This window comes from Drosophila arizonae, chromosome 3, assembly GCF_054131065.1.
Source record: "Drosophila arizonae isolate 15081-1271.41 chromosome 3, UAZ_ARI_1.0, whole genome shotgun sequence".
Taxonomy (NCBI): domain Eukaryota; kingdom Metazoa; phylum Arthropoda; class Insecta; order Diptera; family Drosophilidae; genus Drosophila; species Drosophila arizonae.
This window is the reverse complement of record NC_142923.1, coordinates 16,632,849-16,860,414: the sequence shown is the minus strand read 5'-3', so window position 1 is coordinate 16,860,414 and position 227,566 is coordinate 16,632,849. Positions and strand designations below refer to the sequence as shown.

The 227,566-nt window shown below is 39.3% G+C and overlaps 51 protein-coding genes, 1 long non-coding RNA gene and 7 pseudogenes across 60 annotated transcripts; 26 read left to right on the top strand and 33 right to left on the bottom strand.

Moving 5' to 3' along the window:
* Nucleotides 1-10,132: 10,132 nt before the first annotated feature.
* Nucleotides 10,133-11,240, bottom strand: jhamt (juvenile hormone acid methyltransferase). The gene is made up of 2 exons (XM_018003449.2): nt 10,549-11,240; nt 10,133-10,485 (listed from the first exon to the last, which is right to left on the bottom strand). The coding sequence occupies exons 1-2, from the start codon at nt 11,225-11,227 to the stop codon at nt 10,232-10,234; spliced, it is 933 nt and encodes a 310-aa protein (XP_017858938.2). The 5' UTR covers nt 11,228-11,240; the 3' UTR covers nt 10,133-10,231.
* An 8,286-nt stretch (nt 11,241-19,526) lies between these two features.
* Nucleotides 19,527-21,275, top strand: CaBP1 (Protein disulfide-isomerase A6 homolog CaBP1). Its single transcript, XM_018003446.2, has 2 exons — nt 19,527-19,694; nt 19,790-21,275. The coding sequence occupies exons 1-2, from the start codon at nt 19,676-19,678 to the stop codon at nt 21,076-21,078; spliced, it is 1,308 nt and encodes a 435-aa protein (XP_017858935.1). The 5' UTR covers nt 19,527-19,675; the 3' UTR covers nt 21,079-21,275.
* Nucleotides 21,276-21,277: 2 nt separating this feature from the next.
* On the bottom strand, nt 21,278-22,266 carry LOC108611022 (uncharacterized). The gene is made up of 2 exons (XM_018003455.2): nt 22,096-22,266; nt 21,278-22,001 (listed from the first exon to the last, which is right to left on the bottom strand). The coding sequence occupies exons 1-2, from the start codon at nt 22,139-22,141 to the stop codon at nt 21,655-21,657; spliced, it is 393 nt and encodes a 130-aa protein (XP_017858944.1). The 5' UTR covers nt 22,142-22,266; the 3' UTR covers nt 21,278-21,654.
* Nucleotides 22,267-22,344: 78 nt separating this feature from the next.
* On the top strand, nt 22,345-31,808 carry chif (DBF4-CDC7 kinase regulatory subunit chiffon). Of its 2 annotated transcripts, XM_018003444.2 has the most exons (4): nt 22,345-22,868; nt 22,989-23,107; nt 25,295-30,773; nt 31,577-31,808. In XM_018003444.2, exons 3-4 carry the CDS (start codon nt 25,314-25,316, stop codon nt 31,664-31,666), a joined length of 5,550 nt encoding a protein of 1,849 aa, XP_017858933.1. In that variant the 5' UTR covers nt 22,345-22,868; nt 22,989-23,107; nt 25,295-25,313; the 3' UTR covers nt 31,667-31,808. The 2 variants fall into 2 exon arrangements, with proteins under 2 accessions (XP_017858933.1, XP_089319511.1); XM_089463385.1 differs by lacking the exon at nt 31,577-31,808 and having other exon boundaries at nt 25,295-31,481.
* A 945-nt stretch (nt 31,809-32,753) lies between these two features.
* Nucleotides 32,754-33,302, bottom strand: LOC149269789 (histone H3). The gene has a single exon (XM_089463399.1). It carries the CDS (start codon nt 33,233-33,235, stop codon nt 32,825-32,827), a length of 411 nt encoding a protein of 136 aa, XP_089319525.1. The 5' UTR covers nt 33,236-33,302; the 3' UTR covers nt 32,754-32,824.
* Nucleotides 33,303-33,505: 203 nt separating this feature from the next.
* Nucleotides 33,506-33,938, top strand: LOC149269788 (histone H4). The gene has a single exon (XM_089463419.1). It carries the CDS (start codon nt 33,572-33,574, stop codon nt 33,881-33,883), a length of 312 nt encoding a protein of 103 aa, XP_089319545.1. The 5' UTR covers nt 33,506-33,571; the 3' UTR covers nt 33,884-33,938.
* A 652-nt stretch (nt 33,939-34,590) lies between these two features.
* Nucleotides 34,591-35,089, bottom strand: LOC149269787 (histone H2A). Its single transcript, XM_089463406.1, has one exon. It carries the CDS (start codon nt 35,020-35,022, stop codon nt 34,648-34,650), a length of 375 nt encoding a protein of 124 aa, XP_089319532.1. The 5' UTR covers nt 35,023-35,089; the 3' UTR covers nt 34,591-34,647.
* Nucleotides 35,090-35,203: 114 nt separating this feature from the next.
* Nucleotides 35,204-35,702, top strand: LOC149269786 (histone H2B). The gene has a single exon (XM_089463416.1). It carries the CDS (start codon nt 35,272-35,274, stop codon nt 35,641-35,643), a length of 372 nt encoding a protein of 123 aa, XP_089319542.1. The 5' UTR covers nt 35,204-35,271; the 3' UTR covers nt 35,644-35,702.
* A 645-nt stretch (nt 35,703-36,347) lies between these two features.
* On the bottom strand, nt 36,348-37,263 carry LOC149269785 (histone H1 pseudogene; annotated as a pseudogene).
* Nucleotides 37,264-38,884: 1,621 nt separating this feature from the next.
* LOC149269784 (histone H3) lies at nt 38,885-39,429 on the bottom strand. Its single transcript, XM_089463392.1, has one exon. It carries the CDS (start codon nt 39,364-39,366, stop codon nt 38,956-38,958), a length of 411 nt encoding a protein of 136 aa, XP_089319518.1. The 5' UTR covers nt 39,367-39,429; the 3' UTR covers nt 38,885-38,955.
* Nucleotides 39,430-39,635: 206 nt separating this feature from the next.
* LOC149269783 (histone H4) lies at nt 39,636-40,076 on the top strand. The gene has a single exon (XM_089463425.1). It carries the CDS (start codon nt 39,703-39,705, stop codon nt 40,012-40,014), a length of 312 nt encoding a protein of 103 aa, XP_089319551.1. The 5' UTR covers nt 39,636-39,702; the 3' UTR covers nt 40,015-40,076.
* Nucleotides 40,077-40,722: 646 nt separating this feature from the next.
* LOC149269782 (histone H2A) lies at nt 40,723-41,221 on the bottom strand. Its single transcript, XM_089463402.1, has one exon. The coding sequence runs from the start codon at nt 41,152-41,154 to the stop codon at nt 40,780-40,782; it is 375 nt and encodes a 124-aa protein (XP_089319528.1). The 5' UTR covers nt 41,155-41,221; the 3' UTR covers nt 40,723-40,779.
* Nucleotides 41,222-41,335: 114 nt separating this feature from the next.
* On the top strand, nt 41,336-41,834 carry LOC149269781 (histone H2B). Its single transcript, XM_089463413.1, has one exon. The coding sequence runs from the start codon at nt 41,404-41,406 to the stop codon at nt 41,773-41,775; it is 372 nt and encodes a 123-aa protein (XP_089319539.1). The 5' UTR covers nt 41,336-41,403; the 3' UTR covers nt 41,776-41,834.
* A 646-nt stretch (nt 41,835-42,480) lies between these two features.
* LOC149269780 (histone H1 pseudogene) lies at nt 42,481-43,395 on the bottom strand (annotated as a pseudogene).
* Nucleotides 43,396-44,470: 1,075 nt separating this feature from the next.
* LOC149269779 (histone H3) lies at nt 44,471-45,015 on the bottom strand. Its single transcript, XM_089463393.1, has one exon. It carries the CDS (start codon nt 44,950-44,952, stop codon nt 44,542-44,544), a length of 411 nt encoding a protein of 136 aa, XP_089319519.1. The 5' UTR covers nt 44,953-45,015; the 3' UTR covers nt 44,471-44,541.
* Nucleotides 45,016-45,221: 206 nt separating this feature from the next.
* LOC149269778 (histone H4) lies at nt 45,222-45,662 on the top strand. Its single transcript, XM_089463424.1, has one exon. It carries the CDS (start codon nt 45,289-45,291, stop codon nt 45,598-45,600), a length of 312 nt encoding a protein of 103 aa, XP_089319550.1. The 5' UTR covers nt 45,222-45,288; the 3' UTR covers nt 45,601-45,662.
* Nucleotides 45,663-46,308: 646 nt separating this feature from the next.
* LOC149269777 (histone H2A) lies at nt 46,309-46,807 on the bottom strand. Its single transcript, XM_089463401.1, has one exon. It carries the CDS (start codon nt 46,738-46,740, stop codon nt 46,366-46,368), a length of 375 nt encoding a protein of 124 aa, XP_089319527.1. The 5' UTR covers nt 46,741-46,807; the 3' UTR covers nt 46,309-46,365.
* Nucleotides 46,808-46,921: 114 nt separating this feature from the next.
* Nucleotides 46,922-47,420, top strand: LOC149269776 (histone H2B). Its single transcript, XM_089463412.1, has one exon. The coding sequence runs from the start codon at nt 46,990-46,992 to the stop codon at nt 47,359-47,361; it is 372 nt and encodes a 123-aa protein (XP_089319538.1). The 5' UTR covers nt 46,922-46,989; the 3' UTR covers nt 47,362-47,420.
* Nucleotides 47,421-48,066: 646 nt separating this feature from the next.
* LOC149269775 (histone H1 pseudogene) lies at nt 48,067-48,981 on the bottom strand (annotated as a pseudogene).
* A 1,622-nt stretch (nt 48,982-50,603) lies between these two features.
* On the bottom strand, nt 50,604-51,148 carry LOC149269774 (histone H3). The gene has a single exon (XM_089463391.1). It carries the CDS (start codon nt 51,083-51,085, stop codon nt 50,675-50,677), a length of 411 nt encoding a protein of 136 aa, XP_089319517.1. The 5' UTR covers nt 51,086-51,148; the 3' UTR covers nt 50,604-50,674.
* Nucleotides 51,149-51,354: 206 nt separating this feature from the next.
* On the top strand, nt 51,355-51,795 carry LOC149269773 (histone H4). The gene has a single exon (XM_089463427.1). It carries the CDS (start codon nt 51,422-51,424, stop codon nt 51,731-51,733), a length of 312 nt encoding a protein of 103 aa, XP_089319553.1. The 5' UTR covers nt 51,355-51,421; the 3' UTR covers nt 51,734-51,795.
* A 646-nt stretch (nt 51,796-52,441) lies between these two features.
* LOC149269772 (histone H2A) lies at nt 52,442-52,942 on the bottom strand. Its single transcript, XM_089463400.1, has one exon. The coding sequence runs from the start codon at nt 52,871-52,873 to the stop codon at nt 52,499-52,501; it is 375 nt and encodes a 124-aa protein (XP_089319526.1). The 5' UTR covers nt 52,874-52,942; the 3' UTR covers nt 52,442-52,498.
* A 112-nt stretch (nt 52,943-53,054) lies between these two features.
* LOC149269771 (histone H2B) lies at nt 53,055-53,553 on the top strand. The gene has a single exon (XM_089463411.1). It carries the CDS (start codon nt 53,123-53,125, stop codon nt 53,492-53,494), a length of 372 nt encoding a protein of 123 aa, XP_089319537.1. The 5' UTR covers nt 53,055-53,122; the 3' UTR covers nt 53,495-53,553.
* A 641-nt stretch (nt 53,554-54,194) lies between these two features.
* LOC149269770 (histone H1 pseudogene) lies at nt 54,195-55,102 on the bottom strand (annotated as a pseudogene).
* A 1,634-nt stretch (nt 55,103-56,736) lies between these two features.
* LOC149269769 (histone H3) lies at nt 56,737-57,289 on the bottom strand. Its single transcript, XM_089463397.1, has one exon. It carries the CDS (start codon nt 57,216-57,218, stop codon nt 56,808-56,810), a length of 411 nt encoding a protein of 136 aa, XP_089319523.1. The 5' UTR covers nt 57,219-57,289; the 3' UTR covers nt 56,737-56,807.
* Nucleotides 57,290-57,488: 199 nt separating this feature from the next.
* On the top strand, nt 57,489-57,928 carry LOC149269768 (histone H4). The gene has a single exon (XM_089463421.1). The coding sequence runs from the start codon at nt 57,555-57,557 to the stop codon at nt 57,864-57,866; it is 312 nt and encodes a 103-aa protein (XP_089319547.1). The 5' UTR covers nt 57,489-57,554; the 3' UTR covers nt 57,867-57,928.
* A 629-nt stretch (nt 57,929-58,557) lies between these two features.
* Nucleotides 58,558-59,055, bottom strand: LOC149269767 (histone H2A). The gene has a single exon (XM_089463404.1). The coding sequence runs from the start codon at nt 58,987-58,989 to the stop codon at nt 58,615-58,617; it is 375 nt and encodes a 124-aa protein (XP_089319530.1). The 5' UTR covers nt 58,990-59,055; the 3' UTR covers nt 58,558-58,614.
* A 111-nt stretch (nt 59,056-59,166) lies between these two features.
* LOC149269766 (histone H2B) lies at nt 59,167-59,669 on the top strand. The gene has a single exon (XM_089463409.1). It carries the CDS (start codon nt 59,239-59,241, stop codon nt 59,608-59,610), a length of 372 nt encoding a protein of 123 aa, XP_089319535.1. The 5' UTR covers nt 59,167-59,238; the 3' UTR covers nt 59,611-59,669.
* Nucleotides 59,670-60,310: 641 nt separating this feature from the next.
* On the bottom strand, nt 60,311-61,218 carry LOC149269765 (histone H1 pseudogene; annotated as a pseudogene).
* A 1,634-nt stretch (nt 61,219-62,852) lies between these two features.
* On the bottom strand, nt 62,853-63,405 carry LOC149269764 (histone H3). The gene has a single exon (XM_089463395.1). It carries the CDS (start codon nt 63,332-63,334, stop codon nt 62,924-62,926), a length of 411 nt encoding a protein of 136 aa, XP_089319521.1. The 5' UTR covers nt 63,335-63,405; the 3' UTR covers nt 62,853-62,923.
* A 199-nt stretch (nt 63,406-63,604) lies between these two features.
* Nucleotides 63,605-64,044, top strand: LOC149269763 (histone H4). Its single transcript, XM_089463420.1, has one exon. The coding sequence runs from the start codon at nt 63,671-63,673 to the stop codon at nt 63,980-63,982; it is 312 nt and encodes a 103-aa protein (XP_089319546.1). The 5' UTR covers nt 63,605-63,670; the 3' UTR covers nt 63,983-64,044.
* A 629-nt stretch (nt 64,045-64,673) lies between these two features.
* LOC149269762 (histone H2A) lies at nt 64,674-65,171 on the bottom strand. The gene has a single exon (XM_089463405.1). The coding sequence runs from the start codon at nt 65,103-65,105 to the stop codon at nt 64,731-64,733; it is 375 nt and encodes a 124-aa protein (XP_089319531.1). The 5' UTR covers nt 65,106-65,171; the 3' UTR covers nt 64,674-64,730.
* Nucleotides 65,172-65,282: 111 nt separating this feature from the next.
* On the top strand, nt 65,283-65,785 carry LOC149269761 (histone H2B). The gene has a single exon (XM_089463414.1). It carries the CDS (start codon nt 65,355-65,357, stop codon nt 65,724-65,726), a length of 372 nt encoding a protein of 123 aa, XP_089319540.1. The 5' UTR covers nt 65,283-65,354; the 3' UTR covers nt 65,727-65,785.
* Nucleotides 65,786-66,426: 641 nt separating this feature from the next.
* On the bottom strand, nt 66,427-67,335 carry LOC149269760 (histone H1 pseudogene; annotated as a pseudogene).
* Nucleotides 67,336-68,967: 1,632 nt separating this feature from the next.
* Nucleotides 68,968-69,520, bottom strand: LOC149269759 (histone H3). Its single transcript, XM_089463394.1, has one exon. It carries the CDS (start codon nt 69,447-69,449, stop codon nt 69,039-69,041), a length of 411 nt encoding a protein of 136 aa, XP_089319520.1. The 5' UTR covers nt 69,450-69,520; the 3' UTR covers nt 68,968-69,038.
* A 199-nt stretch (nt 69,521-69,719) lies between these two features.
* On the top strand, nt 69,720-70,159 carry LOC149269758 (histone H4). Its single transcript, XM_089463423.1, has one exon. It carries the CDS (start codon nt 69,786-69,788, stop codon nt 70,095-70,097), a length of 312 nt encoding a protein of 103 aa, XP_089319549.1. The 5' UTR covers nt 69,720-69,785; the 3' UTR covers nt 70,098-70,159.
* A 629-nt stretch (nt 70,160-70,788) lies between these two features.
* On the bottom strand, nt 70,789-71,286 carry LOC149269757 (histone H2A). Its single transcript, XM_089463408.1, has one exon. It carries the CDS (start codon nt 71,218-71,220, stop codon nt 70,846-70,848), a length of 375 nt encoding a protein of 124 aa, XP_089319534.1. The 5' UTR covers nt 71,221-71,286; the 3' UTR covers nt 70,789-70,845.
* A 115-nt stretch (nt 71,287-71,401) lies between these two features.
* On the top strand, nt 71,402-72,463 carry LOC149269756 (histone H2B). The gene has a single exon (XM_089463415.1). The coding sequence runs from the start codon at nt 71,470-71,472 to the stop codon at nt 71,839-71,841; it is 372 nt and encodes a 123-aa protein (XP_089319541.1). The 5' UTR covers nt 71,402-71,469; the 3' UTR covers nt 71,842-72,463.
* Nucleotides 72,464-72,541: 78 nt separating this feature from the next.
* On the bottom strand, nt 72,542-73,451 carry LOC149269755 (histone H1 pseudogene; annotated as a pseudogene).
* Nucleotides 73,452-75,088: 1,637 nt separating this feature from the next.
* LOC149269754 (histone H3) lies at nt 75,089-75,641 on the bottom strand. Its single transcript, XM_089463398.1, has one exon. The coding sequence runs from the start codon at nt 75,568-75,570 to the stop codon at nt 75,160-75,162; it is 411 nt and encodes a 136-aa protein (XP_089319524.1). The 5' UTR covers nt 75,571-75,641; the 3' UTR covers nt 75,089-75,159.
* Nucleotides 75,642-75,840: 199 nt separating this feature from the next.
* Nucleotides 75,841-76,280, top strand: LOC149269753 (histone H4). Its single transcript, XM_089463422.1, has one exon. It carries the CDS (start codon nt 75,907-75,909, stop codon nt 76,216-76,218), a length of 312 nt encoding a protein of 103 aa, XP_089319548.1. The 5' UTR covers nt 75,841-75,906; the 3' UTR covers nt 76,219-76,280.
* A 658-nt stretch (nt 76,281-76,938) lies between these two features.
* LOC149269752 (histone H2A) lies at nt 76,939-77,439 on the bottom strand. Its single transcript, XM_089463407.1, has one exon. It carries the CDS (start codon nt 77,368-77,370, stop codon nt 76,996-76,998), a length of 375 nt encoding a protein of 124 aa, XP_089319533.1. The 5' UTR covers nt 77,371-77,439; the 3' UTR covers nt 76,939-76,995.
* Nucleotides 77,440-77,551: 112 nt separating this feature from the next.
* LOC149269751 (histone H2B) lies at nt 77,552-78,050 on the top strand. The gene has a single exon (XM_089463417.1). The coding sequence runs from the start codon at nt 77,620-77,622 to the stop codon at nt 77,989-77,991; it is 372 nt and encodes a 123-aa protein (XP_089319543.1). The 5' UTR covers nt 77,552-77,619; the 3' UTR covers nt 77,992-78,050.
* Nucleotides 78,051-79,649: 1,599 nt separating this feature from the next.
* On the top strand, nt 79,650-82,359 carry alpha4GT1 (alpha1,4-galactosyltransferase 1). 2 transcript variants are annotated; one of them, XM_089463387.1, is made up of 4 exons: nt 79,650-79,833; nt 80,002-80,133; nt 80,268-80,892; nt 80,952-82,359. In XM_089463387.1, exons 3-4 carry the CDS (start codon nt 80,288-80,290, stop codon nt 81,532-81,534), a joined length of 1,188 nt encoding a protein of 395 aa, XP_089319513.1. In that variant the 5' UTR covers nt 79,650-79,833; nt 80,002-80,133; nt 80,268-80,287; the 3' UTR covers nt 81,535-82,359. The 2 variants fall into 2 exon arrangements, with proteins under 2 accessions (XP_089319513.1, XP_017860413.1); XM_018004924.2 differs by having other exon boundaries at nt 79,978-80,133.
* An 894-nt stretch (nt 82,360-83,253) lies between these two features.
* LOC108609585 (uncharacterized) lies at nt 83,254-86,684 on the bottom strand. Its single transcript, XM_018001304.2, has 3 exons — nt 85,584-86,684; nt 84,714-85,133; nt 83,254-84,660 (listed from the first exon to the last, which is right to left on the bottom strand). The coding sequence occupies exons 1-3, from the start codon at nt 86,095-86,097 to the stop codon at nt 83,381-83,383; spliced, it is 2,214 nt and encodes a 737-aa protein (XP_017856793.2). The 5' UTR covers nt 86,098-86,684; the 3' UTR covers nt 83,254-83,380.
* A 987-nt stretch (nt 86,685-87,671) lies between these two features.
* Nucleotides 87,672-103,786, bottom strand: Ccdc85 (coiled-coil domain-containing protein 85). Of its 2 annotated transcripts, XM_089463386.1 has the most exons (6): nt 102,879-103,786; nt 99,300-99,532; nt 89,109-90,191; nt 88,850-89,038; nt 88,538-88,780; nt 87,672-88,456 (listed from the first exon to the last, which is right to left on the bottom strand). In XM_089463386.1, exons 3-6 carry the CDS (start codon nt 90,096-90,098, stop codon nt 87,980-87,982), a joined length of 1,899 nt encoding a protein of 632 aa, XP_089319512.1. In that variant the 5' UTR covers nt 90,099-90,191; nt 99,300-99,532; nt 102,879-103,786; the 3' UTR covers nt 87,672-87,979. The 2 variants fall into 2 exon arrangements, with proteins under 2 accessions (XP_089319512.1, XP_017856794.2); XM_018001305.2 differs by lacking the exon at nt 99,300-99,532 and having other exon boundaries at nt 102,879-103,785.
* Nucleotides 103,787-103,834: 48 nt separating this feature from the next.
* LOC108611813 (uncharacterized) lies at nt 103,835-105,235 on the top strand. Its single transcript, XM_018004621.2, has 2 exons — nt 103,835-104,042; nt 104,098-105,235. The coding sequence occupies exons 1-2, from the start codon at nt 103,966-103,968 to the stop codon at nt 105,188-105,190; spliced, it is 1,170 nt and encodes a 389-aa protein (XP_017860110.1). The 5' UTR covers nt 103,835-103,965; the 3' UTR covers nt 105,191-105,235.
* Nucleotides 105,221-106,269, bottom strand: LOC108611814 (transcriptional adapter 1-2-like). Its single transcript, XM_018004622.2, has 2 exons — nt 105,434-106,269; nt 105,221-105,368 (listed from the first exon to the last, which is right to left on the bottom strand). The coding sequence occupies exons 1-2, from the start codon at nt 106,267-106,269 to the stop codon at nt 105,242-105,244; spliced, it is 963 nt and encodes a 320-aa protein (XP_017860111.1). The 3' UTR covers nt 105,221-105,241.
* A 70-nt stretch (nt 106,270-106,339) lies between these two features.
* On the top strand, nt 106,340-106,863 carry LOC108611816 (uncharacterized). The gene is made up of 2 exons (XM_018004625.2): nt 106,340-106,480; nt 106,541-106,863. Exons 1-2 carry the CDS (start codon nt 106,475-106,477, stop codon nt 106,781-106,783), a joined length of 249 nt encoding a protein of 82 aa, XP_017860114.1. The 5' UTR covers nt 106,340-106,474; the 3' UTR covers nt 106,784-106,863.
* Nucleotides 106,781-107,804, bottom strand: zuc (Mitochondrial cardiolipin hydrolase zuc). 3 transcript variants are annotated; one of them, XM_018004624.2, is made up of 3 exons: nt 107,740-107,804; nt 107,610-107,683; nt 106,781-107,556 (listed from the first exon to the last, which is right to left on the bottom strand). In XM_018004624.2, coding segments are annotated over exons 2-3 (714 nt in total). In that variant the 5' UTR covers nt 107,611-107,683; nt 107,740-107,804; the 3' UTR covers nt 106,781-106,843. The 3 variants fall into 3 exon arrangements, with proteins under 3 accessions (XP_017860113.1, XP_089319516.1, XP_089319515.1); XM_089463390.1 differs by having other exon boundaries at nt 106,781-107,534; nt 107,740-107,798; XM_089463389.1 differs by having other exon boundaries at nt 106,781-107,562; nt 107,740-107,789.
* Nucleotides 107,805-107,925: 121 nt separating this feature from the next.
* dgt2 (dim gamma-tubulin 2) lies at nt 107,926-108,942 on the top strand. Its single transcript, XM_018001529.2, has 2 exons — nt 107,926-108,151; nt 108,230-108,942. Exons 1-2 carry the CDS (start codon nt 107,926-107,928, stop codon nt 108,709-108,711), a joined length of 708 nt encoding a protein of 235 aa, XP_017857018.1. The 3' UTR covers nt 108,712-108,942.
* A 103-nt stretch (nt 108,943-109,045) lies between these two features.
* On the top strand, nt 109,046-110,651 carry escl (embryonic ectoderm development protein escl). The gene is made up of 3 exons (XM_018004960.2): nt 109,046-109,326; nt 109,391-109,586; nt 109,646-110,651. The coding sequence occupies exons 1-3, from the start codon at nt 109,046-109,048 to the stop codon at nt 110,540-110,542; spliced, it is 1,374 nt and encodes a 457-aa protein (XP_017860449.1). The 3' UTR covers nt 110,543-110,651.
* Nucleotides 110,652-110,821: 170 nt separating this feature from the next.
* Nucleotides 110,822-114,793, top strand: LOC108611619 (U4/U6.U5 tri-snRNP-associated protein 1). The gene is made up of 6 exons (XM_018004355.2): nt 110,822-111,180; nt 111,518-112,482; nt 112,546-113,093; nt 113,152-113,919; nt 113,977-114,202; nt 114,261-114,793. Exons 1-6 carry the CDS (start codon nt 110,934-110,936, stop codon nt 114,414-114,416), a joined length of 2,910 nt encoding a protein of 969 aa, XP_017859844.1. The 5' UTR covers nt 110,822-110,933; the 3' UTR covers nt 114,417-114,793.
* LOC108611620 (protein-glucosylgalactosylhydroxylysine glucosidase) lies at nt 114,790-117,798 on the bottom strand. Its single transcript, XM_018004356.2, has 6 exons — nt 117,640-117,798; nt 117,047-117,414; nt 116,270-116,957; nt 115,674-116,183; nt 115,124-115,614; nt 114,790-115,064 (listed from the first exon to the last, which is right to left on the bottom strand). Exons 1-6 carry the CDS (start codon nt 117,726-117,728, stop codon nt 115,015-115,017), a joined length of 2,196 nt encoding a protein of 731 aa, XP_017859845.1. The 5' UTR covers nt 117,729-117,798; the 3' UTR covers nt 114,790-115,014.
* Nucleotides 117,799-128,465: 10,667 nt separating this feature from the next.
* LOC149269750 (uncharacterized) lies at nt 128,466-147,904 on the top strand. Of its 3 annotated transcripts, none has more exons than XR_016268910.1 (4): nt 128,466-129,432; nt 136,929-136,993; nt 140,407-144,578; nt 145,705-147,904. It is a non-coding gene; the product is annotated as an uncharacterized LOC149269750 (long non-coding RNA). The 3 variants fall into 3 exon arrangements; XR_016268908.1 differs by having other exon boundaries at nt 140,407-147,260; nt 147,330-147,904; XR_016268909.1 differs by lacking the exon at nt 145,705-147,904 and having other exon boundaries at nt 140,407-144,262; nt 144,331-145,358.
* A 2,032-nt stretch (nt 147,905-149,936) lies between these two features.
* LOC108611621 (uncharacterized) lies at nt 149,937-151,218 on the bottom strand. Its single transcript, XM_018004358.2, has 2 exons — nt 151,071-151,218; nt 149,937-150,938 (listed from the first exon to the last, which is right to left on the bottom strand). The coding sequence occupies exon 2, from the start codon at nt 150,911-150,913 to the stop codon at nt 150,194-150,196; it is 720 nt and encodes a 239-aa protein (XP_017859847.2). The 5' UTR covers nt 150,914-150,938; nt 151,071-151,218; the 3' UTR covers nt 149,937-150,193.
* A 1,689-nt stretch (nt 151,219-152,907) lies between these two features.
* Nucleotides 152,908-155,626, bottom strand: Crys (Crystallin). Its single transcript, XM_018005076.2, has 2 exons — nt 155,249-155,626; nt 152,908-154,753 (listed from the first exon to the last, which is right to left on the bottom strand). Exons 1-2 carry the CDS (start codon nt 155,255-155,257, stop codon nt 153,278-153,280), a joined length of 1,485 nt encoding a protein of 494 aa, XP_017860565.1. The 5' UTR covers nt 155,258-155,626; the 3' UTR covers nt 152,908-153,277.
* Nucleotides 155,627-161,977: 6,351 nt separating this feature from the next.
* On the bottom strand, nt 161,978-165,723 carry Or33c (Odorant receptor 33c). Its single transcript, XM_018001306.2, has 2 exons — nt 163,187-165,723; nt 161,978-162,950 (listed from the first exon to the last, which is right to left on the bottom strand). The coding sequence occupies exons 1-2, from the start codon at nt 163,915-163,917 to the stop codon at nt 162,527-162,529; spliced, it is 1,155 nt and encodes a 384-aa protein (XP_017856795.1). The 5' UTR covers nt 163,918-165,723; the 3' UTR covers nt 161,978-162,526.
* A 5,210-nt stretch (nt 165,724-170,933) lies between these two features.
* On the top strand, nt 170,934-223,831 carry LOC108610191 (uncharacterized). Of its 2 annotated transcripts, XR_016269449.1 has the most exons (3): nt 170,934-173,774; nt 186,795-186,834; nt 211,308-223,831. XR_016269449.1 is itself a non-coding variant. In XM_089465495.1 (2 exons), the coding sequence occupies exons 1-2, from the start codon at nt 201,045-201,047 to the stop codon at nt 211,328-211,330; spliced, it is 414 nt and encodes a 137-aa protein (XP_089321621.1). In that variant the 5' UTR covers nt 186,841-201,044; the 3' UTR covers nt 211,331-223,829. The 2 variants fall into 2 exon arrangements, 1 of the variants encoding a protein (XP_089321621.1); XM_089465495.1 differs by lacking the exons at nt 170,934-173,774; nt 186,795-186,834 and adding an exon at nt 186,841-201,435 and having other exon boundaries at nt 211,308-223,829.
* Nucleotides 223,832-227,566: the final 3,735 nt, after the last annotated feature.

The following is a 227,566-nucleotide window of genomic DNA, read 5'->3' as shown; positions in this document are numbered from 1 at the left end:
CGCTATTCTATGCCATGAGTATTTTCTTGTATGGCAAACCTAATTTGCTGTTTCCCTTTGAAATTGGATTATAATTAAAATATAATTGAACTATTAATATGCCACAAAAAGACGCTTTGATATTCAAATGTCGCTAAAAAGTTTGATTTGGCTTATTTTCAAATTTGATGCATAATTCAAAAAGTAGCCACTAGGCACTTCGGTCCATCAAGGGTTAAGCAGCGCGAGCTTTACAGCATATTTCATATTTCATGGTTTCATGCCCAAATAAATGCAATGAATTTCATCAATTGACTTGATGCGCACATTGACGACGCGTCGTAAGAGCTGTCATTACCGGCATCGCAGTTCGCTCTAGACTCCTCCATTTGCATATAAATTGGTTTTGGTTTCGTGTTTGGTATATTTTATACTCTGTCCATTAAGTAAGTACATTGATTTCGCTCTCAAGCCTGTCAACAAATATTTTGAGCATGGTAAAAAACATTTTTTTTTTTTTTTTTTTTTTTTTGAGTAAAAAAATAAAAGTTGCACAATTGTTGTTGCTACAATTTATCTCTATTATAATTATTATTATTAGTATATGCTATACTATATACTACATAAAACTTATCTACGGCTACCTTCACTTACTTTTCAAAAATAAAGTTGCAACAAATGTAAAAGGCAAGTAAAACATGTTCTATACAAACGAACAGAGTATTCCACAGTCAGTTATATCCAACTGCAAAATTCTCTCTTGTTTTAGTATATTTTTTGTCAACTGCTTATCGGGTTGTTGACATCTGTTTGTTGTTGGCATTTGCTGGACGGGAGTATTGTCAATGGACTCATTTTTAATTGACGCAATTTGCGCTTAAACGATTTGACAATTCAACATGGCCCGAAGCCAGCATTGCCGACACCCGTGGTGACAATTATATTCGTACGGATCAATGCAGAAGTGCCCATGTTTTCACAGTCCTTCCCTAAGGCATAAGCATTTATTTTTAATTTTTGGGGGAGAAAACAAATATTTACTTACACATAATGGTAAAAAATAAATTTAGAAATATATTTAAAGATATATTTAAACATCAAAAACAGAACAAATAATCATATAATCTATTATTAATCTAATTTGGAAAATATAAATCTACACATTATTAATGCGTATTTTTAAATCTTTAACGGATATTATTCAAGATATTAAAATTTCTAATTGTGCAACTTTTTCAGTTATTAAAATATATTATTTGTAAATTTAAGAACTTCATTAGTGGGAACAACGAGAGCGAAATAAAAAAAAAAACAAAATTCGGATGCTAGCCGATCGCGAACAAGCTCGTTAAAGAAATAAGCAATCTTTAAGCAGGCGTTGCGAGGCTGTAAAAAATTATTTGTGAGCTATAGTTGAAGTGAATGAGTGAAAAAGATATATAATGTATATACATATATACATATATATAATTTTTCTTATTATTATTATTTTAATACAGTTTTCCGATATTGTACGTTGCTTGCAACTTATTTTAATCCATGATTAAATTATGCAGAACTTAATTAAACAGCTTTGCTTTCAACAATCCCAAAATTCATATTCAACCATTTGTTATAGGTATCGTACTTCTTAGCAAGTACAGCACAGAATTTAGTCCACGACATAACGATTTTCCTTTAAGAAAAAAAAAAAAAAAAAACATAAGGCACGTTTTTTAAAAGCACAAAGTTGCGGTACGTAGATGACAAAAGACTGGGGGACATTATTTTTCATGTCGATGCCTAAAAAGGCCAAAAGTCTGTCAAGCTTTTAGCGGTTCGCAACGTTTTGTTTGCCCTGCTGATTCTTTTGCATATCTGATGGCACATGGCCTACCGAGCACCCCCAAGGGCAGGTAGATGCTGTTGCGCTTTGTTTCTATTGTCATCAGCTGAAATTGGCTTTTAATGTTGCCGCAGAGATATCTTAAGAATAATTGTTTTGCGTGTTTTTCTTGATTTTTTCCGTCCCAGCTGACCCCGCAGGTGTATTTTATTTGTAGCTGTCGCGATGTTGGGAAACTTTTATGTTTCTTAAGGGTAATAGTACTTCCCAACGTTCAGCAAAAGACTGGGACCGTTTAATTGTACAAAGGTGCGAAAGTTCTTAGTAATTGCTTTTGTAAATCCTCAGTTTTGTTAGCGAACTCTAATTAAATTTTATATTAAACACTAAAAATGCATTCTAAATACTAAAACTTCAGCACAGTTGATGCAGTTAAGTCGATGGCTGCACTGACCAAGTCCAACAATAGATATTACATGGCAAACACATTCATATATGCATGCTAATAATAAAATGAAAAGAAGTATCATCTCTACCAATTCGACATTGTTCCACCCCATAACCATGAAATTGCTTTCCGCTTGACGCCCCATTCTTAGCCTGTGCTACAAGAATTGTTATCAAGCGACCCATATAACTGGGCTGGCCTCGAGGAGAGGGAAGCTTCTACTGTTGCGCCGTCGGCAAGAACAAAAAATCGTCGAGGAACAGACGCAAAAAAAATAAATGTTTTTTTTTTTAAAGCCAATGCGCAAAGTGGGAAATAAAAGGTTTTTGGGGTGAGTTTGCATTTTGGGTAGGCAGGGTGGGTTCGGTCTTGTGCCAGGTTTTGCAGTGCCTGCAGATAGGCACAATAATTGTATCAAAAGCATATTTTCCATTCTAGTAGAACGAATTTTATGCCTTTTCAATAAACATTAACCGATTTTGGTATTTTTTCATAAAAGACCAACAACAAGAACAACAACAACAGCAGCAGCAGCAAAAGCACATACCTCCCAAACCAAACAGAAATCATATACGACTGATCTACGCAATAGCACTCGACTCTAAGGTATCCCTTGTGCAGATACAATAATTGACATATTAGCTAAGACATTACCAGACTACGCTTTGAAGACAAAGACAATGATTTGCTGGACTTTCAACCAAAAACTATGGTAGATATATGATATTGCAATAACAACGTTATATAAAATAATATCTGATATATATTTGAAACCCTCAGCTTTTGACGTGTATGACATGAGCTGCCATTTACACATCCACATACGCTCATTGATACAGGGTATATAAATAGCCATGTATGCGGCGCACCAACGTAAGCAGCCAAAAAGTATGCAGTGCTTTTGTGCGGCAATCATTCATGCGTTCATTATTTCATAGACTACGAGTTGAGTGCGTCGCATGCCCAAGCTCATCCCCATACATACATACATACATACCGTTCGAAAATATTTTTGTTGCCTACTTTTTTGGACTGGAATATGTAAAGTTAGTAACCCGAAAACAAAAATGGCAATCAATGAGTTGGAAATATTTGTTCAGATTTTTTTTCAATTTTTATTTTCCTTCGCTTGAAAAAATATTAGCTTCACTTCTTTCATAGACTGCGCCTTTTTAAATTAAAAAATAAACAAGCAAAATTAAGAATTCCCGTTTTAGATTATCGAATTATATGTATTTTTATTTATATGAGAGCAACAATGTAAAATTTGTAAATCAAAAAATATTTTCTTTTATGTATCTTATAGACAAGGGATAATATATTTGTTACTAGCTATTTATAATATAATATAAAATATGTCATTTAATAATTAAAAAAAAAAAAAAAAAAAAAAAAAAAAAAAAAAAAACAATTAACCAAAACCATCAATATAGTCTATAGTTGGCCAAAAGAGCTCTGAGCTCAGCATGTACATAATTTTCATATCATTATTTTAGCTTGACCATTTGCCGGTGTCTTTGTCTAGAGCTGAACGAACTCGCATCGATCTTAGAAACTTTTTGTTCTTTCCAATTTAAAGATGTAATAGCAACACCCTACATAATTATGCTTCTTCTCCCATTCACAGTTAGCAGACGTCGCATCGATTTTGTTCTCAAGTTACGCCAGCTTTTGTTTACACAAGAATTATGTTTAATGAGAGAGACCCCGCCGTTGTCGAAGGCTTTCGCATTGCTATTGCTTTTGGCATTGCTGGCATTATTACCCTCATGCTAGGGTTGAATCGCGCGGCTGGGCTACAAAAACTGACAATTATAATTACAAGGTCTTAAGGTTTTTCGTAAAAATTATTATTTTAATTATGGTTTGGCGGCGAAATATTCTGAAATGGGGTTGTAATAAAATCTTGTATATTTATGCGCAACATCAAGTAACACAGATCATAAATCGCTCAACAATAAACATAAATATATATCGACATTATACGATTGTCTCGCACATAAAAACCAAAAAATCATGTACACAAAATAATCTAATCAACTGGCATAATCAGTTTTTATGGACCAACACGCTGACCAGTTCGAAGCAATCATAATATTTTTTTATTTATATATTTACGTACATATATGCAGGGAGTTTTATTCGCTGGACAAACACGTTGATAATTTTTATTTGCTCTTTGGCAACATGCTAGCTCGTCTGTCGCTGGCAAATAAAATAAATTTTAGCTGTACTTTTATTTTCCGTGTTGCCGAAAGAGTCCGAGTAATAATCATTTACTTAATGTGCCACACATTTCTTATTTCTGCTGACCTTTTTCTGGAACGAAGACGAACCTGACGTTGTGGACGTTGTGGACGATGCGGACGATGTGGACGACTCGGCTTAGACAGGACAGCACACAGATGGCCAAAGTTAGATTGGACACTTGCGCAATTTGCGCGTAATGAATATAATTGAGCTTATCAAGTGGCTACATTATCTCTCCGAAGTCCTACTGCTTACTTGGGCAGGGACATTTAATAGAGCTCGCACGTGCGATATACAAATGTATATATGAAGGAAAAATTCCTAAAAAAAAATTTCTTGCATTATTGACTAGCTTTATTGTATTATAAATCGTTTAATATCCTTATTTTTACTTGTGTACATTATTTCAAAATTAATATTGAAGCTAAGAGTTGCTTTAAGCCGGAGCAGACACGCTATGATTCGCTCTGTTTGACTACAACTTTAAAAAAATAGTCAAGTTGCAGAATTAGTCTACAAACATTTGCATCGAAAATAGTTCTGCCAAGCCACAAATAAAATATATATAAAATGTACAAATAAAAAAACTGTATATATCATAATTTGATCTCATATAACTACATAAACCGAGCACTACCTCTTTACGGCAATACGGCTCAATTAACAACTTTTGAAGGCTGTCAACAGGTAATTACATTTCATATGACACGCTAACCAATAGGACTTCACAACAGAGACATATACATCATCCGGCTGAAAGATAAACGCTAAAAGAAACATCTTGTTAATGTAACAACTCAATGCTGTATGGCTAACAACTGTTCGCAAGTATATAACCGCAAATGGCTCTCCCTTACTCCCTTAGAAGTTTAACTTAAGCAATAAGAAACTCATTTCAAAAGTATCAGAAAACCAAACCGGCAATTACATACATGATTACCATTCATACGCTCAAAAACAATTGGAAAACCTAGTCGATAATTATAATGTGTGTAAGAACAAGCCGCAACCGCATCTAGGCACATAAAAAAGGCAATCGCCCTCTCTTCTATTTTTTTCTCTCTCTTTCTCTCTCTTTTAATAAAATGGAAAATGAACATGGACCTCATCCTAGTAATGCAAGCAGTTGTCCAGCTGTCCGGTTGACCGCAAAATATGCCAAGTCAATTTAATGCCAACGGCAATGCATTGAAATCGAAAAGTGAAGCGTATTGAATGCCAAATTGAAATTAAATTGAAATTTGATTGGACTTGGGCCCGCAAAGCGAAGCAGTCGACCCGAAGGTTGGCCTACGGGGCTGTTCGCAAAATTGTTGCAATTAAATAAACATAAAATGTCAGCGACTTGGAAAATAATGCCGATAACTTAAACACGGTTTGCGAATCCGGATGGCCGGGCCACTGAACCGTATGCCGAGCCGGGTCCGCTACGCGCTACAGTTTGGCAGTTTGGGAATGCTTGCGGTCTTTTTAAACAAACCGCAGGTGTTGCATACATCGGCCAGCTTTGCATTAATTATGATGTTTTGTGCAGTGCGGAACTGGCAGAGCTTGCAGGAGTCGCCGGAGTCGCAGGTCGTGCAAACTATTTGCAATATAAGCCAGCATTTTGTCGTAGCACGGTTAAAGTGTCCCATACTTACTGACTGAAGCAATTTTATTGCCATGCACAGGAAGCTGCATAGACGACAGCATCGTCGTCACTCTGCTATGTCCTGGAGCTCATGGGAGCATGCATCTTGTGTGACCCGTAACTTTACAGTTTCTTTGTTTATACTTCAGCCAACGATGGCTTATGGTTATTGTTTCCAATGTTGTTGCTCCAGCAAATTTGTTGCTGTTATTATTTTAGTTGACTGCTCAACTAGTTTTCCTACTCAAAAAGGTATCAGGGGGACGAACGAGAAATGGCCACATAAAATCTTATTGTATATAAAAAAAAAACTATTACATTTCTCTAGGGATGAAAATATGATTAAAATCGATTTATTAAAAGCCATCGTTGCTGTCGCTGCTGCAGCAAAAAGGTTCTACATCAATATACACAACATATGTTACCAAAAACTTTATGCCACATATATGCAAAAGGTTCCTCCAAACTACTCATTAAACAGCTAAGATGTAACTGCTGGCGAGGTGGGCACAGTGGTAACTAAATATTTAATATGCCGCAAATACCGAATTGAGGCTTTAGGCTTAAATATTGCTGTCTAAAGGATAATATGTGAATATTTTAAAACTGAAAAATAAATACAATACCATATTAAAAGCTAAACTGTGTTTAGGTTGTGAATTGATGAGAGTTGGTGAATGCCTGAGGACAGTACATAAAACGTTGGCAGCAACGTTGATCAGCATTTAAAAATGCTGACGATAGCATGAGTATAAATAATGGGTGCTTCATTTGTCTAGCGATCTCTTAGGAATCTACTAAATTGATTTCATGCTTCCAACTGATACTCAACAGCTTGAATATACCATAAACCTAAATAAAGGCTTACATCTTTAATATACTAAATCTCATGTACTTATTTTTTGTATATTGAAAGGAGGTTACTAGACCGATAACCAAGAGCAAAAAACAAAAAAATAGATAAGTAGAAAATTAAAACCTAATTGGAAACCTTACTCACTTTCTACGATCTAATATGACATTCTTTAAGTTCACATATTCATAAAATATAATATTTTAGCCACATATGTATGTAAAAAGTAATGTATATAAGCAATTAGTCGCCACTGTGCACAGTTGTTGTTCATCTACCTTTGCCTTCTACTTACCCACTGTTGGAATAACTTGAAAAACAAATTTACTATGTACACTTAATGTCTAGACAAAGCCTCCAATTACCTTATCCGATTACACGAAGATTTTCGCAGGCAACCCAATGTAACCCGTTGACCCGGCATGCCTCGTATTACTCTCTGGTCCCTTTGGGCCCATCTCACACTGTCGTCGTTGACGTCATCAAAAATGTTTCAAATTATTTTCTGCAGAAGTAATAGTCGCCAACCGGGGACATACCAAATATACAAAAGGAGTAAAAAGCACTTAAGTGCCTCGGTCAGGACTTGGATTTTCAAATGAAGTGCTCCACCGATCGCGTTCTCTCTTTGCTATTTCCGGTATTGTTTTCATTGTCCCATTCCACCCGCCCTCGCCCCTCTCCCACGTTGTTTCAGCAAACAGGTGTAAAGTTAAATCATAAAATGAAATTAAAATAAACCAAAACTGCGTAAGGCAAACGTAATGAAGTGGCCAACATGAAAAAGGATTTTCCTGTTCTCATTTTTGTTTTTTTTTTTTTTTGCTATTCCCTGCGTTTTGAGCTAAAAACGTTGTGCATAATTAGCTTAGTATATGCTGCTTTTCTCTTTTGAAGAAAAAATTAGTTGAAATATTCATAAGCAGAGGGCAGACCCTTCAAAAATTTTTATTATCACGCTGTCCCCCACATAAAAGAAAAATAAACAGAGACACGGAGAAACAGCGATGCATATTTAGCCCTATTGCAATATAATTTATTTAAAATCCTATTTACGTAGCAGGAAGCAGGAAACGTAGCACAAGCAAATAGACATTGAGTTAACAGAAGGGATATCAAAGTACATGAAAAAGTCATTTTTATTAATGTGTAAAATTACTTATTTTTACAAAACCTCAATTAAAATGTCTATGTTGAATTTATGTTCAATTATTAATGCTTATATATATTATATATTTCAATATATTCATGATAGAGTAAATATGTATATATAAATGAAAATCAATTTAGCTATTTAGTTCAGCCAGAACATTTATTCGGATAATTAAATATTATTTCAATTTGCCATCTGCCACTGAGGGTTGGCGTGAGGCTTAGAGAAGCGAAAGTGTGCTGACCTGATGTTTGAATTAACCCTCAATGATGGAACCTTCACTGATTGAAAGATTTTAAGCAAGTATAAGCGATAAGCAGCGAAGAAAATATGAAGATATATATATATATATATAATTCGCAGGTCAAAGGCAAGCTTCGATTTAAAATCGTATTAGAGCTTACAGAGATTTCCTTTTGGATATTTATTAATTGGCTGGCTAAAATATAAGTTGATATGGAAAACTTTTGTAAAATTCCAATATATAGTTTCGTTGTCTTGAGCAACTTTCTTATATTTACTATACCCATATTCCGTTAACTTTACCATATAAGAAATCGTTGACATTGGCATATCCCCTAGCTATGGAGTGAAGAATCCGCTTGGGCAGCAAAGCATAACAAGTCTTGCATTCTAATTGATTGGAATTGAAAAAATGTAATCAATCGAAAATTTTTCATTATTCAATGAACTAACATTGTTTCTAGAGGAGAGTTCAATTTTTAAATTAGCTTTTTTGTAATCCAAGGCGCAAATATTTCAGTCGATTCGTCTTCAAGTTCAGTTCAAGAAATTAGCTAAACAAATGATGCAAGAGAAACCAGAATGCCAGGCATATTCTCCACAACTGTCGGGCAATTAAACGGAACCCAACCACGCTCGCGCCCATCTCCCTCAGGCACTGATCCAGTGCACGCAGCGAAGCAAACGGAAAATTCATTACAAACAAATTAACAAATAAATCAAATTTCAATACGAAAATTTGTGTTTGCGAAAACAATTTTGAGTGGGGTTCCGGAAGTTGTATGTATCGAGGGTATCACAAATCGCATGCCACGCCCAAACGCTTCGCCCAGACCAGAAAAATAGCGATGGGGCACCACTGACAGCCGGCAAATCGTCTAAAACTGTAGCTGTAGCTGAAGCTGAAGCTGAAGCTTTCCACTTGAGAAATCATTTGTCTAAATTAATTCCTGTCGTTTACATTTGCCAGAACAGAACAGCAAGAGAAATCAAAGATTAAGACAAACATTTACTACTCCTTCTCTGACCCACCCACCACCGAAATTGGCAGGCAGGCGGGCGGGCAGGCAGCTGCCATGCCTTGGAGCTGTCTAACTCTAAACTGTAAATATTATGCTGCTGCTGCTGCTGCTACTGCTGTTGTTGCCTCACGCCTTTCCTTACCCATGATAAATGACATGATGCGCATTTGTTGGATCAACGTCGCCGCCGTCGTCGTCGTCATTGCCGTCGCCGTCGCCGTCGCCGTCGTAGTCCTCGCGTTAATAACTCATTTGAAAATTCCGCCGACAACGTTGCATACGTACATTTTTGCCCAAAAAACAATTAAAATTGTTTGGCCGGGTTGAGTTTCAGGTAGCGCATAATTATAACTCCTATATCCTATATAGTATGATATCCAAAACGCGTAACAGAGTTTCAACCCTTTTTTACAGCTCCAGCTGACATGAGAGACTCGAACTCGAACTCGCACTCGAACTGGAACAGGAACTCGAGCTCGACCTCGAGCTGTTTCTGTTGCAACTTTATTGGGAATTGAGATTGTCACGTGGAAGTCACGCTGGCAGCACAAGTTGTCGTACCAGCTGAGTGTGAGCGAATGCTTCTCAATAATTATACTGTCACGAGCAGAGATTCGACAGTCAATCTGGAATTTGAGCAACTATTTGACTGCAAAGACTGAATATAAAATATGAACTGAAAAATAGCAATGCGTCTATAAATATATTAAATATATGCTAGCACAATTGATTTTTAAATAAATATTTAATCACTACTATATTTACTAGAATTTTAGTATTTGCTATTTCCCAATAGATGTGTTACGATTTCATTTCAGATGACTTTCACATAACGCCCTTTACATTTTTCACATTGCCCAAGTCGTTAAAAACATTTTGTAGATAATCGGGAGACTTGCGAGCATAAGCAACAATTAGTTTATACGGCGATATGAAGCGCTCTTGCGAATGCTCAGCATTGGCTTTCGTATCCTGTTTGAGGTTCATGGAAACAACGATATCAACGAAATCATTTAGGAACTCTTCGTGCTGAGCCATTGGAATCCGCTCCAGAAAAGGGCAAATCGCCTTAACATTGTCTAATAAAAGATAGAGTTTGTAAATGATTTGAAACGAACGAAACTTTAAATCGTGAAACTCACCTTTCAATGTCTGGACGCCTTCGTATACAAAGACTTCGCTGCGCAATTCCACATTCTTATATACAAAGCCAGCCTCGTTGAGGAGCTCTTCGAACTGCTTGACGGGATCAGTGCTATAATGCAAGGGCGAAATGAACTGATCCACATCTTGCATATAAGATGCCCACTTGGCATCGCTCTGCAGCACCTTGTATACCTCATAGATGGGATTTGTGGCCAGAAACACCAGCAGAGTATCGCCACCTTCGCCACGCAACAGATTGTAGATGTTCCGCAGAGCAGCTCGAAGATTTTGCACCCAATGCAGACAGTAAAATGAAGTCACGTGATCGAATCGACCCTTGAGCTGCTCTGGCAACTCTTCGCAGCCAATATCGAGCACTTGAAACTGCGTTCGGGCATAGCGCTCGTAACACTTGTTGGCATAGCGTACCATTTGCATTGAGACATCGGTGCCCACCAGTTGTTCGAAGCTCTTCGGCAGCAAGGGATGCACGAAGTCCATGAGCACATTTCCTGGACCCGAACCGACATCCAATAAACTGTCCTGTCCATCGGAGCGCCACTGAAGTATCGAAGCGTACTCGCTCAAAATGAGCTTGGCATCGTGACGCTGCACCTCGTTGGCGCGCTGATAGAGAGACGCCAGGTTCATTGTGCTCACTAATATCGGAAGCATGGATCCAGCGCTTATATAGCATTTTTCAGATGCTTAGAGCGAACAGAGAGTATAGAGAGAGAATAGACAGTGTCGCCAGCTTTGCTGACATTGGCCCTCAGTAGCATTTTATTTTTGAAGCTTCGAGTATTGCCTGCCCATAATATTCCTCGTTTTAAAATAGCTCAAAATTTTAGAAAAATGTATCTGTGTGTGGACATATTCTAATATATACTTGTTAAAATATTCACAACTTCAATGACTTTTTTTTAATAAAAAAATGTGTAATAGGTTAATATTAGAAACCTCTTTAAAGGCTAACACTTAGTCTATGTCCTACAAGGTTTTTCAAACATATATCTCCGTTATTACTACTTTCAATTCCTACAGGGTATATAATGTCAACTCACATACATTTGGTAGACATTTTTGCATACTTTGTGCATAATTCTAGACAACGCTCAATAGCATTAGTGACCTCGCTACGACTTGGACAAAGTAGCTCAAGTTCTAGGTCATGCTGGATAAGCAACACTTCCTCACTTAAGCCACGTAACAGCCCATTGAAATGTAAATATATTTTTCAATACTTTTACTGAACAAATGAATAATTAGAATGAATAGAAAAATATACAAAATTTGTGTATTGGTGGTATATTAGATAATATGACATATGCTCGAGAGAGAACAGGCATTCAATATAAAGATATTGAATTATCAGTCCGTTGACCTTCATGAAATAGACACAAATGGGATGAAAGTATATCAAGTACCTATAGCTGGTATAACATACATGAGCCTCCCACGGTTTTCTAAACAAAAATAAGAATAATAATTATGAATTCTTCACACCATCTCCGAAATACCCTTACAAAATGGCATATGATTATTATTTCTTTCGATTTCATTATTTTCAATCATAATATATATGAATATATGGTATTAGTTCCAATAAAAATATTTAAAAAAAAAAAAAAAAAAAAAAAAAAAAAAAAAAAAACAAATTGCTATCGAATAAAATATATTTTTATTTTATTTTTATTATCTACTCACAAAAATTAATTATATAAATTTCTCAAGTTTTAATATTCTTTGAAGCTTCACAATTTGTCTACTTTAGTATTTAATGTTTCGAAACAGTCGACCCTTAATTCTATTTTATAAACAAAAAAAATATTAATATCAAAAAGTTAAACTTTTTTTTTACTGTAAACGATTTTAACATATAAACAATCCGAATATATATCCCCCATATCAAAAGGTATATATAATTTACCGTTTTACAGACTTACTCCCAAAACTAGTTTATTTACAATAAGACTGATCAAATAGCTGAATTGTTAATTCCAATTAAGAAAACACATCTACCCTACATAGCATTCCTGCTGGGGACAAAATTAGAATTATGAAAGTGCATTTGAAGAGCTAATTGTTAGTCTTCTCTATTGTATGCTATGTGTTCTATGACTATTCTTGGTTGGAATAGAAAGAATCAATACAGTTGAAGCGCCTACGTTAAGGTAGGCACTGTGACTCGTTCTATTTTAGGATGTACAGCAAACATGAATATTTCATAGAGAATAACATGATTTCAGTTCGTCTTTTCACCCCACTTCTGGCGCTGAAAATATAAATTCATTAAAAACATTCCATTTGGCCGTAAATGCATTACTATAATTACTGTCGAGCTACGCACATATACTCTGGGATACGCTTATCTGACTTCAAATATGTCACATATGATGACAAGGACTGCGTTTGATGTATATTTCGTGTACAAGAGTTGAGCGAATTCTCTGTTCTCTGGCATTTTTTGGTCTTGCACTGCGACATCAAACAGGCTTTGTTTTCCCAATTATGGCATACCTTGCGCTTCTTAATGTGTGGGTGTCACAGCTAGTTAATTGTATTTACGGCAATCCTGGCCCAAATGGGCTCACATGCAAAAGGGGTTTGATGGAAGTTGTGTTTAGGATATGAAACTGGAATTTCGCTCTAGCTGTTGATTGGAGGGTTGCTTATGGTGAGATATGTTTGACTTTATTACTTTTTAGAAGCTGTGTAATTCAATTTCGAAAGCTGTCGATATCTATCAAGAGTCTTCAAAAGGGATAACGCTTGCATTTATTTTGTAGCAAACGTTTGACTAGCCAAACAAATTAGAATATACTGATCAGGTCCATAGTCAGTCAAATTTCTCTAGTTTCTGATTAATATTTTTAGTACATTTCACTAAACTGAACTTACGTCTCGACTAAATCAATCGAAATACAATAACTACGCCGTACCTCCCCATACCCGTCCAAGTCAATTATTTTTGGGGTCATTCTCCGCGAGGGATGCGTTTTTGGTGTAGGGCTCAAATGATTTTGCTGTATGAATGTTTGCCTAAAACTTTAGAGCAAGGCACAGTATGCTCACTCTATGCGCTATATGTTGTTGTTACACGCCCGTAAGTCTGTAAACAAAGCAAGAAATGTATTTGAAAAAGGGTTGGGTTTTCGTATAAGGTTTATAGTTTGATGTGAATAAACGAGATTTTAATGTTCCATGGGGGAATTCCACTTATGACTGCAGAGAAAGTGAGACAAGCTGAAGAAGAAGAAGAGGACTGAGGGTAGTCATGGATTTCAAATACAAAGCAAATGCTGATTTGTTGATATTGATTAGTGCGAACTTGCCATAAGGGTAACAAACGAAATCTCGAAATCAAGAAGGAAACTTACGGTGTGGGTGTGTCTTGGGAGACGCAGCCACAACTTGATGAGTATTTAAAACTTTTCCATTGTCTGCCTGATGAATATTTAATTAAGCGTAGGAGAGCAACACGTTTGAGTCTCCAATAGCAGGAAGATAAAAGTTGGAACTCACACTTTAGAGCTACAGCGAAATCAACAACTGCATTTATTTCTGGTATATATGATATAACAACTTCTTCTTTGACTTATTGAATATAAGTTTCCTTATACATCTCAAAAGCTGATTCCACAATAAAGAAAAAAAAAAAAACAGAAATTGAAATGTATTTAATTATATTATTTCGATTTGAAAAAGTCTTGTATCTTCAATGTTTTGTAAAAGCAATTCATTTTTCTTTAGCTGTTTATTAAAAATCAATTACAAATTCTATAAATCGAATTGAACGACTACCAGATGCCCTAGACAGGCGGGTATTACTAAATCAACTCAGCTATTGTAGCTAACAAAATTTATGTACTCTATTTTTTCTTCTTCTGCTTTCTCTTCCGCTTCTTGCAGCAACACGTAATCGTTATACCCCTTCAAGGGGTCTTTGCGATATAAAAAGTAAGAGAAACAAAAAGAAGTAAAAGGGATACCTTGCCGCCAAATAGCCGAAAGCGTGTGAATGTTGCTGGCAGTCCATAGCCACAGCCGTACATACATATACATATACATACATATATACACTTTCACAATACTTTGTATATTAATTTGTTTTCTCTTTGTTTCGATTTTGTGGCGCTGAAAATTAATTAAAAATTACATGAATGAACGTTGAAGGATAATGAGCCCCTAAGCTGATTTTGCGCTGAAAATATTTAAAGAAAAAAAATTGTCGACTGCGCGCCACATGAAAACAAAAGGAGGTAAAAAACAATAATTACGCGAGAGTGATCGACTATCAAATACCCTAATCTGCGCTTTTTTGCGACTATGAAGCCTACCAGATTCAAACTTTGATACGTGGAACGGATAATATCTGGAAACTTCCTTATTAAGCGTCTTCCATACATTTTCACGAGCCCTATATACCCTTATCACTCATTATCAATGACGACAGGGTATAAAAAGTGCTTGCCGTGTATTCAGCTACGCAGGTATTCGCAAGCAAAAAATATAAAGTAAATGTATTCTATGTTAAAGTGCTTAACTTGTAGATACCCTATTCCCAGTATTCACCTTCACGGAATTATGTGGAATATGAATTTGAATAAGGACTATGCAAACCCATTCTTAGTTTAATGCATACATAGTTTTATATTTGAAAACTCATTGGTATATAACAAAATCTAAGGGTATTCCATAATCGACTACTCAACGACAAGTGCACTTTATTATTTTTATTTAATATCGACGAAGCACCAAACTGAAAAAGTGGAAAAAAGCTGGAATGGTAAATAGGGAAGGCGAAAATTGGAAAAATGTTCTCAAACGTAACAAAATATTTTTGTAAAATAATTAAGTTTTCTTTTTGTTTGCTGCAAATTATTACTGCGTGTGGGAAAAAGAAGGCATTGATGGAGAAAATAACCGGTTTTCGGTCAGTCCGTAAATGCCGCAGCGAGAAATGTAGAGTAATCAAATGTTATATTTAATATAAATAATCATGAATATTAATTAAATGTTTTAAATAAATCTTGACTACAGTCAAATTGAATGATTAATAACGATGAAACTACAGCAATGCTAAGGCCACAATAAAAATATTTTTAAAATAAAACTTCTTCACTCAACTTGGGTATTCTCTAAGAAAGAGGCAAACGCCTTTTCACTTGCTAAGTCCCGGCAAACTTTAATTGAAAATATCTTATTATATTCGTGTTATAGTCAGCAGAAAACGAATCCAAGTATGTAAGACAGGAAAGCTCGAAGAGAAAATACCCTAAGTTCCTTGTCCTTTGAAGCAAACACAATAATCTAATCTCAGGACTGAGCTATGCTTCTTTAGCTGTTACATTTGCACAAAAACAAGATACCCAATGTCCGTGGGCCTACGGTATCAAAAACCAGTGATACATATAGCTTGCAGAACTTTTTGACTACCAAGAATAATTTGTATCATATACAATCATGCTAGAGATGCGAGAGAACCGGACACGAAATTTAAGATATGCAATTAGTATATCAAATGTTTTGTCTACAAATGTATAAATATGATTTAAATCTTTTAAATAAATATAAATGATTGTCATTATAAATGTGGACAGTTAATCTATGGATAAACAACCAAGTACGACTTGCTAGCTCAGCTCAAAATCGCAGTCGAAATCGAAATCGTAGTCGATGTCGTGTCATCGCAATCACGAGACAAAGCTCATCTACAGTTTGTATATAAACAATTAATTTCCTTTCTTAACGATGTAGTAATGAAATTTAGCCAATTTAAATTGTAATGATTTGGCGTTTTTCGAAATGTTCCATGGCCAAAAGTTGCCCATGGCCGGGCATCTTTGTTGCAAAGTAGCTGAAATGACATTAAAAAGGCAACACGTACAAGTAAAGTAGACAATGTAGGCTTAAGGATAAGCAAGAGTTTCGAGTGGACAGAGAGCGATGAGCCCCCAAACCCTTTTAACACCCTCCATTGTCCTCTCATAGTTTACAATCTTGTTATCTTTTGCCAAGGCATCTCGTGCCCACATACGTAGCAGGACCCCCAAATTTATATATGTCTGTATGTATGTACGTGTGTGTGCGTGTGTGTGTGTGTGTGGGTGGCATATACCGCATCTTTCAAGGCAATTAAAATCCTTGAAGGCAAGTTGATGTCATTTTGCCCTTTTTCGGTTATTTGCTGGCATTGTTATCGCCCTTGGCTTCGGATGATTATATGGTGTTTGAGGATCGTATATTTAACATATTTTGCCTAAAATTCACTTTACTTGCAGTTAATTTTGTAAGAAAATTACTGCCAAGTTTTGCTACCCAGCAAAATTGCGGCACTGTAGGCGGGCTAATAGTTTCACTTATTCTTTACCTTCAACTAGAAATTATGTTCAAACACGTTTTAGTTTTCGACACTGTCTGATATTTGCTTACAAAAGGAATGCTAAATACGTCCGAAACTCAAGTTGGGAGTGTGCCTCTGTTATATCTCCACCTTCGCACAGTTACATAAACAAACCCAAGAACTTTGCCGAGTAATTGGAAAGATTTGCATTCTCCTTCACTATTTGACCCACGCTATGGACTCGTTCAGCTCTCTGTTGAGTCTATAGAATATGAAAGGTATGATTCACAATATTGTTGGAGAGTATTTGCATTCGAAGCTCGAAATACCATCAGCCAATAGAACTCGCTCTAAATCGAGGTAGTCTATTATGCAATGCAGAGCCAAGTTGAAATATATTTTGACACGATAGATCAGTATGGCATGCACATTCGGATTTACCTGATTGATCCATCAATTCAATTTAATCGTTAATCCGCTTTATTCACTGCCTATACCTATCTGTAAGAATTTTGGTCTTCTGCAGCGCATACATATGTTTTTTATCCTCATATTTTGCACATTTGCAGAAGTAAGTCGCATTAGGACGCTGATGATATGAAGTCAATAGCAAATCAACCAGACAACCCCTCGTCTGGCAGAGCCCGGACCATGGTAATCGAATCCGACCAGCAGCCGAGAACACCCAGCAAATCCCATAAACAGCAGTTCAATGATATAGAAAAATAGATAACGTAAAAAATTTGCAAGCAACAGCATGGCAAGGAATCGCAACATGGTGAGAGAGAGGGAAAAAAAGTGGAAATAAAAATAAGAAGCGTGTCAAAAAATCAACTTTAAACTAAGCCGCAAAAACACTCAAACGGAGCGTCGTCAAGTGAATAATGGGCAAATCCGCAAAGTAAATATGACACATCGCAAAATGGCATTCGGCGATAAAAGGAGAACACGCCTTGTGACAGTCGCATATCCACATTTCCGCATATCCACATATCCACATATCCAATAGAAAGGTGTTTCACGCGTCTTTCCAGTAAGGGGTTACAGTGCACTCCACGCTTATTCAATTTCACCCCCCTAACGATGAGTATCAATAAAAAAATTGCTCCGCTGGGCATACGCTTCGCCCAAAGTATGTTGATAAGGTCGAGTGGGGTTCGTATTCGTATAAATATACCCACAAATATTTTGGGTCTTAAGAGTCAAGTCAAAGGAAAGTGAAGCGCAAATGTAGCATATATTATATACATTTCAGACTATGGGAGCTTCGACTCGCTCTCTTTGTTTTGCAATTTATGACGTTTTAACATTAAATCTTTATATGCGAGAGCATTCGATGTGCATTAAAATTCAATAATCATAAAAAAAACAAAGTCGCAATAACTGTCATCAATTAACCCTTTACTTCAATCGAATGGACTTACTGTGTAATCTCAGGCACTCAGCCTCTGTCACAGTCACGAAGAAAATCACAGTCACTGTCACAGTTACATTTACAATCAAAGGTAAAATCAAGGTCTCAGTCACAGCCAAAATTACAGTCGCAGTGTTAGTCACAATCACAACCAAAGTCACATCCTTAGTCAAAGCCTCATCCTCCCAGTCACAACCTAGTCACAATCACAGTCGCACAATCACAGACACAGTCAATAACCACAAAGTTGTCCGCTAGCTTTCTATGCACGCAATATTAACGTCACATAAATCTTGGCAACACTACTACTAAGTCGCTATTAAGTGAAATTGACCACATATTTTATCTTATACGCACACACACGCAGACCGAGTCCAGACTTTCGATGCTGTGCCTATGGGCGGGCAGAGGGTTGGTTAGATGGGTGGGCCAGTAATTGGTGAGACAGGCGCATAAAACAATCTGCGAGTAAAATATATGAGACCTGTAACAGGACACATGAAATTAACTAACTGAAATACCAACAAAAAATTAAATATAAAAAAGCATATATACATACATACATACATATAATAACTCGTACATGCATGTGTTTGGCTTGAAGCAACTAGAGTTAAATTTCGTAGATGTCAGTAAATTGTCGTCCAGCAGCAAATAATTGTGCTACATCATGTGCACATGTGCATAGTATAACAACCGCAAAAACTGTTATAACGCTTAGCACAAAGTACTACGCACATGAGTTTCACAGCAGCCAGCTTATTATCAGCTTGGAGTAAAATATACGAGACTTCTAACTGAAATAGCCAGAAGATATAACTGTAATTGAGTGCATATCGTAAACAAGCCAAACAAATGGGCCGCTTTGCGTTCCATAGCAGCTAGTTAATTTTTGGTAACCAAGTAAAGGCGCTTCCAAATCAATAACAATGCGTTAACATGACACTTTTAAATTTTCTTTCATGATTATTAAAAAGACTAAGAATGTATAAAATGTACCTATACAATCTGAAACTTTAAGCAAAAACTAACTAAATATATAAACATAAACATAAATTAAAGAAAAAAGAGTTCCGTAGACCAATTTTATATATCGATATCAACTATGTTATTTTTTCATTTTAAATTGTAAAATTTACTCGAACTTATCGGTGCTTGGCTCAATTGGCACTTTTGGTATTGGAAAATGTTAACTTTTCTGGGTGGCCACAAATTATTAGTGTTGCTTAGAACATACTTAAAAAGCCGTAAGCAAGTGACGTGTAAGTCGGCGATTACAGCTAGCGAGTCTATTCCATAGTTCTAAGAAATTAGTATTGAAGTAAAGTCAACTAGATATAGTACAACAAGAACCACTCCAATAATGCAGTTAATACATGCATGTAAGTATCTAATTCAGAACTAAAGCAACTTTGAGCGCATACTCTTACTTACGTGTATTAATTTTGTTGTATATAATTTCGTACGCCCCCTTTAGTTGTTAGCATATTTTTGCTATTTTTATGCGAAGCGAATGCATTTTATTCACCCTCCGATAATGTCGTGGAGCTAACGCCATCCAACTTCAATCGCGAGGTGCTGCAAAGCGATGCCATCTGGGTTGTTGAATTCTATGCGCCTTGGTGCGGACACTGCCAGAGTCTGGTGCCGGAATACAAGAAATTGGCTGGTGCAGTCAAGGGCGTGATTAAAGTTGGCTCGGTTAACGCCGACGAGCATTCGGAATTGGGCGGCAAATACAACGTACGTGGCTTTCCCACAATCAAAATCTTTGGCGCCAACAAACAGACACCGACCGATTACAATGGCCAGCGCACAGCCAATGCGATTGCCGAAGCAGCTCTCGCTGAGGCCAAGAAGAAGGTTCAAGCAGCATTCGGGGGCGGTGGCGGAAGCAAGAGTGGCTCATCGAGCTCCGGCGATGACGTCATCGAGCTAACTGAAGATAACTTTGACAAACTGGTTCTCAACTCTGACGATATTTGGCTAGTGGAATTCTTTGCGCCCTGGTGTGGTCATTGCAAGAATCTGGCTCCAGAGTGGGCCAAGGCGGCGAAGGAGCTGAAGGGCAAAGTGAAGCTTGGCGCTCTAGATGCCACGGCGCATCAGAGCAAGGCAGCTGAGTACAATGTGCGTGGCTATCCAACAATCAAGTTCTTCCCAGCCGGCTCGAAGCGCGCCAGTGACGCTGAGGAGTACAATGGCGGACGTACTGCCTCCGACATAATTAGTTGGGCCAATGACAAGCACACTGAAAATGTACCTCCGCCAGAACTCATTGAGATTACGGACGAGACCACGTTTAACACTGCATGCGAGGGCAAGCCCTTATGCGTTGTCTCTGTGCTGCCTCATATTCTGGACTGCGATGCCAACTGCCGCAACAAATTCCTGGACACCTTGCGTACATTGGGCGAGAAGTTCAAGCAGAAGCTATGGGGCTGGGCCTGGGCTGAGGGTGGCCAACAGATGGCACTGGAAGAGGCCTTGGAAGTGGGCGGCTTTGGCTATCCGGCCATGGCAGTTGTGAACTTTAAGAAGATGAAGTTTTCGGTCCTTAAGGGCTCCTTTTCCAAGGACGGCATCAATGAATTCCTACGCGACATATCCTACGGACGTGGCCAAACATCCCCGGTGCGCGGCGCAAAGAAACCAAAGATCGTTAGCGTCGATCCTTGGGATGGCAAAAACGGGGAGCTGCCCACAGAAGAAGACATCGATCTAAGCGATATTAACTTGGATGATGAGGTCAAGGATGAACTGTAATAACTTAACACCAAAAACCAGAAAGAAAAAGCTCAACTTTTCCTCAATTTTTAGTTGAACTAATCTTTACTAATACTAAGTTTGACTGCTTAACTAAATATTAGCATTTTCTACTATTTGTAAAAAACAACAAACAAAAGGAAACAAAAAAAAGTACGCCAAGCAAAAGAATAAACTTTCCATAATTAAAAAGCGTTCGTGTTGGAAGAAATTTTTATTAAACTAGAATATATCAAGTAAAATATGTATATAAGTCAAAAAATATGTGACTAATGATGAAAATGGAGATGGTTATGTATAAAATCTTTAAAGAATTGGCACTATGCTAAAGATGTATAATTAAAGAACGGATTAAGTACACATATTTGTATGTAGGGCATTTTAAGTACAATCTGTATAGAAGATCTACTTTTTTCTTATGGCTATTTGTAAAGAATATCCAAAAATAAGTCTCTGTCACAATCTCTTTAGTTGGTAAAAAGATATCTTGAGCATAATTTCCGAGCTTTAGTAAGTGCAAACATTAATGAGCACTACCTGATATACCTGTATATATATCATATAAAAGTCAATAGCTTAGGCAAGTTGATGATGATGCTTCTGGACAACCGGATAATTCTCTATCGATTGTATTGAACGGGATGTGGCTGCCGTAATTGTGGATGATACGTCCATAAATCGATACTTTTTATCATCGCGACACAAGAACGGATAACACATGATGCCATAGTAAAACACTAAAGATACTACAATGATCGAAAATATAATGGCAATGATGCCGAACGTTGAAAAACTCGACTTGCTATCCAAATATTCCTTAGCCGTTAATGGAGCTGGACTACTTGTCGTTGGCGTTGGTGTTGTTGTTCCACGCTTTAATCCACGACGATAGCTGTCCACGTTGGAAATAAGACAACTGGAGGCTGTAGGATGCGAAAGATAAATTAAAATATTTACAAAATATGCAGGTGAAATATTTTTATTTTGTATATTTTTGTTTAGAACAGACAAACAAACCTATAACAAGCAAACACATGAAATACACGTTTCTTTGATGGAACATATTTAACAAATTTATTTTGAGCAATATTAGTAAATTAAGAATGGACGCAGACGCAGATGCAGATGCAGACAGAACAGCGATAAAGCAACCGTAAACAAGGAAAACTGGTATATTTTTGTAGTATTCGTTAGTATCGATACTTTTTTATTTGCGAGTTGCAACCAGCGATACTTGTGCCATCGTCAGCGATACCAATCGTTATCGACAGTCTCATTGAACCAAGAGTTATTGTGCTAGTTGAGTTTGTGTGTGCACTTAATTTTTAGAAATTGTTATAAAATCATTGGACAAATTAACAATAAAAAATCAGAATCTATCTTCCTTCTTCGGGAAGAAGAGGAACAGACAGTTTTGATTTGAAAATGGACGACACCATTTTTGTCTGAAATAAAAAAGCAAAAAAAAAAGTGACGCGACGACGACGCTAATTTATAGCTGTTTTGCCGTGTAATTCGCATAAGCAACAGCAAGTTTTTCAATTCGCCACAAATAAGCCATTTTTCTAGAACTTTAACGTAATCGGAGAAATAAATACAATGCAAAGTATGCGACAAAAAAAGGTACAGTGAACATTTTCTTGCTTGTCAATTCGATTGTCGGCAGTAAACGGCAGCACAAAGCGGGCTCAAAAAGAAGCACAAACACAAAGTGAACAGCAAAGAAACGAAGCAACAACAAAAGGAAAGAGAAACGCTATTTGGTTGGCAGTAGTGGTGGACGTATGCTTGTGAGTACATGAGTTTGTGTGTGTGTATGTATATATTTACATATATATTTTGTGTGTGTATGTGTATGTGTATGTGTTTAGTTTATGAATATAAACAGTAACATTTTTTTACAAATTTAGATCAGTAAATGCTGGAAAAATGTCACATTTGCCATTGGATGCGAGGGCTATACTTCAGCACCTAAATGAATTGGGCTATAGAAATATATCTGCCGAACAACTACGTGAATTTTTAAAAGGTAAGCCCATTCTCAGAAACAAATAAGACAGCACAGTTCCCGCCATTGCATATAGTGCTTGTGTATATGTATATAGTTACATTTATATATATATATATATATGTATATGTTGTGTGTGTGTTGGTTGGTGTCTGTGTGTGAGTGAATGCAATGAACACTTCAAAATGTTATTTGAATTGTAGCATGTTTTGTTGTTTTCGTTAATTTTTATGAACGATTCGTCACCATTTTTCGTATTTTCTCGTTAAAATATAAGAGAATAAATGACGATGACAAAAGTTCGTAGCTGTGTATCACGAAAAATGAGCGAGTATTACTCGTAATTTGTAAATAACACAAATAACGAAAACAATTTTTGCTAAAGCGCCCTGTCTACCTAAAACGCTTTTAAGCATACACATCCACACGCGTAAATACTCGGCTGTGTTTGTGTACATAAAAATGTATGCATGTATGTATGTATGTATGTATATTCTATTGTATACGTTTAGAGCAAGGCATGTTTCGACTGAGGCGACAGCAAAACCAAAAGTTGTTGGGCTCACCGCTTGCCGCAATGCTGGCGCTGTCGTTGTAGCTGTAGCTGTAGCTGCATGTTTGTGCGTGCTAGGTTTGTGTGCGTATTTTAAATGAGTGTCGAAGTTTCTTTACGGCATACAAAACATGTAAAGCGTGCATACACCTACATAGATATATGTATGTATATGTGTGTATTATATGTGTATACTATGTATTTTATATACATACATACTTGCATGCGTTTTAAAGTGGTTATTAACATTTGTTTAGCACCTTTATTTACTTTACATCAATATGTGCATGCGCCTGTGGACGCGCATTGCAACTGTACATACAGACACACACACACATGCATGTTATTTTTTGTTTGTTTATGAAAAAAATACCATGTTTTCTATTGTTTGTTGTGTTCGTTCTCTTTGCTAAGTTAAAAATTAACATTATATTTTGTGTGTCGATAATCAAATGCACAATTTGTAGTTATTTGATTAAAAACGGACAAAACCGCTATTCATCGATTGCATTCCTTTTTTTTTTTTATGATTTATCAATTACATTGAATATTTGTATATACAACTGTTTCATTTTAAACAGCTGCTAGAATATATACGGATACTAATACTCTCCATGCGGTCGTATTCCGTTCGTGAATCGGTTCGCATTCAACCCTGCACACGTTTCAAAATTGTGCGGCATATGCATACATGTGTATGTGTTCATTAGTACACCAAATAAAAAATAAATCGAGCCCCCTATACTCTACGTCGACAACCGAAAAACTGAATAGCAAATGGAAATAAAAGTTGTCTTGTTTGGTTCAAATGAATTCATTTGAACTGTTCATTGAAATGCTCTGCTGAACTTGCTTGTTTTCTACTTTTCTTTTTTTTTCTGTTTTACATCGATACTGGATGTCATAGCCAATAAATTAATCGGACATTTATATACATGCGTAGACTAGTTCATTACTTAAATCATATTCGTTCGTCTGTCCGTATTAACGTATTTTGAGATCTAAAATATAATTAATATGTGAGCTGCAGCACATTTAAAACAAAACATCGATAAGATTTTCGTTTCGATGGCATCGATATTAAACACACGAAATCCTGCGTTAGATGGTTATATTTTTAAAGTTCCTGGACTTTATTTTTTAATTTATTAAACCTTTTAAATATGCAAATTATATTAAATTACTAAAGTCCTAAAAGTTATTTTAACAATACTCAATAACATATAGTTTTTATTTGTGTATAATTTCGCACATATTTGTAACACTTGCTCCACTGTAACCATTCTGAAGTTGAGCCTCAACGTTGAACCTCAGACTCTAATCCAACTTAGTTAGAATACGTCGCTGGCTCGACGGCTTTTACAAATCTACCATTATTTCCAATACAAATTATAAACAGGCTAATTTTATTAAATTATAAACTTATTTTTATACTATACGAAATTATTTATTTAATTATTACAACACACAATTATTTCAATGTAAATATATAATATACACATATATATATATATTATTTTGAAGATGCTGTTGGATAGTGCTGTGTCAGTTGGTTGGTGGCTGCTGCTCCTATATAGAGCATTTAAAATTAACTAATTCATTTCAATTTATTTGTATCTAATTCTTGGTCCTTCGCATCGCAACAACAAATACAGCATATTTGCGCCTAAAGGTATGCAACCACAGTCGGATAAGCAAAGTGCTACCAAAAGCAAACTCGCAACAGCAAGAGCAAGTCCTCAACAACAACAACAACAGCAGCAGCAGCCCCAGCCAGAGCTTCAGCAGCAGCCTCATCACCGTTCCAAAGTAAAGGTCATTAAGAGCAAGCGGCCACTTTGCCACTTTAAGTTTTACTTGGATATTTGCGATCATCAACTAGCCAAGCGCATTGAGGCGGATATCAAGGCGCTTGGAGGCACACTTGAATTCTTCCTCAACGACAGTATTACCCATTTCATTACCGATAAGGAAAACGGCTCGTCTCTTGGAATATCTGAAGCTCGTAGGAGCACACGTAGCCAGCCGGTTACTCCTTTAACACAGCCTGCATCTAATAGCCCTCATACACCCAATACACCCACAGCAAATATTCATGAAGACAGCAATGGCCTACAGCGCAGGACTCGGCAAACGCGCGCCGATGCTATTCTGAGTCGTGTGCGCGGAGTACAACAAATAACACCAATTGCAACTGAGGCCCATTCCATTCAACGACAGCAACAACAGCAACAACAGCACCAGCAAAGAATTTCTCAAAATTCTGGCAAGCTAACTCTTGCTACGTACACCATCTGGCAGACTGAGCATGCGTTACGTTTTTTTCAGCGTATACAGACCGAATTACGGCAGTATTTAAAGGGAACAGGATCTGGAACATCAAGTGGACCCCAAGCAGCAGGAAGATCTAATATCCACCTGAAGGGCAATTATATCAAGATCGAGTCAATAAAACACAATCACCGACCATACTATCATCTATTGAAGGAACCCGACGAGTGGCCTAAAATTGATTTATGCAGCGAGGACAGTGCCTTTCGTTTGCAGACCAAGGCTTATATGCAAAGTATGACACGTAGGTCGATTGGCTCACGGACCTCGCAACGTCAACAAGATCAACAAGATCAGCGGCATCCACAGTCGGTGCCATTGCAACACGCCGCTGTTCAAGCACTCAAAAAGCAATCAGCTTCTGTACATACTCCAGACAGTCCCAGATCGCATTGCAGAGAGTTAAAGGAATCCAGCGATAAGCAGTGCGGTGTATGCGAAATTTGCAAGATCGAGTACGATACGTTAACAACACATTTGCAAAGCAAGGAGCACGATTTATTTGCTAAAAACGTACAAAACTTTCTGGCACTCGATACGCTTATTCAAGTATCGGCAAGTGTCACCGATTTTCTTAAAAGAGAGCAGCAGAAGCAATATAATCATTCAAGGAAGGAGAAGGAACAAACTGCCGCAGATACAAATAGCGACATGGAAGTTGATGAGCTTCTCAACAGTAGCACCATTGGCCACAACACAAAGTCATCCAATCAATCAGATTCAATCGCAGCTCAGCAAAATAGCAATAATAATAGGCAACGCCCATCTCCAGCGCTACGTGAAAAATCTAAGCGCATTACTAAGGGCAAGCATTCTTCAGAAAAATTCAGAGCCACGGGAAATACATCACCCAGTCCACAAACTTCATCGCCTACTAAAAAACCTACAGCAACCTGTAGCCTTCTCGAGCTGCAGCGTGTCGAGGAAACTGTCAACAATGCAACAATAGCTGCTGCAACTCCATCAAATCCAACAAGGCGTAAAACGCAAAATTCAGTTTTGTCGCCACCAATTCGAGCGATGCTCCCACCATCATCACTCTACAAGGTGGTAGAAGCTAACGATGCAGTAGCCTCGTCTCCGCGAATCAGGCGTGGTAATACCAATGTCTCTGGCAATGCGGTAGACTCTCCATCGCTGATTGTTAAGTTCCAAAAAGTGCGTCAATCCGAACTACAGCGACTTAATGGCGAAGCGGAAAATTTTATGTTTCCACGAACAACAATACGCAGTAGTAGCGAACTTCCCACAGATGTAGATCGTCAAACAACGTCGGATGCGCGCGGTCACCAGAGCAATTCATCGCCTAGCTCGCACAGTACTAGCGAGGTGGAGGTACCCGGTTTAACCACGCCAAAAAAGCTGCATGGTCGAGCCACTGCCGTGGGTAGAAGAAGGAAAAGGCCGCCGCCATCGCAGGTGCAGACTGCATTGACCCAGCTGCAGCGCCAGTTATCAACAGGTAGCAGCAGTAGTAATGGGGGTACTGGTGATCAGCCACAGCAGCAGCACCAGCACCAGCAGCGCTTTCCAAACGCCCCCATCCAGCCAGATTTGCAACCGCAATTGCTAAGCCAAAAACAGTCAACGGCTACACGAAAGAGCAGCCGTATGGCTACTGCTATTGTAACAGCAGCCACAACAAGCAGTCAATTGCAGTTACGCCGACGGACAGAGTCTACGGTCACGGTAAGGCGCGGTGGCAACATGGAGGATCGGGTGGGGGATAACACTAAATTAAAAAAGACCGAAACACCCCAGGAATCGGATGATCTAGAAGACGAAGAATCAAATGATGAGTCAAGCTCCTCGGGCAGCGATGAAGACTATGTGGCAAACGGTAAACTACGTAGAACTATGCCTGTAACAAATCGCTTGGATACGAGAGAAGAGCGCGCGGCGCGACGTCTATCCCGGCTGACAATTAGTATCAATCGGACCACTGGTGAAAAACTTCAACACTTAGTGCCGTCGCCACCAGAGAATAAGGTGACACCAACACGAAAGGGCAGTAGAGGTCGAAGGCCTTCAATAGCAAAATCGAAACAGTCTAAGCAGCAAACTACTCCACCAGCATCGACGAAGAAAACATTGGCAACGGAACTGATCTTTGATTGCAGCAAGAGTGAGCGACTGAAGAAGCTGCGCTACGCATTTGAGAAGACACCTGAAACGGATTTATGGCATCGCGTGTTTCAACGACAGGACGACTGTGAGGAGCACTATTACAGTTACTATGGATCTACGAAATACCGTAAATTACCATACGAGCTAGGTCCAATACCCATGGAGCGCACAAGTGCTCACAGCTGCACGATATGCCGGGGTCAGCCGGAGCCTGAAGAAGATTTTAAAGTGGAGTCACTTAGACCTATTAAGCTAGAGCGTAATCGCGATTTAGAAACCGAACAAGTCGCTGTCCAGTCTGACAGTAATCAGACAGCCGCAACAACAACATCTACAGCAACAACATCTATGTATAGACACAAAAAGATGCATCTCCTGCAACGCTATCAGCAAGAGCAGCAACAACAGACTTTAAGCACTGCCATACCGTTAGCGAAATGTGATAGCAAAGCCAGCACGCCGGAGTTGCTGGAACGTGAGTTTGCTTCACTAAGTGAGAGCGCCCAGGTAGTGGAGAGAGTACGTGCTGCATCCACACAAAGCAATTCAAGCAGTAGCTGCAGTAATAGTCAAAATAGCAACGTCACTTGTCGTAACAAGCAGCTTGCGAGAATTGCTGAGTTGCCGCCACGTAAATCACCAAGGGAGCACGCATCCACGCTGGCCTTGGTAAGTTGCATAATACGGCAGCGGCAAGATTCACTAAGCAAAACCAACTCGGAGGTGGATGAACCAGGACCAGCCGCTCCTGCGAGTGTAGTTGCTCCCATGCTAAAAATGCCACTGAAGCAGGAAACAGCTGTATTGAATTCGAATTCCCATAACACACGTTCACAAGCTGCCACGCCTGTAGAGGAACTGCGTTTTGCCACCGAAATAAGTGAGAACGTAAAACGCATGCGACGTGGACAGAACAAGTATGATACTTTGCCTTCGACGCCAGCATTAGTACCGGCACAAACACCCGCGCTAACCAGATGTCGCCGCCCGACAGCAGCAGCCGCCGCAGCAGCAAATGCTGCTAAATATTCTGGACGCCTCGGGCTTTCAGGCAGAGATGCAACCGCAAAAGTGCTGTTAAGTAAACGTAAACGCCGCCAGATATCAAGCACACCAGCTATGCGTCTGACCCAACAGCAGCCGACGGGGTCTGTATCTCTAGTTGCTGGTGTTCGTAAACTCCCAAGTAAAAAGGGAATACTTGAATATGAGATGGATAACAGTGCACTTAAGGCGCTGGATGCAAGCATTCAATATGCTAATCCAATCCTAGTATCCTGGAAAATTGATAAATATCTGGAACTGACAGGCAAAGAGTATGATTTTAGTTCGGAGGAACAGATGCCACTCTTACAAACAGCTGAGCATTACAATGAAGATGTGGATTTTCAGATGCGTTCAGATGCACGCACACCGCCGCCTACAGATTTTTGTTTTACCAGTGATTTTGATCTTTGCGATTTGTTAGCTGAAAGCTCTGGTAGCGGAGATGACGAAGACATATCTGTCGGGCGTTCTGGCTGCCGTCGAAATAGTAGAATGAATTTATATTGCAGCTATCAGCGTAAACGCAAATGTCTAAAATCAAATCGGACTGGTTGGCCCAGAGCACAAAGACGACGAGCAACGGCAATGTCAAATACAAAACAGCAGCCTGGTGAACGGTCCAGCTTTCGCAAATTAAGTATCGGGCAGTCTCAAGAAGCTCAAAAACTTAGAGATTTAAAGCAGGAACAGCTGGAAACTGAAGAGGAGCAAACGACAACCACGACGACGACCACAACTACCGATAAAGAAATTATCAAAGAACAAAATGATGATAAATATGAGGATGGAGGCGGTGGGGCAGGCAGCAATCGAGGAACTACGGATGGGTCAAAGCCAACTCGCCCGGCTACGGATATGACGCCTCCGGCCACAGATGTGGACGAACAAGTAGAAAGAGGGGATTATTCGGGCGATGAAGCAGCAGCAAGTGTGGACAATGAAAGTCAAGTCGATGATGACGATGACGAAACAATGGCCGACTCTATTGACCGATTGCATGCTGGAAAAATAGAAATCGAGGCCACCGATGCTGATGTTGAAGAAGATGATGGTGAAGACGACGATGATGATGTTTTTGAAGACGCTTTCGGTGGGGAAAACATTCAACATGAAAAACTAGACGTACAGAACTTCTCTCCGTCTTATGACGAAGATTCGGCAAAGAAACGTATTCGAGTAACCCCCGACTCGCCCGCCAATAACTCTGATGAAAATCATTCGCAGAAAAGGTCGTTGGTGACGTTACAAACTTCCAACGGATATCGCTTGAATGCCACATCTACACCAAGCACACAACAAACCCGCCAACAACAACAACGACGCACGCCGCAATTAAACGGAAGTCTGGGTAGCTGCATTTCACCCAGCGATAAATTGGGTGACCACTCGGACGTATTTACGGTGTCATCTGATGGTCTCGATACCGACATGGATTTGAGCAATACTCAAGCCGGTGACTCAATGGAGCATTGTTCGCATCAGAGATTGCAGCAGACAACACCCAAACGCAAGTTTGATCTCTCTAAGTATGCCCCTCCTAACAACGGCATGGCCGCAAGCAGCTGTGCCGCAGAGGCAGCTACTGCAGCGGTCAAATCGCTTGCCATATCGCAATTTCTAAAAAAGGAGGTGCGTGTTACATGCCGGCGACTTCGAGCGCCCTTTCGCCGCTTTCGATATCGTCGCTAATCATCACTATTATCATCATTTTGACATTTAACAAATCATCATTAGCTTAAATGCAAATTTGTAAATTCAGATGTACAGAGAAGAAGATCAAGAACATTGTTTATAAGGCTTATTACACAGTCCCTCCATTCGCAATTACAGTTTCGTTATTTTTTTGTATTTCTCTGTCAAAATCCCTACTACTATCCCTCCATCCTGCTATTGTACATTATTATAATATGGTCCATTCATTGTCATCGTTGCTCGAACTTTTTATAATTGCGCAGGTGCAGTTCCCCTGTCATTGATACCCTAAACACTCACACATTGTGCGTAATGATAATTAGCATAATTTAAACTACAATATCAGATAAATACGTAAAGTAAGATAAGTTTAATTTTAGCTTAGAACAAATTTAGTACTCTTTGAAGCACCTTAGATTGACTACCTAACTAAGGAATGAAATAACGAAAAGAAATGATGGATCAATGCAGACAAATTGCATAAGTAGAGCGTATAGAATTTAAACAAAAATAGAAATCATTTTATTTTGTTTCTACAACAATATCAACTTGATGCTCAAATTATGTATAACAAGAATATAAAACCAAAAGCAATTGTAAAAACTTAAAATCAAAGAGTACATTAAAATATATAATAAAAGCAAACCGACTGCATTTCATTAAAAACAAACAACAAATTTAATAAACTCAAATCACTTAAGTACAATTGTTCTAATTGAAACTTCTTTGATCTTATCCAGACTTGCGCAGGCTTATTAAATATGAAGAATGTATGGCGGCGAACCCCAAGGGGGACTATTTCAGCAGCCTTCATAAACGCGACACCATAAGCTCGCGCGCCAAGCTAGGCGACAAGGAAAAAGAGAATATACCTCCTCAGGTCATTAAAGACAAAGCGAAGCAACCGATAACCGATAAAAATAAAGAAGCCCGTGTCAGTGGGGGTAATGCTACGATTTCCAACTTGAGTTTGGCAGCCATGTTTCGTGAAAAGCTTTTGATAGATGAGCCAAAAGAGCCACCGAAATCTACGAAGCCTGTGAGTCGCAGTCGTAGTCGTAGCAAGACACTTAAGCCAAATTCATCGAAGGAAACCAACTTGAACAGCGGAGGGACGTGTAATATTCAGGACGCACGCGACGCTAAATTGCGTAAAACACGTCCGCGTAGCTCGAGTCGACATTCTATACAGGGTATGCTTTATACCACAATGTGACCAGTTTTATTTGATTTAAATTATTTTTTTTTTTAGGTCATAACCAGGATAAAAACAAGCTGAAGCATCCACGAAATGATCCAGTGGCTCTGTATCATTACTATCAAAATGAATGGTTCCACTTTCGTGACCAAATTCCAGGCGAAAACTCGCATACTGATTTGCGCTGGGAAATACGTCAGAAGCTCGACCATAAATAATGTGTTCATTAAAACTTAAGTCGAGCTGAAGTTTAAATGCAAAATAAAGTTGAAAATATCGTAAATTGCCAGACGTCTGTACGTCTTCTTCTTCTTTTTCTTAGAAGAAGTTATTTAAAAGTGTTTTGTGCATATTCACAAAGCATTTTAAGATTGGTCCGTTGGATTGCCGGATCGACGCTTTGTAAAAAGGTATCGTAAAAGGTATAGTAAAATTTAGAAGATTAGTCAATGTATTTATTTGTTGCAGAGAAGAAAAGACAAGAGGCGGCATGAGAATGTTTAAAAATAATAAAAAAAAATGCTTTATTTTACTTGCGGACATCAAACATACCTTGCGAAAAAAACACTACCTTTACAGTGGCGAACTAAATTATTAGCGCAGCAAGCAAGCTTTTTATTATTTTTTGCACATGATGATTATTATGATATATTCTTGAGATCAACTAAAATCTGAAAATAGTAGTTTAAGCGAAAATAAGATTCTCCTTGTTAGAAATATTGTGGTCCTGAAAAGGACCGATTTGTTGGATGTTGCTTGTAATAAATACAAGATAGAATAGCGAAGCAATTTAAGCGCGCTCGCCACGGATACGTCTAGCCAGTTGAATGTCCTTGGGCATGATGGTGACACGCTTAGCATGAATGGCGCACAAATTTGTATCTTCGAATAGGCCAACCAAGTAGGCTTCGCTAGCTTCCTGTAGAGCCATCACAGCTGAGCTCTGGAAACGAAGGTCAGTCTTGAAGTCTTGAGCGATTTCACGGACTAAACGCTGGAACGGCAACTTGCGAATAAGCAATTCTGTGCTCTTCTGGTAACGACGAATTTCACGCAGAGCAACTGTACCAGGGCGATAGCGATGAGGTTTTTTCACACCGCCAGTAGCTGGCGCACTTTTACGTGCTGCCTTAGTAGCCAACTGCTTACGAGGAGCCTTGCCTCCAGTAGACTTGCGAGCGGTCTGCTTTGTACGAGCCATCTTTCTTCGTTTTTTTTCACAATACTATCTTACACTGTCACAATTTAAAACTGAATGATCGCAACTCGAAACGCCTGGTTATATAGAAAAGTGGTGGTGCGTTAGAAAGAGATCGACATATTCGTGATCGTGTTAAATGCTATGCGCTCTTGCTCTGCTCTGCTCTTTTCTGCTGTTGTAAGTGTCGCAGGGGTAGTGTGTGAGCAGGATGCAAGCATTAGTTGCTCTCTTAAGTTTTCGGATATCTCAGTATAAATAGGAGTGGTTCTGCGTCGCACACATCAGTTTATTGCTGACATTCGTGAAGTGCGTATATATATACATAAAAAGTGAAAAATGACTGGTCGTGGTAAAGGTGGCAAAGGCTTGGGTAAAGGAGGTGCAAAGCGTCATCGCAAAGTGTTGCGTGATAATATCCAGGGTATCACGAAGCCAGCTATCCGTCGTTTAGCTCGTCGTGGTGGCGTGAAGCGAATTTCTGGACTAATCTATGAAGAAACCCGTGGCGTTCTTAAGGTCTTTTTGGAAAATGTTATTCGCGATGCTGTCACATACACCGAACATGCCAAGAGGAAGACAGTCACAGCCATGGATGTTGTCTATGCATTGAAGAGGCAAGGTCGTACACTCTACGGTTTTGGCGGTTAAGAAAAAACGAGTACAACAAGCAACTTATTTTCACAACAATCGGTCCTTTTCAGAACCACCAATATATTTCCTTAAAAGAGCTGAAAAATATGATATTCGATTCTCGTTAATAAAGTTTATACTTATCTTGCGCTACTAGTCTAGTCTAGCTGCAATATATATTGGAACAGACGAACAATGATGTATATATTTTGTATCCGACCAAGAAAGAGTACGATATATTAGCAGAAAATATAATTATTTTATGCACTCAGACCGACCAGCAGAGCTGCCAACTTAGCCTTTTACCGGCCAGATCTGGCCTTTTTAATCTATATACGAACGGACGGACCGGGCTAAATCGACTTAGCTCGTCGCCCTGATCAACAAAATATATCATTTTATACCACAATTTCCCATTTTCAATGGGTTTAGGGTATAAAAACTGAAATGGCTATATTTCTGGCTATTCTTGAATTTGATCTAGCCGTTTCTAGCAGGTTAAAAGGATAATTTAGTATTTTCTTGCCCGGAAAAGTTGGCAGCACTGTCGACCGTCGACCAACAGTATTTCAACGTTTCGACACGTGAATGACTATGAATGAAAAAATGACTGTACCTTTGTACCATCACGCATGATTGTTTTATTTAAAATTTTTTTCTTATATTAAATTATATTTGTATATTTATTTAGACTAATACATGAAAAATCGCATCTCTTTTGCATATTTGGTCGTCCTGAAAAGGACGTTTGGTTTTGGTTTAGATGTGCATTAATTCGTAATTTAAGCCTTCTTTTCGGTCTTCTTAGGCAACAGAACTGCTTGGATGTTAGGCAACACACCGCCCTGGGCAATAGTGACGCCCGAAAGGAGTTTATTCAACTCTTCATCGTTGCGGATGGCCAATTGCAGATGGCGAGGGATAATTCTGGTTTTCTTGTTGTCGCGGGCTGCATTACCAGCCAACTCCAAAACTTCAGCGGCCAAATATTCCATAACAGCCGCCAAGTAAACTGGAGCACCGGCACCAACACGCTCGGCATAGTTGCCCTTGCGAAGAAGCCGATGAATACGACCAACGGGAAACTGCAGGCCAGCGCGGTTTGAGCGCGACTTTGCCTTTCCCTTCACTTTTCCACCTTTACCGCGACCAGACATTATATATTTATTTTTTTCTTTTTACACTTTTCCACTCAACAAACAAGAATCGAATGCTCAACATTCGCATCATGTCTACTTATACTTTTTTACCTAACTACTTTTTCAGCTGAAGAGGGTGAGTTGTGCTGTACACAAACATGAAAAGGTTGTTCGAAAAATCCCACAAATGTTGACCAAGTGAATATTTCTGTCAAACATTTGGGAAGTGAGTAAAAGTGAACTTGAGTGAATAATACAATAATAATAATGCCGCCTAAGACAAGTGGAAAGGCAGCCAAAAAGGCTGGCAAGGCCCAGAAGAATATTACCAAGAATGATAAGAAGAAGAAGCGCAAGAGGAAGGAAAGTTATGCCATCTATATTTACAAAGTGCTAAAGCAGGTCCATCCTGACACTGGAATCTCGTCGAAAGCAATGAGCATCATGAACAGCTTCGTGAACGACATTTTTGAGCGTATTGCTGCTGAGGCCTCTCGTTTGGCACACTACAACAAACGTTCAACGATTACCAGTCGGGAAATCCAAACTGCAGTCCGTCTTCTGTTGCCCGGAGAGTTGGCCAAGCACGCTGTCAGTGAAGGAACCAAAGCAGTAACCAAGTACACTAGCTCCAAGTAAATCTTGGCTTGATGTATGCAGAACATCCGAAAGCAAAAGGCCCTTTTCAGGGCCACAAATCTTTTTTCAAAGAATTTTAAATATTTCAATGAATTATTGTGAGTGATATAATGTACAGAAGCAAGCCGAACAAGAACGAAAAACTATCAAAAATCTTTTGTATGTATGTATACATACATACAAAAAGAACGCAACAATCGCGTGTGATTACCCATACAAACGCAACTGACAGTTTGCTTCATTTAACTCAAGCAAACGATCAGTGTTTGACTTGAGCGAAACGAAAACAGAAATAACTGTCTCGCTCAGAGCGCGAGCGAGCTAAGCCAGACGCGACAAAAACAGTTTCTGTCTCAGTTTTTTTGATTGTGTCAGTGAGACACTTATTTGCAGACAACGAAAAAGTGTTAACAGTCATTTGCGAGCTATGGTTTATGGTAAAGAGCAATATTTTTTAGCGAAAAGAAGCCCAACCAGAACAACTATCCAAGTAAAAATAAAAAGAGAACAAACATTGAAAATTATAATCTTGCCTGAAGGCCTCCGTTGCTCGGGCTTAAAACTTGTTATTTAGAATTCTTTGTAGCATTAAATAAATAATAATCTAGCAATTTTTGGCTAAATTAGCTTTCTCCTTTTATATTGACCTACATATATATGTTTATGAAAGTATTTTTTCTCTTGGAAATATGTAATAGTAGTCCTGAAAAGGACTTTGATTAATTGCAAATTTCATAGTTTTGAAATTCGTTTCCGCCGAGTAATTTCGAAGTGAAATTACTTCTTTGTTGCGGACGCAGCTTTTGCTTTTGGCTTCTTTGCAGCTGCTTTCTTCGGTGATGCTGCCGAGACAACCTTTTTAGGCTTAGCACTTGTAGTTTTAGGTTTCGGAGTCTTTGGCTTTGCTGCGCTTGACTTTGCCGCCTTTGCTGTTGTGGGCTTTGCTTTAATGCTTCCTACTTTCTTTGCATCTTTGGCCTTTGTTTTGTCCGCTTTCTTTTTGTCGGTGCTCTTTTTGGTCAGCACAGCCTTCGATAACTTCTTATCAGCAGCACCCTTTACTTTTTTCGTGGCAGATATACTCTTCTTTTTGGCTGCTGCCGATGCAGTTACCTTCTTAGATTTCTTCTCTATGGAGGATGCCTTTGGCTTGGGCTCCTTTTTGGACGATGCAGACAGCTTAAATGAACCAGATGCACCCTTCCCTTTTGTCTGGATCAACTTTCCACTCGCAACTGAATTCTTCAGGTACTTCTTAATGAAAGGGGCCAGTTTCTGGGCATCGCACTTGTAAGTGGCACTGATATATTTCTTAATAGCCAAAAGTGATGAGCCTCCACGTTCCTTTAGATTTTTGATCGATGCATCCACCATTTGCTGAGTTGGTGGGTGTGTTGGAGGAGCCGCCGCTTTCTTTGCCTTAGATGCGGATGCGGATGCAGATGCAGGCTTTTTAGCAGCCACCTTCTTCTCAGCTGAGGCTGTTTGGGGAGTTACAGGGGACGCGGATACTGCAACTGCGGAATCTGACATTTTGTATTATTCACTTCTTTACTTTTCACTTTATAACAAACAAAACGCAACGTTTTACTTATTGTTTAATTCGAAAATACCATGAAATTTGGTCACCCGTTTGAATGAGAATCGAGGAGGAAGGCCGAACGAGAATGTTTGTGCCATTGAATGTACGATACGCAAAAGTTTACAATTACCATTTTATTGACTTGTCTTTTTGAACAGTTTAAATTTTATATCCACACTAAATATGTTTTAGATTGTATTCTCAAATGTTTGAAAAATTCATAAAATTAGTTTTTACTTACATTTTTATAATTTCATGATTTTTTATTGCCCCTCAAAGTTGAAGTTTGTGTGAATGCAAAATAAGTTATATTGGAAAAACCATGTTTTTAATTAGATAATAATAAAAATGTTAATATATAAATTTAAAAGATAATAATTTATTAATTTATTAATTGAATGCAACCATTAATATGAACAAACGCAATGGATTTATATATTAAAAATGATTTCAACAAAACCATTTGCCGTTAAAAACAGTGGCACTTTTGAGCCAACGCTAAACAAAAATCGTTCAGAAAAATAAAATTTTCTCCTTAACATTATAAATATAGTAATAAATATAAATTTAAAAATTAGAATGCAAATATTATATGAATATTTTCTTTACTTACTTCAAAAATAAAATCATTTCATACCATCATATTTAACATTACATTTCAGATACACTTATCTTGCGCAAAGAAATACATGAGCGTTAGAATATTATTTTTATCTTATGAGACACACAAGGCACATAAGGCAAAAATTATAAAAAATATTTAAAATCCTTTTACGTGTATATCAAAATGTAAAAAAAAAAAAACAAAAAAACACACGATCAGAAATAAGTCAGATCTCGATTGAAGGCTAACTACTGAACATGTTTAATTTACAATAAACGCCTTATAAAAATGCAACTTTTTTGCTAGTTCAATAAAGCTATATATATTGTTCTGTAAAAATAAATAAACAAATAAAATATTTTCTTTATACGTATAATAGAGTTTTCAATTATGATTTCCACAAAACCATTTGCCGTTAAAAACAGTGGCACTTTTGAGCCCACGCTAAACAAAAATCGTTCAGAAAAATAAAATTTTCTCCTTAACATTATAAATATAGTAATAAATATAAATTTAAAAATTAGAATGCAAATATTATATGAATAATTTCCTTACTTACTTCAAACATATAATCATTTCATACCATCATATTCATCATTACATTTCAGATACACTTATCTTGCGCAAAGAAATACATCAGCGTTAAAATATTATTTTGTCTTATGAGACACACAAGGCACATAAGGCAAAAATTATAAAAAATATTTAAAATCCTTTTACGTGTATATCAAAATGTTTTTAAAAAAACACACGATCAGAAATAAGTCAGATCTCAATTGAATCGCAATTGGCTAACTACTGAAAATGTTTAATTTACACCAAACGCCTTATAAAAATGCAACTTTTTTGCTAGTTCAATAAAGCTATATTTATTGTTCTGTAAAAATAAATAAATAAATAAAATAAATTCCTTACACGTATGATAGTTTTCAATCATATTCGAGATATATTTTCAATTTATATATTGTAGGACGATCGATCGATTTATTTTTGAGATCAAATAAAATCTGAAAATAGTAGTTTAAGCGAAAATAAGATTCTCCTTGTTAGAAATATTGTGGTCCTGAAAAGGACCGATTTGTTGGATGTTGCTTGTAATAAATACAAGATAGAATAGCGAAGCAATTTAAGCGCGCTCGCCACGGATACGTCTAGCCAGTTGAATGTCCTTGGGCATGATGGTGACACGCTTAGCATGAATGGCGCACAAATTTGTATCTTCGAATAGGCCAACCAAGTAGGCTTCGCTAGCTTCCTGTAGAGCCATCACAGCTGAGCTCTGGAAACGAAGGTCAGTCTTGAAGTCTTGAGCGATTTCACGGACTAAACGCTGGAACGGCAACTTGCGAATAAGCAATTCTGTGCTCTTCTGGTAACGACGAATTTCACGCAGAGCAACTGTACCAGGGCGATAGCGATGAGGTTTTTTCACACCGCCAGTAGCTGGCGCACTTTTACGTGCTGCCTTAGTAGCCAACTGCTTACGAGGAGCCTTGCCTCCAGTAGACTTGCGAGCGGTCTGCTTTGTACGAGCCATCTTTCTTCGTTTTTTTTCACAATACTATCTTACACGGTCACAATTTAAAACTGAATGATCGCAACTCGAAACGCCTGGTTATATAGAAAAGTGGTGGTGCGTTAGAAAGAGATCGACATATTCGTGATCGTGTTAAATGCTATGCGCTCTTGCTCTGCTCTGCTCTTTTCTGCTGTTGTAAGTGTCGCAGGGGTAGTGTGTGAGCAGGATGCAAGCATTATGTGCTCTCTTAAGTTTTCGGATATCTCAGTATAAATAGGAGTGGTTCTGCGACGCACACATCAGTTTATTGCTGACATTCGTGAAGTGCGTATATATATACATAAAAAGTGAAAAATGACTGGTCGTGGTAAAGGTGGCAAAGGCTTGGGTAAAGGAGGTGCAAAGCGTCATCGCAAAGTGTTGCGTGATAATATCCAGGGTATCACGAAGCCAGCTATCCGTCGTTTAGCTCGTCGTGGTGGCGTGAAGCGAATTTCTGGACTAATCTATGAAGAAACCCGTGGCGTTCTTAAGGTCTTTTTGGAAAATGTTATTCGCGATGCTGTCACATACACCGAACATGCCAAGAGGAAGACAGTCACAGCCATGGATGTTGTCTATGCATTGAAGAGGCAAGGTCGTACACTCTACGGTTTTGGCGGTTAAGAAAAAACGAGTACAACAAGCAACTTATTTTCACAACAATCGGTCCTTTTCAGGACCACCAATATATTTCCTTAAAAGAGCTGAAAAATATGATATTCAATTCTCGTTAATAAAGTTTATACTTATCTTGCGCTACTAGTCTAGTCTAGCTGCAATATATATTGGAACAGACGAACAATGATGTATATATTTTGTATCCGACCAAGAAAGAGTACGATATATTAGCAGAAAATATAATTATTTTATGCACTCAGACCGACCAGCAGAGCTGCCAACTTAGCCTTTTACCGGCCAGATCTGGCCTTTTTAATCTATATACGAACGGACGGACCGGGCTAAATCGACTTAGCTCGTCGCCCTGATCAACAAAATATATCATTTTATACCCCAATTTCGCATTTTCAATGGATTTAGGGTATAAAAACTGAAATGGCTATATTTCTGGCTATTCTTGAATTTGATCTAGCCGTTTCTAGCAGGTTTAAAAGGATAATTTAGTATTTTCTTGCCCGGAAAAGTTGGCAGCACTGTCGACCGTCGACCAGCAGTATTTCAACGTTTCGACACGTGAATGACTATGAATGAAAAAATGACTGTACCTTTGTACCATCACGCATGATTGTTTTATTTGAAATTTTTTTCTTATATTAAATTATATTTGTATATTTATTTAGACTAATACATGAAAAATCGCATCTCTTTTGCATATTTGGTCGTCCTGAAAAGGACGTTTGGTTTTGGTTTAGATGTGCATTAATTCGTAATTTAAGCCTTCTTTTCGGTCTTCTTAGGCAACAGAACTGCTTGGATGTTAGGCAACACACCGCCCTGGGCAATAGTGACGCCCGAAAGGAGTTTATTCAACTCTTCATCGTTGCGGATGGCCAATTGCAGATGGCGAGGGATAATTCTGGTTTTCTTGTTGTCGCGGGCTGCATTACCAGCCAACTCCAAAACTTCAGCGGCCAAATATTCCATAACAGCCGCCAAGTAAACTGGAGCACCGGCACCAACACGCTCGGCATAGTTGCCCTTGCGAAGAAGCCGATGAATACGACCAACGGGAAACTGCAGGCCAGCGCGGTTTGAGCGCGACTTTGCCTTTCCCTTCACTTTTCCACCTTTACCGCGACCAGACATTATATATTTATTTTTTTCTTTTTACACTTTTCCACTCAACAAACAAGAATCGAATGCTCAACATTCGCATCATGTCTACTTATACTTTTTTACCTAACTACTTTTTCAGCTGAAGAGGGTGAGTTGTGCTGTACACAAACATGAAAAGGTTGTTCGAAAAATCCCACAAATGTTGACCAAGTGAATATTTCTGTCAAACATTTGGGAAGTGAGTAAAAGTGAACTTGAGTGAATAATACAATAATAATAATGCCGCCTAAGACAAGTGGAAAGGCAGCCAAAAAGGCTGGCAAGGCCCAGAAGAATATTACCAAGAATGATAAGAAGAAGAAGCGCAAGAGGAAGGAAAGTTATGCCATCTATATTTACAAAGTGCTAAAGCAGGTCCATCCTGACACTGGAATCTCGTCGAAAGCAATGAGCATCATGAACAGCTTCGTGAACGACATTTTTGAGCGTATTGCTGCTGAGGCCTCTCGTTTGGCACACTACAACAAACGTTCAACGATTACCAGTCGGGAAATCCAAACTGCAGTCCGTCTTCTGTTGCCCGGAGAGTTGGCCAAGCACGCTGTCAGTGAAGGAACCAAAGCAGTAACCAAGTACACTAGCTCCAAGTAAATCTTGGCTTGATGTATGCAGAACATCCGAAAGCAAAAGGCCCTTTTCAGGGCCACAAATCTTTTTTCAAAGAATTTTAAATATTTCAATGAATTATTGTGAGTGATATAATGTACAGAAGCAAGCCCAACAAGAACGAAAAACTATCAAAAATCTTTTGTATGTATGTATGTATACATACATACAAAAAGAACGCAACAATCGCGCGTGATTACCCATACAAACGCAACTGACAGTTTGCTTCATTTAACTCAAGCAAACGTTCAGTGTTTGACTTGAGCGAAACGAAAACAGAAATAACTGTCTCGCTCAGAGCGCGAGCGAGCTAAGCCAGACGCGACAAAAACAGTTTCTGTCTCAGTTTTTTTGATTGTGTCAGTGAGACACTTATTTGCAGACAACGAAAAAGTGTTAACAGTCATTTGCGAGCTATGGTTTATGGTAAAGAGCAATATTTTTTAGCGAAAAGAAGCCCAACCAGAACAACTCCAAGTAAAAATAAAAAGAGAACAAACATTGAAAATTATAATCTTGCCTGAAGGCCTCCGTTGCTCGGGCTTAAAAATTGTTATTTAGAATTCTTTGTAGCATTAAATAAATAATAATCTAGCAATTTTGGCTAAATTAGCTTTCTCCTTTTATATTGACCTACATATATATGTTTATGAAAGTATTTTTTCTCTTGGAAATATGTAATAGTAGTCCTGAAAAGGACTTTGATTAATTGCAAATTTCATAGTTTTGAAATTCGTTTCCGCCGAGTAATTTCGAAGTGAAATTACTTCTTTGTTGCGGACGCAGCTTTTGCTTTTGGCTTCTTTGCAGCTGCTTTTTTCGGTGATGCTGCCGAGACAACCTTTTTAGGCTTAGCACTTGTAGTTTTAGGTTTCGGAGTCTTTGGCTTTGCTGCGCTTGACTTTGCCGCCTTTGCTGTTGTGGGCTTTGCTTTAATGCTTCCTACTTTCTTTGCATCTTTGGCCTTTGTTTTGTCCGCTTTCTTTTTGTCGGTGCTCTTTTTGGTCAGCACAGCCTTCGATAACTTCTTATCAGCAGCACCCTTTACTTTTTTCGTGGCAGATATACTCTTCTTTTTGGCTGCTGCCGATGCAGTTACCTTCTTAGATTTCTTCTCTATGGAGGATGCCTTTGGCTTGGGCTCCTTTTTGGACGATGCAGACAGCTTAAATGAACCAGATGCACCCTTCCCTTTTGTCTGGATCAACTTTCCACTCGCAACTGAATTCTTCAGGTACTTCTTAATGAAAGGGGCCAGTTTCTGGGCATCGCACTTGTAAGTGGCACTGATATATTTCTTAATAGCCAAAAGTGATGAGCCTCCACGTTCCTTTAGATTTTTGATCGATGCATCCACCATTTGCTGAGTTGGTGGGTGTGTTGGAGGAGCCGCCGCTTTCTTTGCCTTAGATGCGGATGCGGATGCAGATGCAGGCTTTTTAGCAGCCACCTTCTTCTCAGCTGAGGCTGTTTGGGGAGTTACAGGGGACGCGGATACTGCAACTGCGGAATCTGACATTTTGTATTATTCACTTCTTTACTTTTCACTTTATAACAAACAAAACGCAACGTTTTACTTATTGTTTAATTCGAAAATACCATGAAATTTGGTCACCCGTTTGAATGAGAATCGAGGAGGAAGGCCGAACGAGAATGTTTGTGCCATTGAATGTACGATACGCAAAAGTTTACAATTACCATTTTATTGACTTGTCTTTTTGAACAGTTTAAATTTTATATCCACACTAAATATGTTTTAGATTGTATTCTCAAATGTTTGAAAAATTCATAAAATTAGTTTTTACTTACATTTTTATAATTTCATGATTTTTTATTGCCCCTCAAAGTTGAAGTTTGTGTGAATGCAAAATAAGTTATATTGGAAAAACCATGTTTTTAATTAGATAATAATAAAAATGTTAATATATAAATTTAAAAGATAATAATTTATTAATTTATTAATTGAATGCAACCATTAATATGAACAAACGCAATGGATTTATATATTAAAAATGATTTCAACAAAACCATTTGCCGTTAAAAACAGTGGCACTTTTGAGCCAACGCTAAACAAAAATCGTTCAGAAAAATAAAATTTTCTCCTTAACATTATAAATATAGTAATAAATATAAATTTAAAAATTAGAATGCAAATATTATATGAATATTTTCTTTACTTACTTCAAAAATAAAATCATTTCATACCATCATATTTAACATTACATTTCAGATACACTTATCTTGCGCAAAGAAATACATGAGCGTTAGAATATTATTTTTATCTTATGAGACACACAAGGCACATAAGGCAAAAATTATAAAAAATATTTAAAATCCTTTTACGTGTATATCAAAATGTAAAAAAAAAAAAACAAAAAAACACACGATCAGAAATAAGTCAGATCTCGATTGAAGGCTAACTACTGAACATGTTTAATTTACAATAAACGCCTTATAAAAATGCAACTTTTTTGCTAGTTCAATAAAGCTATATATATTGTTCTGTAAAAATAAATAAATAAATAAAATAAATTCCTTACACGTATGATAGTTTTCAATCATATTCGAGATATATTTTCAATTTATATATTGTAGGACGATCGATCGATTTATTTTTGAGATCAAATAAAATCTGAAAATAGTAGTTTAAGCGAAAATAAGATTCTCCTTGTTAGAAATATTGTGGTCCTGAAAAGGACCGATTTGTTGGATGTTGCTTGTAATAAATACAAGATAGAATAGCGAAGCAATTTAAGCGCGCTCGCCACGGATACGTCTAGCCAGTTGAATGTCCTTGGGCATGATGGTGACACGCTTAGCATGAATGGCGCACAAATTTGTATCTTCGAATAGGCCAACCAAGTAGGCTTCGCTAGCTTCCTGTAGAGCCATCACAGCTGAGCTCTGGAAACGAAGGTCAGTCTTGAAGTCTTGAGCGATTTCACGGACTAAACGCTGGAACGGCAACTTGCGAATAAGCAATTCTGTGCTCTTCTGGTAACGACGAATTTCACGCAGAGCAACTGTACCAGGGCGATAGCGATGAGGTTTTTTCACACCGCCAGTAGCTGGCGCACTTTTACGTGCTGCCTTAGTAGCCAACTGCTTACGAGGAGCCTTGCCTCCAGTAGACTTGCGAGCGGTCTGCTTTGTACGAGCCATCTTTCTTCGTTTTTTTTCACAATACTATCTTACACGGTCACAATTTAAAACTGAATGATCGCAACTCGAAACGCCTGGTTATATAGAAAAGTGGTGGTGCGTTAGAAAGAGATCGACATATTCGTGATCGTGTTAAATGCTATGCGCTCTTGCTCTGCTCTGCTCTTTTCTGCTGTTGTAAGTGTCGCAGGGGTAGTGTGTGAGCAGGATGCAAGCATTATGTGCTCTCTTAAGTTTTCGGATATCTCAGTATAAATAGGAGTGGTTCTGCGACGCACACATCAGTTTATTGCTGACATTCGTGAAGTGCGTATATATATACATAAAAAGTGAAAAATGACTGGTCGTGGTAAAGGTGGCAAAGGCTTGGGTAAAGGAGGTGCAAAGCGTCATCGCAAAGTGTTGCGTGATAATATCCAGGGTATCACGAAGCCAGCTATCCGTCGTTTAGCTCGTCGTGGTGGCGTGAAGCGAATTTCTGGACTAATCTATGAAGAAACCCGTGGCGTTCTTAAGGTCTTTTTGGAAAATGTTATTCGCGATGCTGTCACATACACCGAACATGCCAAGAGGAAGACAGTCACAGCCATGGATGTTGTCTATGCATTGAAGAGGCAAGGTCGTACACTCTACGGTTTTGGCGGTTAAGAAAAAACGAGTACAACAAGCAACTTATTTTCACAACAATCGGTCCTTTTCAGGACCACCAATATATTTCCTTAAAAGAGCTGAAAAATATGATATTCAATTCTCGTTAATAAAGTTTATACTTATCTTGCGCTACTAGTCTAGTCTAGCTGCAATATATATTGGAACAGACGAACAATGATGTATATATTTTGTATCCGACCAAGAAAGAGTACGATATATTAGCAGAAAATATAATTATTTTATGCACTCAGACCGACCAGCAGAGCTGCCAACTTAGCCTTTTACCGGCCAGATCTGGCCTTTTTAATCTATATACGAACGGACGGACCGGGCTAAATCGACTTAGCTCGTCGCCCTGATCAACAAAATATATCATTTTATACCCCAATTTCGCATTTTCAATGGATTTAGGGTATAAAAACTGAAATGGCTATATTTCTGGCTATTCTTGAATTTGATCTAGCCGTTTCTAGCAGGTTTAAAAGGATAATTTAGTATTTTCTTGCCCGGAAAAGTTGGCAGCACTGTCGACCGTCGACCAGCAGTATTTCAACGTTTCGACACGTGAATGACTATGAATGAAAAAATGACTGTACCTTTGTACCATCACGCATGATTGTTTTATTTGAAATTTTTTTCTTATATTAAATTATATTTGTATATTTATTTAGACTAATACATGAAAAATCGCATCTCTTTTGCATATTTGGTCGTCCTGAAAAGGACGTTTGGTTTTGGTTTAGATGTGCATTAATTCGTAATTTAAGCCTTCTTTTCGGTCTTCTTAGGCAACAGAACTGCTTGGATGTTAGGCAACACACCGCCCTGGGCAATAGTGACGCCCGAAAGGAGTTTATTCAACTCTTCATCGTTGCGGATGGCCAATTGCAGATGGCGAGGGATAATTCTGGTTTTCTTGTTGTCGCGGGCTGCATTACCAGCCAACTCCAAAACTTCAGCGGCCAAATATTCCATAACAGCCGCCAAGTAAACTGGAGCACCGGCACCAACACGCTCGGCATAGTTGCCCTTGCGAAGAAGCCGATGAATACGACCAACGGGAAACTGCAGGCCAGCGCGGTTTGAGCGCGACTTTGCCTTTCCCTTCACTTTTCCACCTTTACCGCGACCAGACATTATATATTTATTTTTTTCTTTTTACACTTTTCCACTCAACAAACAAGAATCGAATGCTCAACATTCGCATCATGTCTACTTATACTTTTTTACCTAACTACTTTTTCAGCTGAAGAGGGTGAGTTGTGCTGTACACAAACATGAAAAGGTTGTTCGAAAAATCCCACAAATGTTGACCAAGTGAATATTTCTGTCAAACATTTGGGAAGTGAGTAAAAGTGAACTTGAGTGAATAATACAATAATAATAATGCCGCCTAAGACAAGTGGAAAGGCAGCCAAAAAGGCTGGCAAGGCCCAGAAGAATATTACCAAGAATGATAAGAAGAAGAAGCGCAAGAGGAAGGAAAGTTATGCCATCTATATTTACAAAGTGCTAAAGCAGGTCCATCCTGACACTGGAATCTCGTCGAAAGCAATGAGCATCATGAACAGCTTCGTGAACGACATTTTTGAGCGTATTGCTGCTGAGGCCTCTCGTTTGGCACACTACAACAAACGTTCAACGATTACCAGTCGGGAAATCCAAACTGCAGTCCGTCTTCTGTTGCCCGGAGAGTTGGCCAAGCACGCTGTCAGTGAAGGAACCAAAGCAGTAACCAAGTACACTAGCTCCAAGTAAATCTTGGCTTGATGTATGCAGAACATCCGAAAGCAAAAGGCCCTTTTCAGGGCCACAAATCTTTTTTCAAAGAATTTTAAATATTTCAATGAATTATTGTGAGTGATATAATGTACAGAAGCAAGCCCAACAAGAACGAAAAACTATCAAAAATCTTTTGTATGTATGTATGTATACATACATACAAAAAGAACGCAACAATCGCGCGTGATTACCCATACAAACGCAACTGACAGTTTGCTTCATTTAACTCAAGCAAACGTTCAGTGTTTGACTTGAGCGAAACGAAAACAGAAATAACTGTCTCGCTCAGAGCGCGAGCGAGCTAAGCCAGACGCGACAAAAACAGTTTCTGTCTCAGTTTTTTTGATTGTGTCAGTGAGACACTTATTTGCAGACAACGAAAAAGTGTTAACAGTCATTTGCGAGCTATGGTTTATGGTAAAGAGCAATATTTTTTAGCGAAAAGAAGCCCAACCAGAACAACTCCAAGTAAAAATAAAAAGAGAACAAACATTGAAAATTATAATCTTGCCTGAAGGCCTCCGTTGCTCGGGCTTAAAAATTGTTATTTAGAATTCTTTGTAGCATTAAATAAATAATAATCTAGCAATTTTGGCTAAATTAGCTTTCTCCTTTTATATTGACCTACATATATATGTTTATGAAAGTATTTTTTCTCTTGGAAATATGTAATAGTAGTCCTGAAAAGGACTTTGATTAATTGCAAATTTCATAGTTTTGAAATTCGTTTCCGCCGAGTAATTTCGAAGTGAAATTACTTCTTTGTTGCGGACGCAGCTTTTGCTTTTGGCTTCTTTGCAGCTGCTTTTTTCGGTGATGCTGCCGAGACAACCTTTTTAGGCTTAGCACTTGTAGTTTTAGGTTTCGGAGTCTTTGGCTTTGCTGCGCTTGACTTTGCCGCCTTTGCTGTTGTGGGCTTTGCTTTAATGCTTCCTACTTTCTTTGCATCTTTGGCCTTTGTTTTGTCCGCTTTCTTTTTGTCGGTGCTCTTTTTGGTCAGCACAGCCTTCGATAACTTCTTATCAGCAGCACCCTTTACTTTTTTCGTGGCAGATATACTCTTCTTTTTGGCTGCTGCCGATGCAGTTACCTTCTTAGATTTCTTCTCTATGGAGGATGCCTTTGGCTTGGGCTCCTTTTTGGACGATGCAGACAGCTTAAATGAACCAGATGCACCCTTCCCTTTTGTCTGGATCAACTTTCCACTCGCAACTGAATTCTTCAGGTACTTCTTAATGAAAGGGGCCAGTTTCTGGGCATCGCACTTGTAAGTGGCACTGATATATTTCTTAATAGCCAAAAGTGATGAGCCTCCACGTTCCTTTAGATTTTTGATCGATGCATCCACCATTTGCTGAGTTGGTGGGTGTGTTGGAGGAGCCGCCGCTTTCTTTGCCTTAGATGCGGATGCGGATGCAGATGCAGGCTTTTTAGCAGCCACCTTCTTCTCAGCTGAGGCTGTTTGGGGAGTTACAGGGGACGCGGATACTGCAACTGCGGAATCTGACATTTTGTATTATTCACTTCTTTACTTTTCACTTTATAACAAACAAAACGCAACGTTTTACTTATTGTTTAATTCGAAAATACCATGAAATTTGGTCACCCGTTTGAATGAGAATCGAGGAGGAAGGCCGAACGAGAATGTTTGTGCCATTGAATGTACGATACGCAAAAGTTTACAATTACCATTTTATTGACTTGTCTTTTTGAACAGTTTAAATTTTATATCCACACTAAATATGTTTTAGATTGTATTCTCAAATGTTTGAAAAATTCATAAAATTAGTTTTTACTTACATTTTTATAATTTCATGATTTTTTATTGCCCCTCAAAGTTGAAGTTTGTGTGAATGCAAAATAAGTTATATTGGAAAAACCATGTTTTTAATTAGATAATAATAAAAATGTTAATATATAAATTTAAAAGATAATAATTTATTAATTTGTTAATTGAATGCAACCATTAATATGAACAAACGCAATGGATTTATATATTAAAAATGATTTCAACAAAACCATTTGCCGTTAAAAACAGTGGCACTTTTGAGCCAACGCTAAACAAAAATCGTTCAGAAAAATAAAATTTTCTCCTTAACATTATAAATATAGTAATAAATATAAATTTAAAAATTAGAATGCAAATATTATATGAATATTTTCTTTACTTACTTCAAAAATAAAATCATTTCATACCATCATATTTAACATTACATTTCAGATACACTTATCTTGCGCAAAGAAATACATGAGCGTTAGAATATTATTTTTATCTTATGAGACACACAAGGCACATAAGGCAAAAATTATAAAAAATATTTAAAATCCTTTTACGTGTATATCAAAATGTAAAAAAAAAAAAACAAAAAAACACACGATCAGAAATAAGTCAGATCTCGATTGAAGGCTAACTACTGAACATGTTTAATTTACAATAAACGCCTTATAAAAATGCAACTTTTTTGCTAGTTCAATAAAGCTATATATATTGTTCTGTAAAAATAAATAAACAAATAAAATATTTTCTTTATACGTATAATAGAGTTTTCAATTATGATTTCCACAAAACCATTTGCCGTTAAAAACAGTGGCACTTTTGAGCCCACGCTAAACAAAAATCGTTCAGAAAAATAAAATTTTCTCCTTAACATTATAAATATAGTAATAAATATAAATTTAAAAATTAGAATGCAAATATTATATGAATAATTTCCTTACTTACTTCAAACATATAATCATTTCATACCATCATATTCATCATTACATTTCAGATACACTTATCTTGCGCAAAGAAATACATCAGCGTTAAAATATTATTTTGTCTTATGAGACACACAAGGCACATAAGGCAAAAATTATAAAAAATATTTAAAATCCTTTTACGTGTATATCAAAATGTTTTTAAAAAAACACACGATCAGAAATAAGTCAGATCTCAATTGAATCGCAATTGGCTAACTACTGAAAATGTTTAATTTACACCAAACGCCTTATAAAAATGCAACTTTTTTGCTAGTTCAATAAAGCTATATTTATTGTTCTGTAAAAATAAATAAATAAATAAAATAAATTCCTTACACGTATGATAGTTTTCAATCATATTCGAGATATATTTTCAATTTATATATTGTAGGACGATCGATCGATTTATTTTTGAGATCAACTAAAATCTGAAAATAGTAGTTTAAGCGAAAATAAGATTCTCCTTGTTAGAAATATTGTGGTCCTGAAAAGGACCGATTTGTTGGATGTTGCTTGTAATAAATACAAGATAGAATAGCGAAGCAATTTAAGCGCGCTCGCCACGGATACGTCTAGCCAGTTGAATGTCCTTGGGCATGATGGTGACACGCTTAGCATGAATGGCGCACAAATTTGTATCTTCGAATAGGCCAACCAAGTAGGCTTCGCTAGCTTCCTGTAGAGCCATCACAGCTGAGCTCTGGAAACGAAGGTCAGTCTTGAAGTCTTGAGCGATTTCACGGACTAAACGCTGGAACGGCAACTTGCGAATAAGCAATTCTGTGCTCTTCTGGTAACGACGAATTTCACGCAGAGCAACTGTACCAGGGCGATAGCGATGAGGTTTTTTCACACCGCCAGTAGCTGGCGCACTTTTACGTGCTGCCTTAGTAGCCAACTGCTTACGAGGAGCCTTGCCTCCAGTAGACTTGCGAGCGGTCTGCTTTGTACGAGCCATCTTTCTTCGTTTTTTTTCACAATACTATCTTACACGGTCACAATTTAAAACTGAATGATCGCAACTCGAAACGCCTGGTTATATAGAAAAGTGGTGGTGCGTTAGAAAGAGATCGACATATTCGTGATCGTGTTAAATGCTATGCGCTCTTGCTCTGCTCTGCTCTTTTCTGCTGTTGTAAGTGTCGCAGGGGTAGTGTGTGAGCAGGATGCAAGCATTATGTGCTCTCTTAAGTTTTCGGATATCTCAGTATAAATAGGAGTGGTTCTGCGACGCACACATCAGTTTATTGCTGACATTCGTGAAGTGCGTATATATATACATAAAAAGTGAAAAATGACTGGTCGTGGTAAAGGTGGCAAAGGCTTGGGTAAAGGAGGTGCAAAGCGTCATCGCAAAGTGTTGCGTGATAATATCCAGGGTATCACGAAGCCAGCTATCCGTCGTTTAGCTCGTCGTGGTGGCGTGAAGCGAATTTCTGGACTAATCTATGAAGAAACCCGTGGCGTTCTTAAGGTCTTTTTGGAAAATGTTATTCGCGATGCTGTCACATACACCGAACATGCCAAGAGGAAGACAGTCACAGCCATGGATGTTGTCTATGCATTGAAGAGGCAAGGTCGTACACTCTACGGTTTTGGCGGTTAAGAAAAAACGAGTACAACAAGCAACTTATTTTCACAACAATCGGTCCTTTTCAGGACCACCAATATATTTCCTTAAAAGAGCTGAAAAATATGATATTCAATTCTCGTTAATAAAGTTTATACTTATCTTGCGCTACTAGTCTAGTCTAGCTGCAATATATATTGGAACAGACGAACAATGATGTATATATTTTGTATCCGACCAAGAAAGAGTACGATATATTAGCAGAAAATATAATTATTTTATGCACTCAGACCGACCAGCAGAGCTGCCAACTTAGCCTTTTACCGGCCAGATCTGGCCTTTTTAATCTATATACGAACGGACGGACCGGGCTAAATCGACTTAGCTCGTCGCCCTGATCAACAAAATATATCATTTTATACCCCAATTTCGCATTTTCAATGGATTTAGGGTATAAAAACTGAAATGGCTATATTTCTGGCTATTCTTGAATTTGATCTAGCCGTTTCTAGCAGGTTTAAAAGGATAATTTAGTATTTTCTTGCCCGGAAAAGTTGGCAGCACTGTCGACCGTCGACCAGCAGTATTTCAACGTTTCGACACGTGAATGACTATGAATGAAAAAATGACTGTACCTTTGTACCATCACGCATGATTGTTTTATTTGAAATTTTTTTCTTATATTAAATTATATTTGTATATTTATTTAGACTAATACATGAAAAATCGCATCTCTTTTGCATATTTGGTCGTCCTGAAAAGGACGTTTGGTTTTGGTTTAGATGTGCATTAATTCGTAATTTAAGCCTTCTTTTCGGTCTTCTTAGGCAACAGAACTGCTTGGATGTTAGGCAACACACCGCCCTGGGCAATAGTGACGCCCGAAAGGAGTTTATTCAACTCTTCATCGTTGCGGATGGCCAATTGCAGATGGCGAGGGATAATTCTGGTTTTCTTGTTGTCGCGGGCTGCATTACCAGCCAACTCCAAAACTTCAGCGGCCAAATATTCCATAACAGCCGCCAAGTAAACTGGAGCACCGGCACCAACACGCTCGGCATAGTTGCCCTTGCGAAGAAGCCGATGAATACGACCAACGGGAAACTGCAGGCCAGCGCGGTTTGAGCGCGACTTTGCCTTTCCCTTCACTTTTCCACCTTTACCGCGACCAGACATTATATATTTATTTTTTTCTTTTTACACTTTTCCACTCAACAAACAAGAATCGAATGCTCAACATTCGCATCATGTCTACTTATACTTTTTTACCTAACTACTTTTTCAGCTGAAGAGGGTGAGTTGTGCTGTACACAAACATGAAAAGGTTGTTCGAAAAATCCCACAAATGTTGACCAAGTGAATATTTCTGTCAAACATTTGGGAAGTGAGTAAAAGTGAACTTGAGTGAATAATACAATAATAATAATGCCGCCTAAGACAAGTGGAAAGGCAGCCAAAAAGGCTGGCAAGGCCCAGAAGAATATTACCAAGAATGATAAGAAGAAGAAGCGCAAGAGGAAGGAAAGTTATGCCATCTATATTTACAAAGTGCTAAAGCAGGTCCATCCTGACACTGGAATCTCGTCGAAAGCAATGAGCATCATGAACAGCTTCGTGAACGACATTTTTGAGCGTATTGCTGCTGAGGCCTCTCGTTTGGCACACTACAACAAACGTTCAACGATTACCAGTCGGGAAATCCAAACTGCAGTCCGTCTTCTGTTGCCCGGAGAGTTGGCCAAGCACGCTGTCAGTGAAGGAACCAAAGCAGTAACCAAGTACACTAGCTCCAAGTAAATCTTGGCTTGATGTATGCAGAACATCCGAAAGCAAAAGGCCCTTTTCAGGGCCACAAATCTTTTTTCAAAGAATTTTAAATATTTCAATGAATTATTGTGAGTGATATAATGTACAGAAGCAAGCCCAACAAGAACGAAAAACTATCAAAAATCTTTTGTATGTATGTATACATACATACAAAAAGAACGCAACAATCGCGCGTGATTACCCATACAAACGCAACTGACAGTTTGCTTCATTTAACTCAAGCAAACGATCAGTGTTTGACTTGAGCGAAACGAAAACAGAAATAACTGTCTCGCTCAGAGCGCGAGCGAGCTAAGCCAGACGCGACAAAAACAGTTTCTGTCTCAGTTTTTTTGATTGTGTCAGTGAGACACTTATTTGCAGACAACGAAAAAGTGTTGTCATTTGCGAGCTATGGTTTATGGTAAAGAGCAATATTTTTTAGCGAAAAGAAGCCCAACCAGAACAACTATCCAAGTAAAAATAAAAAGAGAACAAACATTGAAAATTATAATCTTGCCTGAAGGCCTCCGTTGCTCGGGCTTAAAAATTGTTATTTAGAATTCTTTGTAGCATTAAATAAATAATAATCTAGCAATTTTTGGCTAAATTAGCTTTCTCCTTTTATATTGACCTACATATATATGTTTATGAAAGTATTTTTTCTCTTGGAAATATGTAATAGTAGTCCTGAAAAGGACTTTGATTAATTGCAAATTTCATAGTTTTGAAATTCGTTTCCGCCGAGTAATTTCGAAGTGAAATTACTTCTTTGTTGCGGACGCAGCTTTTGCTTTTGGCTTCTTTGCAGCTGCTTTTTTCGGTGATGCTGCCGAGACAACCTTTTTAGGCTTAGCACTTGTAGTTTTAGGTTTCGGAGTCTTTGGCTTTGCTGCGCTTGACTTTGCCGCCTTTGCTGTTGTGGGCTTTGCTTTAATGCTTCCTACTTTCTTTGCATCTTTGGCCTTTGTTTTGTCCGCTTTCTTTTTGTCGGTGCTCTTTTTGGTCAGCACAGCCTTCGATAACTTCTTATCAGCAGCACCCTTTACTTTTTTGGTGGCAGATATACTCTTCTTTTTGGCTGCTGCCGATGCAGTTACCTTCTTAGATTTCTTCTCTATGGAGGATGCCTTTGGCTTGGGCTCCTTTTTGGACGATGCAGACAGCTTAAATGAACCAGATGCACCCTTCCCTTTTGTCTGGATCAACTTTCCACTCGCAACTGAATTCTTCAGGTACTTCTTAATGAAAGGAGCCAGTTTCTGGGCATCGCACTTGTAAGTGGCACTGATATATTTCTTAATAGCCAAAAGTGATGAGCCTCCACGTTCCTTTAGATTTTTTATCGATGCATCCACCATTTGCTGAGTTGGTGGGTGTGTTGGAGGAGCCGCCGCTTTCTTTGCCTTAGATGCGGATGCAGATGCAGGCTTTTTAGCAGCCACCTTCTTCTCAGCTGAGGCTGTTTGGGGAGTTACAGGGGACGCGGATACTGCAACTGCGGAATCTGACATATTGTATTATTCACTTCTTTACTTTTCACTTTATAACAAACAAAACGCAACGTTTTACTTATTGTTTATTTCGAAAATACCATGAAATTTGGTCACCCGTTTGAATGAGAATCGAGGAGGAAGGCCGAACGAGAATGTTTGTGCCATTGAATGTACGATACGCAAAAGTTTACAATTACCATTTTATTGACTTGTCTTTTTGAACAGTTTAAATTTTATATCCACACTAAATATGTTTTAGATTGTATTCTCAAATGTTTGAAAAATTCATAAAATTAGTTTTTACTTACATTTTTATAATTTCATGATTTTTTATTGCCCCTCAAAGTTGAAGTTTGTGTGAATGCAAAATAAGTTATATTGGAAAAACCATGTTTTTAATTAGATAATAATAAAAATGTTAATATATAAATTTAAAAGATAATAATTTATTAATTTGTTAATTGAATGCAACCATTAATATGAACAAACGCAATGGATTTATATATTAAAAATGATTTCAACAAAACCATTTGCCGTTAAAAACAGTGGCACTTTTGAGCCAACGCTAAACAAAAATCGTTCAGAAAAATAAAATTTCCTCCTTAACATTATAAATATAGTAATAAATATAAATTTAAAAATTAGAATGCAAATATTATATTAATATTTTCTTTACTTACTTCAAAAATAAAATCATTTCATACCATCATATTTAACATTACATTTCAGATACACTTATCTTGCGCAAAGAAATACATGAGCGTTAGAATATTATTTTTATCTTATGAGACACACAAGGCACATAAGGCAAAAATTATAAAAAATATTTAAAATCCTTTTACGTGTATATCAAAATGTTAAAAAAAAAAAAAACACACGATCAGAAATAAGTCAGATCTCAATTGGAATGCAATTGGCTAACTACTGAAAATGTTTAATTTACACCATACGCCTTATAAAAATGCAACTTTTTTGCTAGTTCAATAAAGCTATATATATTGTTCTGTAAAAATAAATAAATAAATAAAATATTTTCTTTATACGTATAATAGAGTTTTCAATTATGATTTCCACAAAACCATTTGCCGTTAAAAACAGTGGCACTTTTGAGCCAACGCTAAACAAAAATCGTTCAGAAAAATAAAATTTTCTCCTTAACATTATAAATATAGTAATAAATATAAATTTAAAAATTAGAATGCAAATATTATATGAATAATTTCCTTACTTACTTCAAACATATAATCATTTCATACCATCATATTCATCATTACATTTCAGATACACTAATCTTGCGCAAAGAAATACATCAGCGTTAAAATATTATTTTGTCTTATGAGACACACAAGGCACATAAGGCAAAAATTATAAAAAATATTTAAAATCCTTTTACGTGTATATCAAAATGTTTTTTAAAAAAACACACGATCAGAAATAAGTCAGATCTCAATTGAATCGCAATTGGCTAACTACTGAAAATGTTTAATTTACACCAAACGCCTTATAAAAATGCAACTTTTTTGCTAGTTCAATAAAGCTATATTTATTGTTCTGTAAAAATAAATAAATAAATAAAATATATTCCTTACACGTATGATAGTTTTCAATCATATTCGAGATATATTTTCAATTTATATATTGTAGGACGATCGATCGATCGATCGATTTATTTTTGAGATCAACTAAAATCTGAAAATAGTAGTTTAAGCGAAAATAAGATTCTCCTTGTTAGAAATATTGTGGTCCTGAAAAGGACCGATTTGTTGGATGTTGCTTGTAATAAATACAAGATAGAATAGCGAAGCAATTTAAGCGCGCTCGCCACGGATACGTCTAGCCAGTTGAATGTCCTTGGGCATGATGGTGACACGCTTAGCATGAATGGCGCACAAATTTGTATCTTCGAATAGGCCAACCAAGTAGGCTTCGCTAGCTTCCTGTAGAGCCATCACAGCTGAGCTCTGGAAACGAAGGTCAGTCTTGAAGTCTTGAGCGATTTCACGGACTAAACGCTGGAACGGCAACTTGCGAATAAGCAATTCTGTGCTCTTCTGGTAACGACGAATTTCACGCAGTGCAACTGTACCAGGGCGATAGCGATGAGGTTTTTTCACACCGCCAGTAGCTGGCGCACTTTTACGTGCTGCCTTAGTAGCCAACTGCTTACGAGGAGCCTTGCCTCCAGTAGACTTGCGAGCGGTCTGCTTTGTACGAGCCATCTTTCTTCGTTTTTTTTCACAATACTATCTTACACTGTCACAATTTAAAACTGAATGATCGCAACTCGAAACGCCTGCTTATATAGAAAAGTGGTGGTGCGTTAGAAAGAGATCGACATATTCGTGATCGTGTTAAATGCTATGCGCTCTTGCTCTGCTCTGCTCTTTTCTGCTGTTGTAAGTGTCGCAGGGGTAGTGTGTGAGCAGGATGCAAGCATTAGTTGCTCTCTTAAGTTTTCGGATATCTCAGTATAAATAGGAGTGGTTCTGCGACGCACACATCAGTTTATTGCTGACATTCGTGAAGTGCGTATATATATACATAAAAAGTGAAAAATGACTGGTCGTGGTAAAGGTGGCAAAGGCTTGGGTAAAGGAGGTGCAAAGCGTCATCGCAAAGTGTTGCGTGATAATATCCAGGGTATCACGAAGCCAGCTATCCGTCGTTTAGCTCGTCGTGGTGGCGTGAAGCGAATTTCTGGACTAATCTATGAAGAAACCCGTGGCGTTCTTAAGGTCTTTTTGGAAAATGTTATTCGCGATGCTGTCACATACACCGAACATGCCAAGAGGAAGACAGTCACAGCCATGGATGTTGTCTATGCATTGAAGAGGCAAGGTCGTACACTCTACGGTTTTGGCGGTTAAGAAAAAACGAGTACAACAAGCAACTTATTTTCACAACAATCGGTCCTTTTCAGGACCACCAATATATTTCCTTAAAAGAGCTGAAAAATATGATATTCGATTCTCGTTAAAAAAGTTTATACTTATCTTGCGCTACTAGTCCAGTCTAGCTGCAATATATATTGGAACAGACGAACAATGATGTATATATTTTGTATCCGACCAAGAAAGAGTACGATGTCGTATTAGCAGAAAATATTCTATGCACTCAGATCGACCAGCAGAGCTGCCAACTTAGCCTTTTACCGGCCAGATCTGGCCTTTTTAATCTAGCTGCTGGCACGTTCATATATACGAACGGACGGACCGGGCTAAATCGACTTGGCTCGTCGCCCTGATCAACAAAATATATCATTTTATACCACAATTTCCCATTTTCAATGGGTTTAGGGTATAAAAACTGAAATGACTATATTTCTGGCTATTCTTGATCTAGCCGTTTCTAGCAGGTTTAAAAGGATAATTTAGTATTTTCTTGCCCGGAAAAGTTGGCAGCACTGTCGACCGTCGACCAACAGTATTTCAATGAAAAAATGACTGTACTATTGTACCATCACGCATGATTGTTTTATTTAAAATTTTTTTCTTATATTAAATTATATTTGTATATTTATTTAGACTAATACATGAAAAATCGCATCTCTTTTGCATATTTGGTCGTCCTGAAAAGGACGTTTGGTTTTGGTTTAGATGTGCATTAATTCGTAATTTAAGCCTTCTTTTCGGTCTTCTTAGGCAACAGAACTGCTTGGATGTTAGGCAACACACCGCCCTGGGCAATAGTGACGCCCGAAAGGAGTTTATTCAACTCTTCATCGTTGCGGATGGCCAATTGCAGATGGCGAGGGATAATTCTGGTTTTCTTGTTGTCGCGGGCTGCATTACCAGCCAACTCCAAAACTTCAGCGGCCAAATATTCCATAACAGCCGCCAAGTAAACTGGAGCACCGGCACCAACACGCTCGGCATAGTTGCCCTTGCGAAGAAGCCGATGAATACGACCAACGGGAAACTGCAGGCCAGCGCGGTTTGAGCGCGACTTTGCCTTTCCCTTCACTTTTCCACCTTTACCGCGACCAGACATTATATATTTATTTTTTTCTTTTTACACTTTTCCACTCAACAAACAAGAGTCGAATGCTCAACATTCGCATCATGTCTCTTATACTTTTTTACCTAACTACTTTTTCAGCTGAAGAGGGTGAGTTGTGCTGTACACAAACATGAAAAGGTTGTTCGAAAAATCCCACAAATGTTAACCAAGCTGTGAATTTCTGTCAAACATTTGGGAAGTGAGTAAAAGTGAACTTGAGTGAATAATACAATAATAATAATGCCGCCTAAGACAAGTGGAAAGGCAGCCAAAAAGGCTGGCAAGGCCCAGAAGAATATTACCAAGAATGATAAGAAGAAGAAGCGCAAGAGGAAGGAAAGTTATGCCATCTATATTTACAAAGTGCTAAAGCAGGTCCATCCTGACACTGGAATCTCGTCGAAAGCAATGAGCATCATGAACAGCTTCGTGAACGACATTTTTGAGCGTATTGCTGCTGAGGCCTCTCGTTTGGCACACTACAACAAACGTTCAACGATTACCAGTCGGGAAATCCAAACTGCAGTCCGTCTTCTGTTGCCCGGAGAGTTGGCCAAGCACGCTGTCAGTGAAGGAACCAAAGCAGTAACCAAGTACACTAGCTCCAAGTAAATCTTGGCTTGATGTATGCAGAACATCCGAAAGCAAAAGGCCCTTTTCAGGGCCACAAATCTTTTTTCAAAGAATTTTAAATATTTCAATGAATTATTGTGAGTGATATAATGTACAGAAGCAAGCCCAACAAGAACGAAAAACTATCAAAAATCTTTTGTATGTATGTATACATACATACAAAAAGAACGCAACAATCGCGCGTGATTACCCATACAAACGCAACTGACAGTTTGCTTCATTTAACTCAAGCAAACGATCAGTGTTTGACTTGAGCGAAACGAAAACAGAAATAACTGTCTCGCTCAGAGCGCGAGCGAGCTAAGCCAGACGCGACAAAAACAGTTTCTGTCTCAGTTTTTTTGATTGTGTCAGTGAGACACTTATTTGCAGACAACGAAAAAGTGTTGTCATTTGCGAGCTATGGTTTATGGTAAAGAGCAATATTTTTTAGCGAAAAGAAGCCCAACCAGAACAACTATCCAAGTAAAAATAAAAAGAGAACAAACATTGAAAATTATAATCTTGCCTGAAGGCCTCCGTTGCTCGGGCTTAAAAATTGTTATTTAGAATTCTTTGTAGCATTAAATAAATAATAATCTAGCAATTTTTGGCTAAATTAGCTTTCTCCTTTTATATTGACCTACATATATATGTTTATGAAAGTATTTTTTCTCTTGGAAATATGTAATAGTAGTCCTGAAAAGGACTTTGATTAATTGCAAATTTCATAGTTTTGAAATTCGTTTCCGCCGAGTAATTTCGAAGTGAAATTACTTCTTTGTTGCGGACGCAGCTTTTGCTTTTGGCTTCTTTGCAGCTGCTTTTTTCGGTGATGCTGCCGAGACAACCTTTTTAGGCTTAGCACTTGTAGTTTTAGGTTTCGGAGTCTTTGGCTTTGCTGCGCTTGACTTTGCCGCCTTTGCTGTTGTGGGCTTTGCTTTAATGCTTCCTACTTTCTTTGCATCTTTGGCCTTTGTTTTGTCCGCTTTCTTTTTGTCGGTGCTCTTTTTGGTCAGCACAGCCTTCGATAACTTCTTATCAGCAGCACCCTTTACTTTTTTGGTGGCAGATATACTCTTCTTTTTGGCTGCTGCCGATGCAGTTACCTTCTTAGATTTCTTCTCTATGGAGGATGCCTTTGGCTTGGGCTCCTTTTTGGACGATGCAGACAGCTTAAATGAACCAGATGCACCCTTCCCTTTTGTCTGGATCAACTTTCCACTCGCAACTGAATTCTTCAGGTACTTCTTAATGAAAGGAGCCAGTTTCTGGGCATCGCACTTGTAAGTGGCACTGATATATTTCTTAATAGCCAAAAGTGATGAGCCTCCACGTTCCTTTAGATTTTTTATCGATGCATCCACCATTTGCTGAGTTGGTGGGTGTGTTGGAGGAGCCGCCGCTTTCTTTGCCTTAGATGCGGATGCAGATGCAGGCTTTTTAGCAGCCACCTTCTTCTCAGCTGAGGCTGTTTGGGGAGTTACAGGGGACGCGGATACTGCAACTGCGGAATCTGACATATTGTATTATTCACTTCTTTACTTTTCACTTTATAACAAACAAAACGCAACGTTTTACTTATTGTTTATTTCGAAAATACCATGAAATTTGGTCACCCGTTTGAATGAGAATCGAGGAGGAAGGCCGAACGAGAATGTTTGTGCCATTGAATGTACGATACGCAAAAGTTTACAATTACCATTTTATTGACTTGTCTTTTTGAACAGTTTAAATTTTATATCCACACTAAATATGTTTTAGATTGTATTCTCAAATGTTTGAAAAATTCATAAAATTAGTTTTTACTTACATTTTTATAATTTCATGATTTTTTATTGCCCCTCAAAGTTGAAGTTTGTGTGAATGCAAAATAAGTTATATTGGAAAAACCATGTTTTTAATTAGATAATAATAAAAATGTTAATATATAAATTTAAAAGATAATAATTTATTAATTTGTTAATTGAATGCAACCATTAATATGAACAAACGCAATGGATTTATATATTAAAAATGATTTCAACAAAACCATTTGCCGTTAAAAACAGTGGCACTTTTGAGCCAACGCTAAACAAAAATCGTTCAGAAAAATAAAATTTCCTCCTTAACATTATAAATATAGTAATAAATATAAATTTAAAAATTAGAATGCAAATATTATATTAATATTTTCTTTACTTACTTCAAAAATAAAATCATTTCATACCATCATATTTAACATTACATTTCAGATACACTTATCTTGCGCAAAGAAATACATGAGCGTTAGAATATTATTTTTATCTTATGAGACACACAAGGCACATAAGGCAAAAATTATAAAAAATATTTAAAATCCTTTTACGTGTATATCAAAATGTTAAAAAAAAAAAAAACACACAAACAGAAATAAGTCAGATCTCAATTGGAATGCAATTGGCTAACTACTGAAAATGTTTAATTTACACCATACGCCTTATAAAAATGCAACTTTTTTGCTAGTTCAATAAAGCTATATATATTGTTCTGTAAAAATAAATAAATAAATAAAATATTTTCTTTATACGTATAATAGAGTTTTCAATTATGATTTCCACAAAACCATTTGCCGTTAAAAACAGTGGCACTTTTGAGCCAACGCTAAACAAAAATCGTTCAGAAAAATAAAATTTTCTCCTTAACATTATAAATATAGTAATAAATATAAATTTAAAAATTAGAATGCAAATATTATATGAATAATTTCCTTACTTACTTCAAACATATAATCATTTCATACCATCATATTCATCATTACATTTCAGATACACTAATCTTGCGCAAAGAAATACATCAGCGTTAAAATATTATTTTGTCTTATGAGACACACAAGGCACATAAGGCAAAAATTATAAAAAATATTTAAAATCCTTTTACGTGTATATCAAAATGTTTTTTAAAAAAACACACGATCAGAAATAAGTCAGATCTCAATTGAATCGCAATTGGCTAACTACTGAAAATGTTTAATTTACACCAAACGCCTTATAAAAATGCAACTTTTTTGCTAGTTCAATAAAGCTATATTTATTGTTCTGTAAAAATAAATAAATAAATAAAATATATTCCTTACACGTATGATAGTTTTCAATCATATTCGAGATATATTTTCAATTTATATATTGTAGGACGATCGATCGATCGATCGATTTATTTTTGAGATCAACTAAAATCTGAAAATAGTAGTTTAAGCGAAAATAAGATTCTCCTTGTTAGAAATATTGTGGTCCTGAAAAGGACCGATTTGTTGGATGTTGCTTGTAATAAATACAAGATAGAATAGCGAAGCAATTTAAGCGCGCTCGCCACGGATACGTCTAGCCAGTTGAATGTCCTTGGGCATGATGGTGACACGCTTAGCATGAATGGCGCACAAATTTGTATCTTCGAATAGGCCAACCAAGTAGGCTTCGCTAGCTTCCTGTAGAGCCATCACAGCTGAGCTCTGGAAACGAAGGTCAGTCTTGAAGTCTTGAGCGATTTCACGGACTAAACGCTGGAACGGCAACTTGCGAATAAGCAATTCTGTGCTCTTCTGGTAACGACGAATTTCACGCAGTGCAACTGTACCAGGGCGATAGCGATGAGGTTTTTTCACACCGCCAGTAGCTGGCGCACTTTTACGTGCTGCCTTAGTAGCCAACTGCTTACGAGGAGCCTTGCCTCCAGTAGACTTGCGAGCGGTCTGCTTTGTACGAGCCATCTTTCTTCGTTTTTTTTCACAATACTATCTTACACTGTCACAATTTAAAACTGAATGATCGCAACTCGAAACGCCTGCTTATATAGAAAAGTGGTGGTGCGTTAGAAAGAGATCGACATATTCGTGATCGTGTTAAATGCTATGCGCTCTTGCTCTGCTCTGCTCTTTTCTGCTGTTGTAAGTGTCGCAGGGGTAGTGTGTGAGCAGGATGCAAGCATTAGTTGCTCTCTTAAGTTTTCGGATATCTCAGTATAAATAGGAGTGGTTCTGCGACGCACACATCAGTTTATTGCTGACATTCGTGAAGTGCGTATATATATACATAAAAAGTGAAAAATGACTGGTCGTGGTAAAGGTGGCAAAGGCTTGGGTAAAGGAGGTGCAAAGCGTCATCGCAAAGTGTTGCGTGATAATATCCAGGGTATCACGAAGCCAGCTATCCGTCGTTTAGCTCGTCGTGGTGGCGTGAAGCGAATTTCTGGACTAATCTATGAAGAAACCCGTGGCGTTCTTAAGGTCTTTTTGGAAAATGTTATTCGCGATGCTGTCACATACACCGAACATGCCAAGAGGAAGACAGTCACAGCCATGGATGTTGTCTATGCATTGAAGAGGCAAGGTCGTACACTCTACGGTTTTGGCGGTTAAGAAAAAACGAGTACAACAAGCAACTTATTTTCACAACAATCGGTCCTTTTCAGGACCACCAATATATTTCCTTAAAAGAGCTGAAAAATATGATATTCGATTCTCGTTAAAAAAGTTTATACTTATCTTGCGCTACTAGTCCAGTCTAGCTGCAATATATATTGGAACAGACGAACAATGATGTATATATTTTGTATCCGACCAAGAAAGAGTACGATGTCGTATTAGCAGAAAATATTCTATGCACTCAGATCGACCAGCAGAGCTGCCAACTTAGCCTTTTACCGGCCAGATCTGGCCTTTTTAATCTAGCTGCTGGCACGTTCATATATACGAACGGACGGACCGGGCTAAATCGACTTGGCTCGTCGCCCTGATCAACAAAATATATCATTTTATACCACAATTTCCCATTTTCAATGGGTTTAGGGTATAAAAACTGAAATGACTATATTTCTGGCTATTCTTGATCTAGCCGTTTCTAGCAGGTTTAAAAGGATAATTTAGTATTTTCTTGCCCGGAAAAGTTGGCAGCACTGTCGACCGTCGACCAACAGTATTTCAATGAAAAAATGACTGTACTATTGTACCATCACGCATGATTGTTTTATTTAAAATTTTTTTCTTATATTAAATTATATTTGTATATTTATTTAGACTAATACATGAAAAATCGCATCTCTTTTGCATATTTGGTCGTCCTGAAAAGGACGTTTGGTTTTGGTTTAGATGTGCATTAATTCGTAATTTAAGCCTTCTTTTCGGTCTTCTTAGGCAACAGAACTGCTTGGATGTTAGGCAACACACCGCCCTGGGCAATAGTGACGCCCGAAAGGAGTTTATTCAACTCTTCATCGTTGCGGATGGCCAATTGCAGATGGCGAGGGATAATTCTGGTTTTCTTGTTGTCGCGGGCTGCATTACCAGCCAACTCCAAAACTTCAGCGGCCAAATATTCCATAACAGCCGCCAAGTAAACTGGAGCACCGGCACCAACACGCTCGGCATAGTTGCCCTTGCGAAGAAGCCGATGAATACGACCAACGGGAAACTGCAGGCCAGCGCGGTTTGAGCGCGACTTTGCCTTTCCCTTCACTTTTCCACCTTTACCGCGACCAGACATTATATATTTATTTTTTTCTTTTTACACTTTTCCACTCAACAAACAAGAGTCGAATGCTCAACATTCGCATCATGTCTCTTATACTTTTTTACCTAACTACTTTTTCAGCTGAAGAGGGTGAGTTGTGCTGTACACAAACATGAAAAGGTTGTTCGAAAAATCCCACAAATGTTAACCAAGCTGTGAATTTCTGTCAAACATTTGGGAAGTGAGTAAAAGTGAACTTGAGTGAATAATACAATAATAATAATGCCGCCTAAGACAAGTGGAAAGGCAGCCAAAAAGGCTGGCAAGGCCCAGAAGAATATTACCAAGAATGATAAGAAGAAGAAGCGCAAGAGGAAGGAAAGTTATGCCATCTATATTTACAAAGTGCTAAAGCAGGTCCATCCTGACACTGGAATCTCGTCGAAAGCAATGAGCATCATGAACAGCTTCGTGAACGACATTTTTGAGCGTATTGCTGCTGAGGCCTCTCGTTTGGCACACTACAACAAACGTTCAACGATTACCAGTCGGGAAATCCAAACTGCAGTCCGTCTTCTGTTGCCCGGAGAGTTGGCCAAGCACGCTGTCAGTGAAGGAACCAAAGCAGTAACCAAGTACACTAGCTCCAAGTAAATCTTGGCTTGATGTATGCAGAACATCCGAAAGCAAAAGGCCCTTTTCAGGGCCACAAATCTTTTTTCAAAGAATTTTAAATATTTCAATGAATTATTGTGAGTGATATAATGTACAGAAGCAAGCCCAACAAGAACGAAAAACTATCAAAAATCTTTTGTATGTATGTATACATACATACAAAAAGAACGCAACAATCGCGCGTGATTACCCATACAAACGCAACTGACAGTTTGCTTCATTTAACTCAAGCAAACGATCAGTGTTTGACTTGAGCGAAACGAAAACAGAAATAACTGTCTCGCTCAGAGCGCGAGCGAGCTAAGCCAGACGCGACAAAAACAGTTTCTGTCTCAGTTTTTTTGATTGTGTCAGTGAGACACTTATTTGCAGACAACGAAAAAGTGTTGTCATTTGCGAGCTATGGTTTATGGTAAAGAGCAATATTTTTTAGCGAAAAGAAGCCCAACCAGAACAACTATCCAAGTAAAAATAAAAAGAGAACAAACATTGAAAATTATAATCTTGCCTGAAGGCCTCCGTTGCTCGGGCTTAAAAATTGTTATTTAGAATTCTTTGTAGCATTAAATAAATAATAATCTAGCAATTTTTGGCTAAATTAGCTTTCTCCTTTTATATTGACCTACATATATATGTTTATGAAAGTATTTTTTCTCTTGGAAATATGTAATAGTAGTCCTGAAAAGGACTTTGATTAATTGCAAATTTCATAGTTTTGAAATTCGTTTCCGCCGAGTAATTTCGAAGTGAAATTACTTCTTTGTTGCGGACGCAGCTTTTGCTTTTGGCTTCTTTGCAGCTGCTTTTTTCGGTGATGCTGCCGAGACAACCTTTTTAGGCTTAGCACTTATAGTTTTAGGTTTCGGAGTCTTTGGCTTTGCTGCGCTTGACTTTGCCGCCTTTGCTGTTGTGGGCTTTGCTTTAATGCTTCCTACTTTCTTTGCATCTTTGGCCTTTGTTTTGTCCGCTTTCTTTTTGTCGGTGCTCTTTTTGGTCAGCACAGCCTTCGATAACTTCTTATCAGCAGCACCCTTTACTTTTTTGGTGGCAGATATACTCTTCTTTTTGGCTGCTGCCGATGCAGTTACCTTCTTAGATTTCTTCTCTATGGAGGATGCCTTTGGCTTGGGCTCCTTTTTGGACGATGCAGACAGCTTAAATGAACCAGATGCACCCTTCCCTTTTGTCTGGATCAACTTTCCACTCGCAACTGAATTCTTCAGGTACTTCTTAATGAAAGGAGCCAGTTTCTGGGCATCGCACTTGTAAGTGGCACTGATATATTTCTTAATAGCCAAAAGTGATGAGCCTCCACGTTCCTTTAGATTTTTTATCGATGCATCCACCATTTGCTGAGTTGGTGGGTGTGTTGGAGGAGCCGCCGCTTTCTTTGCCTTAGATGCGGATGCAGATGCAGGCTTTTTAGCAGCCACCTTCTTCTCAGCTGAGGCTGTTTGGGGAGTTACAGGGGACGCGGATACTGCAACTGCGGAATCTGACATATTGTATTATTCACTTCTTTACTTTTCACTTTATAACAAACAAAACGCAACGTTTTACTTATTGTTTATTTCGAAAATACCATGAAATTTGGTCACCCGTTTGAATGAGAATCGAGGAGGAAGGCCGAACGAGAATGTTTGTGCCATTGAATGTACGATACGCAAAAGTTTACAATTACCATTTTATTGACTTGTCTTTTTGAACAGTTTAAATTTTATATCCACACTAAATATGTTTTAGATTGTATTCTCAAATGTTTGAAAAATTCATAAAATTAGTTTTTACTTACATTTTTATAATTTCATGATTTTTTATTGCCCCTCAAAGTTGAAGTTTGTGTGAATGCAAAATAAGTTATATTGGAAAAACCATGTTTTTAATTAGATAATAATAAAAATGTTAATATATAAATTTAAAAGATAATAATTTATTAATTTGTTAATTGAATGCAACCATTAATATGAACAAACGCAATGGATTTATATATTAAAAATGATTTCAACAAAACCATTTGCCGTTAAAAACAGTGGCACTTTTGAGCCAACGCTAAACAAAAATCGTTCAGAAAAATAAAATTTCCTCCTTAACATTATAAATATAGTAATAAATATAAATTTAAAAATTAGAATGCAAATATTATATTAATATTTTCTTTACTTACTTCAAAAATAAAATCATTTCATACCATCATATTTAACATTACATTTCAGATACACTTATCTTGCGCAAAGAAATACATGAGCGTTAGAATATTATTTTTATCTTATGAGACACACAAGGCACATAAGGCAAAAATTATAAAAAATATTTAAAATCCTTTTACGTGTATATCAAAATGTTAAAAAAAAAAAAACACACGATCAGAAATAAGTCAGATCTCAATTGGAATGCAATTGGCTAACTACTGAAAATGTTTAATTTACACCATACGCCTTATAAAAATGCAACTTTTTTGCTAGTTCAATAAAGCTATATATATTGTTCTGTAAAAATAAATAAATAAATAAAATATTTTCTTTATACGTATAATAGAGTTTTCAATTATGATTTCCACAAAACCATTTGCCGTTAAAAACAGTGGCACTTTTGAGCCAACGCTAAACAAAAATCGTTCAGAAAAATAAAATTTTCTCCTTAACATTATAAATATAGTAATAAATATAAATTTAAAAATTAGAATGCAAATATTATATGAATAATTTCCTTACTTACTTCAAACATATAATCATTTCATACCATCATATTCATCATTACATTTCAGATACACTAATCTTGCGCAAAGAAATACATCAGCGTTAAAATATTATTTTGTCTTATGAGACACACAAGGCACATAAGGCAAAAATTATAAAAAATATTTAAAATCCTTTTACGTGTATATCAAAATGTTTTTTAAAAAAACACACGATCAGAAATAAGTCAGATCTCAATTGAATCGCAATTGGCTAACTACTGAAAATGTTTAATTTACACCAAACGCCTTATAAAAATGCAACTTTTTTGCTAGTTCAATAAAGCTATATTTATTGTTCTGTAAAAATAAATAAATAAATAAAATATATTCCTTACACGTATGATAGTTTTCAATCATATTCGAGATATATTTTCAATTTATATATTGTAGGACGATCGATCGATCGATCGATTTATTTTTGAGATCAACTAAAATCTGAAAATAGTAGTTTAAGCGAAAATAAGATTCTCCTTGTTAGAAATATTGTGGTCCTGAAAAGGACCGATTTGTTGGATGTTGCTTGTAATAAATACAAGATAGAATAGCGAAGCAATTTAAGCGCGCTCGCCACGGATACGTCTAGCCAGTTGAATGTCCTTGGGCATGATGGTGACACGCTTAGCATGAATGGCGCACAAATTTGTATCTTCGAATAGGCCAACCAAGTAGGCTTCGCTAGCTTCCTGTAGAGCCATCACAGCTGAGCTCTGGAAACGAAGGTCAGTCTTGAAGTCTTGAGCGATTTCACGGACTAAACGCTGGAACGGCAACTTGCGAATAAGCAATTCTGTGCTCTTCTGGTAACGACGAATTTCACGCAGTGCAACTGTACCAGGGCGATAGCGATGAGGTTTTTTCACACCGCCAGTAGCTGGCGCACTTTTACGTGCTGCCTTAGTAGCCAACTGCTTACGAGGAGCCTTGCCTCCAGTAGACTTGCGAGCGGTCTGCTTTGTACGAGCCATCTTTCTTCGTTTTTTTTCACAATACTATCTTACACTGTCACAATTTAAAACTGAATGATCGCAACTCGAAACGCCTGCTTATATAGAAAAGTGGTGGTGCGTTAGAAAGAGATCGACATATTCGTGATCGTGTTAAATGCTATGCGCTCTTGCTCTGCTCTGCTCTTTTCTGCTGTTGTAAGTGTCGCAGGGGTAGTGTGTGAGCAGGATGCAAGCATTAGTTGCTCTCTTAAGTTTTCGGATATCTCAGTATAAATAGGAGTGGTTCTGCGACGCACACATCAGTTTATTGCTGACATTCGTGAAGTGCGTATATATATACATAAAAAGTGAAAAATGACTGGTCGTGGTAAAGGTGGCAAAGGCTTGGGTAAAGGAGGTGCAAAGCGTCATCGCAAAGTGTTGCGTGATAATATCCAGGGTATCACGAAGCCAGCTATCCGTCGTTTAGCTCGTCGTGGTGGCGTGAAGCGAATTTCTGGACTAATCTATGAAGAAACCCGTGGCGTTCTTAAGGTCTTTTTGGAAAATGTTATTCGCGATGCTGTCACATACACCGAACATGCCAAGAGGAAGACAGTCACAGCCATGGATGTTGTCTATGCATTGAAGAGGCAAGGTCGTACACTCTACGGTTTTGGCGGTTAAGAAAAAACGAGTACAACAAGCAACTTATTTTCACAACAATCGGTCCTTTTCAGGACCACCAATATATTTCCTTAAAAGAGCTGAAAAATATGATATTCGATTCTCGTTAAAAAAGTTTATACTTATCTTGCGCTACTAGTCCAGTCTAGCTGCAATATATATTGGAACAGACGAACAATGATGTATATATTTTGTATCCGACCAAGAAAGAGTACGATGTCGTATTAGCAGAAAATATTCTATGCACTCAGATCGACCAGCAGAGCTGCCAACTTAGCCTTTTACCGGCCAGATCTGGCCTTTTTAATCTAGCTGCTGGCACGTTCATATATACGAACGGACGGACCGGGCTAAATCGACTTGGCTCGTCGCCCTGATCAACAAAATATATCATTTTATACCACAATTTCCCATTTTCAATGGGTTTAGGGTATAAAAACTGAAATGACTATATTTCTGGCTATTCTTGATCTAGCCGTTTCTAGCAGGTTTAAAAGGATAATTTAGTATTTTCTTGCCCGGAAAAGTTGGCAGCACTGTCGACCGTCGACCAACAGTATTTCAATGAAAAAATGACTGTACTATTGTACCATCACGCATGATTGTTTTATTTAAAATTTTTTTCTTATATTAAATTATATTTGTATATTTATTTAGACTAATACATGAAAAATCGCATCTCTTTTGCATATTTGGTCGTCCTGAAAAGGACGTTTGGTTTTGGTTTAGATGTGCATTAATTCGTAATTTAAGCCTTCTTTTCGGTCTTCTTAGGCAACAGAACTGCTTGGATGTTAGGCAACACACCGCCCTGGGCAATAGTGACGCCCGAAAGGAGTTTATTCAACTCTTCATCGTTGCGGATGGCCAATTGCAGATGGCGAGGGATAATTCTGGTTTTCTTGTTGTCGCGGGCTGCATTACCAGCCAACTCCAAAACTTCAGCGGCCAAATATTCCATAACAGCCGCCAAGTAAACTGGAGCACCGGCACCAACACGCTCGGCATAGTTGCCCTTGCGAAGAAGCCGATGAATACGACCAACGGGAAACTGCAGGCCAGCGCGGTTTGAGCGCGACTTTGCCTTTCCCTTCACTTTTCCACCTTTACCGCGACCAGACATTATATATTTATTTTTTTCTTTTTACACTTTTCCACTCAACAAACAAGAGTCGAATGCTCAACATTCGCATCATGTCTCTTATACTTTTTTACCTAACTACTTTTTCAGCTGAAGAGGGTGAGTTGTGCTGTACACAAACATGAAAAGGTTGTTCGAAAAATCCCACAAATGTTAACCAAGCTGTGAATTTCTGTCAAACATTTGGGAAGTGAGTAAAAGTGAACTTGAGTGAATAATACAATAATAATAATGCCGCCTAAGACAAGTGGAAAGGCAGCCAAAAAGGCTGGCAAGGCCCAGAAGAATATTACCAAGAATGATAAGAAGAAGAAGCGCAAGAGGAAGGAAAGTTATGCCATCTATATTTACAAAGTGCTAAAGCAGGTCCATCCTGACACTGGAATCTCGTCGAAAGCAATGAGCATCATGAACAGCTTCGTGAACGACATTTTTGAGCGTATTGCTGCTGAGGCCTCTCGTTTGGCACACTACAACAAACGTTCAACGATTACCAGTCGGGAAATCCAAACTGCAGTCCGTCTTCTGTTGCCCGGAGAGTTGGCCAAGCACGCTGTCAGTGAAGGAACCAAAGCAGTAACCAAGTACACTAGCTCCAAGTAAATCTTGGCTTGATGTATGCAGAACATCCGAAAGCAAAAGACCCTTTTCAGGGCCACAAATCTTTTTTCAAAGAATTTTAAATATTTCAATGAATTATTGTGAGTGATATAATGTACAGAAGCAAGCCCAACAAGAACGAAAAACTATCAAAAATCTTTTGTATGTATGTATACATACATACAAAAAGAACGCAACAATCGCGCGTGATTACCCATACAAACGCAACTGACAGTTTGCTTCATTTAACTCAAGCAAACGATCAGTGTTTGACTTGAGCGAAACGAAAACAGAAATAACTGTCTCGCTCAGAGCGCGAGCGAGCTAAGCCAGACGCGACAAAAACAGTTTCTGTCTCAGTTTTTTTGATTGTGTCAGTGAGACACTTATTTGCAGACAACGAAAAAGTGTTGTCATTTGCGAGCTATGGTTTATGGTAAAGAGCAATATTTTTTAGCGAAAAGAAGCCCAACCAGAACAACTATCCAAGTAAAAATAAAAAGAGAACAAACATTGAAAATTATAATCTTGCCTGAAGGCCTCCGTTGCTCGGGCTTAAAAATTGTTATTTAGAATTCTTTGTAGCATTAAATAAATAATAATCTAGCAATTTTTGGCTAAATTAGCTTTCTCCTTTTATATTGACCTACATATATATGTTTATGAAAGTATTTTTTCTCTTGGAAATATGTAATAGTAGTCCTGAAAAGGACTTTGATTAATTGCAAATTTCATAGTTTTGAAATTCGTTTCCGCCGAGTAATTTCGAAGTGAAATTACTTCTTTGTTGCGGACGCAGCTTTTGCTTTTGGCTTCTTTGCAGCTGCTTTTTTCGGTGATGCTGCCGAGACAACCTTTTTAGGCTTAGCACTTATAGTTTTAGGTTTCGGAGTCTTTGGCTTTGCTGCGCTTGACTTTGCCGCCTTTGCAGTTGTGGGCTTTGCTTTAATGCTTCCTACTTTCTTTGCATCTTTGGCCTTTGTTTTGTCCGCTTTCTTTTTGTCGGTGCTCTTTTTGGTCAGCACAGCCTTCGATAACTTCTTATCAGCAGCACCCTTTACTTTTTTGGTGGCAGATATACTCTTCTTTTTGGCTGCTGCCGATGCAGTTACCTTCTTAGATTTCTTCTCTATGGAGGATGCCTTTGGCTTGGGCTCCTTTTTGGACGATGCAGACAGCTTAAATGAACCAGATGCACCCTTCCCTTTTGTCTGGATCAACTTTCCACTCGCAACTGAATTCTTCAGGTACTTCTTAATGAAAGGAGCCAGTTTCTGGGCATCGCACTTGTAAGTGGCACTGATATATTTCTTAATAGCCAAAAGTGATGAGCCTCCACGTTCCTTTAGATTTTTTATCGATGCATCCACCATTTGCTGAGTTGGTGGGTGTGTTGGAGGAGCCGCCGCTTTCTTTGCCTTAGATGCGGATGCAGATGCAGGCTTTTTAGCAGCCACCTTCTTCTCAGCTGAGGCTGTTTGGGGAGTTACAGGGGACGCGGATACTGCAACTGCGGAATCTGACATATTGTATTATTCACTTCTTTACTTTTCACTTTATAACAAACAAAACGCAACGTTTTACTTATTGTTTATTTCGAAAATACCATGAAATTTGGTCACCCGTTTGAATGAGAATCGAGGAGGAAGGCCGAACGAGAATGTTTGTGCCATTGAATGTACGATACGCAAAAGTTTACAATTACCATTTTATTGACTTGTCTTTTTGAACAGTTTAAATTTTATATCCACACTAAATATGTTTTAGATTGTATTCTCAAATGTTTGAAAAATTCATAAAATTAGTTTTTACTTACATTTTTATAATTTCATGATTTTTTATTGCCCCTCAAAGTTGAAGTTTGTGTGAATGCAAAATAAGTTATATTGGAAAAACCATGTTTTTAATTAGATAATAATAAAAATGTTAATATATAAATTTAAAAGATAATAATTTATTAATTTGTTAATTGAATGCAACCATTAATATGAACAAACGCAATGGATTTATATATTAAAAATGATTTCAACAAAACCATTTGCCGTTAAAAACAGTGGCACTTTTGAGCCAACGCTAAACAAAAATCGTTCAGAAAAATAAAATTTCCTCCTTAACATTATAAATATAGTAATAAATATAAATTTAAAAATTAGAATGCAAATATTATATTAATATTTTCTTTACTTACTTCAAAAATAAAATCATTTCATACCATCATATTTAACATTACATTTCAGATACACTTATCTTGCGCAAAGAAATACATGAGCGTTAGAATATTATTTTTATCTTATGAGACACACAAGGCACATAAGGCAAAAATTATAAAAAATATTTAAAATCCTTTTACGTGTATATCAAAATGTTAAAAAAAAAAAAAAAAACACACGATCAGAAATAAGTCAGATCTCAATTGGAATGCAATTGGCTAACTACTGAAAATGTTTAATTTACACCATACGCCTTATAAAAATGCAACTTTTTTGCTAGTTCAATAAAGCTATATATATTGTTCTGTAAAAATAAATAAATAAATAAAATATTTTCTTTATACGTATAATAGAGTTTTCAATTATGATTTCCACAAAACCATTTGCCGTTAAAAACAGTGGCACTTTTGAGCCAACGCTAAACAAAAATCGTTCAGAAAAATAAAATTTTCTCCTTAACATTATAAATATAGTAATAAATATAAATTTAAAAATTAGAATGCAAATATTATATGAATAATTTCCTTACTTACTTCAAACATATAATCATTTCATACCATCATATTCATCATTACATTTCAGATACACTAATCTTGCGCAAAGAAATACATCAGCGTTAAAATATTATTTTGTCTTATGAGACACACAAGGCACATAAGGCAAAAATTATAAAAAATATTTAAAATCCTTTTACGTGTATATCAAAATGTTAAAAAAAAAAAAACACACGATCAGAAATAAGTCAGATCTCAATTGAATCGCAATTGGCTAACTACTGAAAATGTTTAATTTACACCAAACGCCTTATAAAAATGCAACTTTTTTGCTAGTTCAATAAAGCTATATTTATTGTTCTGTAAAAATAAATAAATAAATAAAATATATTCCTTACACGTATGATAGTTTTCAATCATATTCGAGATATATTTTCAATTTATATATTGTAGGACGATCGATCGATCGATCGATTTATTTTTGAGATCAACTAAAATCTGAAAATAGTAGTTTAAGCGAAAATAAGATTCTCCTTGTTAGAAATATTGTGGTCCTGAAAAGGACCGATTTGTTGGATGTTGCTTGTAATAAATACAAGATAGAATAGCGAAGCAATTTAAGCGCGCTCGCCACGGATACGTCTAGCCAGTTGAATGTCCTTGGGCATGATGGTGACACGCTTAGCATGAATGGCGCACAAATTTGTATCTTCGAATAGGCCAACCAAGTAGGCTTCGCTAGCTTCCTGTAGAGCCATCACAGCTGAGCTCTGGAAACGAAGGTCAGTCTTGAAGTCTTGAGCGATTTCACGGACTAAACGCTGGAACGGCAACTTGCGAATAAGCAATTCTGTGCTCTTCTGGTAACGACGAATTTCACGCAGTGCAACTGTACCAGGGCGATAGCGATGAGGTTTTTTCACACCGCCAGTAGCTGGCGCACTTTTACGTGCTGCCTTAGTAGCCAACTGCTTACGAGGAGCCTTGCCTCCAGTAGACTTGCGAGCGGTCTGCTTTGTACGAGCCATCTTTCTTCGTTTTTTTTCACAATACTATCTTACACTGTCACAATTTAAAACTGAATGATCGCAACTCGAAACGCCTGCTTATATAGAAAAGTGGTGGTGCGTTAGAAAGAGATCGACATATTCGTGATCGTGTTAAATGCTATGCGCTCTTGCTCTGCTCTGCTCTTTTCTGCTGTTGTAAGTGTCGCAGGGGTAGTGTGTGAGCAGGATGCAAGCATTAGTTGCTCTCTTAAGTTTTCGGATATCTCAGTATAAATAGGAGTGGTTCTGCGACGCACACATCAGTTTATTGCTGACATTCGTGAAGTGCGTATATATATACATAAAAAGTGAAAAATGACTGGTCGTGGTAAAGGTGGCAAAGGCTTGGGTAAAGGAGGTGCAAAGCGTCATCGCAAAGTGTTGCGTGATAATATCCAGGGTATCACGAAGCCAGCTATCCGTCGTTTAGCTCGTCGTGGTGGCGTGAAGCGAATTTCTGGACTAATCTATGAAGAAACCCGTGGCGTTCTTAAGGTCTTTTTGGAAAATGTTATTCGCGATGCTGTCACATACACCGAACATGCCAAGAGGAAGACAGTCACAGCCATGGATGTTGTCTATGCATTGAAGAGGCAAGGTCGTACACTCTACGGTTTTGGCGGTTAAGAAAAAACGAGTACAACAAGCAACTTATTTTCACAACAATCGGTCCTTTTCAGGACCACCAATATATTTCCTTAAAAGAGCTGAAAAATATGATATTCGATTCTCGTTAAAAAAGTTTATACTTATCTTGCGCTACTAGTCCAGTCTAGCTGCAATATATATTGGAACAGACGAACAATGATGTATATATTTTGTATCCGACCAAGAAAGAGTACGATGTCGTATTAGCAGAAAATATTATTCTATGCACTCAGATCGACCAGCAGAGCTGCCAACTTAGCCTTTTACCGGCCAGATCTGGCCTTTTTAATCTAGCTGCTGGCACGTTCATATATACGAACGGACGGACCGGGCTAAATCGACTTGGCTCGTCGCCCTGATCAACAAAATATATCATTTTATACCACAATTTCCCATTTTCAATGGGTTTAGGGTATAAAAACTGAAATGACTATATTTCTGGCTATTCTTGATCTAGCCGTTTCTAGCAGGTTTAAAAGGATAATTTAGTATTTTCTTGCCCGGAAAAGTTGGCAGCACTGTCGACCGTCGACCAACAGTATTTCAACGTTTCGACACGTGAATGACTATGAATGAAAAAATGACTGTACTATTGTACCATCACGCAAGATTGTTTTATTTAAAATTTTTTTCTTATATTAAATTATATTTGTATATTTATTTAGACTAATACATGAAAAATCGCATCTCTTTTGCATATTTGGTCGTCCTGAAAAGGACGTTTGGTTTTGGTTTAGATGTGCATTAATTCGTAATTTAAGCCTTCTTTTCGGTCTTCTTAGGCAACAGAACTGCTTGGATGTTAGGCAACACACCGCCCTGGGCAATAGTGACGCCCGAAAGGAGTTTATTCAACTCTTCATCGTTGCGGATGGCCAATTGCAGATGGCGAGGGATAATTCTGGTTTTCTTGTTGTCGCGGGCTGCATTACCAGCCAACTCCAAAACTTCAGCGGCCAAATATTCCATAACAGCCGCCAAGTAAACTGGAGCACCGGCACCAACACGCTCGGCATAGTTGCCCTTGCGAAGAAGCCGATGAATACGACCAACGGGAAACTGCAGGCCAGCGCGGTTTGAGCGCGACTTTGCCTTTCCCTTCACTTTTCCACCTTTACCGCGACCAGACATTATATATTTATTTTTTTCTTTTTACACTTTTCCACTCAACAAACAAGAATCGAATGCTCAACATTCGCATCATGTCTACTTATACTTTTTTACCTAACTACTTTTTCAGCTGAAGAGGGTGAGTTGTGCTGTACACAAACATGAAAAGGTTGTTCGAAAAATCCCACAAATGTTGACCAAGTGAATATTTCTGTCAAACATTTGGGAAGTGAGTAAAAGTGAACTTGAGTGAATAATACAATAATAATAATGCCGCCTAAGACAAGTGGAAAGGCAGCCAAAAAGGCTGGCAAGGCCCAGAAGAATATTACCAAGAATGATAAGAAGAAGAAGCGCAAGAGGAAGGAAAGTTATGCCATCTATATTTACAAAGTGCTAAAGCAGGTCCATCCTGACACTGGAATCTCGTCGAAAGCAATGAGCATCATGAACAGCTTCGTGAACGACATTTTTGAGCGTATTGCTGCTGAGGCCTCTCGTTTGGCACACTACAACAAACGTTCAACGATTACCAGTCGGGAAATCCAAACTGCAGTCCGTCTTCTGTTGCCCGGAGAGTTGGCCAAGCACGCTGTCAGTGAAGGAACCAAAGCAGTAACCAAGTACACTAGCTCCAAGTAAATCTTGGCTTGATGTATGCAGAACATCCGAAAGCAAAAGGCCCTTTTCAGGGCCACAAATCTTTTTTCAAAGAATTTTAAATATTTCAATGAATTATTGTGAGTGATATAATGTACAGAAGCAAGCCCAACAAGAACGAAAAACTATCAAAAATCTTCTTTAAAATCTGTTTCGGTCAGACGCATTGCAATGACTCATTCGTGGGACGCTCTCAAATGAGTGTCGCGTAAAGCAAAAGACAGTTTGACTAAAAAACTCAACAGAAATGATCTTTGCCTTCGTGTGCATGTAAATACATGTATACATAATTACAAAAAGAACGCAACAATCGCGCGTGATTACCCATACAAACGCAACTGACAGTTTGCTTCATTTAACTCAAGCAAACGTTCAGTGTTTGACTTGAGCGAAACGAAAACAGAAATAACTGTCTCGCTCAGAGCGCGAGCGAGCTAAGCCAGACGCGACAAAAACAGTTTCTGTCTCAGTTTTTTTGATTGTGTCAGTGAAAGACACTTATTTGCAGACAAAGAAAAAGTGTTAACAGTCATTTGCGAGCTATGGTTTATGGTAAAGAGCAATATTTTTTAGCGAAAAGAAGCCCAACCAGAACAACTATCCAAGTAAAAATAAAAAGAGAACAAACATTGAAAATTATAATCTTGCCTGAATTTCTTTGTAGCATTAAATAAATAATAATCTAGCAACTTTTGGCTAAATTAGCTTTCTCCTTTTATATTGACCTACATATATATGTTTATGAAAGTATTTTTTCTCTTGGAAATATGTAATAGTAGTCCTGAAAAGGACTTTGATTAATTGCAAATTTCATAGTTTTGAAATTCGTTTCCGCCGAGTAATTTCGAAGTGAAATTACTTCTTTGTTGCGGACGCAGCTTTTGCTTTTGGCTTCTTTGCAGCTGCTTTTTTCGGTGATGCTGCCGAGACAACCTTTTTAGGCTTAGCACTTGTAGTTTTAGGTTTCGGGGTCTTTGGCTTTGCTGCGCTTGACTTTGCCGCCTTTGCTGTTGTGGGCTTTGCTTTAATGCTTCCTACTTTCTTAGCATCTTTGGCCTTTGTTTTGTCCGCTTTCTTTTTGTCGGTGCTCTTTTTGGTCAGCACAGCCTTCGATAATTTCTTATCAGCAGCACCCTTTACTTTTTTGGTGGCAGATTTACTCGTCTATTTGCTGCAGAGATATCAGATCAATATCGTATCAGCATCGATATATCGAAAAAATTGCTACTCTTGGCGTTGGTTTTCTTAAAGTATGCTAAATTTTGTAAAATTTGAATTGGTTTAATTTGGTGGCATAAAGATAAAAATACTTATGTATTCCGGTAACTTCTTCAGAAAGATTTTTTTTTTCACTTAAATGAATTATAATTGTTTTAGATGTTTAGATTTGAGTTAATAAAATTAATCTTAGTTACACTACTTTACAGTTCCTGGTTTGTTTGGTTTAATAAATATGTGTTTGTTAATATTTAAAAGAAGTGTTCTTTATAACACTATTAACGATATTTATCATTTTTTGCTGCACTTTTTATGTTTTGTTCTTTAGGGTGACCACAATACACGATATATGTATTTTATCGATAATCAAAAGGCATGACGTATTCATCTTGAGACTATCGATGTTCCATAATTGTGAAACGATAATTTTATGACTTTACTCATTAGGATCTGTTGGACAAATTCTATTCGTTAAATATATAATTAAATGAGTAATATCATTATTCATTGTGCAGAAACTTTATTATCGTTGCAAAACAACAAATCCACTTAGACGACTGCTTTTTTTCTAGTTCTGTTGTACTAATGAATTGTTAATATAATTTGGTAATTGCTCATATCGAAGAATTTACTCATTCGGTTCTGTTTGAAAAGTTGTTATTGCCTTATTAATAAAAGCTATTAGCTTAGTGTAAAAAAACAAAAACTACATACATTTATGGCTAGAGATTCATCTATGTATATTTACAGAGACTAAACGAAACAATTTCTTAGCTTAATTTAATAGCTTTCCTTGTCAATTTGCGTCTCCATATGGGCCATTTATTCGTTTTATACATATGTACATATTGTTTGCGCAACTGTCAAGCAATGATAACAGAATGAGTTTGTTTAAATAAACATTAAGTAAGTATTGGATCAATCAGATGTTAACATGTTTACAATAACTCAGTGATTTCTTCTTTTTTTCCCCTTATGTATTTTACACTGCGTTCGTCTGCGTCTGTTGTGTGTGTGTGTGTGCATGCATGCGTGTGTAGGTGTTAGGCACCCGTTCATTATGTTACTACGCTTGCCCCTGGTGCTAGCGCGCTTTCTGAACAATGGACGGCTGCGAATGCTGTTCCTGGGGCTAATGCTTTTGCTTTTGATGGGCATACTGCTAACATATAGATGGCAAACAAATGTACAGCTCTGCTTCATTGAGACCGAGCCGGCAGAATCGGCATCCAGTGGTCCAGTAACAGATGGCAATGCGCCAGTGCCAAGAATTTTGGACGATGTGCTAACAACAGAGCCAAAGCCAATACCTGGACGCAGCATTTTTTTTCATGAGACCAGCTGCCATCGGCCGAAACGCAAAAGACAGCGTCCTGATTCACAGTACAATATGTTGCAGTTGACGGCTCGACAGGCCTGCGCCATTGAATCGGCCGCATTGCACAATCCGAATTTTCAAGTTTTTGTCCTATTTGCTAGTCCCACCTATCTACATTATGGCAACAGCAGCACAGGCGGCAGCAGTGGCTATCAGCGCCATCAGTCGATTATCGATGCCATTCTTAGCTATAAAAACGTACATCTACGACAATTAAATCTTTGGCGGTATGCAGCCGGCACGCCCATTGAGGAATGGCTAAAGGATGGACGCCTGTTTCGTTCAAGGTGAGCTTGAATTTATATTCCATTAATGTATAATTAAATGAACTGTTTTCTATATTCAGCTATCTCTTCTCGCATATATCAGACTTTTTGAGATTTCTAACTCTATACCGGTATGGTGGCATCTATTTAGATATGGATGTAGTTATGCTGCGCAGCATGGAGGATGTGCCGCCCAACTATACTGGCGCCGAATCAAATACTCATTTGGCCGCTGGTGTCATGAGCCTGGCACCAACTGGCTTTGGCCATGAGATTGCCGAGGCGTGTCTGCAGGATTTCCAAAGGAATTTCGATGGCAGTGACTGGGGTAACAATGGACCTGGTGTTATAACGCGTGTCGCCCAAAAGATTTGTGCCACCAAGGACATTGCACTAATGCTAGAGGATCGAAAACGCTGTCGTGGTTTCAAGGTATTCGATCGTAATGCATTTTACGCCGTACCCTGGAAGCACTGGCGGCACTTCTTCGAACCGCAACTGCTCGAACAGACGATGGCCCATACGAAAGACTCGTTTCTGGTGCACGTGTGGAACAAGCACTCCAAGCAATTGGCCATCAAGGTTGGTTCGAGTACCGCCTATGGCAAGTATGCAGAGCAACATTGTCCCAGGGCGTATGCAGCGGCTGGCGACTATTTCTAGTGAGCCAATAAAGTTCAACATGACCAAAGAGTTAGGCAGAATTAGGTAAGTTAAGTTCAATTTGTTTTAAACGATTTGTTAGCAGAGTACAGTTTTTAGCACCAAAGTGAAAAGAGAGAGAGAGAGAGAAAAACAAAAAGAAAATTGCGAGCGCAGTATTTATAAACAAACAAAATTAAAAAAAAAAAAAAAAGTATTGAACAAAAATGAAACAATTCTCTATATGTTCTTTCATCGTCGGCTTGCCGTAGATGGAAATTCATTACGAGCATTTATTATTATCCATTTATATCTTTTCTGTCCATAGGGCCAATAACTAACAATAAATTTGAGATATATTTGTTGTTAGGCAAGTGCCTCAGGGTCTTTTTAGTAACTATCTACATATAGATTTTAGAAATCAGCTAATCTCAAATTCAATTTCTTACACTTGATATTAGTGCTATTTCATTAGGCTGGCATTGGTTCTGAGTTTTGGCCCTTGTCTATCGTGAATCTCTCGATTATATATATATTTGTATTTGTATTTATATGTCCTATATCCATACTCTAAGAATATTCAAATGTATCATGTTTGTTGACTGTCCCATCCAATGGAGTATGTGAATAAATTATACAGTAAAATTTCATTCCAACTGTCAGCAGAGAATATTTTATATCTGTACTTATTGTAGTTAAAATATTTTCATAACTGAGATGCAAAGTCGTGTTTAGTTTTTCTATGAATGTATACAAAATCTTTACGTGTAAAATAGTTGAAATATATCAATCTGTGAATTTCTGTGTATACTCTAAAAATACAAAACTAAATTATTTTTATCTGTCCATCATTGTAGTTCTTGTTGGTGCTTATATGAATTATTAACAGGTAAGAATATCAAGATAGAACAACTAAATAATACATTTAATCATGCTCCAAGTTGTCGTTAATTGTAAATGTTTATATATATATATATATATATATATATATATATATTTTTTTTTTTTTAAATTTTATTTTATTTTTGTTTTTTTATTTTTTTGTTATCTGGTTTATCGACAAAAGGGATGTCAAACGAAATATATTTATGACTACGAATATACAGCACGCATCTGGTTGCATAAGCATGACGTTTCTATTGTTTAGCAAATGAATTCTTTTCTTTTAGACATTTGACTAATCACATCTCGGATTTGCTTCTCCTAAGAAGCTTCTATCGCAGATTCTTTTAGCTTTGAGGGGGCCGAGAGTCTGAGATACATACATATATAAGGCAGTATTGGCCAGGGATCCTATTGGCTTTGGACGTAAAATTTGCTGCACAACTTTATCGGAAGTTATTGGAATGGAACTGGCCTGATTAATCGCATAGTAAAAGAAAGCTTGTGGCACATCCAACATTTTAATTATACTGAACGATCCTCAACTTTGTCGTGGGTTCAATTTATTTGATCCAATGTCGTCTAATGCAATTAGCTATGCTGATTTCCCTCACTTTTCTCAACCGAAACCGTTTTTGTAGATGCTGAACTTCACAAAAGAGAATCGATTTTCCACTAGACTAGAGGTTTCTTACTTAATATACATATATGATAGTTATGCAGCCATTTCTAATTGATCTAAATTCTCTTTTATACTATCTGATTTTGGGATGAGGGGGAATGACTTCTCTTAATCAAACGAAACGACATCTCCAAAGATCAGGTATACAAATAATTTAGATGATGACTATTTGTGGAGTGAAGTTCAATTTTAATCATATTTAAGGCATTATATTGATCCACGGCAACATTTAATTATATTTATATAACAAGGGCAAGCAATATATGTACATTTTCTAAATTGAAACATGAGAGGAATCGCAGGTTAGATGCACTGCACCTGGTTGTATCGCAGGCAGGCGCCGATGTTATCCTCTGCACTTCCCTTGCCAGCGGCGCCTCCGTCGCCAAAGTGGACTCCTATGTAGAATGGAGTGACTGTGCTCTCTATGCGACAGGGCCAAATGCCTGAGGAGCAAAACTGCGCGCCGCAGTGAACCGGCTCACAGCCCGGTAATGGACCGAAGCCTGTGCCAATGAAATCCTCAATAATGCAGGGCATTGTTATGCGATCCGTGCAAGTGCTAAAGAATTGACGCGACTGACGATGGCGGCGTTGCTGTAGATGCCTCAGGCGCAAGTCAAGAGCACTACGCAAGAAGCCCAGCAGATCAAAGCCACCCGAGGGACTGGCGCCACCCACTGGCCTTGGACGCCTTGAGACGCCGGGCTGTGATGTAGTCCCGACATTGTTGCCATCGTCCCCTTTGGAGAAAAAGAAGAAATTGTCATCGTCACCCGAGCCCTCGGCATCGTCGTTAGCCGGTGAGGGTGAGGGTGAGGCTGACGATGACGTCGTTTCACTCGCAGCCGTGCTCTCGTCCATAGCTGGCATAATGCTTGAACGTAAAGGCATTGATGTTGTCATTGCTGCCGTGCTGCTATTACCACCGGCAGCAGCACCCGTAGCTGCCGTTGTGCTGCTACCGTTGCTTGACATTGGCGCTGCAGTTGTGGAACAATTGACCAAATTGCTCAGAACTTGCGCCACATTCGGCTTCATGGTAGTCGTAGCCGCGCTGCTTGGTGTTGTGGCGCTGGTAGCTGTCGTTGCTGTCGTCGTTGTCATGGATGCCGTCTCCGTCTGTGCAGAGGCTGATGGGGTGCTAGTCATGCTGGCCGCCATGTTCATTATGGACATAAACGATCCACCGCTACCGCCGCCACCAATGCGAAAGGATTGCTCATCGCAGGGCTGATATATTATCGAGCACATGTCGGACTCTTGGCGCACACAGATCCGATAATGCTGATTGGCCAAATGCCTTCCATTGTCGGCAAAATTGAAGGTCTGCATAATGCCTTCTGCGCCAGTATGATATTGTAAGCATCCAGCCGGAGCACGCTGACTGAAGGGTATTTGCGTTACCCGAATCTCCCACAATCGAATGGGCAGAAAACGTGAGCTCACGTTTATATTGATCTCAATGAGCTGTTCGATGTCGCTGGCATTCACTTCGCTAATGTTGACATTAGCTGGCTGTCGAAGAGTTCCATACAACGTTGATTGACGCGGCAAGGATCGGGCTCCCACATCGTAGTACACTAAGCAAAAAATATTTGGTATTAGATGTAGATAGTGTAACTGCTCTACTCACAGTGTTGTCCATTATTTTGGCCACAAAGCGTTAGGGGTCCACTGGGGCCGCCGCTGATATTGAAGACATCTCCATCGCAGACCCCCGTGCGTCGATTGGGCTGGCCCAGCGAGAAATGATTGAGATCAAGGCGTAGCTGACTAATCTCTGGACTCATAATTTTTACCTTCAGCTGGCAGCCAGTGAAGTTGCTTGGCATGAAGCTGGGAAACTCTGGCGAGACAATATACGTCAGGTTGTTGTTGATAGTTCCATTGCAACTGGCCACAAACACGCAGCAGACGCCAAAGCTCATCGCACATTCGCCCTTGGCCTGTCCACCCTTCTGCCGGCATTCGTACGCATTTAAGCAATTACCCAATCGTCGACCATCACTCGATAGGCACTCCCCATCCACCGGCACGGCAAATAAATGAATAACTGAAAAACAACGAACAAATTGTCTTTTACTAAATTCATTTGAAGAACTTACTATCATAAGTATATCATTCATACACTACTTTGGCAGTGACGTCACATCAAATATGTAAGTTGCTGAATTACAAAATAGAGTTCTGTCTAATTTCACTCTTTTACCTTGGGCTCTATACACATATTTGCATATATACATGAACAGAATAGCCTAGTTAGTGTTAGGAGAGATTTAGCAAACACTATTATACAAATCTATGAGCTAAATTAAATGCACGCAGATCAAGAAAACAAATTTTTTTTTCATATTTTTTAGAATATCATTAAACTAGGTACTTCGAATATTTCATAGGTATTTCTTTAAGATCGTGCTATATAATAATAGTTCCTAGGATATTTTTTGCTCACTCTAATTTTTGTCAAGTTTCCAAGTCTTCCGCTTGACCTTGACCTACTTACCTTTGGGATTGCGATTGCCGTTGCCATTGAGCTCTGGATATGTCCCAGAATCGCTCCAATTGACAGTGGAAGAGAGATTGCTGGCAAGAGTGTATGATTGCTGCAGCAATAATTGTTCGTGCTCTGCGCGCTCCGCAACATCCTGATCGTCGATTAGCTCCAGTTCCATCTGCAGCTGTTGGTCAGCAGTTTGAGCTTGCAAATCGTCGCTCCAGATATCGTAATGTTGCATGGGTGGCCAGGCAGATTCATTCGCTGCCGTTGCGGCCTCCAAAGTGGGGGCTGACTGGCACAGCTGAGTGTTGAGCCAAATTGTGAATATGCCAACAAACAGCAGCCGCAGCGGGTTACAGCAACTAATAGCACCGTCAACAGCAGCAGCAGCTTCACAGCAACCGGCTCGTCCAGCAAGCACAATAACTTTCTTTTTGGTCGAACATCGTAATAAGCTAACAATTTTATTACACTTGCTTAGCCGCAGTTGGGGCAGAGCGGTAATGATTAGCCATGCCATGGCCAATGTTAATGCTAATGCCAATGCCAATGCCAATGCTAATGCTAATGCTATTTGGCTCACAGCTTTAACTGCGTTTCGCTTTTGCGCGTGCGCTCCGTTGCGTTGCTCAACGTTAAGTGTGCAGCCGGCTCCAGCTTCGGCTTCGGTCACCAGCTCCCAGCTGTCCAAGCCAGCTTAGATGCTTTGCTGCATTGGTGGCCCGATCAGCTTTTCTCTCTCTCTCTCTCTCTCTCTCTCTCTCTCTCTCAGTTCTCGTTTTCGGTTGCTGTCGACTTGTGCTAATTTCTGTTTCCTATGCTCGCTCATGTGCTCTATATTTTTTATTGGATTTCCAGATTGGCGCATTCACTGAATGCATTTGATCTTGGACAACTCAGGGTTTGGGCTTCTTGATCTCTTTTCCACAGACAGCCAAAGCTCTGCTTAATGAGCTTGGTTATCCCGTGAATTGGCTGCAATTGGTTTCAGTTTTGCATTTGTGCTGCATCATGGCAATCGCTGTTGTTGTTGTTCTTGTTGTTGTTGTCAGTTTGGTGTTTGGTGAATGAATGCGAAACAGAGGCAACATAATCAGGTTAAACAGCTCTTTGAGTAACTTACACTTGGAGCAGCAACAACAACAACAACATCAACAACCACGACAAAAACAGTGAGCAAGACAAACAAGTCTTCAAGCAGCGAAAAGCTAAACATAGAAAGCTGACGAGTTCAGTGAAGAAAATCTGAATGTAAATGGTTAGCTGACTAATTTAGAACATTATTAATATAATTATCTTCAGTTCTAATTCACTTTTTCCTTCTTATTCTCACAGTTTAATGCATCATTATTATTATTGAGAGTAAGCATAGAAGCTGAGACTTGAGACTCACATTGTAATTCAAATACGAACAGGATATTAAAATACCAACTGATCATTTTTGATTTATTCGCTATTCGTGATCTGATATCATTGTTGTTGCTGTGGACTGTATAGCACTGCTGCCATGCTTACGGCGTGTACGAAATTCTGATTTTCAAATACATGCAAATATATAAATATGTATATATGGTCTTTAATTTAAGAAAATAGAGTAAAATAAAAGTAAGTCAAGAAATGTGAAAACTCAAATATTCTCAGATTTTGAGCAATCAACAGCCAATTCTTTTTTAACAGATTTCCAACTCTCCCAGATTGGGATTGTGAATAGGAATAGAGAATTAGTATCAATTTGTTCTATTATTTTAACTTCTTCTTCAGTCCCCTAAAGCTATCCATTTTTACACATAGAACAATAAATTCATTGGCTCATCTAGGCTTCGAAAATATCTGTTTTGGACAGTGATTTACTTAACAATTTGCTTTCTTTAAATATAATTCTAAAACTACTCTAATAATTTATTAACTATTTTTATTAATTACTGTGTTTGTGCAACTATGTCTTAGAAATTCGAAATGATATCGTATACATGAGGTACTCTCAAGTCAAATATTTGAAAGATTAATTTGAAGATTTTGGGCCAGCTCTATATGATTTCTTCTTCTTAGAAATTGCACATACAATTGAGTTACGTCCAAAAAGGAAAAGACAAATTGTATATGTGGAAATATTGTTTGATTTGTATTTATGCATATGCTCGTGCGGTAGTTTTGTAAGCTACTGCTCGAGGATTTGTTAATTTAAGATAGGATTGATTTGTAACATTAGCAGTGTATGTAAAATATAAAAAAATAACAGTCAAGGATTATAAAAATAGGTATTTTGAGTATTTGTTTTCATTTTCTTTTTGTTTTAAATAAAGCACTTAAACTTATGTCATAGTTTGAACTTTGTACAATGTGTTTTTAGTAAGTGTGTTAGCCAAGTTTTGTTGAATGTATCGTCTGATATTTTCGGATGCCTATAGTGGCTCTAGGGCGGTGGGACCATGTGGACTGCCTTCCAGCTTGCGCCAGACAACGTTGCACATTTCGCGCACTAGCGCCTTTTCGCCATCGTCCATCTGATCGAGGGCACAGCCCGCCAGATTGCCCAAACGATCACGTTCCAGCTGCTCTCTCACTTCCAAGACTTGCAGGGCCCGGACCACAGCTTCCGGCCGCCCCGAAATGGGCTCCGGCAAGGCGGCAGCGGCTGCTGCAGCTGCAGCCACAGCCTGACTGATGTCCTGTTGCGTGTGCGTGCTGTGTGGCGAGGGCGCTGATTTGGCTGGTGCTTGTGCTGCTGCTGCTGCTGCTGGCGTCGGTGCTGCTTGTTGTGGCTGTTGCAAATTGGCCGTGGGCGTTGTGCGTTCCTCCTCCAGCTGCTGTATGCGTCGCTCCAGCGAGCGTACATATTGCAAAGTCTGATCGTTGAGCGTGTGGGCGTTGCGCAAATCCTGCACAGAATTTAGCAGAGCATTAGATAGAAAACACCGAATGAGGTCTATTATCTATCGCATATTTGATTTACCACTTACCGGCAATTGCCTTTGTTCCGCATAGTTGCGCAGCGCTGTGATTGTCTCGTCCGCGTTGGTGCTTGAACTCGATCCGTCTCCATCGTCGCGCAGTGCGTTACGCGTGGCCGCGCCGCAGCTAGCGCAGAGCGCATTGGCAGCAACGTGCGCACGCTCCTCATCCAGATACAAGCAGAGCTCCTTTAGCTCCAGATTGTCGGTGATTAGCTCCTGCTGCTTGTCATCCAGTTGACGCAGCTTGTTCTGTAAGAGAGTAAATCTATTTATTCAAGGAATGCATTTGCATTTTGCATTTAATTCAGCGCAACGCACCTGATAGGCAGCCACCTCTTGACGCATTACACTGGCCGTATATCGACCAAAGCGCTGCCATTCCCGTGCCAGCTTGCGACCCTTTTGACGATCATCGTCCAGAAAGCAACACAAGTCGCGCAATTCCTGATTGTCATCCAGCAGGCGTTGATTTTGCTCTTTCAACGCGCGGAGCTCATTTACCAGGGACTGGAAAATGAAAAGCAAAATACGAGCGTTAAGCAATATTCGTTATTCAAGCAACAATGCCAATGTTTACCTGCAGCTGACGATTCTGTTCGATTGTCAAGCGCCCGCCGTTGGCCGTTGGAATGCCTGTGGTCACGCTGGACGTGACCGAGGCACTGGGCGACGGATGTTCCTGGTCCTGTTTGCGCACAAACTTCAGCATGTCCTGCTGTGCCTTGCTGGGCTGTTGGTGCTGCTGCTGCTGGTGCTGCTGATGCAGACGTGCCTGTTGCTGCTGCTGGCGCTGTTGTTGTTGCTTAACAGAATCTGGTATATAGATACTGGTTAACTGTGGTATGTCCGGCGGATATTTCAGCGGCAAATGAGGCTTCAATATGCCGCCTCCTGTGCCTGGCTGAGGCGGTGGTTGATAGCGTGGGGGTATTGAATGTGCGGGTGCTCTTAAATGAGCAGCTTTAAGAGTTGCCTGCTGTTGCTGCTGTTGTTGTTGTTGCTGTTGCTGCTGCTGCTGTTGCTGTACTTGAAAAAAGCTACGACGCGTCGCTGGTAATTCCTTAGAATTGCTAAGCAGCTGTTGTTGTTGCTGTTGCTGCTGCTGCTGCTGTTGCTGTTGTTGGACAGGCAGACGCGATGCTGTGTGTTGCTGCTGCTGAAGCGTTGAGTGTTGCTGATGTATTGTGGCCACAGTTTGCAGCTGATGCGACTGCGCTGCTGCCGCTGCTGCTGTTACGCTTTGCTGCGCTGCTGCTGCTGGCAACAATGAGCGCCTTTGCTGTAATTGCTGTTGTAGTTGTTGCTGCTTACTAATTGTTGTTGTTGCTGTTGACGTTGCTGCTGTCGTTTTGTGCACAATTTTGTCAGCGCTATTAATTTTTATCAAATTATTGCCTAAATTGTTTGACGTTGCTGTTGTTGTTGTTGCTGCCGTTGCTGCTGCTTCTGCTGCTAATGCCTTTTGCTGCTGTTGTTTTTGTTGTAGTTGTAGCTGCTGCTGTTGTTGTTGTTGTTGTTGCTGTTGTTGCTGCTGTTGTTGTTGCTGCTGCTGTTGATTGCCTGACATTTTAATGTTGGTTCCTTGTTCGTTCACTTATTGTTGTTGTTATTGCTTATGCGATTTCAGTGTCTATGCCCTCGGCGCCATATTGCGTAGTCACTGCAAAAATAAAACGATAAACAAATAAGTAGGAATGTGCGCTAGCTGAGTAATCGACTAGAAGTTACCCTGTATTTTGAGTGTATTGGGAATGTTAAATCTAAAGGTGTCTAGAAAACGAAGCTATATGGAATATGAATTATGATATTTTATATAATAATGAATTTAATCTTGCGGTAATACTTAAAGCAAAAACCTATGAGACGTATCGCTCTCCTAGTTACCCTTTAACATTCAAAGATTCAAGATTACGTGTGTATAATACAATTAGCCTTTGGCATCTAACAGAAGATCTATCTACATAATTATCATACCCATTATTCCAATTTTTCATGGGTATTCAAACCGACGAAGCATTAGGGAAAACACATATGTACATCAATTGGTTGCATGCAAAAGGAAGGAAACAAAGTAAGCTATAAATCAGAGCATTGTAAAATGTAACGCATGCGACATTAAGGGGCACAGCCGCATGTCGTCTCCATATATAGCATGTCTAATAATTAAACTGTCATTAGGTAGCGCCGCTGATAGAAAGTGAAATGCACATTTTCCGCAACAGTGCTGTCTCAACACACACACACACACACACTCGTACATACATTAATATAAAATAGTTTCCTTGGCGTATCTTGTGTCAGTGAGCAACTGAATGCAACGAAGCGTCGTAAATTTCGACGACTCCCAACTGATGGAAATGTCACTGTCACTGTTCTTGTTGTTGTTGTTATTGTTGTTGTTACTGTAGCTAAACGACGCCAAATGCATCAGTCTTGATTGTTGGCTAAATGTTGGTTTCCGTTTCTGGTTTAAAAACCGAAAGCCAGCTGGCACCCATGCCATGCCGTGACTATCTCTCCATCTGCACCTCATTCATCTAGATTTGAAAGTGAAAACATAACGTACCCGCCTCGTATATTGTGCCTCGAGAAGCTATTATTAATGTTCTCTATTTCAATTTCAACTTAGATTAGAATAGAACTGAAAATGGGCTCAGCTTCGGGATACGTTATTGGCAGTGAGGGTCCCCCCTCTCTTATTTAAAATATAAATGCAACAAATTTGATTTTTGAGCAGGAACTAATTATTTGATTTTTTCATTTATTATGCAGATAAGTAAGACAAGTAATATTTCCTTAGCATTTTGCCATTGTTATTTTATTGCTCTATTGTGAAAGATAATTATAATGATCGTACACTCGCAACTAGAATTCCCACAAGTTTGACTCTAGATCCGCCCACCCACTCAGCATGGGAAACCGGTTTGAATAATTTAGCGGCCCAACACCTTCTCTAGCACAAAATAAAATAGGCTTTGGACTTGCATTGTGTGAAGCTGAGAAGATGACTGGCATGTGAGTATAAGCTATACTACTCACACCAATTTATAAGTAGTTAACATACATATCATTCTTGATAAACTGAGGGCAATAAAACATCAAGCTCAATTAATTGTTATTTGTTTATTTTACAATGGACTTATTAATTTGGGTTTCAATTTAAATTTTCAATTGAAAACTGGAAAAGAAAACCCAAACAATATTCACCATAATATTATGTTATTTTGCATAAGATTCGCTCTTTTACTTTTCAGCTTGTTCAGATTTGATATGACTGGGTACGAGTAGAGGCTGGCTGTGAAAGGCTAAAGGGGAGGGCACTCAAGTCGTACCATGTATTGGCATTTCCGACCGTCATTGGCCCCAGTGTCTTCTTCAATGAAATCGACCCCAGGTGCAAAAGTCCAATGCCCAAAGCCCAGAGCCCAGAGCCCAGAGTCAAAGCCCAGGCTGAGGCTCTGGCACTCTGGTTCGGATTCAGAGTCAGGCCACGACAAGGCAATCAAAAGAAACAAATCTACAGCAACAACAATGAGAGTAATATTTGTGCTCATTAAGCGTAACTGACACACGAAGTTGTTGTTGTTGTTTTATATTTTTGTTTTGGGGTTTCATCATTTCGCAAGTGGCCAAAATCTACGGATTCTGTGTCTGTATGTCTCACTCACTCACTCAAGCACGTATGTATGTGTATTGGTATACAAATATCTGTATATATGTATATACATATATTGTACATATGTTTTCAGGCATGTATTTATGCTTCAATCTGGTGCTGGCTCTGCCGCCCCCTGCTTGTGGCTTTGAGAGCAAGAAGAGAAGTTGAAGTTGAAGCTAAAGTTGTTGGCTTCTCGCATTGTTTTTATGTTTTGCTTTTGGCAAATTTCGTTTTCGTCTGCGGCTTCAGCAATAAAACAACAACAACAACAACAGCAACGCCAAAGAGAGCCAAAGAGCGATTGCTATTATTTTAAGGTAATTCGATGATTTACAGCAGTTGCTTTGTCTTTTGTTAGTTGTCTTTCAGAATGCCTCGGCTCTGGCTCCCTCGACTCGATGTGTGGGGCAATTCGAACCAAACAAAACAACAACAACAACAACAAATTTGCAAGCCAATAACAACTAAGAAGATTGCGAGCGGGTCAGCACGACTGCACTGTTTACTGCTCAAATTACAAGTGTAAATATATTATATATGTATATAATTATTAATATTATATTGTGGACATATTGAAAATGGCAATTCGGGTATTCGGGTATTACAATTACTGATTACCACTATTACACTGGTAAGTTGAGCAATGCAGAGAGCGAATATACTCTTGTTCAATTTGCAAAAGATGTGCAACAAAGGGACAGTCAGTCAGACTGGCCGTTCGCAAAGTCCGCCCCTCCGCCCCTCTGCCCGTCTGGTCCGGTCAGGCGCTGGCTCTCTGTCCGTTCGCTGCATTCTTTTGTTATTTCGTAATGGCACCGATGCCGTTTTCTTCTTTACTGTAATTTTTGCATACCCAGCAAGCACAGGGGAAGTGGTTACAAATTTTACCCCACGCCATTTGTTTGGGATCGTAGCGTCTTCAACTCTTTTGTTTCGTTTGGCGTTTCACACCTGCCTTTGTTTTTGCACGGGCGCGATCCTATTTAACGCAGCTGTTGCTCGGCTTCGGGAACTGTGCGTCCATATAAACCTGACAAGTTGATAGCTAAAATGGCTGGTGTAAAGGGCGTAAAGGGAGCCAGCCCTATCTATGATATGGCGCAGCTGTTGTATATTTGTATTATAAAATTTATTGCCCCACAATTTACAGCATGCACAATTTTCCCAGCTGTCAAAGGAACAAGAGACGAGCTTGAGCAGCACTTTCGATGCCATTCTCTCCTGCAACCGGCAACAGCAATATGTGAGGGCAAGCAGCAACCAACTTGCGCTTGCGCTTTCACCTTTCCAGTGGTAACAATCACTTGCACACTTGTTCAGCGCTTGCCACACAAATCGCTTTATTATTAATTGCTTGCCGTTGAGTGAGTGCTATAGCAGGTGCCAAAGGTTAAAGAGAGAAACATTAACGAAAACTTGCTTTTTTTTTCGAAAAAATAAAAAAACAAAGTACAGGCTTATGACTTCTTGTTACATGTCGTATGTTCTCGCTCATACCGAAGTTATTCAGCTTTCCACACATCATTAAGATTATTCACTCTTTACTAGACATTCATAATACCCTCAGATTCTTGACTGATATTGCCAGTAGTGACGGGCCTTCAGAGTATTTCTGCTGGTATCGTGCTCACAAATACATATGTATATGTATATATGATATTATGAATATATAAATGTAAATATTTGCTGCTCAATTCCGTCCCAAAATATAATAGCCACTATTTCAAGTTTTTCGTATCAATAGTGCACGAATTTGAAGCCTATATACTCTCTTCCGTTCGTGGACAAGTGTAAATATAAAAGGAATTATTATCGTTGCGTAATCGCTGTTGATCACAAATATAAAACGAAAATCAGCAAAAAATTGTAGTTTATTTTAGTGTACCTAATGCCATTCAGTTAGGTCTTAAAAATATCCGACAGTCAGCATATTTTGCCGAAGTCTTTTTTCACTGAAGCTTGAAACAACTGTTTAATTAAGGAAATGAGCATAGCCCAAAGAGAAATAAACACACATGCGTAAACCCACACACACACACATGAGCACACACATCAATTTAACAAAAATAAGACAAAAATTCGTTGATAAATAAAATAAGAAAATAAATGCGTATATGAACAAACATAGTATGCTGAAACTGTACTCAAGGTTAAGAAATCTCTTTAAAAAAGCACACGCACCGGCTGCTTTTTTTTTTGTTTTTTGGAAGTGATGACAAGCAACAGCAAAAGCAATGGCAACGAAAAAAATAAAAACAACATGGTCACGGCAACGTCGACGACGACGAGAAAACCACAAGTCATGTGGGTTAAGTACACTTACTTAACAACACAATTCAAAACTGACCGCGCGCACAGACAATGAGATATGTAATGAAAGGTAAAGCTCAGCTCAGCTCAGCTCACGACGGAGATGGCGACGGCCACGGCGACGACAGTGACAGCTAACCAGCCAACAGCCAACAGACAACGGCCAACAGCAGTACTTGAAAAGCCAATTGCAAGCGTGTGCGAATAGGATCATCCAGGGTTGGCAATTTAAATTTAAACCTATCCACATGTCCAATCAAAGCTCGGAAACTGCAATACATTTATTTCTTTTCCAATACTTGAGTATAGCAATAAATCTAAAATTAACCTTAGAGTAATCGAGTCAAGCATGCAAGGCAAATATAGGGTCTCTTGGCCGCGCTGAGCTGTCATAATAAGCTTCAAGGATCTTGCATATGCATAGCTGTAATAGTCTAAGTTGAGCTTAACAATGATATTCGTATTTTATGTATTATTATTTTTAAATGAATACAGGGTATTGTGAGGTGTCAATTTCATTTTCAGCACTCCTAGAAGCTTTAAGCTGTTTGTCGCCAGCCCTGATCTACGCCGACTTTAACAACCTCCCACACCACGCAAGTCAAGCCGGCAGGCAAACGCATGGAAATGTGACAAGAAAGCCCGCACAAAAAAGGCAAGAGCCAAGCCAAGCCAAGCTAGACAGAGACAAACGATACACCCACACAGACGCACAGAACCACACAAACAGGCATACGGAGTCCAATCGATGTTGACTGCTCTCCCAGGCTACACGGTTCATTGCATTTGTGTTGCACGCACCAAATGCGAGAAGTAGACGTACATATATCTACATATATGTACATATGTCTCTGTATTTCTATATCTTTGTATATACATATATATATGTCTGTGTGTACCGAGTTGTATATCGTTTTTTGATATTTTGTTTGAAAAACGCCTTCGTCGCTTGTGTCGAATGACAAATGACAAAATAACGTCGCTTTCGGTGTTCGCTGTCGCCATCGCAGACAATCAGCCAAAATTTTCATGAATGAACTTTGCAACGCTAACAAAAGGAAGCGACCGAGAGAGAGAGAGAGTGAGAGAGGGAGAAGGAGAAGGAGAGCGAGAGAGACTCACAAAGCCATCCAAATCACATCTCGGCGAGTGGCTCATTTATCAATTGATGCTGACTGAAGAAGAAGGAGGAGGAACCATAAGACGATTAAATTGCACGTGACACCGTGACTGGAAAATCAAGCCGCTAAAATTTATCAATCAGTGAGCCGTGAGCATTAAGCGATGGCTCACATAACTCATTCGTAGAAGAATGAAACCAATTGAAAAATGATAGTTTTTGAAATGAATGCCAGCCAGTTTAACCTAAATCAAATATGTGAGCGAGCAATTAATTAGGCATTTTAAACGTGACAATAAAACAGCTTTACATTCCAGACCGCCCACGACGTTCCAAGGGTATTTAATTTTGTACGTTGTTCACGGTTTCTCTCGGCTGCTAGTTTTAGCTCGCTTTATGTTCAACCATAAATGTCAACATAAAAGGCACGTGTGTAGCGCAGTGAGCAAAACAAGCTTATCAAAAATACGAAATTCTTAAATCTTCGAGCTGACCAACGAATTAAAAGCTTCGCAAGAGCGTTTAAAGGGCATCTAAGTTTGAGAAATCATCAAAGGTAAGTTTGAATTTGAAAATTCCTATTTACCTTGGCAATGTACATATTGAAGTATATAAACATGTAAGATTTGGATCAAAACTGTATTAAAATTTTGGCAGCTTATAGCTTTGCTACTAATCCCTTTACAATATTTTTCTGAATGGCATATCACGCCATAAATAGTTGTACCAATGCCCACATCAGAGCTTCAAATTGGAATTCTCTTTAATCCTTAACAATCGAAATTTCAGTCATTTATACAGACACACTCTATATGAAAGTATATTTGAATGTGTATGGCAGCTATGTAGGGTGTTGCTCTCTTTGATCTAGCTATTTATACAAATCATCACAACCGAAAGTAGATAGTAGAAAATAAGCAACGGTAACGGCAACAGATTTAAAAAGTGCCTGGTGGAATAATTGACCAATCTGGTTCATCGCCAGCTTCATAAAACTGGCATAACAATTTTTTGTATTTTTATATTTTTTTATTCAATATATGATCATGACTATTAAAAAATAGAGCATTCCATAAAAAAATATGATATTTCACAAAAATTTTGAGCTTACAAGCGAGAGAGATCATTTCCTGAGTTAATAGAAATGAAGCCTAGTTTGGCAAAGCTCAGCTATGCCTTAGCTACGTTCCTCATATTGTGGTACGACTGTATGCAAAAAGCAAACGAATTAGTATGCGGCTTATGATTAACGACAAACTATAAAAGGCACTTAGTTTTTATAATCAACCAGATAAGCTCTGAATTTCGACGCAGTAAAAATAAATTTATGGACTACTGCTATGTAAAATTGGAGTATATACCCAGAAAGCAGAGCCCACAATTTTTAAAGATTTCAGCATTGATGGTCTTAGAGGTGGATTCACTCATAGGCGAGCTTTTTCCAAAGATTCAAAATTTTATTATATGTAATATTATTTATTGGTTTAGGTACAATACATGACTAAATTTTTTTACTCGATTGTGCTCCGAGCACCACAACTTTTACATGAAGTCATTACACCACAAATAGTGTATTATGCAGTCAGTAAAGCCCGACTGCAGCATTCTTACTGTTTCTATTTTTAAATTTAAATATTTACATAATTTAAATAGCAACATCTTTGGTTTCTCCCCATGTTGAGGGCGTGGTAATGAGTTTTGCCAACAGTTTTTTCTCTTCAGGCTTCAATTCGAAAGTTACAAAAGCATTTAAGCTTGTAGATCCCCTTTTCGGTTAGTATTACGATCTTTAACGAATATGTTAAAGTAAAATGCTGAGTATAGAGGTTTTTATATATACATATATATTTAAAAACGGTTTTGTTTATTGCGCTTTAAAAATATATTTTTAATTATGTACGCAAAGTAAAAAGCCCAAATTATTATTGGTTTAATACTTGATATGGATATTGGTTGAAGTATATATAATATTCGGCATGTCGAATAAAGTGCCATTCCCTTTGATTTTTTTCTTGCATGAATACATAATTTATATCAAGTTTTTTATTCACTTTGTGAATTTGAATCTCTTAAGCTGTTCGTCATGAAATCAAGAAGTTATTGGTTTTGGCCTCACTTTGTCAGTCGTAAAATGAAATGACGCCAAGCACAATAAACAGCGGCTAGGAATGGAAATTTGTGCCATTTGTAATGCGCACATTCTATTGGGGGATTGGTACAGTATAGAAAACTGCGCATTATTGGATCACAAGATGTTGGAAGCAAGGGAGTGTCTCACATGCATGAATGATATATTCTTAGCTATACATATATACATATATGCATACATAGTTATGTATATATTTCATATAAAAATGTTAACTGGACTAGAAACGAATATGATCGTTGAGCAGAAAGTTGAGAAATATAATAAAATAATTGCAAATAATTGAAAATTAGAACAGACCTGAATCCATTATCTAGTAATTTAAAATTATATATAAATTTAATTATGTGCTATTATATTAAATGTACTATATATAAAGTAATAATATAAAAAAGCCATTTTTTAAGCAAGATCAACATTTATAGATTCGCTCCCTAAGAATATACCCATTAGACCCTTTAGTATATGAGCAGGGAAACTTTTACATTAATACCGATCCAGATAAGTGTGTTTAAATTTATGGGGTTAGCAAGCATTTTGTTTATCAATCTCATGCTATTAAATACATCCATTTTCGATGGGACAAAGGTATAAAGATGAAACGCATTACGTAAGCATTAGGTCAGACTCCCTTTTTTTCTTGGCGACCAGATTTTTACAGCTCATAGCGAGCGTGAACAAACTATAAAAAAAAAAAAAACAAGAACAATGCAACATAGGGAACGTAGTCGGGCACGCATGCGCAATAAATGCCACTGGAAATGGGCAATATCAATACAGGCCAATTAATTTTCTTTTAATTTTCTTCGTTTTTTCCTGCTCATCGTGTTCAAGCGAGTATATCGGTGTAATGTTTCTGTAAACATATGCAGGTATATATTTTTTTTCATAGTCACAATTTTAAATTGGTATTTACTAAAATTCATTTAACATAATTTGGTATTACTATCAATCGACACTTTGTTACTGCTATGACATTCTGGGCCGAGTATGATGCGATCGGTTACACCCGACCAATATGAAGATGTAGTAACAATGCCATTAAAGCGGAAATCATTAAAATGGTTATAAAGATTGTGCGCGTGTGTGCGTTCGTCGGGAATTCTATTTCCTTTCCTAAACAAAAGCCGCTTACGCGACGTGTTCAATTCATATTGAAGCATAATGCGGTCGGTCGCCTTTGAGCAACAGAAACTTCCGGATTTGAATGATTTGTAATGCCATTAAAGGACGTTTAAAGAGTTATGTAGATGCCAGCATATGTGAAATCATATATATTCTAACTGTTATATATCAACCTAGATGTAGATGATAGTTATATTATGATATATAAAGCTGATGTGAATCTACAGAAAATATATCTCAATCATATGCTGTACTGTGCTGTAAAGGTACTTTTCCAATCCCCCTAGATCTAGTTAACCCTTTCGATTGAGCTTTATATAAAGTCAACTTTATAAAATTAATAATATACTGTTCAGCGGGCAAAAAATGAAAAGTACAGAGGCTGGGCAAAAGGTAATTTAATACGCACGCAACAATTTATATGAAACCAGTGAACCATGGTTGATTTAAGATGAAAGAGAGGGAATTGTGAATCGTCTTTCAACAGCTGTGCCACGCTCAAAACCTGGTTGAAGTCTTGTCGGATGCTGTGGCTGCTCGATTTTAAATCCAAGTCACACTAAGGGTATTAATGAACGTAGATTGTTGCTCTGCTCTGGTATTGCCACAGAGCTGTAGAGCTGTAGCCGGTTTTCATTATCGCTGCAAATTGAATAAGTCATAAAATAAAACTTAAAACTTAAAAAAAAAATATGGAAGGCAAGCAAAATGCATGTATAGCTTCTTGGCCACCTCACATAACGCATACTCAAAGGGCCGCACGTTATCAACGAGGGCAGCCTAATAGCTGCCACAGATGCAGAATTGTTCGAACGCACGCTTCATTGCTGCATCAAGCCAGCTAACTAACGACAACAAAATGCGGATGGCACACATTATAGCCAAGAGAGACTAAAGCAATCTGCAGCTGAAAGCAGTGGCAATGTGGCAGTGGCAGTGGCAGTGGCAGTGTGGCACTCGCAGTGCCGGTGGAAAGTAAGCAAGAAAGTCTGAAACCGCTCAGCCGAGGCTGTGGCGACTATGTTGAGACCCACAATTTCCGCCATTTATGACAGTCACAAATCGAGTTATACTAACACAGCAACGTTCCACGTACTTTCTAATTTCTAAATGTACTGCTTTGATGCTGTCATTTCGATCAATGAATACCCTGTAGTAATCGGCTATCATCAGATTTATGAGTAAGATGTATTCAAGCGATAATAAAGTACATGAGGTACATACATATATAAAGAGAAATAAAACCTTTTGTTTGTTTGTTTTTTTTTTTTTTTTTTTCGAATAAGCATTTTGAATTGCTTATAATAAAGTATTTCGTATTATCTGTAATATGAATGTATTAGTCTAATAATTCAATTGACATTCTCAAAAACTCTTTCTGTTGACGTTATAGGGCATTTTAAAGTCGTCTATATTGACATAATTCAGATTCTGCTTTCTTGTCTTCTAACACAACTTTTGTGGCACTATTTTTGTTTTTGTTTTTTTCTTTTTGTTTAAGTGTTTTAGCTCAGCACAAAACTAGTTTTTTAACGGCAAGCAAAGTGTTAATGTTAATTTGTGCATGCGATATTAGTTTTGGCCAAACAACTAAGCCAAAGAAATTTCGCAGCCGCTGTTTTATGTGCAGTAACATTTTATGTAAATTTCTGCAATGTTTATCGCAGCTAAAGCGGCAGCAGGAGCAGCAGCAGAAGCAGAAGGCACTGCAGCTGCAGCAGCAGCAGCAATAGCAGCAATAACGTTGACAGCAACTGCAACAAAAATGATGAACATTGCATTGCATTGCATTGGATTGCAACATTCTCTGCACAGAGCACACAGACAATGGCATTAGCGGCGTTGCATCCGCTGCTGACCAAAAGCTTTGGGGCTTGATGCTTAGGAGGCGGGCATTGTTGGTAACTAGTTGATGTTGGCTCAAATGCGGCGCGGCTATGCAATATAACTGTAACTAAAGCATGCCGACGCTTCAGTACAGGAAGCTTGAGCTTGTTATTTCATTAGAAGAAGTAGAAGTATATAATAGAAGAGGTTGCTATCTTGGTAAGTGCCTATCACATCCATTACTTACTGGCTTACAAGCCATTGTTTATAAAATAGTTGGCTAAAATGTTTTAGAAATCTCTAGCACCTTATATGAGACATCTCCGGCATTCCTTACACAGAACAATGACAGTTTATATTTTACCTCTGTAAAATATGTAAGCTAAATTTGATATCCATGAGATGCTTTATGCTCTATTAATTAAATCTTCGACTAAGCCAACTTAAAATTGGCATTAGATTTCAGTGAAATTTGCATTCTAACTCTCACCCATTTCAAGGAATAATTTGTAAAGCATGTTTTTAAAGAATTCTCTTATTCTCTAGAGCCAGCATTCCCGATGGCTACCTCTCTCTTCTGATGTGCCGTTGTCATTTTAGAGGCGCGCCAATGCAAAAGTTGGCAACAGCACTCGTTCTACTGTGCGCTTGCATGTATGTGGGAAAATGTTGCCAACGTTAATGGGGGAAGGCGAGGCAATAGCAGCGTAAGAAAACTATCTAAAAGCCTAGAGGAAAGTTAAACTATAACTTGTTCTAGTTGCTTCTGTTGTGGCCATAAACTGGGACACTTGTTGCGGCCAGTTGAGCGTTCAATGGGAGGAAATCAAAGATGGACCCAAAGATGACAACAACATACACACACACATACACTGGCAGACACACCAATACTACATTCCAAACTTCCCACGCAGCGCTAACACTGGGAGTGGTAAAAGGGGCAACCTATATATTGCATTAATGAACCATGAAGCTGATATGCTGCAGCCGCGTAAAACTAAAAAGCCGCCCAATTATACAAAAAGAAGAAAAAACGAAAGAAAGAGAGACACACAGAACGTCACGAAAAGAGAGCAGCGATTGGAGCAGCAGCGGCAGCAGCAGCCGTCGGTGTACGCATTCACCGATGCTGCGTGATAAGCTCACAAGGAAAAGAAAGTTTTTATTTATTTATTTATTTTTTTGCCAGCCAACAACTTCATTGACAAAAAGCTCGTACAACGAACTTTGCATAACTGTTGTAGGGCTGTTGTTGTTGTTAGCTGCATGCTGTTTTAGCATTAGTTACAGTTTATCGATACACAAAATTGACTTAACATATTTCTAACAGCAGCAGCAGCCGACGCAACAGGTTGCCAGAGCCTCAACTCCGCATGGCGCTCCTCTTTCCATCTCTTTCTTTCTCTTTCACTGCAGATTGTCTTGCATGCATTTTCGTATTGATTTGCTGCACATTACATTTCGAAATGCTGCACTGTTTGTTGTTGGCCGCTGCTCAATCAGTTTTACCTGTTGCAGCACATAAAAACATCACCAACAACAACAACAACAACAACAATAACAAATCCGAAAGCAGCGTCGGCAGCGACTGCAGTTTTTTGTTTGATCTCTCTTATTGTTGAGTCGTTGCCGTGCATCTTTTTCTGCTCTTTTGTTGTTGTTGTAGTCTCTTGTTTCACTGTGAAATTTATTGGCGCATATAAATGCCTCAAAATTGATGTTATTGTCGTTTTAAGTTTGACCCTTTTCAGCCTGTAAAATTCTTCCTCTTATTCTTTGTGCTGGTGGCCTGTTTGTCTTGAAAATTAATTTTGCTCTTTTTTCTTTCGGAAAATCTGTTCAATATCTTGGACTGTTTATTTATTAAAGTCTTGCCAAGTGGGCAACAATGGAAACCGGAGAGAAAAACAAAAGTTGTGGGCGCGCCCAATGTGCAGTCAAGTAGGCGTCACAGTGCGCCAGAATAGAGCAATTTGAGCGGCTTCATGGAGAGGGGAGATGGGAACGAGAGACAAGGAGGGAACGTTCCTATCCAAACCTATGAGTTAATTTTGTTTGCCTTATAAATCGTCTGGCAAGTGGGCGGGCAGTTAGAGATGGTTAGAGGTAGAGTTTCAGAATGGCAGGGCATAGACAGTGGGTGGAAGGAGTGTGTACTTACCTACATATGTATGTATGTATGTAATACATATGCACAAGTATGTGTGCCCCGTGATGCTTGCTTGACAGTTGCCTTACGCTTCTCTTTCTATGCTATTTACACAGTTTTGGGGAATCCAGGCAAGAAGAAGCAGCAAACTAAAGCAGTTGACGCACCGAGTGCGTTAAGCTGCACAGTTCCGCGATCGTGACAATTGCGAAGATATGTATTTGAAAACGCATGCGCGTCGCTGATGTTGCCGCATTCCGATGCAAACGCAGAGCGTAGCCGCGATTAATTGTTTGAATAACAGCAGATGGTGGCACAATTTTAAAGGCAATAATATAGTATCACTGGCTTAGTAGCTTCTTGCAAACAATATACAAGACACGCACACACTTATATGCACACGCAAAAACAAGCAGACACAATTTTCGCGCACTTCGGCTTTTAGTATGTATCTTTTATTGGCTTGAATTTTCCTGTCTGCCCTTTTCGAGAGACAGAAACGCAGACGCAAAACGATCACCGAGACTAGTTGCTCTTTTTTTTGTTTCAGCGTTTTACACAGCGAAGTTTCTTAGTGTATATGAAACTAGTTGAAGGAGCGATCGCTCAAGGCGTGTGTTTTATCTTTGCAATAATTTACAAGCGTCAACATTTTATCCGTGACAAGCCGACGCGACGACCAACCCGCTCAAATTCCAACAACAAATTAAAATATTTATGTTATTTAACAGCTGTTAACAGCAACAAGTTTGATGACACCGTAGACAGTCGGAAGCTGTAAAATAATCTATCGATGACTATTTACTTCGATTATATCGAGAATAGTTTATAAATGGATAGTTTAATATGGATAAATTGAAGGTTCCTTTTGATTTGTAAGTACTATAATTTACTATACTACTATTAAAACATTTTAGTTTATGCTCAATTTTCATATGAGTATGAAAGCGGCGCACACAAAATGTTTCAGACAAGTTGGCAGCATTGTGTCGTAAGCGCAGTCAGCTGTTTGGCAATTCTCGAAAAGATGCTCTGATTTGCGCGAAAAGATGAAGTTGGATTTTACAATTTGCAAGTTATATATGAAATAAACGATACAATGGGAGTATGCCGTTTTTTTCAACAGGGCTCTTGCCGTTTCGGTGCAAAATGCCATAATGAACATTTTGATGTTAAGTAAGTGCACATAGCAATATTAAAAGATTCAGTTTGATCATAAATGTAATTTTAGGCAATATCTGAAGACAGACGTTGAAGCTTGCATCAATGGCAAAATGTGGCCCTTATCCGTGTATGGGCCGTTTAAAGATAAACCCAATATACCCAACTTCATAGAAGATCAATCCTTCGAAGAGGTTCGATTTCAAGCATATGAAAGTCAGCGGCAAAACTGTTTCGATCAATTCCATCAGCAGTTCACCAAGGCAGTGCAGGAAGCGACAATGAAAATGAAGCTTATGCTGCAATTCCCCCCACAAGTACTCGATGTAATGATCAAGTTATATGAAACACCAGAGGGAATCCAACCAGCTGCTAATAACAATAATCCTTTCGCTGCGCAATCCAGCTCAATTTTTAGCAAACCCGCCTTGGGCTCCGGCAGTTCGAATATTTTTGGTAGTGGTTTGACTGCGACTCCAAGCTTCGGGTCAGCGGGAAGCTCAATCTTTGGCGGTTCTAGTAATGGCGGCAACAACCTCTTCGCATCTGCACAAAATACAAATGTTTTTGCGCAACAGCCGCAAACGCAAACATTTGCAGGACAACAGCAGCAACAGCCCAGTCTCTTTGGACAACAACAGCTTGGACAGGCTCAGACATCCATATTTGGACAATCACAACAGCAACAGCCACAGCCGAATCCCTTCGGGCAGGCTCAAGCACCAGTTTCTAACAACAACAATGTCTTTGGACAGGCACAGCCAACAAATGCAACACCATTTGGCCAACCTGTTGCCTTTGCTCCACAACAACAACAACAACAGCAGCAACAGCAACAGCAGCAACCTTTTATGGGCGGAATGTTCACCAAGCCTCAGCCCGCCGCAGCCAACACAGGCAACATATTTGCACAAGCAGCCGCTCAATCCTCAAGTGGATTTTTTACTCAACCAGCGGGCGGATTCCAGCAGCAGCAACAAATGCAATCAGACTCAACTCAACAAATGCAACAACAGCAACAGCAGCTGCAACAGCCGGCTACTACTTCCTCAATATACAGTCGCATGGAAGATCTTACAGCTGAGGAGATAGAGGCCTTCAAAGCGGAACAATTCGCTCCCGGAAAGGTGCCCTTTAAGCCACCGCCTCGTGAACTTTGTTAGAAACTATTGTTATTGAATATCATAAATAGATACTGCTGGAGTACATTTTTTTTAATGCATCATCATATTTAAGCGTTCCATATTGAGAGAGTAAACAGTGTGAGATCCAATTAGATTGCGGTCCCTAAAAGCACGCTGGCAATCCTTCAACGTGATCACAGTACGCTCGCAAGGGAAACTAATTGAAAATGAGAAAGTAGAGTTAGTTCTTCAACAGAACTTTGCGAGCCTTCCAGTACTTACACTTGCTCGCAAGCCGAGAGAAAGACAATGTCATCGTTTTGTCTTCTCATAAAGTTAGCTGTGTTCAGCTCTTTGTCGTGCTCTAGTGGCGTGTCGTCCACCTTCTGTCGTGTGACTGTATTGCGCAGCGAGGGATCACGCAGCTGGGCGCCCACATCGTAGAAAAAGTTGCCTTCGCCGGTAGTTTTATAATGTTTGCGTTTCTTAATAATCGATGCTATCAAATCTTTGAGCAGCACCTGGACGGCCATGGCCACATACTCGGCTACACTGTCCTCCACAGAGATCAAACCAATCTCCCAGGCACCAATCAAGAAGCGTCCCATTATAAATCCTGCGTCGGGCAGGAATAGTTCTTGGGCGCAATAACGTTGTGTGGGCAGTTGTTGTTGTTGCTGCATTCCCTGGTCACCGGCTAAAGTGGGCGGGCGTATCAACTGCATATTGTCCTCTTTAACAAACTCCAGCATATCGCATAGCTCGAAATTGATGCGATCCGCAAATGTGCGAGAGCTGCGCTTGCGTTTCCGACTGCTGCTGCTGCCAGCTGTGCCGCTGCCACTTCGGCTGCTCGATGTGCATGTGGGCTGTAGGGTAGCAATTGTTTCAGGAGCAGCAAATGCATCAATTTTATTGAGCAGCGCTAGTAAGAACTGATTGTGCAAATGGAGTTTGTCGGGCGTCATTATTTTTCGACACTCGCAATCGAATTCCTCCTTCGTCCAACGATTGCGGAACCAATTTTTCATATTTGTTCTATACCTCTCCCAATTGTCACCCAGGGCCACAGCCAGAGCCTCCTTGGTCACGAGTACCTTATCCGTAAGAGCATTCATTTAATAAAAGAAAACACGGAATCTACAATTCCCAACAAATACAATTGCTCTTGTATATTTCTTGTAGGCTCGAGTTTACGCGTTTATCGGCTGCGTACATTTGACTTATCGATTATTTCAGTAATCAAAAAATATGGCCCCCTTAACTAAACACATTTGCAGATGATTCCAAACTGCCCAGCGTCAACAATAAAACAAAACAAGGATGGAAGTAAGTCGAAAATAAAAATATCAACATTGATTTAAATTAAACTATTTACGTTTTTCGTAGAAATCTAAGAAATCAAAGACGGTAAAGAAAACGAAAGACAATTCAATCACAGTGAAGCTAACTAAGACTAAACAGAAGCAAAAGGAAGTCAACCGCGTGCTAAAACTTAAGCATGAAATATTGCTCAAATCGGAAGTTTCGTATTTGGAATATATAGAAATGCGTTCAGAACTGGAAAGACTGAATGCATTAAAGGAGACATTTACGCGCCGACTGGAAAAATTAAAACAACAGGCCAAGTAGTTGAAAAATATTTTATAACTGTAGTCTTGACTCTAAGAATAATTAGATTAAGTAAATAAACTATGTACATTGATTACTAAGCCCGTTTGTTTTGTTTGGTGGCGAATAACTTTTAAAGGATTCCCACATTCTGTCAAATTCTGATTGAAATTGATTCAGTAACAGTTTATCGGAGGTAATGATGCCGTTCTCCCAGTTGCCATTAAAGCCTTGAGATGTCCAGTTGGCGGAGCCATAGAACATAATACCAAAATAAGGTTGTGGCTTAGTTTGTCTGTCCTTCAATTGCAGAAGGTGCTTTACACGTGACTCTTCATCCACCACCAGGAACTTGTGGTGCATCATAGCCGTTGTCTCCGGCATACGAACCTCAGCACCGGACCTGAACAGGCTCAAGATTTTGGAGCCAGAAGTGCAAACCATTTCGGGATCTGTAACAACGCGTATTACGACACCACGACTCAACGCTCGATAGAATGCAGCCAATAATTCAACGTTGGTAAATGTGTAGATGGCAATGTCTATACAATATACGGCCCGATCGATTTGTTGAATGATCTGTTGTATGTGACGCCTGCTGCAATATTTGTTGCAGCCATCCGAAGGCTTGTTCTTAAAATGTCTGTTGGGACACTTAATGCTCAGCTCGTTGAACATCAAAATTTCGAGAACTTCCTGATTTGAGTTCCCTTTGTATGTAAAATACTTGAAGATTGTTCCACCCACTAATCCAAGCGTCGTCCATAAAACACTGTTTTTTAATGAAGCAAGCACTGAAACTTGATTGCATTTATTGAGTTCTCGCTATCCCATTTAAAATACTCACTTTTTCCTTATTGTTCGCGTAATGAAGCATTAATTCAATATTCAAGTCGTCTTTCAGTGATATTAAAATTAAAGCTGCAAATTTCAAAGTTTATTAAATGTATATAGAAATACTTTATTTTTTAAATTACGGAAAATGTGACCCTGCGACGGAATTAATATTTAATTATGCTTTCGATCGGTATCGATAATTTATAGTGTCTCAAGAGTCCAAGAGTCTCAAGAAAAGCCGATGCCGCAAATTCGTTTTTCAACACTAATCGTCACAGCCTAGTTTTGCGCTGCATTGTTTGAAAGAAAGAGTAAAAGAATCTGCAATGGAAATTGATGATAAATCTAACACGATGATGGGCACTGGGACCCAAGAGTTATTAGAGGAACGTGACTTAGAGCTAAAAAAAGTCTTAAAGCTGAAGTTAATATTGAATGAAATTCGTAATTTAAATCTTGGACCTGAGGAGACACCAGAAATTAAACGAGCTGTCAAATTGGTTTCGGTAGCCGATTATATACGTCTGGGTGATGATCAGGAGCATTTGCTAGGTAAGAGAAAAGTGCTTGTTTATACATATGTATGTAAGATATGTTTGTTTTCTACACCTTAAACACACAATTTTATAGACTTGCAGGAATGTAGTAGATGTCCCCCTCTCAGTTATATTGACAGTAAAGCAGTTCGCACCAAATTGGCAGATAACTTGCGTACGGTCCTAACGCCAATCGCAGAGTTGGGCGATAAAATACGTGCTGAACTGCCGGGTGCATTGGTAAAGGAAGAGGAGGCGCAGTTAACGCAAGGACAGCAAGAAATAATTAGATTGCAAAAGGAGCAACGTGATTGCTTGGAGAAGTTGGTGCATATGGCCCGGCACAAGTGTGCGCTTATGATGAAGGCTGCCGAGTTAAAAATGGGTCCACATCTGGGACATGAGCTCAAATTGCAGCAAGCGCAGGCGCAACTACTGCAAACAAAGGCCGACTTGCTGCGTATGTGTTTCATAAATGAGATATTCTCGCGCACAGATCACAGCTTAAAGGCTCACGAGGAAGTGGACAAGTATATTGACGAGCTGCTGAGGGCCAATCAGATTGAGCGTCGTTAGAAACCCATATCATATCAAACATTTAAGTAAATAAAATAAAATAATGCAGTATTTTATTTAAATTGGCAAATTTGCCAGATGAGTGTTAGCAAGGTGGCATCTCTTGTGCAAACAAACAAACAATCGGTTTAGTGAAAGTTCAAATCATTTATTTGTGAATAGAGATACTAATGCTAATCCGTCTTTTTATATTCTCTGGCCCCAAATACATATATATGTTGTGCTGCTGAATGCCAATTGGTATTTTATTTGGACCTTGTTTAGGACTTTTCTCCTAGCAAGGTGGCAACGCTGCGGCAGTGCGAAAAAAGTAAACAATTTGGCGAGTGGCGCAATGACGGAAAATAGTTCTAGCGAAGGTAAAGAGGAACATTTAGTAATTGGAGGAGATGTCATAGCATCCGAAGTATCACCTCAAATAACTGACACGTCCCCGGTGGCTATACCCATTGTCGATATCGAGGACACGCACTCCCTGGACTCGGCCAGCGTCTTTAGCTCGACAACAACAACAACAACACGCAGTAAAAGCAAATCCCCTAATACACGAAAACTAAGAAGATTGTGTCGACGGGCGAAGGTGCCAAAAATGGTGCAGCCTTCATACAAATATAGGTGATTTCAGTACCAGCGTCGGCATTGAACTTGTTTTATCTACTTGAATATCTTCCTCTTGCAGCCATCATGTGCGCGAGGATCACAATCATCAAATATTTGGCGTTCAGTTCAATCCCCATCTGGATAGAAGCCAAGCCGTGTTCGCCACTGTGGGTAAAGATCGTGTCTCTATTTATGAATGCGTTAAAAATAATATTGAAGCCGAGTCTGGCGATGCAGACACCATACGTTTGCTGCAGGTTTATGCAGATCCGGATGTATGTTCGTTATAAATATGCATAAATACTTTTTGATTACATATCCAACTTGTTTGCAGACAGATGAAAGTTTCTACACTTGTGCTTGGTCTTATGATGCTGCAACCGGTGATCCGGTTCTGGCAGCAGCTGGTTATCGTGGCGTAATACGTATTTTCAATATCATCAAGCATCAGTGCGCGAAGAATTATATTGGCCATGGGCATGCGATAAATGAATTGAAATTTCATCCAATTTTACCGCAATTGTTGCTCTCGGGCAGCAAGGATCACTCTTTGCGCTTGTGGAATATACAAACGGATGTTTGTGTCGCTGTTTTCGGCGGCGTCGAGGGCCATCGGGACGAAGTGCTATCAATCGATTTCGATTTGAGAGGCGATCGCATTATGTCCAGCGGCATGGATCATTCGCTTAAGCTTTGGCGCCTCAATAAGCCCGAAATTAAGGAGGCCATTGAGCTAAGCTCGAGCTTTAATTCCAGCAAAAATACGGCACCATTTCCTACTATAAAGGAGCATTTTCCAGACTTCTCCACTCGAGACATTCATCGCAATTATGTGGACTGCGTTCAGTGGTTTGGTGATTTTATATTTTCCAAGTCGTGTGAGAACTCGATTGTGTGCTGGAAGCCGGGTAAGTTGTTTGCACAGCGCCATGAGATCAAGCCACAGGATTCGACAACTGTTCTCCATCATTTCGATTATAAAATGTGCGAGATTTGGTTTGTGCGGTTCGCGTTTAATGCGTGGCAAAAAGTCCTCGCTTTGGGCAATCAGCTGGGCACAACATTTGTCTGGGAGCTGGACTCAAATGATCCGAACTTGACCAAATGCAGCCAACTTGTACATCCCAAATGCACGTCAACCATTAGACAAACTTCATTCTCCAAGGATGGATCTATTTTGATTTGTGTATGTGATGATAGCACAGTTTGGCGCTGGGATCGCGTTAATTAAGATACATATATCAGAACTAAAATTTATGCATTTCTCAGAAATTAGGTTACATACATATATATATGTAAAAAATTATATATTAAATATATACACATTTAATTAAAATAAAGATATTGATGTAGACCATTTTTTCAAATTTGAAAATACCGCTAATAATATAATACTGTGCTGCCAGACAGCTGTAGATTTTCATCAGTTCTGGTGCTTAAATAATCAAAAAACACTCGATACCTAATCGATAAGTTACATCGTCGATACATTTGTTTGCAATATTGCGCACACTCCGTGATATAGTGTTGAAAAACTCCCGAAGCATAATAAAGAAAAAAGAATACAGCGAAAACGTTTATAAAATTTCTAAAGTTGACAAAAGTAGCAACAAATCGTTAAAATGGGTTCCTCGTCTGGGAAAAAACATAAGAAGGAGAAGAAACACAGCCATCGCTCACGCTCACGCGAACGACAACAACGTGGAACGGATGATGATGTTACTCTGGATCTCACAGACGACTCGACGTCGACGCGCCACAGACACCACAAGCACAAGAAACACAAGGAGCACCGACACAAGCACCACAAGCAAAAGGAGCGTGAGCGACCTAGCGAGGTTATATCCCTGGAGGAGTCGGATTCTGATAGTAAGTAGCGTAGCATTTAGTTGACTGTGCAGCCCCATGGAAGGAGTAACTGCGTGACCGGCATGCAATATCTAAACACGAAAAGCGATATTATTGGGTTTATTCTATGTGCTATGTGCCACACATTTGCTCTGGGGCTGCACTCTCTGCGATCAGAACTCACTAAAGTTTCGTTGTTCTTTTCTTCTCTTTATTTGTTGCTTTCAGGTATACAGACTGTGAGTGTGAGAAGAGAGGGCAACAAATGCAACGAAGAATTGAAATTTTATTAACAAGCCATTGAGCAGATAAAGATGACTTTGAAGCTGTATTTAAGCTTGTTCACTTTATTTTACAGGTTCCGACTGTGTGGAGGTGCCAATCGAACAAGTTGCAAAGGCAAGGGTACGTGAATCGTCAGCTAAGGAACGAGATGTGCCAACTCGAGAAAGGGAAATAGAATTGGTACGAGAACGTGATACATCAGCTCGCGAGGCACCTATTCGCAAGCGGGAACCATCTGCTCGAGAGCGCGAACAAGCCACTCGAGAACGGGACACACATGTCCGAGATCGCGAACCGCCAGCTCGGGAGCGTGAGCTATCGACACGAGATCGAGATCATGAAATAACAGCTCCACCACCGCCACAAATATCCAAGCATTTGGACTATGAGCGCGAGCGTCGACGAGAGCGTGAAATAGAACGTGAGCGCGAATCACGTAAGAGAGCAGTAAAAGAGCGCGAGCGGGGGCGTGGAAACTCTCGATCACAATCACCAATAGCCCCACATCAAGCGCATCGGCAACGTTCACATTCGCCCAAAGGAGAGACGAGCGCTGGTCGTAAACGTGGCAACAGGGAACGAGAATCCGGACGTGAACGAGAACGTGTGCGCTCACGTAGTCATTCGCCTATTCCAGAAAATGGAGCCGGGGATGTTCTTTCGATTGCAGAGACAAACAAGTTGCGTGCTAAGCTCGGCTTGAAGCCACTTGAAGTGGATACGGGGTCTACCAAGCCAGCGTCTGCTAGCGGTGATAGTCAACAGGATAGCAAAAGAACTGGCGCCGATAAGGATCTCTCTTCATACAAGGACGAATGGGGCGAATTCCTGCACAAGCCTGCCGATAATATCAAAGAGAAAAAGGAGGCCGAAAAGCTGCGAGAAAAACTTAAGCAACGGAAGGAGAAACGTTTCCTTGAAGAGCGATTGGCACGAATTCGTACACTTGGCGAATCAGATGAGGAAACGGACAATGTTGCCAAATGGGTGGACCGCAACAAACGTGTCGTTAATGAACGCGAGGAGGCATTGCGTAAGGTAAGTAAACCATAAATTCAATTACATGGGAACCCAAATGATGTAAATATTTTACTGACACAGGCCAAAGAGCTGGAGGAACTTGATGAGGCGTTCGGTGTTGCCGAGATTATGGAAGAAGAGAAGAAAAAAGCTCGTCAATTGGCCTATAACGATCGCAATTTGAAGGGTTTGCGTGTTGAGCATGATATGGATGACTTTGGTGAAGGCCGAACCGTAATATTAACTCTCAAGGATCAGGACGTTCTCAATGAGGAGGAAGGTGACACTTTGGTCAATGTCAACATGCTTGACGATGAACGATACAAAAAGAATGTATCCAACAAAAAGCTTAACCCCCTTAGTTACGGCTATAATGTATATGAAGAGCAATATGATGAGCTAGGTAATCCAATTGAACGAGCAATCCTCGAGAAATACGATGAGGACATCGAGGGGAAGCCCCAGAAGAGGAAGAACTTCGTGATTGGAGAGAACGTTGAGGAGGAACGTGAGCACAGACGCAAGCTATTGGAGATCAAGACAAAATTAGCTGGCAAGCGCTTGGAAACGTTAGAGGACACGCATTTGAAATTAGCATCTGATACTTTTAGTGTTCAGGAGCTGGCAACGTAAGCTAAATTGATTAAATAGATTAAATAAATTTTATAAGCTTTGTTTTTCTTGCAGATTTAAGAAGCCAAAGAAGAAAGTTAAGAAATTGCGGCAAAAACTAAAAGCAGAGGATTTGGAACCAATTGAGGAACCAGGCTCTTCAAATTTGGGCAGTCGTAATAGAAGTCATCGTCATCCCGATGAAGATGTTCCCATGAAAGATGAGACCAAACCAGAAATTAAGCTGGAACATGACGATGATGATTTGGAGCGTGTTCTGTCGAAGGCTCGCAAGCTTAAGCAAAAGGAAAACATTATAAAAAAACCTCTGCCCCTCGACGTAGCGTCCCTTACGCACAACGTTAAGCCTGAGCCTGTGGATGAGACTAGTGGCTCCGGTGAAATTGTGCTTGGCTCTGCCGACAGTAATATTGTGCTCAACGCCACCGCGGAGTTTTGCCGAACGTTGGGTGACATTCCCACCTATGGCATGGCTGGTAATCGTAACGAGGATTCCAATGATATGATGGACTTCGACAGGGACGAGGCTTTGGATGAGCACATGGATACGAATATGGATGAGCCCACGTTAAATCATGGCACCTGGAATTCGGTGAATCCCGATGAAGTTATGCAGCCGGCTGATTTGGATAATTTGGGCGACGATGTCGAAGAGAGGGCCATATTAGATGAAGAGCCTGATGTGGGTGCTGGTGTGGCAAATGCGCTGCGCTTGGCACTATCTAAGGGCTATTTGGAAAAGGAGGAAAAGAACCGACCAAGTAATACAAAAATGGCGCATCTTCAGGCAAAGAACTACTCCATTGAAGATAAAGCAGCTGGGTAAGTGAATTCAATTGGCATTAATTTAGATATTTGAATGAATGTTCTTTTTACCAGCGAGGATGACAAAATCGGACGTCGGGATCGTTTTCATGCGGGTCCTATTATGGAATTCAAGGATAAAGAAACTTTCAAACCCAATGTCAAACTTGATTATATTGATGACAATGGTCGAATCCTGAACCTCAAAGAGGCTTTCCGCTATTTGTCCCACAAATTCCATGGCAAGGGGCCAGGGAAAAATAAGATTGAGAAGCGTCTCAAAAAAATGGAACAAGATGGCGTAAGTTTTTACTCTGATGATATTAAAGAAAGACATTTGAAATATTTTTCCATTACAGCTAATGAAGACAATGAGCTCCACAGACACCCCCTTGTGCACATTAACTATGCTGCAGCAGAAGCAAAAGGAAACTAAGACCCCATATGTGGTGCTTAGTGGTAGCAACAAAACCACCGCTGGCGTTAGCGGCGCCTCAATATCTAAGTTTAAGTAAACTGTTGGTCTATTCATTTTCCAACAATGATTACAACCAAATGCAATAGTAACTTCCAAATCACAACCTAAATGCTTATTGTAGTTGATACACACATAAGTTAGAATTCAGAACCATGCAACAAAGTCTCTTAAAATCCCAACTTGCTCCACATTCAATAACTTAAAATTATATTCTTAAACGTAACAAAAAAGCCATAAATATCCAATTTTATTCGAATTCAAATCGAAATGTTCCAAATTTGATTTTAAAAGGAATATATTGTTTAAGAAATTCAAATTTGTTAATATTGTTTAAAAATGTGAGTTCTTATGTTAACCAAACCAAGATTATATGAATGTTTGGAAACTAACAATTAAAAAAATATCTAATATTTATGGGCAAACACATTTAATTCTTCTAATATCTGTAGAGGTAATATGAGACATTAAGAAATTTCATTTATTCTGAAAATAATAGTAATAATAACCCATATTCGAAAGTTGAAAAAGATATCAACGTAAATATCTTTGAATATTGTATAGATGAAATCAAAATTGTAATTATATTCATATTGCTGTTTCTTAAGATGGAAAATATTGTCTAATTGTCGTAGTGATTAGTTGATCACATTGATGTGCATAGTCGGATCACCTCTATTCAAGGTCACTAAAAGAATATGCAACATTTTAGATAGACTTAAGCTAAAGCAGTGCAAATGAACTTACCATTAAAACTGTGGCCCAATGGCGTACGCTGATTCCCCTGAAGAAGTTCAAAGCTCTGATTAGCTTGGCCCGTGCAGATCATATTGGAGCTGCTGTACTGAAAAGTCCAAACACATTTGCTGTGGGCGAATTTGATGTATTTAATCAGGACTTGATGGACATCGGGCGGCACGTTCGGTGTTGAGAGCTGCAGCTGCGATGTGTCGCCCGCTCGTGCGAAGTTAAGGCCGCCATAGCCAAAGATTAGGGATTGCAGAAAGCCACCAATGCCAGTTAGGAAATTGGCGGAGCCATTGTATCCGATTGGCACCTCGCTCCACACCTTGAACTCCTTGTGTACATAGTTCTGGTAGCCACGGGCAAAGTACTCATGGGCACGCCAATCCTGCTTCGTCGAGAGATAATTGGCCGCAAACATGGACCAGGTCATAGCTGGGCCAGTGGCGCGTGTAAAATTCGCATAATATTGCAAATCATTTAGGTGCGTGGAGCTGCGCAGATTGTGAGAGGCTCTATGAGTTAATGGTAGGCGGACTATGTGATCTTTCACCTGGTATCGAATTGCAGTGGATATCCGAGCAGTATTGTGTCCGCCTGCTTCACAGTTTCGCCGAGTGTGTAGCCCGAGTGCTGCGGATGATAATCCAGTTGAGCATCGTGTAATATAATCAGCTTATCACTGAGCTGACGCCACTGCTCGAATGTCTCTGGGCTGCTATTGCTGCACTTACTCCCCGCCCAAACAGCAAAGTCCAGTGCAATTTTGGAGACTGCATTGGTGTAGACGTTGTCATTCACATTGCTGTGATCCTCGTCGGGGCCCATGACGTTCAAGAAGTGGCAGGTATCTTCGCAGGCTGAGCGACTGACCAGAAACTCGGCCACATCAGCAGCTATGGGCCAGGCCCGCTGGCATAGCCAGGCGTAATCATTTGTCTGTGCAAAGAACTTCTGCAGGCCAAAGGATATATCTGGCGAGATGTGAATTTCCTGTTGAGCGATCTCCAGGCAGCAGGGATTGATGACCTCAGTGCCAGTGAAGGCGCTCTCCCAGGGAAATCTACAAAAAACGAGGATTACCGAGTAAAGTAGGTAACAGACTGAATCTGAGTATGGAATCCCTACTCTCCCATTCAGATACCTCACCTTGCGCCCCTGTTGCCCATTGTTCGAGCATTAAATCTGGCGCCTTCCAGATGATTGTAGCGATAGTCGAGCAGCTGTTTGCTAAACTCATAGTTGAACTGCGTAACGACGGGCAACATCCAAATTTCCGTATCCCAAAAGCTGTGTCCCTCGTAGTCGGCGTCCAAATTGCCACGTGCCAAGCCTGTAGGGCTTAATCCATCGTAGGGCTCATTCGCTTGATGGCTGCTCAGCGCTGGCAAGGAGCTGGCCATGTAGAAGATGCCCGCATTGACAATGCGCGATAGCTCTAATGCATTGCCAATGATTTCGATGGAGAACTGTTTATCCCAAAAGTCAGTCCATGCGTTAACATGTGATTGCAGCATTGCAGCTGGACTCAGCTGGAGCAAATCCTGCAGCTCTTTCTGGGCAACGGTTTGCTGACGATCCATGCAAATGATGATTCGATGGCGCAGTTCCGTCTGCCCCGTGGGCCAATCCAGTATACGTGGCTGCTCCAATGGCTCACTGAAGATCACATAAATTTCATGAGGACTTGGCTGGAATTGCTTCAGCTCCAAAACTTTGGTAACTCCGCGCAGAGTGCGGTAATCTTCGAGAGCAAAGCTCCCATTGTTGAGCACTTCGAAGTTGAAGGCGTCACTAACTTTGCCTGGATATTGGCTAAGCTTTACATACTGAGTGTCTGCGTGGGGCAGATATGCACCAGCAAGAGATCCAATATAGATTATTGAACATATATAGAGTTGTAGGAATTCCTATGCGCATACTCACTTCGATTTAATGGAATACTCGTATGTCTGTGGGCTAATAGTTCATAAACCAGCGCTCTATTATAATACCTATGCGGATAAGTGCGTTGCTCCAGAGTCAAGCCCAGAGATGAGTACTCCTTTCTGTATTTGAAGTAGCCGCCACGTAAATCCATCTCAAAGCTGATATCGGTATGTTCGTTGTTAACTTGACAGCCAGCTGGATCACATAATTCTGCAGTTATATTAATCCAATTGGGTATACGAGCACGCCTACTATTCCCGCCAGCCCCATTGTATACGCCATTCATGAATATGGCATTGCCAAATACCGTATAGCCTAGATGGCCATTCGACAGGCTAGGCATAACATTAAGATCTGGGGGCAGACTGTGTGGATATACATACATAGATATATAAAGCTCTTGTTTGGTTAATGGGGGGAATTTGAACGTTAACTCGATTTTCTGTTTGAAAATAACTTCCAGTGTACCCAGAGATCCGGATATAATTATAAATTCTGTGTATATTATATTCAGACTGGTCAGTAGCTTATTAACTTCATTGAAAGTGTTTGAGTTTATATTGATTTATTTAACTAATAAATTTATTTACCTTCGTGTTCTTAGAATGTAAGCATCTGGAGTACTTGCAGCGACGCTCTCGATCAAGCAGATAAGGAGGACAAAAGACAAGCTCAACATATTCCGCTCACTCTCATCTAATGTCTGTGGCAGCTCAAGCAATACTGAAATCTATTTAACGAATTCGTATTGATAAGAGTCAAACTCAAAGAGAGTACAATTCGATTTATTTTTGCATCTCATTTTTGGGTTCTCTTATCAGCTGAGATGAGTTTAGTTCTATTTCAATTATTTATTATTGGTGTATTATACAATATTAGTATATGATAGGTACAATAATGAATCAAGTGTTTTCGTATTTTGTTGTAAATGAAGAGCGAATAAAAGGGAGAAAGGAAAACCCTCTCCCAGTCGGGGAGCTGGGAAAATTGCAGTTAATTAGACCAAAGATTAGGCGCGATGCACAGCGAAAGATGTGATCTTGAATGGAGACAATTATGGGAAATCTTCCAATGGCATCAGAAGACTCTCAAAAGAAAAGTCATTAAACGGTTAACTAACTATCACAGCTGGTTCATCTCAAAAACGTCTTCAGCAACAGTTGCTGGGCTCTGGGGTGGCCTAGGCACCCAGCGAGCACCTGCGTATTTTATATTCTATAACAATAATATGATGTTGCTGTTGTTTTTGTAGTATGCATAATTCTTAGTAAGTATTCTTTGCAGCTGGGCTAATTATATGGCATTGTTGTTGTTGGCGCTAATTACGTGAGAATCCACACATGCAACGAAGCTTCGAGACGTGTAGAGGCAGAAACCATATAGCCATAGATGCTTTCATGTAGTACACTACCATCCAAAATCAAATACTACAACGCCTATGCAATCTTTGCCCCGACAGCGAAGCGTAACCAATAGAACAACATATATGTAGCTGTGGCACGAGCAACAGGTACAACTCAGACTTTATACGCGATATGGCCTCATGATTTGGTAGCTGAGCAGGGGGTCTGGTAGCAATCGGGAACCCTTACATCTTAACTTATGCTGCTATCGTAGCCCAATTTTAATGACGTTACGCCGTGATAGGTTTTCTGCTCAAGATCCATAAAGAAATGCTCAGGTGTTCGGGCTATATACCAGTAGTTGGCAGGTACAGTCATCGTTGTTGTTGTTGTTGTTGCTGTTGCTTGTCTTTCGCCGCTTTGTGGTGGCTTGGCACGAGATTCGAATCTGGCGCAGATCTATGGGGTCTGTGATCTACCCTTTGTTTTGCGGCTTTGCCTCCCCCCACACACACATACAGTTTGTCTCTTTTCCTGATCCAACTAGCTGTCTCGCTCTGGCAATTCAAAATGCTCATGTTGTTGGTTATATTTGAAGATGCCTATGCAGAGCCTGCCTATCACGATGTCGTAGCTCACCGAAGCGTAACTGAAATATTAAAATATTTGTTTCTCTTTTTATTTGTGTGTGTTTTTTTTTCTTCTTTTATTTTTGCATTAGTTGTCTAGTCGCCGGCCACCATTTTGTTGGTGGTTTTGCCGACAGATTTTGGATTTTTTTTGCAGCGTGTTTTTTTTGTGCTTTTTTTTTTTTTTTTTTTTTGTAACCTGTTGCCCGAAAAGTCGCGTTGAGAAATTTACGCAACGAAGCGTTGCCAATGAGTTTCCGCTTTTGAGGCATTGGGCATGGGCTTAGTCGTCGTCGCCGCACCACGCAACAACACTAACACCAACAACAACAACAATAACCCTGCTACAATCATTTTAACAATGCTTACAATAATAATTGTAGATGCGAGGGCCGCTTTGCACACTTACGATAGGCAAAGCGGAAGTTCGCAAATTTTTAGAAATAAATAGACTTATAAAAAAATAGATGCTATTTGAATCACAAAATATTTGGTGAGTTTGCAATTGCAGATAATTATTTGGGAAGGCATAGAGATTATTATTGTCCATAGTTGAGATAATGCATTTTACGCACAATTGCTGATACTTTTTTGGAATTCTATACTACGCTATTTATTATTAACTGCATAAGCAGCCCTCGCATACAGCAAATTTAGCTCAGGCCTTTGCTTTTTTCGGCGCTGGGTCTCTTAGAGTTTTTCTGCCTAATTTGTGTGTGTGCACCCGAAAATTAAACGCGTGTGAAAATTATGCTTCTTGTATTTTAGATAGTAAATTGTACAATGTAACGATTTTAAACTCTATATACCCAAAGTTGGCAGCAATCACATACATATATACTACTTTTTTTTTTGGGAGACCGGGGGCTCTTGCCCAAGTGTGCTGGGAGCGCGTAACTTTGCCTAATTGTTGTAATTTGCTTAGATATATTTATATTTGTATTTTATTTATTGTTGCACGATAATTATGATGATTATCTGTAAAAGGGCGTATTTGAATGTTGTTTTTTTTTTTAGCTTTCTGTTTCTTTTCATTCTTTTTTTTTTCAAATTGCAGTAGCCTGGGAACGTAGCTCAAGACCACAGCGCGACCACCAGATAGAGCAAAGCCATCGAAGACGCCGCCTAACAGCAGCGCCGGCCGATGCATTTGCAACTCAATTATGAGCGCAGCGGCGGCAGTATCTCCATTTACACATCTGCATGCACTTGACCATTCGTGCAATTCCAGACGATAATTTGCATTATTTTGTGTGCAGTCTGCGCCCAGGTGGCTCTGCCCGCGTCGACGTCGACTCCGCTAAGCTCACGCGTCGCCTGATCGCGCGAATAACACTATGCAACAGGTCCATTAAATTGGACTGTAAACATCGTAAATATCTATTGTTACTTCTAGAAATAGTGTTAAAATATATTGAAAGCAGATATCAAATAAACCATTATTTCTTGAATTTGTATTCCTTACATATATATTTACTCTGAAGTATGCGAGTGCCTCATCTCTTCTTATTTAGGCCTTTGAGCGACAACTTTGTTGCTTGGTGTTGGAAGCGCAGTCTTTGATAATTCAGCTGCATATGTGCAGCGTCTGTGACCTCTGGCCGGCTGCTCTTCAATTCAATTATAAGCGACAGAATACCCAGAGGTGCTCATGTGGCTGCTCGTACTCACAGGGCTGCAGATAATTATCAGCATGAGGCGCAGCTTTTCGGGCGATTGATATGTAAATTTGGTTGGACTATTTGAAATGCGTAAGTCATTTGGGAAGCAACCACCGAAATGTGGCAGCCGCGACGCACAGGTGTGACAACGGGCAACGGTTGGACGGCCGCTAATTAAGGCAGGTCTCGGGCCTGTAGCAGGAGCGTGGGAAATCGCCCAGCCAGGATATACAGGCAAAGTTCAACATTTCAACATTTCGTAGTGCGTGTGCTAATCGGCGTATGAGTTATATTATTGCTATTATTGGGGCAAGAACATTAAGGTAGCGGGCATTGCTGTAATTTTACAGCTTCTGCTTGAGTTAATGCCGAAGCTGAGTGCGCCGTCTGAGCGGAACCGCAAACAGTAACCATGGAACAGAACTAAATGCAGCAGATGATGGGTAGCTTCGAGCCGCGCCTGGCTCATAATTTGCTTGACAGTCGCGAGCAGTTGGAGCAGCCGGAGCAGTCAGAGCGTGATTAGCGTTTTCCATGCGGCGGTTTCAATTATTACACCTGTTGCTTGGCTAAGCAGCAGAAACAGCAGCGGCAACGGCAACGGCAACGGCAACGGCAACGGCAACGGCAACGGCAACAGCAACGACTGCAATGGTAGCTATCTAGCTACCTAGCGACCCCTTGATAGATTGTAGTTGTTTTTATGAATTTTCATAAGATTCTTTTGTAGCTACAAAGCGTGCTTCCTGCGACGCAAGCAACCATCAGAAGCATTTGTGGCAAGATGGCGTGGCCTATGCCTTGGAAAATATCAATACCCAGTGGCCAGTGGCCATAGCGGGCTGAGATAAGATCACTATTGGTACCATTCATATCGGCCGCAGAAGCAGTATCCTCATCAATGATTGCTACCAGCCATCAGTACATAAATATTTCTCGCTTCTTCGCACAGATAATCACAGGCTCTTGAGTTACTCGAGCTTGTCAGCAGCAGCAGCAGCCGCAGCAGCAGAAGCATTTGGTCTTGCCACCATTTAAGGTGTGAGCCTGCACAGGCAACCATCCAACAACAATCGATAGCAACAGCAATATTTTCAACCTCAACACGTTTACGCATCAGCAGCAACCAGCAGCAGCAGCCGTTGCCTTTTCAGAATGGAAAATTGATTTGTTTTTTTCTTTTTTTTTTTTTTTTCGTTCAGCTTTTTATTGTTTTTAGAGCGTTTCATATCTCACGTCATCTTCGGTTGCAGCTCTTTGCACAGCTGGACAGTCGATGACGTTAATTGATATTGGCTTATTGGACAATAATAGAGTTGTTACGGCAACTTCATTGAACTGGCTGAAGTGGCGCCATCTAGCGTCAAGTAGACAATTTACTCCACAATGAATTAAGTTGACTAAGAAAATATTTTGTACACAATTTGAAATCATGAAACATGAATGGAATCTTCTCATACACTGAATGGCATAACGATTGGTCAAAATATTAATAATTTGATAAACATTACTATTTTTATAAAGCTAATTGGGAAAGAAGTTTACTCAGCATCAGACTCAATTATTAGTTCGCAGTGCTATTGATGGATTAAAAAGTTTATGCTTAATACAACTTATACAAAAAAATCCTCTCCACATGAATTCTGCAAATTTATATTTACCTCATTTGATAAGTACATATACGTTATTTTTTTCTTCACCTGGATTTCGGATTCGGATTCGGATTAGTTGGAGTTTTATATAAAAAATAAACAAGAGATATCTCGGATTCTTTTGACTATTTTTAGCAATTTTTGTTTCTTATTCTAGATCGAGGTAGTTCCTAAATTTATATATGTATATATTATATACTTATATATTAAATAAAGCGTATGTCTCTATTCACAAAGAGGCTTTCATACTATGGTATCTCTGGCGCTTGTCTGCACCAGTTTCAGCTGGTGATTTTCTGAGCTCGTAAGAATTTTATAGTTAGTGTTTCCAACCAGCCAAATACACTCTCTTCTTCACTTCATTCAATGCTGCAAACAATGTGAGCCTAGAACGTGGCTCGAGACTTTTTGCAGTAACTGTACCCAGCTGTTGCATGCTTCGTGTTTAGCACATAGCTTTTCACAATTTTCCATTTGCAGGCAACGGAAAATGTTTTCAAGTGCCGTCGACTGTGTTGAGGCAGCCAGCCGTTCAGCCATATTGCATGTTTGAGAGATAAGCGTCTGAATTATTATCATACTCGTAGGGCCCTAGGTAAGTAGCGGACCTCTGTATAAATCGTATGTGGACCTGTTGCTATTTTCGCCTTTGCATTTTCTGCTTCGTTGACTTTTTCGTGTTTCATGCAGGCTTTGACCCGACCAAAGACTTCTTCAAGTGGCAATCGTACATCAGCTTAAAAGCTGGAAAATTATCATTACAATTGTAGCAAACTTAACGCTTTGACAAACCATTTTCAGGTGACACTTTTGGGATATTTGCAAATAAATAATAAGAAAATTATATTCTGCCTTTGTAGACTATTAGAGCAGCCAGCCGTAACGTTGGTCACTAAACTAAAATTTGACAGAAGAGTAAATAAAAATATCCAAAAATGGAATACAAATACGAAATACTAGTTGACTTCAGCATACCCTAACAGGCATAAGGTTTAACTATAATTTGGTGTATAATGCAGTCGAAGTTTACTTAAACGGAAGACGAATATGTGACTGATTCCATATTATTAGTAAAATCAATCAAATTGTCTTATCGATTTGGCTCCACCTCAGCACTATAGAGATTTTAATCAAAGATCTGTTTCCATTAAACTGAATAATATCTTTTATCTGTAAACACTAGACTCAACCATTTTATTTCAATTGAAGGAGATTTCTTTTTAAAAATCTGATTAAGATATCGTAAAATAGCTCTTAAGTTTTAAGTACCATTTGGACCTACGAAATTCATATAAGCCCAAGGAAGCAAATAGATGACTACTGTTTTATTAGCTCCTGTCTTGTTGCACTTATCTTGATAAACATGTCTCCTTTTTATGTGTTACATATTTCGTGGCAATATTATAATACCCCATGTGCAAGTGCATCTGAAAAAAGAAATGGCTGGAACCCATTTAGAGGTCATTGAAAATATTGTTGTTGGTCGTAAAATAATTGTCGGCTCATAGCAGGAACAGAGGAATAGTCGGACAGTTGGACAGTTGGACAGTTAGTGAGTTGGCAATAGAGCGCGACATATCACATTGGCCCCTTCTGGCTTATGGAGGCAAGAACTGCCCTGTAATTATGATGAGGCCAATAGTACAAACAAGAAACTGACCCTAAACGCAGCGCTTTTGCGGCCCCTAGTAATTAAGAAATCCCCCCTCTTTGTGTTTTTTTGTTTTCTTTTATATTTATTTTATATTTTGGGTTTTATGTCGGGCAGCGGCAAAAGTTTCACAGAATTCTGTTTTTGATGACTTCACTTAAAAGTCAAAATGGTCATACATGTGGATTATTATTATTATTATTGTTTCTAGTATTTCGTTTTTTTTTTTTGCTTTTTTCTTTTTGAGTACAAAATGCCAGCCGACTTTGTTGGTACTTCTTTCTTTAGCTTGTTCTTGGCCCTTTATTATTTTTTTCTTTCGGAGATTGTAGCAGCTACTGCCGTGCTAACTCTACATTAAGAGTAGGCCTGTTTTTTTTTTTTTTTTTTACTTTTGGGGCGGTCAATTACTTCTGACCTGAGCCGTTGAGCCCCCGTCGCAGCCCAGTTCTTAGGTCTTCTACATCCGTTAGTTTAGCGAGTTTCGGGAAGTGCTGGCAATGATTTTCCTGTTATGGTGAAAGCTCGTTAGTTGTGCATTTGCTGGTAAACAGAACACAGGATTGGGGCACCATCTGCTGTTGTTGCTGTTGCTCCATATGTTGCAACTTTCACCCGAAATAAATACTTTGAAATAGCTGCAGCTTTTCCAAAATGCAATTTGCAATTGGTTTTATTTTTTTCTTTTGCCAATAATTGCAACTAATGCAACAAAACAATAACAAAAGCGACCAACAACAAAAAACTAAAATTGCACAACTCAGTCGAAAGAAAGAAATCGTCGCGTCGCTTGGGGCTACACTCTGAGTCATGCTATAAGCAGAAACGTATCGTGTTTGTATATATACATATATATCATGTATCTGTATACAAAATTGGATCAAAAACTGCTGAGATAATAGAAAATGCTTCCGCAGTTGTATATAAACTGGAAATAGATCTTATAAGCAGTATTTAGAAATTTTCCCTATAGATCGGTTCTTTGTAGTTTTGCTGCAGCGTCATTTCCTTATCAAGCCAAGCTGCCAAATGTCACCAGCACCAGCACCAGCACCCACGGCATAATTAATTATCCCTTAGTTTCCTTTGCCACCGCACGGATCGGACTACTGTGCGTCGACTTTTTCAAGGTGGGTTTGCAGTATTTACAATTTCTTTTATATGTTCTATTTTTTTGTAGGGTCTGCCATGCAGGCGCTGATAGCACACGGCTGTGCACCCCTATAAAGCGAAAGGCAGAGCTATAAAGTATTATCGCATGGCCTACAGTTAGATCATCAAGCGGGGGGTTAGACACTGGCGACAGCACCAGGCACAGGTACATAACATATAACACACAAAAACAACTCATCGTCACGGTTCGATGACAATGGAAAAAAAAAAAAATAATAGTAAAATTAAAAAAAAAAAAAACATATGAGCTCCGAATACAAAATGTGTAGAACTTGGCTACCATGACATTATTAGTACATGTATATAGTATATATATAAATATATATATATTCATGATGAGCAGCAATTGCCTGCTGTCTAACTAAAATGCTGGTTTTACTTCAAATTGTGCACTTTGTCCTAAACTAGCTATTAATACGGCTTACTTAGATTTCCAGCTTGAGTAGAGACTATGAATACATGTCTGAGACGTACGTTTTTCTTCGAAGTCAATCGATATCTTACAAAAGAAATGATTATTTTGAAGGTATAATATTGCTCAAGGAGTTCTTGCGGGTTCTAGAACATACAGTGAAATAATATTAGAATTTAATATGTAATAATTCATAAATAATTATTTAATTTGGTTAAAGTTGGCTTAAATAAAAAATAATAATATTGTACAATATATTTTTATGATATTTTTATACCCTGAACCCATTTTCAATGGGAAATCAGGGTATAATGGTTTTGTTGAAATGTATGTAACAGGCAGAAGGAGGCGTGGCAGACCCCACAAAGTATATATATTCTTGATCAGGGCGACGAGCTGAGTTGATTTGGCCCTGTCCGTCTGTCTGTCCGTCTGTCCGTCTGTCCGTCTGTCCGTCCGTCCGTCTGTCCGTCTGTCCGTCTGTCCGTATGTATGAACGCGTCGATTTCAGAAGATATAAGAGCTAGAGACTTCAATTTTTTTTTAAAATGTCCGTAATTACAGCGCGCATATCAAGTTTATCATTAAAAATCGATAACTCATCCCAATCTTTTTTTATCGATAAAAAACCTTATCGAAAACCAGTTATAAAATTATATCTTCTACACCTTTATTGCTAGAGTTTCCAAATTTTTAATGTATGCTTATATGCAATTTATACAATTTCGGTTTTTGTTAAAATTTACCCCCCACCCTTAAATTCACCCCCTCACCCTCACTTTTGTAAAAAGCGTATTTCAAATACTAGAGACTTGTGCTTTGGCAATTACATGAATATACATGTTATAATCATAATCTAAAAGTTTCATGAAGATCGTACGTCCACAAAAAAAGTTATTAAGCAATTTAGTTCTCATAGTAAGCGCTCACTGCCGCCCATGCGTGTTTATGCTTGTGTGTGTATATGAATGTAATTGTTTGTGTATGTGTGTGTGTGTATGCGTTTGTGTGTGTATGCATGTGTGTGTGTGTATGTGTGTCGCAGTTCGCAGTTCGTGTCGTGTTTCTTATGTAAGCTGAAAGACGCGAAAAATTATTGAAATATCTATTGATCCAAGGGTTCAGGGGATCTCGTAGTCGAGCAGTCTCGACTAGAGCTTTCTTACTTGTTTTTATTTACTTATATTCATACATTTTTGATATTTTTTATTTATTTAAATATTTATTTTGAAATGGCAATATTGCTTAATGACTTCTTTCAGTTTCTAGAATTTACAGTAAAATGATAATATAATTTAATATATAATGATTAATTATTAAAAACTTTGCATACCTATAAAATTAAAAGATTGTTAATGTTGTTTGAAATAATAAATAGTAATTCTCTTACAATATATTTTCATTATATTAAATTATTTAATAATATTGATTATTTAAATATTTATTTATTTATTTTTTTTTAATATTTATTTATTAGACAAAAGGTTTCTTTTATCAATTTTTTGTTAGAGGTACGAAGTTCTAGAAAATGGTTTGCTCTATATGAAATGTAGTCCATTAATTTACTTTCATAAACAATTTATTGGCATTCATTATTTATTTATTAATTATTTGCACATTTTAAATCCGTTTAAGAGTAAAGGAAAGTAAATGGATCTGACCAGATATTGGCGTGTTGGCGCTATTAATAAGAACTCAACGATTGCCAGTAGCACAACGTTAAGAGATTTAAAAAAGTATTTTATTTCGTGAGTTTGGCGAATGCATTACAGCACAAGTATATAAATTTCTTTCTTGATCATTTATGGCCGCTGATGTTTAGCCGAATGGAAAGCTAGGCATTGGAAAGAGCCACAGAATCAAAAGTTTGTTGGCCGCAGCGGCAACAGCTGCAATTTGTTGCTGCAACTAATTGCATTTGGCCAACGGTCACCGGTAGCACAGATCGTCTAACGGTTACTTCCGTTAAACAGACATAGCCAAGCGATGAAAAATAGCGAATGATTCTCTAACCAAATCAAAGCATAGAGCACCCAACAACGATCAATGTAACAGTAGCGAAAAGTTTCCACATGAATGCAGCTGCCAGCACGAGCTCAGGCTGAGGCTGGAGCTGAGGCTGAGGCTGAGCTGGCCAGGGCGGAAGTAGCGGTCATTGGAAGGTTCAATCGATGGCTAGGACGATGCTGAACGATCATCAGCGTAATGAACAATTAGAGCCTGAGGTGGCCGTCGCGTGGCTCCCAACAAGTGCCAACTTCCGATTGCAATTGCTAGATGTGTAGTAGGTAGGTATGATATGATGATATGCGTATAAATCTATTGGTAGTCAGTTCCTCTGGGCCTTTAATAAGGGAGTTGTTAAAGAGATTGCCGTTGCATTAAGAATTACAGCTGGGAGCAGTGGCTTATAGCGGAAGTGATGTGCTTGCCTCGAAAGGTTCACATGGCATCGGGTCAAGTCGAGGCGACATACAAGCGACAACTTGAAATTCTAGCGAAAATTCGGAAACGCAGGTCTTAAGCAATATCTGGCCCAAGTTGCGGTCGATGGGCCAAAGGGAGGTGGCGGCAATTCAGCTAACGAAACTGGAGTCAGAAGCAGAGCGCCCGAGCTAATGATCATTGCAATGAACCTGAGCGGCAGACGGAGAAAGATAGAGACAGAGCGAGAATGAGAATGAGTGAGCGAAATAGGTACAGAATGAGATGGGCTCAGCGTGATCGAGAGAGCGATCGAGAGTAAGCAAGACGGCTAGCTGTGCACAGCGAAGCAAGTAATTACACCTGTGCTAATACGCTTCACTGAGCGCGCCATGCGCAAGTGAGATAAGCATAACAGCTGTTGGAGAGTAGCGTAGCCAGCACCGCGGCGAGGTTACAAAAACCCCGTGCCATGAGCGCAGACAGCCAAGTCGCAAATTGGAACGCAAGCGAACAACGTCGCGTTCTGCCTCAATATCGTCAAACAGTGTGACCAGAGTTAAGCTCTACAAGAGCCTCAGACAGAGAGAGAGAGAGAGCGAGCGAGAGAGAGGAGAGTTGGCTAGTGTCTCAGGGCAGTTGCTCAGTCTTACCTTGTATACGGTTTGTGTTGTTGTTGTTGTTGCTGCGGTTGTTGCTGCTGCTGCTGCTATTGTTGGTGGCGCGTTTTTTGTGTACGTTGCTTTTGGTTACCTGTCGTGTTGGCCACGTTTGTGACGATCCGATCAGTGCACCGTCAGCGAGCGGCGCGCGCAGTTTGGGGCTTCAGCAAACAGTCGCACAGTCACCGTCAACAACAACCACAACATCAGCAATCGCAGGGGAAGAGAGAGAGAGAGCAACAGATAGCACGGCAAAGTGTTAGATAAACTGATAATACAATAGAAAATTAGAAAAAGTCACAGAAACGTGGCGTACAAAACTTACAAAAAAAGAACTGAACAAAAAGGAAAAATAAAAAACCTAAAAAACAAAAACAATAATAAATAACTGCAAAGCAACAACAATTAAGAAAAAAAATGCGCAACGTCAACGGCGAAACGGCGCAGTGTCAATAAAACTCTCGAATTCATTAACACGACACAAAACGTTCTATTAGTAAGCACTTGCAAATTTGACGAAATGAAATGGAGACGGCGACTCGAGCAAGCCGAGACAAGCTACAAATTAGCGTGGAGAGACCCTATCGAATCGGCAAAGAGGAGCAACACAACAATCGAACTGCGGTTGAAAGGTCTAAGCTATCAAATAGTGAAGAGCTATGCAAACAGACACACAGACAGATATCATAAAAGTCAGACCCGGACGCAAAACACAGAATGCTCAAGTTTCGAGTCATAAAAACGCTGCGATCATATCCTTGGCCTCTAAGGTTCAGGTGAGTCTTAAAATAATACATTTATATTTCCTTAAAGCAGGTTATATATAAATATATAAATGTTTTTATTTTATTTTTTTATATGTGAAATATATACAAGTTTTCAAATAATTATACCGAGCTCTGAATTTCGAGCGAAAAGCGAGATTTATGGCTATAAACTATGAACTCTGGGGAGACTTTTTTGTATATTATATAATATAATATATGTATATATTGAAACACACACACACGAAACTCTGAGTTAATATTTATATAATATTTATATATATATATATCTATATATATATTTTGTCGTCACAAATATACAATCACCTATAGAGACAGTTTCAAGCTTACATTTTTTTTATTTACTTAAAGTATTCGATTTGTTTAGAGCTCAGGTCTTTATGTCTGAATTTGTGTCAGTTTACGGCTCGAAATAGAGTAACTCTCATATGATATATCAATATCACAATTATAAGAGCTAAGCTCTGTTTATTTTTTTTTAAATCTATGTACGATTAAATTGTGATTTTATACAATTTAATAATAATTTAATTTAAAATTGAGCTGCAGTCTATTTTTATTTTGCTAATATTCAAATTTGATAATTTATTATTGTCTTACAAATTGAAAAGTTCGATAGAATTATAAAAATATGTATTTTACGAATATTAAAAATGTCTTAGGCATTTTTAAGGCTCCAGCTTAATACCTAGTATACAATCAAGAGCTGAAATTCTGTTTAAAATAAAAAACGACCACGTTTTTTTTAGCAGGCTTACAATTATTAGTTGGCTTCCAAAATAGACGCATAGTTACAAGCCAAAAATCTGGCAAAAAAACATAAAAATATATGTCTTTCTTTGTGCTTAATCATTTCACATAATTTGTAGCATAAACATTTAGCGGCGCCTTAAACAAGTCAATAGACGATTAAAAAAATGATTTTTCAAAAAATGATTTTTGTAGCCCACACAAAAGGTAAACGGGCCAAAAAAAAAAAAAAAATATTAATAAATAAAAGGAAAAAATGAAAAAAATTACGGACAATGCTAAAGCAACAATAAAAGAGTTAAAGCAGGGGGAAAATGTATAATAAAAGGCAACTTTGGAGCCGTTCGACACATCGGCGAATTCTCGGCACTGAGCGGGTTTGTAGCTTTAATTGCGAGCCAAGACGGCAAGTGACATCATTTTAGGCAACTTTTTGGATTTGGCAAACAAGTTGTACTCGCAGTGTGTTGTTGTTGTTGTTGTCATTGCTGGCGTGTAGTCACAGGTTCTTTGGGCTTAATTGCTATGACTTTATTAGGTTATCAGTGCTGTGTGTATTTGTGCGGATTTTGATGTTCAATGCTGATGTGGAGTTATGTCTCATTAGCAACACGTGTGTGCTTGAAACTTGTACTTGGCTCAACAGAGGCACACACACTCACACCCATACACACACACACACTGTTGCAATATCAATTACAGCATGCCCCAGGAGCAGTCACTGGAGTCAGTAACTGGTTTTGTGAAGTCAGTACAACGAGAATGAATAAAAATACCAAAAAAAAAAAAAAAAAAAAAAAAAAAATACAAAAAAACTCATTGCTGTTTGGGACACCTCCTGCACATTGCACACAAATACACACACACACACATACGCAGAAATACAGGCAAGAGCTCCTGCAGGTTTCAAGTTGCATTTGCCTTGACTCGAACGCTCCTAAAATGACCCAGAGCTATCGCCACAGTTGTTGCTGCTGCTGCTGCTGCTGCTGTGGCAGCTACAGCTACGGCTTGCCACAACCATAAAGTTGAAGCAGGAAACCCGAACGGCAACAACAACAACAACAGCAACAATTTGCAAACTCATGCCACGCAGCCTTAAAAGGCCGCCTCATCCGCTCCACTCCGGCACGGTCCGACCTGACTCTGGCAAATAAAAGTGCGTGATTTGTGTCTTGAGCCAAGTGATGTGCCCACCACCGGCACCACCAGCACCACCAGCACCACCAAAGAGCGACAGGCGAGAGACACGGAGAGCGTCTTCAGGTCTTAAGCCTCCGACAATCCATCAGGCAAACACATTGCTAACACTGTCTCTCTTAGGAGGGGTCAACAGACCTCTCCTACGAGCCCAAGAGCCCAAGAGACCCAGCTCAGTCGCAGTTGCGCTCGCGAGCTCGTTGCCTCCGTTGGTGGCAGCAGCTGCGCATGTCTAATTGTAGTCAAAGTCACTACACTTAGCCAGGCAGCGAGTCGTGTGAATCTGCCACCAGTTCAGTTCAACTCAGCAGAGCTGTGATAATTGCCAGCGGGTCAAGCATCAAGCAGCAGCAGCACCACCACCACCAGCCGCATCACCTGAAAGTCTACGAGGCATTTAAGCTTCATCTTCAACTCCAGCTCCAACTCCAACTCCAACTCCAATTCCAGCTACAGTTCCAACTCCAACTTTAAGTTCAACTCAAAGGTTTCTTTTATCAGGCACTTGCACACGTCAACCATTTCGAGAGCGCTTTGCTTCGTACACGATCGCTACTTAAGAATGTTAACTTGCCACCGACAATGAGCTGGCTTACAAGCAAGCCACCAAGGATAAGCAGCGCAGTTTGTAAATTAAATAAATTACAGATAATAATGAGCTACAAAATGGTTAAGTGGGATAGCAAAAAAAAAAAAGTGTTTTTTTTTTCTAAAAGTAGACTGGAGAATCCTCTTCAGATTGGATAGGATAGTACTTAAATTGAATAAAACAGAATTCAATTGAACATTTTCGTACAGTGTTCTCTCCTTTAGTTGATTCTTATTCGACTGTTAGAAAAGAAATACTTCTTTGACAGATTTTTATATTATATTTTATATAAATCTTAATTTATACTTGATTCAACTAAGCAAAGTTAAGCTGTTTGAAGTTGGTTTCATTAGGATTTGTATTTAACTTTTTTGTTTAGTTATGAGTTCGTTTGAGTCTTTATTGGCTCCGTTCAGATTTTGGGAATTGTTGGCCAGTTTAGCGTCTCTCTTTTTATAATTTTCGTTTTTATCGGGTTGAATGGCAGCGACTCGGGTATAGTTGGCCACCAATTGGCTTGTTCGCTGGATTGTGTTTTGACATGTCGGGCACTTCTGGAAATGTAGCGCTTCCTGGAACGGCACCGGGCAGGGCAGGGCATGGCATATACAGTGCCCTCGCTCTCTCACTCTCATTCGCTTTATGTTTTATTTATTTAATTTTTTTTTTATTTTTATGTTTGTTTGCTTTTAGATTTTTGTTGTTTTATGCTGACGGTAGCTGACCTTTTTGGGTTTTCGTATCTTGTTTGTGTTGTTGTCACTTTTTCTACAGAAGTTGTAAAATGCTGTTCAAAGCGCCGCCAACCCTTAGCGTTAATGATCGCCGTTGGCCACAAACTGCGTCGTTCTGGCCAATTTCTAATAGCCAAGCAATTGGATAGAAGGGTTTTCTGGCTACTGGTTGCATTCTGGCAAGCAACAAATGGCATCATTTAAAAACACATTTCGCCTGCTCATCATCATGCTGGCAGTCAGCTAACAGTTGCCAAGTTTGAAGTCGAAGTCTCCATTCGCTGCTGCTGTTGCTGTTGCTTTTGCCGTGGCTGTTGCATTCGCAGTTTGTGGCTCAGTCACAGGTGCACAGCGGGCAGTAGTCACAACATAACGCTGCTCATATATCTTGGGCGGGCAGGAGGCGGCAGCGGCAGCGGCAGCGGCAGCGGCAGCGATGGTGGCGGCGGCGGCGGTGGCTTGCCGGCTGCTTCAATTGATGCTGACAGCGAATGAAAGGCGCTGCCTGGTAACTCCAGAGGTCGGGGCACAACAGCCGCTGCCTAGTCACGCTGCTTCTTGCTCGTACTTCCTCTCCAGATGTGTAAACCAGTTTCAAGCCACATACACACGACGACGACGATGACGACGACGACGACGACTCCCCAGATCAATTCTAGCAGATTTCACTTTTTCCTGATCGCCAAGTCGACTCTCGGCTCGGCACTGTCAGTTTTTTTTTATATACATTTTGTTGTTGCTGTGAGTTTTTAAGGTGCAGCTCGAACGGTTGCAACTGTTGCCTGTTGGGTGCTTGTCGTCGTTTTGTTTCTGCTACATTCACCAGCTTCCAGCTCTCTCAACGTCTGCATTGCAGTTTTTTCTTCCTTTTATCAGAATGAGTCGCACAAACATGTTGTTGTCGTTGTTGTTGCTGCTCGCTGCCCGCTGCCCGCTGCCTGCTGCCTGCTGCTATTGCTGTTGCATGCCACAAATGTGCGATTGGCATGTCAAAATAATTATGTATTGATTTTTGATCTGAGCAAATGCGGAAATTTTTGGCGACGATCTTTGAACCCACAAAACTAGAAACTTTGGGCAGTCAAAGCCTACCCAATGAATTCAAACCAAATACGTACAGCTTGCTCTAAGGATAAACGGAAAAGAAGCGAAAAAAGGAGAGGAGAGAAAAAGGAAAACAAGTTCTCCAGTTGCAAGTGGGCGCCGCCTGGTCGCAAAATGAATGACACTAAACGCTGCTGACAGCGAACATTTGTCGGTGCCGATCGCAGCGGGGCAGTTAATTACTTTTGCACGAAATTATGTTAGTTAATTGATTAAGCGTCGAATATTTTGAGCACTTGCCGATTAAACGTAAACGGGCTGCAGCCACCCGAGTGGGCAGTTCCTTTCAGCTCGCATCGTTGCCTTGCCTTGCCTTGCCTTGCCTTAAAACCTAACGTAACACAAATTTATATGTTGCTGTTTGTTGTTACCTTTGGGATGTTAAACCTGGCTGCACCCACCCACGTGATTCAGGTGGAGCCAGCGATGGCCGACTGCAGAAATTACGGCTCTGAGGCGGTATCTGTCTAAATATGTACATGGGCGTAGTTTACTTTTCTCTTTGGGGGAGAAACGGAAACTTCAAAAAAGCCGAATCGTAGCCAGATTCAAAAGTCCAGACAATTTCGTTAATCAATGTATTGATTAGTTTTTCGTTGAAGTGAAAACAATTGCAGTTCGCCTTCAAAGCACATGGAATATAAGTTTAGATACCGTTTGTTATACTCAACAATATTTCATACATGGAATTTTCTCTATCAACTAATTTTCCTATTATTGATTATAGCTTTCTGTAGCTACAACTGTTAAAAGTATACTCAACGGGCTTTAGCGTATAGAGTTACTTTTCACTTGGAATATAAACGCATTGATTGCTATACTCAGTTTACAGAGTAACCTTAGACGTATAGGTGGAAATGCTGCGCTTACTCTAGCGTCTAGACTCTGTTCAGTAGCATCAGAGAAAGCTCTCTGCAATTATTTAATAAAAAAGAAACCATTTGAGATTATAAACATAAGAATAGATATATTCCAGATTAAAAACTCATAAATGTATATCGTTTTAGGCAAATATTCTTTGGGAGGGTTTAAGAAGCTGTTGACAGCATTAGGCCAAGCAGGTTTTGACGATTTGTAAACGTTGAAGAGCTCAGAATAAAGTCAGTTGTGTTAAGATCTATGAAATATGAATGCTCAGCGGGAACAGGGCCAGACTGGCAATATAAATAAGCTGACAATAAAACAGACATAAATATCAATTATAAGCTTTGGGGGAGAGAGATCATGTTGTTTGAGCTAGTCAGGTGTAGAGGCAAAATATAGATAGACTTGGGCTGTGTTGCTTTAGTTATTAAGCAGGAGTTTCTCAAAATTAACCAGACTCAGACAATAGAAGTCGAGTCGTTCTCATTGTTATTTAAAGTGCTGCCAACGCATTGTCTAAAGTAAATATTTCTCTCTTATTGTTGTTGTTGTTGTTGTTACTGAGCATCCACTGTCAGCTGCTTGACGCATACAGCGAAAATAATATAAAATACACGACTTTTTCATAGCAGTCACGTTTTTATAGTTCGATTCCGTTTTATACCCTCTACTCACGCAGATAGTGTAGAATGGCTCCAGCTGGCGAAGAAACAACTTTGAGCATAACTAAATTCAGTTTAAGATATCTTTGTGAATGAGCGTGAAATGAAAACTTTGTGCCAGCAGAGCTTATTTTCGTTTATCTGTAAAACATTTATTACAGGGTATACTGCAGTGTATGCCATGCTCTTTTGTGCTAGCTAAATGTATATAATTTATATACATACATCAAATATTGAAACGTGTCGTTCACTTTAACGCTTTGTGTAAGCAAACAAACCAAATAAAAACCTCTAAGAGTAGGAAGAAAAAAGTTGAAAATTCTTTTCAAATCAGATTAGAAATGAAAGGCAAATCAAGAGCAACAATAAAAATTATAACAAAAAAAAAGATGAAAAATATCAGCAACAGCAGCAACATCATCAGCTTTGCTTACACAGCATAAAAGAGAAAAGAGAAGAAATACTCTGAAATGGTAGTAACAGCAAAAGGCAGATATAATATCTGTGTAAGCTGCTGCTAGCGGAGATTATGATGTTGGCCCGTTTGAGCAGGCATTGCATTGGCACTCAGACGTCGCCGGGCTGCCAAGTTAATGACAGCTTCAAGTAACGCTACGCTCCCATTCCCATTCCCATTCCCATTCCCGATTCCAGCTTCGGCTTTGACTTTGACTCTCGTGGCAATTAGTTAAGGCAGCGGCTGTACGCGGCGTATACGTAATATGGCTATATATCATCACCTGTGCCTCTGATGGCGTGTGTCTGTGTGTGTGTGTAGCTGATGAGTGCTGAGTGGCGGTCTGGCAAATAATTGCTACTGTTCATCAGCGTCGTGAGTTGCCAACATACATGTAATTAAGATCCAGCCAGCATTGGCTGGAGCTAGCACCTCGTAAAGGTCACTCTCTTGCGCTCTCTGTTACTTCCGCTCCGCTTCGCTCTCGATCTCAGTTTAAGTTTCTTCCGCTCAACATATACGCATTTAAAATGCAATAATTTAATAAGACAGAGGAACAACAAAACAGAAAATATACACACACAAAAATAACAAAAAAATTGTGCATTTGTGCATAACTTGGCACAATTATGAAATACTTGAGAGGTTTCACGCATAACCGGTTTCGCGAAACTCTACAGAAACTTCATAAATAATAATGAAGGATAATGATGATGATGTTGCAAGCAGTCAGCCAGGGGCCAGGGACCGCTATAGCATGCCACGCCACGCCACGGCACGCCACTCCACGCCAAGCTGGCTAGCCGACGAGTCAGAACAGTCAGTCGAGTCCAGTCCTCTGCTACCCTCTTCAACAGCCCCCCACCCCACCCTTATGAACTTGGGCCTGAAAGTGCCGCCAAGATTTATGCATGTAAAAACTCTGTATGAAGATAAATACAAAGTCTTGGTACAGCGCTAAAACTGAAATCCTGCGAAACGACGCAAACGTAATGGGGAATGGGCATGGTCATGGGCTAGCACATTGAGGGTGTTTACGTGGAAAAATGGCATTACAGTGGGCTTTATTTGTCAAGATTAATTACGAAACTTGCGCTAAATCATAATTTTTTCTTATTTATTTACAGGTTTAACCGATGCAGCAGGCTTCGCCGCTCAACAATGCGTTGGTGTAGCTGTACAGGTTGATAAGGTAAGTTCTTCAACATAACGATATGCTTAGATTAATATACTACATAGTAGTTTATAGTTTTCTAGTCATTTCCTTTCAAGTTCATTGCCATTTGCTCTTAATTCCAATATATACATTTGTATATATGTATATGTATATTTCCTTATAGTGAAAATCGCTGCATTTATGTATTTTCCCTAGGGTTCCTTTTTATACTCATTCATTTTTTTTTTTGTTCTGCAGCCGACAATTGAACACAGAGAAGGAAAGAGATTTCAGCCAAGTTGGGTTACAGGAGAGTTCTGTTTATGGCTTTAATTAAGAGAGACTAATCGAGGGAGTGCAGCAGTGGCTCATTAGCAGCAATTTGTTGGAGTGTGCGCCAAAGCATTTTCAGGTCCATAGCTGGGTTTAGATCATTGAGGCGTGCGTGTTTTATCCGCTAAACTAGCTATGCTTGGCAGACGGGTGTTATCTATCAAAGCGGCGAACCGAATAGCAACTACATAAATCGTAAGGCTCAAATTGACACATGTGCGCACAATCAGTGAAAGCGTGTGAACTGAACTTGAGAAATTGCCACACACAACAGACAGCAGACAACAGACGACAGACAACAGACGACGACAAGAGAAATAAATAAATAACCGCAGGTAAACAAGAGCAAAGCCTAGACTCTGGCCCGCCGTTACTTATGCATATGCAAAGAAGACCCGGTGTGTGCGAAGCGGGGGGAGGTAAACAGCAGGGCTGGCGACACACATAAATCTATATAAATGCTCACACATGAGAATGTTGTATGTTGCATGGGCAGTTGCCGCTGTTGCCGTCTGTCTGCCAACTGCTGCCGGGCTACACAGCATTTCCCATATCAGTTGACAATTTGTCAACTGCTGGCGACTTGAATGACATTCTCTATAGCTACACTGTAAACAATGGATACAAATAACACAAAATTCGTCTTGGCTCGCCAAGAACAATGAGCGCTGAAAAATGCCAACTGCAACAGCTGTAATCACGCGACTCGGTAGACTCAATTACTTTACGAATTTCGATCAAGTTGTTCGACTGCTGCCAAAGGCTTCCTTATCAAGCGCCACAACTGCTCCAAGTCTCTATCTATGTGTATATAGCAGATATTGAAGGTCTATGAGTCAGCGATGAGTATTTATTATTATATTATATTGTTACTAATAAGTCATCAATTTAAGTGAGATTAAAGGTTTTGGTTTAGATCGTTAGCCTTAGAGACCCTGAGTCAATCATAGACACATTTATTTTGAATTTGAATTTCCTCTTTTATATGGCAACCAAATTTCAATTTATTTAAAGTTTTATTGAAATTATTATGTGCTGCAGCTACAGCTATACGTTGTGACTGTCGCATAAAATAAATCTTAGAAAGGCAAGAAGTTCTCAGACTTACAACCTTGACCAATCAGTTGAGCTGTTAGTTTGCCTGAAACCTGCTTTGGGAGCTTTTATGGGGCTTTATCAATCAAACGGCCAAATGATAAGCTCTGGAGTGAACGTAAACCAAACGTATTTTATGGCCCCAGCAGGAGCAGCTATAAGGCCGAACATTCAGTAGTTAGATTCTGTTGCTCGCTTGTACTAGCTGTCTAAGACTTGGCCTATAAATCCGTAACTATTACCTATCAGCTGTTGGCATCAGCAGCAGCTCCTGTGCCCTGTGTGCGGAGATAAATGTGCCCGCGAAAACTTTGACAAGCGATTAACTTTACAATTTATCGCTTAGTCTCCAAAAAAGAAAAAATAAGAAGCATCAATTGAAGGCAGCGCCAGAGTCGAGCTGCCAATTGTCGTAAATCTTTTGCATCCCGATTCCAGTTTGGTGTGGCTGAGCCTATGCCAGCTGCTGGCTGCTGGCCGGGATCTGGCTTTATGTTGCATCATTAATTTAACTAGTTGTGGAACATGCGCCTGGGTCAGCGCCTTTAAAATACACGCCCTGATTAAAACATCAGCCCGGCTAACTAAGTTGTCGGCAACGGGGCAAACCTGCTCCAGCTGCCTGCTGTATTTATTTATGCTTGTTTAAACATATTTAATGTCATTACGGGTGCAACCAGGACCAACACGCATTTAATTATGCGCCCAGCGCATTAAATTAATGAACACTTTTATCAGCGTGCCACGGCCAGACTGCAGATGGAGAGAGAGAGTGAGAGGGAGGCAGAGGGAGAGCGAGAGAGAGAAAGATACAAGTTTTCGTTTGTTGGCACCACGCAGAATCAAGAAGCTGTTCCAATATATTTATTGCAGCGTCTCCTTGTTCTCCTGTTGCTGTTGTTGCTTTTGTTGCTGTCTTCGTCGCCTTTTGCCGCGTTTTAATCGCATTTAATATATCATTTTATTAAGCCAATCGGCTGGCTGGCTGGCTGGATGACTGGGTGACTGGCTCTTGGCTGGCTGGCTGGCTGGAGTCATCTTCGCTACGGCGGCTCGATGTCTTCTTTGGCTGCTTAGCGTCTGGGTTGTCAATTTGCGTAATGCTGTCATAAGGCTGTCAGTTTATCATACGCTCGCTGGGCAGCTCGCTTTATATTCATTCATTTAAGCAATGACTTTAAGCGGCGCCTGTGGCGACATCTGACGACACCTAGGCAAATGCAATTCTCTGCGCCTCTGACAGCTAGTTGAAACTGAGCTATGTCTGGCATTTAATTGTGGCATGTGTGGCAAGTTCCGAGTAACTGCAGTTATGCTGCTACACCAACTGTGTCTGCAGCTGCAAAACTGCAAAGCTGCAAACAACATTCCATTCGCTCAAACCGATCCAGCTAACCAGCTAGATTGTCAAATGCAATCCAACTAGCCACCCTACGAACCAACTCTTTTGCCTTTTGCCAATTGCCAATTGCCTGCTGCCTGCTGCCTGTTGCCTGTTGCCTGTAAATGTGCCTCGGGCTGCAGCAGGCTCTGCCTAGCTCTCTCAGGCTGACCACATAGCTCACAAACAGGCCCAGCTAGAGTTAGTCAGCCTTCGACTTATTGTGGCAGTTATTTCTTTTTTGTTTTCGTTTGTCTGTTTCCTGCCCATAATGTAAGCCAGAGCATTAGCTCTATTTAATGACGGCAAAGTGGTTTCGTATAGCATAAATCAGTACTCAAAAAAAGCAACTTACAAATAAATAACAATCAATTGAAATTGATGGCTTTCCTTTGACAATTGGCAATTGGCAGTAAATAGACATGTTGAGGAAATGATTTATAGATTTGTATATATGTATAATTTAAATCAAGTAAATTAAGAGAAGAAGAATAAATATGACGTATATAAATATATGTTATGTATTATATATATAGCTTCTCGTTAAGTAACCCTCGTGCATAGCAACGGCAATAGTTGACATTAACATGAATCCCATTGATACTTATGTCGCATGTATTATGTTCTCCTCTGTTTGCAGAATGAAATGTGCCTGAATCGAAGCTGACTGCATCCTGAACTTGTCAATCATGGAACTGATCTGCATATTGGCTGGAAGGCTAGCGCACGCTTCCTGTTGGGTAAGTTGATACTAGAGACAGCTAAGGCTGACAGATCAGATTGATGTTTAGTCAGAGAGAGAGAGAGAGAGAGAGAGGGAGAGAGTGAGCGAAACAATGCCAACTCTTTGACAGAGATAGACACATCCATAAACTCATCTAGTCGACCCCGTCAGTGTATAGACCTGACCTCTGCTAGCTGCCAAGACTAATTTATCAAATGGTTCAAGGGTGGCCCATCAAAGCCACACGAGCTGTGTGGAAACTGAAACTGAAAAAAAAAAAAAAAAAAAAAAATACAAATGCGTTTTTAAACCATTGAGCAACGCCTCTTTCTAACAGTTTTCTGTTATTAGTTTGGGTTTCCATTCGCTTTTTCCTTTCAGAAATTTGTGTTTGATTTTTGTTAATTGCCGCTTATTATTCTTGGAGCCATTTGGCCATGTTGGCGAGTGGGTTTAATGGTCTTATACAAAACTAAAATTCTAATTAACAAAATATTTAAGAAAACGAATAAAACAAAAACAGTTTGTGAAAACCAAAAAACCAGAAAAAAAGAAACTATTTTGGGCATTGTAAGAACGTCAAAGCAATTAATCATAAAAAGAAACAGAAACAGACTCTGTGAGGAATCTCTACTTTGTTGAGCTGCTAACAAAGCCTATGCTTTGTGTTTCTCTTTTAGGAATGCTCACAGTGCCAAGTCGTAGAATATCAGCCAAGTTAACGTTAACGTTAACATTAACGGTAACGTTTACGTTTACCTGCAGTTGAATAAGCAGTTGGATCACTTTTCGACAGATAAATTAAGTCATAAATCATTTTGTTTGCAGAGCTATCAAAGGAACCGCTCAAAATCATTCGAAATTAATTAATACTCATAAAAAAACTATAATTAAACCAAAGACAGGCGACAAAACTAAAAAAGAATAGTTAGGAGTCTTCTAGATCTAGAAGGAGAGAGTTAGAGAAGGAAGTGAGAGAGGGACGTATAAAGAGAGCGAGAGAGAGAGAGCGAGAGAGAGAGAGACAGAGGCTGTACGAGGTATATTTATCTTTTTCAACTGAAATGCTAACAAGTCTAGAGTCGAAAGTGGCGTCGTGGCCGGGGCAAGCTATCGCATGTGATTGAAATGAAATATAAAATTACATTAAATTACCGGATGTAATTGCGGTGGTCGTGCCAGTCGCTCACAGTCCGCTCAGTAGCTGGCTCAGAGCTAGCCTCTTACGCTGCCCAATGAATCATGGTCAAAACAAAATGCGTCGCAATTGTTGCCAGAGTCAGGGCTCGAGCCAGAGCCAGAGCCAGAGCCAGCCAGTGAGCCAGTCAGCCAGTCAGGCAAATAGACTCAAGCAACGAACTTGAAGCACTTGGTGTGGGCGCACGCTCTCATGACCAAAAACAAGAAGTAAACAACAACAACATTAACAACAACAGTCGAAACAAAAAGGCAGGCTGCCCACGCTACATTCAAGACGAACAATTGTAAATGAGGATCGGGTCCAAGTCAATGACTCGTTTCGAGTATCTTATCAGAGGCAAACGATTTTGTCAAATGACAACTGCGGCACATTAAATGCGTCTTTTTCACGCCACACGACATTTTCAATGTGCATTTAGTTGTCAATTATTTTTGATAGGCTGCCGAGTGCGCATGCCATGATAAGAGCTCATGCGAGCCCGGCTTACGGCCCAGCTCGTGCACTCGCTGCGATCTGGCTCTGTGCTGAGTGCAGGCCATTTGCATATTGAGCGCTTGTTCGCCGCGGTCTTCAGCCTCAGATATGGCAAAAGTGGTTTTATTTAGCTGTGCGTTCTCGCATTCGGACGTTTCGGTTTTGTTAGCAACTTTCCATATAGCAAACAGGCAGCTGGCATAACTGTTCCTCGACAATGTCACAAATCATAGATATATTGTTGTTGTTTTCGGCTAACGTACGCGTAATTTATGGTTTTGAATGAGCTCAACGTGTTTGTGGCAGAAGATTTTGGCTAAAAGATTCGTCACGAATTCGCAATTGTTTAGCTTTCCCATGATAAAAATTAATTTAATTGAAGAATTCAACAAAATAAACAAAATTAAAGTTCTCTTAATGAGTTTTTGTAGCGGATAGACTGGCGAACTGATAGCAATGAGAAGGATCCATATGAATATCTCTGATTTATATTGATAAATGAGAGATATTGCATAGATTCGCGTACCTTAATATATGGAGTAACAGATTTCTGATGGTTCTTCAGTTTCTAAATCTATCAATCTACTTCGGGGCTTTAGCTTCAGATCTAAAGCCCACTATCGTTAGCTTATAATAACTGCTGAAAGCTAATTATATCCGTTTTAATTACTCCACTTAACTGAAAGCTACTCCAAATAAATTCAGATCATAGCTGAAAATCATTTTTGAAACTACTTTATATATCTCATGCCTAGCAGCTGACCTATATGAAATACTGAGTACTGAGTATTTCTCGTGTCCATATTGTTATGCGATTTCGTTAAAAATAATTTGCGCAAAAAAAAAAAAAAAAAAAAAGGAGAATTGGGAAAAAATGAAGTTTGCAGTGCATATGCCACGCACGTAGCAACAACATCAACGACTGTGCAACAACAATCAGACAATCATGCACATAATCATGCCATCAATATATATGTATATATATATATATGGCAATTATCAATGAAATTTATAACAATCCACGAAATGTAACGAAAACATAACCGACCAATAAAAATTTCATTTTCATAAGCTTGCAGCAGCAACAACAACAACAGCAACAACAACAACAGCAGCAGCGAGGAATGAAAAAGGAATCGGGCCGGGCATGGATAGGAGGCATGCTGCCATTGCAGCTGCATTTAATGTGAATGCCGCGTGCTGTGTCCAGTTCGTCATACTCAACATTTTGATGTTGTTGCTGTTTCTGATTTTGCTGCCTGTGATCTGCATCATAAAAACGTGCCAGATTGATGCGTGATTGAAATGCCAATTGGCTTTGAGTCCAGAGCTGTGGCCAAACCTGAAGTTGCCTCGTTAATGTGGTTGTTGCTTGTGGATATACGTTTGTATATGTATGTATGTACATTTGAGGCACGTTATATACTTGGACTCGAACAGCGTGTATTCTTACCGTTAAGACTGCGTAAGGGGCTTCTTTAATCGTGTCTTCAATCTCATCTCATTTTTCTTTTCTACCTGCCCCTGTTTGCATTGTCATTGCAGACAATTAGAACTGGTCTCTGATTCCGTGCGGCATTTGACTGCAATTTGCTTAAAAAGGCCGCTAGATAAACGATAAACAGTTGTTACTGTTACCTTTGGCCATATACGACGACGTATCTATGTATATGTATATACAACGAATTTCCGACGCTTACCGTTCAATTCCTCTGCCATGACATGGTCAAGACCATGACTAGTTTTTCTCTACGTTTTTCACTTCTGGTTTTATCTTCTACTTCTACTCTTTGCCAACGGGTAATTTCAGATTGCTACAGAGCTTGCCAAGCATTCAGCTAATAGAAATTATTTCTAATTTGTTCTTGCCATCAGTAACACCCAGATAGATATAATATATATATTAATATTTTATTTCAATTCGCCCAACATTTATTTGGTTTGGACTTAATTTACTAATTTCAAAATTTGACATCAATTAAAATTCAAAAAGTTTCCCAAAATGCTTTAAAATTTATTTCGAGACTTTTTTATGAGGGATCTCAATTTTAAAATATAAATTCAAAATATAGAATGCATATTTGCAGTGTATATTAGGTTCGTTAACGTATACGAGCTTTTTCGTTGAAGCATTTCTATTAATATTTATGGGTTTGTCGTTGAAGCCTTTGCTTTGGCCGTGATGAATGAGTGTGCTGAGGCAGCTGCAGATCTTCGCAACAGCAACTGGCGCCAGTGAACGGCGACAGGCAGTAAAGTGCTGGCCATGTAGGGCATAGACAACTCAACGGACCGATCAAGCAGAGCAAGAGAAAGAGAGAGAGAGAGAGAGAGAGAGAGAGAGAGAGAGAGAGAGAGAGAGAGGCACACACAGAGAGAGAGAAGTAGAATAGTGGGCAAGTTGGACAACCTAGTAAGTATCAATGAGAGGCTGCGGTCTACAAATGACTCTTATCTCTTGCTGGCAACAAATTGACCATTTCAATTAATGAAAAACGCACTTAAACATTAAAGAGATGCTCGGACAGTCGGACTGTCGGACTGTCGGACAGCCGGACAGCCGGACAGTCGGACATCGGCATCAAGTGTTGGCGCTAATGATGCGATGAGATGCGCGCGCGGATGCGAAAATCGTACGACGTGCGTTGGCCAGAGAACCAGAGTGAGCGAGAAGGAGAGAGAGAGAGATGTAAAAACAGACACCGCTCACATTTGCATATTTTCTTGTCGGTTTGGCTGACGATGATTATTGCTGGGGCCAGAGATTAAGCGCGTAAATTTGTCGTTAAAAATCATGTTGAGATCGTGAGCCGAGCCGGCGTAGACAGAGACACGCGATTTCGCTGCAAACCCGCCAAAACAGCAGCTGTTGATTTTTAACTGTTTTTTTCTCTCTCTTTCGTTGTTGTTGTTTTTGGTATTTATTTGCTTGGCTGTTGATTTGATTGCAGCGCTTTTTGATTGATGGCTGTCGCCTCGCGCTGCATGCCCGGCATGTCAATGAGCCTGGCTAGCTACCTAACTGACTGACTGACACACTGATTTACCGTTGCATGATAAGCAGCGTGCGCAAAACAAAATAAACAGAGAGAAAGAAGCAGAGAAGTGGCAATTACATGAAGTGGAGCAGCATTCGGCATTTCGACATTTGCATAAATTGGTCGCAGCGAAATGAAAGACTTAGGCAACAAACTTGATTACAATTTGCCATCTCGTCGCGTCGCGTCGCGTCGCGTCGCATCGCTTTCTTCGTGACTAATTTGAGTCTACGTTTTTCCCAAGAGTTAAAGTTGAAGTTTGCAGTCAGGGGCCAAAGGTTATTTGTAATTCGTTTTCGATGTTACAATTTGGTTGCATTAACTCAATTAGCCTGTCCGAGACGTCGCGTCGCTCGGCTCCATTTTGCCCAAGAATCATTTGAAATGCAACAGTTAATTAGTTCGCCAAGCACGATAATCTTTTTAATTGGATTTTCTGCATTTCTTTTGTTGTGATTTCATTCCATACGTATTGTTTTTTCTTCCCAAATTGAATCGCAGTTGTATGCAGCACGCAGCGGCAAAGCCACAAAACGATTTTCACAGCGAATTATGAGGCCAACCGCAGCGCCCAAAGATGCCTCAACTCCAACTTCAGCCACAGCTACAGCAAAGGCTACTAACATGCAATGGCTAGGTGGGAACGTGTATTTCCCACGCATGTTTGGCCTCTTTCCTACGAACGACTTCCGCGAGCTTCGCGCGGCTAAAATAAAATAATTTGCGTTTTTGATTAAATCGTGGGATAGATCAAAGCAGCGATGCCTTATCAGGCAGCCGCACAGGTGAACAGTTAGCGGCCTCAACGTGGGATAGATATGTAAATCGAACAACGCTTCTGTAGGCTGCTCCTGTTTCCAAACGGGTGAGTTCCCAGGTTTCATATCTGGGAGAGACTGCGCTTGGATCTTTCAATTGAGCATAGCCAGAGTACCAGCAGGTGAGTAAGTTAGTTTTCGTTGTTTCGCATCTCGGCACAGTTAATGGCACTGGAAGAATTCACGGGGTTTTTCTAACACGCCCGTGATCTCTTAGTGGCATCTATGGTGCGGGATATTACGTTCAACAACTGAAAGCTTTTCGCCTTATTCCTAATTGTGTTAATTGAGCCGTAAAAAAGAAGCAAAATACCACGACAAAAACTTGTAAACGGGTTTATTCGTGTGTGTGTGTGTGTGTGTGTGTTTTTTTTTTGTATTCTACGTGCGTGATATGAAACAAACAGTGGCCAGTTTTTTGTCAGTTGGTAACAGGCTCAAGCTGCAATAAATTGGTTAGCTGCTTTGTCGTGATAAGCTCAGCGTTCATTGTGGGAAATGAATTATTGTTTTTGTTGCCTACGCTCATTAACACCTGGGCTCAGCAATCTAATTCTTAAATACCGATTGTAAATTTAAGAGAGAGCAAAACTGAAAAAAATGGAAAACGAAATAATTTGAAAGAACTCTAAACCTTCATGAAGTTTACAGCGTTTGTTTGGGGTCTTGGGAACCTTTTGGAGCGCCGGACGTGTCAGCCTTGAAAAATCACATTTCACACTGCCCGCTGATGGACAGAGGCATTGCTACAATTAATAGTTCAATGAACTTCAACTAAAGCGAGCGGATGGAACGGTGGCAGCACCAGCAGCAGCAGCAGCAGCAGCAGCGAAGACTGGATAAAAAAAGCAGCCGCAAGAGCTGGGAGTGAGAGAAGAACAGAAAGTTCCATAGCTAGGCCCGAACCATGGATAATAGCCCAGCGCAGCAGCTACAAAAAAGAAAGAAAAAGTCAAGAGAGAGAGGGAGAGAGGGAGAGAGAGAGAGAGAGACCAGAAGAAAAAAAGATAATTAACTTTTTTCCTTTTTGTACTAAGTATGCCAACTGAATGAGCCGCAGTTCGTCAACAAGTTGCCAAGAGACGAACAAATTACAGCGCATTACTAAAATACCCGCATCTGTGTGAGAGCGCAGTATCATGGGAGCTGCAGTTGCTGCAGGGTTGCTGGCGTTGTAAGCCACAAGACAGAAGACGGTGCCCGACTCGAGGGTGTCTAGGGCGACTATCTGGGTCTCAGGTTTGTCCACTGGACGCATCAATGAATCCATGCATATATTTTCTTTCTTATTGCAAATTCTTATGGCAGAGGTCACACACGGCTTACAAGCGAATTCCTGCACGAGCTCTTTGATGACGAGAGCTCTGCACTTGTCCTCCAACAACACTAGCTCCAGAGACATTCGCGTTCCGCTCGGATGATCTCGGAAGTGCAGGTAGCAGCGTTTCCTGTTTGCCAGCCAATCGCAATAATACATGAGACACCTTTAACAATGAATTAACTAACATCTCAATTGTGAGCGAAGGCACAGAGTACTTGACTTACATCAATTTTAGCTAGAGCTAAAAATACCCCATTGCCCTTTCATTATTATTGTTTTATTGCTATACTTTAATTTTGCATATTTGAGAACTAAATTTGAAAAAAGTATATCACTTCTAAACATGGAATAGCAAATAAAGTCGATAATCAATTCTGCAGTTTATTGAACTAGGGGGAAATATATATTGATATTGATTATATAAGATTGATAGAATCTATGTTGAATTGGTTAACTAAACTAGAATAGATTGCCCATATAAGATTTGAGTCTTTTGCTTTCTTTGATTTCGAAAAGATGCGGACATATCAAGCGAATCAATTTAACAACTGATCAATTTTCCCCCCCAGCTGGGCGAAGACTGCGAACTGGAATTGGAAATGCACGGAGTTTACTTGTTGCTGCTCGGAGTAAGGCCATTAAATGACGACAGCCCGAATTGCGAGCCAAATGTTGGCTGCCTGTTGTTAGTGTCACAATATGCCATGGAAATTTAGAAAATTGCCTTTAATCAGTTGCGAAAATGAGCTGCACAATTTGAATGGCCCATGGGCCGAGATACAGCAAAAGAAAACTTGTAATCAAACCAAAAACAGAAAGAAGGAAAAAACCGAGCTTAAGACTGTGGGAAATGAGGCAATTGCTGAGCTGTTGGCCATTTGGAAACGCGCTCCAGATTTGTCCATAACACGGCCTGACCGCTGGGGTTCTTGCGTGGGTGGCACTTCTGGCGGGGACGCAGCTGTGCGTTGAGAGATTTTCCTCTTTGCTGGAATGCGGCGCCATTTGCCATGAGAATTGCGGCAGTTCACACAGTCAACGGCGGGTCGCACTTTGATTGACGTCTTGGCTAAATTATGTAAATTATAGCAAGATATCCAGAGAGCGAATCAGAGAGAGAGAGAGAGCGAGAGAGAGAGAGAGAGAGAGACAGAGAGACAGGGAATAGCACGCTTCGTTTTGTTGATCTATGAGCCTCGATTACGAGGCGGCAAATAAAAACAAAAAGAAATTCCTCAACGTAGCTAAAAGCTGCACAAATAAAGCGCAGCTAAACTGTTGCAGTTGCTGATGCAGTTGCAGTTGCAGTTGCTGTAGATGCCAAGTGCGGCAGCTGCTGCTGGCAAACCTGCCGCCAGCAGTCTAGCTCCTTTGCAAATGATGATGAGGCACACAGTCTTAGCAGCAGCAACAAGAATTACAAAGCCAAGACATCCATGGGCCATGACAAAAGACAAGTTGTCGTTCTTCCCAAAATTAGAGGCATTTACATGCCGGCTAGCGAGAGACAGAGACAAAGACAAAGAGAGAGAGAGAGGGAGAGAGAGAGAAGCACATAATCTGAGCAAGAGTGGGACAACATTTATGGACTCTGTGTAAACATTTTGAGCGAACGTTTTAGACGCATCAATGCAGCTGGCTAAGATCTGTATTGGCAGACTTAAGACTCCAACTGCGACTGCGTCTGTGGACGGAACTATGCAAATATTTTTGAAGCAATTTTCAGCTTAAATACCTTCAAAACGAGGCGTGTCATATTAGCCAACTGCTCGCTTCTATTTGGTTTGGTGCACACTTGTTAACTCTTTTGCCCATAAGCCAATAATAAGACAATACGAGGAGGAAGCCTCAGGCTCAGGCTAAGGCTGGTTGAATTATGCAAAACAGGCATTCAAAGTTTAACTTCAAAGCTAACCTTTCATTCGAAGGCTTTTATTCCAGTGATTAAGCAGTGATTAAAGATTAATGATAATTATATTGTTATTTTAAGCGAATTGATCGGATGTGTGATTTTTAGTTTTGGAAGAAATAGTTTCATCTGTTTTACTATAAACTCAATGGAGCTAAATAGCAACTGGAGGCAAATATGTAAAACTTTTAACTATAGGCTTGAGATAGATATTACAGTAAACTCTAACTTGTTGCTGCCATGAAACGCATAAAATATTATTTATATAAAATAAAAGAATGTCCAAACAAATCAAACTAAACATTTAGCTCATATCATTCTCCTATCAGAAAACAGCACACCACCTTTGTAATTTTCACTTCAAAGTTCGTTCTCTCTCTTTCCCATCTCCTCTCTCTCTGTTTTTGATTTTCCACTTTGGGGGATTTCCATCTAATTAGCAAGCTAAAAAAAAAAAAAAACACGTGATGACTCTCGCTGTCGGTTCATCGAGATCAATTCAGCAACTCATTGCATGCGAAATGAATGACCGAGCAGATGACGAGCTCAGAGTGCTCATTTCTACATATGTATGTATGTACACATACATACGTACACACATACGCAGGTCGAGCGAGAGTTTCGCTTGTCCCTGAAATTGTGCAGCAACCCCGTTGGCTTGTTTCCGTTATGGCATATCAATTGATTGAATGTAAAAATTCTACTATTTATTAACAAGTCAAATTTTGAAGAGCAGAAGAAGGCATAAAGTCAAGGGCCAAATAATCACATTTTATTTGACTGCCACAGTTTGAGAGCAATTGCTTGCATTTATGTACATGCTAGGGGTTTGTGACATTGCTGTACCAGTACAGCAAAGACTCCCACCTAGTGTGCTACGGCAGCGATGTTTTCTGTGTCCGTGTCTTTGCTATTAGTTGGTTGTGTTCTTGGGTAGATGGTCTATGTTGATGGCTTCTTGTCGCCTTTATCTGTTTCACATTTTGACTTATCGTCAGATTTTTTGTCTGCTTCCTTTGCGTTTTCCTTTTTATCCGAGTCTTTTTTGCTCGCATTCTTCCTGGCCTTCTCCACAGCTGCTTTGACCATTTCTTGGCAGTCGAATGACTTACACGAATTGTTGTCCAGCTTATTTTCACAATCGGATAACACAATACTGATTTCCTTATCAATTGATTTTGCCACTTTCTCCTTCTGGCGCCGCAATTCACACATTTGTTCCAGCTTCTTCTCTTTAGCCTTTTTGCTAGCCACTTTCTTCTCTTTCGCCTGAGTGGCAAGCTGTTCCTCACATTTCTTCTCCTGTTCCTTCATTGACTCTAAATTGTCGTCCCGTTTTTCGTCATCCACATCCTCCTCTGTTGGCACTGGGGCGCCGCCACATGCGCGACGCTCGTCTCGCAAGCCCACCGACTGATTCTGCAGCTCCACAAAGCTGAAGCGATGGTAGCCGAAGTAATGCCCGTTTTTGTACTTCTTATTGAGGCCCGCTCCAGGGCCAAGAGGTTCGTCAGGTCCACAAAATTGCCGGTAGGCCTTCGGCTTTATGAACTCGGGCACTTCAATCCCATCATGTGCAACACATTGCGGCTCGTAGCCCTCATCAGGCGGATCTTTTGGTGGGCGCGGTGTATTTGAGGGTTTGTTGCTTTGTTTGCGCATTTGATTGAGTTCATTCCTCGAAGACCTGCGGCATAGAAAACGTAATGAATGTGGTGCTATCAAAAACCTGAACATCTTCTCGTTTAGAAAACCAAGTATTTCCTTTACGAATTGGAATATATATGAATAAGTATATAGAAATATTGAGCAACGTTACCTTTGATTAGAATTTTCTAATGTCTATACAAAATTTGGTCTCAATTATTTTCTTTCTCACTTCACACCTCTCTCAATAAAAATAAAATAGAATGAGTAAAATGTTTGAATAAAAACAATTTGAAAGCAATATAAACATCATTAGAGTTTGTAAGCATCATTTGCATTTGTTTTTTATTAGTATTCAGACATTTTTTGAACGAAAATGAAGTTTTAAGTATACACGCACTTAACAAGTTTGAATTTTTTTTAAGGGTGAGTGACTTTGCTAACTTTTGCCAGCTCGATCTATGTACAGCAACCATTTTGGTTGAGTGTCTTTGGTAAAGTATTACAGCTGGGTGAGTTTATTGTTGGTTCGGAAAGCAGCTGGCTGTAATATTCCAATAGATGGAGCAATCGAGGATAGACCTACAGTAATATGAATTACTTGTATATTAAAAGGTCACTTAATATAAATTTTTATTTGAGTTAAATTTAAAACCAAAAAGAAGCTGTGAAAGTTAGGCTGCCGTGAGTATATTTTATAAATATTGTACAATTAAATATACGTTTTTGGGCTATAGATTTCCAGATCGGAATTAAACTATTAAAATTATTAATAAATTAATCAAATTTTTGGTGGAGCTTAAGTTCTTAGGTACTTGAATACTTGGGTACTGATGCATTCAGACGTAATTGGAAGATAAACCGCTGACCCGAAACAACGCGAGCAGGTCAACAGTCGCCCACCAAAAGTCGAGGAAAAGACAAAGTCAAGAGTAGTCCTAACAGTTCGCTTTGGCTTTACAATCTGTTGGCCCTTGTGTGCTGTGTGTGTGCGTTGTGCGTGTGTGAGTAATTCACGTGAATGTGACACTGACACTTGCAGCTAACTGAAAAAAATCGTTTCGTACAGTTTTCCATGAGCTGCCAGCCAATTGTAAGCATGCAACGCAGGGGGAGCTTCCCACACGCGGCTGCAGTTCGTTCCCTGATGAACTTTTAAGTGATTCTTATCAAGCGGACTTCTGGCCGACAGCTGGCAGCCCAACAGCCCAACAGCCCGACAGTCCAGCTGCCTCTAGCAATGTTAGCCAAAGATCGGCTGCCTTTAAGCGACTATACGGATAGTTAAGCTAAAGTTTTAAAAATATCTCCTTACCTTGCAACCTTTATGTGGCTTACCAAGCACGTATCAAGCTAACGCAATCTCTCAACTTTTGTGTTCTGCTGAAACTTTAAACTATTTGACTACAGTAAAAACGAAAAAAAAAAAAAACTAAAATAATAATAAATAAAAATAAATAAATAAATAAATATTTTAAAAATTCTTTGTGGAAAATATAATTTTAATTTCTCTCTTGACTATTACAAGACAATATTGTGACATTCGTCTCTAGCCACGTTTTACTTTAAAAATAAACTCAGTGATTCAAACAATTCTGAAGCTTTTATATGCTGCACAAAGTTGATTTATTTTTTGATTGTTTTTACAGTGATGCCATTAACAAGTTGTCTCCTTTAAGCACCCCGAACCTTCGTAGCTGAGTTTATTTTTTAAGTGTGTTGCGTAAACTTCATGTTCCCTGCAGGTAGATCAACTTTGCTTGAACACTGTTCGTCGTATAACTAAGCTTACAATGTTGTTATTAAAAAAACTTGTTGGCACTTGCTCAGCTCTAGGAATGTTGTGCTGGGCGTATGGGCAACGAAACACACACGTGAACTGTTGGATAGCTGGGTAAACTTTGGCATGGCAAAGTGTCAAAAGTCCATGAAAGGAGTCAACTGGCCAAGCATAGCATAAGGGGCCTGTTGCTATTGCACTTCGACTCAGTAAAGTCACATTTTACGTCGTTTCTTCGTACGCAGTGCGTTATTTTATTATCTATATTGTTGTTCTTTGCTTTTTTTAGTAAGTTTGATAATGCAGCTAACTAAAAGAGTTATACAAAAAAACAATTAAACTTATAGCTAGAGTTAGGGACAGATATGCAGAAAACTTGAGCTTGATTGGATTAGTTTCTGGCGAAGATGTGTGTTAAGGAAATCAGAGTGAATAGTGAAAGTAACCATATCCCACGTAAGACTATCAGAACACAAGTTATACATAAGATTTACGTTCTACACATAATCGAGTTTCCGTTGCAGTTGATCGTTGAGGTCGTTGAGGCGTTGAGTTCAGCTGAAGTTTGGCTTTGGGTCGGTTCGGGCGGTGTTTTTTTTTTACCACTTTGCCCGACGATTGCTGTTGCGCTCCGCGCTGATGGAACGCAGCTCTTCGCTCTCCAGACGTTGCTCATCGGCACGGCGGAGGTCGTTCTCCTCGAGGCGATCCAGTTGCTGCCACAGCTCATTGTCGAGACGACGTCCCTGTGACCAGCTAATGGCAGCGCCGGCACGAGCTGCATTCCCATTGAGGCGCGTAGTAATCAATCCGTTCAGATTCGCCGAGCTCAGCAGTAAAGGCGAGCCAATCAGTTGAGCCTGCACCGAGGCACTGGACGGCTGGGACAAGATCACGGACTGCGCGTTGCGCTCGATGTTTAGGCGGGAGCTGGGCAGCTGGCGCCAGGCGTCCAAGTCACGCTCCCCAGTCAGCAGCAGGTTGCCTGAGTTGATCGCTGGCAGGCGAGAGATCAAAGTTGGGGGATGCGAGACAACGGTGGCCTGGACACTTTGACCCAGCAGCTGATTTGAGTTGGGCAGCAGCAAAGTCTGCTGCTGGCTGTTCAGACGTTCGAGCAGGCGATTCTGATTTTGGTTTTGACTCTGGCTTAGGCGACGCTCCTGTTGCTGACGACGCTCCTGCTCGCGCTGCTCACGTTCCCTCTGCTCACGATCTCTCAATTCACGCTCCCTCTGCTCGCGTTCCCTCTGCTCGCGTTCCCTCTGCTCACGTTCCTTCTGCTCACGTTCCCTCTGTTCCCGTTCCCTCTGTTCCCGTTCTCTCTGCTCCTGCAGACGCTGCAACTCGCGCAGCTGTTGCTCCTGCTGCAGACGTTGTTGCTCTTGCTGTTGACGCAGCTGTGCGGTTTGCTGCACTTGCTGCTGGAACTGCTCCATGAGCTGCTGAGACTGGAGACGAGCTTGGTTCTCAGACTCGATTCGCGCCTCTGCTTCCAATTGCAATTGCGATTGTTGCTGGGCTTCGGCCAGAGCCTGAGCTTCAGCAATAGTTTGAGCTGTTAGGCGCGACTGCAGCTCTTCAATACTATTGTAGCGAGATGAGGTAGAGGCAGAGGAGGAGGAGGAGGATGAAGACGAGGAAGACGCTTGCGTTGTGCTCAGTCGCCCATCGAGGCGTTGCTTTGACACGATAGCATTGAATCCACTGGCATCATCCGCTGTGTAGTCCACAATGCGCCTCGTGCCATCGGGCTCGACAAGCGAATATTGGCCCTTCACCAAATCGCCGTCACGTTTCTCCTCCTGTCGCTTCTCATCGCCGGTCAGCGTGTCGCGCACATCGTAGGCAAATGTATACTGTGGCCGGCTATCGTAATCCTCACTAGAGTTGGGTAAAATTGTCGTGGGCTCATCCAAACTGGAGTCATCATTGTCCAGGTCACGCAGCTGCTGCTGCTGCTCCTGTTGCTGGAGACTGGCCGATTTGGTCAATTGGCTGAGCTCGATGGGTCGCAGAAAGGATGCATTGGCCACATTGCAGATCAGTAGGCATACGCCAATCAACAGGCCGCTCTATAAGCAAATGCAAAGGATAAAGTTCACTACATGACGAGCTAACAAATACATTTCCTATTCCCTTCTGAAAAGATGCCATGAATAACTATTTAACAGCATTTAATACTCTCAATAAAAGATGATGTTCCTTCAAATTTCATTGACAGATTGTTGCTTGAAACATTTTAATTTGTATGCCTGATTATTTGGCATTTGCGAGCATATTGATTATATATTGGGACAGTAGTAAATTCACAAACTCATCATAATTCTCAATCACGAGTTCAAAAATATTTTGTTTACAAAAATCAAACCTGTTAAGGATGCTTCAATGCTTCGTTGCACAAGGCACAATGTCCATAAAAATTTTCCTAATGTGCTTGGGAGTGTTATCCTTTTGAGTTTTCGTTTATCCTGATTTATTGCCTGTCACTGCTCAAATGCGTTTTACAACGCGCCGCAAGCGATCGACTGGCCGAAAATTTATGGCCCAGCCCCGGCTCTTTAACTTACCCGTCTCATGATGGGTGACGTGATTAGTATAGGACTATTTGTCCGCTTTTTGCTCTTAGTTTGTAGTTTGTGGATTGTAGAAGCTGCTACTCGTTGGCTTGGTGTGGCCCGTTGTGCTACTGATGCCTTACCTGACAGCAATTGGCCATTTTATACACACGGCATACACGCTGCAGAATAAGCTGGCCCGAAGCGCCCTTTGCAAGAACCAGCCCACATTTGATATGCGTAGAGGCTTTCAAATCTGCTTAGTTAAGGTTACAAATGACCTTGCCAGTCGTTGATACGCCTGCCTGAGTTACAAAAGCTGCAGCACGGCATTCACTTTTGGGCTAGTTGGTCAAAAAGTTGTCACCCAATCGGCCCACAAAATGTGGACAGTCGAACGGCTTATCAAAATGGCAACAAGATGCGTGCAGAAATAGCAATTTGGCCAGGAGAGAAGCTGAAATAGGGCAAATGTGTTGCTGCTGGCTGAGCAAATTACAAATTACTAAATGTTGCCAACATCCAGCAGCAGCTTCAGTTCCAAATGGGCTACAACAGACACCGAAAGAGACTATAACAAAAGGCAAACTGTAATTTGATAGGCTTTAAACCAAGAGCTGCAGATGCAACCAACTTGCGCATAGCAGCTTAAAGCTGCTGCAGCGAAGCATAAAACCACTAAGATAATTATCTTAGCTAATTTGCCAAGAGATCCCAAAACAATTTTACAGTTGATGAAATGAAGATATCAAGTATACAATTATTGCTAGAGCTCTTCGTTGAATTGAATAACTTTAATAGAATATAGAGTCTGATTATTTATGCTGCTGTGATATATATAATACGTGTGTGTGTGTGTGTATGATCTTTATAAATATTACAAAATTACAGGATACAAGGTAACAGGTAAAAAGATACAAGATACAAGATACAAGATACAAGATACAAGATACAAGATACAAGATACAAGATACAAGATACAAGATACAAGATACAAGATACAAGATACAAGATACAAGATACAAGATACAAGATACAAGATACAAGATACAAGATACAAGATACAAGATACAAGATACAAGATACAAGATACAAGATACAAGATACAAGATACAAGATACAAGATACAAGATACAAGATACAAGATACAAGATACAAGATACAAGATACAAGATACAAGATACAAGATACAAGATACAAGATACAAGATACAAGATACAAGATACAAGATACAAGATACAAGATACAAGATACAAGATACAAGATACAAGATACAAGATACAAGATACAAGATACAAGATACAAGATACAAGATACAAGATACAAGATACAAGATACAAGATACAAGATACAAGATACAAGATACAAGATACAAGATACAAGATACAAGATACAAGATACAAGATACAAGATACAAGATACAAGATACAAGATACAAGATACAAGATACAAGATACAAGATACAAGATACAAGATACAAGATACAAGATACAAGATACAAGATACAAGATACAAGATACAAGATACTAGATACTAGATACTAGATACTAGATACTAGATACTAGATACTAGATACAAGATACAAGATACTAGATACTAGATACTAGATACTAGATACTAGATACTAGATACTAGATACTAGATACTAGATACTAGATACTAGATACTAGATACTAGATACTAGATACTAGATACTAGATACTAGATACTAGATACTAGATACTAGATACTAGATACTAGATACTAGATACTAGATACTAGATACTAGATACTAGATACTAGATACTAGATACTAGATACTAGATACTAGATACTAGATACTAGATACTAGATACTAGATACTAGATACTAGATACTAGATACTAGATACTAGATACTAGATACTAGATACTAGATACTAGATACTAGATACTAGATACTAGATACTAGATACTAGATACTAGATACTAGATACTAGATACTAGATACTAGATACTAGATACTAGATACTAGATACTAGATACTAGATACTAGATACTAGATACTAGATACTAGATACTAGATACTAGATACTAGATACTAGATACTAGATACTAGATACTAGATACTAGATACTAGATACTAGATACTAGATACTAGATACAAGATACAAGATACTAGATACTAGATACTAGATACTAGATACTAGATACTAGATACTAGATACTAGATACTAGATACTAGATACTAGATACTAGATACTAGATACTAGATACTAGATACTAGATACAGATAGCAATTAGTAGATTGCAGATAGTAGATAGCAGATAAAGACAGAACAGATAGAAAAGAGACAGGCAGAGTTTTAGATTTATAGATTTTTGATACAACTGAAGTCTTAATTGGTATTACATTATGCACATCGCTTCCCTAACCAACATTTTCAATTAACCATCCAATTTTGAGGGACTCGCCTTGGATTATAAAGCCCATTGGTAAGCCTCTCTATGGCTGTGGTCTACAGTTTTTTACATGGGCAGTCCGCAGTCAATATGATTTAGATGCGACACTGAATGCCTGAAAGCGTTAGCAGCTGTAACATCAACAACGACACATACACACACACGCATAGCACAGCAACAACAACAAAAATCATGACAACATCTGTACTAGCACTGCGAACAAGAAACCAAAAAAAAAAAAAAAACCGGAAATTTCCGTCAAATAAGAAAGAAAAACAAGAAACAATGTCTTGCCAAGTGTGACCGACCTGAAAATATCCCGTTATCTTGTCTCAATATAACTTTATAAATAGATATAATTGAGTTTGAAAAGATATATCCAAAAGGTAATATATAAATTTTTTCAAAATTAAAGCTCTTTTGGATCGCAATTTCATCTTATTTAGAGAAGCTAACATGTAACATTTGGTACTAACCGTACGACCCTTTCGAATGGGTATCGAATACAGAAGGAGAATAGAATGAAAGCAACAACAGATGAATACAGCGAAGAGCAACGAGCTAGTGGCCAACTGGCTGGAAAGTAAAAAATTTCATGCATGACCGAAATACAAAAAGAGGTATTGTGTCCGTCCTATGGAGTCGCTCTGTGTGAGCGCTTGTTATTTTAGATGGTGCATACTTTTAGGCCCCAGCGCCATGACCAGGCATGACATAGAGCCAAGAACAGCATATGACACCCGTAGCAATAGCAAAAGCAGGAGCAGCAGCAGCTGGAGCAGCAGAAGCAGGAACAGCATCAGCAGGAGCAGCTGCAGCAGGAGTCGCAGCAGAAGGAGCAGCATGTGTTGCTTCGATGTTACGCAGTCTCTTCGTCTTCCTCAATTTCAGCTTGCTGCGCGTTTTTCTCGCTGTGTCAAATGGAGCGGTCCACCGCGTCGTAATTGAGTTTTGAATGGATTGAACGACATACAATGCATTCCAGAGCAGATAAAATGCGAATCCCTGCAGCCATTTTCCGGCTAGTGCGTAACAATGTTAATTGAAATCGGTTAAGCTAATTTTCTAGCAAATTCGAACAATTGCCGTTAGTCGACTACCAATTAGTCATTCATTATTAATATTCATTAAGTCATCAATTATAATTACCTGATGGGTGAAAAAAGGCTTAATTCATGCCTTTATGGTAATATATTAACATCTACGATATTTCGGTTTAATTAATGTGCTGCTTAAATCATGAATACTTAATCACAATTACATTTGCACTTTTACCGTGGCATGCGAATAATTGCAGTGCGTATTAAATGAAGCCAAGTAAGTCTCACAGGAGTTTTTGATATTGTTTTACAAACTCGTATTTAAATCCATTAATGTTGGCTCAAATTAGCTGAAAATATATTAATGTGATTCTTTTTATTTTATAAAATATATGTATATAATATTATTAAATAGGGTTTATTTATGGAGCTGTAGTCAGCTTAAGATTATCTTTGAGAATTTGGCTTACAATTAATTTATTTATTGATTTAAGTGGCGTTATAAATTTGATGCTCTGAACTCAATATAACTCAGGCTATATTTGTTTTGCATATCGAGTTTGTTTTAAATAAAATAAAAGCTATTTTTATTTTAATGCCATCGATTAAAAAGCTTTTGCAAAATTTTATATTAAATTTATAATCGTTAAGGCTGGAGTTTAATTTATGTACATTTTATGAAACTTTAATTTTGGTTATTTTATACAGTTTTGATTTGCTTTACATTTTGCATAAATCAATAATTTAATATCGTTTTTTAGTGAGGTTTCTAATATTTAAGAATAATAAACTTTTTAGATTTTTTCATATCTACCACCCGATTCTAAGCTTGACAAACTCAAATATACAACTCTAAAATAAATAATAAAAATGTTTCATTTTTAATTAAATAATAATTCACATTTTATACGAGCTTAGAAGTACATTTATTGTTTGCTGTATAATGTCTCTATTTCGTTTTATGTCCACACATGGTCAGGCCCACACTTGAACTAATTTTGCTGGTAATGTGAGTCCAGTTTGGCGTCTATGCCAAATTGTTATAGATATACTCGAAGGCGGCAAAGTTCACAATAGAATTGTGTGGCAAACAAAGGAGTGTTGGCCGGGACGGAAGAGTTTTGACCAGGCCATTGCGTGGTCGACCTGATGGTCCCTTAGGGTCATACACGTTTTACAATTTCGCAAACACTTTGGGAGCAAAGTGAAAGCAATTCAATCTGTGGCTAGCTGGTAAATGTTTGGCTATCGCTGGTGGCTCACTGGTGTCACGAGCTCGTCCTGATTGAGTTGGCCTCCGTTCACTTTTGACAGACACGAACCAAGATTGGGATAGTTGGTATGGACGATTCCGGTTGGCTGTTTCAATTTATTTTTCATATTCTGTGTGCTTTGGCGTTTTTGTTTTAGTTTGCTATTTTGTTATGAAATCTCTACGGCTCGCGTACAAAATGCCAAAAGTTAAAATAAATACACAAACAAACGCACACAAGCACACACACACACACTCACACATACATAGACCGACAGGACATGCGACAGGAAGCACTTGCAAAAGTATGCCAACAATATTTTTGCTTTCTGTGTGCTTTGTGCTATTGAAAAGGAAATAAATGAATGGCAAGCAGAAAAGTTAAATCACCTCGAGCACGACGCCTATGCTGAACGTGGCGGGCATTGTATGTTTTTGCACTTCCCACCCCATCACCCCACCACCCCGCCGCACTGCCGCTCCATTACCCCACCATTTTACCACAGCGCGTATACGCAATATTCGAGCTTAATGCTACCGTAAGCCAGTTGCTGAGCTCTGCTCTTTGGTTAGACTCAAAGCTAGTCACAATTTCCATTTCCATTTCCATTTCTGTTTGCTGCTATTTCACGGTTTCACTCCCTTTTCCATTTACCATCTAATTGGGGCCCCCAATTGCGCCTAAAAATATGACCCTAAAAGATGGAATTTATTTTTTTCAATGTCAACTTGAAATGGATTCTTTAACAGAAAACTAGAAGTTTCAGAAATTCTACAACATTTTCCAGGAGAATTTAGCTTTAAAATCTAAATAGCCGAACACGAATATTTTAAATAAAGTATAAAAAATGGAATAACTAGATAGTAGGTAGGTCACGTACATGGCTGTCAGCGAATACAGTCGAACACGTCTCTCGCAGAGCCAAATCCTTCCCTCATAAATCAGTAAAGCCGAGACCTCTGCTTTACTTTTTGGAACATTCAAATGCAAATTTAAATAGGCGTCTTATTTTAAACAAAAAGTTTAGCTGAATATTAGAATAAAGATAAGGGCATATACGTTTCAAAAATGATCTGACTTTAGCGCTTGAATTTAAATAGAATTAATAGTGTAGAAGTCAAATATTATTCTTATGAAAGAATTATAAAAAGAATCTAAGCATGTTTTTATAATCTATGAATTTGTATTTGGTATGAATGCAGATTTAGATATGGGAGATATATATTTTAATTTATATACACTCACTTACAAAGACACTTAAGGTATTTGGTATTTAACTTAAAAATTCCGCTTTGTAGAACTCCCCTAAGCTGACTTCGGGAACTGAAGCTGAATAGGCTTAACGCACTTTAACTGCAGCAAATTGGTATGCAATGATCTGTAAAGCTATAATGCACTGAAACGATCAAAAATTGTTTGGCCACGCCTTATAATTACCTTGTATTAGCTGCAAGTGAGTAATGAACAGGTGCAAAAAGGCAAGAGTGAGCTGCAAAGTATTGATCGAATAAGAGATGCCTTGTAGACTCGTAACTATATAAAACTGACGATTCTTATTAATTTTTTTTTTTGTATTCACTGTAAAATAGTTCAGGAATAACAGATAAAATTTGTAATTGTGAATGTAATATTAGATTATTATTAAATTAAGAAATAGATTTAAGGAATTATCATCATAATGTTTTTGCTAATGAGTTGATATATATGTCGTGTCAGTGCGATATTACACTGTTGAAATTGCAATTAGATATCTGGATACTGTGTTAATCGATTGATTTAGTATTGTGGTGCAATTAAAGGATGCACTGTCACTAAGAGACAACAATAGCTGTTGCTGAACGTAGTCCCGGGTGTCGCTGGGTGAGAGCGAGACGGCTAGTCATGCCGTTCGCAGCAGGGTCGCTGTGCTTTCGATGAACAAGAATATGCGACCATGATTAGAACTTTCGAGAGTGGAAGAGAGGACACACTTGGAATGACTATTGAACGAGAAAGACCATTAAAAAGAGTTTAGCGACACACCGGGAATTCGTTATTACGCGCAGCTAAGATGGACAACCAGTATGAGAAACGCATCGCCCCGACATATATTTATTAAATTTAAAAATCGATATAAGGATAATTTGATACAGAATTTATATTAGTTTTACCTTATATTCCAGCCACACACATTTCCAAATTCTTATTATACCCGCTATATCTATATTCAAAATAATTCAGAGTATACAAAAATATATTGTATATAAATAAATAAAAAAAAAAAAAAAAACTAACTGAATACAATTAACATTGCTCTTACGTAAACATTCCATTTGCTTTAATGTTCGAGAGTAAATCGTTAAAGCGAAACAGAACAAATTGAAAGAAAACAATTGAAAGCAAAGCAACTGTTTATTTGCGCATCGGGACGAGGCAATTAGTGAATTTCATTTGTTACAATTGTATTTTGTGGTGCGGGAATCGTGTGGTAAATATGAAAACGAAATCGTGAAAACATTCATTCCGGCCAGCTGCAGCCGTAGAGATCAATAACAGGCGCAGAGGCGAAACTGCTTCCCGTAAACAGAATTAACGACTTTAATTCATTTTTACTTGACTGATGACGGCAAACAGCGAATAGGCCATTTTCACTGTAGCAAAGAAGGTATCCAAATTAATTACAATCAATCCCCCAGCCATAAATGGGTGTTCAGCCAGTCGCAATGTTAGTTGGGTGAAGGTGACCACGTTTTGGCGATACCGCCTCGACTGCTGATACCAATTGCCCGAAAATACGGCGTATGGCAGCTGCTCCATTCGCTCCGTCACAACGCTGGCAAAGTAGCAGCTGGGAAATATCTGCAGACAGACAACAGCCAATAAGACGACATTGAAGGCCAAGACGGTGGTGTTCATTTCATAGAATGCCATATGGGAGGCAATGATGCACATACTTATGCCGCAGAAGAGTATCTGTACGAACTGTACGGGGCTGATAATTTTTCGTGTTAGCTTGAGCATTCTGAAAAAAAAAAAAAATATATATATATATATATATATATATATATATATATGAAACAAAAAAAGATTTATTACAAAAGATTGATTGCAAATTTGGTTAAGAACAGACGGGAATTCACAAAATATGTAATACATATAACTTGTATAGGAAACTTCTCCTAATTGATTGACTGATGGCAGATAAACTTATGATAGCTTCATCACTCGATTAGCTTGACGTCTTTGCAAGCATCTCACCTCATCAGTAGCCTGTAGTCCTCGAAATAGAGACGTAGTTGCTGATACGTTTGACTTTCGGGTATCTTCCTATAGCCGAGACGCGACATACGTATGCTGAAGAGATGCATGTGACCGGCGATATTACACAGTGTGAGCGGAGTGTAAACGTCATTTGTCAGGCCCACAAAGGCCTTGACCACTATGCAAATATACTGATAGGCAAAGATGCTGTAGTAGGGCAGGCCACCAGTTCGCCAGTCGAACGGCACATAGGCCTCGTAAAGTAATTTACGAGGATCTGTCAGTAGGATTAAAATCGCGACAAGTACACTCATTCCGTAGACGAACGTATAGCTTGAATAAATGCAGCCGGTTAGTCGATTCATTTGTTTCTGCAGCGTGTTCCTATAATACTGATGCTCCGCCGTGCTCTGCACACATTTATCCAGTTGATTGAGAATTCTCTCAATCTCCAACATGTCTGACAGTCGCCATATTTGCGCATAATGTTTCAAGCTGCACGAGATGCTCATGATAGTGATTGTTAGACACTTGAATAGATCGGCCCGTGTAGTCGTCGGCAGCAGCAGCCCCAGCCCCACATGTATTGGAAATAGAGCTGTAATCAGCAAATGCAGCAACGCCATATAGACATAGACCGCACGTGACCTGGAGCCAAAGAATATCGGTGCCAGCACTCGAAAGAAGCGCCACAATGGACGATAGGCGCGCGTACTGTCGATGACCATGATGAGACACGTTTAACGGAACAGGTAGTCCGCCAGACAGCTTTTATGGGTGTCGCATTAAGCGATTTTTAAATGCTTTCCATACAATTTTCATTAATTCCTCTAATGACAGCCATTAAGCGCCAATTTAGGCAAAATTAATATGCAAATGAGAGATTAATGCATTTGCACTTTTCTCAAGAAGTCACACTCTTTTAATAAGAGAATATATAAATCAAGTTTTTGATAAATATTATATAGATAGATTATATAGGTTACATTGAACAAAAGTTTGTTTTCGCTAAATAATTTATATTATTTTTATTAAATTCCAATTTATGAAAATCTTTATTAAAATTAAATTAAATTCTTTACTTATGGCCACAGGACTTAGGCCTTAAGAGAGTATAATGTCTGGATCTGCAACCAAGAGATTTTGCCAAGTATATTCTCTGTACAACGTGGGTATTACTTAAATGGCGATTACTGTACTATCCTGCCCAGTCTGTTCAGCAGCTGAGGCCACAAACACCTCCAAGTAAAAAGCACTGAATAATACATCGAGTTAGTGCCATAATTACTGTCATACAATGTCATTTGACTGTCATTAACCAAGTCTCTTCTGCGCTTTTCGCAGTTTAGAATACGTTTTTAATTTGTGGCCCATGAAAGCAGCCGAAAGTTTGAAATTAACATTTGGATACTTCGTTGCGCTGATTGGGATAAGTACCTATCGCAGGGCACGTATATATGGTCTTCCCAAGGCGCAACGACACTCACTAATACTTTGTCTTTTCTGCGCTTTTCGTGCTCTAAAGGTCTATGTTTTATGGTCACAGCGGTAACGTTGCATGCAAATATTGTAGACAAAGGCGATGGGAACAACAATGTTTAGGTGACGGAAGGAGCCAGTTCCGGCTTGACGGCAGCCTAGCCAACTGAAGCCCAGATGATGCAAGAGCATTTTATGCTTACTTTGCTTTGGCTGACTGCAGCCAGGCGGCGTTGCCAGCAGCTACATCTCCTTCTTCTCTTCGCTCCTTAAACACTTCCCAGAGACTTTGGCAGTTTCGTTGTTGGCCGTCAGTCAAAACATTACGACAAAAGTTCATAGCCAGCGTCTCACGCTTCGTATACGTAATGCCGAAATGAGCATCCGTGACAAAAGTGAATACAAAACGGAAAACGAATTAAGGAGACAAGCATGCTTAAAGAGAAGCTGTAATCAGATACCCTGTAAAATGTAAAATAATCCTTATGAAAGAATTATAAAAAATATCTAAGCATGTTTTCACAATCTATGAATTTTTATATGGTATGAATGCAGATTTAGATATGGGAGATATATATTTTAATTTATATACACTCACTTACAAAGACACTTAAGGTATTTGGGCAAGCGCGTAGGAGCCGCAGATGAGACAAACTTTTTGGGCTGACTTTTCTTGTTCGAATCGATTTTTGTTTGTGGTTTCCGGCATAAAAGTTGGCACAAAAAGTTATTTGATTTGGAACTTTCTTTTTTGGTACATATAGCCCGGTATATGTGTTATATTTACACTAAATTAATGAAAATCACAACTGTGTGCAGAATGTAATTTAATTCCTGTTGCCGCTTGTCGTGCCAAGGGGCAACTTACGCGTGGCCGACAACATCAACTTGCCAAACAAAACAGCCCCGAACTGTAGCATTTTATCAGACAACTGACAGTTTTTAAATTTATCAAATAGCAGCAGCAGCTGGAGCCAGTGGCAAGCCGGAGTTGAAGCGCATCTGTGAGGTTTCACGGTTAACCAAGCAGTTGCTTTCGCTTCTCCTCCTGCTTCCACAGTCTATTCAAGCGATAAGCAAGTTAGCAATTTCAGCTTGTCGTGTTGTTTGCATTGTAATTTATAAGCATTTCATTCTGTTTGATTTCCTCCAGCGCTGTCTGCCTGCCCGCCTGCCCGCCTGCCCACCCACCCGCCTCTCTGTCTACATACATACGTATATCTGCTCAATATCAAGCTCATGGCAAATGCTTTTTTTTATTACACCTCTTGCATTAAAATCGAACTAATTTCGCTGCTCGACACACATCACAAGCTGTGTGCTAAAGTAAACAATTAAAATTTCCTTCGAATCGGGGGAATATTTACTTTCTGCTCTCCGATCTATCTGTCCCCTGCTCTCGCCTCGCCTGAATTTTTAATGCCCGAATTGAATTCCCATAAAACGCAAAACTTTTATCGTGCTCAGTGCATAAAGTCGTGTGGATAGGTTTAGCTGGTTTATCTGCTGCTCTGCGGTTGCACTAAACCTGAAACAATGCGATTCAACCCAGCCCAAGTCCAAGCCCAAGCCCTAGCCCTAGCCCCAGCCCCAGCCCCAGCCCCAGCCAAATTTAATGCGCAGCTATATTTTGCCCCATAAAACGGACTGAGTTGACAGCTCGCAAGAGAAACAAATGGAGTGAATTTATTGTGAAATTGCACAAATTTTTTATATTTTACTAGCAAGATTTTGCAGATTTATTTAAAAAATAAATTCAACTAGTTTAAAAACAATGTGTTTGCATAAGAAATATTTAATATTATTTGGCAACAATTGTTACATAAATGATTCTATTCTTTAAAATAATATTTTTTAGTTTATTCCATAAACCGACTGAAACAAAAGGAATAGAAAAACCATAAAAATGTCTCATTTCCAGCAAACTTCTGCGGTTGCCCTGCTCTAGATAGTAACTAGATAGTAACTAGATAGTAACTAGAAAAAAAAAAATAGTCTACAACAATTATTCATGCTATATGTAAAAATATATATGTGCTTATCACAGTTTTATTTATCCATACTTATATATTTGAAACTTGTATTTGTAAATGAAATTGAGCAACTATAAAATTAAATTCTTGTAAATCTGTACAAAATATGATAATATATTATTTTTCTTTAGTTTACCTTAAGAAGTAAGAAAAATCCCCTTTTTCGATATTTGTTTATGGCTAGGTTGGTTAGGTAATTATTTTCTTATCACTTTATGCCTTTCGGTTATGTTTTGTTCAACAAATTTCAAACGATTTTTTATTAGCTATTTGCAAGAACAACGCGCCGAGAACAACTCAACAGCGCAATTTTTTATAGATTATTTCGCCAGGCTTGGGGCATGCTTCAACTGTGGGGCATGTGGCAAAGGGGATCCCAACAACAACAACAACAACAACAACAACAACAACAACTTTAATGTCTCGCCAGCTGTGCTGTTTATTTAGTCTGGCCACGGTCTGCTTTTGAGCATATGAGCACATACATATGCGAGAGTGTGTGAGCGTGTGTATATAATAGGTATTGGGGCTATGCGTGTGTGTGTGTGTGTGATGAGTATTTGTGGTCGTGCCAGTGGCTAATCGTCTAATTTTATCATGTGGTTATCCGCGTTTAAGTGCTGCAAAGTGTGGAACGATTTGTATAGTGCGCTGTGGCGCGCCTCGAATCGAATTCGCTTGACTCGACTCGCAACTGCGGTTTACGACTTAAGCTACAGATGTATTAGTGGAAGTAAAACGACGAACTTAAATATCGGCACACCGCATGCATGTACATACTATATGCATGTAATTCTAGTTTGTAAAACTTGTCAGCTGCCATTAGCCTAATGGACGGCCCCACCAAGTCGCGAGTGGCAGCCCCTTTGGCCTTCACACACACTTGAGTCAAAGACGCTCATTAGACGCTTGGCATCTAAAGCGACCCTAAAAACAAAGGCGAAAGGCGTAAACAAAACGACAAAAATGCCACTCGTTTGGAATGCACAAAAATTGCTAGAAAAGGTCACCTAAAATAGCTAGAATTGTGAAAAAAAAAACACGTGCACAGCATCACGAAGCTCGTACATTCTATACAGATAGTCAGTGAGAGTAACGGTTTATATATATGGAGATGTGAAGCAACTACTAAATAATAGTTAATACTAAAAAATCTTAATAATAATAATAAGAGATCAATGATCAACCTATGATGAAAAATATGTCCAAAATAAGTCCAAAACATCTCTAATTTATCCTGTTACATATTTTGATAGATATTCAACATATATCTGCATAGCTAGTGTATATTTCTCTTCGTTCGCATATATTTAGTGTAATAAAAAATAAATACGCGCAAGAGCACAAAATTGTCATCGCTTTGCTGCACCTGAAAGCGAATTGCTGTAAAAGGATGCAAATTAATTGGCTGGCAGTCTGCCCGTAAAGAGGAAATGGCGAACAGAAAGCTGCTTGCCGGAAAGTAACGGCGGTCATGGGTTCAGCATATTTGTTTTGTATCGCGTTACGCATACGCCATGCTTGCTCGAGAAGGACATCATGTATATATAGATATATATATATATATATGTGTGTATCTGGCGCCATGTTAGGCCTCAGGACAATCAATCAAATGCTACAATGACGCAGTTGGCCAGCTCATATAGCCGACTTCACCCTTTGTTGTGATCGCATCGACTTGGCCGGCGCTTGGGCGCTTGGGCGCTGTTTCCGGTTTCAATTTTACATAAAACGCAACGCTTCCCAGACAACATTGTGCACTGTCATACAAAAATATGCCAACTATTGGCAGGGAATATTGAATATGGGAAATGTAGCTAAAAGTTTATTTAATATTGTTATAATTTTTGTTCGCTATCTTTATCAGATTTCAATAATTAAATTGCATTAAATCATAGACTGTTTTTCATTTATGTTCATCCAAATATTATTTTGTAGCTCTATTCATATGACATTATGTATGAAGTAGCACGGACTCAGCTCTCCGAGCTCCATTAGGCTGCTGGATGCATACTGAATAGAAGCTTTGGAATCAGTAAATAAGTTGAATGTGCGTATTTTACTCTAAACCAATCAAGTTGTTCTACTTACCTAAATCAATATATTTAGGCAGCATCAAATTTGAAATTCTCCATCTCTAGCCGCTTTGTTGACAGACTTGTCCGGCTCAGGCGAGTTGTGTGCTTAACAAGCTGCTTATAGCAGCAGCATGATTAAATTATGATGCAGCTCAATAAGTCACAACGATGGGCAGTGCCAGGTCCAGCTTGCTGCTGGTTAACCACAAAATATTATAGGTCAAGTATTTGCGTTGCTTGTATATTAGTCACCGCTACTTCAATTTTGTGGCTGTGTGGCAGCAGCAGCAGGAGCAGCAGCAGCAGGAGCAGCAGCAGCTGCAGGAGCAGGAGCAGCAGCTGCAGGAGCAGCAGCAAGAGCAGCAGCTACTTCCAGTTTAGCGCTTTCTGAACTATAACCTTAACGCTCGACCACAAGTGCGGTCATTAAGCCGCCAGCAACGAGTTTCAGTAGTCGTCCTTGCCTCTCCTCATCCTGTTCCCACTCAGCTTAGCCTATAAAATATGAACCAATTGACGTGAAATTGATTGTTCGCTGCTTGGGAAGCCAGTTGCTGCTGTTGCTGCTGCTGCTCCTGCTGGTGCTCCTGCTGCTGCTCCTGCTGGTGCTGCTGGTGCTGTGACAGTGCCGTGGCGTCTTCCGTTGGCGCTTTATTAACTACTACAGCACGCATAAACTGCAGACGGTGCTGTGCCGCACTTTGTATGTATGGGAACGGGCATGGGCAAGTGGTTTGTCGCTTGCCGCTTGGCTGCCGGGCTGGCTCGCTTATCGCTCATTTTACACACTGCCAGCTATGCCAGCAATGCCGCAAAATTCCCTCCAGCTTGGCATATTTTACGTGTCAGCCAAGAATGCTGCTCGCTGACTTGGCAAGGATAAGGAGCTTGCTGATGTCCTGCTCCAGTTGTCTGCTCACACGCCTTGCTTGCAAAATTCTATTGAGCTGAGCAGCATTTCATGGGGCTGGCTGGCTGCTTTAATTAAGGGTTCGACTGCCGCAAGACAAAAGGCTTGAATACTGACGATTATCGAGAGAAATGCGGGATTAAGACATGGTTATTGGAGAATTCGATGTTATATGAATGCAAAATTACAATAAAAAAATTAGGTATAAAAATAATAATATTAGTATCAACTTAATATTTTTTTATTTTAGATGAAGAAGGGTATACTGATGATAAAAAAAATGATTCAGTTTATTTTTTTCTATGCTATGATTGAACATTCGCTTATGAGAGTCTATCATGAAGAGATAAATCTCTTTTGCATTCTCACGTAAATTCTGAGATGTGTGTGTTTCAGTTACGCTCGTAATTTATTTAATTTAAATTCGTAACAGTTGGACCATGTCATCTCATTTTATTCATCCTGCAGCAGCTCAGCTCAGTCAAATCAAAATGTTCCCATAGCGGATTAGGACTAATCCTTTTATTTGAGTTCCTTTTGATTTCTAGGGCACTGTGGAAAAATAGAAATAATACTTAAATACAAAAGGTAATTTTCGGATTTAAGGAGACTAATTACGTAAAATTATAATCATTGTTCATTGTTTTTAGTTGCGTAATGCGAATGTAAATAAATTCTTGTATATAATTTCCATTGAGGTATTTATATTGTAAGGCCTCCAACCTCAAGAAACTGTGGGGTAAAGACGCACGCTCATTCCATTGGCCAATAGCATACTTAATCTTCGTTAGCAAGCAATTATTTACGTACCATATAAATATCTTAAGTAAAATTGGCTATTTGTATGGGCTGCAGCTTACTAGCGGAAGAAACTGCAGCGTGCTATGACGCCGCATGGCGGACATCGAACCAAAACACAACACAATTATCGCTTGCAACATGTTCGAAGCACATGGCGGGGCCGACAGCGTCGTTAGAACGTTCTGTTTGCAGTTTCAGTTGTATGGAAGCCATCGCAGCTAACGGTACTCAGAGCGCTTGCTCCTCTATTAGATATAAAGAACAACAACTTTGAAACGTGTTGAGAGCAACAACAATATCAAATTGTCTGTGCTCAGTGCGTGTGTGAGTGTGTGTGTGTGTGCGTGTGTGTGTGACACAAGAAAAGAGCTCTCATTCAATGTAGCACGAGAAAGCAAAAACAAAACAAAAAAATGCAACAAAAAAAGAAGGAAAAAAAAAAACTTGGCTTTGATTTGAATTTCTTTAGCCAAATGAATTTTAATTGAGAGCAAAAGCAAAAAAGCAAAAATAAAGCGAAAAACAATTACAAATGACCACAAAAACAAAGAAAAAGCAAATAACACAAATAGGTAAAAAACAAAAATAAACTTTTTGCCTTTTGTTATTATTTCATTGTTTCGTTGGCTACTCGCCTTGCAGCAATGCTAGTCGTTTATACGGCTTCCAAGTTAACCATAACTTGCCCTTGACTACGGCTGCTATTTTTAAAATCAACCGCCGTCAGCCCACCTCGAAAGGTTAGGCCAACACAGACACACACACACAGAACAAAGCCAAACACAAAAGTGAATTGAAATAAAAATAACAGAAAGTATTGAGTGAAATCGAATGAAATTCTAATGAAATCATCATCAAAGTTCATCAATATGAAACACGTTGCTTAATGATTACTTCAGTGCCAAAGTTGGGGAGTCAACTGATTTATTTATTACAAAAAATAGCGGCACACGTGACGTATGCGTAATATAGACTGCTCAATTCGAAAATTGTTTCTTGTATCTGTATACCCAAATGTAAATAGCTTGCTGCTTCGAATCAATTTTCCACCGACTTTTGCTGTTTACATTGCGCTTCATTTCAAATAAATTATATATGTATGTAGAAGAAGAAAATATACCCTAAAATAAAAACTCAAGTTTATTGAATGTAAACTGAGCTGACCCTTGTGTTAATTTCTGTTTAGAGATTGCAAATTGAAATTCCTCGAAATTCGTTTAGGCTGTTCATTAGCGCCATTCAGTTACAGCTTAGGCTATCATCAAATTAGCGCCGCCTTTTCTCATGCGATTGGCAGATTCGAAAATTAAATTTTATGTGCCAGCAATTTGGGAAAAGCCTTAACGGCAGGCTTTCCTCTTCATGCACATGTTATTAATTGCATGTTCTCATATTTTTACATAGACACATGCATGTATATACAAGTATGTATGTATGTATGTGTGCATGCACACCCATCAACTCGTATCAGGTCACATTACGTATACGCGGCGTGTGCTGTCTACGCTGACTGGTGGCACTGGCGCCTCCTTTGCCCTGAGGCACGTGCTCAATTATTTGCCGCCGCCATCGTCGTCGAGGCAAGGATATAGGCTCTACATTCTGCTCAACTGCCTTCCTAGCCAGCTGCCTGGCTGGCTGCCTGCACGTTCTTTGGACTGTACTCGTAATTAATTTATGCAATAATTTTTCATTCCTGACATAACTTGGCAGTATCTGGAGTTGAAAATATGTTTTTATTTTAGAGCAGGCGCCTTTGCCACGTGGCTAATAAAAAAAAAAATACCTCCACTACAAAACTGACGTGTCCTCGCTTCAGAGCATTTCTATTTCGGCAATTGAAACATTATCTCAAGTTAAATTGAATGACAGAAAACGCTGTCCATGCAAAGGACATAAAATGACCAAGTGCTGGACTGAAGTGGCCAAGAAAAACGAAAACGAAAAAAAAAAAAAAAAAAAAAACAGAGAGCGGAGCAAGGCCCAGCAGGCCCATGAATGCCGGTCATTAGGTTAACTGACTGGACAGGAAGTTGGCAAGTGCGTTTTAGCCGCGCCATTGTCGCCATTGTGCTTGGCATTTTGGACACTTCACTTCCATTGATTGGCAATGACACTTGAGCTAAGCACGACGACGAACCCAGCTGCGCTTTTCGCACGATATCACCCACGGACGGAACGTGGGGAAGCATCCTGACGCGCGCACTTGACAATTGCCACCAAGGACAAGAAAATGACATTTTAGGCACGCAACGCCAACACGCACAGCGACACCGGAAGCACCAAGCACCAATGGCGAATGGATATGATGACTGACTGCCAAGCTCGAAATTATTATTCAAAGAATATAGTAGATTATGCCATTTTTTATTCAAATATGTACAACTGTGCATTGCATACGATTATGGGATATCTGAAATGCATAGAATTTCACTGGCGACTTTTGATGTGGAAAATTGAATTTCCTCATAACCTGTGTGATTGTACTTCATGTGGCTATTCCTAGTTTCAGAATTATAATACATCAAGTCACAGCAGGTACCATCATGGGCCTTAATAATAATTAAATCAGAATCGAGAGGAGCATTAATTGCATGCTTTTCTGCTTAAGTTCTGCTCCACTGTGCCATAGTTTCTCTTTTTTTTTTTTTTATATGTTGCCACCTTAAACTGTAGGCAATTTCTATTACGTCACTGATTGCTATCTGTTTTGAATTTGTATACATTTCTCGATGTATTGCAGAAAGTTGTTCTCGTTTTTTGCTTTTATTCTAGATTTTTGTATTGTTTATTGCGCAAGTGGTGTGTGAGAGGGAATGGCGGGGCGAGAGATCTGTCACACTAAATGTCAAGTGCACGTGCTGAGCTCCGCCCACTCTAGTGAGAGTGTGCGTGTGTGTGTGTGTGTGTGTGTGTGTGCGTGTGAGACATCTGTCGACGAGCAAAACAAATTGACAACGTGACGTATGAGTGATACATGGTATCTTTGGAGAACTGTTTATTAAATATTCGGCATACGTCAGATATGCCAGTGAAAATTACATCTGCTTTTTGTACAAGCAAGTGCAATTAAAATGGATCTGGAATTACAAAAACGTTACCTGTTTCAGAGGCTCTAATTATATCACAAGCAATATAAGTCACAATAATTTACAAAACAAAACAAGTGCACAAATTATTATTTAACAATAAAGAGTTCAAGTAACTAAAGCCACAATTAAATTCATACAAAGTGTAATAGAACTAACGAACGCAATTCAAAGGCCGGAAAAAGGAAAATCTGGGTAAGTGCCAAGTGGCGAATACGAGTTGTCCTATATATGTACAGAGTGTTGAGGTTCCAAGTAGGCGGTCCTTTGGTAAAACCAAGTCAAGGCTCTACCCTTCATGGAGAAACCAGTATCTGACATACTTTCTAATTGATGGGTTTTTAATTTAAAAATATTTATTTATAAATCAACATACATATATTTGAATATAAATCAATATACAGATTTTGAGTTTATTGTATACTGTATACTACTATAAATATAATAAAAATATATAAGTGCATATAAGTATTTCTCATAAATATTTATATTAATGTTAGTGCGTAACTTTGCAATACCCAAAGAATATTTAAAGAAAACACTTTGTGTTGTATATGGATTTTTTTATAAACAATTATTTTGAATAATTGTTTAAAATTAGTATGAATGAATGCACATTTCACATAATAAATACAGGCAATAATATATAAGAAATATATAAAAAATAAATAAAAATAACAGAAGAGCAAGAAATTTATTTTATAAAGTTTAATTAAAGATATTTTATTAAATTTCATATATTTTACTTTTACCTATTTAATATTTGACGACTGTAATAAGCTAATAGAACTAAAGAAGATAACAACAAGTGAAATATTTCTCTCAGTGTCGGTTCGTTTCATCGAGTTTTAGCCTTTGCTGCCTTTTTTGTTTGCTGTTTGTTTATTTTTGCGCAATGCTCCAATTAAAACTGTGCGCGTTTTAGTTTTTCACGAGCAAAAGTAATTTTACTCGGCTCATTATTCAACTTGAATGGCTGTTTGGGCATTTGAGCAAACGAAAGGCCGTGAAAACTTTTAGCCGAGGCCAATGATAATTATGAAAAATTAATTAGCTGGGCTCAACCATTTTTCGATATGGCCCGCTTACAGATCTTTGATAATTAATGATAGCTGCCCCAGAACTTGGCATTTGGCATTTATTAGATTTGTGTGTTAATCACCTGCACATTCAGAGAGCCAAACTTTGCATTGCTGCTCCACTTTTTGGCCCATTCTGTGGGCCATTCGCAGCATCTGCTGGCCTTTGAACTTTGCCAGCTCTTGAGTAATAGCTAGCGAAAATTTCGTGTACCAGCCTCACATCACTCCGTTAAGTTTTTTGTCTTTCACAGCCCCTGAGCTGGCCTTGCCATTCAACTGTATTCCCATTGTTGGCTCTCGATTCGCCATGGTTCGGTTGAAGCTACGGAAAAGTTTTGCATTTTTATTGTGATTATTTTATGATAGTTTAAGCAGAGACCTTGACAGCCTCATAAAACTTTTGACACGCTCCAAGCTATGTGCGGAGCCCGCATTGAATATCATTCTTCAAAATATGAAAAGGAAAGCTGAATTGTGTGAGTGGCCGGGAAAATGCATTCAGAGCCTCGCATAGCTGTCAATATCAGGTTTTCCCTCTATTACTGGCAACAACTATATCATAAAAGACATAAAAGATTGAATGGACTGAATTGGACTTCCACAAAAGTTGCTACGTTTGCTTCTTGTCAGATCGATCAGAAATCGCAAATTGAAAGGCCAACTTCTGATTTACTCTGAGCACGCCTTCAATAGTTTCTTCCAACTGATTGATTCACAGCCAAAATTTGTGCCGCTGCCTTGACTGAGCTAAGTGAGAGGACCAGCAAAAAGTGTAAAATTATTTCAGCTGCAACTCTGTTAGAACAACATAAGCTTGGCTAAAACTTCGGTGTTTCACAGTATTAAGATTTGGCGCTGAAACTTTGCTGAAATGGCATAATCTTTTTTGGAAGGTTTTATTGGAATTTGCTTAAGTTTGTATATGCCAGAAAGAGAAGTTAAATTGAATTCATTGAATACGAATCACATTTCATTGCTTTCGAATACCCTAGATTATTGAATGATAATTGGGACTGAATAGCCGTTTGTATCCATATATTTTATATATATGTATGTATATATGGATATATTAAACCAATTGAGTTTACCTTCAGCTTTAGCATATAATATGGAGTAAGACAGAAGAGTGAAGGTGTCTGATTTATATATTTTTAGATAAAACTGCTGAATAAATAAAATATTAAGTATCTGACAAAAGTAAGCCGTATTATTAAAATTATTAAAAATACTAACAAATTGTTTGCAGCTCATGAAATCATAAAATTTAGCTTAAATAACGCGTCCTTTTGCATAACTCATATGTGTTGCAATTTAGTAATTTAAAATTGCGGCTGATGGGAGTACGTGGTGCTCCTGGGCGAGTGGTGGAATGGCACTTTGCAGGCAGCATGTGTCGTGCATATTGAGAGGCTCATTAAACTGACAGAGGCCACGGGGAACTATTTGAGCGTACTTACAGCTGGGGCTCACGTAGCCGTCAAGTTGTAAGCCACAGAATATATTGGAATATGTTGTGAAATAAGTTGCTATTATTTTCGTTATCATATCATTAATTTGTCAACTTTGACTAATTAATCGGCCAATTAGTGGTAATGTTATTGCTGCCGACAAGGCAACAAAAGGCGTCTGCAGTCGCTGCTTGCTTTTCTTATTGTTAGGTGATTAAGTTGCAGCCGTGGGTCATGTTGTCAAGGTCGAGGGGGATGCCTGGGAGGGCGTCTGTGCGAATGTGAAAAACAAAGCATACATTTTGGGGCATATTTCACGGGTTGTTAATTCCGGTGCCGGCAGAAGCGAAGGGCTGTCAAAAACAAAGCCCGCCCATGCAGCACCAGCAAAAATGTGAAATGTGTGAAGAGCCAAGGCGTTTTTAATTGAAAATTCATGTGGGCGCCTGCTCAAAGGGCCGACGGATGCACCAAGAGATGCTCAGCTTAAATATTTTGCCTTCGCTGCTTCCGATGGCGCCGCCCTGGACGCCCTGGACGTGAAAAGCTTTTAAGGAGGCGTTGATTGTCCGTGTAATGCATCGTCATGAAAAGCAGGCTAACAAGTTGCGGCCGCCGTCGCGACGTCTCGCTGGCCCGCCAACATTTCTGTGCGCATAATATGCCTGGAGTGCTACACGTTCGTAGGCTGCATCAAGTAGGTCAAAGTGGGCTTAGCGCCGGCAACGACTCTGCGTCGCTAAGTATTTCGCACATTTGTGCGCGGTAAACATATCTGTAAAGTGAAAAGCAAGCACACGCATATCCCCCATGCACATGCTCATAGATTTTTATTGCCATGTTGTGCTGGCAACTCGACTGCATCAAATTCTCGTTTTTGGCCTTTCGGGCGCCGGCTATTCACGTCAAAGTTGCCACTTATTACGCCACTTGCCGCTTGGCTCTCACAATCCGCTCTGCAGAGTGCACTGCAGTGTGATGAGTATGGAATCGTCATTAACCTTGCCTCAAATTTGAATGTGTGCACCGGAATAAGCAGGCGCTGCAATACCCAAAGGTGTGAAGCTATCAGCTATCATGTGTCTTCTCTCTCTCTCTCTCTCTCTCTGATGGATACTACTCGTGTGAGAGTATTTGCTGCAGCTATAAGAATATATAATAATAACATTATTTTGCCTATATTTATACTATTCCAGATGCATTTGTTTGTCATCTGATTTATTTATGCCATAAATTCTAGTTGTTTGGCTACTCAGCATAATTAATAAAATATAGATATATGTAATTATTGGTAGATGACTAGCTTTATATAACTACTACGGTGTAAAGCAAACAGATATAGTATGCCATTTTTTTCCCTCTCTCTCTCTCTCTCCCTGATGGATTCAATTCTTGTTAGAGTTTTTGCTGCAGTTTTCAGAATATATAATAATATTATTATTTTGTTTATCATCAGAAATATATAAGCCATAATCCCTAGTTGCTTGGCTACTCAGTATAATTAATAAAATATCGCAATATGCAAGCATTTAGTAGACGTCTAACTTCTTTTGCACTCAGGCTAACTACGCGTATAATTCAATATTGACGCTGCAAACTAAACAGAAAAGTCGAAAGTTTGAGCGCCGCAGTCGGGCCAAGTTTTCCGTTCGCTCGGCTTCTCTATTCGTGTTGGCGCCATTAATTGCCTGGCCGCCATTCTGGCTGACATGGTGTGTGTAACCTAAGCCGACATGGTCGGCTATTGTTCGTGGCTCGTCTAGTTAAACAAATCAGCGCATTTCATGGCCTCTAATGCAATCAAGCCGAATAATTTTGAGCTCATCGCAGCAGCGATTTGTCATTTCTGTGCCAGTGCATAGCTCTCTATGGGCGCAGAGACGGAGGGGCTGTGGTGTGGCGAGGGGTGCGGTGTGGCGGCGCAACGGTCGCTTGTCGCACTGCTTTGGCATTTCATTTCCATTTTTATGCGCTTGTCGTTCTGGCCGGGGGACTTAAGTGCTGCCATTTGCAGCGGCCGCCTTAGTTGCCATCTCAAATGAGATACACACTCTCATACACTTGTGTATATGTGTATTCGTGTGTGTGTGTGTGTGTGTGTGTGCGCTCCACAACGAACACATGTTGAGATGCTTTTTAGTTGATGGGATTGCTTTAGTTTCGTGCACGTTCTCTTCTCTCAGCCAGCACTCAAATGGCAAAAAGGCTGCAGACTTACACCTTGCTCTAGAAGGCGACGTCATTTCAGATTGTAAAGACTCGGAAGGAATGAGTTGACGAATGGAAACCCAAGTCAATAGGTCTGTAATTATGCCTGGACAATAGCCAGAGTGGAGCACCCAACTCAATTCCTCAAACTATGTTTAGCCAGGCACAGAAATGTAGTCAATTTAATGTCCTATAGATAATGCCGGATTCACGCACAACAAGGCCACGAACACAAACGCAAACACCACAAGCACACATTCACACACAAGCACACATACTTAACATCCATTAAACACTTCATAAAATGGTCATTTCTTGTGCTGTAGCCTTGCCTGGCCTCGCCTCGCCTTGGGGCGCAGTGAATATTTTTCCGTGACGTCTGTTGACTCATTTTATTGTCGCACACTTTTCGGGCCCAGAGCTGTATGCTGTCCATTCGGCTGGCTGCTCATTTACTTTGGTATTTGGTGTTTGTGTTCTTATTTCAGTACAAACAAAATGTGAATCAGTCAATAAATCGATTGCCTGCATTATTTATAATGCCAGAGACACGAAGTGAAAGTTCGGCCCAGCTTAGTTAGTAACGGCCCCCTTGAGGCTCCATGCCCACTCCGTAAGAATCTCGGCCTTCGCCGCTTTTGGCCCTCAATCCGTTTTATGGCTGCCATTGAATTTTATTAATTGTTTTTCCCTTAACTGATTGCTGTCAATTTCATTTTGATTTTCAGCTGACAGGCCAAAGGCAGCGAACCAATCAAAAGGCGGCGTCCCAATCAGCAGCTGACGTTCATTTGTTACTTCAAATTGTCAGTATCGTATAGATTCATCAAGTCTTTGTTTCGATTTCTGCAGCCAATTAAATTTAGATTCACAAAATGAGCATGGGTTAAATCTCTGGCTTCTTAAGTAACTGAAATCAGTGGATCTATAGATTTATAGTTTGTTTGAAGTAAGCCAAGGAACGGAAATTGAAATATGCCTTAATAGCCGTTAGAGTTGAAATATTTTACTTATAAATTTGTGGAAGTCATTATTCAGTTGGCCACGCCCCTGATTTTCTTTAATATCCGTCATATCTTTTCAATTGTCTAGCACAGCAACAATGGTAGTATGGCTTCTGAGTTACCGGGAAATGCATTCTCATTGCTCTCATTCTCATGCCCATTGTGGACCATAGTGGGAAAATCTCGTCACTCTGTATTTTCAGCATATATGCTCCACATTTCAAGGCTCTAGTTTCAAGAGCATCGAAATAGTTTGATCCTCAACTCAATTCTATTCTCAATATACTTAATTCATTTTCGTGAATGAGTATGAGTATTAAGCGAAGTCGAAATTTCATATTTTTTTTCTAGCAGCCGAAACTCAATTTAATATTAAAGGGTATCATCTTTAATATTTAAAATCATTCAAGTAGAACCCAATTAGAGTTTGTTATTATTTAATTTGCGTGCCACAAAATTTTGTTTTCCTTTTTCCTCTCTCTCCTTCTCTCTCTCTCTCTCTCTCTCTCTCTCTAGTTCTTTCTCTCTCTCTGCCTCCCTCCCTCTCTCTGTAGAAGTATATAAATATATTCCAAGTTCTTGGTTAATGGGAAAAGTTTTTGACTGGCCCCACGAGCAGTTGCCATTTTGTAATTGGCTTGCGATAGCCGGGTCAAACAAAATATATAAATTTGTTGTATGTAATAATAAATGAGAGGCAAGAAATATCAGACACTAACCTGTTGTTAGACAATGCGCTGACAATTTGCTGCCCATTTAGTGCTTACAATCTGGAGATAGCATCCTCTGTCCAGCTCAGCTCCTGCAGCCCCATGTCCATGCCATGCATTATGTATGACATGATTGGCATATTTGTGGCGGCATCAAGTGGGATTACGGCCTTGAACTTTTCCTCGACTGGGCGTAGACAAGAGCAGCCATAGTATGTGTCATTGATTTATTGGCTTTTATTCTAGTCTCTCTCTCTCTCTCTCTCTCTCTCTCTCTCTCTCGCACACATCCCCAGTGCCCGAGCTCTGGTGGGAAGTATAAAATTCATTTAAAGTTATTCCTTAGATTTTTGCATACATTACAAAAAGTCTCACGAGGGCATGCTCTAATGCCGGTAACCGTAACGCTACCCGAGTGGGCGTGGCGCACAAAGTTTGCGCGAGCTCAGCAGAAACCGCTCGCATAGCTTATGAGTAAAGTTTTTGTGGCACTTCCAGGGCCGAGCACGTGCATAATTAAACAGTTGCCACGCGACGCAGGAGACAAAAAAATATAATTGATTTTGGAAATGCCACAGAGCGCAGAGCAAAACATAGAGATATATTTTTGGGCTCTCCCGCCCTATGAGGCCGGGAGTTGGGCAAGTCTCGGCACGCTTCAAGGACATTCACCTGGCAGTTTAGCCGGGCTTAATAATGCCCAACAAATTGGCAACGATTGACATAATTTATGGGAAATTCACATTGGCTTAGGTGTGCGCTCCCTTGGGCGCAATAAACATGTGAGCCCAGCCACATGTGGTTGACTACGGATGTACCCTATATTTCAATACTTCCTTTGCAAAAAATTAATTAGCTGGAAAGAGTAAAAACATAAGTATAAAGTTGATTTTTAATTGGATCTTTATAATGTGCCTTTCATATATATAGAGTTATACTTCCTAAATTGACTTCGTGCAGGGTATACAAAAGGCTCTGGTTAGAAGTAGCAGAGATGCGACGTTAAATAGATCCGCAAAACCACACACATGGCACAAGGTCAAAATCCTTTTTATTAAATATAAACAAAAGTGCCCAATCATTCATGGCTTGTTGCTGTGTGCATTGCAGCTACTCAGTAGATTAGCTGGCCCGTCCTTCGGGATGAATCAAAAATTGATCGATTAGCAAATGGGCAAACGTTTTGGCTTTTCCTCACTAGCTCATACTTTCACTCCTACGCTTTCGCATTACGCATTTCGCACAGCTTCTGTTCAAGATATTTGGAGGCATCAAGTGACTAGAGTTGAGTGAGTAAAATTGTGTTTGATAATGGACTAGAATTTTGAGAGAGAGAGAGAGAGAGAGAGAGAGAGAGAGAGTCAATATTTTGTTTCGCTTGACTGTGAGTAGCTTTCTATTTATTACTTATTATTATTACTCATTATTATTCTTACTTCTATTATTACGCAATCATTAGACATTGCATTGCATTCGGTGCGTGTGTCTCTCAGAGCAGTGGGAGCAAGTGAGACGTGTGGAGAGGGCTGTCTTGGCTCTCGTAATCATGGCATCCTTAGCAGACATCATCAGGCATCATCAATTGCAGCCAAGTGAAGCGCCGCCACGCCCACACGCCCACATGCCCACGCACTTAAAGCGATGAACTTTATGTAATTTGATTTAACTGCCTGACAAGTGACGAACAAAGTACGCCGTTTATATTTTTCCTCTGCCCTTTCATTTTATTCATTTATTTTATTATTGCTCTTTTTTTTTTTTTTTTGTTATCAAAATCAATTGCGTTCGGGTTGAGGGTGTTCGCTTGTCGCCTGTTTTGGCTCTCTATTTTTGAGTTTGCAGCATGTTGTTGTTATTTTTGTTGACATTGCTGGCCCAGCCCGCTGCCCGCTGCCCGCTGCCCGCTGCTCCTGCTGTGCCATATTATTGTGCAATGTTCCGGAACGCTGGTTTGTTTCAGCGAAGTGCGCCATAAACAAAAAGCACATAAAACAGCGTCCGAACACGCTCTCGGTGGCTATCTAGCAAATGCTCTACAATGTTAGTCAGATGATTGCGTTGGCCATCTCCAATTTTAGTAACTTAACCAGCCAGCGCCAGAACTAATCGAATCTCCACATAGTATTAGACAGTTGACCAGCTCGGCTTGGCGTTTATTACAAATAAACGAGTCAACATTGTTGGCATCGAAGGGGGCATCCAAAGAGAATGCCCGGATGGATCATGGACTTTAGAAATATGCCAAGCATATGGATGTTTTTTTGCTGTTTTACATATTTACCATAGCCGTGGTTAATTGTGTTGCATAAGGGTGGGAAATGTCAATGGTTTTGTTGCCAAATGATAGATGTAGAGTGTAACTGGGGTAAGTTCTACAATCCTTAAAAAATTTACACCAGTCGGGGAGGGCGCAAGCACAAATAGATTCACACACACACACACACACACGTAAAGATTCACTGCCCTAAACATTTTTAAAAATTTAAAAAGAAGAACGATATCAGGCGAGCATCTTATTTAGGTCGAGGAGCACTCAGGCATAACCGAGAAGTTTCACCCTCGTGTGTGTGTGTGTGAGTTTGTGTGAATGAGTGTGTTGGCCTGGGTGTATTTGTGTGTCAGCCAGGTGACAACCTAAGCTCCTTAGGCTGCTCGAAAGAGCACATCGATACACACACACACAAATCAAGTAGGACAGCTGCCATATGGGAGGGCTTAGATTCTAGAGACGAGCTACCCAAAATACAAAAAAAGAAAAAAAAAAAAAGAAAAGAAATACAAGCTGTCCATACGTTTGCTCGTATGTCTTCTTATACCTATTAGATTCGATTTTTCTCATCGCAGCTTTAGCTCGCTTAAAGCCAAGGCATTTGGCTTAACTGAATTTAGTTTGTGCTTAATTAAGCCATATGGAAGCAGAGTCGTGCATGTTCTATTTGTTAGTCCATTGCCACAGCTAGATTGTGCAGCAAATTGTGTAACTGTCCACGGACGAAGCAAAACAACAACAACAACAGCAACAGCAACAGCAGCAACCATGTACAGCTACACCAGATACACCAGCTGCAACAACAGTCACATCCCATTCGCATTTGTGTCGACTGTGAAACAATTTAGCCAGGCACAGCTCCCCACTCGGAGCAGCAACTGTAGCCGCTAGCTGCTAGGCGTCATCACCACAAATTGTTTACAAAATGTGCCCGTGTCCCTGCACGGCTGTGCTGACGCTGCATTTCACTGTGGAGCAGCATGTAAAATGGCAAGAAGCGAGCGACGAGAAATGTTCAAAATAGCTTAATAATAAAGGAGCCTTTCGTTTCGTTTCGTTTCGTTTCTTTTTGGCTCTCCTGCCGGCCCTCCTTTGCCTCATCAAAATTTCATGCGTTGAAAAATAATTTGTATACCCTGTGCCCCTGTAAAATGGGCAATCGGAGGCATATTGATTTTAGGTAGCTCACTTTGAGTTTTTGAAATGCCTAATTGAGATGTCAAAAAAAATAAAGTTTGAGTAGCGGTGGCTCAATCTGATAGATTGACTAGATAAGATAAAATAATGGAATAAATAATGTAATAATGTAATAATGTTCATGTCATTCCAATGGCAAATTGATGAGCTCAACTGTTGAAATATAGTTCTGTTAAAGAGTTTAGCTCCAGTTTATAATATAATATTATTTTAGGAATTGAGCTCATTTTAAATTCATATACTTCAGGTTTACTTTCCAAGCTTATATAATTATATAAAATAGTTTCACTTTTGGACGTAATATAATATTAAATAAATATATATATCTCATTTTAAATTGACTCCAAGTTTACCTTATTTAAAATAGTTTAACTATCATATTATGAACTTAGCTGAGTTGATTCCAAGTTTACCCTCACTCAGCCCTATAAGAGATAAGAGGAATTGAAGCTCATGCAGAATCTTAATGAATTTATCAACATATTAAATTATATTATATGCATACATGAAGGAATTTGCCGCACGTGTTTCAGACGTGCTACAGGGTGTCTCTGAGTCGCACGATAGCAGAGCTGGCGAGTCGTGTTATCATCGTTGTAATGTTTTTATGTACATACCTTTCCTTGCCTTTTTGCATTTTTATTTTTGTTTATTGCCTCGTCTTGTCCATTTATGCGCATAATTTATGCATAAATTTCAATTTTGGGGCGCTCTCTCAAGTATGCAATGGCAGCCAGCAGCAGCACCCGCCCATAATTGCCCAGGCTCGTCTTCGCCTGCTGCTTCTGCTCCTCTCTTAACTGCCTTTAATTCCCTCAACTAAGCACCCAGCAATAAAATGCTGCCGACATGTCATATGGCGCCCGCTTCGACCGTGCATAACTTAATTATTTAGTTTCAGTTCAAGCGTGATGTATAAAGCTCTTAACTGCAGCAAGGTAAACACACTGACCTGACCTTAAATATCGAGGGTAAACTAATTACAAGTGCAACCTATATGCATATTGATGCTCTGCTGTTCACAGTTTCCATCTAATCAAATTACAAGTTGAATATAGACTGAGGTTCGATCACAATAAAATTCTGAAATGCTCAATAAATCGTGCAATTTAGTCGAAGAGCGTACGAAACTAATTAGAGAAGAATACATTTATTTATTTATACTGACTTAAATGAGCTTATTGCGCTGCAAAACCAAATGAGATTAAAGTTTTATATTGTTCACAGAGTATTGAACTTCGTTACTTATGGGCTCAAGTGGATAACGTGTTTGCTGCTCTGGTAATCGACATTTTAGAAATATTTTCATTCTGAAATTCCGAAATTCTAGGCACGTACGGCTTACTCCACGCTCGCGTCGTGACCCACCAGAAATGCGAGTAATTTATATAGGCAAATATTTGCTGGCTCAAAGGGCGTGTTGGGTAAATGCAGTTAGCCACGCCCACATCAGGTCTACTCCCAGTTTAACCACTCAGGCCTGAGCTCGTTGGCATACTACAACTTCATTAAAATATGGAGAGTTCGAATGGGACTACAGAAAATTCGCATATGCAGCACAATTCGGCTGAGCTCTGGGTCCATGCGTGACATTGTCTCCAGGGAAATACCGGAATATCGAGCGGCATCATGTGTGCCAGTGACACTGTCGAACGTGAGCCACTTCTCTGTTAACTTTAAATTTTAATTGATGACCGCAGCCTGACGCAAAAGTTAATGGAAATCCCCGGCATGACGAGCTGTGAAAATATGCAAAGTGACAGAAGGGCAACGCTGGAGCCGCAGCTGCCCTTCTGCCCGCTAATGCTGATGGATAATTAATTTTTCTCAGCCGTGGGCATGTTTCCCCATCGTTTCACTCACTCTCTCTTTGCCTCTCTCTCTCTCTCTCTCTCTCTCTCTCCCCTGTGTTTTTCTCGCACTTGGCTTTAATGAATTTGCAGCACAATAATTGGATTGTGCCGGGTGAGAGGCTTACTAAAAATAAAATCCACTCAAAAATAGATACAAGAAGAAAGCGTTTTATATATTGAGGCGAATTGAACTGCAAAATTCCCTATGGTTAATTTCAGTGCAAAGGATCCATTCACTCAAGCTGAGTGAGCGATGCTTTTATCACATATTCAGTTTAAGGAATCCAGATAATTTTTAGCATGAATTGGGCTAATTGGCAGAGACCAAAAAAACCATTCATTAGCAGCCTTCGCTTACACAGTTTGTCCAGCACTTCACCCAAGTGAGTCGATCTATTTTGACATTCGGGCTCTAGGGTATTTGGAGTGCCAGCGATGCACGGAATTATGCAAACGCTGCGAAAGCAAAGCAGAAAAGCAAATACCGATTAGCACACAGAGTGCGTAAGCCAACGGCGTTAGGCGGCTCCCGAGAGAAGCTGCGAGCTGGGAGCTGGGAGCTGGTGTTCGGCTCTAACTCGAGCGGCGTTAATGGGTGTCATTACCAGTCGAGCAGCAAAAACTTTTCCCTAGCCTCGCCAGCTCGGCAGGGCACCGCTCTGTGGTGCTATTTACTTTAAATGCTCGTTAGCTCGACATAACCGCCCCATTGCCGTTGTCCTTTGGCAGGATTCGCTTGATAAATATATATATATATTTTTTTGTGTCTATAAAAGATAACAAGGCGTGAATATAATTCCGCAATTAAATGCAGGTGTCTGCAGCAAAAAAAAAAAAAAAAAGAAGATGAATGAAAGCCCAAGCACATTCAACACTTTACATTAGGCCGCATGTTTGAGGGCTCACACATCAATTTATCAGCACTATTTGGAGTAGTCCGAGCTATTCTCATCATAATTGACCTCAAAGCTGTGGCTAATGACTAATGTAGGCCGTCTCAAAGGCGACTAATGCGGCAAAGGAGAGGAGGAGAGAACTGTCCATAAGCTTATTGAGTCGTAACATAATATTTATGCCAGAAAATATGCCCAAAATATGCGAGACGAAAGCCACTTAAAGGCATGAAAGCTTAACTTGGCCTCGGCTTAAGTAACTAAATCTATCAATCTGTATTTGTGTGTGTTTGGGTGTGGGTGTGTGTGGGTCTGTGTATGTGTGTGCATCATCATCATAAATATGAAAAGCTCATCACTTGTGGAATTTGCCCATTCGCATCAACTTATATTGTTTTTTTTTTTCTTTTTTTTCTGTCTGTTCTAAGCTTTTAGTTCAACATAATTTGATATTCATATATGTTTGTCCAAGCCATCAAAGTGAATTTTGTTAATTCTGCATTTAAATCAATGTCTTATCTGGACTTATTCTCTTATCTGTCTCTTTGCAGAGTGCAAGCCTGGGGAAGCAGCTCAAGCAGGAGTAGCAAGGTAGGCTCACAACGAATAAGTCAATAACCCGTCACACATGGCGTATGCGCAATGCGCAATTTGTGTTGGCGAAACAATCAAAATAAGAATAACATTTGCATATTTAGCGGGGCATGACAAATATTTATTTACATATTACCAATTGCTGACACATCTAGCGTCAATCATTTCTCAGTGTCAATCGGCATTTCGCAATATGCTTGATTTTACCAAGGGACCAGCAGGTGGAAACAGGCTGCGATGAATACAGACATAGGAGAGCAAATCTGTTTTTAATTTGTCGAAAACAAAATGCAGAAAAAATCAAATATTTAATGTAATATCTGTTTGGCATAAGAATTGGAAATTCAGTGAAATAGCAGCTGTTCATATTTCGACTGTTTTCGTTGACCTTGAACCTGCCAAAAGTGAAAAAATGTATAATGTCCTATTTATAAATGCTATCTATTATTTATATTCATAAATTACTTATATACATAGGAGTGTAAGCTATGAACATCTTTGCTTATGTACGTTAAGCTGAGAACAAAACTTAAATCAATCTGGCCCAGAATGCAAATTGATTTCAAGTTCATCTGGGCATGCATGTCCGCATGCCCGCATATTCATGTGCTGATTAGCTGCTTCGGTGGTTCTTTAACTGTTTATCAGGATTGACTTAACCTTGAATAATACAATAGATAAATTAATACAAATTAGATAAGAGCAGCGCACTTGTACATATACATACATAGAGATATGAGGTACTCATCTATCTATTAGGTTGTTATTGCTTTCTTCAAGAAAACATTAGATATTAATATTGTGATAAGATAAATCTAAGTAAAATTACTATAAAAATTGAAATAAAATTTTTATTGAGGCATTTCTTTATATACTATCTATTTAATGCATAATATATTCCAAGAAATCTGGCTAGATTTTATGCCAAGATTCTACCCTCTCAATAAATGTTATTATAACAAATATTAATAGTTAATTTCGGGCATAAGCAGAGCAAATTGTTCTTCACTTTCCTGGAAGCTACTTGGAGTCGTAAGCGACTTAAGCTCGCTCTGTCGATCGGCAAGGCAAAACTACGCCATGTGGTGAATAGTGTGGGGAACTGTGGTGAAGTTGAACTTGTTGAGCCTGTCGCGCGTGAGAGGAGAATTAATTAATTGCCGAGAGCGAACAATCAAAGTTATGAGCGCGAATTGGAAACATTCGAGTGGCCTCTAGTGGCTCGCAGTGGTTCTCAGTGGGTCGCAAAATAAAAATAAAAACTCAATTTAAACTGGCCTGTGTGCATATGTGATTAATTATTGTGCTCGCCGTGTGCAAATATTTATTCAGCTGCTGAGCAATCAATTATGATTTATGAGCAGGTGAGTTATTGATTCAGTGGTCGCACATATCAATCAGGCTTGGCAAATTGTGAACTGATTGCAAATTGAGGTTGACAAAATAATTAATGCTAATTCCTGGCGCTCTGTCCCCAAACTGTTGTATTATAAATTATTGCTGTTAATTCAAATATTTGCTCAGCCTTAACTAAAATGCCGCAGGGTGACAAATAGGAGCAATAGAAAGCCAAATAGCAATTAAATAAAGTTATGTTTGTAATTTGTTATGTAGATTTGTTATGATAGTATTTACTGCAATATATATTAATCACATCAGTTCATCATAATGACTAAGGTGAATAGAATATTTATAGCATTCACAAATTCAGTAGCCAGACTTTGGCTTGCTAATAATATTATTAAAAATAATAATAATAAGAAGAAATAAAGGTACATATGTATATATATCTTCAATTTCTCTCCCTATGTGGCGTCTAAAACACACTGCGGTATAGTGTAGTACAGTGTATGCCCTAGTCGAGTACTCTCGCTTTAAGCACCCTCCACTTACGTTCATTAAGATGCTTGAAATTTGCGTGGATTTCAGTTTCATGGTGCGATTTTCAGCTTTAAGGCGCATAAAAAGGCAACTCAACGATCTGATGGCCATAAAAAAAACTTCAGCTAGCTGTTGGGTGGCAAGCTGTGCTGTTGACTTCTGGGACTCCTGCTTACCCCCAGCTCTGGGCCCGGGTCTCTGTTAATTTGCACGCTGGTTGTGAGGCGCTAAATAAGTTATGTCATTTTCGGTGGCACGCTCTACGAGGGCGCGCATTTCATTTTACTGTGTTGCCGTAGAAATTTAATAAAACAGCGCCAAAAATTATTAGCATATTTTGAGGCGAATGCTTAACATAAACTCGAGCCTTGAGCCCCGAGCCCCAAGCCCACCGACATCAAAGAGCAAGGGCAGCTGAGCCGGCTAAGGCAGCTCTCGCCGCTGCGAGAGTAACTTTACCAAGTTTTTTCACAAGAGAAACAGCTGAGACTTGTCTAAAAATATGCATCGAGACAGTAGGTAGCAAGCGCCAAATAGATTGACAGTTGGCGCAATGCCATTAACGGGAAGCCCCGTCCAGCTCCTGCAGCTGACCAGGCTAACTAAGTGCCTGTCAGCTGAGAGTGCTCTCAAAAATTTGAAGCACATTTAAGTAAACATATTCAGATCATGCTTCAATTGATCTAAACCAGACTGGGAATGGACAGTGGAATGGAGTATAGAGAGTCATAGATAGACTCGAGGTGTATCAGCGGGTGAGCTGCATAATTTATAGTGTCTAGCTTAGCTTTATATGGCGTCGGGGCACACTCAATGAACTCTTGACTTCGAGCTTGGATTCTATGGACAATTTATTTATGTTTGATATCTTAAATATTTCAGCTTTGCTTATTGCTTCCAAAGTGTTCAAAATGCTTCAATTTAAGGTGTTTTTGCGTTTGTTATTTATTTGTATTTCTTAATTTATTTTAATTGCATGAAAATTGTTCGATTTGCATACCAAAATATCTGAGTCCTGCCCACTCTCTCTCTCTCTCACTCTATTTATATTTAGACAATTATAGCTGCTGATTGTTTAGAATGTATAACTGACTTGGCATATTTTCACGAAATCCATTAGCCATTACAATTATTCGCAGTGACTTGTGTGTGTCCGTTGGAGTGGTCAGGGGCCACTACATGTCATGTTGGCTGGCTGGTTTGCTCATACCTTAATAAATCAGTGCTCTATATATGTGAGCGCCAGACACGCATAGTAAATTTCCAATTTTGGAGCCATAGATAGAGCGTAGGAGTGGGAGAGAGAGAGAGAGAGAGGGACAGAGATAGAGAGAGAGAGAGAGAGAGACAGTCCGCACAGACAACAGATGTTAATGCCTCACTGAGCAAAGTGCGTTTCGCTGTTTGCCATTGTGTGGATGTATGTGTCTGGGTGAGTGTGTGTAGGTGGCACTTGCCTTACTGTCTGCCTCATTGTTATCGCTCTTAACGAGTCCTTATTGCCGATGTTGTTGTTGTTGTTGTTGTTGGTTGTGGTCAGTATTAATATTTGTTGTTGGCCTGGGCACATACGCAGTGTGGCCCAAAAAACTGATTCAGGTTTTATGATGCCCATTATGTGTGTTGGCGTTGTGCTTACTCTGCCCGTTTCTCTAACTCTCTCTCACGCATTATATCGAATTATGTTATAAATATGAAATATATTTGGTAGTAGCAAATACGTGTGAGCATGCCAAAATATGATATGGCACAATATTATGGAATTTTATTCCATGTTCGTGCACTGCCATGCAGTTTTCTAGCATGACTGTTGAAGAAATCTGTATGGACAGAGAGAGAGAGAGAGCTATTACCATGTGAACCATGTGTTCTTTTTACGCTCATATTAGTAATTAATTATTGATTATCAAATCGCCAACAATAAATATTTATGTACTTGTACAGCAAAGTCATATTACTCGTATTACTCGTGTAGCGCATCCAGGAACGTCAATGGACCTCAGCAAATGAAAGTCAGCATAACCAACCGTTACACAACATTATCGTTGCATAATTTCCGCTAATTTGCGATAAAATGTGGCAGTCAGCCTCACCCATCTCTCTCTCTCTCTCTCTCTATCTGCCCTTTGAGTCCAGCCTGTCGTGGAAGTTGCCAGCTGTGCGGCTCATTTGCTGGCTCATGAACAGGACGCTCGCATAATGAGCGGTCAATAAATGACTCATAAATGTTCTATTAAATTTGTGCAACAATGGGATGCCGTCAAAATACACATTCCTATAGATTGTATAAACATTCGTTTGTCGCCTCAACTATCGTAGTAAGCAAAATCAATATCTGGCTAGCGAATTTCAAGTCAGCTGAGACTGAGCAGAGCCATTCAACGCCGAGTGGAGGTTCTTAGAAATCGAGGCTACAGGCAACTAGCAGAGTCCAATTCCGAGCACCAGCCGCAGCCTCTAATAACATTTTGTGCCTGACAATGAGGTTGAGTCTTATCGATTCTGTTGCATATTTTTAAGGGCCTGCTGCAATTTGGGTCGTGACTCTTGGAGTGCTACAATCTTTGAGCTTATATTTTATTCATTCAATCAAGGGCACCTTTTTTTCGAGACTGCAATCCTAAGTCATGTTTACATATTTCTTTCTTTTGTGAAATATGTTAATTATTATTTTCTTCTCTTTTTATGCCGTAGACTCGTTAGTTTTTGCTATGCGCTGGATCCACAACATTTTCGCTGAATCTTGTGCAAGCTCTAATTTATGTAGCTGTCACAGCTGGGAATATTCTGTGGGCTGAGCAACAGTTCTGCGTTCCTATTGTGCGAAATTAAAAAATAACAAGAACAAGAAGAATGCTTTAGTTGTCATTGAACTACCTCGTGATACCCTGCATTTTGATGCAGAGCTACAATTATTATAGCTCAATATAAAATACATACATACACATACATATATATGCAATAGTATAGCATATAGGCCACACAAACCATATAGAATAGTACAGCATATATATATATATAGGGTATACAAATGCGCAGCAATAAAAGTAAACAAACAACTAAAATACGAAGCAATTTTTGTAAGTCGTCCTTGACTGACCTTGCGCATTGCAGCTGAACGGCGAGCTATGCTCATTATGCTCCCCATTTCAGCTTTTTTGGTTGGGGTTCTCTTCTTCGTTCTCTCCGTGCTGGGAAAACGTCAAGTTTGCGCTTGGTTTTTTAATGGTTGCAATCAAAGTTTCAATGCATTGTTAAGAACATGCGGCGCGCACTCAAAAAAGCCAAGGCGAAACACAACTCAGTCGTGCGTTTAACATAACTACATTGTGCATGTGGAATATTTTCATAACAGAGATCTGAGATAGGCTTGCCGGATGGGAGTGAAGGAGCGAACCCTTTCAGTAGTCTACATGTGCAATGCTGTGTCTCCTGCGAGTGCCAGACGCTGTGTAAACTTAACGTTCTGATTTAAAGTTTATGTGTTGCAAGTTTTTTATTTGTTATGCGCGCAACAATGAACAAGTTTGTTCCATGTGGTAATTAGAGGCGAATTTGGAGAAGCTAAAAAAAAAAAATAAGAAAAACATAATGAAAATGTTTGAAAGACGCTAAGGAGGCCAGGGGCGTGGCCATGCCAAGCAACTGCAAAATGAGACGAATGAATGAGAATATAATAGTGAAGGCAAAATAAAAGGCAGCAGCAGGGAATGCGAGTCACAGTTTAATTTCATCACGAGAGCTCAAGATGTTCCTCGCATGTTGTTGTTGTTGTTGTTGCGTCTTGCCCTTGTTGTTGCTCTTGTTCTTGTTGTGCCGAGTTAGCGGGATGTGGGTGTGGTGTAGGTTGGTAAGCACATCAGCAAAATGCCTGATGATATAATAAAATGCCAAATGTGCTCACATTATTCAAATGTCATGATAGTCTGTAGAAGACACAGCACACAAGTATCCCCTATACGTACATATACAAATACATGTGTGCATTTCTAGATGTGTGTGTGTGTGTATGTGTTATATTTAACAATATATAGAGTAAAAGATATATAGTGAAAGTTGCATAGATAAGTAGACTCTCGGCTTCCTAACATATAAGCCATTCAGTCCTCCTTTAGCTTCCACTTTATGCTTATTAGCAAATCCAGGCATACATATGTATGCATGTGTGTATGTATGCATGTGTGTAAATACATTTATTTTCCCTGATGGCCATTTGTCAGCTCGATACTGTAAACAATCTTTGCCTTACACTACTCTCACATCGCATGGCAAAGCCACAAGCGAAGCAATTTACTGCATACTTGAAACTTTGCCGAATGCTTCGTAAGCCACTGCAAATGGCTGTCAACAACGAGGCTGTAAAATATTTAATTTTAAATCAATGTTGCCTTTGTGAATCGGGTCTGTAATAGTACTTACCATATGCCAATAATTGTGGCATTAATTTTTGATTTCCATTACAGAAGAATTTCAGCTGGAAGCAAAACTTTCACACAGAACACACATATACGAGTATGTTAATATACTTACATACTGATATTAGTATGCCAGAATTTAGTTATCGACGCAGTTCAACATTTTAGTTCACTTGCAAATTCTCATACACACCTGCTTACAAACATATAAAGGACTGATCTCTCCTTCGATCCCACACACTTGCTTACATGCATGCATACATGTACACATACAAACATTTGAGAGAGCAGTAGCACAACATAAATGACCGATGCACGTATCGGTTCTCTCTGTCGAGCTCATAAAGCGAGAGCATCGGGTGTCTCGCTCGATCACACGAGCGAGCATACCTCGCTAATAACTGTCGACTGTTGGACGATGTCTGCAAATAAATGCCTTTTACTCATTCCCGCACTCAGAGAGCAACCGATTGCATTGATTCTTTACTGAGTTCATTTGCGAGCGACTAGCAACAGTCTTTTTGTTGTTTTGTTTCGCTTTTTTCCTTCCCTAGCCTGTGAGTGTATGCGTAAGTGAATGTGACTTTTTGATTTACTCACATGCAAAAATTTATTTAACAGTGCGTCACACGATTAGTTCATAGTAAGGTGCTCAGAGCGACTGACTGCCAAGTGTCATAGTAGTGTTTCGAGGGAGAGTGAGAAAGTAAGAGAGAGCGAGAGCGAGATAGTAAGCTGATCGAATACAAGTTGAGTGACATTTTTATGTTGAATAAATTTGTTATTAATGTGGCGTAACATTGTGCTGTATGGTTAATTGTTGCAATCGTCAATGGGAATATTTCGAGAGAAATGTACATACAATATATTAACGAAATTGCATTTTAATAATGTCTCTTTAATGTCAAATAATGGAAGTTAAAATATTACTTACCTCAAGTACTTAATACATTAGCTTGTAAGCTGAAAATTAAATTCGACTTAAATTTAAATCACTACGATGGACAACAACAAAGGAAATATTTAAATTGTTTTATATGCACATTTATTTGTCCTGGAATTTCTATTCACTTTGGTGTAAGACGTGCGAAATGATAAAGTGGGTTTGCCATTTGGATTGGGGTCGAAGCCTTTACGAGCGCTGTTGGCTCCGCTTCACACAGCGCTTTGTTTTACACACACACCCACACAAATATATACATGCATATACTTATGCAAGGAACCTGTACATGTAATAAAATGTGTGAAGTGGTATGTGTGACAAGGCATAAATAACTAAACACCTGCAGAATCTGCGCGGAGGGCACGTGGGAATGGTGGACAGAGTTGGGGCAGAGTTGGGGCACGGGCTCCACCATCGTCTGCTCCTTTTCTGTCAGGCACGTCTGAGTTGTGGCGTTATAAATTACGCAGGGCTCGTCTGCCATTGCTTAGAGCATTTGTCAATATATATCTTTCGCCGAGCGAGACGAGGCGCTGAGATTTGGCGTGCCAAATATTTTACCAACCAATAATCCCGCCTGCGATTCGACCCTAGCGTTAACCAACTAAATATAAATATATAAATAAAGCTTTAAGTATTCCGTAAGTAGGTCCATAAAGTTAAATTAAATAATTATTTATTGTAGCTCATTCAAGTAATGAAGCACAGAGTTTGTCGAATATTTTCGGGAATACGCCAAAAGGACCATTTATTTTTATTCTCAATAGCAGATGAACTTGTCATACACAAGAGAGCGCAAAAACATATGTAGAATTTTTTTTATAATTTTGAAATAAAAATGTATTGAAATTTTAAATTTCATAAATCTGTGCAGTTTCTCTCTTTACTATTTAGAAATATATAATCTCTAATGCGATAAATTGTGGCACCATAAGCATTCCGAACATAGCGGTAAATTAATCTTTGCTCAACAGTGGCGCCATCAGGCGTCTGTTGGCGGCATCATCTGTTGTGCTTGCGTGTGGTGAAAAGCTTCCCATTCAAAGAGAGCGCTAGCCAGTCAGCTGTTGCTGAGGTAACTGCCAAAGACAACTGTAAATCAATAGTTATTTTATTCAAGCGGATGCAACTGATAAGTGTTCAAGGACAAATCAGAGAAGGAATTATAGAAGAACTATTAATTATGCTCTGCCCTAATATCCCACAATTTTAATAAAGACTATTTACTTAAACTTTAATTTATAATTTTAATTTGAAGATAGTTGTATATATGCTGTGTTGTATAAAATACAAATAAAAACGACTTGGCCTCTCAATTTAATTTCAATGCCAACTGCTACGAGCAACGTTTGTTTGCTCGCACACACGCTCTCTTTCAGCTCGCGCTCCGTCACTCTCTATCTCTCTCTCTCTCTCACTCTTTCTCTTTTGGTGCGAGCTTTCGTCAGCTTTGATTGATGCAACGTGGCTCTTGCAGAGCTTCCACTCTCTTGCAGGACTTGGAGCGAAGGAAGTGATTTGCTGTTCGCTGCTGTTGCTGCCAGTTGATTGGCAACACGTTTGCCGGAAGGTAGCCAGCGCAGGCAACAGGAAGCCAGCACGATTGTTAATATAATTCACGAATCGTTTCGTTATGCTTCGCGAAGTTTTCGTGTTGCCTCTGTGTGTGAGTGCTTGAGCGTGCGAGTGCCCGAGTGTCTTGGTGTGTGAAATTAATGAAACTATCAGAAGATTTAATCGCAGCAAATGTTCGAGTGCTCGAGTTTTCGAGTTTCGACGAAGTGAACCTAGAGCGCTCCACCGATCCCACAGCCCAAGCCAACTTGTTGCCATGAGCCAATGAAAGGACAGCCCGTTTAGCTCTGATAAATGTGAACCTGTTGCCTATTCGAAGTGAGGCGAGCGGAATTAATGCTAATTACAAATATTTGTTCAACGATTTGTTCTTTGGCCGAATGCCCAATGTTCGTCAATTAAGAGAGCTTGTCCAGGTCCGTAGCCATGGAACGTGCCACAGGGCAGAATGGAAATGTTGGACAGACAGACGACTAAATTACATTAAACATATTTAAATTGCAATTACGTAACCCGAACAAATATCCAAAAAAACAGAAAGCAGCAACAATAATACGAGGACTGCTATAAATCTGAGAAGAGCAGTCAAATGGGTCTGCCAACACCTAAGCCCACACACACACACACACGCACAAAGATAGATACACACGCACACACACACACACACACACACGCAGACACAGACACACGGTACACAAAGCGGCGTGTTGCCAGACACACCCCGGAAATGCCCAGCAGTCACCTGACCCACAGACCCAAAGGCAACTTTTGTAACCAGCTACCAAACAAAAACAAAAGCGGATTAACACTTTGCCCCAATGATGATGATATGGAGCACGGGGCCACGTTAACCGTGCCCCACGGCGCCCATAGCGTCGGCCCCAGCGCTTGCTTTCGTCATTTTTTATACGCCCTGGGCGTGGCACGCTCAAATCAAGCAGCCCCGTCAGCCCCGTCAGCCCCACGAGCCCCGCTTGCCTGTTCTGACCCTTTTTTGGCTTAGTCAATCTATTTGGGCAACCCTTTTTGGGCAAGCGGTCGCAGCGTGTGGCTAAATACAGTTTCAGAATATTACACCAGTCTGCAAAACTGATTATTTGCATAAGATAATTTGCAAACAAACATATTCTGATTACAATAAATAAAAGCTATCGCCCGGCCCAGACATACGTCACAATTAGTTATCAAGGCCTGATAACATTTTTTGTGCCCATTTAACTTATTTTGATGGCTTCTCCTATTCTGTACCAGCACTAAATATTGATTTTCAGCCAAGAATAACTGAAGTTTTGTCTATTTTTTGTGGTAACTTGTTTATTCTTCTTCTGATACTCAGCGTTAACTATTTTCGTTTTGTCAATAGGGACTATAAATAAATTGATATTTCCATATTAACAAAGAGCTATATAAAAAGAGTAGATATATTTCATTACAGAAATTATGATGTATAAGTATAAAGTTTTTAGCATTATTATATAAAATGCTGACATAACATAAAATTATGTAGTTTAGTAAATTGATAGAAATATATATTATATAAAATAAATTAAATTATATATTTATATTAAAAATTTATTTATAATTTGAGAAAATTCAAAAATCAATTTAATTTTGTAGCTAAACTTTGTTATTCAGTGAAGTATCAACAGAAGAGAACTTTACGAAAAGCGCAGGCAATTGTTATTATTGTTGCTGTTGTTGTTGTTGTTGTTGTTTGCTGCCAACACTTAAGCCACAAAATATACCCAAAGTTTATATTTCTTAGCCGCTCAAATTTTTCTTTACATAGATACGTGCGTATTCATATATATGTGTGTGTATATATAGATATATACACACACAGAGACAGACAAGTTGCTTGGCCTAAACGACAATTTGCAATTTGCCTTTGCTTAACCCTTGTCCATTGCCTCAAATCTGACTCGTATATTATATGTGTGTGTGTGTGTGCGTGTTGTTGTTGTTGTTGCTTATCCTGTTGCTTCAGTTCTTCTTCCGCAGCAATTTTATTTTGACATACTTCTCGCTGGGCATCTAAAACAATTTTAGGGCTCGGGCAAAAGTTTCCAACTGAGTTGATTATTCTCAACGCAAATCAAAGGCAGCCGCAGTTGGCATCATTGGGCAGCCGGCTCTTTTTTGTTTTTTGTTTTTTGTTTTTTCTAAATATACCCAGTAGGCAATCAAAATGAAAGAGTTTGCTCACTGGTCTGAAAAGGAGTTCCTAAAAAATGGTGCAGCATTAACAGCTGATGAGATCAAATCAAATGTAGAATAGATAGCGTATTCAGATTATATAAATATTAAATTATTTCGACTCCATCTCTGGTAACTGTTAGTCGGGCTGCCTGACTGATGTAGTCTAATTTGCTAAATTTATACATTATTTCTCTTTGTTGCCTTCTTTGCATTTTATTTAATAAAAAGCGCCGCCTTTTATCTACTCCGATTACATGGCTGGATGTGACCTTGCACTCTGGGTATTTGCGACCTAAATATTTTAGAATGAATTTCCCAAATTAAAGCCAATCCGGCTTATCCAAGCCACTGAGCTTTACGAACTTGAGCACACACACTCCCCCTAGGCGCCCAAAGGTATTAATTAGTATTGCACAATGAACCTGGGATGGCGAGCTAGAAACCAAGCCAGGGCCAAGGGCAAGCCAAAACTCAGCGAAGAGCTGAACGCTTGAGCTGAAAAGCGTCCAGCTACAACTTATTATAATACAACAAAAAGCAAGGTAAAAACTGGCAAAGGAGCAACAACTGCAGCCAAGGAAGGGGAATAAGAGAGGAAGAAAATCCATAATGGCTTCGCATTACATTTTTTCGCGTGCTTCTTTACCGTATCGACACACATACACGCACACACACACACACGCACGCACGCACAGCTTGAACTATATGGCAACAAGGTGTTAACATTCCCACGCCATGATATGCTCATATGAGACGCGCCGACAAGTTGCACGACATTTACAGACAGTTGCAGACATAAAGACAGCTGAGGACGGGGACAGGCAGACAGCTAGAGAATATATATAAAACGTGATGCTGTCCTCACATTCCAGTGAATATATTGCAGAGAAAAAGAAGCAGCGCAGGCCTTGGTAGTAATGAGCGCGGCGAGCCTTCAAACAAGAAAATTCTTGACAGTTTCCTTTGAGCATTCGGCAACGCCCCAAAGTAGGCAACGCTTCCGATGAGCAGCATTTTGTAATATACACAAATTACGTGTATTCACAATGAGAGCTGCATAATTGAAGATAATTTGCAAAAAAAAAATTATAATAATTAATAAATAAATAAATAAAAAAAAAACCGTCCAAGCAGAGTCTAAACTTTAAATTAGCTGCAATTTAAAGCATCAGTAAAAGTTGCATTTAATTTAATTACTCGTGAAGCACTTCAGTTTAGCCAGAAAGGTTCTTGTTTAGAAAAATTATTATGCAGAAAAACTCGGAAAAGAATAGAAAAAATCATAGAAACAGAAAATAAAAAATAAATAGATAAGAAAAGTTTATAAATTGAGCACTAAATAAAAATGAAAAAATGTAGAAGATCCGCAATGAATATCTAATTAATATACTAATACATATATAATATCTGTTACGATATCTATAAATAAAAATATTAAACTAGTTTTATATTGACTAACTCGAATCAGCTACTATTAAACTTGTATACATAATATGTATTAGATATCATATCAGAGATTAGACGCACTCATAATAAGCCTATATGCTAATAGACGAGTTTTCACAGATAATTTATAGAATGCCTGAAAGTATATGAATAGGCCGAGTAATCTTTGGCATTGCCAGCCCTAAATCCAACTTTTGCAATGGATGGAATACAGCATTTATCAAGTCGGATGACTTGTCTTGGTGCTTCCCGCTCAGGCACATTTATTTTTATTGTCTTTTCCAAAGCATTTGCGGCATTTTAACATTTTTATGTGGCAATTTTTGACGCCTTCCTCTGCGGCGAGCGATAAGCAAACTGGGCAACCGAAGCCGCATTTTACCGAGCGAATCCCATGCCCCGGCTATGGCAGACTTTAATGTATACATTTGAATGCCATTATCACAATACGCTGGCGATAGGCAGCCACAGCCAACAATAACACCAACAACAACAACAACAACACCAACAACAACAACAACAACAACAGCTACAACAACAATAGATACTTGAACAATCAGCAACCGAAAGCCACTCATTTTCTGTTTTATACAGCTGTGGTTGTCCGTCCCTCTCTGCATCTCTTTGTCTCTCTCTCTCTCTCTCTGTCTGTCTGTCTGTATGTGCGTCTGCCTGGGTGTCTAATATATCTGTGCTTGTGTGTGTGTAGCGGTTATTTCCAAGCAATTTACTTTAATTCGTCGCATTTTAGAGTGAGGCATATGCTAGGCCAACAAAAACAGCAGCAGCAACAACAACAACAACAACAGCAACAACCACTCTAGTGTAATTTCATCAGTTGACTAAAATTACTTGCCGCAGCCGCGTCACCTGTCTATCTTTCTGTGTATGTGTGTGTATTCCGGATAATAATGTTTTTATTGAGCGAAATCAACATAATCATTAGCATAATCATCATCATCTAACAAACCCAGCTCATCATCGTATGAGACTTTTTTGTAATTCCAATTATTCTTAAATATTCATGCAGCAAATTGAAATTGCAGTCAGTGAGGGCAGATGAAGGGATATGAAGGCATCCCAAAATTCTAAGCAGGATTAACAATGTTTAAATAATTTTAAGCACCATATTTATTTTTTCGGCTGCTATTGCATGCCATGTATAAAAGAGGCTTTAGGGCTTAGATGATACAAGTAAAGCCGAAACCGCCGAAATTTTTATATTCACATATTTCAAGGCAAAAGTTTATATATATTAAAAAATGAGTATTTTCAATTAGAGTTAGCAGAGGGGAAATGTTAAAAAATAGATATTTTTATCAGAGTGTTATTTAAAGCCTGCTTAAATAGCAGAGCTGCTTAGAGCACTGATAAGGATTTCATAAATTGAAAACTATTTATGGAATTTTATTTTTTGAGTGCATAAAGTAATTTAAATAAAATTGGCGTATATTGAATCAATATCAGAAAATCTGACATGAGCCAATTTCTGTTAACTTTTTGGAGAACTGTCAATGCCACCCTCGCAATGGGCAAACTTTATCAGGCTGTCAATTTGGCTCAGTTAATTGCAGTAGATTGGCTTTGGGTGGGGTTGGATTTTGTACGGCGATTTAATGGCCAATTTCCATGCGCAGCTTTTGAGTGTCTAACATATTTAAGAAGCCCCACAAAATGTGTGCCAAATTGGAAGAGTGATTGTCCAGTGCGCAGCCGAGCATAAAGCAAAAATCAAGCGCGCGTGCAAAATGTCGAACCTGTCGAATGCACCACGACGCGTGGCGCCCGGTGCAGCCACGCCAGTTACCTCGACAACAGCAGCAGAGGCAGAGGCACCAGCAGAGGCATCAGCAGAGGCAGAGGCAGCAACTCCGATGGCAATGGAAGCTGGAGCTTCAGCTGCAGCTGTTGCTCCACCCTTGGCCACATCTGTGCTAACGGCGCGGTTGAGCGCCGACAACACGGTGACTAGCTGTGCGCTGGCCATGGAGCAGCCAATGGCAGCCACATCCTGCCCGGACTCGCCCATACGTCGCGTCTCCTCGAGCTTGAAAAACTCTGCACTGGATTTCGCATCGCGTTTTTTCAAAAAATGCAAAGCGGCGACATTTACTGTGGACGGCGCCACCTACACAATCGGTGAGTACATATCCCAAATGCGTGAATCGAAAAAAAAGCGAAAAGAGAAAAAACAACAATGGCAAACGAAAATCCGTTCGCCAATGCTAAAAATTGGACGAAGGTCAACAAGTGTCTGATGGCACTAGAGAGAGAGAGGGAGAAAAAAACACGATGGTTGCCTCTGTAAGGAGATTTAAAGGATTCTGCCAGTCAATTTGGTCTCTATATATTTTTTGCTCCTTTCACGTTGCTCTTCTCAGCGTCGTATTTTCCTTTGTCTCGTTTTCAATGCGTAGCTCTATCAGTATATATTGTTTTGCATATAAATATATTTGTATGTGTGTGTGTGGGTCGAACTGCCATTGTGTGCAAGGTCGTCATTTGACATTGTGCTCAGTCTCAATTGTGCAGGTGCGCAATGTTTATTTTATTTTTGTTTCATATTTGTTTATTGTTCACAATTACAAGGCAGAAATTTGCAGTCGGCTGACACTGACTACAAAATGCTCTGCAAAGATAAAAGATACTACAGATGCTCTGTAGACAATTTGATCTTGAATCAATTGATTCCAAGGCAATTAAAGGGTGCCAGCTCTTAATATCTTAAGATTTTACTAGCCAAGATAAAATTTTCTTAACTTTCCTTTAGCAAAAACTTAATTTATGCAATTTTCATTATTATAAATTTCATTTGCCCAGCTCTTCAATGAGTTTTAAGTTTTGATTTCCCCATCGTAAATTGCGAAATTTTATGCTATTTATAGTTTTGTTTTCTATCTCTGAAAATTATGCGATGTTGTTTGCTTTTGATGCTCTTGCCATTTCATTTTATGCGACTAATTGGGGATTAAATGTCTTTGCAAAGATTTTTCGCGCTGTGAAGTAGCCGATAAAAACGTCAAAGGCTTGCTGGAGATTATAAATAATGTTTGTATAATATAACGACACGAAGAGGCTGAGACGTTGCGTAGCTTAAAACTTTAAGTTTTTATAAACCAATTAAGTGAATTATGCTTAATGGGTTGAACTTGAGAATAAAGAATAGATTAAATTGAAGATAATGCACCAGATAAGCATCGGCATTATATTATTTTAAAGTTTTGACTTTCCTCACTTGCTCTAAAAATTAATTAAATTGACTACTTCAATTTATCATTTATTTTATAATATTTTAACTTCAAGTTAATATATTAATATTAATAAATACAGTTGATTACTTACTTATTCAATTAATTGTTCATTAAATACAGCAGATATTAGCTTGAGTTAGTTAACCGTAAGCTCAATTACTATTAATTATTTGCTGCCTATCGATCGTGATTGTTTTAATTAATACAGAGACATGCGGGCTGCATAAATTCGCAAATTAAATTGCAGCTTTCAATTCGCATCAAATCGTAATAAAGCAGCAAAATTTGCACTGAAAACAGAAACCGAGTCTGTAACCGAAAACTCACGTGGCAAAGCGTTAAATGTGCCCTTATATTTACTCCCAAATGAATGCGCTCTGGCAACTTTTAGACCTGCCTAAGAGATAACCTGGGATTGGGTTTTCTTTTTGTTGTTGTTGTTGTTGTTAATGTTATTGTTGGCGAATGTGGCACGCAGCAGCTCGATACTCTTAGGACATGCAAATCCATCAAATTTGGCAATACACGCGAATCATGTTACCGTGTGTAACGGCATGTGTTTATTTAAATTCCGCGATAAATCAGTTCAATTTGATACTCTCACATCGAATGCGGCGTCCTCCACAGACTGACGAAATATTTATGACATCGGAATTCAATTACACAGGCCAACAGCAAAAAATCAGAGTGTTTCAGATCTTGAATGAATTAACATACATATATTGGTACTGGATTCTAGTTGATTAAAGTATTACTTGACTACTTCAAATTCAGTTCTAGATGTAACAACAAATCTCTCTCTGCCACATACATATCATCTATTGACAAACACCTGCTTATAAGATAATCATAGATCTGAAGAGAGCGAGGTGGATCTGACCAGTGAATGCAATGGATTAGATTTCTATGATGGAGCTACCCGAATTTTATATTCCACTCGAATTTCATATTCTACTCGAATTACATATTCAGCAAGCTGTTCTTTGATGCCTACTAAATCCTGCTGGCCAGTGTAATTATTAATTTGCAATAATGCGAATTGCGGTCAGTAATTGCCAATGCTGAAATGTTAATGGGCGCGATAGCTATTTATAATTTATATATATGCACACATACAACTATATAAATGTATATATAAAATCATGCATGAACCTACATGCGTATCGCTAGTTAAGGGCTGGTCAGCTGGTTAAGTAGCACTTAACGCTTTTTAGCGATGTCATTTAAAATGTCATTTAAAGTTGGTCGATGCGAAAGACTGTCATTGTAGTCCCGCAGCAAGATGGGTGGTCCAGGCCGTGCAGGAGAGTGTGTGAGCGAGGCAGAGTGAGCCAAAGGAAATGCACGAATGATAAATTGCCCAGCTACAAGGAGACACTGGGAGTTGCGTTCGCATCCGGGCCAGAGCGCCAGCTGGACGCCAAGTGCATCAGCTGTGACATCAATTAAAACTTCTGTGTGTGCCAAGACGCAACAGGGCTGCAATTTCCACAGGCATAATGCAATTAAAATTGCACCAAAAGCAAGGCAAAACAATCTCTAGACAGTAACCGTGCCAGCTGCAACATGTGCGCCCCTGGAGCTTTATTAATAAGCCTCGCCAGCCTCACCAGCCATGCCAGCCTCGTCGGCCTCAGCAGACCTGAGCAACTGTTCAAGTTTCGGGAGCAAACTTCTGTTACTTTTAATCTTTAATTGCTGATGTCTCCCCCTGACTGGGAGCGCCGGAAGTCAAAAGACAACCAAGTAATCGGGCAAATAGGCGGGCGCCCAATGACAGCCAGGGGAAACAACAACGGCCAGCCTACGGTTCTACAATGGAATACCCAGCCATTTTCAGCTCCACCTTCACTTAGTTTTCGTGCACTGAGCACTGAGCACTGAGCACTGTGAAGTTGTCCGGAAATGGCATTGTCAACGCCAGATGTGAATAGATGGCCAACAATTTTCACTAGTTGCTGCCCGTCGTATGCCCCAGTGGCCAACCAGTGCTATTTCTGCTGGACAAACCTCGCTCCAGTCGTCGCTCGTTGCCATAGATGAGCAAATTAAAAACGATGATAGGCAAGAATGAAAAACATCCTTGATGAGCAGACATCACATGGCTTCAATGGAACCCAGCATGTCCTTGTTAATTGTTCGGCAATTACAAATCAATAGGAAGGCACAAAGAGATGAGATTCAAGAGAGAGAAAGTGCTGTATTGTTTTCAATTTTATTGAATCTTAAAGAAGAGAAGTCATTCTGTTTCTGTAATTATTATTTAATCACTCTGCATAACCTTGACAATTACTCGGCAATTACAAATCAATGGGAGGGCACAATGATATGAGATTTAAGAGCGAAAGCTCTGCAGGGCTTTCTTTATTGAATCTTAAAGAATTCTATAATTATTATTCTGTTTCTGTTTCTATAATTATTATTTATTTGTCTGCTCATAATTGATTGTTACTCGATAATTACAAACCAATTGTAAGACATGAGATTTATGGGACTCATTTGAGAATGTTTACATTGCTTTCAATTTAATTGAACTTTCAATAGAAATTGCATTCCCGTTTCAGTTTAATTACTCTGCATATGCTTGCCAGGTAATTAGGCAATTATAATCAATGGGTAGCCACAATGTGATATGAAATTTCCAAACGAGCGAGTTCCACATTGCTTTCAATTCGGTTGAATCTTATAGAAGAGCTATTTATGTATGTCAGTATCGATTCTAGAAGACTTGATTGAGGTCTGCTTATGAATTTGTCAACTTTGGCAACAAAAGGCAATGCTGTGTTCATTGTATAAACATCTAGAGATATACAGATGTATTCGGAATGCAGTCAGATGTGATTCGTGAGCTGGCAAGCGCAATGCACAATGGACGTTAATTAAAAGCAAACAACTCAACTTTACTACGAGAATCCAGCATTAAATAATCTTGAGCGAATTTGCATTTGCAGCATTACGAACAGCTGCAACAGCCTTAGATTTGCAAGTAGTGCAGCAGTAGGAGGAGCAGGAGGCGCAGGAGTAGAGCATTGCCTTTCAAGCGCTGTCCAGGCCCAACTTCAATTAGAGTGAAAATCACACTTCATTCGTGCCATTTGCTGCTGCTCAGCTCGGAGCTGGGCTCGCATTAATCAGGACAGGTGGCAATCGCAATGCCATTTGGTTGCGTGGCGCAGATTTAGTAGCGAATTTACACACGGCCATAACCTGTTGCAGTTGAGGTGGAGCAGCGTTAACTGCTGGAGAATTTATTGATTGGGACAATGGGCAAGGCGCAAGCATGGAAAAAACTGAAATGAGAAAAGTGAAAATCGATTTTACGCTCAAATTGATTTGGCTTTTATTGCAGGGCCATTTAATTTACGGCATGGCTGGCTGCCATAAAAGTGGGCAATGCGTACAATGTACGCTGGAATATGCGCTTGGCAGTCTTATGGCTTATAAATTTAAATTGCGCCTAAGACGACAAAAGAACTGAAACAAATTCCTTGACTCGCGAACCACAAGGTGACTGTTCAAGCTGCTGCTGCTGCGACTCCTGCTCCTGCTGCTCCCGCTCCTGCTGCTCCCGCTCCTGCTGCTCCTGCTCCTGCTGCTGCTGCTGCTGCTGCTCCAACACGATGTCAATGTTGTTATTTGCCCATGTTGTTGTTGGTAACATTGATTTTCTGCTATGCTGCTAAATGCCAGACACAGGGCCACCCAACGCCACCTCACCTCCGGCCAGCACACACACACACCGACACACCCACACACATCCATTATTATGTTGTGGGTAGAAAGTGGATTCTTGGCTGCACCGACCACCCCCCACGCTACGCCCTACAGCAACTTTTTGATGTGCTGCCGTTGTCGAAATGTTGTTGAGGTTTGCGGGCATATTTTGGCAAAAATGTTTTTATATATCAGCTGTAGTGGGGACACAGCAGCAGCAGCAGCAGCAGCAGCAGCAAGCCATGCCAGACCAAACCAGGCCACACCCAACCGTCTGACGATCTGGCATCCTTTACTTCCTGGCTGGTTGTCAGTTGACAAGAGCCTCGAGTCGAGTCAGCTCGACTTTTGGCAATTTGTTTCGAATTTGGTATTAATTTTTCGCACAGGACACAGGAAATTGAAATGTTCCCATAACGGGAAGTCGTTAGCTCTGCCGAAATGGCGCTGCCAATTGCCAGCAAAGTTGTTGCCGAAAGGATTGTGGGCGTGGGGAGGGGGCCATAACAAACAGCCATGGCTCACAATTCAATTAAAAGTTAATGTGTCACTGCCAAAACAAGCGAAAATCTAAATAGATTGTGGTTAAAGCGCTGCTCATCCTATCAAGTCACCCGAGCAAAAGTTTTCAGAGCAGCAGCCCTGGCCGGCACCTTGAAGCATTCAATCATGGAAAATGAGCTCAGGAACTTTAATTGAAACATTTAGCTTACTCTCAGGCCTAATGGTATCTGCAATCAATTTAATTGCCATCGTTTCCGGAACGCGCTGCCTGGACTCGCCAGGTGCTTCAGTGCGTGCTGCAAAGATAACTTCAATCAAGGGAAATTGAAACCCAGCCCCCAGCCCCCAGCCCCCAGCCCACCAAAAAGCGAAACGACCGACAGAGCCATAGAAAAGTGAAAGTTGTTTCAATCGCCACGCTCTTTCTATATTTGGTTAGTGCGCCCGCCGTCTATTCCGGCTGGTATCATATTTATTTTATTGTCGGCATCAGCTCGATAGAGATCGGGCGGCAGCCGAAGCAGCTCAACAGTTTCACAGTATTCCCAGAGCTTGTTGTTGTTTATATTGCGCAATCAAAAAAAAAATAGGAAGAAAAAAAAAACAAAATTCGAGGAAAAAAAAAGCAATAACGAAAAAAAATTTAATTTAAAATACAACTCGATTGACGTGTGAATATATATCTGCTGTGTGTGCAGATCTATGTGTGTGTGGGTGTGTGTGTGTGTGGGCGTGTGGGTGTGTGCCTGTGTCTGCTTTGCCAGCGATTTACAGGAAACCAAAAAATTGTTTACATTTCCACAATCGAATCAACAAAAGGCGATTGGCAATGGCAACTCAAGCACTCACATACAGTGAGTCCAGTCTGTACACATACTGATAGAGATCATGACACGCTCTGTATTAAATCTCTTTAATGATATACCATTTTAGTGCAATGCAAGAGCTCTAATATAAATAATTTCAATCGATTGCTTGCATAATAAAATAAAATATTGCTGCATTTTCATACGAAAAATTGTTGTCAGGAATTTTTCAATCAGCTTAATATATATTTATAAATATTTCTTGGGCACTTCTTGGAATCATTCAATTTATATGCAATTGAGTAGCTTCAATCTGCCCCATATCGATCATTTACCGTTGCATTATTTTCTGTGGACTGCAATCAACTGATTAGGCATTTAAGTAGCGAAGATGCCCTCTCATCGCCGTAATGGAGCTTCCCACTCGATCTAATTAAATATGAAGGCCGCCGATGGAGTAGCATTCGCATCATCAATCAAGGGCGCATTGCGTACTTCATACTCCATACGCATCGGCTGTCAGCATCAGCAATATTTTATCAATTTACCAAACACTTTCTCAACTGCTGGCAACGGCGACGGCGACGGCGACGTCCACGCAGAGCTACCCTGATAAATTATTATGGCAATCATCGGTGACTTTTATGTAACTCAAGGCGAAGCCTACGCTGTGCGCCTGTCGCTGCCCATGACCATTCGAAAAGAAGAGGAGGCAGCGAAAAGAAAAATAAGGAAAAAGTAAAAAAGAGCGAGCACAGACAGAAACAATAACACGGCCGATGATATTTTTTATAGGCAACTTTTCTTTTTATAGCCCGAGTGGTGCGAGTGGTACGTGTGGCGAAACCGTTCATTAAGCACCTGGTGAGTGTGGCCACGCCTTGATGTAGGTGTATGGGCGCCGAAATAAATAAAAATGACGAATTTCAATTTAAAGTTGGGAATTTCTTTCCACTTCTCCTTCACAGGAAGGCAACGCTGCACTCAGCGCTGAGGCTAGCTAACTTTATGCTCACCTGCATCGGGCGGTGCAGGTGAGCGGGGCACACTCAACGCACAATGCCCAGCCCTGTTTAGCACTCAGCAAAGTTTTTTCTGCTTCTTCTTCTTCGCCTGCTTCGGCTGCTTCTGCTGGCGTGTTTATTAAATTGTTGCGTGGCAAGCTGGCAGAGAAACCCAGCAGCGAGTGGAGAGTGGCGCCAATATTACAAGCCACTGTGAATGCCTTTGAGCGGCGAGCAACAGTTTTCCAGCGCCTGACAAATGCGTTTACCAAAAGCTTTTCTTAGCCCGATTATCACTGGACCCCCGTTAGCTGAACTGCCAGTTTGCGCCTTTGTGCCCTGATTGTGAATCGCATTTTCAGTTTGCATAATTTCTTGCCCGTGGCTATTCTAGCTCTGCTCAGCGTCGAGCTGTTCGTGCAACTTGTGGCAAGTTTTCTCTCTTAACACTCCCCTGGGGCTACAGCATTTGTCAGGGCTGCAAGTCTACTGTCAAGTAAAATTGTTTCAAATATATATTATTTATTAGACTTTAATCTGTATAAGCAATTAACTCTTTCCCTTTTTACTGCACTTCATTTAATAGTGATTCGAATGGAGCCGATAGATAATATGCAAAGTTTCCATAATACATAATTCGCTTTTCCTTTAAAACATTTCCTTTTTTCCATTTCAATGCAGAATAGAAAATCTTGCTTAAAACATTTCCAAGGGCTTCACTACGCTCGCTGCTTACAAAATAAACTATTTTTGTGCCATTACATTTGGCTCGGCTTAGTTTTGAGCTCGCAATGGGTGTGGCGCCCTGTGAGCTATACAAATACTCGAACGATATAGCCGAGGCACACGCAAGAGGCGTCGAAAGCCTGGGCGGGCATACGACAGTGCTTTAGTGGGCTTTTGACCTCCTTTGCAGCAGCTGTGAGCCGATAATTGAAAAATGAAAAGCATATGCTTGAGGAACATGAGATTGTGTCTACTTTTTGTGGAAGTTTAGGCTATATACATATTATATGTATTTATTTGTCAAGGAAATAAATATAGAAGTTTAATATTCTCTTAATAGGAGAATGTAGTCAATAATATTTGAAAGGAATTATAGATAGACTAGATTAAATGGCCAACTATGTGACATACTGTAATCTATATATTTGACCACTAATATCGATATATCTATATGCATATATAATGTAGATAATAATAATATAATAAATAATTAAAATAATATAATGATAAATGATAATGATTTAATATATCAGTATTACTATATCTACATTGACTGTAAGCAATTTCCTGAAGATAAATCAGAATATATAACTATGTCTATAATGCATTTTAACAGTTTTCTGAAGAATCTATATCAATATATTTAAAAAAAAAAAAAAAAAAAAAAAAAAAAAAAACGATTACTTAAATTCTGCTCAAAACAAATTGAAGAATTTAGCAGCAAAAATTGTATTAGCATTATTCAAAATAAATATATAAACAAAATAAACTTATAACCACACTCAAGGGACCGTCGTTATATTTCGTCGCAATAACCGTAACGTGGTCCACTATAAGCGGAATCGCTATGACCGGATCCTACAGTATTTTAAATTTTAGCTAAAAAGTAAAAAAAAATTCAATTCATATATTAATGATCTGTCTAAAATTTATATTTAATTATTATATATATTATATGTTATTATATATAAAATAAAAATAGAAACATTATCAGAAACTTGCATAATAATGTAATTTAAACTGTTTGCCTCTCTGGTCGCTCTTTGAAAATCAATTTGTGATGCTGCTTTTATGCATGGCAAACTTAATAAGATTGTAATTACTTGCTTTGCTTAGATATAATAAAAAAAAAAGAACTGTCGGTCATCGCAGGTTCCTTTCGACGAAGCACGTAAAATGTTCCCGGTCTGTGTCAGCTATTTCCTTTCCCTTTTCTCTTCGCCCTTTCTCTTTTTTTTTTAGCGCTCTTTGCGTTTTTATGTGCAACACAAATCAAATTTATGCGATGGCCAACAACGATTTTGTTGGCAGTGCCCCCACCAAAGCGATTTCTATTACTTATGGCATGCCCCTTCGCCAATTTGTTGCTCCACCCCCCCCCCCCCCCCCCTCCAAGAAGGACTTGCACTTTGAAACTTGATTGGGCATGGCAGTTGGCCCGCAGCTGCCAGAGGTTTCTGCTCTTATTATTGTTATTACGATTTGTACGTTATTTGTATATGTACACAAATATATAAATATATGTGTGTGTGTGCTTGTATATATGCAATCTATGAGCCCGCCTGGACGGACGGACACAGCATGCGATGCACACGTTTGTTGCGCAAATTGAAATTGAATTGCGAACTTTAAAAGTTTATGGCCACAGCGAGAGACGAGCGCACTTAGCAGCGGAGATGGAATGGCAGCAGCTGGAGGAGCAGCAGGGGGAGTGGCAGCAGCAGCAGCAGCAGATCCTGTTGAGACAGGCCAACAAAGTTGTTCCTCTGGATGTTATCAATGGGCGGCCTTGCTTTGCCTTTTGGCTATTTCTATTCCATGCATATGTGTGTGTCTGTTATTGTATTTTAACTGTAATCAGACAAAACCACACACATACACACACACGCACACTCAGACACACATGACCACACAAGCAGAAATCACTTTTATTGTTGACTGCACTCAATTACTTGTATTTATTTATTTTTCTTTTATTTATTTATCTCTTGCGTTTTTATTTATAGCTGCAAAGCGAAGCCAGAAATAGGTTCCAGCATTGCTTTTGGCAATCAAGTGCTTTTTATCATATCCATGGGGGCTCAGCGATGTGGGTTATCAAGCAGCCTCACAGCGGACCCACGATGCGATTGGTCAAGCGCCAGCGTGCCCAGTCGGATTAATGCACAACAATGGAGTTAGCCATTGGCTTCTCTACAGGCTGTAGCTGAGCTCTGTAATCTCTTTCCATCCTCAGCTTGAACTCAATTCACAACAAAGTTGCAAGACATTGCAAACTATTTAAAACTTTATAATTCCATTAGGAATGTATAAGCTGTAAATAAAGAATCACTCTTGCCATGCGGGTACTCCAAGTAGTCTCTGCTTTTATTGGCAACGGCTTAAGATGTTCCACATTGAATTTCACTTTAATCACATCCTCATAATTATAATTTATTAATTATACTGCAGTTGCAGAAACTGAAGCCGAAGGAATTATCAGTTTTTTAAAAATATAATTACGAAATCAGCGATTTCTTGATTTATATTTTATATATATTTCATATATATCATCATCATCAGTCTATCCATCTGCCCATTTGACTCTCTGCCTTATCATACACCTATCATGGATCTCACATTTAACTAACAGCGATGTTAAGCAATTATTTATATCCATATGGAAGAGCATAAAGAAGAGCAGTTAAGCTGAGTATTTAATGTCTCTTATTACATTCGCTCGAATGCTTTACAGAGCAGAAAGTATTTGTATTTGTGTTCATCATTGAATGATCGAGTCTAAAAGTTAACTCTCATTGCTTAAAGCAAAACGGAAGAGTAGAGTTCGGGCCTTGAGTGGGTTCGGGCTACTCTACAAAGTCGGGGCGTTCGACTGCAGTCGAATACATCAGCTCGTGGTGGTCAGTCGTGAAACCTCTTCAGTGCTCATATGTTATTAAAAAAAGTTAATTATTTAACCTATATACTATTTTAAATGCAACGAATTGCTTTACATTTTATTATAATAAAGAAATAAAAATCTTTTAGTAGCAATTATCATTAAATAAATAGTCACTAAAACATGAATCATCTGTAGTATTATAATGATTAAAATAATCATCATTGGGATTATGCAGTATGGATTATTATATGTTAAATTATTATTAAATTAATTACTATTATTATTTAATTAATATTTATAAATCAAATTTAAAAAAAAAAAAAACTTAAAAAAAATACATATATATATTAATTTGTGTGCATCCTTTTTTTTGGATTTTTATATTTATATAATTTTCTCAAATAATATACGCAGCTTCAGGACTTCTCCCTTTATGCGGGTCTTTGATGTATTACGCATATATTTTCGACTTGCACTTCTGGGCTTTATTTCCTTTCAGTTTCATCAATTTATAATGGAAATTCAAAAGGGAATGACGAATATCAGTTTACTGGCAACAGTATTAAGAGAAATATGTTAAATGCGCTTTGTGAATCATACGCCGACGCGCATTTTTCTGGCTTTTCGTAAAAGGCTGAGATGTGTTTGTGCAAAAGCCAAGACCACAGGACTCACTCAGTTCTTTAAACCCCCAAAAAAAGAAGAAGAAGCGAAACCCAGCTCACATGCTGCGAGTCGAGTCGACTTAACTCGGCTCGCATGCCAACCCGTTATCGTATTTTTGTTTGGATACATTTATTTGCTTTTGAGCGAGCGACTGGGCAGCCAGGATGCCTTTCGAAGGACGCTTCAGTGATTTCATTTGGCCATGATTGCTTCTGGTCCGCTCTGCTCGCCGACCGAGTGCACTGGCCTCGAAACGGGGCTAAAGGCATAAATAATCAAAACGGCGCCTCAGTCCGCGCTCACAATGCGAGCCGAATCAATTTTCATTTAAAATTCAAGCGCATTTACTCAAGAGCAAACTCTACTGCAATTATGTGGATGCTGATGATTAACTTAAAGCCAGCCAGCCACATGCATTGCATTAAGTATGCAAAATATGCAAAAGGTAAAAAAATATGTGTTTTGTCAGCATTTTTAAGTTGTAAAGTAAATATTTAATATTGACTGTGGCGCACAAAGCGAGTGTCGCAAAATGAGACAGAGAGAGAGATTGAGAGAGAGGGAGTGAGAGGGGGGAGAAGCACATGAGTGGGCTTAGCATACGGTTTGAGTGCACACTTTAAAGTTGCCCGCAGCTAATTAGATCTATCACTGAGTGTGCTGCTGCGGTCGCATTAGAACTCAGCTGAAGCTTTAAACTTAATTTTCACATGCTCCACTCGCATGGCTTGCTTCACTCCAGCTGATCCCTTTCGAGTGCCTCCACAACACACACACACACACACACTTGATACCTGCCACGGGCAACGTTTTGTAAGTGCATTAATACAGCTGTAGCAATATGTAGTGGGGCCAAGTGGCCCCCTCGGCAGGAAATCTCTAGATGTGCGCATTAAGTATAAACTGCTGTCGAATCTCTTATGCAACAGTTCCACAGCAAGTCCCTTGGCGAACAAAATCTTCTTTTATTTTCTCTCAGCCAATAGAAGCCAAACAAAATATATAAGGGAAATTGGCGAAAAGCTTTGGAAATGATTTCAGTACTCAATTTTCCGTGTGTCCTTTAAAGCATAATTAAATATTAAAATTCACTTGAATTACGAACAGACAAACATTAAATAAGTAAATTGAGTAAGCAAATTGCAATTATAATAATTGTTCCAAGTAGAGCCTTATCAAGGACTATTGGAAGTATTAAAAGTATTCATATCTTGGAGTATTTAAGAAATGTATAAGGAAAGGTTCTTTAGTTTTCTCACTTCTTCCTCAATTTACATAGTTATCTCAATATAACATCAATTCGCACACACATCCAACTTCTATATATTATATATATCATAGCTGTGCAAGTTTGTTCTCCCTCTCACTCTCTGTCTCTGTCTCTCCCACTGCTGATTCTATGAATATACCCAACAACCTGACAGCGAATTTAATTCCAGCAATTTTCATACCTCGCCGAACAGTTGGTTCGGAGTGTCGCAAGTGTCAGCAAATGACCTTTAAATAGCTTTTGGCCAATATTGATTTGTGTTCGCATCGTCGAAAGGTGTATTGGGCGAAAAGCGTAAATCGAAATACGGAGCGCATTGTGGACTTGGCATCCGCTCACCTTTTGGCAGCTGACGGCACAGCAGTCCGGACTCCACTTTGCTGCTGCTGCCAATGCAATGGGATTAAAAATTGAGTTGAAGGAAACGCGCAGGACAGCAAACGCAAACGGATATCGCAGTCGCAGACACAGACAGGAGCTGCCGGGACAACGTCCATGGAGAGGCATACAATTGGCTTGCGATTGCTGGCTGTCTCAGTTGTTGGCATTGTGGCCGCTCTGTATTGAGTGCGGGCAATCGAAAGCGGGCGGTTCGCCAGAGTCCAGAGACATGCGGTTTCCTCCATTCAAGTGCTCCGCAAATTACATCTGTGAATTTGCCCACTGCAGTGCTGTTTCAGCCATTGTTTGCCCAGCTCAAAGCCAACAACTTGTGGCGGCTGTTGCTCACTTTGTTGGCATGGCGACAATTGCAGCACTCGCACGCTGCATTGCTGCATCTGCATGGTAATGATAATTAAGACCATGCATGACGCATGACGTGCTGCAGAATCAACAGGCAATTGCCTTCCATAGCTCTCCTTTCTGGCATAGATAAACAAGTGTGATGTGTAATTAAATAAATTTCTTGTCGCCCACTGTTGGCTCTGCCTCTGCCACGTTTTCTAGCAAAAATAAAAATGTATATGAATTTAAATTGAGAACAGCCAGGGCACTCTGACAACTCCGCACACACAGAAGGCTGCCCAAAAATTGGTCCTCTAAGGCACATAAAAATAATTCACGTTGTAGCCATTTTGCTTACACATGGGCACGCAGGCAGCCAGACAGATTGAGAGAGAAGGAGGCACGGAAAGAGATAGAGGGAGAGAGAGAGTGCGTGAGGGAGAGGGCGAGGTTGAGCAAGTCGGGCTGCAGACATTACACATACGCAACGTTGTCGGTTGTAGGCAACGCAATGCTGACAACCATAATGAGATGTCAGCGTTGATTATCAAGTGGCTTTCGGTAGCTGCTGGGCACTTGGCTTGGTTGGACCCAAGCGACCTGCTTCAAGTGCCGCTGCTCCTGCTGCTGTGACTCGATGTGGGGCAAAGACGCTACTGCCATTTCCACTTCCACTTCCATTTCCACTTCCACTTGCCACGCAACAACAGGCGTCGACGTGCTTAACATTTTTTAAGCCATAATGAGCAGAGGCACACAGCAGCAGCAGAGCCAGCAGCAGCAGCAGCAGCAAATGAGACAAAAGTAAAAGGCGGCAAGCAGCGTGACATTTGAAGTGCCTTTGGCCTGGTAGCTAGTAGCTGGCAGCTGCACACGCATAAATGTCCTGGGCACAGGACGACGCACAGCCACTGGCAAACTAATTTCAGCTCCTTTGCCCAGTGCCTCCATCCATTTTTAATGATGACAAATGCGGCGACCAGCCTCAGCAGCAGCACCAGCAGCTGCCACGATGCTGACGATGACGAAGCGGTAGCTGACGATTCCATCGTACGACTCAATAGGGCTCCTCCTGGCTCGAATGCCAAGCGAGTGTTATTGAAATTGTAAATTATGTCAAGGACTTGCAGCCATTGCATCTGCCAAAAGGAATCCCAGCAGAAATGCGAACTCTTCACATGCCATTAACGACATCCGCTATGCCTAGAGCCCAGAGCAGCAGCTGCTTTTCAGCTAAATCGTGCCACCTCGGGGAATAGACAGCTGCCAGTTAAAGAGTAAAAGTCATTGACAACAGCAACAGCCCTGCTCTGCCCGCCTCCCCCCTCCCCACTTACCCGAATTGCTCTGCTAATCATTAATTGACAGCAGTGCAGAAGCAAAAGTTTCTGCGCAGCAGCAAAAACTTTTTTTATTGCCTTAATGGCCGCAGAGCCTGTAAAGCCCTAATGAGTGAGTTCGACGACTTGTGCGTACAGCACTGAAATATTTCATAATTAAAAGCGTCTCCGGGTGGCTTTACCCAGCGCTGCTTTGCATGTCGAAGCTTATCGATGAAATCAAATCAAGTGGCCTTACAAAAGCCAATTGCATTTAGTGCAGCCAAACATGCGATTCCAATGGAGTGTCCTAATCAGATGTGGGCGTGGCAGGTGCAACTAAATTGCAACGGCGACACGCACATAACGGCGAGGCTCGCAAGGGTTTGCCAAGTATTTAGTATCTATTAAATACTAAAAGTGTGCCCGACTTGAGCAACTCTATCGTAAATGCTTACTAAGAAGCGAGCTCAGAGTTAAGCCAACGGGCTTTAACTGGCTTTGCACTGAAACAGTTTTTCTCTGAACTTTTTTTTATTTTTTCCAGCAGCCAAATAGTTTCGTCAGTAGATATTTGAAAATAAAGGCGATTGGATGAAAGGCACAATGATTTTGCAGTCCCTGAAGGTTAAAGTTTAATATTGTGTGTATCTTATAGAAGGCTAGCTAAATGTAAACAAATTATGTATTGCTCTAAGGCACATAAGTCATTGATATTTATACCGAAACTAGACTACTTAAACTACTTAAGCCCTTTGCCGTTGACTTTGACTTTAATGTTGATAAATCATATTAAGAATACCAATTTGGTATATTTAAATTTTATATTTCTATATAACAAAAAGGATAAATGAGTTAAAAACAATATTCGCCATTTATATAAATGAGAAATCATATTATGCTGTTTATAAAATTATCAATTTTTTGTTCAATTCTGGAAAAAAAAATTTTTTTTTTTTTTTTTTTATATATTTATTAAGTGTAGAACCGGTACATCAAAAATAGAACCATAACAACACAGGGAAGGTGGAAAAAAAAAAATAAAGTAAAAAGTGTACAAACCTGTTAATAGTAAGTCAAATTAATTTGCCCAACCAGACAAGCTGTCAATCAACACAGATACAGATACCTAATTAGTTTATTAAGCAATGCCTTACTTGACATTCATAAACTTCAACAAATAATAATATTTAGCATAGGAAATAAATGATTTTCATATTTGAATGTGGATTTGCCATTGATTGACCAAAGCACTTAACAATCTATTTAAATAATTGACATAAACTATCTAATTGTGGCTTGTCTACAATATATTTGGGCTAAATTGAGACAACTATTTATTTTGATTTACATAAATAGGCTGCATCTCTTGTCAAATTAATTAATAAGCTTATATCTAATTTGGGTTGCTTTTAGTTTAAGCCTCCGCTATGCACATTAAAGCGTGTCGCATATTCTCTCTCTCTCTCTCTCTCTCTCTCTCTCTCTCTCTCTCTCTCTCTCTCTCTCTCTCTCTCTCTATCTATATGTCTCTCTTTCTCTCTCTGTACGTGTATCTGTGCGTGTGTTGGTTTCATTTAGCTCTTAACAGAGCCAAGTCAATCATGGCCCACTTGACCACAAGCACTAAATCACTTTGAATGGGTCCATGCTTGAGGCCAAGTCAGATTCGCTGCTGAGGACAGAGCTAGAGCTGGAACTGGAGATATGATGCTTGTCTCTCACTCTGTCTCCCTCTGTCACTCCATCTCCCTTCGTCACTCCATCTCTCTCTCTCTCTCTCTCTCTCTCTCTCTCTCTCTCTCTATGTCTGCGCCCACTTGTCAGCTGTTTATCTTGGCCAAGTGTAGGCAAGAGTACGCGTGTTCTTGTGTATATAAGACGCAGTGCAATCTCTGGCATCACTGGCTCAACATCGGCTTGCTGGCGTGTTGACAGCGACATTTCCATAGCTGCGTTTATTTCGTTCCTGCCTGCCTTCAAGTCCTTGAGCTGGGCGTGGCAAAATCAATTGCACGCCATTTTAGCTTGCGGCCCAGCAGCCATTGACAGCACATTAACCCGGAGACGCCCTTAGACTAAATCTACATATACAAAAGACGCATGCATTATTTATTATTCCCTCGAAAAGAAAGAAAAGAAAACAATGCAAAAATCGAATACTCTCGATGGCTTTGATCGAAGAGTATATACTACGTAGCAGATTGTTGTTTCAAGTTGATTTCTATTTAAATATTTAATTTTAATCTTTGTAATATTTATATATTTCGGCCCATTACTATAAGTCTAGCAAGCAATTCTTTCGATTATTTTTGCCAAAAATCATTACACCCTCCTTGGTTCACTTTGCTTGGCTACAGGGTATTGCCAAATAAAGTGCTTCATCAGCAGCGGAACGGCGGGACGCTCGATTAAATCGCTGACTGGCTTGATACGGACGCTTGAATTGACACTTCGGATGGATTAGCATGAGGCACGGGAAAGTTCTTGAGAAACGGACAGACTAGCTTTTTATTTACCATACGCACATATCACATATGCTGTTTGAAGACAAGAAAATTTAAGTTTGAAGAAAATCAAATCAAACAATAAAGTGAACATTTTCATTAGCAGCCCTAGATTAAATAATTTACAAACATAACACATTATATAAAAATTAAAAATAAATAAAAAGAAAAAATAGACTGATATTAATATGAGATAAACTAAAGGAAAATAAAAAAAAATATATATACAATGAGAAAAAATATAATGAAATATAAATCATTTATAACATAAGGCTTATAGGAGTTGATAGTAATACATACACAAATAAAAATATAAACGGAAATTTTCATGTTTTTACGAGAATATTGTTATATTCATATAAAATAAAAATGTTCATTCATTCATAATACTTAAATAAAACAGTAAGTGTGCTGCATCTGCAACCCAATTTTAATATATGCAAAAAATCAACTGTTGATTATATTCTGAATTTCTTTTAGTAACTATTACATTTCGTAAATATAATGTATAAAATATGTATAAAAATATTATGGAAACAAAATCTTATTCTCGCTAGCTGAAAAACAACTTTCAACTTTTAATAAGCCCTAAAATGCCTCATCACGCCTCAATTTAATTCACAGTAATATTTTCGCATTTATAACAAAGAGAAGACCGAGACGGAAAGAGAGAGAGAGAGAGAGAGAGAGAGAGAGAGAGCGAAAGAGTGGCAATGTTGTGGTCGTAGCTTGAGCGTTAAATTGGAACAACTGTTCCGCTCTGTGTGTTGCGATTAGCTCACTTAGGCATTGCACAACTAACCGACATTTTGTTGTCTCGACTCGTTTCCGTTTCCGGCTGCTGAGAGCCTAATGTAAGTTTATGAATTACTCGCACTTTGCATTAAGAATCTACAGGGATATACACATGTATTCATATATACTTATGTACATATGTATGTATGTATTTATCTATTTAAACAGACACCGTCAAATTGGCTGGCTGTCGCCTCATTCACCAACTGTTGTCACTCGTCACGTTCTCGGAAAACTCATTTCGATTCAGTGCTGGGCTGGAAGCAATATGTTAAATGCTTTGTCATACATCAGCAGAGATGCCGTTATTTATTAATGAACTGTAAATGTGATTGATGTATTTGTTGGTATCCTCGCAGACACCAAGTGCCGTCGTCGTCTTTGTCGTCGTCGTTGTTGTTGTTGTTGTTGTTGTTGGCATTCACATTTACCGCACTTGACACTTCTGTGTGAACGCTTTAAACGAGATTGCCTACAATTTATCCCATTTGAAATGGGCGACATTTCCACACCACCACTCGATCCAGGCATCTTCCAACCATTTCCACCTTCGTCACCCATTTTAATCACTTTTGTATATTCCATTTCGTTTCAATATACTCTGGAAGCATTTCTGCTCTCCTGCTCCTGGCAAAGCAAAAATTCTACTCGACCTATTATCTCATTGAAATTCTGTGCATTTGCTAAATGCTCGTATGAAAGCTGCTCTTAAAAACACAATTTTAAATGAGGTAATTCGTCTCTTTGGCATTCCTGTGTGGATGAGCTTATGCTTAGTTAGAAAGGACTTAATGCAACTACAAATTCATTTCAGGAAAATGAATGTGCTTAGAAAAATATTATCATTTATTTATGTTAATTATGATATTACTATTGTTTTATTTAACATTTTAATTATAATATTGTTTATACTGTAAACTGAACTGCTTTAAATTCTCTTGCTACTCATTTATCTACTCCTATATGCATATATAAATCCCACTGATTATTCTTACCATACTTTAAGTTTCTCCTGCTTAGTTTAGGTATATACCTTCAACTATTTATTATTGCTCTTTATTAAGGTATATCATGCACTTTATACCATCAATTTAACTTAGTGCAGAGAGAACCCCAAGCTGAAAATCTGTCTTCTGTTTTCATTTCCATTTTACTTATGCACAAAACAACGTTCAAAGTAAATAGTCAGCAGCTGCTTAGTGAAAGGTAGCAAAAAATTTCAAGCATGGCTCAGCTGCAGCTTTTAGCAACCCGCAGCAGCAGCAAATGCAATTCCAGCTGCAGCTGTTGCACAGTTGCAACAACAAGCAAGGAGCAGCACAGGATACATTTTCAACCACACAATGGTCAGGAGGGGGGAGGGGGGGGGGGTGGAGCAATGTCATTGCCGTTGCCATTGTCAGTGTCAGCACGAAACAATGCAACTAATTTGAGTCGGGAAACTCACTTCTGTCTCTCAGCTGGGGAATCGGGCTTGGGTCTACTGCCAGGATTTGGGATACTGGCATTTGTTAGTAATTTGTCCAAATTAGTGCAAGATTCTTGGCTACAGCGTGGGTTTAACTTAAATACATAGCAGCAGCAGCAGCAGCAGCAGGAGTCTTATGTTGATTAAAACCTTCCAAAACTTTCATTAGCAGCACCTGAGAGCAGCTCATTATGCATTTAGATGAGTTGCAGGGGCCATGGAAGCGAAGGGAAGGCAAAGGGCGAGCGCATTATACACGCATTTTAAAAGCAGTTGACTAACTAAAACAACTGATCGACTAGCAGTTGCTCTGGAAAAGTAGAATACTGCCATAAGTTGAGCTTGCATCGTCTAGTTGAACTACATCTGTATACAATATATATTAGCAGCATTACGTACTCATATAGCATATGGCATTTGATTAAGGCAAGATCAATTAGTTTATACACACACATATATACATATAGAAAGGATATGTGCACTTATATGCTTTGCGCCTGTCTGCCAGCTGATGCAAAGTTCTCTAAGAAACTTAGACTTTGCTGCCATAGAAAATCCTTTTTCACTACTAATTAATTAAGCTCGGGCTGCCGCATGCACAGGATGTAAAGCTAAAGAGGATAACAAAACGCACTTCAGATTAAGGTGGGCGAAAGGTGATGAAGGTGGTGAGGGACGGTGGGTTTAAGTATTGAGGCAACGTATACGCACTGTGGCACATTGTTTGACATGATAACCGGCATCTTAACACCTGACATAATTAAACGTTTTGTCGTCCTGCGAGAATGACGGCGTCAACTTCATAAGCGCGCGCTTGACCTTCGTGCAAGCAGAGAAACTGAGGATATATGTATGTATATATATACATATATGAAGGTAAATATAAATGTACATACATATATATCTATGTACATATATGTATTTTGTATGTAAACATAGCACATGTGAGGCATATGAGTGTGCACACATATGCATGAAAAGGACGCGCAGGATACTAAAATGCGCTTATGAGTTTTGTGGTTGCTGTATAAAGCAACAACAACAACGGCAACAACAACGACGACGACAACAACAATAATAACTAACTTAAATATGCAAATATTTGCACAATGGCAGCGGGTAGCAGCGGGTAGAGAGCGGGTGCCGACTGAAAGCCTTGTTGATGATACGACACTTGCAACACTTAACCGCACACACACAAACGCACACACACTCACTGGCATGTCTGAAGCAACCACAGCAGTGTTTATTATTTGTGGTCTTATCCCTTTTATGACATTTTTGTGGCTTTATTTTGTAGCCAACTAAATTGAATTAGTTTTATTAATATTTATATTATAGTACAAAATCCGATGTGCTGAATAGCGTTTAATGATTGCAATTAAGATGCCATTTTATGCAGCTGTGCCTGGACTAAGCTCCTCTTCTTTCTATTTGTTTTGGACTAAGGGGCTTGCCAAGGTCTTATCCTTATCAATGCGTCAAACTGTCTCGCTGATATGGCAGAGAAAGAGAGAAAGAGAGAGAGAGAGTCGAGAGCAAGCATTTGCTGTTAGCCTAAGTACTTTCACTCTCTACGTTCGAACTGTATGCTCTTAGCTCGCACAGAGCTTTTCAACACGCAGCTGGCGCCTGCAGGTTTAAGCAAACGAGCTTTCTAGTGAGCGTATATAAATTTTCGCTAGGTGGCGTGTACGGGTAGCCAAAGCTTTTCAACGTTTGTTTCTGTTTGTAACGATTTTCTTCAAATGGACTTTAAAGTTTTTAAATTAAATTCTGAATTAAAGCTAAAAATATAAAAGAAATATATATAAAAGAATACATAAATTTAGTACTGAATTCAGTGTACCTCAAGATGTGGTCTCAGGTTTAAGCTCATATTGTAATCAAGAAATTTATTACTACAGGGTTATACATATCACCACTAATAAGGCTAATATTTAATATACAATTTTTTGCTATATTACTGCTTATCTTAGGAACTGCTGATACAACATTTACACATGCTTCCCTTTCATTTACCATTGTCAATCTTTTTCAATGATATTGCCACTCCATTTCTAGCTAAAGCTGTCACTGATCGGAAAACGTCAATCGTTTCTTTTTTATACGATGTCCAGACAGCGATATGGCATCGCTGGCTCATTAGGCAAAAAGCCGTTGAAAGTTGTCATTGCCGCAATTTGTATCTCCAGGCGATCGATTCATTTATTGAGTTTAATTTAATTGGCACAGGTAAACAGTCAGTTAAAGTCAACTCTGCGCCTTCCCGCCGCTCCCCTTTAGGCGACCCAGCGGCACGCTCTGTGCTGCCAGCGAGCAAAGCACTAGGTGTCCATAAAAGTTTTCGCACACAGAAACCAAAACCAAAGCCGCCCGCTGATCTCCCCTTCTCTCTCTCTCTCTCTGTCTCTCTCCCTCTCTCTCTCTCTCTCTCTCTCTCTCTGTCTGTCTATCTCCTTTGCCACCCTCGTTTCGTATGGTAGCCCTCGCCTCGCCCCCTCTCACGCACGCACTCCATATCTATTCAGACATAACCCCTGTTGATCTGCGCATGCGTGGCGCGCATATTTCATGGCAAGGCGATAATTAATGCAACCAAAAACTGAAATACAAAGTGTCTCTTGTTGCTGTTGTTGTTGTTATCGCTTGTCGTTGCCCAAAAAATTGTTTTTATATTAAATTTGTTATTTTTTGTATATGGTGTGCGCATAAAGTAATTTCAAAGGGTATATAAAGCTAGTGCAACAACTTCTAACACTATGGCACTCAATTTTATTTAATTATTTTATTTCTTAAAATAATATTTTATTATTATTTAACACTATGTCATTTTTCCATATGAACTTTATTTTATATTTTATAATCATGTTTTATTACTTTAAAAAATATTTTTAAAACTTTTATTTTTATTTTTATTATATCTATAATTTTATTTTATTATATATATTTATATTTTTATTATATTATTTAATTTTTGTTATATATTATTTATGTATACGTATTTACTAATATTAATTTATTCGTATATTTTATAATAAAATTCTATTATTATTTATTTAGTTTATTTGTATTATAAATTACTTATATATTTACTTACAGTTTGGTAGTCTCTTTCCATTTTCTTTTGCAGGGTATATGCCTGCCGTTCACTCTTTCCTCTTTCCTTGCCTTCCATGCGTTTCGCACTGAAATCTGTCAACGGCTGCGATTTCGACTATTGGTCAGATCGATCGGCAATAAGACGTTGACTTGGTCGCTGCCCCTCGCCACTCCCTGCCCGCGCTTCACGCTCACTCCCTCTCCCTCTCCTCCACTCACTCTCTCCCTCTCTCTTTCGCATGCCTCGTTCCGTGGCATGTGCAGCTGATGATTTATTGGCGTTCGCCCGCTTTGGCATTTGACGCATTTGTGCAACATGCGTTTTGACATTTACCGCTGATTTGTGTGAAATTGGAAATAGAAAAACTAAAAAAAAATACTATATTTACCGCCTCGGCTGCCACTTGGCAGCGCCTGCATGCCTGCTCTCTTAATTAGATGCAGATTCCAATAGCAAATCCAAAGTTTTAATTTTTTAAGATTTATTAGAGCAAACGACGTCTTGAGTCTCTGGCGCCGGCGGCTTATTTGCGTGCCTTTGTCTCAGCTCGACTCGGCTCAGCTGCTTGTGCGTGACATATAGTGCCAAGCCCCCCTCTGGCTTAGCAAGGCGAGCGGAGCTCGGCTGCCCAGTTTCGAGGCAGACCACAAAACCAGCTTGGTCAGCTAACGGCTTAGTGTGGCAGTCGCAGAAGTTAAACGTCGCTTAAGCAGTGCACAAGCCGCTAGCTGCAACTCTCGTGGTTTATTCAAATCGTAGTGCAACAAACACACACACAGACACACACGCACAGTAAATCATATTGGTGTGTACACGGCCAGTAAACCAAAACTGCTAATAGAGACTGACCCAGGGGTTGAGCAGGTGAGCTGTACACGCTCACGGCCCGGAGCACATTGCAAATGCTGTGCAATTAGCATTTAACTAATTGTTCCTGCAGACCCATTTGATAATCAGTGCCCAAATTGTATTGCGCAAGCACAAACCCACCGCCAAACAGCGCCCCCCACCCCATCTACGCCCACCGCCGTAAGTAGTGGGGCAATCGCATTCATGGTGCTCAACGTTGCGTATGAGTGATATTTACATTTGATTTGAAGCTGAAAATTGCATTACGTTGCGCCCGAATGCAGTCGCTGTGCATTCTCGGCAAACTATGAAAATTCAATTACAAATACATACATTATGTGCCAGACCATTCCGAGAGAGCTGCAAATAACATCAACACCAAAATATTTAATATACCCAAAGTCATGTGCACAAATTGAATCCACATGCCAAAAACAGACTTTAGGCATACATGTAAACACACACACACACACACACACATATATATGTATATTTATATATGCACATGTAGTCATACATACATATACATGAAATTGTTAATTTAATTTATTTATACAACATTTTATCAGCAGTCGACCAGTTGCAAAACTTCATTAGGCCAATCAAGCAACAAAATTTCTAATTTCCAACTCAAGTTTGCCAATGACTTTGACAAGGCTCAAAAAATAGTATACATTTGAGGGTAGGTAGTTCCATAAGGATGGAAAAGTTATGTGCAAGGCTCATAAATAGTAAAAGATACTTTAAATATTAATTGAAATTGATTGAGTGTCTATGTGAAGGCATTGAAGGCACAGCTGAAGCCAGCAGAGTGGATGAAATTCATTTTCTCAAAGTACAACTGAGGAAAATGGAATATAAATTTATTCGCCTTTGCTTTCTGGAAAATCAATTAGGGACTGACAGATGTCAAAAGTGTTTTGCTATCTTTCCATAAAGTACAAATTTTTAAGCTTCTATAATGCAAATATTTATGCAAATCGAACTCGAATACGTTTAGATGGAGTATTTTATATGTAAATGCTGATAGGTTATCATTGCCGAAATTGTTAAAGAATTTCACTAATGTATGAACTAGCTGCACGCCCAAATATTGATAGTTCATAGCATAGCAAAGCATAGATAGGACTCTCCAACATACATCTAAAAATATTTTCCATTTACAGTGTGAATAAGTTTCTTTACTCGAAAACGTTGCTTAAGCGGCTTTCACATCGTTGTAAAATTTCCATAGCTTTGCATAGCCGGCACAGAAATATCCCTGGCCAAGGAGAGCTCTCAGTTGTAGCTCATATTCGTGTCATCTCTGCTTCAATTAATGCTAATGGGTTGCCTCTTAAGTTGCTGCAGCTATATTCTGTGCATTTAATGAGCTCGCAGAACCCAGCCCTGGCCAGCCCTGGCCAGCCCATATTTAACGAGCTGCCGGCCGCCCTCCACTGTGTAATCTTATGCTCAGCTTATGCTGAGATGCTGATGCTTTGTTTGCTCTAAATATAACTGATTTTGTTTTTGTTATTCTCGCTCTCTCATTGCAGGTAAGTCGCACAAATATTTCGCCACTTAACGTTCGCAGCAGCGAGCTCCTCCTCCTCAATGTCGCCCTCACCCTCACCCTCGGCAGAGGGCAGAGGGCAGAGGGCAGAGATCAGCCCCTGTATTTAGGCTGCTTATATTTAGCATTGGGTAAGTCTACCGCGAAAAGCAAATGCCTTAAGATACATACATATGCCAGAAAGAACAGCAAACGGAAAAACAACAAATACGTCTGTACGTAGGCTGGAGCAGGAGAGCAGAAGTGAGTGGGATTGAGCGAGAGAACAAGAGATAAAACACTTGTAAAACTTACGGAAACAGCAGTTGAGAATTGCTGCTGGGTCACCCCAAAGAACGCGCTAAAGTTTTGCCCTTTTTCTATAGATTTTTATGCCAGAGCCTGGTGCTTATACTAATTTATATGGCTTATATAGGTGGGTTTCCGCGTACAGATATATGTACATACATATGTAAATATGTATGTATAAAAATATATACATTGTGGTCGCTTTGGGGGCCGTCTTCTTGAATTTCTTTTCGTTTGTTTTGTTCGGTGTATTAGCAGCCAAAGGGCAGCCGCAAAAAGTGGGTGGCAACCTGTTGAAGTTCGCGGACTGCGGCGCCAAAAAGTAAACAACAACAAAAATATGAATCGCTCCGAATGTCTGGCAGCAGCAACACACGAAAATAAATAAATAAATGAGCGAGAGAGCGCTGGCCTGAGAGCAAGAGTGAGAGTCGGTGTAACAGTAACAGCGCAGAGTGAGAGAACAATTCAGCTAAAGCTACACAAATAGCGGGAAATATAGTCAAGCCTTTAACACTGTTCTCAGTACAAAAAGCTGTTGCCAAAGGCAAAGCTTTCATGAAATATTTATATATTTCCTTTCCATCGGATCGTCATGAAAATAACACTAATATAAATTCGAGTATCGTTTAATTTTATACTTTTCTTCATTTATCATAAAATTTTAAAATTGCAATTTAACTATATTTTTTAATTATTTCATTAGTTGAAACATAAATACAAGTTTAAGTTTTTAAATAAAATATATTTATTTATTTAGAAAAAAGGTCAATAATTCTGAAAAACGAGGGTATATATTTTTTTTGTTGTATGTTTTTTTTTTTTTTTTTTTTTTTTT

Coding starts and splice junctions, on each gene's coding strand:
- jhamt (XM_018003449.2), bottom strand. CDS start 11,227: ATGCTTCCGATATTAGTGAGCACAATGAACCTGGCGTCTCTCTATCAG. Junction 10,486..10,548: donor AGGCGTCCAGACATTGAAAG/GTGAGTTTCACG, acceptor ATCTTTTATTAG/ACAATGTTAAGGCGATTTGC.
- LOC108611022 (XM_018003455.2), bottom strand. CDS start 22,141: ATGTTCCATCAAAGAAACGTGTATTTCATGTGTTTGCTTGTTATAG. Junction 22,002..22,095: donor CATGTGTTTGCTTGTTATAG/GTTTGTTTGTCT, acceptor CGCATCCTACAG/CCTCCAGTTGTCTTATTTCC.
- chif (XM_018003444.2), top strand. CDS start 25,314: ATGCAACCACAGTCGGATAAGCAAAGTGCTACCAAAAGCAAACTCGCA. Junction 30,774..31,576: donor CGCAATTTCTAAAAAAGGAG/GTGCGTGTTACA, acceptor GATCTTATCCAG/ACTTGCGCAGGCTTATTAAA.
- LOC149269789 (XM_089463399.1), bottom strand. CDS start 33,235: ATGGCTCGTACAAAGCAGACCGCTCGCAAGTCTACTGGAGGCAAGGCT.
- LOC149269788 (XM_089463419.1), top strand. CDS start 33,572: ATGACTGGTCGTGGTAAAGGTGGCAAAGGCTTGGGTAAAGGAGGTGCA.
- LOC149269787 (XM_089463406.1), bottom strand. CDS start 35,022: ATGTCTGGTCGCGGTAAAGGTGGAAAAGTGAAGGGAAAGGCAAAGTCG.
- LOC149269786 (XM_089463416.1), top strand. CDS start 35,272: ATGCCGCCTAAGACAAGTGGAAAGGCAGCCAAAAAGGCTGGCAAGGCC.
- LOC149269784 (XM_089463392.1), bottom strand. CDS start 39,366: ATGGCTCGTACAAAGCAGACCGCTCGCAAGTCTACTGGAGGCAAGGCT.
- LOC149269783 (XM_089463425.1), top strand. CDS start 39,703: ATGACTGGTCGTGGTAAAGGTGGCAAAGGCTTGGGTAAAGGAGGTGCA.
- LOC149269782 (XM_089463402.1), bottom strand. CDS start 41,154: ATGTCTGGTCGCGGTAAAGGTGGAAAAGTGAAGGGAAAGGCAAAGTCG.
- LOC149269781 (XM_089463413.1), top strand. CDS start 41,404: ATGCCGCCTAAGACAAGTGGAAAGGCAGCCAAAAAGGCTGGCAAGGCC.
- LOC149269779 (XM_089463393.1), bottom strand. CDS start 44,952: ATGGCTCGTACAAAGCAGACCGCTCGCAAGTCTACTGGAGGCAAGGCT.
- LOC149269778 (XM_089463424.1), top strand. CDS start 45,289: ATGACTGGTCGTGGTAAAGGTGGCAAAGGCTTGGGTAAAGGAGGTGCA.
- LOC149269777 (XM_089463401.1), bottom strand. CDS start 46,740: ATGTCTGGTCGCGGTAAAGGTGGAAAAGTGAAGGGAAAGGCAAAGTCG.
- LOC149269776 (XM_089463412.1), top strand. CDS start 46,990: ATGCCGCCTAAGACAAGTGGAAAGGCAGCCAAAAAGGCTGGCAAGGCC.
- LOC149269774 (XM_089463391.1), bottom strand. CDS start 51,085: ATGGCTCGTACAAAGCAGACCGCTCGCAAGTCTACTGGAGGCAAGGCT.
- LOC149269773 (XM_089463427.1), top strand. CDS start 51,422: ATGACTGGTCGTGGTAAAGGTGGCAAAGGCTTGGGTAAAGGAGGTGCA.
- LOC149269772 (XM_089463400.1), bottom strand. CDS start 52,873: ATGTCTGGTCGCGGTAAAGGTGGAAAAGTGAAGGGAAAGGCAAAGTCG.
- LOC149269771 (XM_089463411.1), top strand. CDS start 53,123: ATGCCGCCTAAGACAAGTGGAAAGGCAGCCAAAAAGGCTGGCAAGGCC.
- LOC149269769 (XM_089463397.1), bottom strand. CDS start 57,218: ATGGCTCGTACAAAGCAGACCGCTCGCAAGTCTACTGGAGGCAAGGCT.
- LOC149269768 (XM_089463421.1), top strand. CDS start 57,555: ATGACTGGTCGTGGTAAAGGTGGCAAAGGCTTGGGTAAAGGAGGTGCA.
- LOC149269767 (XM_089463404.1), bottom strand. CDS start 58,989: ATGTCTGGTCGCGGTAAAGGTGGAAAAGTGAAGGGAAAGGCAAAGTCG.
- LOC149269766 (XM_089463409.1), top strand. CDS start 59,239: ATGCCGCCTAAGACAAGTGGAAAGGCAGCCAAAAAGGCTGGCAAGGCC.
- LOC149269764 (XM_089463395.1), bottom strand. CDS start 63,334: ATGGCTCGTACAAAGCAGACCGCTCGCAAGTCTACTGGAGGCAAGGCT.
- LOC149269763 (XM_089463420.1), top strand. CDS start 63,671: ATGACTGGTCGTGGTAAAGGTGGCAAAGGCTTGGGTAAAGGAGGTGCA.
- LOC149269762 (XM_089463405.1), bottom strand. CDS start 65,105: ATGTCTGGTCGCGGTAAAGGTGGAAAAGTGAAGGGAAAGGCAAAGTCG.
- LOC149269761 (XM_089463414.1), top strand. CDS start 65,355: ATGCCGCCTAAGACAAGTGGAAAGGCAGCCAAAAAGGCTGGCAAGGCC.
- LOC149269759 (XM_089463394.1), bottom strand. CDS start 69,449: ATGGCTCGTACAAAGCAGACCGCTCGCAAGTCTACTGGAGGCAAGGCT.
- LOC149269758 (XM_089463423.1), top strand. CDS start 69,786: ATGACTGGTCGTGGTAAAGGTGGCAAAGGCTTGGGTAAAGGAGGTGCA.
- LOC149269757 (XM_089463408.1), bottom strand. CDS start 71,220: ATGTCTGGTCGCGGTAAAGGTGGAAAAGTGAAGGGAAAGGCAAAGTCG.
- LOC149269756 (XM_089463415.1), top strand. CDS start 71,470: ATGCCGCCTAAGACAAGTGGAAAGGCAGCCAAAAAGGCTGGCAAGGCC.
- LOC149269754 (XM_089463398.1), bottom strand. CDS start 75,570: ATGGCTCGTACAAAGCAGACCGCTCGCAAGTCTACTGGAGGCAAGGCT.
- LOC149269753 (XM_089463422.1), top strand. CDS start 75,907: ATGACTGGTCGTGGTAAAGGTGGCAAAGGCTTGGGTAAAGGAGGTGCA.
- LOC149269752 (XM_089463407.1), bottom strand. CDS start 77,370: ATGTCTGGTCGCGGTAAAGGTGGAAAAGTGAAGGGAAAGGCAAAGTCG.
- LOC149269751 (XM_089463417.1), top strand. CDS start 77,620: ATGCCGCCTAAGACAAGTGGAAAGGCAGCCAAAAAGGCTGGCAAGGCC.
- alpha4GT1 (XM_089463387.1), top strand. CDS start 80,288: ATGTTACTACGCTTGCCCCTGGTGCTAGCGCGCTTTCTGAACAATGGA. Junction 80,893..80,951: donor GGACGCCTGTTTCGTTCAAG/GTGAGCTTGAAT, acceptor TTCTATATTCAG/CTATCTCTTCTCGCATATAT.
- LOC108609585 (XM_018001304.2), bottom strand. CDS start 86,097: ATGGCATGGCTAATCATTACCGCTCTGCCCCAACTGCGGCTAAGCAAG. Junction 85,134..85,583: donor CGGCAATCGCAATCCCAAAG/GTAAGTAGGTCA, acceptor GTTGTTTTTCAG/TTATTCATTTATTTGCCGTG. Junction 84,661..84,713: donor CCAAAATAATGGACAACACT/GTGAGTAGAGCA, acceptor TTTTTTGCTTAG/TGTACTACGATGTGGGAGCC.
- Ccdc85 (XM_089463386.1), bottom strand. CDS start 90,098: ATGTCAGGCAATCAACAGCAGCAGCAACAACAACAGCAGCAACAACAG. Junction 89,039..89,108: donor AACAGAATCGTCAGCTGCAG/GTAAACATTGGC, acceptor TTCATTTTCCAG/TCCCTGGTAAATGAGCTCCG. Junction 88,457..88,537: donor CGGAACAAAGGCAATTGCCG/GTAAGTGGTAAA, acceptor AATTCTGTGCAG/GATTTGCGCAACGCCCACAC.
- LOC108611813 (XM_018004621.2), top strand. CDS start 103,966: ATGGGAGTATGCCGTTTTTTTCAACAGGGCTCTTGCCGTTTCGGTGCA. Junction 104,043..104,097: donor AATGAACATTTTGATGTTAA/GTAAGTGCACAT, acceptor ATGTAATTTTAG/GCAATATCTGAAGACAGACG.
- LOC108611814 (XM_018004622.2), bottom strand. CDS start 106,269: ATGAATGCTCTTACGGATAAGGTACTCGTGACCAAGGAGGCTCTGGCT. Junction 105,369..105,433: donor CTCTCGGCTTGCGAGCAAGT/GTAAGTACTGGA, acceptor ATTTTCAATTAG/TTTCCCTTGCGAGCGTACTG.
- dgt2 (XM_018001529.2), top strand. CDS start 107,926: ATGGAAATTGATGATAAATCTAACACGATGATGGGCACTGGGACCCAA. Junction 108,152..108,229: donor TGATCAGGAGCATTTGCTAG/GTAAGAGAAAAG, acceptor ACAATTTTATAG/ACTTGCAGGAATGTAGTAGA.
- escl (XM_018004960.2), top strand. CDS start 109,046: ATGACGGAAAATAGTTCTAGCGAAGGTAAAGAGGAACATTTAGTAATT. Junction 109,327..109,390: donor CAGCCTTCATACAAATATAG/GTGATTTCAGTA, acceptor TTCCTCTTGCAG/CCATCATGTGCGCGAGGATC. Junction 109,587..109,645: donor AGGTTTATGCAGATCCGGAT/GTATGTTCGTTA, acceptor ACTTGTTTGCAG/ACAGATGAAAGTTTCTACAC.
- LOC108611619 (XM_018004355.2), top strand. CDS start 110,934: ATGGGTTCCTCGTCTGGGAAAAAACATAAGAAGGAGAAGAAACACAGC. Junction 112,483..112,545: donor GCGAGGAGGCATTGCGTAAG/GTAAGTAAACCA, acceptor TTACTGACACAG/GCCAAAGAGCTGGAGGAACT. Junction 114,203..114,260: donor AAAAAATGGAACAAGATGGC/GTAAGTTTTTAC, acceptor TTTCCATTACAG/CTAATGAAGACAATGAGCTC.
- LOC108611620 (XM_018004356.2), bottom strand. CDS start 117,728: ATGTTGAGCTTGTCTTTTGTCCTCCTTATCTGCTTGATCGAGAGCGTC. Junction 116,184..116,269: donor ATGGGCAACAGGGGCGCAAG/GTGAGGTATCTG, acceptor CGTTTTTTGTAG/ATTTCCCTGGGAGAGCGCCT. Junction 115,615..115,673: donor CCACTGCAATTCGATACCAG/GTGAAAGATCAC, acceptor CAATCTGCGCAG/CTCCACGCACCTAAATGATT.
- LOC108611621 (XM_018004358.2), bottom strand. CDS start 150,913: ATGCGCAAACAAAGCAACAAACCCTCAAATACACCGCGCCCACCAAAA.
- Or33c (XM_018001306.2), bottom strand. CDS start 163,917: ATGGTCATCGACAGTACGCGCGCCTATCGTCCATTGTGGCGCTTCTTT. Junction 162,951..163,186: donor GACTACAGGCTACTGATGAG/GTGAGATGCTTG, acceptor TTTTTTTTTCAG/AATGCTCAAGCTAACACGAA.
- LOC108610191 (XM_089465495.1), top strand. CDS start 201,045: ATGTCGAACCTGTCGAATGCACCACGACGCGTGGCGCCCGGTGCAGCC. Junction 201,436..211,307: donor CGGCGCCACCTACACAATCG/GTGAGTACATAT, acceptor TTTTATTTATAG/CTGCAAAGCGAAGCCAGAAA.